This window comes from Mustela putorius, unplaced genomic scaffold (genome assembly GCF_011764305.1).
Source record: "Mustela putorius furo isolate JIRA1106 unplaced genomic scaffold, ASM1176430v1.1 tig00000585_pilon_pilon_pilon, whole genome shotgun sequence".
Taxonomy (NCBI): domain Eukaryota; kingdom Metazoa; phylum Chordata; class Mammalia; order Carnivora; family Mustelidae; genus Mustela; species Mustela putorius.
The window spans coordinates 6,849,628-7,113,017 of record NW_025421424.1 but is presented as its reverse complement, the minus strand read 5'-3'; the positions used below and the strand labels follow the sequence as shown (position 1 = coordinate 7,113,017).

Below are 263,390 nucleotides of genomic sequence, written 5' to 3'. Positions count from 1 at the left end.
GACACAGCGGGAAAGCGTAGGATGGGAGGCCAGATCGGTCCCTTTCGAGCCAGCGTCTCCCGAGCGGCGCCGTCCCCAGAGGCTGGCGCGAACCTCGCTTGCTGCAGGGTCGGACGCTGTAACCTGGCTCTGAGGTGCGGGCCTCCTGGGGCTTGCTGCCGTAACCGGCTGCGTTCCTTTGGGTGGTTGTGCCCCAAGGGAGCCGTGAGACTGGGCCTTTTTCCCCCCACCCTCATTGGAGGCCTGCCAGAGATAGGCTGAAAAGCTCCCCTGAGGAAGAAACTCTTTAACAGCTATTTTTAGCTTCTTCAGGTGATTGATTCTCAGACGTTGCTACGTATCAGAAAACCCAACAGAGGAGCTTTTTCAAAGCAGCGATGCCAGAGCCACACCCCAGACCTGCATCAGGAAGTGGAGGGGGTGGTGGGGCTGGCAGGACAGATGGATGTTGAAAAGTCGCTTCCGCGGATCAGTTGGGCGTCAGTTTGAGGAGCCACGGGATCTACCCACTGTTACGTCCTGAGAGTCCCGCTTAGTGTCCTGGCGAGAGTTGGGTTCCAAATGCCCTAGTAATATGGGTGATAGCAGCTTTCAGAAAGGTTTGTCTTTATTTGAAAACAAGTATTCGGGATGTTTATGTTGCGCAGCGGCTGTTTTAACGTTAGGATCATGAAGTGCTTTCGTCTTCTGACAGTGTTGCCAAGGAACTGTTATTCTTTGAGCTTGCACAAGTCCTTAAAATAAGCCACCTCGAAATATTTTTCATTTATTCGGTCAAAAATAATGGTCCTCTGACTATGTATTAGGGAGCGTTTTGGAAATTAACAGCAGAAAGCAAAGGAGATCTCTGCCTTCTAGGAGTTGGCAATATAACAGAGATTGACAATAAGTTGATTGACAGTAAATATATGCTAGGGAGTGATAAGTGCTATAAAGACAAAATAAGAGTAAAAGAAATCAGAGATGACTGAGGAAGGCCTCTGTTGATACATGAACAATAATTGTGGTCCTTGAAGTAGAGTGTTCCAGGGAGAGGAACAAACTATAAATGAGCTGAGGCAGACGGGGATTCTTGACTTGTTAGAGGAACAGCAATGAGTCGGGGGGCTTGAATGGTTTGAATATGGGACAGAGTAGTAGAACATGAGCATAAGGAAATTAAGGGGGCCAGGTCATACACAGAAATAGTCCTCAATTTTTTAAACTTCCATGCCTTTGAAAAGAACCTTGAAAAACTATTTTCTCAAACACTGTAAGTAGTTGACAGTAAAATTCTTCACCATGCACCTGAGTAGTTGCAAAGAGTGCAATTACCACATTTTGCAATAATGACATTTTAAAATTGTTATTTCAAATTATCCAATTTAAAAGTGAACATTTAAGTTAAACATTATTGGGGTGCCTGGGTGGCTCAGAGGGTTAAAGCTCTGCCTTTGGCTCAGGTCATGGTCTTGGGGTCCTGGGATCAAGCCCCGCATCAGGCACTCTGTTCAGCAGGGAGTCTGCTTCCTGCTTTCTCTCTCTCTGCTTGTCTCTCTGCCTATTTGTGATCTCTGTCAAATGGATAAATAAAATATTTTCTTTAAAAAAATAAATAAAGTTAAACATTATTTAACAAACACCACCATGCAGTTGAAATACATCCATCAGAAAATGTTTTATTTTGGGGGCACCTGGGTGGCTCAGTTAGTTAAGCCTCCCAACACTTGATTTCAGCTCAGGTCATATCTCCTCAGGATTGTGAAATCCAGCTCTGGGCTGGCTCCGTGCTCAGCCAGGGATTGGTTTGAGATTTTCTCTCTCCCTATCCTTCTGTGCCCGGCCCCTCCCACTCTTGTGTTCTCTTTTCTCTCTCTAAAATAAATAAATCTTTTTTTTTTAATGTTGTATTTTGTTAAATAAACATGGGAAATAAGTTGTTATTGGGATTGTCTTAATGAGATGGCTGGTAGTTTTATCAATTAGTTCATGTAGACCTGAATGTGTTATAACATCTACTTCCATTTTTAATTTTTATAGGTGTAATAAGCACTGTATGAAAAAATTATATATGTGTGTGTACATTTATTTTTATATGTAACAAATTCCCTCGAAACTATCCTTAGCTTGTACCCCTTGGAAAAAATCCCTCTGCTGGATTATCCAAGGAGTACTCCTAACCTAATTTCATGACGCTGAGTGAGATGGGAAGGTTTGGATGAGTTTTGAGCAAAGACTCCAAGCAGTGAAGAGTCACTGGGGCTGCTTCCTAGAGAAATCATGTGTAGGGGTTCAGAGTGGAAGAAAGACCAGTTAGGCTGCTAATAGAATAATAGTTGAGGAATACTGGTTTAGACCTACAGGGTATCTGTGCAGATGGCGAAAAATATGGAGTATATATAATAAAGAGCAAATAAAGACTTTAATCCAAATTCACTTCAAAAAATTGAGTTAATGGGGCTGAATCTCTCGACCAAGTTTTGCTTTGTTGAATTTTTCTTAACCTTTTGAAGCCTGCTACTACTTGCCTTTATTAAAATCCAGTATAAAAGTGTTTTCAGGGACGCCTGGGTGGCTCAGTTGGTTGAGCAGCTGCCTTCGGCTCAGGTCATGATCCCAGCATCCTGGGATCGAGTCCCACATCGGGCTCCTTGCTCCACAGGGAGCCTGCTTCTCCCTCTGACTCTGCCTTCCACTCTGTCTGCCTGTGCTCGCTCTCGCTCCCTCTCTCTCTGACAAATAAATAAAATCTTTAAAAAAAAAAAAAAAGTGTTTTCAAAAACTATATAATTTTATAGAGAAGAAATTGCCCTTCATGAGATTTACTGTGTGCTCTGAAAAGGTAGTACCAGGAAGTAACCTGTCATGGAATATTTGGGGACATACAAACACATACCTAAGTACTTCTTGGGATGCTTAGCTAGCTCAGTCAGTAGAGCGTGTGACTCTTGATCTTGGGGTTGTGAGTTTAAGCTGCACATTGGATATAGAACTTACTCTAAAAATAAATAAACCAGCAGACAGACACCCAAGTATGTCCTTGATTTGCAATGGTAGCTCAGAAATCTTAGGGGAGAAACTAAAACCATTCATAAGGCTGAGACACCATATGCACAAATCTGTCTGATGGAGAATGCATAACACTGAGGCTGAATGTATGTCCTGGAGGCAAAATGCCTGATTTAGGAGTGCCTGGGTGGCTCAGTGGGTTAAAGCCTCTGCCTTCAGCTCAGGTCATGGTCTCAGGGTCCTGGGATCAGGCCCCACATTGGGCTCTCTGCTCCGTAAGGAGCCTGCTTCCCCTTCTCTCTCTGCCTGCCTCTCTACCTACTTGTGATCTCTCTCTGTCAAAATAAATAAATAAAATTTTTTAAAAAATGCCTGATTTGAAGTTTGATTCCACCACCTACTAGCTGTGACTTGGGGTAACTTAGTTAACTTGCCTCAGTTTCCTCATTTGTAAAAAGGTGTTTCATCCTAAGATGACCCACCTTAAGGTTGACAAATATTTGTAAAGTGCTTACAGTACCTGGCACATAGTAAATCTGAAATGAATATAAAGGAGGCAGACCCAAAGGTTCCTGAAGGGGACTGAACTGGAGGGAGAAACAAAGGTACCTTAGGAAAATCTCAAAAAGAGAAATTCTGCTAAGGGCTAAACTGAGCAGTGGGTATAAGTAGAGGCTGTCCCCAGCCATTCCCCTGGCTAAGGCTGCCTTTTACCTTTGACCCTCTTGTACAAGAATTAGGAGAAAAATAGTTCTGAAATGAAGGAGAGCTGTAGGTGCCTAGCAGCTCTGCTATGGAGAAAACCCCCTGAGACTGTTGGTAACCGGAAGTGGAAGGAACTTTCCAGTTGTCCGGAAAAGAGAAAAAGCACTAGAAGTAAATGACATTAAATGAATTAGTGATGGTGAGAGCATAATCCATTGGTTGGGCACAGGAGGTCTGTGACAATAAGGCAGCAGGCCCATAGTAGCATGAAGACTTGTAAGGGCCGGTTCTGCAGCTCTTGGGCCCAGCAAGCATGGTCAATAGCAGGAGCAGAAGAGCGCCTGGGGGCCAGCAGAGGAATGCTGAACTGCCATTGAGATTTGGAGCATTTCTTGAATGTCATACTTAACACTCATGAGTGGGTGAGGCCATCAGGTCTTAAAGGTGAAATTTTGTGATTTAAAGTTCACTTCTCGAGGCGCCTGGGTCGCTCAGTCTTAAGCGTCTGCCTTCAGGTCATGATCTGGCTTCTTGCCCAGCAGGGAGCCTGCTTCTCCCTCTCCCACTCCCTCTGCTTGTGCTCTCTCTCTCTTGCTGTATCTGTCTCTGTCAAATAAATAAATGAAATCTTTAAAAATAAATAAGTTCACTTCTCAACAGTGTTGATTCATAAGTGCATGCTCCTGGGACTCAAGTTATCCTTGGACTTAGTGGGATGTCCAGCTTCAGAGAAGGGACCTTCCTAATACAAATTGTTGAAAGAGGAAATAAAAAGGGGTGATGTTGAGAAGAGCAAATTTTTGTCTAGAAGTGAGTGCAGCACCACACTGAGGGAAAGGAAAACAAGCACAAGAAATCTCCATGGTCTGTTTGGGTAGAAGACCCATCAGGCCCCCAGATACCCTGACAACCAAGAAGAACAAAGTCCTCACCTGGGGAGAGAGATATTTAGAATATCCCAAGAAGGATATCCCTGGAACAAAAATAATCTGCTAGCATTAAGAGGCAAAAAAGGCAGACTTGACAATGTATCTCAAAAAAGGTATGGAGTAATAGTTGGCCACTGCCTTATTTCTTACAAAACAGAAATGGCCTGACTTCTTTTAAGTGTAACATACTTTAAGTGATCTCATGCAGGGACACCTGGCTGGCTCAGTCAAGACAGCATGCAACTTTTGATTTTGGGTGTTGAGTCCATGGTCAAAGGAGCAAGACTGATACAAAGCGAAGGTCAAGCAAAGCTTTAATTCACACCAAGCATTGAGAATCAAATGACCAGCCAGGGCTGTCTCTTGCAAAGAGGCAACGTCTCTCTGCCTTACAGACTAGCTTTTAAGGGCAAAGGCTGTGTGGTTGGGCCTGGCCACGCACAGGTGGCCAATGAGATTGTAACACAGAGAAAGCTGCACAGTCCTGCTAGGTCACACATAAGTGACCAATTGAATTACAATTTACACTATAGTAGATATTTGAACTAGCCTATCACCTTGGTCAGAATTGGTGCCCAAAGGGCACCCAAAGGGGGGGGCATACTCCTTGGTAGCTAGGGAGACAGTATGCGCCCCCACCTGGCCTGACCCACCCTTGTATTTGGGCTTTGTTACCTGGTACTGGTTTCCGGGACTTGTTTTTAAGTAAGTTCACTGAAGGAGGGGTCACGGTTAGGATGGAGCTGCTCTGGCTAAATAGGCCCTTACACTGGGGTCCTGAGGTTAAGCCCCATGTTGGGTGTAGACCTTACTTTAAAAAAAAAAAAATTGATCTTATACACAAGAATTCTGATCTTGAATGGCTAACAGAATATTTTTGTTGGACAGTTCTGATTTAACTAGAACTGGCTTATGGTTAAATTAATACAATCAGCTTTTTAAATTTTGGTAGTAACTCTAGTTCAGCAAGTGATAGCACTCCTTTCCCTTCTAAAGATATAACTGGGGCACCTGGGTGGCTCAGTGGGCTAAAGCCTCTGCCTTCGGGCTCAGGTCATGATCCCAGGGTTCTGGGGTTTGAGCCCCACATGGGCTCTCTGCTTAGCGGGGAGCCTGCTCCCCGCTCCCCCCACCCCCGCCTTTTCTGCCTACTTGTGATCTCTTTCTGTCAAATAAATAAATAAAATCTTTAAAAAAAAAAGATATAACTGGACTTGATTAGTAACGTTCAACTCTTCACAAAGATGGTGAATGCCATCTCAAAACCAAAGGAGATTGCTTTTTATATTTAGATTTCTATAACTGGTCATATTAATATATTTAAATACTGAAGAAATGCCTTCACTGTTTCATAGAACTGAGCAAGACTCACCTGTCCTTCAATGTGTGTTCATTGGGCTGTTACAGTGCTGAAGATAAGGTAGCAATGTCCAATTTATCTTTTGGTCTTAATTATGCCAACTGAAATTCCCTGTATCTACAATGCTGCCTTTTACTCAATGAAAGGTATTTTAGTGTGGTTTATGTGTAATGTCAAAGAATATTTAACACTTCTCACATTTTGTAAATTACCTGTAAGATCAGATGTTTTTAAAAATCAGCATGACAGGGGCACCTTGGTGGCTCAGGGGGCTAAGACTCTGCCTTTGCTCATGATTCCAGGGTCTTGAGAATCGAGCCCCTCATCGGGCTCTGTGTTTGGCGGGGAGCCTGCTTCCCCTTTCTCTCTCTGCCTGCCTCTCTGCCTACTTGTGATCTCTCTCTGTCAAATAAATAAATAAATAAAATCTTAAAAAAAAAAAAATATCAGGGGAGCCTAGGTAGCTCAGTTAAGGCCTCTGCCTTCAGGTCAGGTCATGGTCCCAGGGTCTTGGGATTGAGCCCCACATCAGGCTCTCTGCTTGGTGGAGAACCTGTTTCTCCCTCTTTCTCTGCCTGCCTCTCTGCCTACTTGTGATCTCTCTCTGTCAAATAAATAAATAAAATCTTTTAAAAAAATCAGCATGACATATAATAGCAAGTTAAACTTCGTTTTTGAATCCTTTACTATCTAAGTAAGACTGAGTTATAATTCAGGATTGTCTTGGGGTGCCTGGCTAGCTCAGTCAGTGGAGCATGTGACTCGATCTCAGGGTTGTGAGTTCGAACCCCGCACTGGGTGTAGAGCTTACTTAAAAATTAAAAGAATGGGGCACCTGGGTGGCTCAGTGGGTTAAAGCCTCTGCCTTTGGCTCAGGTCATGATCCCTGAGTCTTGGGATCGAGCCCTTCATTGGGCTCTCTGCTCAGCAGGGAGCCTGCTTCCCCCTCTCTTTCTGCCTGCCTCTCTGCCTACTTGTGATCTCTCTCTGTCAAATAAATAAATAAAATATTTTTTTAAAAAAAAGGTTTATCTTTAAACAGCGATTCACAAACACATAAAACTGTAGAACTCACATATATTCATGTGTGTATATATATGTGTGTGTGTATATATATATACATATATATATAAATATAGATAATGGTGTTTTTGTCAACTCATTAGAAGGATTAAAACAGAGGATATATACCATCAGCACAGATTTGTAAATTATGTACTCATAAGGCTTAAGATGCTGAAAATCAAAGAAAAAATAATAAAGATCATTAGTCAACATTTCATGATGCTATTCAAAGTGTACTTCAACTTCTAGGTTCTATGTTGTCTGAATGAATGTGAGAACTACTAGTACCAACAAAAAAGAGATGGATGGCAGAGCTGAGCCTAACTGCTAACTCTTGTTTTTTTCCATATTTCTAAGGCCTTCCAGGAGCACATTAGTAATCCCAGTAATAAACAAGACATTTGAACAGGAGTTTATAATTTACAAAGTCATTTCATATACATTATCTCTAATTCTTGCAACCAGTAAGATACATCCCAAATGAGGGGCACCTGGGTGGCTCAATTGGTTAAGCATCTGCCTTTGTGTTCAGGTCTTGATGGCAGGGTCCTGGGAATGAACCCCATGTCAGGCTCCCTGCTCAGGGGGGACTCTACACCTCCCCACCGCTCATGCTCTTTCTCTTGCTCCCTGTCTCAAACAAACAAACAAATAAATAAATAAAACTTAAAAAAGAGAGAGAGAGAGAGAGAAGCGCCTGGGTGGCTCAGCTGGTTAAGCATCTGCCTTTGGTTCAGGTCATGATCCCAGGATCCAGGATCGAGTCTGAGTCCTGCCCAGTGGGGAGCTTGCTTCTCCCTCTGCCTGCCACTCCCCCTGCTTGTGTATGCACACGCGCTCTCCCTCTGGCAAATAAAATCTTTTTTTTTATTTTTTTCAAAAAAATTTTGAAAGATACATCTCAAATTAGGCAATAAGTTGCCATCACTTGAGTGTATTGTAATGTATTAGCTGTTGTTACATAATAAGGTTTTCATTTTTTCTATTATAAACAATAATGTGATAAACATGATGAATAATTCTTTGCATGTCTATAATTATTTCTGTTGAATATTTCTAAAATATAATTGCTGATTCAGCAAGTAGACCCATTGTAAAAATTTTCAGTAAATAAATTTGAAGGGTTCCTATTAAGTTATCAGATAACTAGATTGTTTTTGATATATTTTGCTACTATAAATACAGGTGGAATTAACATGTAGTCTTTTTTTCAAATTTCAGTTTATTTCTCTAAAGGTATCTCCTCACATCTCTCTCATTCCTTAGCCTACCCTGGCCTGTTTCCACTCCCATCACTTACAAAGCAGCTCTTGATAAGGTCATCGATGACCTCCATGTTTTAAAATCCAGTGGACATATTTTATTCCCCAACCTTACACATCTTCACACCATTGGCCATCCCCCTGCTGGAATCACTTAACTTCCTTGGCTTTCATGAAACCACACTCTCTTGGTTTTCCCACTGCTTCTTAGATGGCTGTTTCTCTTTTACAGATCTTGACAAGGGTCCCCATGACCAGAAAAGAAGAATTCACAGGACTGAGAAGAGCTATTATACTTATAGTTATGGTTTATTACAGTGAAATAATACAAATTAAAATCACTAGAGGGATAAATACTACTTGGAGTAAAATCCAAGAAGAAGCACACATAAGGTTCCAGGGGTCCCCTTCCAGTGGAATTGCACAGGCATTAATTCTCCCAGCAGTGATGTGTGACAACACGCAGGTTGCCAAGCCGGGAAACTCACCCAAGCCTTGGTGGACAGGGTTTTTTTATTGGGGATCTGTCATGTAAGCATAGAGTCCCCACCTAACTGACCCCAGCTAGTTGTCTCCAGCCCGCAGAAGTCATTGATACAACATGGCCCACACCTCAGGCATACAAAACACTCTCATTAGAGTATTTCAAGGACTCAGATACTATCTTCTGGGGGTCAGTCAAGCACAAGTTTGACTAAAGACAGGCCGTTCTTTGGAATGTGTGGGGGTTAAACCATCCAGGCCTAAGTTCGCCCTTTCCTGCACTTCTCACTCTTACTTAATGTTAGACTTTCTCAATACTTATCTTCTCGATCCATTTTCTTCTCCCCTAGGCAAACCCATCCATGCTACAGTTTTATTTGCCATGCATGCAATGATAGTTCCTAAGTGTGTAATTTCAGCCCAGGTCTAATCTTTGAAATCTAGATCCACCTTGACAACTCCCTATTTAATATCTCCACATGAATGTCTTAAAGGCACCTCAAATTCATCATGTCAAAGACTCAGTAATCTTCTCCCTAAACCTCTTCATCTTCTTCCAGTCCCTACCTCAGTGAATGCTGTTACTGGGGCGCTTGGATGGCTCAGTCAGTTGAGAGGCCAACTCTTGGTTCCAGCTCACGTCATGATCTCACGGTGGTGAGATCCAGCCCTGTGTCAAGATCTGCTCAGCCCAGAGTCTGCTTCAGATTCCTTCTCCCTCTCACTCCTGCTCATACTCTCTCTCAAATAAATACATAAAATCTTTAAGAAAAAAAAAATGCTGTTGGGGCGCCTGGGTGATTCAGTGGGTTAAAGCCTCTGCCTTCGGCTCAGGTCATGATCTCAGGGTCCTGGGATCAAGCCCCACACTGGGCTCTCTGCTCTACAGGGAGACTGCTTCTCCCTCTCTCTCTGCCTGCCTGCTTGTGATCTCTCACTTTCTCTCTGTCAAATAAATAAATAAAATCTTTAAAAAAAAAAAAAAAAGATGTCTAGCTATTAAAAAAAAAAAAACCTGTTACCATTCACTTAGTTGTGCTGGAAAGAAAGACATTTAGAAGAAAAATTAATTGATTTTTACTAACAGATCGTATATAAGAGGGAGTCATCCTTGAAACCTACAACTTTTTGCCACGCATCCAACCTATTACCCTGTTCCGTCATTTTGACTTTCTACATATTTCTCCAAATCCCACCATTTCTCTCTATTTCCATTGTTACCACCCTAAATCAACTTACCACCCTCAAAATACCACTACCCTCACCTCCACATGCACTTGTGACTCCTTTGCAACACATTGTCTAAACTGCAGTAAGAGTCATCTTTTCAAACAGAAACTGATCCCTGCTTTCTGAACCCTCATCTCCATGACTTTCCCTTGCTTTAAGGATGAAAAACAAAATCCTGAGGGCCTATAAGACCCTGTTTCATTTGGCCTGATGACATCCTGTTTTCCCCCTTGCTGTTTGCAATGTAGCTACACTGGCCTTTTAGTTTCTTCACTGTCCCACGCTCTATACTGCCTCAGGGACTTTGCACAATATGTCATCGAGCTTGAATGATCATTTCTCCTACCACCACCATCCACTTTGCAGAGTTAATTCCTACTCAAATTTGGGGTCTCTGCTCAAGCAGTATTTTCACAGAAAGCTTCTGTCTAAATCAGTTTTCTTTCTGGGATGCCTGGCTGGCTCAGCTGGAAGAGTGTGTAATACTTAATCATGGCTCGTGCGTTCGAGCCCCATGTTGGGTGTAGAGATTACTTAAAAATAAACTTTAAGTCAGTTTTCCTTCTTAAATATTCTCACAGATGCCTGTTTCTTTCCTTCAGAAGCAGTGTAGTATAACGGTTAGAAGCAGGGACCAGACTATCTGGGTTTGAATTCCAGCTCAACCACTTACTTATTAGCTGTGTGACCTTGGACAGGTTACTTCACCTCTCTCTGCCCAAGTTTCATGATCTGCAAATGGGTAAGATAGTGATAAAAGTACATACATATTATATTGCATATAATACGTAATTTTATGTGATTAAATTAATACATAGAGGGGCGCCTGGGTGGCTCAGTGGGTTAAGCCGCTGCCTTCGGCTCAGGTCATGATCTCGGGGTCCTGGGATCGAGCCCCACATCGGGCTCTCTGCTCAGCAGGGAGCCTGCTTCCCTCTCTCTCTCTCTGCCTGCCTCTCCGTCTACTTGTGATTTCTCTCTGTCAAATAAATAAATAAAATCTTTAAAAAAAAAAAAAAAAAAAAAAAAAATTAATACATAGAAAGTTTGGAATATAAACTAGCAAATGTACAGTACACAATGTTTCCTTTTATCATTAAGTTCTCAATTTGCAATAATGCATTCATTAGCATGATTATCTGATTGGTGTGTCCTTTCTCTTTTTTTTTTAACTTGTCTCCTTTTTGTAAAGATCTTTTTTTTTGAAGTGCTCCCTGACCAACATGAGACTCAAACTCACAACCCTGAGATCAAGAGTTAGAGTTGCATGCTCTAGTGACTGAACCCAAGTACCTTGATATTTGCCTCTCGGAATAGGCTTCATGAATAGATTATATCTATTTCTGATTACCATCTTATTAACATTGCCTGGCGCATAGGTGCTCATAAATATTTGATAAATTAAAAAATGATTCTTAAAATTATTAGATCAAAAATTTGCACAGGTTAAGTATTTTCTGATACCCATAATCCAAATGCTCAGAGGACGGTTAATTTTGTTTATAAGAAGAGAGAGACTTGGAATATGTAGGTGGTTTAGTCGGTTAAGTGTCTGCCTTCAGGGACGACTGGGTAGCTAAGGCATTAAGCGCTGGCCTTTGGTTCAGGTCATGAACCCAGGGTCCTGAGACTGAGCCTTGCATCAGGCTCCTTGTTCAGCGGGAAGTCTGCTTCTCCCTCTCCCACTCCCCCTGCTTGTGTTCCATCTCTCGCTGTGTCTCTCTGTGTCAATAAATAAATAAAATCTTTTAAAAAAAAAGTGTCTGGAGTGCCTGAGTGGCTCGTGGGTTAAAGCCTCTGCCTTCCGCTCAGGTCCTGATCCCAGGGTCCTGGGATAGAGCCCCACATCAGGCTCTCTGCTTAGCAGGGAGCCTGTTTCCTCCTCTCTCTCTGCCTGCTTCTCTGTCCACTTTTGATCTCTGTCTGTCAAATAAATAAATTTTTTAAAAAATCTTTAAAATAGGGCGCCTGGGTGGCTCAGTGGGTTAAGCCACTGCCTTCGGCTCAGGTCATGATCTCAGGGTCCTCGGATCGAGTCCCGTGTCGGGCTCTCTGCTCAGCAGGGAGTCTGCTTCCTCCTCTCTCTCTCTCTCTGCCTGCCTCTCTGCTTACTTGTGATCTCTCTCTGTCAAATAAATAAATAAAATATTTTAAAAAAAAATCTTTAAAATATTTAAAAAAAAATTTTTTTTAAAAAGTGTCCGCCTTCAGCTCAGGTCATGATCCCAGGGTCCTGAGATGGAGCCTGGAATTGGCCTCCTTGCTCAGCGGGGAGTCTGCTCTCCCTTTCCCGCTCCCCCTGCTTGTGTTCCCTCTCTTGCTATCTCTCTATCTGTCAAATAAATAAACAAAATCTTTTAAAAAAGAAGAAGAAGGGAAAGACCTGACCATGTTTATGCTTAAAAGAAAGAACTAATGATATTCCAGAGTTTGAAAATTAAGAAAAGACAGGAAAATTTTTAGCGGGAAAAATAGGATGTGGAACACAGATGAGTAGATCAGTCTAGGATAAGAGAAAGGATACCATTGCCTCAAAATGATGGGAAAGGAAATTGAGTACTGTGAAGATGTAGCTAATTTTTTGGCTTCAGGTTTGGGGATAAAGAAAAATAGGAAAAGCCTGCATAGCCTCTGGAAAGAAGCAAGACCTTGTGCTAAAAGAAGGGGCATCAGTAAAGGGAGTGGGGCAGTTAGAATTCTTTCGGCTGCAAGAAACACAAGATGAGGGAAGAGTGGGTACTGAGAAGGCAGTCAGCATGGTCTGTCACAACTGATAAATAAAAAGTCACTGAGCTCCTCTTCTTTCCCTTTCCTCTACCCTTCCCCAACAATTCAGCCCAGAAGCCATTAAGTGGGCTCAACAATGTAAGTATCCATACCTGAGGGGCTGTGGTCCAGAGCAGAGAGTTGAACACTGGGCAGGGGTGTCCCAGGGGTTGAGGGGTCAGCCTTGTGCAGGGTGCCAAAGTTGGCTCAGGGTGAGGAGAAAGGCTTCTGCCCAGGAGAATGGGCCATCAAGAAGTTTGAAAAAAGGGGGCGCCTGGGTGGCTCAGTTGGTTGAGCGACTGCATTCAGCTCAGGTCATGATCCTGGAGTTCCAGGATTGAGCCCCACATGGGGCTCTCTGCTCAGCAGAGGGTCTGCTTCTCCCTCCGCCCTTCCCCCTCTCATGCTCTCTCTCATTCTCTGTCTCAAATAAATAAAATCTTAAGAAAAAAAAAAGTCTACATAGGGGTTGCCACCCGGCACAGCTAGTAAAATCCAGAGCAGGGTGAGGAAGTTGTCCCCCTTGGGTGGTGGTAGGGGTACGCTGCATGGGACATCAGAGGAAGAACAGGCTGAGAAGGGTGGCTGCGCACAAGGGGATGGCCCAGTCCTGGTGTAAGAGCCCAAGATGGATGGAGAAGGCATCCATATGAGAGGAAGGCCCAGTGATAGATCCTGAGCAGGTTAAGGAAGAAATCCAATGGGAGGACAGCCTTGAGTACGGCCTTGAGTACACGGGTTAGTCCAGCACAGCATAGCCCAACAGGGTGAAGGGGGGCATCAGTACCGGAATGGGACTGTCATAAAATGTCAGAGACCCAGTGGGGTGAGGACACCCTCTTCAGCTACAAATACAGAAGGAAAAAATGAAAATGAACTCTGCAATGCTGGGTTGGAATTGTGGTGTCTATTGGTCCTTGGGGATGTCAATATATAGAGAGAGTAGGGAAGTAAATATAGACAGGAGTGCCTGGCTAGCTCAGTCCAAAGAGCGTGTGGCTCCTGATCTCCTGGTCATGAGTTCCAGCCTCATGCTGGGTGTAGAGATTGCGAAAGAAGGAAGGAAAGGAGGCAGGAAAGAAGTAACATACATGTGTGTTTTTATGCACATGTATATGAAAGGGAGGCAACACTTTTTTACTCTCTTCACATCTCTGGCTGGGCCTCAGAATTAAATGGATTTAAGACAGATTAACAGGAGAAAAGCTTACAGATTTATTTGATATAAGGTTTACATAACATGGGAGCCTTCATCAGGAAATGAAGACCCAAGGAATTGACAAAAATGCAAGGGCTTATATATGACATTGAACAAAGAGAGGCAATTATGGGAAAGTAACTAAAATATATGGGGAACCTAAAGGAAGATAGGAGTTTATTTATTTATTTATTTATTTATTTATTCATTTGAACATTTTTGTTCATTTTTTGTTCATTTCATTCATTCATTCATTCATTCATTCATTCATCTCTACACCCAAGGTGGGGCTCAAATTCACTACCCCGAGATCGGGAGTCACACACTCTTCCCACTGAGCCAGCCAGGTGCTCTAATTAAGAATTAGTTTATCTTAGCAGGGTGTATTTTTTGTCTCTGTTTTTTCAGTGAACTATGGCACCTTCTGTTAATGGTAAATTACTACATATGCCCTTCCCTGCCTCCCACCTTCACTCTGCTCAGCCCTCCCAAATTAACAAGAAAAAGAGCAAATATCTGCTAATATACTGACAGCAGTATCACTCGCTTCAATGATCTCATCTGCCAATAATTTTTTAATTTTTATTTTTTTAAAGATTTTATTTATTTATTTGACAGAGAGAGAGAGAGAGAGAGAGTGACATCACAAGTAGGCAGAAAGGCAGGCAGAGAGAGAGGGGGAAACAGGCTCCCTGCTGAGCAGAGAGCCCAATGTGGGGCTCGATCCCAGGACCCTGAAATTATGACCCAAGCCGAAGGCAAAGGCTTAACCCACTGAGCCACCCAGGTGCCTCCCCCCCTTATTTTAAAGATTATATTTCCTGCCAGTAATTTTAAAGGGCCCCAGTAAACTCCAGATTTTGCTGACAAATATCTTGGGAATGTGTATGTCTCTGTTCGTGGGGCCCGAATGGAATATTATCTTCACTATATAGCTCTGGCTTCTGGGTACCAGTTAGGTGGTATTCTTAAGTCACTGATTTTAGTAGATCATCCTCACATCCTGACAGAAATATCTGCTTCGGGGCGCCTGGGTGGCTCAGTGGGTTAAGCCGCTGCCTTCGGCTCAGGTCATGATCTCAGGGTCCTGGGATCGAGTCCCGCATCGGGCTCTCTGCTTGGCAGGGAGCCTGCTTCCTCCTCTCTCTCTCTGCCTGCCTCTGTGCCTCTATGCCTACTTGTGATCTCTGTCAAATAAATAAATAAATAAAAATCTTTAAAAAAAAAAAAAAAAAGAAATATCTGCTTCGCATGTCTCAAGAGAAATGGAAATAAACCATGCACATGAGTGTATGGAATCAAATATCATTCAAAATAATGTGATTCAAATTATTCAAAATAATTCCCTCATCCAGGGAATGAGACTGCATGATACAATTTCTAAAGCTTAAGAAGGCTTGGTGGAAGAAAGAAGCATCGAGTCCACCATAATCAGCACCTTTCTTTCCTCTTGTAAAAGATACTCCTTACTTCATTTCTCTGCAGAGGCTGGGACATCCACACTAGGGCCCTGAGGTTTCAGTCAACCACGGGAACGAGGATGTATTCAGGGCTTTGGAGCCTCCCCAGGGGGAGGAGGAGGTGGAGGCAACATCAGACACGTACCCCAGAGCCCCAGGAAGGGGTCAGTGTGGACGTGAAGGGCAGACTGCTGCCCAGTGGCCAGGAGCCAAGTCTACAACAGGGCACACGGGAGCTTAACAAGGTCTGTGTGTATAGAATTCTCTTAGCCTCAGCTCCCCATCGCTGAGGATAAGAATGTTCCTTTTCTCCTGGTGTAGGGAGAGCATGTTTCACATGGGGGCTTCATCTCCTGCTTTCAGGAAGAAAAGAAGGATGGTAGTCACAGTACCCTTCCGGCAACGGCTGTTTTCTAAGTGCCTTTCGCTTAAAAGAATCCTTCCACCAAAGTAGTGTATTTGGGGGTGGCATATTCTGCCACACTTCATATATTTGTGCATATGTATATGTGTGTGATATAAATAGATATATATTCCTTAGGCCTACTCACAGAGAGGCTTGCGAACAACAGCACTCCAACAGCAACAAACACTCTAGCACCCACCCAGATCCTGGCTTTTAAATGCTCTTCTCTTTTGTTTATTTATGTTTTTAAGATTTTATTTACCAAAAAAATCTTTTATTTTTTAATTTTTAAATTTTTATTTATTTATTTGACAGAGAGAGAGATCACAAGTAGGCAGAGAGGTAGGCAGAGAGAGAGGAGGAAGCAGGCTCCCTGCTGAGCAGAGAGCCCGATGTGGGACTCGACCCAGGACCCTGGGATCATGACCTGAGCTGAAGGCAGAGGCTTTAACCCACTGAGCCATCCAGGCACCCCACCAAAAAAAATCTTTAAAAAATAAAATAATAATGAAAAGATTTTATTCACCTATTTGGCTAGGGGCAGAGAGAGAGAGAGAGAACAAGCATGGGGATGGGCAGAGGGACAAGCTGACTCCCTGCTGAGTGGAGAGCCCAACACAGGGCTAGGGGCCAATCCCAGGACCCTGAGATCATGACCTGAGCTGAAGTCAGATGCTTAACCAACTGAGCCACACAGGGCCCCCTAAATGCTCTTCTCTTTTATTTATTTATTTTTAAAAAGATTTTATTTATTTATTTATTTGACAGAGAGAGAGAGAGAGAGATCAAAAGTAGACAGACAGGCAGGGAGAGAGAAAGAGGGAGAAGCAGGCTCCCCGCCAAGCAGAGAGCCAGACTCAGGGCTTGATCCCAGGACCCTGAGATCATGACCTGAGTTGAAGGCAGAGGCTTAATCCACTGAGCCACCCAGGCACCTAGCTCTTCTCTTTTAAAAAGAACTAGTGCCCCTTGGTGAAATGGCTGATTCTAAGGCTCAGGCAGAGAAAATACAAGATGAGCCTGAAATAGCTTGTTAGTGTAGGAAGTAAGGAAGTCCTCATAGAATGATGCTAATACATTAAAAGATCAAAGAAGCCAGCTTGAATGAGCTCCCTATAGCCAAATCTGGAATAACCTGAGTATCAAAATAAATAATGACTGTAACAGATTATAACTTATAACTCACTGAATAAAACAGAAAACCATGAATCCAAACTAAGAAAATAAGTAAACAAATTGAAAGTTTGTTGAGGAAATTTTATTAACATAGCCTCACAGTTTACTATTTGCATAATTTCATATCACGTTTACATAGGGTCCAAGTATTACTCAAAAATATTTATTAAGGGGCGCCTGGGTTGCTCAGTGGTTAAAGCCTCTGCCTTCGGCTCAGGTCGTGATCCCAGCGTCCTAGGATCAAGACTCACATCGGTCTCTCTGCTCAGCAGGGAGCCTGCCTCCTCCTCCTCTCTCTCTGCCTGCCTCTCTGCCTACTTGTGATCTGTCTGTCAAATAAATTAAAAAAAACAATCTTAAAAAAAATATTTATTAAGGTTTATTAATAAATACACCCGAAACTAATATAACAGTGTATGGGTTTTTTTTTTTTTTTTGGTAAAACTGTATGTTAAATATATTAGAATTAAAATAAAAATTATAAAGGGAAAAAGAGTAACTTTATAGTGGAGAAGTCTGGCAGACACTGCCTAAATCAAGGAATTGAATTTATGAAACAAATGAAAATCATGTTAGGAAGGTGTGAGAATACAGAATCAGTTCTTTTACACTCCTGCTAAAAGTCTATAATCTGCATCTAATCATTAGGAAACATCACGCAAACCCAAACTTAGAATATTCTGTAAAATAGCATATCTCTAGGGGTACATGGGTGGCTCAGTGAGTTAAAGCCTCTGCCTCTGGCTCAGGTCATGATCCCAGGGATTGAGCAGGGAGCCTGCTTCCCCCTCTCTCTGCCTACTTGTGATCTCTCTCTCTGTCAAATAAATAAATAAATAAAATATTTTTTAAAACCCCGCATATCTCTAATCTTCAAAGGTTTCAAGGTCATTTGGAAACCTTGTAAGATGACAAAGATACAAGATGGAAGAAGCCTGGCTCTTGAATCTTGAATTGGTCTTGGAATTTATGGGAGTGGTGATTAAAGTTCTATTTGAGCCAGGGTCATTTGGGAGAATCACAACAACAAAACATCAAGGTCATGAATGCCAAGGAGAGACTGAGGAATTAATTATTCCAGATTGAAAGAGATTAAAAAGGCATTACAAAATGCAAATCAAAACCACAATGAAAAACAAAACAAAACAAAACAAAACAAAAACAAAAACCACAGTGAGATACCACTTCATATTAAGATGTCTATTATAAATAAACTAAACACAACAAGGGCTCCTGGGTGACTGAGTGGGTTAAGCATCTGCTTCTTGATTTCAGCTCAGGTCATGATCTCAGGGTCTTGAGACTGAGCCACGAGAAGGACTCCGTGCTCAGTGAGGAGTCCACTTAGGGTTCTTCCTCTCCCTCTGCTCCGTGCACTCATATTCTCTCTCTCTCAAATAAATAAATAAAATCTTTTTTAAAATACCAAACAAACAGAAAATAACAAGTGGTGGTTATGATGTAGAGAATGGAACCTTTGTGTATTGCTGGCAGGAATGTAAAATGGTATAGGCGCTCTTAAAAATATTATGGCGGGGGCGCCTGGCTGGCTCAGTTGGTTAAGTGTCTGCCTTTGGCTCCGGTCTTGATCCCAAGGGAGTCCGGCTTTTTGCTCAGCACGGAGCCTGCTTCTCCCTTTCTCTTTCTGCCTCTCTGCTACTTGTGATCTCTGTCTCTCTCTGTCAAGTGAATAAATAAAATCTTATTAAAAAAACATTATGGCAGTTTCTTAAAAAATTAAACAGAATTATAACGTGATCCAACAATACTACTGATGAGTATAAACCTGAAAGAATTGAAAGCAAGACCTTGAACAGATATTTCTGTTCAAAGGAGCATTATTAATACAGAACAGTGTCCATTAATGGGTGAATGGATAAACAAAATGTAGTATATACACACAAGAGAATAGTATTGAGCTTTAAGAAGAAAGGAAATTCTGGGGTGCCTGGGTGGCTCCGTTGTTTAGCATCTGCCTTCAGCTGAGGTCATGATCCCGGGGTCATGGGATAGAGCCCTGCATCAGGCTCCTTGCTCCGTGGAAGCCTGCTTCTCCTTCTCCCACTCCCCCTCCTGCTTGTATTCCCTCTCTCTCATTTCATCTCTCTCTGTCAAACAAATAAATAAACTCTTTAAAAAAAGGAGAGAGCAAGGAAATTCAAGCCACAACATGAATGAACTTTGAAAACATTATGCTAAGTGAAATAAGCCAGACACAGAAGGACAAATATTGTATGCTCCTACCTATGTGAGGTACCTAGTGTTGGTCAGATTTCAGATTCCTGAAGACAGAAAGTAGAATGGTGGCTGCCAGGGGCCAGGGGAAGGAGAACCTTGTAAGTTCTTGTTTAATGGGTATGGAGTTTCATTTTGGAAAGATCAAAGAGTCAAGATGGTTGATGGTGATGGTTGGACAACAATGGGAATGTATTAATGGTTTAAAAATGGTTAAAATGGTAAATTTCAACACAACGGACATTTCTGGAACAACTGGTAAAAGCTGAATGGGGTCTGAGGTAATAGTAATGAAGGGATATGAATTTCCTCATTATAATGGCTGTGCTGTGGCTATACAGAATATCCTTGCTGGTGGGAAATATATGGAAGTGTTTGGGAAGGACAAGGAGGCATCCCGTCTGCTGTTTGTTGAGTCAGTGTTAGCATAGGAATTTGAACACTGGTCTCCTGGAGCACTTTCCCATAAGTCAGTGCGATGTAACTATAATAAACACTCCATTGGTAGTATGTGTTTTGGATACATAAAGTTTTCCTTGTGAAAGCCTGGCTTTTTCTACCTACCTAGCACATTATTGTGTTATCAGTCGCCATCCTCATGAGATACCGAAAATTAATAATAAGGAAAAAAGAACAGAAATAGAAAAGCAACTCCGATTAACAAAAAAATTGTTTGTATTTTGAAACTAAATTATAAATTATTTTTAAATTTTTAAAATATTCTGTATCATATTTGTCACAGAAATGTATGGATTTACTAGAGGATGTGCCTTATAACATCCTTTAGTTGTAAATATACTGTAGTCAAACAGGATTTGCTGCCTACTTATTTAAATTACTTTTATATATTCTTTGGCCTTATAAAGGCTGCTTTTATTATGTAAATATGCGAATTAAACACTGAAAGAGAAGTTTAGAAAGCTGGTTTGGGATTGGAATAGAATTGCTAATTAGATTTCTGGCTAATGTCACTGATGAGCCCAGAAGAATTGAGATCTGGAACTGACCTTGGGGGGCAGGAGGGGCTCTCAGGAGCAGTTCTCCATTTAAGGACAGAGAGATGTTGAAGGTCAGGAACAAATCCATTTTTCCATGGCACCAGGAGGGAAAAATGATTTTAATGGATGAATATTTGTAAATGATTTGAGCTGCAATTAAGTATAATGTTCTTACTAAAAAAATTTTTTTAATTAAAAAAATGTCTTTCTCGGGGCTCCCGGGTGGCTCAGTGGGTTAAATCCTCTGCCTTTGGCTCAGGTCATGATCTCAGGGTCCTGGGATCCAGCCCCGAATTGGGCTCTCTGCTCAACAAGTAGCCAGCTACCCCCTCTCTCTCTGCCTGTTTCTCTGCCTACTTGTGATCTCTGTCTGTCAAATACATAAATAAAATCTTCAAAAAAAAAAAAGTCCTTCTCATGGGCAGAAATATATATATATACATATATATGTGTGTGTGAAATATATGTAGGGATTTTTTTCCAGGGTATATGTAGGTTTTTTTTTTTTTTTTTTTTTAAGATTTTATTTATTTATCCAACAGACAGAGATCACAGGCAGAGAGGCAGGCAGAGAGAGAGGAAGGGAAGCAGGCTCCCTGCTGAGCAGAGAGCCCGAAGCGGGCCTGGATCCCAGGACCCTGAGATCATGACCTAAGCAGAAGGCAGCGGCTTAACCCACTAAGCCACCCAGGCGCCCTATATGTAGGTATTTTTAAGAATAAAAATACTTATGTACTTGGGGTGCCTGGGTGGCTCAGTGGGTTAAAAGCCTCTGCCTTCGGCCCAAGTCATGATCCCAGCATTCTGGGATCAAGCTCTGCATTGGGTTCTCTCCTCAGTAGGAAGCCTGCTTCCCTCCTCCCCCCACTCCCCCGCCCTTGCTGTTCGGCCTGCTTGTGATCTGTCTGTCAAATAAATACATAGCATCTTAAAAAAAAAAAAAAAAAAAATGAAGCTACTTTTAAGGGGCACCTGGGTGGCTCTCTGGGTTAAGCTTCTGCCTTCGGCTCAGGTCATGATCTCAGGGTCTTGGAATCGAGCCCCCGAGTTGGGCTCTCTGCTCAACGGGTAGCCTGCTTCCCCCTCTCTCTCTGCCTGCCTCTCTGCCTACTTGTGATCTCTGTCAAATAAATAAATAAAATCTTTAAAAAAAAAAAAACTTATATACTGAAGTATAAAAAAATACTTACATAATATCCTTGATTTTACCTCCTGGGCTTCAAAATCTAAAATATTTACTATCTGATAAACTTAAAAACATTTTTTAAAAACTTGGCACCTGGCTGGCTCAGTCAGCAGAGTGTGTGACTCTCGATCTTGGGTTCATGAGTTTGAGCCCCATGTTCGGTGTAGAGATTAATCAATAAATGACCTTTTAAAAAACACAAAAAATTAAAATATTTACTATCTGTCCCTTTACAGAAAACAGTTGTCGAGCCTTGTTCCAGAAATAAGGAATGGTGTATGTTCACATGAAGAGTGGAGTTGTGGTAAAGTTGAAGGAGTTTTTGACAGACTTAATTATTTGCAAAAAGTTGTCTGCTGAGAGTGATAGAAAAGTGGCTGACTGGGGCTAAAAGAGTCATAAGGTTTTGAAATAATTGCTGTGGGAATTTCCTGTATATGGTAAAAGGACAATTTAAACCATGAGGAAGTATTGGATTCTTAATAAGTGATGTCTGTGCAACTGGCTAGTCAGACACAGCAAAAAGATCATTACCTCACTCCTTTACCAAATAAACCTTAGATAAGATGCAAATTTTATTCATTCATTTAAAAATTTTAAATGTGAGAGAATGAGAATATTAAAGTACCAAAAAGTTTGGGTGAGTATCTCTTATAAATTTAGGTTAGAAAGATCTCTGAAACTTGAAGAATTAAGAAACAAACAAAGCCTATATGGGTTTTTTTTTGCTTTTTTGTTATTTTTTTAAGTAGCTTCCATACCCAGTATATGGCTTGAACTCACGACCCTGAGATCAAGAGCTGAGTTAAGGCCAAGAGTTGGACGCTTAAGGGACTGAGCCACTTAGGCTTTATGTTTGACTACATAAAAAATGTAAAACAGATATTACCCTCCTCCTTTGAAAATAAACAAGGCTAAAAAGCAATCCACAAATGGAAATATATATATCACACATACCAAAGAGTTAGGTTTGGGTTTCTCTTAACAGCATTTTTTGTTTATTTTTTAGATATTCATCAGATGAAGTTGATATTCTTTGTTCTGTGAAGAGTCAATTGAATGTGGCAAAAGCACCCAATGGCCTGCAGGAAGTTTCTAACAAAGGTTTCTGGGGTGGGTGTGTGTAAGTGTGTGCACACGCGTGTGCACTTTTCTAACTGGCAAAAACTGCCTCACCCTTTGTTTTGCCTGGTCATTGGGAAGAGGTGGATCAGTTGGTCTCAGGAGCCTGGCACCTTTTGGAAAGAGGGGACCAAGACCCCAGTTTCTGCTCACCAAGTTCTGAATTTAAGGAGACATATGTACACATGCAAAGGCCCAGTGAGTGGCCAGGAAGACTGGATATACACCAGTTTTAGTTCTCTTTGTATTTGGCATTTAGAAAAGAATTTTTCTGGGGTGCCTGGGTGGCTCTGTTGGTTAAGAGTCTGCCTTCTATCTTCAGCTCAGGTCATGATCCCTGGGTCCTGGGATCCTTGTTGTCTGCTCTCTGCTCAGCAGGGGGCCCGCTTCTCCCTCTCCTTCGGCCCCTTCCCGCTACTCATACTCTGTCTCTCTCTCTGAAGTAAATAAAATCTAAATATAGATAGGTATACATATATAGATGAGAATTCTTCCGCTCTTTGGGCTAAGTAAAGCCCTCCCTTCCCCCACCAAATTCTTAGACAATCAGTGGAGAGCAAGGGAAACCACAATGGGAAAAATTGGGACTTTCTTTAATAGGGCATGGGGATGGTCTCAGCTATGATAGAGAAAATTAACATATATAACTGACCACATTTTACCTTGAATTTATAGAACAGATCATACTAGTTACACTAGTATAGAAAGAATTCTTTTATAAATCAAGAAGAAAAAGGCATTTAATATAAAATAGACAAAAGGCATGACCAATTTTATAGAACAATAAGAAAAACAACTGGCCAATAAATGTATGAAAAATGTTTAAAGTATACTGGTAATCTAAAAACTATAGAAAAATGTGGTATTTTTCATAGATCAGGTGGTTAAAGAAAATATTATTTGGTGTTATCGAAGATGTGAGAAAAAGATGTACTTCCATATACCATAAGAGGTACAGCAATTGTCATTATGTATGAAAAAATTTAATATGCATATTTGTTTAACTTTTAAACAAATATCCTTCTTCTATTTAGAAGAAGAGTTTCTTTTCTTTTCTTTTCTTTTTTTTTTTAGATTTTATTTATTTATTTGACACAGAGAGGTCACAAGTAGGGAAACAGAGACAGAGAGGGGAAGCAAGCTTCCTGCTGAGCAGAGAACCCGATGTGGGCCTTGATCCCAGGACCCTGAGATCATGACCTGAGTTGTAGGCAGAGGCTTAACCCACTGAGGCACCCAAGCACCCAGAAGTAGGATTTCTAAGGAAATAATGGGTCAAGTGCCCAAAGATGTATAAACATTTGTTGTAGAATTGTTTTGTTTTTTAAGCTTTATTTATTTATTTATTTATTTATTTATTTGAGAGAAAGAGGGGGTGTGTGCATTCCTGGGAAGAGTGGCAGAGGGAGAGGGAGAGAAGTAGACTCTCTGCTGAGCATGGAGCCTGACTCTGGGCTGGATCCCAGGACCCTGGGATCATGACCTGAGCTGAAATCAAGAGTCGGACACTCAAGTGAATGAACCACCCAGTTATATAGCACTGTTAAATAATATACATAATTCATGAGTGTAGTGGATCAGTCATGTTTTAAAGAGTGAGTCCAGTAAAAGAGATCAGTGCAAGGCCTTCCACATTTATGAGTGTCCTAAGATTTTCCTTCTGTTGTAATGTCTATATTATTGGAAGTTCATTCACTGCCCTGCACCACCAACTCCCATCCCTAACTATGCCTAAATTGCTGTAAAATTACTTGGCCTTTTTTTTTTTTTTTTTTAAGATTTTATGACAGCAAGAGACACCTTGAGAGAGGGAACACAAGCAGGGGGAGTGGAGAGGGAGAAGCAGGCTTTCTGCTGAGCAAGGAGCAGATGCAGGGCTGGATGACCTGAACTAAAGGCAGAAGCTTAATGTCTGAACCACCCACGTGCCCCCCAGCCAATGCTTTTAGGTAGGCTCTAGGCCAAATGTGGGGCTTGAACTCAAGACCCTGAGATCAAGAATAGCAAGCAATACCGACTGAGCCAGCCAGGTCCCCATGTCAGCCATTCCATTTTTTAAAAAAGATTTTATTTATTTATTTGGCAGAGAGATAGAGAGAGCATAAGTAGGCAGAGTGGCAGGCAGAGGGAGAGGGAGAAGCTCCACTGAGCAGGAGCCCCATGAGGGGCTCCATCCCAGGACTCTGGGATCATGACCTGAGCCTAAGGCAGCCGCTTAACCGCCCCTGTCAGCCATTCTTAAGAACAAAGGAAACCACTGTATCAAAGTTGAATGAGAAGAAGGGGAAAAAAGGGAGAACTGGTGTTTCTAAGTCTACAGAAATTTTAGCCTCTGGATCTTCTGTATTAACACAAGAGAACTGCTAGTGGGATTCAAATGAAATGTAAATATAATTTACTCATTTCTGGAAAGTAAACTCTTTACTGACCCTTCTAGGTCGTTGCCAACAGTTCATTTACAGTTGTTTTTTTGTTTTTTTTTTTTAAGTTCTTATTTATTTATTTGGACAGAGAGAGAAAGAGCACAAGCAGGGTGAGTGGCCCCCAAAGGAGAGGAAGAAGCAGGCTTCGTGCTGAGCAGAGACCCCAGGCGGATGCAAGGGCTCAATGCCAGCACCTTGGGATCATGACCAGAGTGGAAGGCAGACACTTAACCAACTGAACCACACAGGCATCCCTGCACTTTTTTGTTCTTTAGATATAAAGGAAAACCATATAATTTATCATCTAAACCTAAACACCTGAGAATGAAAGGGGATGCTATTAATAATTATTCTGGGGGCACCTGGGTGGCTCAGTGGGTTAAGCCTCTGCCTTCGGCTCAGGTCATGATCTCAGGGTCCTGGGAACGAGCCCCGCATCGGGCTCTCTATTCAGCGGGGAGCCTGCTTCCCGTCCGCCCCCCACCGCCTGCCTCTCTGCCTACTTGTGATTTCTGTCAAATAAATAAATAAAATATTTTAAAAAAATAATTATTCTCTGATTGTCCTGGGAAAACCAGGGCATACAGTCACTCTGTATACCCTGATTTGCCACGCTTGAGAAGAATAGGTCTAATTGACTTCAGGTATTAGTCATATATAACATCCAGTTATAAAATAAATAAGGTGGGACACCTGGGTGACTTAGTTGGTTAAGCATCTGCCTTTGGCTCAGGTCATGATCCCAGGGTCCGGGGATCGAGTCCCACAGGGTCTTTGCTCATCAGGGAGCCTGCTTCTCTTTCTGCCTGCCCACTACCCCTGCTTCTGCTCTCTCTCTCTCTGTGTCAAATAAATAAATAAAATCATTAAAAAAAAATAAATAAAGTACAGGGATATAATTTAGAGCATAGTAACTATTGTGTTTTTAAAGTTTCTTTTCTTAGTAATCTCTATAACCAATTATTAGTATCTATAAATTAAAACACAAATTAGATAGCTACCTAGCTAGAAATATAGGTATTGATGTAAACACACATGGCACAATAATTTTAATAGCTATCCATTTGATTTTATTTTGGGGGGGCTTCGGCAGCTCAGTGGTTGAGCCTCTGACTCTTGGTTTTGGATGGGGGGGCAATCTCCTGGGTCTTGAGATTGAGCCCCACATGGGGCTCCACACTCAGCAGGGAGTCTCCTTGAAGTTTATCTCCTTTAGCCCCTACCCCCAACATTCACGTGCCCACTCGCTCTCTCAAATAACAATCTTTAAAAAAAAAAAAGCATATTTCTGATAATGCTCAACTAACTGTAGTTTCTTTTTCTTTTCTTTTTTTTTTTTTTAAGATTTTATTTCTTTATTTGAGAGAGAGAGAGAGAAAGTGGAAGAGAGCATGAGAGGGGAAGGTTAGAGGGAGAAGCAGGCTCCCCATGGAGGGAGCTTGGTGTGAGACTTGATCCCAGGACTCCGGGATCATGACCAGAGCTGAAGGCCCCTGCCCAACCAACTGAGCCACCCAGGCACCCTGTAGTTTCTTTTTTCTTTCAATTTTTATTTAAATTTCAGTTAGTTAACATACAGTGTAATATCAGTTTCAAGTGTAGAATTTAGCGATTCAGGGGCTTCTAGGTTGTTAAGCATCTGCCTTGGCTCCAGTCATGATCCCAGGGTCCTGGGATTGAGCCCCGCATTGGGCTCCCTGCTCAGCAGGAGTCTGCTTTCCCCGCCCTCTGTCTGCCTCTCTGCCTACTTGTGATTTCTTTCTGTCAAATATATAAATAAAATCTTTAAAAAAAAAAAAAAAAAAGAAAAGAAAAAGAATTTAGTGACTCAACACGTACATAGAACACCTGGTGCTCATCACAAGTACCCTTCTTAATCCCCATAGCTAACTATAGTTTTAACTAATCTAGAAATCATATGTCAAAATTACATACACATATAAGTACATATATGTATATACATGCAATATACGTTAAAAGAATTTAACAAAATTAAGGAATATACACTAGGGTGGGCTAACAGCTATAATAATCCCCCAAATTCCAGTAGCTCAGCTCAATAAAAATGTCTTCTCAGGGAGCCTGGGTGGCTCAGTTAGTTAAGGGTATGCCTGTGGCTCAGGTCTGGATCCCAGGGTTCTAAGATCAAGCCCTATGTTGGGCTCCTTTCTCAGCCAGGAGTCTGCTTCTCACTCTCCCTCTGTCCCTCTCCTCCACTTGTGCTTGCTCCCTCAAATAAATAAATAAAATCTTATTTTTTTTTTCCTCGGGGCGCCTGGGTGGCTCAGTCATCAAGTGTCTGCCTTTGGCTCAGGTCATGATCCCAGGGTCCACGGATCAACCCCCGAATTGGGCTCCCTGCTCAGCGGGAAGCCTGCTTCTCTCTCATCCACTCCCCCTGCTTGTGTTCCCTCTCTGGGTATCTCTCTTTCTCTGTCGAATAAATTAAAAAATCTTAAAAAAAAAAGATTTCTCCTCTTTCACATCACAGTACAATGTAGGGATAGCGAAGTAGGTGGGGGTATATTCAGGCTGATTTCATATGGGAGTGATCAATAGATGGCTTTTAAGGGGAGCATGGCTGGCTCAGTCAGTTGAGCATATGCCTTTGGCTCAGGTCATGATCCTGGGGTCCTGGGATCGAGCCCTGCATTGGGCTCCCTGCTCAGCAGGGAACCTGCTTCTCCCTCTCCCACTCCCCTTGCTTGGGCTCTCTCTCTTTCTCAAATAGATAAGTAAAAAATAAAAAAAACAAAAACCCAAACACATGACCTTTAAGACCACTGACAAGGGAGAGGCAGATGAGTGGGCTTGTGCATGGAGAATCACATATCACCCCTGCCTGATTTCCATGGTGCAGAACTGGTCACATGGCCCCACTTAACTGAAAGATGTACTGGGACATGGAGTCTTTCTGTGTTCTTTTTTTTTTTTTTTTTTTTAAGATTTTATTTATTTATTTGTCAGAGAGAGATCACAGTAGATAGAGAGGCAGGCAGAGAGAGAGGAGGAAGCAGGCTCCCCGCTGAGCAGAGAGCCCAATGCGGGACTCGATCCCAGGACCCTGAGATCATGACCTGAGCCGAAGGCAGCAGCTTAACCCACTGAGCCACCCAGGCGTCCTCTTTCTGTGTTCTTAAGAGGAAAATGAACCAGCTTAGTAAATACATTTAATTTTCTTTGCCATGGGAAATTTTGGGGAGAAGAAGAGAGAAATAAGAACATCAGAACCTAGGACCCTCAAATCTGAACATAATGAAATAAAAATTAAGGAAATGATTTTTTAACATATAGCTACACTTGCATTCTTAAATAGAATACATGTGGTGATGAGCACTGGGTGTTATAGCAACTATGAATTGCTGAACACTACATCAGAAACTAATGATGTACTAGATGTTGGCTAATTGAACATAATATGATAATAATTATAATAATAATAAAGAGTTCAGCAGAAACTTAATTTATTAGAGGGCTTGGGAAGGATGGTATTTTGGTAACTGAGCTTCCTTCCTTCCTTCTTTCCTTTCTTTCTTTCTTTTTAAAGATATTTATTTATTTAGGAGTGCCAGGGTGACTCAGTCAGTTAAGTGTCTGCCTTCAGCTCAGGTCATGATCCCAGGGTCCTGGGATCAAGTCCTGCATTGGACCTCTTGCTCCGTTGGGAGTCTTCTCCCTCTGCCTGCTGCTTCCCCTGCTTGTGTGTGCTCGTGCTCTCTCTGGCAAATAAATAGATAAAATCTTTTAAAAAAGACATTTATTTACTTATTTGAGAAACAGAGTGCATGACAGCATGAGCAGGGGAGAGGGATAGAAGGAGAGGGAGAAGCGGATTCCCTGCTGAGTAGGAAGCCCCACGTGGAGCTCAATTCCAGGACCCTGGGATCAAAATCGAGTATGGATGCTTAGCTGACTGGGCCATTCAAGTGCCCCTGATTTTTGTGTATTGCTCTTGTATCTTGCAAACTTACTGAATTTGTTTATTAGCTCTAGTAGTTTTTTTGTGCATGTCATCTGCAAGTAGGGATAGTTTTACTTCTTCTTTTTAAATTTGATGCTTTTTATTTCTTTTTCTTACCTAATTTCTCTTGCTAGAACTTCCCGTACAAGGTTGAATAGAACTGACAGAAAAATAGGCATCCTTATCTTGTTCCTGATCTTAGAGGATCTAAGCTGATAGGGAGGCCTGAGGGGGGTAGTTTTCTAGATGGTGGGTGTGGCAGGCAGGCGGCCGTCCTCACCTCCTGGTAGTCAGGCCTATGCAGTGAAGAATCAACCCTTCCCAAAGAGAGGTCTCGCTTTCGCCCTCAGCTCCCGGGAGGTCATCCCTCAACCTGTGGAATGTTCTGCATGATAAGCATCTCCTTTTTTTACCTGGGGGCCTTGGGCCAGGCCAGATACTCCACTGAACATTGTGATTTATGGCGGAAGTTTGGGACCACGAAGTATCAGCTAAACCTCCAGAGGGGCTGAGACTAAGGTCAGCCATGCAGGTACTCAGTCATGTAGACATAATAGATAATAAAGATGTGGACAATAAAAATTCTGGACACCAAGGCTCAGTGGGCTTCCCTGGTTGGCAATGCTCCGTGTGTACTGTCACATATGGTGCCGTGAGAAGTAAGTACCATATGCACACCTCCACTTGGAGAAGACACTGGATACTCCCCACTGAAAAGTCCCATGGACGCTGCCTTATGTTCCTCTTGTGGTGATTTTAATGTGTATCCTTTCACTACCATAAATTGTAATTATGAAAAGAACAGATTTCAGTGAGTTTTGTGAGTCCTTCTAGCCAATTATCAAAACTGAGCATAGTCTTGGGAACCCCCAAGTTTGCAGCTGGTGCTAGAATGATTCCCAAAATTTGTATTTCTTTGTGTAATCCTTATCCACTGAGCATGAGCTGGGTTTATTGACTGGTTTGTTAACAAGCAAAATCTGACTGAAGTGATGGGATATCCCTTCTGAGATTAGTTTAGAAATAGGCTGAGGCTTCCATCTTGGGTGCTCTCTCTTACATTGCTTGCCCAGGAAGAAGACAGTCCCATGGAGAGGCCCACTTGGTAAGGGACCAACAACCACAGAAATGAGCTTGGAAGTGTATCTCACCTCAGGTGAATCTTCAGATGAGACTGTAGCCCAATCTGACAGCTTGACTGCGATCTCATGAAAGACTTTGAGCCAGAAGTACCCAGCTAAGCCATGCCCTGATTCCTGACACACAGAAACTGTGAAATAATAAGTGTTTGTTGTTTTAAACCATCATGTTTTATGTAGAGGCTGCTTTTAGGCAAAGAGACTTGAGCGAAGGAAGGTAGGAAGGGCAGATAGCAAGGCCCTGGCTGGATATGGACAGGCCCCTCAGGGGGCCCACCTCAAGATTTCCATAGGCCCTCACTGACCAGTGGGCTACTTACAACCAAAGAACCACAGTTACCAAAGAAGAAAGAATCCCATTAGTCACCATGCCTCTTCAATTTCCCCCTTTAAAAACCGCCCCCACCGACTACTTCATGGTAGACAGCTCTCCTCTGCTCTCCTGCTGGGCCACTCCCTTGTGGTGGATTCAACACAACTCTATCTCCTTTGTTCTGCATCGGGTGAATTCTTTCACCTTCGAGGCCAATGGCTTCCACCAGATTCCTGCCCCACATTTGGGGGCCTCCCCATTTAGACATCACATTTTGAAGTAATTCTTACAAAATGGGCTACAATGTAAGGTTATCAGGGGAAATTCTGTATTTAGTAATCACAAATGTTTTTATCTGCAGGTCTTTTTTCTGGAGCCATTCAATTTCTTTGTAGAAGAACTTCCCAATCTCCTCAAATGTATATGCCTGGCTAGTTGAGTTCAGGGGCCAAAGCTGGAAAAGAGACTGACCTTTCACTAATGCCCTCCATTTTTAGCCCAAAGGCAACCCCCACCCCTTAGGCATGTCTGTGGTGCCTAAATCTGGAGCCCCTCCCACATCACCTGAATGGTCATGCCCAGGTAGAGAAGGGGCTGGATGGTCTAACAACTCTATATAGTCTTTGAAGAATTCTTGTTTTCAGCCCTTTTTTAAAGTGAAGAGTGCTGTTCACATGAATCAACTACGGAAAGGTTATGGATTTACTATGAAAGACAAAACGGCAAAACTTTTAGAAGATAATATAGAAGAATATCTTCATGCATCAATTATAAAGGGAAAAATGATAAATTGGTCTACATTAAATATAAGAGCTTTTGTTCATCTCAAAACACCATACAAAAAGACAAGGCAGATATTTACAACATATGTAACTCACAAAAGGCTCATAACCTAGCTATATGAAGGTATATTAAAAATCTATAAGAAAACAAAGGCAACCTACTGGGAAAAATGGGCAGAAAATTCTGAGCAGGCAATTCATAAATGAAGACTCTTAATAAACCTATGAAGAACTACTTAATGTTGTTGGTAATCAGTGAAATGGAAGAAAAAATTTTTTTAAAGATTTTATTTATTTGACAGACAGAGATCACAAGTAGGCAAAGAGAGGGGAGGAATCAGGCTCCCTGCTGAGCAGACAGCCTGATGTGGGGCTCGATCCCAAGACCCTGGGATCATGACCTGAGCTGAAGGCAGAGGTTTTAACCCACTGAGCCACCGAGGCACCCCGAAATGCAAGAATATTTTAAATGATCTATCACAACATATCCACTTGATACACTGCAAATATCTATCAGTAGAAGCATGGTAAATAAATCCTGTTCAGACAAGAGAATACCATCCTTCCATGAAAATGCACAAGCTGAAGATACATGGAACATAGTGGATGAATCTTGAAACACATTTTTTTTTTCAAAGATCTTATTTTTAATTTTTATTTATTTATTTTTTTAAAAAGATTTTATTTATTTATTTGACAGAGATCACAAGTAGTCAGAGAGGCAGGCAGAGAGAGAGAGAGAGGAGGAAGCAGGCTCTCCGAAGAGCAGAAAGCCCGATGCGGGGCTTGATCCCAGGACCCCGGGATCATGATCTGAGCTGAAGGCAGAGGCTTTAACCCACTGAGCCACCCAGGCACCCCCAAAGATTTTTTTTTTTTAAATTTATTTGAGAGAGAGAGAGACCAAGAGAGAGCGCAAGTGGGGGGAGGGGCAGATGGAGAGGGAGAAGCAGACTCCCCACTGAGCAAGGAGCCCAATGCAGGACTCCATCCTAGGACCCCAGGATCATGACCTGAGCCAAAGGCAGACACTTAACTGAGCCACCCAGGCTCTCAAAACACATTTTTAAATAAATGAAACAAGATACAAAAAAAAAAATTAGTATGATTCTATATATATAAAGACTAAAATCAGGCAAAATTAGGAATATATATATATAGAGAGAGATAGATTATAAAACACATATAGTTTATGTCTAAGTATAATTATATACTTCATATATACATATATTATGAAGTATATAATTACTGTAAAAGTCAGGCTACTGGTTATCAGGAAGGAATGCTAGTAATGTTGCATTTCCTGGCTTGGATGGTGTTTAATGCGTATATGATTCATAATGATTGGTTACTCTGTAATTCATACTTTAGCTATTTTTATGTATATCTTTTATATTCAGTAATAAGTTTAATTCTTTTTTTTTTTTTTTTTTTGGTATTCTATATTTTGTTGTTATTGTTACTGCCGTTCTACTACTTACAACACTCTCTTTGGAGGCACCTAACTGACTTAGTCAGTAGAGCATATGACTCTTTTTTTTTTTTAAGATTTTATTTATTATTTATTGGACAGACAGCGATCACAAGTAGGCAGAGAGGCAAGCAGAGAGAGAGGAGGAAGCAGGCTCCCTGCTGAGCAGAGAGCCCAATGCGGGGCTTGATCCCAGGACCCTGGGATCATGACCTGAGCCGAAGGCAGAGGCTTTAACCCACTGAGCCACCCAAGTGCCCCGAGCATATGACTCTTGACTTTGGGGTCATGGGTGTGGAGATCACTTAAAACATTTTTAAAATGCTCTGTTTTATTTTTCTCATGATAATTCCACCTTTATATAATACCTTTTTTCCTTCTTTGTTTCAACAATATCTATTATCTCCCTGCCCTGTGCAACATGAGTTTATTATAGCCTCTTCCTCCTGTCTCACCACCTTCTCTCTCTCCATCCAGTTTCAATCAGTAACATCACTGGCTCAGAGCTTAGTTTTGTGCCATTATAAGCATTAATACACTTATCCTTCTGCTACTTGATTTGTCACCCTTAAAAGGATACCCTTTGATTCCAAGCTATTACACAGGAGGCTTTCAAAACTTTCTCTTCTCCCAGATTCTCTCCCTTCTCCTATTTTTTGGTAGTTCTGGTCTTCCTACAATGTCAGAGCCTGTAACGTTCTGTCACTCTCATTCCCACCTTTATTTTTCTTTATCCTTACTTTTATTTTTGTTTGCTTATTTGGTCTAGATCTGATTCTGATTCTCACTGCCAGCTCTTTTAGCTGAAGTTTGCCCATGTTCTATTGGCTGGTTGCAGTTAGATCTCTGGCAGTTTTCTCAAGGGTTCACATAATCAATATTTTCCAGATTCTTGCTGGCTTAAAGCTATTTGTCTGTAACCTTTATATGTGAAAGACAGTTTGGCTGAATGAAAAATAATCTTTGGCTCAGTTTTTTCCTTGAGTATGTTACAGGTATTGCTCTTCTGTTTTCTGACATTCAATTTTGCTCTTGGAAAGTCTATGCCAATTTGATTTTCTTTCCTTTTTAAATGGCCTTATCCTCCTACCTAGCTCCCCAAATAATTCTTCCTTAAAATAAATTTATTTATTTATTTATTTACTTATCTATTTTTAAAAGATTTTATTTATTTATTTGACAGACAGAGATCACAAGTAGGTAGAGAGATAGGCAGAGAGAGGAGAAAGCAGGCTCCCCGCTGGGCAGGGAACCCAATGTGGGGCTCGATCCCAGTACCCTGGGATCATGACCCAAGCCAAAGGCAGAGGCTTTAACCCACTGAGCCACAGAGGCGCCCCCTTCCTTAAAATTTAAATAAATTGAGATGCTTGGGTGGCTCAGTGGGTTAAGCATCTGCCTTTGGCTCAGGTCATGATCCTGGGGATCTGCGATCAAGTCCCACATAAAAAAGACTTTATTCATTTATTTGTCAGAGAGAGAGAGCACAAGCTGGAGGAGCAGCAGAGGGAGAGAGAGAAGCGGACACCCTGCTGAGCAGGGAACCTGACGTGGGACTCAATCTCAGGACCCCAGGATCATGACCTGAGCTGAAGGCAGTCGCTTAACTACTGAGCCACCCAGGTATCCCTCTAGTAGTTCCTCTGATGGCCACTGAAATGACTGATCAAAGGCCTTACAGAAAGCAAAGACATAGGCCAAGAACTTCTATACTGACCCTTTCTGTAAGAGATAGTCTCATCCTGGTGCTAAGTTTGAATACACATGATCCTCCTTAACAGCCTCATTGAACCACTACCTCTTTAAAAAGAAAAAGGAATTTCAATCTTCCTCCAAAGGAAAACTAAAGAATACACACAACCAAATGCCTAATTTATCAGCTAAAATCTTCCAAATCTAAGTCTGAGGTTTTGCCTAAATTTTTCTTAAAATCTTTTTGGGGGGGGGCACTACTGTCTTTATTTGTATTTTATCCCAAATGCCTTTCTTCTGAAATATAATTTCTTTATCAAAAGTGTTTGTCTAGGGTGCCTGGGTGGCTCAGTAGGTTAAAGCCTCTGCCTTGGGCTCGGGTCATGATTCCAGGGTCCTGGGATCGAGCCCTGCATCGGGCTCTCTGCTTGGTGGGGAGTCTGCTTCCTCCTCTCTCTCTACCTGCCCCTCTGCCTACTTGTGACCTCTGTCAAGTAAATAAATAAGATCTTTAAAGAAAAAAAAGCGTTTGTGTAAGAAGAAAAAAAATGTTTGTCTAAACCATAAGAGACTCTTAATCTCACAAAACAAACTGAGGGTTGCCAGGGGGAAGAGGGTAGGGAGAGGGTGGTGGGGTTATGGACGTTGGGGAGGGTGTGTGCTATGGTGAGTGCTGTGAAGTGTGTAAACCTGGTGATTCACAGACCTGCACCCCTGGGGCTAATAATACATTAGATGTTAATAAAAAATTTTTTTAAATGTTTGTCTAAATAACATACAATTAGGGTCCCCTGGGTGGCTCAGTTGGTAGAGTTAGTGCCTTTGGCTCAGGTCATGATCCTAGGGTCCTAGGATCGAGTCTCACATTGGGCTCCTTGCTCAGCAGGGAGCTTGCTTCTTCCTCTTCTGGTCCCCCTGCTTGTGCTCTCTTTCTCTCACATAAGTAAATAAAATCTTAAAAAATATATACATATTTATAATAATTATTAATATATATTATTTATTGTGTGATTATCATATAGTCCAAATTTTGAAAGGCTTTTCAAGAATTTAGAAAAATACAACCTAGCACAATGATAAAAGAATCAGTCCTTAAAAACTGTACAAAGATCCTTATTTTTAGAATGTTAGTGAATGGTGCTAAAAGAAACAGCTCATGAAAAGCCATAGCACATGTGGATTATAGTACATTGAAGTTACAGTTTATTATGCACATGACATATAGGTTTTCTCCTATACATTTATAACAAATTTCCAGACATTTTTGGCCCATCCCCAGAGATTTTTATCCTCTTGTAAAATAAATACTTTGTTTTTCATTTGTTTATTTGTCCACCAGAACACTGGTGGACACCAAGTGATCAAGGTTAACATCACCGGTAAGATACAGAAAAATCATGTTGTACCCTTGATGTGATGCACTGAGAGGGGCATGTTACCTTGCGGTATTCTTCCCAATAATGCAGAACCTCAGTCATCATAAAAAACATCATACAACTGTGGGATGATTGTTCCAGTTGCAGGACAGTCTATAAAATAACTTATCAGTGTTGTTCAAAAGTGTCAAAGACTATGCTGTAGTTACTAAATATTTTGTGTGTTCATTATTTTTTAACTTTTGTGAAGTATTTCACAGTATGGATCTTCTCTAGTTTATTTAACCAAGTTCTCCATTAACACAGGATGCTGCCAGCTTTTCACTCTTACAAACAATACTTCTGTGAACATTACTGTAAATGTATCATTGGGTTTTTATGCAAATAAAACTATAGAGTTCATTCTTGGATCAAAGAGTATACACATTCAAAAAAATTGTTTTAAAGATTTTATTTATTTATTTGACAGACAGATCACAAGTAGGCAGAGAGGCAGGCAGAGAGAGAGGAGGAAGCAGGCTCCCTGCTGAGCCGAGAGCCTGACTCAGGCTAGATTCCAGGGCCCTGGGATCATGACCTGAGCTGAAGGCAGAGGCTTAACCCACTGAGTCACCCAGGCGCCCCTAAAAAAATTTTATAGCTATTATTAAATTGCATTCTCAGTGGCATTTGGCTGGTTCAGCTGATGAAGCATCCAATTCTTGATCTTGGGGTTTTGAGTTTGAGTCCCATGTTGGGTGTAGAGATTATTTAAAAAAAAAAAAAAAGAAAGAAATAAAAAAAATTGCCTTCTCAAAGCCTGTACCAATTTATAGCACCTTTTTTTGTTGTTCCATCTTTACCCTCAACACTCTGAAAATTCCTTTCTCCCATATTTTCTTCAACACTGAGCATTATCAATTATTTTTCTGTTGACCAATCTGAATGAAAAGTGATGGATTGGAAGGAGGATTCTGGGAAGATGGCAGAGTAAAAAGCACCAGAAATCTCTCACCCCACCTTGACAACAATTTCACTGGCAAAATCTGTCTGGTGTACTATTTTGGGACTCTGGAGTCTATTGCAAGACTTGCAACTTCCAGGGCAAGTCTTGGACAATAGATTGTGGTTAATTTTGGTCAATTTAAGCTCCTACCTAAGCAGCAGCTGCCTATCCCCTACATCCCAGCCCCACTGCAGCCCCACATTAGAGACTGTGTCCTCTAATGATGCAGGGATCTGTACTCTGATCAGTGATTGCTGGTTCCAATCATGGAGGTGCAGACATGGAGGTAGGCAGCCATCCTCCCCACCAGGGTTACATGCCTCTCCGGCTCTGGTTGAGGCAACTTTCAGAGGATTTAAAGGGCTGATGCTTTTTTTTTTTTTTTTTTTAAATCTCTATTTTTCTATTTTTTTCCTCTTTTAGGAGCTGCACTAGGACATTTGAGGACACTTAAGGACTAGGACATTCCAAAGCAAGCACATGTATGAGGGAATGTATAAAGTCATTATGCATGCCCAGGAAAATATACAGGACCGGAAAAGACTGGACAAGATTCAGGGTGCCTGGTGGCTCAGTCAGCAAGGCATGTGACTCTTGATCTCAGAGTGATGAGTTTGAGCCCCACGTTGGGTGTAGAGTTTACTTAAAAAATAAATAAATAAATAAATAATCTTAAAGCCTGGAGAAGACTCTAAGTTTATACCTCAGGTTTATCCCCAGCACAGATACAGTTTACAAAAATCAAAAAGAAAAATGAAAACAAAGGCAAAAAAATAGCAAAACTTAGAGAAGAAGGAAAATCTTATTTTGAGTTACCACATTATTAAGTTCAAAAGTCCAGTTTTCTTTTTTCTTTTCTTTTTTTAAAACTACTTATTTATTTGATATTCGGAAAGAGAAAGAGTAGCAGAGGGAAAGAGAGAAGCATGCTCTCCGGTGAGCAGGGAACCTGATGCGGGGCTCAATCCCAGGACCCCGGGTCATGACCTGAGCTGAAAGCAGATGTGTAACTGACTAAACCACCCAAGCACCCAACCACCCAAAACCCAATTTTTTCAACAAAAAAATCACAAGGCATATAAACAAACAGAAAAGTATGGCCCATTGAAAGGAAATAAATCAACAGAACTATATCCCTGCAACCAAAGGACCTACCAAAGACTTTTTTTTTTTAATTTTTTTCACAGACTTTAAAATAACTGTCTTAAAGATGTTCAAAGAAGTAAAGGAAGACATGAATACAGGCAAGAAAATAATTATAAGCAAAGTGAAAAATATCAGTAAAAATACAGAAAACATAAAATGAAATGAAAAAGAAATTCTAAAGGTGAAAATTACAACAAATGAAATGAAAGATTCACAAGAAAAATTCTTTTTTCTTTTTTATTTTATTTTATTTTTTTTTAAGATTTATCCACCTATTTATTTAAAAGACAGAGATCACAGGTAGATGGAGAGTCAGGCAGAGAGAGAGGAAGGGAAGCAGGCTCTCCACTGAGCAAAGAGCCCGATGCGAGGCTCGATCCCAGGACCCTGAGATCATGACCTGAGCCGAAGGCAGAGGCTTTAACCCACTGAGCCACCCAGGTGCCCCCCAAGAAAAATTCAATAGCAGATTTGAGCAGGCAGAGAAAAGAATTACTGAACCTGAAGATAGGACAATGGAAATGATCACTCCTGAGGAACAGGAAAAAAAATTGGAAAAGAAGAAAACAACAGAGTGTAAAAGACCTGTGCGAAACCATCAAATGGACCAATATATAAACATTGTGGGAATCCCAGAATATGAATAGAGAGAAAAAGGGGCAGATATATTATTTGAAGAAATAATGGTCCCAAATCTAAAAATCGTCCCAAATTTGGAAGAGAGAAATATAAACATCCAAGAAGCTCAATGGACTCCAAGGAAATTTAATTCAGAGACCCGTACTGGGGCACCTGGATGGCTTAGTCAGTTAAGTGTCTGCCTTCAGCTCAGGTCATGATCTTGGGGTCCTAGGAAGGAGTCCTGCATCATGCTCCCTGCTCAGCCAGGAATCTGCTTCTCCTTCTCCCTCTGCTCCTTCCTCCTGCTTGTGCACGCATGTACATGCTCTCCCTTTCTCTCAAATAAATATATCTTTAAAAACAAACAAAGAAGGGGCGCCTGGGTGGCTCAGTGGGTTAAGCCGCTGCCTTGGGCTCAGGTCATGATCTCAGGGTCCTGGGATCGAGTCCCGCATCGGGCTCTCTGCTCAGCAGGGAGCCTGCTTCCCTCTCTCTCTCTGCCTGCTTCTCCGACTACTTGTGATTTCTCTCTGTCAAATAAATAAATAAAAAATCTTAAAAAAAACAAACAAACAAACAAAGAAAACAAAGAGACCCATACCAAGACATTTTAATCAAACTGTCAAAAGACAAAACACAAAGAAAGAATTTCGAAAGCAACAAGCGAGAACTGACTTTTCACATACAAGGGATCCTCTACAAGAATGCTAACAGATGGGGCACCTGGCTGGCTCAGTCAGTAGTGTGCAACTCTTGATCTCGGGGTTATGAGCTTAAGCCCCATAGTGGGTACAAAGATTACATAAAAGAAAATGTATGCTTATACAAGGAATAAAGAAAATATTGAGGTGTATATATTTTTGCAAAATGGTTTTACAGTTTTCCTAACATTCTTTTGCTCTTATTTACTTTTTTTTTTTTTTTAAGTAGGCTCAACACCCAATGTGGGGCTTGAGCTGGCCAGGTGCCCCATTGTTTTGAGTAATCTATCTTTCCTCGCTGATATGAAAGAGATTTTTTTTCTCCCCAAGATTACTTCTTTATTTGTTTGAGAGAGGGAGAAAGTGAGAGAACACAAGAGGGAGGAGGTTCAGAAGGAGAAACAGTCTCCCCACTGAGCAGGGAGCCCGGTATGGGGATGGACCACAGGACTCCGGGATTATGACCTGAGCTAAAGGCAGACACTTAACCAACTGAGCCATGTAGGTGCCCTGAAAAAGATTTTTAAGTACATATTAAATATTATGTACATTTAGGTCTGTTTTTCTACTTTCAGTTTTTTCCTTTGGTCTAATTTAGGTCCATTTCTGCTCGAGTGATAGTATGTGTGAATTACTATAGCTTTATAATAAGATTTATTACATGGTTATTTGGAATTCAAACCATCTATTTCTCATCTTTTTTTTTCTTTTAAAGATTTTATTTATTTATTTGACAGAGAGAGATGACAAGTAGGTAGAGAGGCAGGCAGAGAGAGAGAGGAGGAAGCAGGCTCCCCGCTGAGCAGAGAGCCCGATGCGGGACTCGATCCCAGGACCCTGAGATCATGACCTGAGCCGAAGGCAGCGGCTTAACCCACTGAGCCACCCAGGCGCCCCATCTATTTCTCATCTTTGTCAGATGTTACTTGGATCTTCTCAAATATTTACTCTTCTAGATAAACTATAAAATCATTTCATGAAAATCCAACCAAATAAGCAAACAAACACAAGCTAAATTGAAATTACAGATTAATTTTTGGGAAAATAGCTATACTTAAAATCTATTTTAGTCTTCCTAGCCAAAAATGTCTTAAAATTTCATTCAATTCTTTTTTCTTTTTTTAAGTTTTTTTTAAAGTAATGTCTACACCTCACATGGGGCTCAAACTTGCAACCCCGAGATCAAGAGTTGTGTGCTTCACAGACTGATCCAGCCAGGTGCCCCCAATCCTTTAAAAAAAAAAAATAGTTCACTTTAATAAGCAGTTCTTGAATACCCAATATGTATTAGGAGCTGTACTAGGTAGGCATCAGAGACACAAAAATTAAGGCGTGGCTTCTAGGAATTCCTATCCTGGCTGGGAGGACTGACAAGTAAACAAGGAGCACTAATATAATGTGTGATAAGTAAATATAAAAATATGTTTACCACTTAGAGAACATTGATAATGAAGACTGTAAGTGCCTCATGGAAGGCTGCAAGGAGATATGATCTTTACCAATTCCTTGAAGGATGAGCATTAAATTCACCAGCAGCAAAGTAGGGAAAGTATTCTGAGGAAAAGGTATATGGAAAGGGACAAAATAATGAAAGGGTATACCATGGTGGGTTTGGAGAATTATGAAAATTTACTATGGGTTGTGAATTAGGTTCAGATAATGAACTGGCAGATGAGACTGAAAAGATAACCTGTCTTGGGATTTTTAAAAAATATTATTACTAACAAATAGCATGTTATTTGTTTCAGGGGTACAGGTCTATGATTCATCAGTCTTACACAATACACAGCACTCATCCCAACACATACCATCCCCAATATCCATCACCCACCCCCACCCCAAACCCCACTTGTCTTAGATTTAGAAATAAGAGCAGAATTTAATATGCAACATCACAGTTTTATGCACTTTCTGTGTATCAATTTATGTATTCCTTACAAAAATCTTATCAAGTAGTACAATTACTGTATGTATTTTTCACATGCAAGAAAGACAAAAGGAATAAATAAACTTGCTTGGTCCTATAGCTGTGAGTTACAATCAGAATTTACTCCTAGAAGTTTGTCTTAACCGTAAGGCTCACTATCTGTCTCTCTCTGTAGCTAGCTTTGCATGTTATGGTAAGAAGTTTAGCTTTTATTACAGGTAACAAAGAGCCAATGAAGATTTTTTTAGTAGGGGAGGGGCAGATGGAGAGGGAGAGAGAGAATCCCAAGCAGGCACCACACCCAACACAGAGCCCAACACGGGGCTTGATCTCACCACCCTGAGATCATGACCTGAGCCGAAATCAAGAGAGAGACACTTAAGTGACCAAGCCACCCAGGTATCCCGCCAATGAAGACTTTTTAATGAAAAATTTAAAGAAGATTTAGAAAGGAGTGACATATTAGGTCAATTTGAGAGGGAGAATTACTTTGGTAGCAGATCTGAGGATGAAGTAGTAGGAAAAGAATGGTTCCCAGGAGGGTGGCCTGGGTGGCTCAGTGGGTTAAGCCTCTGCCTTCGGCTCAGGTCATGATCTCAGGGTCCTGGGATCGAGCCCCGAATCGGGCTCTCTGCTCGGCAGGGAGCCTGCTTCCTCCTCTCTCTCTCTCTCTCTGCCTGCCTCTCTGCCTGCTTGTGATCTCTCTCTGTCAAAAAAAAAAAAAAAAAAAAAAAAGAATGGTTCCCAGGAGAAAAGGGAAGAGGCTGTTCCTAGTATTCGTGATGTGTGGCAGTGAATGCCGGGGGGACTGCGGGGAGGTCAGGAATCGTGTGGCATTTCCAAAGTAGATGAATAGAATTTGGTGGTTAGTCGGATACAAGGATCAGGGAGGCGTCGAGGACAAGTTGAGCACTGAGAATCTTGCAGAACATCCCATGGAGTTTTCTAAGGACTATTCAGGCAGAGTCACACAGCTAAAGATACGGATTAGTGAGTCATTCAGTTTATTAGTGGTAATTGAAGCCTATGGGAATGGATGGCTCGGGTAAAACAACCCAACAGAGCCTTAGAGAACACCAGCATGTACTGGTAAAACAGGTAGGCAGGTAATTAACGTAAAAAATACAAAGTAATAAATACCATTAAAAAAATACAAACAAAGTAATGTGGGAGTTGAGAGGAGGATTATGACTTCATCTTTCTGAGTCTCTGTTAAATCACCTGTAAAATTAGGTTGGACTAAGTGGTCCCTGAAGTCTCTTTTGTCTCTAAACCTCTGAATCTATTCAATGTCTAATCATATGCCCACTAATGTGGTAGATGCTATGGGAAGATACAAGGCATAATCCTTGCTGCGGAGGAGCTTTCACTTTGTTGGGGATCCTACTCCCCCAACATACCAAAAACCACTGGAGAAAGAGAAAGAGAAAGGGGGGGATTTGTGGCATACCCTCTGGGCTGCAAATCTGGAGAAGGAAGAGAATACCATGACCTGTGTATGGAAGCTTACTAGATTTAGGTAGAGAAGGGAAGAGCATGGGCAGGAATAAAGAAGTGAGTCCATTGACTTCACTGAACTTGAAGATCGCTACTGGGAACATGTGGGAAGTAGAACTTTCGATGGCTAGGGTAAGGCAGATTGGGGTGGTTCTTCTAAACCGGAGAATGGGATTAGAATTGAATGGATGCAAGTTGCAAGCTACTGTAGTTTCTTGGGCAGGGCTGTAACATACTTAAGGCACAGGATGTAGCTAATTCGATCTCAGCTGTTTTCACTGCAGGAAATGTCTACCATTATTACACTTCTTTTTTTTTTTTTTTTTAAGATTTTATTTATTTATTTGACAGAGATCGTAAGTAGGCAGAGAGGCAGGCAGAGAGAGAGGGGAAGCAGGTTCCCCGCTGAGCAGAGAACCCGATGTGGGGCTCTATCCCAGGATCCTGAGATCATGACCTGAGCCGAAGGCAGAGGCTTAAACCACTGAGCCACCCAGGCACTCCCCATTATTACACTTCTTACCATGGCCCATCTTGTACTGTAGTGGGTGCTGGTCTGTGAGGCCCAGGTCAGCCCCCATTGGTCTGAAGCTCAGCTTCTGGGACAGTGGACAGCTGGCAACTCTCAGCCAAGGCTCCTCTCTGGAACTTGCCCTTGGCTAAAGAGAACCACCTGTCTGATGGCAGGCCACCTCACCAGGAGCAACCCACACATAGTAACTGGTTGACGGGGTTTACCAAGGCCCATCTAACTCCGCCAAGTGCAAAAAGACTCAAAAGTGTCATCTGCGCCGCCTTATAATTAAGGGGGGAGGGGATTTGTGGCATACCCTGTGGGCTGCAAATCTGGAGGGATTAACTGAGGCTTTGGTGGCAACATCACAGTTCAACTCTTGCCTAAACCTTCTTCCTTCAGTCTCCCATAGGTGCCGATGCCAAGGACACTTCCTGATAAACTTCCTGCATGCAAATTTCCATCTCAGATTTTTCTCCTGGGAACTGAACTGCAACACATGGGATAATTAATTATACTTTCACATAACTTGTCATCTAGGCTGCTGAACGATTTAAGTGCAAAAAAATTTTGTAAACCCAGATTTTGGTTTGAGCAGTTTTCCTTGACAACGTTGACACTTTAGTTTAGAATACCAAGGTCTTCCTCTTGTAAAACCTGTGATATCTAAGATCACATATCCATTTGGCAAAATATACATCAGTGCAGTTTTTGAGAAAAGTACAGCCACAAACAGCTAAGCGTAAATAATGAATACTGATCAAAATGAAATGAGTTAGGGGACAGTTGGCAGGATATACTCTTGCCTAGTGGAACACATTGCTGGGTGCCTTGTAGAGTAATACACCCGGAGGTCACAGGTATTGTGCAGAAGTGGTCAGTCCACAGCTGGAAATTTTACAAAGTCCCGTTTCAGATCACAAAGAAACCGTGACACCGTTTGATTTTTTTAAGTTGTTGCAGTCCAAAATATCTTGTACTTAGCAACACTTTTTTAAAAAACGTCACCGACCATTATACTACCAGACGTCTCTCAGTTAAGCACATGGCTCTCCCTCAGTTTATAAGCACCATGAACAAAGTTTAGAAATTCAAAAGTTGGAATAAAAATGGGCAACAAAACATTGTCATTCTAAAATTGGTGGTAAAGGGCACCTGGGTGGCTCAGTCGGTTAAGTGGCTGCCTTTGGCTCAGGTCATGATCCCAGGGTCCTAGGATCAAGCCCCACATCGGGCTCCTTGCTCAGTGGAAAGCCTGCTTCTCCTTCTCCTACTCTCCCTGCTTATGTTCCCTCTCTCAGTGTCTCGGTCTCTCTGTCAAATAAAAAAATAAAATCTAAAATAAAATAAAATAAAATTTAATTAAATTGGTGGTAAAGTGGTTAGCATCGTTAGAAGGGTTGCCTCAAAGTGTCCAAAGCATAGAGTACCTGTGCAAAATATCTTGCTAAGGCAATGACTGGTCTGGCAGCTTTTGAGGGAAGTTATTGCTGATGACCTATGTTACTTTTTTGTCCTTATGATGCCTTGTCTTTTTTTTTAAAGATTTTATTTATTTATGTGTGTGTGAGAGAGAGTGAGCACAAGCCAGGGGAACAGCAGGCAGAGGGAGAAACAGGCTCCCTGCTGAGCAAGGAGCCCCATGCAGGATACGATCCCAGGACCCTGGGATCATGGCCTGAGTGGAAGGCAGACGCCCAACCGACTGAGCTGCCCAGGTGCCCCTAAAGCCTTGTCTTTCAAATGTCCTTTCCTTCACGAGATTAGATTTCCTTCATGAACCTTAGAAACAAGTAACATTCAGTGCCCACTAAAAGGTTTTAGCCTTGAAACAGATGGGCTTACATTGTACTCTTTATTAACAAATACAAATTCTGTAAAGTGAAATGTATTGAAAATGCAGGGTCTGCAATTTATATATTGCCAAAGAATAAATTATATCCTGTGCTATCATTGTGTGTTCAGGAATAATGAATACTAGGAGAAAGTAGCAAAGTAGTAATTATACCAATTACAATTGATTAGTTGGTATTAACATAAAAAGACACACTCATTTTATTATTCTCTCTTATGCCACAGAAGGCATTGATGCATTAAGATATATGGTTCCAGGGGTGCCTGGGTGGCTCAGTCAATTTGGTGTCTGACTCTTGACTTTGGCTCCGGTTGTGATTTCAGGGTCGTGAGATCAAGCCCCGTGCTGGGGTCCACAACCAGCACAAGTCTGCTTGAGTTTCTCTCTCTCCTTCCTCTACACCCTGCCCTCATCCACCGTGGATGTACCTGTGCTCTCTCTCAAATAAATAAATCTTTTAAAAAAAAAAAAAAAAAGGTATCTGGTCACTCTTTCAAATTCCTTTATTTATTTATTTATTTATTTATTTATTTTTAAGATTTTAAGTAATCTCTATACCCAATCTTTCACAGCCAGCAGGGTGTGGAAGAAAGCAGTTATACCTGATTCGAGGGTTTTGGTGTGAATCACGGCCTGGGGAGGATGGACCTGCCTATTATACCCAACAGGGGCTCAAACTTACAGCTCTGAGATCAAGAGTCACGTGCTCCACAGACTGAGCCAGCCAGGCACCCCTAAAATTCCTTTTTATAAATATTAAATTCAGCAAATTTAGAAGAGTACCGGGAATTTGTATTGTTGCCCTTGATGAAAATTTCTTTTAGTTACGCTACAATTTTCATTGTTTTTATGCTTCTCTGGTTTCTAATTTTCTAATCTGTTTTTTGTATGCTATTGTAATACATTCACTGCATTTTTTGCATCTACCTACAGAACAAAATAATGCAAAAGCGCTGTAATAAATGGAGTATATCAAGATATGCTATTGTTTATTTTTTGTTAAGAAATTGAGATTAATGGTGGCAAACTAATTGCTATTTTAGATATAGAAGAACTCTGTTTCCTTGCAGATCTTCAGTGTGAATCTGACAGTCTAGGAAGACAAACTGATCATCTTTTATTTTTCCGGTGAGTTGGGCACCCTTTATATTTCAAACAAAGAAAGCAAAGTCTTTGTGAAATTAAATTTAACCTTTGGAAAAAAACAGAAGTATTCTTTAGTACATAAAACATTAGCATAAATTATCTCCATTTTCTCAAGTCATGGAGTAGAGAGCAAGTATTATGCATTGCTGCCTGAACAATTTATTTAACTTTTTTTTTTTTTTAGAGAGAGAGAGAGATAGAGAGCACACACAGGCAGGCAGAGTGGCAGGCAGAGGCAGAGGGAGAAGCAGGCTCCCCTCTGAACAAGGAGCCCAATGTAGGACTCGATCCCTGGATGCTGGAATGATGACCTGAGCCGAAGGCAGCCGCTTAACCAACTGAGCCACCTAGGCGTCCCAATTTATTTAACTTTTTGATGACCTTGTGCCCTCTATGGTCAAACAAGAACACTATAAGAAATAGGCAGTTTTTTTCAAAAGTAGGAGAGAGGAGTGCCTGTGTGGCTCAGTTGTTTAAGCGTCTGCCTTCAGCTCAGGTTATGATCCCAGGGTCCTGGGAAGGAGCCCTGCATTGGGCTCCCTACTTGGCAGGGAGTCTTCTTCTCCCCCTCCCCCACCCCCCAGATCCTGCATGCTCTCAAATAAATAAATAAATAAATAATCTATTTTAAAAAGTAGGAGAGAATAACAGTGTGGATTGAAGGGAAGACGTTCAAACTTAGTAAAAAGCACAAGACATAAAATAAGGCAAAGGACATTTAAGTGTGGTGAAGTAGATGCTCTTTGGGCCATTTTTAGTGAGTGGTTAAAATTTAATTACAATCATCAGCAAAAGCCTAACATATAGTCACTGACAGGATTCAGTTTAAGAAAGCTACTTTCTAAGCTGTACATACATCTTTCCTTTTTACAAGAGTTTAATTGCATAGTAGAAGAAAGAAATAGAGAGGTAAGGTGAAGCTGAGCTTTTAACTGTCCTAATTATGTAATCTTAAACTCCATTTTCAAGTAATTTACTTGACCAACAATTTTCAAGACCGGGAGAAAGAAAATTATAGAAAGGCATTAACACCTCTCCTTCTCCTACTGTATTTAAAGCATTTCTCTTCACTTACTGAAATATAATGGGACATTTGGGGTAACTTCCATTTCATTTCTAAGTTCTGTATAATGAGATTATGTTTTCATGTGAACAAAATTTCATTATCACAAGATGTTAATGTCCATTTTGCTTTTTTTTAAGTAGCCTCCAAGCCCAATGTGGGGCTTGAACTCATAACCCCGAGATCAAAACCTAGACCTTAGATCAAGACTTGGATGCTTAACCAATTGAGCCACCCAAGTGCCCCTGTTAATATATAAGGCATTTCTAGGTGCACCTGGGTGGCTCAGTTATTAAGCAGCTGCCTTCAGAAGCTCAGATCATGGTCCTAGGGTCCCGGGATTGAGACCCACGTCGGGCTCCCTGCTCAGCGGACAGCCTGCTTCTCCCTCTCCCTGTGCCTGCCATTCTGTCTATGTATGCTGTCTCTCTGTCAAATATATAAGTAAAATCTAAAAAAAAAAAAAAAAAAAGGCATTTCTACCTATAGCAAATTGTATATAAACTAATATTACTATAATATTACTAGTGTACTTTCTTTTTTTTTTAAGATTTTATTTATTTATTTGACAGATATCATAAGTAGGCAGAGAGGCAAGCAGAGAGAGAGAGAGGAGGAAGCAGGCTCCCCGCGGCGCAGAGAGCCCGATGCGGGGCTTGATCCCAGGACCCTGGGATCATGACCTGAGCCGAAGGCAGAGGCTTTAACCCACTGAGCCACCCAGGCGCCCCACTAGTGTACTTTTCTTCAGTTGATTTGACATTCTCTTATAATTAATATTTTTTCTAAGATTTTATTTATTTATTCGGCAGAGAGACAGCTAGAGAAGGAACATAAGCAGGGAAGTGGGAGAGGGAGAAGCAGGTTTCCTGCTGAGCAGGGAGCCCAATGTGGGGCTCAATCTCAGGATCCTGGTATCATTACCTGAGCTAAAGGCAGATGTTTGTTTGTTTATTTATTTATTTATTTGACAGAGAAAGAGAGAGCACAAGTAGGCAGAGAGAGGGCAGGGGAAGCAGGCTCCCTGCTGAGCAGAAAGCCTGATGAGGGGCTTGATCCCAGGACCCTGAGATCATGACCTGAGCCAAAGGCAGAGACTTAACTCACTGAGCCACCCAGGCACCCCTATAATTAATATTTTTATGATAGTGCAAAATTAGCTTTGGAAAACTAAAGTTTTTTTTTTTCTGTGTGTGTTTTTTATGATTTTTATTTATTTATTTGACAGAGAGAGATCATAAGTAGGCAGAGAAGCAGGCAGAGAGAGAGAGGAGGAAGCAGGCTCCCTGCCGAGCAGAGAGTCCGATGCAGGACTCAGTCCCAGGACCCTGAGATCATGACCTGAGCCGAAGGCAGAGGCTTAACCCACTGAGCCTCCTGGGCGCCTGGGAAACTAAAGTTTAACTGAAGGTAAGTCAAAATGTTGTAGTCAATATTAATAATTTTTAATATAAGTAAAGTCTCATTTTATTGTATATGAATTACTGTGTTGAATCCAAATCTCATTAAAAGGGAAATTTACTGCTACTGAACATAGACAGACTATTTAATCATTTACATAAAATAAATACAAAGCACATTGTTCACATCATTATCAGCCCACTATCCTCCTTTTTCCTTGTCTATCTGCCATCCTTTCTTCTAATGTTAGCTCGACAGTAATTGATGGTATGACGTTAGATAAGTCATCACTATCCAGTTGTAAGATTTCTGGTTGGTGAATGTGGAAATTAAGGGCATGACTTGAAAGTTGCATATATCACTTCAGTCCCTATCTCACAGAACACAACCCAGTCACGTGGGGTATGCACATGATTGGATGGGAAACTGGGGGATGAGTGTTTGGCTAAGCAGCCATGTGCCCAGCAAAGACTTCCATTATTATAGAAGGTGAGAGCGTATGTTCAAGGGACAAGTAGTAGGCACCCCTGGAGGGATAATCTTGAATCTTTATAATATGTTTTAAAAGACAGGTATTAGAGGGGGCGCCTGGGTGGCTCAGAGGGTTAAGCCTCTGCCTTCGGCTCAGGTCATGATCTCGGGGTCCTGGGATCGAGCCCCGCATCGGGCTCTCTGCTCAGCGGGGGGTATGCTCCCCTCCCCGCCGCCTCTCTCTGCCTACTTGTGATCTCTGTCAAATAAATAAATAAAATCTTAAAAAAAAAATTAAAAAAAATAAATGACAGGTATTAGAAACTTCAGATCTCAACCTACTGTTAATAACAAATTACTTATCCCTCATCTCTCAACTTTTATGGCTATTTTCCAGCTTGAACTATATCATAGACCTCTAAAAACATCCCTGTTCAACACTACTAAAATTATACCACAAAGCCATTACATATCTATTACATTCTTCTCTGTAAAGAAGAACATTATGGGGAGTAGATGGGTGAATTGCTCATCATGGTGGGCCTGCTAACTCAAAAGGGTTATCTTTTACCCTAGGGAGATTTAAAGTATACTTGATACATTATTTTTATCTAACTTCTTTCTCTCCTTCTTCTGGAGGAAGCACCAGCCCCATCTTACTTTGGGAAATTATCACTCGAATCTAGTCAACTTCCTACTGTAGTATTCTACCACCAAAACCACAGGTACATGACCCAAGCCTGGCTAATCACATGACCCCAATGACCTGGTCATACTTGGGTCCGAGGACCAAGCATGAAATCCAGACCAGATCAACTGGAACCCTTTTTGGAATTATACGTGCTGATAGACTTGTTTCTTCTGAGATTACTAAAGTGGGAGGATGGAAGTCTGGAGCTGCCTCGGCTTTGGCTCCCGTTATACAGAGGAAGCCTCTGTGTAGGAGGAGAGAATAAGGCCAGAAAAGGAAAAAAAGGAATGAAAAACAATTAGAATGACAAAGAACCCCCAGATTATTTGACCCAGCACCCAGCTCTGTCCTTAGCAGGTAAATGAACCGGTAAATGTCCTTTTATTGTTGAAGATATTTTTAGTTAGCTTTCTGTCACTTGCAAATAGAGTTCCAATATGCAGCAATACATTCTAAAGATAGAGGAAGCAAAGAGGATCTAATGAAGCAAATGTTAGTCGTCAGGGTAGAAAGCGAGGTTAAAATAAAAATATAAACCTCCATTCACAAATAAGTTAAAAAGTGCCCCAGTAATCTGTATTATATTTTTCTCACTTATTTTCCATCCCCTTGGTATACAACAAAATTGTATTGAACTTGAATGAAATGTGGGGTTTCTCTCCGTGACTGTGTGCCCTACTGATATCAAAAACAGCACCCTCTGCATACCTGAGTGGCTCAGTCATTAAGCATCTGCCTTTGGCTCAGGTCATGATCCTGGGGTCCTCCCTCTCCCTCTTCGGATCCCTCTGCTTGTACTTTCTGTCAAATAAAATATTTAAGCAAACAAACAAACTAAAAACAGTACCCTATGATATAGAGTGACTATCCTTGAGTGGTGGTTTCTGAATAATTTTCATTTTCTTCTTTCTTACAGCGTTTTCCAAAATGCCTATAATAAACACATTTTTAACCATTTTAATCAAAGTTATTTAATTTGTTTTTATTATTATATTAGTTTTCTGTTGATGCTAAAGCAAATTACCACAAATTTAGTGGCTTTAAAAAAACAAATATTTATTTTATAGTTTTGGAGGTCAGAAGTCTAAATTGGGATCTATAATGCTGAATTTCTTCAGGAGAAGAACATTCTGGGCTGGTTTGTTTCCTTACCTTTCCAGTGTCATGAAACTGCCCACATTCCTTGGCTCATGGTCTCCTTCCTTCATCTTCAGAGCCAGCCATTCAGCATCTTCTTCCCTCTCTGACTTCCAACTTCCCTCCTTTATGGACCCTTGTGATTACATCAGGCCACCCAGATTAATAATTTCCTTATCTCATGAACCTTAACTTTCTTTTAAAGATTTTATGTATTTATTTGACAGAGAGAGAGAGACAGTGAGAGAGGAAACACAAGCAGGAAGATTGGGAGAGGGAGAAGGAGGCTCTCTGCTGAGCAGGGAGCCCAATGCAGGGCTCGATCCCAGGACCCTGGGATCATCATCTGAGTGTAAGGCAGATGCTTAACAACTGAGCCACCCAGGTGTCCCCAACGTTTTTTTTTTTTTTTTTTTTTAAGATTTTACTTACCCATTTGAGGGCCACCCAGATTAATCCAGAATTATTTTCCCATCTCATGAACCTTAACTATTTTTTAAAGATTTATAATCTGGGACTCCCTTTCACCAATCTCTGTGGAAGTTTCCCATTACTGTTTTCCTTTTTTTTCTTTTAATTTTTAAAAAAGATTTTATTTATTTATTTGAGAGTGAGAGCATGAGAGGGAAGGTCAGAGGGAGTAGACCCCTCAGCCCACGGAGCTGGGAGCCTGATGCAGGACTCAATCCTGGGACTCCAGGATCATGATCTCAGCTGAAGGCAGTCGCCCAACCAACTGAGCCACCCAGGTACCCTACCGTTTCCCTTTGTTGGATCAGAAGAGCACACCCTCCAGCAGCTCCTTAAGAAAAGATACTCAGGGGGCGCCTGGGTGGCTCAGTGGGTTAAGCCGCTGCCTTCAGCTCAGGTCATGATCTCAGGGTTCTGGGATCGAGTCCCGCATTGGGCTCTCTGCTCAGCGGGGAACCTGCTTCCTCCTCTCTCTCTGCCTGCCTCTCTGCCTACTTGTGATCTCTCTCTGTCAAATGAATAAATAAAACCTTAAAAAAAAAAAGAAAAAAAAAGAAAGATACTCAGGTAATGTTTTTGAGATCTCACTTAACTGAAAATGTCATTATTCTATCCTCAACCTAATAATTTGACTATGTGTAGTCACAGGTTGGAAAATTTTCGTAAGAATTCCAAAGGCACTACTCCTTTGTCTTTTTAGCTTCCAGAGCTAATTTTGAGAAGCATGAAGATATAGAGATTCTAGATTTTTTTTTCAAAGTTGTTGCTGTATTCTCTTCTTTTATTAGGAAATGTCTTCACAGTCTTTGTTTATATAAACAGTATTGAGAATGGACTACCGGTATCATCTTGAGGATGCCTGACATCACCCCCAGGTGCCTGCCTGGGCCCTTCTGGGTTCATGACAAGGAGCTCAAGAAAAAAAACACCACCCTCCCTATCACCAGTTTGGAGGATACCACAAACATTTTCCTAGTGAGCATTACTGATTCTTGATTATTGATATCTCCCCTAGATCTTTCATAATCTTCTTTTTGTCCTTGGTATTCTGACATTTTACAATAATATGCTCTGAAGTTTATTTTCATCTGTTGTGCTGGGACACTGGAATCTAGAAACTCATATCCTTCAGTTTTGGAAAATTCTGGATTATTGTGTTGATGATTTCCTCTTTCTTTCTTTTTTTTTTTCTTCTCTCTTTTTTTCTCTCTCTCTCTCCTCTCTTTTCTAATCTCAAAATATTTGGATATTGATCTTCTGAATTAATCCTTTTTCTTTTCTCTATATTCTATTTTTGCCTTTTTGGCCCCACTTTCTGGGACAGTTTGGCAATTTTTAAAAAAGATTTCATTTATTTGTCAGAGAGAGAGGAGCAAGCAGGGGGAGCAGCAGGCAGAGGCAGAGGGAGAAGTGGACTCCCCCACTGAGCAATGAGCATGAAGATGAGGGACTCCATCTCAGGATCCTGAGATCATGACCTGAGTCAAAGGCAGACAATGAACCACTGAGCTACCCAGGCATCCCCAAATTTTTAATTCCTAGATTATATTGAATTTTAACTTCTGCTACCATCAACATTCCTAAGAGCTGTTTTGTTCTCTGGGTGTTCCTTAATAAAACAGCATCTTGTTTTTTTATCTTCTTCTCAGAGGATATATCATTCCTTCTTTTCTTTTTTTTTAAGATTTTATTAATTTATTTGACAGACAGAGATCACAAGCAGACAGAGAGGCAGGCAGAGAGAGAGAGAGGAGGAAGCAGGCTCCCCGCTAAGCAGAGAGCCCGATGCAGGGCTCAATCCCAGGACCCTGGGAACATGACCCGAGTTAAAGGCAGAGGCTTTAACTCACTAAGCCACCCAGGCGCCCCTACATCTTTCTTTTTTAAGTAAACTCTACCCCCAATGTGAGGCTCGAACTCACAACCCCGAGATCAACAGTCACATGCTCTACCAACTGAGCCAGTCAGGTGCCCCGTCTGAGGATATATTTCTTTTTTTTTTTTTTTTTTTTTTAAAGATTTTATTTATTTATTTGACAGAGAGAAATCACAAGTAGATGGAGAGGCAGGCAGAGAGAGAGAGAGAGGGAAGCAGGCTCCCTGCTGAGCAGAGAGCCTGATGCGGGACTCGATCCCAGGACCCTGAGATCATGACCTGAGCTGAAGGCAGCGGCTTAACCCACTGAGCCACCCAGGCGCCCCTGAGGATATATTTCTTAACGAAAGTTTCCTCCTTGCACCATCTGTTTTCCTCATGGGGTTTCTTCTGTTTTTGTTCCTAGTCTTTCACGATAAAGATGCTCATTGGCTATGTCTGGTAATCCTCAATTGTCTGTTCGTAGTTAAGAATGGGATGTCCCCATGAGGCCCACCATGTCTGCCCCTCACTGACCTGAGTCCAAGGACACGGCGAACCACGTTATCAAGTGCAAGGCTTCACCTGCCTGGGAGGCAGGAGAGCCTCTCTCTGTATGGGAGGTAGAGGTGGCATCTCAAAGGCTCGTGAAGTTCGAATTAAGATGATCACCACTGCAGTTTGCCACACCAATGGTTATAACCTGAGTGGAGCTGATCCCGAGGGGAGTTTTCCAATGATCTTGGGCCCTAAAGGTGCTAGAATCAAGGAAAGTGTTGTCAAAGCTGACTAAGCTGAAGGCCGATGATACTGTCATCCCACTTCATATCCCAGTGTGGAGAATGTAACTTTTGTCTAAACCCTGAAACAAACCTTTGCAGAAGGTAAGAGTTACTCAAGGGACAAGGACTAATGCCAGATGGTACTAGCAGATTTACTTGCAAAGGAAAGACAATTCTACATTCCATGGGAACCAGCACATTTCCTGATACAGTTGTGGCTGACATCTCTGTTGCTAAAATTCATCCATTAGCACCTCTGGATAAAGTCTGCCTTCTGGGTTATGGCATTTCAACTGATCATGACGCCGCTGTGAACACTGACAGAGGGCAGTCTGGCTCCTTTGGTGCCATCTTTGGCCTCGGAGGAGTTGGACTGGCAGCTCTCATGGGCTGTGCATCCTGGATCATTGATGTGGACACTGATAAAGATGAATTCATAAGGGCCAAGGAGTTTGGAGCCTCTATTAACCCTAGGACTTCTGGAAACCCATCCAGGAAATGCTCAATGAAATGATGGGAGAGTGGCCCATTCCTTCAAGTGTGCTGGTTACGTGAAAGTCATGAGAGCCGTGCTCTAGGCCCACCACCAAGACCGGGGAGTCATCATGGTAGTCAGAGTAGCCACTTCAGGGGAAGAAATCACCACTTGCCGTGTTTTAGCTGGTCACAGGCCACATGTGGAAAGGCACTGCCTTTGGAGAATGGAAGAGTATGCAAAGTGTCCCAAAGTTGGTGTCCAATAGATGCCCCAAAAGATTAAAGTTGATGGATTTATGACTTGAAATCTGCCTTCTGAACAACTGAATGAAGCCTTTGAACTGATGCATGCGGGAAAGAGCATTTGAACTGTGGGAAAGCTTTAAATTCAGAGAAAACATCTCCATCCTTGTACCCAAGTCCTGTGGTCCAACTGGCACAGCCAGACAAGCAGAGAGAAGCTTTTCCAAGTTCATAGCCTCTTAGACCTTCTCTACTACCGCTTCTAGAGTACCTATTCTAGGCAACAATATTTTGTGTATGATTCATAAATCTCTAATCGAGGACAAGGCTAACAGTCATAAATCTGTTTTTTGAACTCTCCTTCACATAAATAATTGCTCGCTAATTAAGGAGTATTCTAAAATAATAAAATTCGTTTCTGGAGGAAAAAAAAGGTGGGGAAGTAAAACACAGATTAGAAGCTCTGTGTGCTAGAGTGGAAGGGGTTGTTGAGCCTCACTGCTAAGTTACTTGGCTGAGTCATTTGTTGAAAAACTGTCAATTTCAACAAACTTTAGGTTTTTTTCTCTTGGGCTCCAAAGACTTTCCAATTTCCTGTTGAGAGAGGGCAGAGAGTAGGGGATGGAGGGATGAACAGCCTCAGTCCTCCAGAATATCATTCGCAGAGTCTTTGTTTTCAACACAACTGTGGTCCTTAACTTTGTCACAGTGTATCTGTTTTAATTTGTCAGTGTTGCCTTAGTAACATACCACACACTTGGGGGCTTAAAACAAGACATTTACCGATGTCTCACAGTTCTGGAGCCTAGACGTCTGAAGTCACAGTGTCAGCATGGCCATACTCTTTCAGAAGGCTCTTCTGGTGCTTGCCAGCAATCCTTGGCATTCCTCGGCTTGTAAACTTATCACCGCAATCTCTGTCTTTATGTGTGATCCCTTGGTGTATCTTTCCTCTTTCCGGTGCCTTCCGTGTGTGCATGTGTGCGCGCGTGTGTGTGTCTTCCTCTCTTCTAAGGACAGCAGCCAGAATGGATTTAGGGCCCATGCTCTACATGGATATTTACTTTTTCTGTCCCATCTAATGATTTGAGGACTGAATCATTGGAAAGGAAATGGGAGGGATATTAAGACATGTCTAAGTTTAGAAAAAACAAGTATGTCCAAAAATTCTTCAACACTATCCCCAACAGATGGAATCTAATTCCTCTCCCTTGAATAATGGTTGGACTCACTGACTTGCTTCTAACAAATACAATGCATCAGAATTAAATAGGACTTCTAGGGCCAAGTCATAGAAGGTAATAGGCTTCTGCTGGACTCTCTGATGTATGCCTTTGGAGTCCTGAGTTGTCATGGAAGAAGTCTGGCTACCCTGAATGTCCCAGCACTCAGCTGTCTGAATCTTCCCAGCCCATGTGTCAGATACAAGTGAATAATCTATTGAGGGGAATCATAACTGTACAAGAAACCCTAAGTACTCTCTACCTCAGCCCAGTAAATCCTCAGAACTGTAAAAGATAACATAAATTCTTGTTATTGTTTTTTTTCATACCAGTAAGTTTGGGATGGCAGTAATACTGGATTGGAACCAAATAGCAGAAAGGGAAAAGGAGTGGAGGGGTAAAGGAAGACAAAGTACGTATCTTTTGCAAAAATTAAAAAAAAAATTAAGATTAAAGATAATGAGATTAAAATATCTCTTAAAGATTTTACTTTTAAGTAACCCTGAGATCAAGAGTCACATGCTCTACCAACTGAGCCAGCCAGACACCCCGGAGATTTTTCCAGAGAACTTACAAACATGCCAGTGAACTTATGAGTAACTGAGATTTCTTTCATACGGGCTAGGAAGCTCAATTTCTCTCGAAGTTGATAGGGAACAGTAACTATTTCACACTTACTTCTGCTCAATATTTTCCCTTGTAGGATGGTAACAGAAGAGACCTCAATCCACGCTGCATACTGTAAGATAAAACATTGTAAAAATCCAGTGTTTTGCTGCGTATGTTACATATCTTCAGGGGAAAAAAACCTGGTTATTTTATCTTGAGGGTCTTAAGTTAGGATGGTTTATGTTGTGATGGAAAATCCAACTGAAACTGACTTGTGAAAACAGGCAATTTATGGGCTCACAGATCAACCTAGTGATAGTTAACTTGCTGACTTTTCTTAGTTTTGGGGTCACCCTCAAGCTCTACGTAGTTATTTATGAACAAGAGGGCAATCTCAACTAATGGGACAAATTTCAGGACTATGATGAGTCTAAAGAAAGATAACTCTCAATCTCAATTTAGTGATTTGCCGTTGAGGAGAGCTGCTGCTTTCTATGAAGTAATGTCCTCTGAACTGGGCCCTCCGAGCTCACTTCAGCCAAGGAAACGTGCAAGCCCTCAGGCTGGTCACTAAACCAGACTGGGATTTACTAGCAAAACAGGAAAAGAGTGAAGGCGGATTTGAGGAAGTACCACTGGAGAGAGGAGTTTGGCAAGAGACAGGGATTACCCGAAGTCTAGTCTCTTAGGCAGGGAACAGCAGAAGATACAATTTCTTGGGGCTGAGTAGAAGGTGCAGCAAATTGGATTAGATGATAGTGGAATGAATCCTCCCATAGGGCAGTAATACTGTTAGAAAAAAAAAAAAATAGGAGTCCAAGGGCACCTGTCTGGCTCAGTCAGAAGAGCACGCAACTTTTGATCTTGGTGTTGTGACTTCAAGCCCTATCTTGGGTGTAGAGATACTTAAGTAAAATAAGGTAAGTAAAATAAAAACTTAAAAAATAAAAGATTGCAATATTTGATGCTCATGGTAAGTTATAACCTTAAGCCAGGAACCCTCTGCTCCCAAGGATGGTATTCTCTCTCCTCCATTAAGAAAAACTTGGGAGTAACATTGTTTTACTTCTCCATCTTACCCCCTCCTGCAATAATGGGCTTTACTGTCTAGTTTTTATTTCATAATCACAAACTTAACACTCTGCATTTCAGCTGGGCTTGGGATAAGGAAAACCTGGAACCCAGAGAGCAAAAAGTAAGAGCACAAAGATTACAGGAGACTTCAAGTATTTTTTCTGAATCAGGCAGTAATCTTTTATACTTGTTCATTCCTTACAAATAGAGGGTTAGAACACAACTCTGGCACTGTACTACTACTGGACTGAACACCTGGATGACTTTCCAGCTATACAACTTCAACAGGCTACTTAATCAGCACCCATTACAAGTCTGTGCATGGGAACAACAGTTATCTGCTTCCTAAGGTTTTTGTGAGGATCAAATTATCTTTTTATTCCTCTTAGTTCATCTACCTAACATGCTTAAAATAGGGCTCAGCACATATCAAGTTTTATGAAACTGTACCTATGATGATGGAGTTGGTTGACAGAGATGGAGCCATTGTATTTTGGAAGTCTTGCTTGGTAATCAAAAATTTGTTTAGAAACACCCCTTTATTTCGAAATATATAAACCAAAAGTTTCCCACTTCTTGTACATGTTAAAGATCTCTCAGATACAAAATATGTTCCAATGATTCAAACTTAATCCCATGATATAATATTATTCTAATATCATACTTACTTTGAAAGCCTAGATTTTTTTTAAATGGCAAAAAAAAAAAACAAAAAAAAAAACCCCAGGAAAGAACCCCCACCAAGCTGAAAGTTTTTATTTTGCTGAAATGTACAAATATAACAGTCCACACTCTACAATAAACATTTAACCACTGATGATTTTCTTAGGATGCGGTTTTCCCTCACAGTTCAGGTGCCTGATCTTCTGTGAAAGCCCAGCTTGCCTTCTTTTCTTCCCACCAAGTTTGTCTTTTTAGAAGTCTTGCCGGATATTTTCTTTGTTTGCCTCTCCATGTTGCTGCTTCATTTGAAAGATTTCATTTTCTAGTTGCACAATAGTCCTTTCAATCTCGTAATTCTTACTGACCAGGGATACCCAACTAGAAAAGTAAAAAAAGAAAAAAAATTACTCAATATAAAATTTCTCTTAGGAGATTTGACCATATACATGTTTTCAGCCAGGTTCATAATATGAACCTTCACTTCTAAATTTCCATTTTAAAAAACTGAATCGGGGGAAAAGGGTATATAAGATTCTAGATGTAGTGAGTGCCTGGGTGGCTCAGTCAGTTAAGTGTCCACTTTTGGCTCAGGTCATGACATCAGGGTCATGAGTTTGAGACCCACGCCAGGCTCCATGCTGAGTCGGCTTGAGATTCTCTCCCTTCCCCTCCGCCCTCTCTCTGCTCAAGCTCTCTCCAAAATAAATAAATAAAATCTTAAAGGAAGAAAAAAGATTCTAGCTGTATTATCTCTTATAAATTAATGTAAATCTAAAATTATTTCAAATTAAAAAAAAAACTTTAAAAACCAAATTAGAAATAGTTGAAGATAGGACGGGGTGATGGAAGATTATATTTAATGGGATTAACATAAAAGGAGAGAAAATAGGGCAGAAGCAGCAGTTAAAAATGGTGGAGAAATTTCTAGAACCGGAGAAAATTCCATAGATCCAAGCAGCCTTCCCCCTCCCCCAGAAAAAAAAATCTCTAGGACAAATAAAAAGAAACACAGATGTGTCTTTGGGAGATTTTATTAGCCTGAAGAAAAATGTGAAAAGACGAACAGACTGATAACATGGAATGTATGGAGGTGGAGAAAGTAAAACAAGGAGAAAGATGGGGGTGAGGAGGAAGAAGGGAAATAGCAAAGCAAAAAAGAGAAATGACACAAGGTTCATAATTATAGGGATTCATATAAAATTATCTACACATATGAAGAACATTTTAAAAGTATATAAACAAAGGAAAAAAACCCTAGGACACAAAGTATCGAAGTATGAAATCTCCCTGAGTTAAAAAATAGATCGTTTACTTCCTTTAAAATGGAGAATGTAAGTCGAATCCTATTCAGAGCAGAAATACTGAACTGAAAATACGGTGCTCTGAGACCAGAATTAAGTAACAGTGGTTCTGTCCCTCTTAATGCCTTCCAAGACCACACATCAGAGACAGGCAGAGGCAGTCAAGAGTACCATTCAGAAAACCGCATTTCTGCGACACTTGTGGCATCGCATTTGAGTACTGTTGAACTATACTGTTAAATCCTGATCTTAAAATGTGCTAAGCGATTTAACAGTTGATGAAAGTGAAGATACTCACGTTGACTCCATTTCCCTTAATTTAGATCCAGCTGTGAGCTGCATGTTCTTTCGCTGCCAGTTTAAATCTTGAATATGTTTCCTGTAAAAAATTATTTATACAACCCACCTACATTTGAACGTAAGACTTAAATCAACAGAGAAATCAACAATCAACACATCTTTAATCCCTTGAAAAGGACAGATGTATACAGTTACAGACCAATTCTGAGAATTAACTATCTTTTATTTTTCAATTACAAATTTCATAAGCTCACCATGAAAAATTAAACACATTCACATACATGCAAATAGAAAATAAAAAGCAGAAGTCCCTCCTCCCACATGCTTCTCCTAATTATTGTTCAGTTTTTGGTGGGTGTTTCCCCAAACTCCTATATGTGTATGTGCTAGCAGAGATTTAATTTTTTAAATTAAGTGCCCAATGTGGGGCTCAAGCTCACAACTCCAGGATCAAGAGTTGCATGCTTTACTGACTGAGTCGGCCAGGCACCCCACATTATACATGTCGTTCTGTAACATTTTCTCCTAAAAGTGCCTTTTTAATGTCTGTAGATTTGCAAATTGCAAATGACATGGTAGAGATGTTTCCAAACGTTAAGTCTAACGTTAAGTCTCTTTCTCCTCCACTCCAGTAGGGCAAACCCAGCACTGGATGCTGGACAGAGTGGATCATCAAGTATTACTCTTAAATGACTACAGTCCATTGATTCTTTTGTCTTCTCATTCTGTTTATTAAGGTTCTACCTAAACTTCACTCTCAAATAAGAGGAAAATATGGGCATCTGGCTGGCTCAGTCAGAAGAACATGCACTCTTGAACTCGGGGTTGTGAGTTCGATCCCCATGTTGGATGAAGGATTACTTAAAAACTAAAATAAAATAATAAAATAAAGTAAGAGGAAGAAACAACTTACCTTAACTTCTGGAGCTCTTTCTGTGCATGTTCAATCATATGAACTAGATTTCTAAGGAAGGAAAAGAGGAAAATCAGGTTAACAGACATTAACATACCAACTAAAATTGAGCTATCTAGTTGATACAGGTTCCAGTTCTTCCGCTATTGAGCTCCATGCCAAACACCACGTTAGACACTCTTTACATATTAGCTACTTTAATTTTCCTAAGAATTCTTTGAGGTAGGTACGATTGCCCCTATTTCACATATAGGGACATTAAGAGCTTAGAAAAAGTAAGTAACTTAGTCAAGGTAACATAGATGAATGTTGGAGATGAATTCCATTTCAGGTCTTTTAACCTCTGGAGCCCAACCAGTTCACGGACACCTTGATTTTTTGTACCTGTCACTACTTAAACTGTCAGTACTTTTCATGGAGAACACTGAAAATAACTCATATGAGTGTATTCATTCAAATCCCTTATTATCTCCATATTTCTGTACCTGCATTTATCCTGCTATTCTCCCCTCCTGCCTACAGCTAGCTAGAGAGAGAAGAGAAAACTGGAAGGCTGGAGACTGTGATTCCAGTGCAAGTTGGCTCTTAGTGCCAAAGGGGGAAAGCTGAGCAATATAGAGTGCCAAGTTACTACTGTCATTAGAGAAGTGATTCAAGAGTAGAGGCCATCCCCTGTCTTTGCCCTTAAATAACAGCTTTACTGAGATGTAATTCTCGTAACCATATCAATTTTCTCTTAAGGCAGCAGAAAATCACCTTTAGGGTCCATTTCAACCACAATGGCCCTACTATCCTCTTGCTGTAGATCTACTATTGTTTCCTGGCTTTCGTGACTCAAATATCCTGGTTTTCTCCTAAGTTATTTTTCTGTCTCTACTGACTTACTTTTTTTTTCCCCTCATTAACTGCAATTCTCTGAAGATTCAGTCTTCAAACAGCTGTGTCTCTCCAGGCTTACCTACAGCTCATCTCCCTTTCCTTGATTTCTAGGGATCACTCCATGTTCCTCAGGGCAGTTAAGTTTGGTACTCCAGTCCTGACCTCTGACCTTTAATAGGAAGCTTCCCCTTGAATGACCTCTTCCTGAAAGCCCCATTTATTTGTTGTCTTCTCCTTTCTTTCATCCTCCACGAGTACAAGTGTACCTCAGAGATATTGCAGGCTTGGTTTCAGACCATGCAATAAAGCAAGTATAGCAAGAAAACAAATCAAATGAATTTGTTCTCCAATACATATAAAAGTTGTTTATACTATACCATAGTCTATTAAGTGTATAACAGCATTGTGTGTAAAAAAAAAAAGTACTTGCCTTAATTAAAAAATACTTTATTAACTAAAAATTGCTAACCAACGTTCTGACTTTTAAATGAGTCATAATCACTGATCACAGATCACTGTAACAAATATTATGGAAAAGTTTGAAATACTTAGAGAATTACTAAGATGTGAGAGACAGGAAGTGACCACATGCCATTGGAAAATGGGGCCGACAGACTGGCTGAGGCAAGGTTGACACAAACCTTCAATCCGTAAAAAATGTAAAACAGCAAAGTGTAATAAAATGAGGTTTTATCCATATACAGGACCCTCCTCAAGCACTGAACATATTTTTATTAAAACTTATAGCACTGCATCATGAGAGTCAGAAGCCTTGGGTTCTAGTCCCAGCTCTGCCCTAAAAAGCTGTATGTCCTTTAATGAGTCACTTGACATCAATGAGGCTAAACCTGTTTATCTGTAAAAACAAGGCCTGGCCTTGAAGGTTTCCCTTTAATTGCAAGTACAAAAATCTCTCATTAATGAAATTTTTTTAAAAGCAATCACGAACCAAAAGCTACCTAGAACTACAAGCTTACCGCCCATGCCATGTTTGATGCCCTCAAATCCTTTTGCAAGGAAAGAAAACCTACTTCAATAAGATGGGAAGACAAAGGACTGGGTTAGAGGAGAGCCGGAGAGCCTTAAATAAACTGAATGTAGGTAGGCTGGGTAAAGACACTCTAGGAGGTGGTGAACCATGACTAACGGCAAGGACAGAGCTATGATAATCACGACAGAGAGGATTCCCTCGGCTGGAATGAATGGCCCCCGTCGAGATACACAGCCATTTGCCTTGAATACCATGTAAATAGTCTGGATCTTACTTTGCAACAAATGGGAAAGTATTAAAGGTTTCTTTCTTTTCTTTTTTTAAGATTTTATTTATCCATTTGAGAGAGATCAAGCAAGCAAGCACAAGCAGTGGGGAGAGGCAGGGAGAGAGGGAGAAACAGATTTCCCGATGTGGGACTTGATCCCAGGACCTGGGGATCATGACCCGAGTTGAAGGCAAACACTTAACCATCTAACCCACCCAGGCACCCGAAAAGTATTAGAGGTTTCTAGAAAAGTTGAGAGCAATGTTTTCTTCAATGTATTATTTTTTTCCCCCGCATCTATGCTCTCTTACCTTCTTGGGAGCGTTCTCATTCTCTTCTAAATATCCAAACCTCACCATTTTTTTTTTTTTTTTAAGATTTATTTATTTTAGAGAGAGAGAGAGCGCATGGGGGGAGAAGGGCAGAGGGAGAGGGAAAGAAAGAATCTCAAGCAGACTCCCTGCTGAGCAAGGAGCCTGACATGGGACTCAATCTCAGTACCCTGAGATCACGACCTGAGCCAAAATCAACACTCAGACGCCTAACCAACTGAATTACCAAAATTCCCCCAAATCTCACCATTTTAAAATAACCTTATTTTTTTTAATGACCTTATTTCTTAACGTCCCTTCTATGGATGTCTGTAGTTTATAGAACACAGCACACGATATAGCACGTGTCCCCATATTGCTAATTACGGGCTACTGGTTATCTGGCAGAGAAGAATCTTATCTCCTCAACTAGGTAAAGCTTCTTGAGGACAAAGATCCCATTTTTCCACTTCATACAATACAGACCATTTTTTTAAAAAAAGACATTTGTTTGCTTGATCTGTTTCTTAATCCTCCCAAACCCATTTTTCCTTTATCTCCCTTGCAACATATTCACAAAAGAAATGAACTATTTATGCTGTAGTTTCCCGAATTCTGGATTTTGCCCACTGGATCCTTACATGGCCAAATAAATTTAAAACATAATTCTGAAAAACTGAGAAAAACCATTTATCTCTTTGTGATTTTGCTTTATTATTCCAGGAAACATACTCTAGCAAAATAGTTTGATGCAGTGTCAGGAAGTTCAAGGGCTTTTTCTCCTTCAACTATTAAAATGTTAATACAGTCTCAGCGGATTTCAGGGCTCAAAGGCATCAGAGATATTGTCTAACCACCAAATTTTACGAATAAGAAAACTGAGCCCTAGAAAGATAACAAAACCTAAAGCGAGTTGCATGGAAAAGAAAGTAGAGCTCAGTGGCTTATGTGGGTACTTTGCTTCCTGTGTTAATTCTCTTATAGTCAATTCTCATTATTTGCAGATTCTGTACTTATGAACTTACCCACTCACTCAAATTTACTTGTAACCCCAAGATCAGTACCTGTGGCATTTTGAGATCATGAACAGCATGTGCAAAATTTGATTTGTTGGATGTGCAGATTCTTAGCTGAAGTGGAACAAGGAAGCACTCTGACTTACTGTTTCAGGTCTCATACAGAGAGGACCAAAGGACAGGATTTAATTTCCAAAACTCTGCCAAATTACTTAACACTTCTGAACTTTGTTTTCTCTTTCATAAAATAAAGAAAATAGACTTTGCCAGGAGTTGTCTTTAGGATTTATAGTCTATATGAGATGTGTATACATACACATACATTATTTCCACCAAAAAAAATGTTACAGTATTTGCTAATTCAGTATTCAAGGCCACTTTATAGAATATAACATACAACTAATGAGAATCGATTGTATGAGCAATGCCCCACATTAAGGATTCCATTCCACCATATGTGATTTGTCAACCAGACCTCAGAACTCATTTAATTACAATATTATACAATAAATGTGGTTAGGTTTAGATCTCCTCTGTACCTTTTTTTTTTTTTTTAAAGATTTTATTTATGTATTTGACAGACAGAGATCACAAGCAGGCAGAGAGGCAGGCAGAGAGAGAGGGAGAAGCAGGCTTCCCTCTGAGCAGAGAGCCTAACGCAGGGCTCGATCCCAGGTCCCTGAGATCATGACCTGAGGCGAAAGCAGAACCTTACCCCACTGAGCCACCCAGGCGCCCCTCCTCTGTACTCTGTGTGGTGGGTCTGAAAGCCATGGCTTATCATACGGGTTGTAGTAGTTCCAGGACATCATCTCAAATGAAAGTCCACTATACACTAAATCCCACTTCACTTTTTTTTTTTTTTTTGAAGATTTATTTGACAGAGCAAGTAAGCAAGGGGAAGGGCAGAGGAAGAGAATCTTCAAGCAGACATGGGGATCAACCCCAAGACCCTGAGCCACAAGAGTCAGACATATAACTAACTGAGCCACCCAGGCACCCATTCCTATATTTAAAAAAAATGCCAAAACTGTGGATGGGATGGGTTTAATAAAAACAAAAAGCTTCTTACTCATTATATACTTTCCAGGCATTGCATCCATGCTGTGACATTAGTTCCAGATTCTCAATTCGAACTGCCTGATGCTCTAACTGGGCCATTGAATTGTTTACACATTCTTGCCATGCGGTAATGTCGTTTTTCTGACCTGAGGAAGGGGCTGGAAGTTCATACCTGAAATTAAACAAAAATAAACTGAAACCACATATTCCTCTAAATTTTCCGTTCCTTCCAAAAGAACACCTCACAGGTCTATGCACAATGTAAATCCATGGAAAATTCGAGATAGATCAGACTGTTCAATAAGAACCTATTTAAAATCCATTTACAAATAAGATTTAACACCATTATATACAGTAACAAAAAAATTGTTTACTTCAACATGAACTGATTCAATAAACTATAGTGTATTCATATGAAAGATTGTTAAATTAGCTGCTCAATGATGCCACTGAAGAATACTTAGAACATTAACATGCTTGTGATATATTAGGAGAAAAAAGTAGGACACAAAGGACCCTATACTATCTTTTTTTTTTCTTGAAGATTTTATTTATTTGTCAGAGAGAGAGCGAAAACCCAAGTAGGGGGAAGAGCAGGCAGAGGGAGAAGCAGGCTCCCCACTGGGCAAGGAGCCCGATGTGGGACTCAATCCCAGGACTCTGGGATCATGACCTGCGCTGAAGGCAGATGCTTAACCAACTGAGCCACCCAGGCACCTCTGCTATCATTTTTGAAAAACACACTTACAATCATCCAGGTTCCCACCGACACAACCAAACCATTCTAGAGAAAAAAATGGTAAGGGATGTAAAAATTCTTTGTATTTGGACCTTCTCTATTCTCTCGCTTCACACTAAACAGTCCTTCAGCACTGTTGATATAGCCAGTAAGTACACCCTTCATCAATCTTAGCTCATTATTGAGGAGTTACTACAAACTAAGTTTAATTTCCATTTTAATAATTTGACTAGATACAGTAAAGACTCCACATTATTCCTATGAACAACTGAGGGGCATGCAACTAGGATCAAGAAGTGATAAACCAGGGGCATCTAAGTGGCTTGGTTGGTTAAGCATCCAATTCTTGATTTCGGCTCAGGTCATGATCTCAGGGTCATGAGATCAATTCCCTGATTCCCTGTGTCAGGCTCCACACTAGGCATGGAGTCTACTTAAGTTTCTCTTGCTCACTTGCTCTCCCTCAAAATAAAAAAAGTGACATACCACTTTGTTTAAAAAAAAAAAAAAAAAAAAAAATGTGGCAGTTTTCAAACTTCTGATTATAACTCATGGTAGGAAGTATCTCTGATCCAGTACCCAAATACACATAGCTCAACAAAAGGTTTCACAGAACAGTGACGGCTGGGTGGCTTAGTCGGTTAAGCATCTGCCTTCAGCTCGGGTCATGATCCCAGGGCCCTGGAATCGAGTTCCCAAATTGGGCTCCCTGCTCAGTGGGAAGCCTGCTTCTCCCTCTGCCCGCTGCTCTCCCCACTTCTGCTCTTGACAAATAAATAAAATCTTAAGAAAAAAAGTTTCACAAAACAATAGTTGCCTTTACTTGCATTATATTCTGTTATTTTCTATTTCCTTAAAAAACTGCTCTGAGAACTTCTGGATCTTACTACCTTTCTTATTAAGAAAGTTAACTTTTGGAAACTTACGTAATTTCCTTCATGATCCACTGCCTAATGGGTCATTACTTTTTCTGTGAGATATATACTGTCATAAAGGAGTTACTGCTGTGAATATCTATAGAGAAGAAGCACCTGGAAATGAAGAATTGAGGAATCCCAGAACTTCCTTTATCACTCACTCAGGCCAGACAGGAAATGGTGCACAAGAAATAACGATCCTCTGGTTCTACAGACTCAAATCCCTCTTCTAAATCTATACATCTGCTGAGAGGATAGACCTGTGCATGTGGCTCTATCTCAAAGGATTCTGCTCTGACAGAGTACTTAGTGGTTCTCATAATTCCATACTTACTTCAAGCTGAAAGAGATCTCACATGTTAAGCAATCCGATTCTCCATTTTAGAGACAGTAACAAAGGATGTTTGGAGTTTTCTTCTCTGAGAGAGGAGAAGCAGTTTTGTAATAAAGTGGAACAGGAGGGAACACAGTGGAACCAAAGTCAAACTATCTGGGCACTGTTTACTAATTAGTTCTATGTCAGAATCAATCAAGGATCATTATAAACCATAACATGATTTCACCTAGATATGTGATCAGTGAAGAACCAGATGCCTAATCAGGAACATTTCCTTGGGAAAAAAAAAAAAAAATTTTATTTTAAGCATTTATTTATTGTACAGAGAGGGAGTGAACCAGCATGAGCAGAGAGACAGGGGAAAGGGGAGACAGAATCCCAAGCAGAACCTCTGCTGAGCGCAGAGCCCAATGCGGGGCTCGATTTCAGGACCCCAAGATCACAACTTGAGCCGAAACCAACAGTCAGAAAGCTCAACTGACTGTGCCACCCAGGTGCCCCTCCTTGGAAAACCTTAAAAACATGAAGTTCAGTACAATCACCATTCCTGTTGTTGGGTTTTACATATTTTGTGTGTGTATATTTTAAGAGACAGAGAGAGAGTACTTACTTGGGTCAGCAAATGGGGAGGTGGGGAGCAGTAGAGGGAAAGGAAGACTCTTAAGCAGGCTCCACACCCAGCATGGAGTCCTATGCAGGCAACTGATCTCATAACTCCGAGATCATGACCCGAGCCAAAATCAAAATGGGATGCTTAACCAACTGAGCCACCAAGGCTCCCCTATTTTGCCTTTTTAAATAAAGGTGCAAAGAATATATCTGAACATAAACAAAGGATATAGGAACCACTATTATGTGAAGAAACATAAACATAAAATCAGACAAGAATTTTTTATTTTCCACATTTTAAGAGCTATAGCGATTTTACTAGTAACTTAAAAATAAAAAATGATTTGGGGGGGCACCTGGGTGGCTCAGTGGGTTAAGCCGCTGCCTTCGGCTCAGGTCATGATCTCAGGGTCCTGGGATCGAGCCCCACTTCGGGCTCTCTGCTCAGCAGGGAGCCTGCTTCCTCCTCTCTCTCTGCCTGCCTCTCCGCCTGCTTGTGATCTCTGTCTGTCAAATAAATAAATAAAATCTTAAAAAAAAAAAAATGATTTGGGTCCAGGTGAAACCAGAAATATAACTTACCGTTTCATACTGAGTAATTCTATTGGTTGCCGAGCAGCCAGTCTTTCAAATTCATTTCTCATTATGTCGGTCTAATTAGGGGAAAGAATTATTTCCAAAATCATATCAATAAATTTCAATTAACAACCACCAAACAATGAATCTAACCTACTTAAATATTTCTGTTATCCATTCAAACTGATCATTTCCAAAAAATTTACAAAATAAAATAAAATGGATCATTTTCCTTCCCACCAAGTTTTCTCTGAGTTAAATATTCTCAAGAATCAGAATACGTACACTTCATATGTAAAGGGACCCACAGAGAAAAGGATTATTCCTAGATCAGCGGTACCCAGTCCCAGCAGCACATAGAAATCAGGTGGAAGCTTTGAAAACAATTTCATTCCCAGCCACATCATCTTACCCCTCTCCACCATTCCCATTTAACTTTTCTGAGGTGGAGACTAGGCATGATTGTAACTTGTTTTTAACCCATCAGTTGACTGTATAGCGAAGCCAGTGTTGAGGACCCTGGATCTAAGTATTCACTGGGGGGTGGGGGAAGGGAGGAGAGTACTTGACATAAAATAATTTGCTTTAGGGCTTTGAGCCTATATCCATACTTTCCTTTTGACCCTGGCTGCTATTTTTACACTTCACTCTGCAAAGAATGAGAAAAAGGGAAGAGGTTAAAGAAACTGGTTCTACTATCTGCTCTAACAACTGTATGATTTCTTTCTTTCTTTTTAAAGATTTTAATTAGGGGCGCCTGGGTGGCTCAGTGGGTTAAAGCCTCTGCTTTCGGCTCAGGTCGAGATCTCAGGGTCCTGGGATCGAGCCCCATATCGGGTTCTCTGCTCAGCAGAGAGCCTGCTTCCTCCTCTCTCTCTGCCTACTTGTGATTTCTGTCAAAGAAATAAATAAATAAAATCTTAAAAAAAAAAGCCCCAAAGATTTTAATTAATTAATTTATTTGAGAGAGAGAGAGAACACATGCATGAGTGAGCTACAGAGCATGAGTTAGAGTGGGGAGAGGCAGAGGGAGAGGAGAAGCAGACTCCCTGCTGAGCATGGGGCCCGACATGGGGCTCAATCCCAGGACCCTGAGATCATGACCTGAGCTGAGAGCAGCTGATTAACCGGCTGAGCCATGCAGGCACCTCACAACTGTACCATTTAAAAAAACACATGATGGGGCACCTGGGTGGCTCAGTTGGTTAAGCCGCTGCCTTCAGCTCAGGTCATGATCCCAGGGTCCTGGGATTGAGCCCCGAATCGGGATCCCTGCTCATTGGGGAGCCTGCTTCTCCCTCTCCCTCTGTGGCTCTACCTGCTTGTGCTCTCTTGCTCTGTCAAATAAATAAATAAATAAATAAATAAATACATACAATCTTTAAAAAAAAAAAAAAAACAAAAACAAAGCACACATGGTAAAGTTAAAAAAACATGGTAGAGCTCTACTTCTTTAGGTCAAAGTTTTGGTCAATATCCTATTTCATTTCTGTTCTGCACATTTCCTGGCCCTGAGTATAAAGAACTGCTTAAGTATTCACCTATAGTAGTATTTCAGTTATCCTGAGCAATTATCAATTTTTTGAGGGCTTCAACTATATTAATTAGACTAAAAAGTTGAGACAGTCCCCCAATTCCTAGCTAGAAAAGACCTTCATAAATAGTTAAATGAATTAATGGAAGAGCAGCTTCAAAATAAATTTGAGGAGTGGTTATGGTCTTGGGCAAATTACTTTCTCTAAGTTGCAGTTTTCCCATTTAAAAAATTAGGATAATAAACATATAGTTATATAGTTCACAGAGCTATTTTCAGTACTGAGATGGTGAGCCCAGTACACTATCAATTCCTATTGTGAAAAAGGGATAAATGATCCGTATGCTAATTATAAAGATAGGAGATATATGTTGCACTTAGGAGAGTTAAAAGGAAAACTGGTTCAAATATTTAAAAGTTCGTGATTGAATGCAGTTATCTGAAATTTTGGGAGCCAATCTAATAAGAAAGCATTACTGTATCTACTTCTTAATGTGGTACCATCTATATCTGGGTAATGACATTTAGAAAACATTTGATAAAATGATGTATCATAGGAATATCTTCCTATTTAAAACTTGACCGACTTTTCATGTTACTTCAGTATAAACACTGTGGGGATTTTTTTGTTGTTTTTAAAGATTATTTATTTATTTATTTGACAGACAGAGATCACAAGTAGGCAGGAGGAAGGCAGAGAGAGGAGGAAGCAGGCTCCCTGCTGAACAGAGAGCCCGATGCCAGGGCTCCATCCCAGGACCCAGGGTTCATGACCTGAGCCGAAGGCAGAGGCGTTAACCCACTGAGCCACCCAGGCACCCCTAAACACTGTGTTTTAATAGTAGAATTCTTTCCAGAGCCTGGGTGGCTCAGTGGGTTATGCCTCTGCCTTCAGCTCAGGTCATGATCTCAGGGTCCTGGAATCAAGCCCCGAACCGGGTTCTCTGCTCAGCGGGGAGCCTCCTTCCCCCACCCCTGCCTGCTGCTCTGCCTACCTGTGATCTTTCTCTCTTTCAAATTAATAAATAAAATCTTTAAAAAAAAAAAAAAACAGAGTTCTTTCATTAAATACATGGTTACCTATAATGGGGGAAAAAAACCCCAAACATGTAAATACTAAAATGCCTAACAGAATCTATTAATTTAGAGATGGTATTTTACATTTCATGTAGCTAATTACACCCTAAGTACTAAGCAGTATCTTGGGGGGCACTTCTAGACTAAATATTTAAAGAGCACTTTACTTATAAATGGTTTCTCACTTCCCTCATTCACATACGTTCGCTAAGTATCTACGCTGTGACACAAAGGCCGCCCTCCAGTGGTTCTCAGGAACCTAGGCTTACATATATTAAAAATTCCTCATCACTGGTTTTAAAGAAGACCTTAGAGAGCGGAGGATGCCTCTGAGAATTTATGCAAGGAGCCGATCTCCGAAAAACGTACACACTACGTTTTGCATGGCTGGGCAGTTCGCCAAGCCCCGGAAAGCCCTTCAGTGGGTCTCAGAATCAGAACGTCGGAGAAGTCTGATCTAGCTGCTTTCAATGGATCGGGAACACCGACAAGAGAGTAAGTAGTAGGCAAGCAGGCAATTGTTAAAGCCAGAATTTAAAATGCATTTACGTGTCTAAGACTCTCGACCCAAAGTAAAGAGTCAGAGAATCCTAGCTCATACGGTGGCCTCAAGACGTCCCACTTACTTCAAAAGCAGAATAATCCGGGGCCGTCAGGTAGCTCAGGTAGTTCTTGGTAGGTCGGTATCTGCGGGTTTCCTCCTCCACCAGCGCCGCAGCCTAGAAACGAGAACGGGAGCCGGGGAGGGGAAGCAACCTGTAAGGTGCTTCTTCCAGCACCAAGGGCCCGAGAGTGCTGAATGCGCTACCCGGCCCGAACTCACCGCTTCCCGCACGCCGGGCGCTTCATAACCTTGGTCAAAATACGGCAGTGCATCTACCACAACCTCTCCGGCAACTAAGCCTGTGCCCGCCATTCTAAACCTTGCCCAAATTTTCTGTGTGCGCTCAAACTCAGGCCCATTTCATTACGCATGCGCTCGCATTGACGTAATACAGGTCGCATGCGCCTTGGCTCTGACGCATGCTCAGTTGTCAATTCTGAAGGCGCCCTCGCCGACCTACTAGGAAGTGCCCTGCCATTTTGTCTTGGTCGGACGTGACGTCACGTCGCGAGTCCTAGAATCAGCGGAACGTCTCCATTTCCTGTCCTCCAGTGTGCTCCTTTTTTTTTTTGCCTCCACCCGGGAGCACTTTGGAGGGGAACTGGGACTTTTCGTTCCCTGGAGGAAGCTGGTGTCTGGTACCGGGATGGTTTAAAACTTTTGGAGGAACTAGCAGTAGGATTTGGCAGGGAGAGGGATACAGGTTTCCCACTCCCCTAACCTTCCACCTACAACCCTTAACTTTTTGCTTTGTGGCGGTTTTTTCTCCCCTTGCACTTCTTGCTGTACCCCTCACTATTCTTCGTTCTGAGAACACTTGCATTGGATAAATGCAGTTTTTTCAGATTCTGGAGGTCGGCGCCAGTAGCCAGTTAAAATTGCGAAGCTTTAGGGTCTACATAACAAAGGAACCTGATCTTTTCCTCCAGGGTGAGATTAAAAACTGCCCACCAACTCCAGCTCCAACAAATCCTGTCATTTTGCCTTCGAGGCTTCTATAAAATCCGCTCACTTGTCTTTAGGACTGTCGGAAACAGACTCGTGTTCCTCTTTGCCTCCCAACCACTCCTGCGGCTGCCGGTGCGCCGGCTCTGCCCTGTCCCCAGCTCCCATACACGAAGCAGGCCAAGGCCAAATAAGGTAGTCGGACTGCAAACCCTGCCCGGTGTCTACGATCAAGACTCGGGCTTTGTCTGCCAACAGCCTAGAAATGCTGGCCACGGACTGTCTAATCCTATCATTAGATTAATGTGCTAGTTATGGATTTATGCGAAGTAGAGATCTTTACATCTTAAGCAACTTTATTTAAAATTCTCCAATTTTTTGTTTATTCATTAAAAGATCTGTAAACAACATTTTATACAAGTCTTGAGGGATTCTTTTACAAATATGTCCAGAACTCATAAAACTTTACAAAAACAAGATAAAACAGACCTAAGAAAAGGAAGCAGCTTCAGGTCACCGGGATAAACTAGGACCCCCATCCCTGAAGCGAGGTCTCCTCACAGAGGGACGGTCAGGATTCACCACCCTAAGACCTACCCCCGTTTTATAAACAATTCCCAATTACTCATTCTTCCCTCAGGATTGGAGTGGCAAATGGAGAGATGTCTGGTAAGAACCCCACTGGGGTAAGATGCTTAAACATTTTTTTTTAACAAGACATAGGCTCAGTTCTATTTTCTAGACCCATAAGAACTATATAGCACCAGTCTTAAATGGGGTCTGCTTCAGGTTCATTCATGCACAACTGAATGGGCTGTAATGACAATACTGTACAACTCAATAAACTGTATCATAATACAACTTAAAAGGTTTTGTTAAGTTCGAATAAATATTTTTATGCCAGTTAAAACCCTCAGCAGGAATTGAAGAAAACAAACTGACATCTGCTGTAACATTTATCAGTGAAAATTAAACCATCATTGATAAGTTCCTCCTCCTAATCACTACTGCTGTTGTAGGTATTAAGGTTCAGGGTGATTATGCGGTGAATGCCCAGTAATATTCATAGTCTGAGTCCCAATTCAATTAGGGCAAAAAGTCCAATTCTAGGGGAACCAAAAGTGAGTCATCTAGGCTCCTATAGTTTGATGTCCCTTATCCTCAGAGCTGAAAATCAGCTCGGGTATGCTTCAGTTTAAAAGAAAACCTTTTCAGTAGCTATAATCTCACAGAGCTCAAGTTTCCATCTGCAGAACTAACCAACTTTCTCTGTGCTCATGAATTGACAGTCGTGGCTTCAATTCTGGCTCTGCTGTAGAACTTTGGGCAAGTTACTTAACCTTTCTGAATTCCAGTTTCTTCATTAATAAAATGGAGATGCAAGTATCTCATCAAGTTGACTTAAAGACTGAGTAAGATGACATAGATATACATCACACATGGCACTTGGGGGACACTAAGAAAAGGGGAAGGAGTTCTCATGCTCTTCAAAGGGTATTTTCATTAGCTATAATCCCACAAAGTTTAATGTTGACAAGCTACGATGTGGAGGAGGGGCTGCAAGGTGTCTACTTGTATAAGATACTCAATAACAGTGTTAATAACTAGATTCCCTCAGATAGAACATTAGATTAAAAAACAAAAACTAGAGATATATGAGGAATCTATTCCTTAGCTCAGCTCCAACAGCCCATAGTTTTCAAGGTGCCATGGTGATATTTCAGTGATGAGAATGACGTGTGTAGGGTGCACTCTGCACATCCATCATGCTTCCCCAGTACCTTCAATCCAGCATTTCTCTCACTGTGCTCATCTTTGAGCTGTTTTTTTTTTTTTTTTTAAATCCAACACCAAATCTTTCCCTAGTAAAAAACAAGTGCCTTCACAGACTAAGCACATAACACAAAGAATGAGACCAAGAATCAAATAGAAAAAGCCACTGAAAAGAAAAATTGGAGGCAGAGTAATGAGAACATGGGTTCCAGACTACTCCCAGCAATCCTCCAGTGATTATACAGCAGCAACAGGAGAATCCTCCTCCAAGGACCAGGCCCACTTTGTAACCTTTTCATCTTTCCAGGATCTTTTAGGCCACTGCAGGTTATCCCAACTCTTGGAGAAATATTTTCTTGGCACTTTCGGTTTAAGATGGAGAGAGTCTATCAAAGATTTCATTTCTTCTGCAGAAATTTCATCTTACTTCCTAAAGGGAGAAAGAAGTAGAGTGAACTCTCAATAGTTCATTTTTATTTATTGTACATTATTTGAGGCAAGGGATTAACGACTTAGTCATTTGGAACAGCGCACGAGTGAGCTGCCATCTCAAGCTAGCATGTGATGTGTTTAACTACCAAAGAAATAAACAAACACCATGTCTCTAATTGTAGAGGTAGAAGAGAGCTCTGACCTCACCTAATCCAGTGGCTTTCAACCTTGACTATAGGTTAAAATTGCTTGGCCTGATCCCCAGAGATTTCTTGGAGCCTGCAGTGGGGAAAATGTTCATTTATGTTCCCCAGAGATTAAAATATTGTAGTTAGAGTTCAGGACCAGTGGTATGATCTAACCTCATGGTATAAAGATGAAATAACAACCGAGGCATAAGAACAAGTCCTTACTTTAATTAGGGGCATGTATTTTTTTCTTTTTGTATTAAAATTGACATACAATGTCCTATTAGATTCAGGTGTACATCATAGTGGTTTGAAATTTTTTCATACACTACAAAATGACCCCTATGACAAGTCTAGTTACCAGGGGTTACGTATTTCAAGGACCAATATAAACAGCGTGGAATATAGTTCTTCCTTGTTTTGGGCTACCACACCACTGTTCCCCAATATCACAAAGGATAATAAAAAGTTAATTATTATAATTGAAAAATCAGAAACATCTGTGTTTCTTTCTGAAGTGTAAAATTAGACTTGGAGGAAATCCTCTTTCGCCTCAGATGACCTCTAAACCAGATGTTTGGTTTTTTTTAAGATTTTATTTATTTATTTGAGAGAGAGCATTAGAGAGGAGAAGGTCAGAGGGAGAAACAGATTCCCTGTTGAGCAGGAAGCCCAATGTGGGACTCAATCCTGGGATTCCCAAGATCATGACCTGATCAGAAGGCAGTTGCTTAACCAACTGAGTCACCCAGGCACCCCTAAAAGGTGTTTTTATTTATTTTTTTAAAAGATTTTTATTTATTTATTCAACAGAGAAAAATCACAAGTAGTCGGAGAGGCAGGCAGAGAGAGAGAGAGGGAAGCAGGCTCCCTGCTGAGCAGAGAGCACGATGCGGGACTTGATCCCAGGACCCTGAGATCATGACCTGAGCCGAAGGCAGCGGCTTAACCCACTGAGCCACCCAGGCGCCCCCCCTAAAAGGTGTTAATCTGGAGTCCATGGATGGGTTTCAGGAGGGTCCATGAATACTCTATAATTATATGCAAATTTGTATGTTCTAGCATACTTTTCTGAGACAAAGATCCAGTTTTTATGAGATTTTCAAAGTGATGTGACCTAGAAAAGATTAATAATTATGATATGCAAATTCGCATGTTATCTGAGGAAAACAGACCCAAGGACAACTCTGATGAAAGAATCCCCACCTCTGAGAAAGACTTCTTTTTCTTCAAAACAATTCGGAAGTACAGTCATGGTTTCAGGTCAGCCTATTTGAAGTTATATTATTGATTTGATTATAAAGCTTTTGTGATAAGGCACAGTTTCTGCAAAAGGTTTTTTAGTCACATTATTTAACAAGAAAACGTAACAACTCACCAAGACTCCGCAAAATTTTATTCATCCCACTGGGCTCGGACTCTGGAATTGTTTCCAAATACTGGAGGGCCCGGACCTCAAACAAACCTACAAGGAAAACTCACGCTGGTGAAACTGTCCAATACTTACTAAAAATCACTTAAATAAAATTCTGCAGCTTACTACCAATGTGCTTCCATAGCTAAAACAAAATTTTAAAAAGAATTATTTCCCATAATAACTCAGATTTTGAGCGCTTGTAGTTTCATACCATTTTTTTTTTGTTTGTTTATATTATTTTCAAACCCTCAAAGGGCTTACTAAATACAGGGAGAGAACTTATGATGAAACTGACCTTTCACCCCACTTTTCCGAAGCTCTCGGTCCTGTATGAAGCCGGCAAACATCTGTGTTTCCATGAAGAGATCCAGGAAGTGGCGTACACTTCGGGAGGTGTGGGATTTACGGAATGGTTCCCTTTGGAATACACGCTCCCCACGCTCAGTGACAGTCATGCTCAAAGAATAATGTCCCACTAGCTCCACAAAAAACCTCACAAATGCCTCGGACACCAGAGAGTTGAGTGTCACATCTGTTGCAAAATAAGAAAAATAAGAAAGAAAAAAAAAACCCTTAAGTTCATATTTATGGGAAATTGTTATGAAAGTGATGCATAAGAAATCACAGACTGAAGGACTGAGAATCCTCATTCTTAGCTTCCTTGCACACTCCACAAGCAACAAAACACTATTAGCTCATATTTTTACTTTGATTTTCTACCCACATATACTCCTGTTCCATCTTTCAGCCTGGACTGCACATCCGTGATCTTGCCGTAACTGCTCTTTCAAAGGCCACCAGGGAGTGCCAGCCAAATTTAATCTGCTTTTCTATCTGTCTCGCCTTTGAACTCTATGCTGCATTTGTGTTAACCTTCTCCTCATTCCTCATCTCCCACAACTTCATACTCTCCTGATTTCTGGATTCCTCTCCTGCTCTTATGACCAAACATTTGTATTTCTCTTGCCTCTTCTTCCTCTTCCTAGCATGGTCCTCAGACCACCTCTCTTCAGCATTCCCTCCCTAAAGAGCTTACTAGTATGGAGAAGGGGAGCTGGCTTTCCATGTTGATAATTCTCAACCTATGTCTCTAACCCTTATATATGTCACCAGAACTCACCTTCTACATTTTCAGGCTACCTATGGGTAATCATCATTTGGTTGTCCCATCAGCACTTAAATTCCATTTGTCTAAAATTCAAATAAGGGCCTTTGGAGATTAGTAAAATATGAATCAAATAAATAAACATGTGTGAAACCAAATTCATTGTATTTCTCCACCAAAACCGTTCTCTCTCAACTTTCTCATTTCATAAGCAATGATTATTCCATAATAATTTATTTAGTGCTTAAGATATTGTCAGCCACTGCATTTAGAGCTTTTATAAATAAAATAATCCAGTGAAGTAAGTATTATTTCCTTTTTACAGCTGAGGAAACTGACACTCAAAATAAAGACATTCTCCAGGGTCAGCTCATCTGGTACAGGGTACAGAAGCTGCCAGACTCCCATGTCAGGTGCTTAGTCAGGTGCTTCTTAACCACTGTAACATGAAATACACTGCCTTTCATGTTCCAGGCTTAGACTTCAAATTCAACTTAGACTCCTCTTTTTTCTCCCATTCCTAATAGTATTCCCCCGCTTCTCCATGTCATGTCATTTACTCTTTCCATGGGTTCCATACTGGACTGGGAATCAGGGACCTAGGTGTACTTAAGAGTTCTACCATGAAGCAATAGTGTAATGGTGTGCAACTCACTTTACCCCTGGTTGGTCTCTTCCTATATCTGCAGAATGAGGGGGCTGATTAGGTGATCTCTAAGGTCTCTTCTGGCATTCCATTTGATTACAAACTAGATTTGTAAGAATGCCCTCTCCGAGGTGTTCTTCCCCCTACTCTCCAATAGAGGGCGACCATTATCAGTGATACTGGGTTTGTCCTTGCTTTAGGTTACAGTTCCAGTGCATATATACATAGCCAACCCCCATAACAAACTATTAGGTTTTGTACATCTTTGAACATTACATAAAACATATTCTTCTATAACTTACTGTTTTAGTCTATATATGTTTTTAAGATGCTTTTTTAAATGCTATATTCTCCTGCCAATGAACAGTTCGGTTGTTTTTAGGTTTTGCTATCACGTAAAATGCTGCTACTTTGAAAATTATTTACCTGTTTCCTAATTATCATGTGCCAGAATTTCTCTGGGGGTATATATCTAAAACCTGAATTGTCAGGTTGTAGGATATATACACCTTTAAGTTGACTAGATGATGCCCAATTATTTTTCGAAAGCAGCTGAAATAACTTACACATTCTCACCAACTCCTGACACTGTCAGACTTTTTAACTTTTGCCAGTATGGTGGGTATAAAATGGTATCTCACTGTGGTTTTAATTTACATTTCCCAGATTTTGACGAGGCTGTACATCTCTCCATATACTTACTGGCCTTTCATGTTTCATCTTTGGTGAAATGATTGTTTGTATCTTTTCCCCATTTTTCTATTGAGTTGTTCATCTTTTTATTATTGAAATTGCATTTTAAGAATTTTTTTTTAAGATTTTATTTATTTATTTGACAGAGATCACAAGTAGGCAGAGAGGCACGGAGAGAGAGAGGGAGGAAAGCAGGCTCCCTGCCAAGCAGAGAGCCTGATATGGGGCTCGATCCCAGGACCCTGAGATCATGACCTGAGCCGAAGGCAGAGGCTTAACCCACCAAGCCACTGGGGGCCCCACATTTTAAGAATTTTTAAAAATAAATTCTGGATACTACTCCTTTGTGTTATATTTGTTGAAAGTATCTTCACCTAGTTTGTAGCTTGTTTTTTTCTTTTTCATGGTGTTCCTTAAGGATTAAAAATTTTAAAAATTTAAGTGTCAAATTAATCCTTTCTTTTTTACCAGCTGGGAGTCCTTACTCTTAACATTTAAAACTTGAATTCCTTAGAATTAGTTTTGCGTGTAGGGTGAGGTATAGATCCTATCCATTTCTTTTCATATGGAACACCAACTGCCTTACTATTGGTTACTGAATGGTTCATTCTTCTTCTGCTGATAGGCAATGCTGGTGCTGACACAAATTAAGTTTCCTTATGCCTGTGTACTCCATTCATTCCCTTGCTCTATTTATTTCTGAACCAAAACCAAACAGTCTTAATTACTATGACTTCATGATTAATTTGATGTTTCAGAGGGAAGTCCCTTCAATGTTGTTCTTTTACTTAACTATTCTTGGCCCTTTCTAATTCCATTAAAATTTTACAAAAAGCTGAATGCCCTTCCAATTCTCTCTTGAACTTTCCCTGATCTTGCTTTCTTCCCACCATCTCACTGAATCTGCTGCTACCAAGGTCTCTAAGCTCTTTCCATTGTCAAATCCACCAATCCTCAGTCTTCATCTCGCTTGTCCTCTCTGTAGCATTAGAAATAACTGTTTACTTTCTTTTGTGAAATACGTTCTTCACTCGACTTCTCTAGTATTACTTCCCCTGTTTTTTTTTTCTCCCCCTTCACTAGCTGTTCTTGTAATCATTTTTTGCTGGATCCTCTGCCTTTTCCCTACTACCAAACATTGGAAATCTGACCACACTATTACCAGCCGACTCAGGGTTCAACCCTTAAATCTGTCATTTTCTATCTATACTCACTCTATAGGGTGACTTCATCTGGTTCCACAGCTTTAAACCAGCAACTTCTAGGGGTGCCTGGGTGGCTCAGTCAGTTAAGCATCTGCTGAAGGCTCAGATCATGATCTTGGGGTCCTGGGATCAAGCCCCCGACTCCTCAGCAGGGAGTCTGCTGCTCCTTCTCCTTCTCCCTGGGCCCCTCCCCCCACTTGTTCTCACTTTCTCTCAAATAAATAATTAAATAATCTTTAAATATATATATATGTAATAATAATAATAAATAAAAATACATTAAAAAAAAACCCCAGCACCTTCTCAAGGTATGTCTTTAGTTCAAATCTCTCCCCTGAATCCCAAATTCAAGTATATGAATGCCTACTTGTTATCTCTAATTGAATGTCTGCTATGTATTGGACATCCAATAGGTATCTCAATATTTGGAACTGAACTTTTTTTTTTTTAAAGATTTTATGTATTTATTTGACAGAGAGAAATCACAAGTAGATGGAGAGGCAGGCAGAGAGAGAGGGGGAAGCAGGCTCCCTGCTGAGCAGAGAGCTCGATGCGGGACTCGATCCCAGGACCCTGAGATCATGACCTGAGCCGAAGGCAGCGGCTTAACCCACTGAGCCACCCAGGCGCCCCTGGAACTGAACTTTTAATTATTTCTCTGAACCTTCTCCTCCCTTAATGTTCCCCACCAGTAAACAGCCTTAGTTTTCTCATTTGTAAAAAAAGGGGATTAAATAATGAGACCTGCGTCGTAAGGCTATTACAAGGATGAAGTAAGATGTATGCTAGGTGTTGAGTACAAGGCCTGGTACAGAGTAAGTAGCTCAGTAAATATTTTTTACCCTTACTCAACAAATACTTACCTCATACCTACTTACTGACTATTGTTTAAAGTGTTGGAGATAAAGCAAAACAGACTGTCGCTGCTCTCATGGGCCTGATGTTGCTAGCAATTCAGACAACAATAAAAGCCCTGGAGGAAATTAAGGGCAGGGAAGTGGAGTGGCAGCATTAAGGGAATGGGTACAATTTTATTTTATTTAAAGGTTTTATTTATTTATTTGACAGAGAGAGACAACAAGAGAGGGAACACAAGCATGGGGAGTGGGAGAGGAAGAAGTAGGCATCCCACCAAGCTGGAAGCCTGATGCGGGGCTGGATCCCAGGACCCTGGGACCATGACCCAAGCCAAAGGCAGATGCCCAATGACCGAGCCATCCAGACGCCCCAAGAATGGGTACCATTTTAAAAGGACAGTCAGGAAAGGCCTCACTGAGTCACATGTGAGCATGGACCTGCAGGAAAATAGAGCAGGAGCCACGTGGCCATCCCAGGGAATAGCATTCCAGAACTGGAACACAGCAAGTGTCCAAGTACTGAAATAGATGGAGACTAGCACATCGGAGAGGCGGCGAGGAAGCTGATTCTAAGCTCCCCACATCCTAAGCAATGGCATACTCCTGTACATCTTTCAGCAAGGTGCTGGGAGTCCAGTCAGTATTTACTGTGTTGACCTTGAGTCCTCAGACCATCTGTCTCCTACCTGGTGAAAAATTCTGCTCCTGAGCCAAGATTTCATTCCGTTCTTCCAAAATCTGCATCAAGGCAGCTTGGAGTTTAGGAGGTAGAATTTCGTCCTCATCAGATACCTTAAGAGAAGAAATTAGCTGTGAGAGAAAGTCTCCAACGTACACTAATTAGGTCCCCAAAATTCCACAGGTGACTTTGTATAGATTCTGACTAAAGACTCAGTCTGAACCTTCCTTCCCTACATTGAGCACAATTCAGTATGGTGATGGTACACATATATTAATTGTCTTAACTACATTAAGAAAATAAATATGTCTTATCACATTTTCTGGCACCTTTCCACCAAGCATCTCTCATCTGCAAGTCTTACACTGTACTACAAGGATCATCCACAAGTAAGTTATGAGCTAATTGATTTTGAAAGGAGACAAAGTCTTGGGAAATGTTCTTTTCACCCTGTGTTCAGTGCTCACAAACTTATATACAGGTTCCACACAGGGTGCTTGCTCTAAGAAGGCTTTGCTAACTCTCCCTTCCACTTTAAATACCCACCAAATGACTTTTTTTTGTCCCTATTTTACCCTGTAGACATTTCTATGACACTGTTTCTAAAACTTTACAACTATATCTGCTCCCCTTTCCCATCATTAGATTATAAGGTCTGAGAGTTCAAACTATGTCTTACTTTTAGATTATAACAGAGTAACTGGAAATAATCAGTGCTGAATGCTTGTTAAATTCAATTAAATTAGAGGTATATACACCAACCCATCTGGACGTCAAAGGAGAGTTACCTCTTTTGCTAATGACATTTAATCTCTTTCCTCCTTCCTTCTTTGGGAGAGATAGCTATAAACCTAACTCAATTTTCAGGTCAATCCTGTATGATTGGCCATAGTGTCAAGCATGTGTAGGAACTAAAAGTCTGGCCTGAGTCATCTTCTCTAAGTACTTTCACATATTTTCTGTCCTATTATCCTCATCCATTATGTAATCAGCTCATTTGTCACTTACCTCCTGTAAGAACTTGTCTGCACAGAGATCAACTATCAGCACCTATGGGATCAAGCAGCCAGGTTGGTTAAACCAGAGACATTCACAGACACATACATTAGGCACTACTAGATCACACTACTACTGATTCTCTCAGGCAATGGAAATAGTGTTAAACAAAATTAAGTTCAGGGACTCCTGGATGGCTCAGATTAACACAAAATCAGCTGTGTTCACTAACAATGAACTATCTGAAAAAGATATTAAGAAAACAATCCCATTTCCAACTCCATCAAAAAGAATAAAATAACTAGGAATAAATTTAACCAGGGAAGTAAACATCTGTACACTGAAAACAGTAAGCACTGATGAGAGAAACTGAAAAACACAAGGGGAAAGATATTCTGTGCTTGCAGATGAGAAGAATATTGTTAAAATTCTCGCACTATTCCAAGTAATTTAGAGGTTCAATAGTAATCCCTATCAAAACCATCAAAAAAATAATAAGGAAACCTATAAAATGGGAGAAAATATTGCAAATTACATGTCTGATAAAGGGTTAATATTTAAAATATACAAAGAACTCATAGAACTCAACAGCAAAACAAAACAAACAAAATGCCAAGCAATTCTATTAAGAATGAGCACAGCAGGGGCTCCTGGCTAGCTCAGTCAGTGCAGTGTATGACTCTTGATCTCAGGATCATGAGTTTGAGCCCCACATTGGGAGTAGGGTTTACTTTAAAAAATGAGCAGAGGCACTGAACAGACATTTTTCCAAAACAGGCAAATCAACCAAGAGGCACATGAACAGATGCTCAACACCACTGATCATCGGGGAAATACAAATCAAAACCACAATGAAATACCACCTCAATCTGTCAGAATGGCTATTATCCAAAAAGACAAGAAATAACAAGTGTTGGTGAGGATGTAGAGACGAAGGAACCCTCACGCACTGCTGGTGGGAATGCAAACTGGTACAGCTGCTATGGAAACCAGTATGGAGGTCCTCAAAAAATTAAAAATAGAACTGCTATGTGGATGCGATCCAGCAATCACTCTTCTGGGCATTTATCAGAAGAAGAAGGAGAAGAAGAAGAAAGGAGGAGGAGGGGGAGGAGGAGGGGGAGGGGAAGGAGGAGGGGGAGGAGGAGGGGGAGGAGGAGAAAGAAATTACTGTCTTGAAAAGATATCTCCACCCCCATGTTCACTACAGCATTATTTACAAAAGCTAAAATAAAGACAAAACATCAGTATTCACTGGTAGTTGAACAGATAAAGAAGATATGATATATATAATATATAATATTCATGTTATATGCATAATATCAATATTATTCAATCATAAAAATGTAAAAAATTCTGCCCTTTATGACAACATGGATAGACCTAGAGGGCACTATGCTAAGTGAAATAAGTCAGGCAAAGTAAAAGAAATTATATCTGATCTCACTTATATGTGGAATCTAAAAACCTGAACGCATAGATACAAAGAACAGATTGGTGGTTGTCAGAGGTGGGGGTGGGTGGGTGATGGGTGAAGTGAGTGAAGGTCGTGGAAAAGCATGAACTGTCAGTTATAAGATAAATAAGCTATTTATTTATCTTATAAATAAGATAAAAATTTTATCTTATTTATAAATAAGATAAAGCACAGTGTATAGCACAGTGACTACAGTGAACAATACTGTGCTGTCTATCTGAAAGTTGCTTAGAGAGCAGATCTTAAAAGTTCTCATCACAAGAACAAAAAATTGTAATTATGTAAGGTGTTGCTTTTTGGGGTAATCATTTCACAACATTTACATCTATAAAACCATTATGTTGTACACCTAAGCCTTAAAACAATGTTATATGTCAATTATAGCTCAATATAAAAAAGGTGGGTAATTGGGGCACCTGGGTGGCTCACTGGGTTAAAGCCTCTGCCTTCAGCTCGGGTCATGATCCCAGGGTCCTGGGATCGAGTCCCACATCGGGCTCCCTGCTCAGCAGGGAAGCCTACTCCCCCCTCTCTCTCTGCCTGCCTCTCTGCCTACTTGGGATCTCTGTCAAATAAATAAATAAAATCTTAAAAAAAAAGTTTAAAATAAAAAAAAAAGAAAGCACCACCTTAAAAAAAAAAAGGTGGGTAATAGGGAAGATAAATGGTACTAGGATAGTTAGCTATCCCTATTAAAAAAAAATAATAACCCCTACCTCCGATCGTACACATAAAAAAAACAACTGCCAGGATTTAGAATAAAAAATTAAAGGCACAGTAATAAAGCAACCAATGTATCCAGGAGGTAATATAGGAGGATATCTCCATGAAGTTAATATAAAGACAAACATAAACAGCTCACTAAAATAAAATAAAATAAAACCACACACTAACCATAAAGGAAAAGATGGATAATTTTGACTATGTTAAAATGAAGAACTTCTATGCATGAAAAAAAAACCCATTTTGGAGAATAAAAAGACATGCCACAAAGAGGCTGATATCCAGAATATAAAATACCTCTTACTAAATCAACCAGGAGAAAGAAAGATAATGAATTTTTAAGAGATGATATTTGAATGGCCAATAAACACAGAAAGATGCTCACCCCCAAGAGTAATCAGGAATGCAAATTAAACCAAAAAGAGAATACCAGATAGGTTATGTTACACAAACTGATGATAACAAGTGTCGGCAAGGGTGTGGGACAACAGGAATGCTTGTACATCAGTAGAGAGGGGTTTAAGTTGGCAGAACTACTCTGGAAAACAGTTTGACTTTATTTACTGAGGCTGAAGATACACTTACCCTATGATCCAGCAAGCCCAAGGATATACTTTAGAACTGCAAACACATATGTGCTAAGGGTCGTACACAAGAATAGTTATAGCAGCATTATTCGTCATAACCCTAAGCTGGAAACAACTCAAATGTCTATCATCTGTAGAATGGATAAAAAGTTGCAGTACTTTCACACAATGGAATACCACCCAGAATTAGAATGACCGAATGACTCTTAAACTCATCAACATGGATGAATCTTACAGACATCATGGTAATCAAAAGATGCCAGACAAAATATATATGAGTCCATTCATAACAAGCATAAAGCCAGGCAAAGCTGAACTCCACTGTTTAGGAATAAATGCCTAGGGTGTAAAACTTTAAAGAAAAACAGGTAAATGAACACCATAAAGTCAAAGCAGTGGTTTCCTATCATGGGATGTGAGGAAAGACCAGTGAAGAAGGTGGCATGATGCAGACTTCTCCAGGTGCTGGCACTGTTTCCGTGGCTGTGATGCTTCCATCCTTTTCCAACATGGGTTACATAAGCATTCACTTTGTAAATTTGCTGAGCTGTACACTTTGTTTTGGCCACTTCTCTATATGTGTATTATATTTGAAAAAATTGGTGGGGGGCAGGGACAGAGGGAGAGGGAGAGGGAGAGAATCTTAAGCCCCCAACTTGGGGCTCGATCTCACAACCCTGATATGACCTGGACGCTTAACCTAATGAACCACCCAGGTGCCCCTGAAACAATTTTTTAAGTTTACCCAGAGTTGTTCTTTTGTTTGTCTTAAAACAAACAAAAAGACCTACCCTTCAGAGTAACACAAGAATGAGCCCAAGGCACACTACTGTAAATAAGATACAACTTCAGATTCATGTGTACTACAGAATTTTTCTCAATAAAACAATACAAAAACATGATAGCATAATATAGATAATAATTATGTATTAATATTAATGACAGTTCTATAATTCTTTTTTAAAAAATATTTTTATTTATTTGAGAGAGAGTTTGAGTGAGAGAGATCAGAGAGGGAGAGGAGGAGGGAGAAGCAGACTCCCCGCTGAGCAGGGAGCCTGAGGTGGGACTTGATCCCAGGACCCTGGGATCATGACCTGAGCTGAAGGCAGACACTTAACCGACTGAGCCACCCAGGTGTCCCCAGCTCCATCATTCCTTTTTTGTTTTTTTAGACTTTTATTTATTTATTTGACACAGAGAGAGAGAAATTACAAGTAGGCAGAGATATAGGGGGAAGCAGGCTCCCCACTGAGTAGAAAGCTCTATGTAGGGCTCCATCCCAGGACCCTGAGATCATGACCTGAGCTGAAGGCAGAAGCTTAACCCACTGAGCCACCTAAGCGCCCCCAGCTCCATCATTCTCAAAGGTGATTCATTTTCATTTGTCAGTGCCCTGTCTTTTCCATATGTACTATTTCTCCCATCTCACCTCTTCAATGGGTAGGTCCTGGAGCTGTGGTAAGGAGCAAGACAGGATTCCAATAAGGAATGGGGTGGGTGAGCACACGATGTCAATCATAGACGCTGGGAGGACTGGAATGTAGGTATGCTGCCAGGTGAATGGATACAGTGTGGCAACCACAGCATGGCCACATTTGGACAGGGTGCTAGCCAGAGAAGAAAGCAAATGGTGTCACATACTGAGCAATGCATGGAGAATGGTTCAGATGTTATGTTACAGAATTATATACTGACAACACTTAGTGATCACTGATCACAGATTAATGATGCTGTGATTACCCATTTTTAAAATTTTATTAAAATTTTTAACTTAACTTGCTGAAAAATTTGTCTTTTTTTTTTTTTTTAAAGATTTTATTTATTTATTTGACAGACAGAGATCACAAGTAGGAAGAGAGGCAGGCAGAGAGAGCGGGGGAAGCAGGCTCCCTGCTGAGCAGAGAGCCTGGGATTACTACCCGTGCCAAAGGAAGAGGCTTTAACCCACTGAGCCACCCAGGCACCCTGAAAGATTTTAGTCTTTTTTTTTTTTTTTTAAAGATTTTATTTATTTATTTGACAGAGAAATCACAAGTAGACGGAGAGGCAGGCAGAGAGAGAGAGAGGGAAGCAGGCTCCCTGCTGAGCAGAGAGCCCGATGTGGGGCTCGATCCCAGGGCCCTGAGATCATGACCTGAGCCAAAGGCAGCGGCTTAACCCACTGAGCCACCCAGGCGCCCCAAGATTTTAGTCTTAACCAGCTTTTTGCCATAATTTATGTTGCTAAAAATTCGTGTGTACTTAGAAAAGCAATAACAATTATTAAAAAAAATTCTGAGTATAACTGACCCACATTACATTATTTTCAGGTGTAAACATCGAGATTCAAAGTCTCCATACATTATGCTGTGCTTACAAGGATAGCTACTGTCACCTTATAACTCTATTACGATGCCATTGATTATATTCCCTATGCTGAATTTTTAACAACAGTTTAAGTAAAACACGTTTATAAACATAAATTACTTGCAATCCCAAAGTCACTGCTATAGCCTAATGCAAACAGCTTTAGGATTATTTACCATTTGGAATTATCTATGTCCATATGGCATTAGGTAACTGACATCTTCAGTTTTTGAATATGCCCCAATTTTTTTTTTAAGATTTTATTTATTTATTTAACAGAGATCACAAGTAGGCAGATAGGCAGAGGGTGGGGAAAAGCAGGCTCCCCACTGAGCAGAGAGCCCAATGCGGGGCTCAATTCCAGGACCCTGGGATCATGACCTGAGCTGAAGGCAGAGGCTTTAACCCACTGGCCACCCAGGTGCCCCGAATATGCCCAAATTTTAAAACACTGAGAACAAGTAAAATACCAATAGGAAGTGACATTTTATGCATTTCTTACCTTAGGCTGTTAGCGACAAAGATTACCCTCCGTTCCAGCAGGAGGGAGGCACAGACCCGGATGAGATGGCACACACTCAGGCACTTAAAGAGACATTCAAAGTCAACATGCTCTAGTCGGGAATCCAGTGGTCGGCAGAGTTCAATGGACTGAAATGAAAGAATCTGAATCAGGGGAGTTCAGACTAGAAACCGATCCCTGACAACATCAATGTCATTCTTTCACAGGTTAAATTCAGGATACAGGTTTTGCTACAGAGCTTGTGAACTGCCTCCACTAATTCCAAGACCTAATACCTTATCATGAATATAGTTTTTAAAAAAATTTTATTTCTTTAAGTAATCTCTACACCCACCATGGGGCTTACACTCCTCACTGCAAGATCAAGAATGGTATTCTCTACCGACTGAGTGAGCCAGGTGCCCCCCAATACCTTGCTTTTGTACTGTAAATTTCTGATAAAATCTTTTATCCCAGGGTGCCTGGGTGGCTCAGTCGCTTGAGCATCTGCCTTCGGCTCAGGTCATGATCCCGGGCTCCTGGGATCGAGCCCCATGTCAGGCTCCCTGCTCAGCAGAGAGCCTGCTTCTCTCCCTCTGCCTGCTGCTCCCCCTGTTTGTGCTCTCTCAAATAAATAAATAAAATCTTAAAAAAATCTTTTATCCCTCCTGACCATAGCATGTATCATCTTCATTTATCATGCTGAAATTATTAGGAAGGGGCTCATTCTAGGAGTGACTGAAATCTCTGGCTCCTAGGTCTAGTGTCCACTATCTCATAGATCAATCGGACATTTCTATTTTGTATAGTTTATGGAAAAGGGAAAATTATGCTGTGAGGCTTCTGGAAACTACGCCTGTTAGTGTAAGGCCTGCTTTTTGGTGCCTATCAAACCTTTTCAAAATGAGCTAACTTACCCCATCGCCAGCCCCGGGGAGGTAGCTCTTAACTGTGATGGTACGTCCAGGAGCTGGGAAAGGAGCTTCCATGACACTTCGCATGAATGGGTAAACCAGTGCCGGACACATCTCTCGTCTCTTCTCTACTTCATCCAGAATCTACACACACAACATATGTTAGTGTTTGAGGGACTCAAAAACATAAGGAACTGCCAGACGTGATGCACAAACTTGAAAATCACACCAGAAGATCTTCAGACCGATAAGCTTCTGCAATGAATACAGGTCCATTAAAGCCATCATATGTCTTCGCGGTATCTTGACAACCCCAAGAAAAGTTACTCAAATAAATCAACTCGTTTGCAGAAGAGGAGCCCCTTTTGTTGACCCTGACAATCATATCTTGCCGTGTGGGGTCTGGGAGAGGCCGGAGACAAGAGGAGCTTCAGGCTATGCTCTCCTTGAAGCTGGGAGGTTTAGCAAACCAAACAGGATGACAAAACAGCGCCTGGATTAGAGACGTGAATGTAAACCTGTGGCTCTAATCTCCTACTAGGAATCCTTCCTAAACACATATGTTAGAGGCCACATCACTGGACATTGCCTTGTGACAACATCAGAAATAAAAATTTCTTTAGAGCCTAGAAAAAACTAGCACCTTTCCCAGGGTGCAAGCTGCACTCACCTTGGAAAAAAGGTTGAAGCAGCCAAGGCGACTAACCATGCAGTAGACCTCAGGAAGTCGCTTCCCTCTGCCTTCCGGCTAGAAGAAAAGAACATCAAAGCAACCATGAAGCCTCACAAGCCTGTTCATGGAAATTATTAACATGCTCTTGGTGGTCTTCAGTACCGAGCAGGAACCAAAGATCTCATGCTCACTGAACACTGAAAGATGGATGGGAAAATGCTAAAATGTGACAGCACAACTTATTCCAGCTTTAGTGGGGGCACCTAAGCAAGAACAAAGTAGCTCAGAGCTCCGACGACTGGCTCCCAGCAGTCCACCCGCAGACAGACCCAGACTGATCTCTAGCCACTCTGTCATTGGTTTCATCTACTACGAACAGATAAAAAACAAGCAAACAAACACATAAATAAAAGTCCGTAACCCTCTTATTCTGGAACACTGGCTAACTCCAATCTTGCTGTTACTATTTAAAGTTAAAATACCTTTTTTTCCTTTTTAAAAGATTTTATTTATTTATTTGAGAGAGAGAGAGACAGAGCAGGAACATGAGTGGGAGTGGGCAGGCAGAGGGACAGGGAGAAGCAGGCTCCCCGCTAAGCAGGCAGCCTGATGTGGGGCTCGATCTCAGGACCCTGGGATCATGACCTGAGCTGAAGGCTGACACTTGACTGAGCCACCCAGGCACCCCAACATAGCCTCTTTAATACACAGATCATTAAGTAGCCCTCAAACTCATCTAGTAATAAGGTTTTCGAAGTTTCTAGTCGGACTTGACCAACCCCACCTATAGCCCAAGTCTGGTACTTACCAAGAGCTTCTTACAGTAACCGAACCACCGGCTCCCATCTTCACCAGTTAAGACAAAGGAGAATGTTTCACTGGAAAAACAGTTAATAGTTTGAGATCCAAACAATCACTTAGGGCATTCTTCATGGAAAAGACGACTGAAAAGGACTGTCCAACAGTCATTTTGGGATGTGAGAGGAGGCATTAATACTATATTAATTGCAAGTCACCTTCCTCCTGAGGGAGAATGTCCAGGCCTGAGAATGTCTTGCCTGGCACTGGAGTGAGCATGTATGTGTGGGAGACGCGCTGACACCACTGTCTGCTTTTACGTTCTTCTTCATCCACTCTAGCTAGGAATCAAACCTATTTTTCCTTTTAGTGAATATCCAACTTAGTCTAACATTTAGGTGAGCTGTGAAGGACTTGGATAAGCTCTTTTGTCCTTCCAAATTCTTCCATTTAGGCCTGAGAGGTCCTATGGAACAGTGAGAGGCCAAGGATTAGATCCTTGGTGTAAAAAAGTTAATAGGAGACTACCCAATCCTCCCTGGATCCTCCCTGGATCTGCATAGATAATTTTCAAAAAGAAGACCAAGACAGAAACTCATTAATAATCAAAGGAATCTAAATCTGAACAGTGAATACATATGTCTACATATGGCCAAAAAATAAAGATGGAAACGAAGTACGCCAAAATATATAGTTATTATCTCTGAGTACCAGAATGCCAGTGACATATAATTTCTGCTTTTTTATTTACTCCTCTGTGTCTTCCAAATGGTCTAGGGGAGGAAAGCCAGGGAGGAAAGCCAGGAAAGCCAGGTACAGAGCAGCCAGGCCGGTGTGAAAGAAGCTGCAGTGCACGTGGCAGCATGAGAGCACTGGGACCAATGGCTCAGAGAGGACAGCAGACATCAGGCCAAACTGGTCAGGAGGCACAGCAGCTCAGACAGGAGGTGATGTGACACGGAAGGGCAGAGCAGCTGCTCGGGCCACAGGGGAGGCTGTCCACCAGCAGGTTATCTGCATGTGACATGCTTCCCAGAGTCACGCTTTTCAGCCCCAGTAGCATGGTCAATAATCATAGTTCGGAACAAAGTGAGATTGAGATTCAGAGATGATGACTGTTTATTGATTGAACACGGTTCCCACATGCTCTTCCCTTCTCAATACACTCACACCTCCCAGTCTGGAGCTTCCCTTCATACAAGATTCACAGGGGAATGTACAACCTGCACTGTGGCTTCTGTCCACCTGAAGGACAAACAAGGTGCAGACATTGCTCTGTTCTAGCTCCTTCTAAGGAGAGTCCCAAAGCTCAAGTCTTCTTTCCTTTTTCTGTCCACTTGGTGGCATTTCTGACTGTATGTGAAATGGAACATTCCCTGCCCACCCCCCTGCAGAACTGGCAAGCTACAGAGATTCTCAAACTCATTTTCCCTTTGACACTGAAGCTATTCCGTGTTTTTCTTTTCTGAACTCACATAGGAAATGTTCTAATTCTGTTTCTTCCTTTCCTCCCACAGCATCCTTGACCTGCCACAGTGTCCACGTAGCTTTAACTGCTGGCTCTACCCTTTTTGCAAACATTCTGATTCTACTTTTGCAGTTCCAACAAACAGAAATCAGATAAAGGAGCATATTTACCTCTTGAGTTCTGAGGTTGGCACCCAGTCCTTTGAGTCAGGAAAACAAAATTTGGGGATAACTTTGAGCCTCTCTTCAGTGTCTTTGGACTGTTTAAAGCCATGATCACCCTGAAAAAGGTAATGTCTTAGGTGATTAATATTCTATGTAAGTGGAGACTAGAAATACAAAAAGCCTCGTCTCGGGAAAAGAGGTCTCTGATAAGCCTAAGTAGTTATCTCAGCACAGTTTTATATTGTTTAACAAGACCAGAAGGCCAAGACCTATAATCACTGAAGACACACGGAGAACAGAGTTAAGAATAAAGAATCTTATTTTTACATAGAAATGTTTACTTGTGAAGATCCTATAATCTGATGCAAGAGAGGTGACTGAAAATAGTTTCTAGTCTAGAGACAGAATCTTAATTCAGGATTCACATACTAGTGGAAATAATATTTTTATGAATCACAGGACATCAAATAAAAATTGATGGTATCATATGCTGAGAGCAAAAACCCAGTTAGCTCCAGATACTCTCTGATCAATAATCAGAGATGTTTCGAAAAGGCAGGTGAATATTACTTAGAAAAGATACTACTTTTAGAATCTATCCCATATATAATCATTTCCCTTAGCATATAATCTCTTCTAACTAATTACTGGTTTGCAACTTCCTGTAAAATTCTAGCAAGAAAGACCCTTCTGTGCAAGTCTGATATTGTATGTCAAAGAACTATCTAAAATTAGTTATACCAAGAGATGTTTAAAAAGTAGTACTAAAACAAGCAGATAATAAGCCTAATAAACATACTACAGCAGATCCTTTAATTTAATTACTAAACAGAAGAGGCAGCCATTCTGAGTCACTGCAATATAAGCTCATCAGAAAAAAAGCATTCATTTTTTTAAAAAGATTTTATTTGACAGACAGAGATCACAAGTAGGCAGAGAGGCAGGCATAGAGAGGGGGCAGCAAACTCCCTGCTGAGCAGAGAGCCCGATGCGGGGCTCGATCCCAGGACCCTGAGATCATGACCTGAGCCAAAGGCAGAGGCTTAACCCACTGAGCCACCCAGGCGCCCCAGAAAAGCATTCATTTTTTAAAAAGATTTTATTTTTATTTATTTGACAGAGAGAGAGAGAGCACAAGTAAAGGGAGCAGCAGCAGAGAGAGAGGGAGAAGCAGGCTTCCCGGCTGAGCAAGGAGCCCGAATCAGGGCTCGATTCCAGGACCCTGGGCTCATGACCAGAGCCGAAGGCCGACACTTAACCAACTGAGCCACCCAGGTGCCCCTGGAAAACCACTCTCACAAAATTTTGGTCATCTCATACTCTGTTATTTTTATATTGTTAAATGACACACAATCATCTTCATCTAAGGTTCTCCACAACACCACCAGGAGAGACTTCATCGGCTCTTTCCCACCTTAACTCAGAGGAGCCTCATGCACGAAGATGCTAAGAAACTTGACTTAGAAACAGCCCTGAAGGGCGCCTGAGTGGCTCAGTGGTTAAGCCGCTGCCTTCGGCTCAGGTCATGATCTCAGGGTCCTGGGATCGAGTCCCGCATCGGGCTCTCTGCTCAGCAGGGAGCCTGCTTCCTCCTCTCTCTCTCTCTCTCTGCCTGCCTCTCTGCCTACTTGTGATTTCTCTCTGTCAAATAAATAAATAAAATCTTTAAAAAAAAAAAAAAAAAAGAAACAGCCCTGAATCCCTGCCAGAGTCACACGGGGTCTTTAGCTGGTTCTGAGTCCCTTAATTCCAGCTTTGTTGAAAACATGTTCAACCCCAAGCTTTCTCAGCAAATGTAAGACTGACGGAAAAACAGAGAAAAAATTGAGCTTCTCTTTTGGGAAATCAGATTCCTCAAGACTCTCTGGATTACACGGTTATGACTTCTATGGCTCAGTGTTGTGACACTGTGCTCTCAGGCTACACTGAAGAATTCTGTAAGAAATTAAACGCAGACTTATTTACAGTAGGAATGTTGTCAAACACTTTTTTTTTTTTTTTTAATGAAAAGTCACGCAGGAAATGTCTCTGATTCCATGGCAATACAATCGGGCTTCACTAGCTTTTTTGGTGTACCATGTAGCTCAGGGTTTAAACCTCAGGTCCTAAAGCAGCTGAGCAGATAACATAAATGAGAGGAGGGGTCCAAGGAGTAAGAAGGCGCGTGAGTCAGTGTCCCTTTGTGAAAGGACTACTCCCTACCGAGGCCAGCCACATCATCTGCAGAGCAGAGAGCAAGACCATACTGTGGGCCCCTTGTTCAAAAAGCAGGAAAAATTAAATAGAAAATAAAATATAAAACTTTTTCTTTTCGGGGCGCCTGGGTGGCTCAGTGGTTTAAGCCTCTGCCTTCGGCTCAGGTCATGATCTCAGGGTCCTGGGATCGAGTCCCGCATCGGGCTCTCTGCTCAGCAGGGAGCCTGCTTCCCCCTCTCTCTCTGCCTGCCTCTCTGCCTACTTGTGATCTCTCTCTGTCTATCAAATAAATAAATAAAAATCTTTAAAAAAAAAAAACTTTTTCCTTTCTTCTTGAGTCTTTCCACCTCTAGTGGGATTTCTATTTGTTTTTTAATCTTATGCTCCCTCAGGCATAAGGTAGGGAAAAAACCCAAAGAATATTGTTAATAATAAATACCATTTATCAAGTGCTTACTACGTGCCAGGAACTGTGTTAAGCACTTCACATATATTATCTCATTAAACGCTCACTAATAAAGGATAACATTCTATACTGCTGACTATATGCTAGACACTCTTCTAAGTGCCTTATATGGCTCATTTAATCCTCAGTACAACTCAGTGGGATAGACACTATTATGATTACTTCCATTTTACAAATGAAGAAACCAAGGCACAGAGCAGTTAGTAATGGCTCAAGGTCACGGAGCTAATAAGTGGCAGGTGCAGAGTTAGCTCTAAACTGCAACCCTATTCTGCCATATTTATCATTTCCCCCATTAAGAAAAAGAAAACTGAGGCTTTGCAACTTGCTAAAGGATACTTAGTAAACAGCAGAGCAAAAACTAGAAAACCAACTTGGATAATGAGCTTTTATGGCCCTCATTTGTAGCTCAGGCCTGACAGGAGATGTCCTTAGAGTTACCTACCAGATCCCACAAGAGGTACAGTAGTAGTAAAAGCTGCTTCAGACCACAATCAAAAGAAGAGAGGAAATACAATACACGCAGAGATGCAAGAACATTTCCGAATGCCTCTTGGGTCTCCTTGCACCTACCTTGCTAGGGAACTGCTGTATGACCTGAGGGATGTAGCTTATTTCTGATGGTTTCTTCTGGAGAGACACCACCACAAAAAGTTCAAAGAGCTGCTGCTCCTGTAGTTCAATGAGGTCCCTCTCCAAGGTCTGGTAGTGAGGATTCCTCTTGGAAGACTGCTGCAATTGCGCTAAGCGTTTGTGGCGATCTGCAATGAAACCAGGCAGCGTGGCTTATCCTCGGTTCATGAACCCTATGGACTACTCTTCACTCAGTCACTGCCAAATGCGGACTGCCTACCCAGTGCCAGCCACACAGACAGACCTGGGAGGGCTCTGACATTCCCCGTCCCCACCCATACTCTATGTGTAACCCAATACATATTCCTGTGCTGTCCCATCTTTCATGACACAACAACGGGATACGTGGAAAATGTCAGGTGAAAGCACCAGCCTGACAATAGATGCCGTTGTCAGGACCATGAAATCACACGCTCGTGTGTGTGTGTGTGAGAGAGATATCTGATAAAGAACTGAGTCCTACAGAGGCTAGGTACAGAAGAGATGAGTCTGATAAAATTCAAACAAAAATAATCCTCACATCAACAGAACTTTCCTTTTCCCTTCTCTCCGTGGCAAACATCTGCTAATAATGGACATATGCTTATATCGACATATGGTGCTAAATGAAGAGGGGAAAATGAAGCAACAGAAGACATCAATTAGGGGCGCCTGGGTGGCTCAGTGGGTTAGGCCATTGCCTTCGGCTCGGGTCATGATCTCAGGGTCCTGGGATCAAGCCCCGCATCGGGCTCTCTGCTCAGCAGGGAGCCTGCTTCCCGTCCTCTCTCTCTGCCTGCCCCTCTGCCTACGTGTAATCTCTCTGTGTCAAATAAATAAATAAAATCTTAAAAAAAAAAGAAGACATCTATTAATGGACTAGTTTTCAAAAGAATGAGATTATGGAAGCATACTAAATATTTAAATAGTATGAGCAATTCCACTCAAAATTGGAGAGCATTTAGCCATTCTTCTTTATCTCTAAACTGTGAACAATCTGGGGTAGTCTCCTCTAGGGGAAATGCAATACTTGCAGAAGAAATAGTCTAAGCATCCCAGAGATTTGATTATGTGTCATTCTGAGCCATGATTAAAAGACCCAGTCTCTAACTGTTCGCTTTTCTTTTGAGATAGAATGCATTCTGTCCCCCAAAAAGTTATACTATGGATCAGATATTAAGAACACTTAAAAATTCACCTCGGGGGGTGCCTGGGTGGCTCAGAGGGTTAAGCCCCTGCCTTCGGCTCGGGTCATGATCCCAGGGTCCTGGGATCAAGCCCTGCATCAGGCTCTCTGCTTGGCAGGGAGCCTGCTTCCTCCTCTCTCTCTGCCTGCCTCTCTGCCTACTTGTGATCTCTCTCTCTGTCAAATAAATAAATAAAACCTTAAAAAAAAATTCACCTCAGAATGGCTCCCTGGAATTATCCAGTATATTTAGGCTCTAGGCAAAGCTTTACTTAACTCTAAAGGTCTCAGTTCAAGTCAAGACAATTTTAGGTCCTGTTTCTCAGTAGTGACAGCGCTAAATTCGTCATTTTTACACATGCAAGCTGAACCTGATGATGACTTAAGTTTCACCTTCAGTCAGGCTACTGAATCAAACACCTGAAGCGATTCAGGCCAACAGAGAGAGCACGTGACTATTAATCATAAGATCAGAGTATCAGACTTGGAACTGCCCAGTCCTCAGCTTGGATAATTCATGTCTCTGACTTTTCCCATGCCTCAGTATGTCGATCAATCAGTTAAACAGGAACTTATAATTTGCTGTGAAAACCTATTAGATGAAGGATACAGAGCACCATGAAGTACTTGAAATACAGCCAAAATTGCATATGGCAGATTCTATATCCTAACAGAAATTAAATGGCACAATAATTTGAAATATAAATAAATGCCTGTGAGAAGAAACAGATCAATGTCTCCTGTCTTGATGTCAGAGATAATGAAGTTACTTAAATAAGTACATGTGAATGACTATGAAAAATCAGATATTTAATGGTATGTATTTGTCTCAGAGGATGATTCACACACTCTGTTTTGGCTGCTGGGAAACTACCGCACATATGTCTGAACACGCAGCCCCACCGCTCCCCTAAGAACATTCCATCTTAAGAACCAGCCTGTCTGCCTCATTGCAACATGGCAGATTTTTAACGCTGTCAAACATCTGATGGTGTACTGTTTAGTTCCCCAAATCTCAACAGGTTCTTGTAATGAAGAAATAGCCTACAAAATAGAGTTTAATGTGGGGAAAATGTGCTCAATCCCAAAGGAAGGTGCCACGCCACCCCATGACTGTGATCATCTCGAGAAAGGGAGCAGCCCCGTTGACTCACTCACTCTTTGGCAGATACTCAGCACCACTTTCGTTCCCACTGGCTTCACCTGAAAAGAGAGAGAGTTCCTATTGCACTGTCCAACGGTAGTAAGTCCGTGGGGGTGGGGACAGCATAAGGCCTCCATGGACCTGGAGACTTGGGAATGGGGAGTATTAAGGATGCTGAGCCTTTCTCCAGACACTTAGTTACAACAGGGTCGGGCAGTCACGAAAGAGAACAGACGACTCCAAGAAGCCACTTGCCCACCCTGGCTTCATTCCACTCTCTCCCCGCCCTACCTCCCCAGGTCCCAGCTCCTCCCTAATTCTATGGAGTCTGGTTCAGAGTAGATTCTATTTCTACCTTCCTTGCTTTGTCTTTATAGTCCCAAATAAGATATCAAAGGTAGACACACCAACCAGGCTGAATCAAAATCTCAACACAGAACCAACTATGAATTTAGAGTCATAGGAAAATGTGGGGCTCAGAGGGATAACCATATATATTTACGAAGAACCATACCCCTTTTATGATACTTCTAAGCTACCTCTAGGCCAAACTCAAGTGTTCTTTACTCTGAATTCTTACAGTACTCAGACTGCTTATAGTACTCAGAGCTTTCTGAACAAGTAAATGAAAAATTTCTAGGGTGCCTGGGTGGCTCAGTGGGTTAAGCCGCTGCTTTCTGCTCAGGTCATGATCTCAGGGTCCTGGGATCGAGGCCCGCATCGGGCTCTCAGCAGGGAGCCTGCTTCCTCCTCTCTCTCTGCCTGCTTGTGATCTCTCTCTGTCAAATAAATAAATAAAATCTTTGGAAAAAAAAGAAAGAAAAATTTCTAGATTAAGTTGGAAAAGTTAAAGCAAAATTTAAAAAGGCACAGAAAGGGAAAATCTTTCTGTAACTTTCCTCCCTTTCGCCTTTTCTTTCTTTCCAGACACTTCCATAGTTTCCTAAGAGGTACCTGGTGCTAAGGCAGGACTTTCTGTATCAAGAAAAACAAGGCTAGGAGTTATAAATGAAAAATGCATATGTTTATTTATATAAAAATGTGAAGTGGCTATCTTATAAAAAATTACTAAATTCGAAAAGTAAACAATGAACTGGGAAGATATTTATAATACACACTGCCGACACAAGGATAAATTTCTTCATATTCAAACAGCTGTTATGAATGATTAAGAAAAATTACAGCACAGCAGAAAAATGAAAAAAGGGCAGGAATAAGCAATACATAGAAAAAGATTTAGAACTGTTGGTTAACATGGTAACTGTCCAAATTTATAATTAAAGAAAAGCAAGCTAAAATAATAAATAAGCTCCAATATTCAACCATGGTATTGGCAAAAATAAAAGAGCTTTATACAACATAGTATTAGTGAAAACTATGAGAAGAATGTCATTTTCCAATGCTGTTCATAGAAATGTAAGCAGTTACAATGTGTGGGACAATTTGACAGCAGTCATAAAAATATTAGGTGTACATGTTTTCTGGTTAAGTCCACTGCTAGAACTTATTCTACAGATGTATTTTTTCTTTAAGATTTTATTTATTTGACAGAGAGAGAGAGAGAGAGAGAGATCACAAGTAGGCAGCGGGGCAGGCAGAGAGCCTGATGTGGGGCTTGATCCCAGGACCCTGAGATCATAACCAGAGCCGAAGACAGAAGCTTAACCCACTGAGCCACCCATGCGCCCCTCTACAGATGTATTCTTACCAATATACAAATATATATACAAAAAGATGTATAACATAGCATTGTTCGAAGAGCAAAAAAAAGTGTGTGTGTGTCTGTATAGGGGTGTGTGTGTGTGTGTGTGTGTGTGTGTATATATATATATATATATATATATATATATATACCTTCAAAGCCATAGGTTAAATAAAACGTGAAACAATCAGGGCACCTGGGTGGCTCAGTTGTTGGGTGTCTGCTTTCAGTTCAGGTCATGATCCCAGGGTCCCCGGACTGGGTCCCGAGTTGGGCTCTCTGCTCAGAGGGAAGTCTCTTTCTCCCTCTCCCTCTCCCACACCCACTTCTCTCTCTCTCAAATAAATAATCTTTTAAAAAAATATGAAACAATCAAAATGTCTACCATCCATACAATGAACTGTAGTACAGCTACATGGATCTCCATATGTTGGTACTGAAAGAGTTCTGAAATATATCACTTTCTGTTTTAAGCAAGATATACAAAGTCTGAATGGTATAAAAAATTATTTGGTAGAAAAACATCTACATGTGCATAAAATTTTCTGGGAGCAATTAGGATGCTTGGGGGGGTTATTATAATTTCTTGCTATATTCATTTAAATTTAATAATAAGGAATAAGAGAATGTTAAAAAATGCTGCTTCTTCAGCTTCTTCATAAGAGATATAACAGAAAAAGGAACTATTTAAATGTTGTATGGGTTTTGGCAGGTTCGATTTTTTTTTTCTTAAGTAGGAACTATGCCCAAACATGGCACTTGAACTCATGACCCGGAGATCAAGAGCCAGGCACTGACTGAGCCAGTCAGGCACCTTTTTTTTTGTTGTTATTTAAAAAAAAAAAATCTTTAAATTAATTAATTTATTTAAAGTAAGCTCCACACCCAGTGTGGGGCTTGAACTCATGACCCTGAGAACAAGGGTCACACCCTCTACAGACTGAGCCAGTTAGACATCCCCAATGTTTTTTGATTTGGGTATAGTTGACACACAGTGTTACATTAGTTTCAGGTGTACAATACAATGATTTGACAAGTGCATACATTATGCTCTGATGACGTGCAAGCATAGCTACTATCTCACAGGCTTTATAACTTCAAATTATCCGTGATAGAAAGCATAATGGAGCTAGGAAGCATTACTTAGTATGAAGGAACAAACACTGTGAGCTCCTGAGTCCTGTTTGTGTCCTTAGCATCAGACACTTCTTAGGGGCCTATTAAGGGTCTGGAGAGAGAGAAAAAGAAAGGGGAAAGGAAGGAAAGGTTATACAATGGAAAAAGACCCTACCGAAGCTCATTTAGATAGCTTTAATACATTCACATCTGTAGGTTTTGATGATCTGCTTTCCAAGACACGGAATGAGGGTGAAGGGGTTTATAAGGCAAATAGGAAAATCTACTGAGAATCTGTAGGGATCAAAAAAGAAAGAGGTTGTCCCTTTTTTTATACGTGACTTCAACACCAAAATTATAATGACAGAATTGAAGAAGGACAATAAATCACTTTGTAAGAGCTGATCACTAAAAGTTAAGAAACGTTTAGGTTGGAACAGATTCAGTAAAACTTAGCATGTACTGACAAAGTAGGTAAATATAATTATCTGGTTCTACTAGTCATTGTTGATCTACAGACAAAAGCTTAGGGAGGAAAACAAAAAATGTGAGAATGTGAATAGGGAGCCAGGAGATCCTCAGGCATGAGAGAAATTCCTCAGACCCACTAGAGGACCTGCTCCCAGAGACGGGGTAAATGTGTATTTTCTTTGAGCCATGCAAAAGAAAAATGCAGTTGTGGGGAAGATTGCTCCTTTCTTTTTTGTTTTTGTGCTTATTAGAAGTTCGCCATTCATGCTGTTGAATTTTTTTTTTCAATAATGATACAGCAAAAAAAAAAAGGGGGGGGGGTTTGGCTCTTCAAAAACTTATCTTAGAGTCAAGTCTACTAAAATATTCCTAATCCTTAAGGCATAAATAAGGCATACAAACAGAATAAGAGCTCAGTGAGAGTCTTATTGACTCTTGTACTTGACAGTACACCTGTTAGAAGACTGCTATTAATCTGAGAAAATGGTAAAGTTCTCTAAGAATTTGTCCGGGCCCCAGTATCCTGAAATTTTACATAACCTAAAATTTATAATGTATTTCCTTATCTAGAAACAGTGACATAACATCTGCCACATAGGGCTGTTGAGAAAATTAATGAGAATGTGTCTGAAAGGGTCCAGCATGGTAACTGGCATCAGTTTTCATCTTCTTTATCTAGTTCTGAACTACACAAACACAAAGCCTTTGACAATATCCTTGTTGAGGATAAAAGATACACATGGAGAAGAAATAAACTGCTAAAAATCAAGGGTTATGAGAAAAATTGAGAGTAACTGTTAGTGATAATAAAGGATAAGATTTCATGGTCCCATGCTCCTTCCTTCAAACGGACATTTCCTCCTCTGGCTCCGCTCCCTCCTCTATAAAATTAGGGTAGTCCCTGCCTCCTAGTGTTGTCGGACGTTGTCCATGAGATAAAGGGTGTAGAAAAACTAATACTGCATTCTGTAAAAGGTATCTATGAGTCACAACAACCAAAATTATTTTTTCTGCAGAAGAGACGACTGGAACATGTTTTGATAACTGCTTTTGAAAATATGAAAACTGGAAAAAAATATGAACACTTGTATCTAAAATGGTGACTAGTTGATTTTAGAGTAAGAAGAAAAGTCTTAAATTGCAGCATAGAGGGTTTTATTTTCAGAGAGTAATTGTTGGAATGGAGGATAGGTTTTCAAGGGAAATTAAAAAATTGCTGTCTTTGGATGTCTGCAAAAATAGGAAACTTTCTTCTGTGGTATGACTTGGCTGTTGTTTCCCACTTGACAAAAATTGCTAAGTTCTACATATTCTTTGCCAGACAGCCAAGTTGAGAATCTTGCATGAATCCATATGAAATTCTAATAACTTACTACGGATGCTGAAAGTTTCTTGATTAAGTAAGATGAGTTTTGGGGCACCTGGGTGGCACAGTCGGTTATGCATCCCACTGCTGGTTTCTGCTCAGGTTGTGATCTCAGGCGGCTGAGATAAAGCCCCATGTCAGGCTCTGCGTTCAGCGCTGAGCCTGCTTGAGATTCTCTTTCCCTCTTCCTCTGCCCCTCCCACTCATGCTCTCCCTAAAATAAAAAATTAAATCTTTAGGGGTGCCTGGGTGGCTCAGTGGGTTGAGCCTCTACCCTCAGCTCAGGTCTTGGTCTCAAGGTCCTAGGATCGAGCCCCACATCAGACTCTCTGCTCAGCGGGGAGCCTGCTTCCCCCTCTCTCTCTGCCTGCTTTTCTGCCTACTTGCGATCTCTCTCTCTCTCTCGCTCGCTCGCTGTCAAATAAATAAATAAATAATTTTTAAAAATCTTAAAAAAAAAAAGACAATGTAAATTTTCTCTAGGCATCTGACAGATAAAACTACTGAGCTGAGTGCTCGCTTCGGCAGCACATATACTAAAACTACTGAGCTGAGTAGATGATTATCAGTTGAGCACCACACACCTGTAGTCTATATATATCTAATATGCTCATTTCTCCACTAAAAAGTTAATACTGATAAATGACTATAAATCAAAGTAGGATTACAAAATAATGATACATTCTGCCTATGAAGATTAGTCTTTTTTTTTTTTTAAAAGAGAAAATCAGTCTTACTGGCTTCTAATATTTTTAAACTTATTTAATTTGTTTACGTTGTTATTACTTGCCACAGAACTAAATAAAAGAGATTTGAGGAAGAATAGAAATAATCCCTTATCCTAAAGAAGTTATATTGAGGGCCACTTGGGTGGCTCAGTTGGTTGGACACCTGCCTTCGGCTTGGGTTGTGGTCCCGGGGTCCTGGGATCGAACCCTGCATCGGACTCCCTGCTCTGTGGGAAGCCTGCTTCTCCCTCTCCCACTCCCCTTGTTTGCTGTCTCTCTCTCTCTGTCAAATAAATAAACAAAATCTTTTTTAAAAAGTTATATTGAAGTAGGGTAGGAAACTACACCAAAAATTATAATCACATAGACATTAAGTTATGTGATTTTCCCCTCAAATCCTGACAGCTCTGGACATCGGGAACAATTCTTACCTTTTGAGGGAGGTACATCTTTTCCAGTATATGGCTGTAACTTTACCCTCTTTTTCCCTCTCTTAGATTCAAATATGTCAGCGATTTTCAATACAAGCTGAAAAAAGATTAAAAAAGTACAAGTTAAAACCAACACCAACTTGTTCTTTGTTTTTTGTTTGTTTGTTTGTTTGTTTTTTTAAAGATTTCTTTTTTAAGTGATCTCTACACTTACCTTGGGGCTGGTACTCACAACCCCAGATCAAGAATTGTACATTCCACTGACTGAACCAGTACTGGTTCAGTCAGTGCTCCTACTTTTTCTTTTTAAAGATTCAATACAAAGTTCTGATGATATTAATTAGTGATTCTCATTCAGAGAAAGATCCATTTTTATACATAAAACCCTTCACATTTTAAAAATTTTGAAACTAAAGTGATCTTTATTAAGATGATATGTTGTTCTAACACAAAGTCCATACAACATGGGTAAGAGGAGAAGGAAAGGGTATGTCATTTCCAGCAGAATCCAGCACAGGCTCTTAGAGACATTCCTTGTCACTCTATGTCACAATATGCAAGAAATCTGCCTATTGCATTCTACTTGTTGACCAAGCCTTCCCTATTGTCCAGAGTAGGAAGAAGAATACTCATTCCACTTGGAAGTCAGGGTAAGGCTCAGTTATTTCTGTTCCCTGGAATTCTTTGCAAAAGAAAATAATCATGTTGACAAAGTTTTTGTCAAAGCAAATACTCTCTTTGCTACTGGGAGCACTAATATTATAATTTATTTTAGAAACATCCTAAAAATAGGAGGCTCTCAAATATACTTTAGTATAAAAAGCAGGTTCCACTTAGTAAGCATTACTTGGAATTTTTTTCTTTGCTGCCGTGTAAGAGAAAGACAGACATGCACACAGAGTAGGTTTAAAAAAAAAAGGAAAGATGTGTCAACAAAACTCAAATAAAAAAATCTTTTTTAAAAGAGAGAAAAAAATCAAGCTGATGAACAGTCACTTTTAAAAGGAGGAATTTGGGGTATCTGGCTGGCTCAGTCGGTAGAGCCTGTGTTTGAGCCCCACTGTGGGCGTAGAGATTGCTTAGGTAAATACACTTAAAAAAGAAATGAAAGAAGGAATTCATTAGTTTTCCATGCATATTTCTCTTTCTTTCTTAAAATTCCAAGCTTTTCTTTAATCATTAATCCTGATTTAACATATTTAACGCCCAGAATTACAACTGTTAGCAACATAAGAACCAACAAATTTGCTTGAGAAAAATGTTCCTGTTTTCTTTTTTGTCCTTGTATCTCTAGCAATCCTGGCAATCCACAGGCAGTGAATCAGCCCAGAGCAAGAAAAATAACATGTGAGAAACATGTGCTTCCAATATGCAGATTATTCCCACATTTCTGGATGAGTTTATTCTTTTAAAGATTTTATAGCTGCCATTCAAGTGAAAAATTACCAGTGTTCTTAAATATTACCATTATTAAAAAAATAAGGGAATTCAACATAAGAAGATATTGTTAGGGGCTATAGGAAAGACATATGAGAGCAAACATGTATTTTGGAGACATACCCAAATAGTGTAATTATTTCTTTTTTTAAAGATTGACTTATGTACTTATATTAGAGAGAAAAAGCATGTTCTCTAGGGGTGAAATGGGAGGGAGAGGGAGAGAGAATCTTAAACTGATGCCATGCTGAGCGCAGAGCCTGACATGTGGCTCAATCTTATGACCCTGAGAGCATGACCCAAGCTGAAACCAAGAGTCAGACACTTAACTGACTGTGCCACCCAGGCACCCCTAAAAATAGTGTAATTAGTAATCAGTATTTGAAAAGTATACTCAAAAGGAGCCTCAAATATTATAAAGGAAAGGGAACTGTCTGTTCTCGAAACAGGAGATAAAGTAATAAAATTGTAATTTTGCTTATGAGTTAGGAAGAGGAGCCTACGTTTATTTTCCAGTAAATACTGTAGGGTACAGCAGGAAGTATTATATTCTTCCAACGAAATGATAGAAAACATACTGCTATATACAGTTGACACAAATAATATGAGACCTTGGGAAATCTACTCTAGGAAATAATCCCACACAGGCTTTCACAGTAGGGAAAGAAAGGAAGGGTGGGGAAGAGGCATATGGACTAGATCAGTGATTTTCAAACCATGAAACCGGTTTTCCTTCCTGGATAGTTCTAGTCATCAAAGGGGAAGTAAATGAAAACTGCTTTCCTCATGGAATGCTGTGGCTGAAGATACTCAAAAGTCAAAATTTTGTATTGCAAACAGAACATCCTAAAAGGATTTAATCCAAGGAGGGTCGCTAATAGTTTATTCCTGCCTGGTCATCAAGGATTCATCACCACATTCCCCCCACTCACTTCTCCAAAGGCCTTTGAGGAAATAACCAGAAAAGGAAAAGCTGGATCACATCACCCAAGTTAGGAAGAGAAAGAGCTTTGAGTACTCGGGGATCCACAGTACCTAAAACACCGAGGCATGATATTAAAAGCACTGCAAATTTCCATCGGTCTCACTGAAATCTACAATCCATTACTCCCAAATATTTGTTAATGTCATTCTGAGAATCATGTCTTTTTTTTTTTTTAATGATTTTATTTATTTATTTGACACAGAGAGAGAGGGAACACAAGCAGGGGGAGTGAGAGAGGGAGAAGCAGGTGCCTCGCTGAGTAGGCACCCCAATGCGGGGCTCTATCCCAGGACCCTGGGATCATGACCTGAGCTGAAGGCAGACGCTTAACGACTAAGCCACCCAGGTGCCCCCGAGAATCACGTCTTAAATGCAGTCCCTTCTGTGTTTGTACTCTCGCCCCTGTGAACACATTATCTGTTGTCTCTGGGCCATGCAGGAGGCTGCTTTGTTGTGCTGGCATGACAGATCAGAGGACAGAACTACTCTAGAAAGCCTAGCCATTCTTTAAACGTCAGATTCTTACATATTCCTCACCATATGCAGGAGAGTAAACAGCTGAAGAGGTTTGCTTTTTTTTTCTTTCACTGAGAGAGATGTGTTTGGTGCTTTTTTAGAACCGTGTGTCTTTAACTGTTCACATAATAAAGAGGGAGGGGCAGGAAATAGATCAGAAGAATTAAAGTATTGTGGAACAGAATATTTCCCAAGGAACCGATCAGCAGTTACTAAACCAAAAAACAGCTGGGACTTTTGTTTAATGTTAAAATCAGGTACCAAAACTGCGTGCCAAATGAATACATGCAGTTCATTCAGATGGGATTAAGGGAAGGAATACTATTTAAGTGATCTGATTTTTTTTTCATTTCTGCAGAGTTATCCTGAAGACGTTCTAAATTATAGAAGAACAAAGTAACAAAGAATTTAAAAATATTTTCATGCACTTTTTTAAGGGTCTCTCCTTAAAAAAATATATATCTGTTTATAAATAATCCCAATTTCTTCATTTTGGTCCTAATAGCTCTGTCTGAGATGGTTTAGATTTACTGCCTTTTCTCCCTTGAGAGAAAAATAATTTATTTAATGTAATTGCTGATAATTTCTATTCCCAAGCAAGAGTCAGATTTCTTTCTTCTTCCCCCAAATGGAAATTTTTGTCCAAAATTAAAGGCATATACTTTGTGATTACTGAAAATCTGTAAACTCAGGCATAAAAGTGTTCACTTCAGCAACTAAATGAGTGAGTGAAAATAACAGCACTGGGGCGCCTGGGTGGCTCAGTCGGTTAAGCGTCTGCCTTTGGTTCAGGTTATGATCCCAGGGTCTTGGGATGGAGCCCCATGCCCGGCTCCCTGCTCCGCAGGGAGTCTGTTTCTCTCTCTCCCTCTGCCTCTTTCCGGCTTGTGCACTCTCTCTCTCTTAAATAAATAAATAAAATCTTAATTAAAAAAAAAAAAAAGAAAGAAAAGAACAACACTGTAGCCAGCTTAACAGAATGTCCTCTTACATGAGATTCTAGTGCTTCCTTAAAACAGACAGCTGATTTTAATGAGAACTAAGGTAACTGAAGTGAAACCTTCCATCTAAAATCAATTTTCCAAATCCATAAAAAAGCCCTGGCAAAAGGCACTCATGCATTCTTCTTTCATGAGCAAAAACCTAAACTTTAAGGCTGCTTTCCAAATCTTCTCATTCCAGTAGATCAGTCCTTTTTTTTTTTTTTTTAAAGATTTTATTTATTTATTTAACACAGAGAGAGCGATCACAAGTAGGCAGAGAGACAGGCAAAGAGAGAGGGGGAAGCAGGCTCCTGGCTGAGCAGAGCCCAATGTAGGGCTCAATCCCAAGACCCCGAGATCATGACCTGAGCTGAAGGCAGAGGCTTAACCCACTGAGCCACCCAGCTGCCCCTCCAGTAGATCAGTTCTAACCTATTATTCATTTCAGTCTAAAGTGTATTTATTCTCATTTATGGAAATGAAGTAAGAGTCAAAGAATGAAAGTACTAGAGTCCTTACCCTTGGAAGATTTTTCCTCTTCCTGTTTGCAACTTCTCCAGCTCGGAAAAGCTTCCATTCAGTTAAAGTGACAGGCAAAGTGGTATCCTTTGTGAGCTTTGACCGTAAATAAGCTTGGGAGCTCTTCAGTTCCATAGTCTTCCGGTTGAGGAAATGTGGTTTGGGAGGAAGCTAAAACAGGAGAAGATGTATCGGTAAGGGTAAGATCATGTAGGGAATGACAATGTGTCAAAGTCAAGTTATCTCAGAAAACCACGTCTTTTGTCTTTAAAGTCACCTCAGTTGAGGATATCAGAATTTCTTTTTCCCCATTTGTAAAGTCATTTATCAGGTTTCTAATCCAATGTTCTACAAAGATGTCATCACATTTCCAGAAAACAACAACTCAGAGTCCTCATTAACTCAAGGCAGTCTTTGCCTGCCAGGGTGACGAATGCTTTCAGGGAAAAGTCAGGTAATTTAGGGCACAGATTGTTGTGGGACTAATAGGGAGCTGTGGTAACTACAGTGAAACGAAAAGCTAGTAGCTTGTCTAAAGTTGTGCGTAATCTCATATTTTTGAAGTGCTAGTAAGTGAACAGAAACCCCAAAACGAAAGAAAATAAAAAGTTGTGTGCTGCCCCCCACAACCCCACAAAGAACACAAAAACCACCACTACCAACAAGACCCATATTTCAGTGCCTCTTCATCTTGGCCTTAGTTAAACCACTTTAACATTTTTTGGGGATCACAAACAAGAATCTTGGGTTTTCTTAGGTTAATTACATATAATGTTTTCTCATACTGATCCTTTGGTTTTACCTTTGGTGTTCTGAAAGCACTTTTTGGGGGTGGTAGCTTCCAAGCTGAAGGGGATCTCCACATGGGTAAAGGGTGCACTGGAATGTCTTCATAGGGATTTTCTTTGGCGGGATCTTGAAAAATAATGGGAAAACAAAGTTTAGAGAAACACAGTTACATGGAAACAAAGGGACTACAGCTAGGAGGAGAAATAAAGAACTATGTTCGGCTCCCTAGTCTATATTGCTGGCCCTTTAAGCTTGAAAACCACTCAGGCATCCCACCAAGCTAAAAGAATTCTCAAAATACTATATATTATAAACATCTACTTCTGAACTCAGCAGTCCACTAAACTGGCTACAAAAACCATTCAAAAATAAAAGAATTTTGGGACGCCTGGGTGGCTCAGTTGGTTGGACGACTGCCTTCGGCTCAGGTCATGATCCCGGAGTCCCGGGATCGAGTCCCGCATCAGGCTCCCAGCTCCATGGGGAGTCTGCTTTGCTCTCTGACCTTCTCCTCGCTCATGCTCTCTCTGTCTCTCTCTCAAATAAATAAATAAAATCTTAAAAAAAAACGAATAAAAGAATTTATATGACAAAAGTTTCCATATTTAAAAGAAACAGTGGGACGCCTGGGTGGCTCAGTTGTTAAGCTTGTCTGCCTTTGGCTCAGGTCATGATCCCAGGTCATGGGATCCAGCCCTGCATCAGGTTCTCTGCTCTGTGGTGGGAAGCCTGCTTCTCCCTCTCCCACTCTCTCTGCTTGTGTTCCCTCTCTCCCTGTGTCTCTGTCAAATAAATACATAAAATCTTAAAAAAAAAAAAAAAAGAAACAGCTACAGCAACATACGCTTGATTATAAAAGAAAATATCATCCTACAGTTAAGGGCCCCACCAAGTACATACTCATTAAATTTAACTGCAAAGTTTGTGGACACGTACATATTATATCCTCATAGATATTGTCCTCCGACTGTGTGTAATAAAGTGCCGAGCCGGAATTTCTTCCAAGTTCTTCATGAATTTTCTGTGAGCTCCGATTTCGAAAGTGCTGAATATCCTCAAATTCAAAGGATTTCCTTAAGAAAGGAGATATGTTTTAAAGTTATATTGTTTTAAAACTCTAGTGTTCTTGGGGCGTCTGGGTGGCTCAGTTGGTTAAGCCTCTGCCTTCGTCTCAGGTCATGATCCCAGAGTCCTGGGATCGAGCCCTACACTGGGCTCTCTGCTCAGCTGGGAGCCTGCTTCCTCCTCTATCTCTGCCTGCCTCTCTGTCTACTTGCAATCTCTGTCTGTTAAATACATAAATTTAAAAAAATCTTTAAAAAATGGGGAGCCTGGGTGGCTTAGTGGGTTAAAGCCTCTGCCTTCGGCTCAGGTCATGGTCTCAGGGTCCTGGGATCGAGCCGGCATAGGGCTTTCTGCTCAGTGGGGAGCCTGCTTCCCTTCCTCTCTCTCTGCCTGCCTCTCTGCCTGCTTGTGATTTGTCTGTCAAATAAATAAATAAAATCTTTAAAAAAAATCTTTAAAAAATAAATAAATGAAACGCTAGTGTTCTTTAAATTGGTATGCTAGAAATCAGTAAGTAAAGGACTTGCATGCAAAATTACAAAGGTGTTTTATCATATACCTAAGAATAATAAACTAGGCTGATACCTTATATACACCATGAGAAAACTGGAGGCCTTTGGCCAACTACATTCACGTTCTTTATTGCATAACTTTATAAAATTCACTCTGATGAAAAGTGAAGCCAAGACCAGCATGTCCTAAATGAAGCAGAAGAACGTACTTACTTCCCTACACATTCTTACATGATACAAAATGCAAGTTTTCCCGATGTTCTTATGTCCGCAAATTGTCTTAGGTATTATTTCCTTTTGTAGGTACTTTTCCCTTGGGTTAATCAACATCTGTAAAATCAAACTAGGCATGTAACCCAGGCAGGGAAATGAAAATGGCTTTGAAAAGAGAAAAGCAGCTCAGCAGCTCTGTAAGGGCAATACTTAGAAATCATTACGGAGCAAATAAAAACACACCTTTTAGATCTCCCTCTGATTTTTCTGCTGTATTTCTTTGGTTCAGGTTCCTGAGAAGAGGCCAAAGAAGCCTCTGTGCAGGAATTATTTTCACAGTATTTTCTGTCACAGTTTCTTTCCTTAGATGGCATAACACCGGATTCAGATAAATATCTGAATGTCCTGCGAGGTTTGGGCAAAGGATTTATAGAAGGTCCGCATTCTTGTCCCTCGGGTTCAGAGTAAATATTTTCTAAGCTCTTGGTTATTCCACATGAACTATCCAGAACTCTGAAATTTTCTTTTTCTGAAGAGTCACAGCGTTCTAAAGCGAAATTTAAGACTTTATCTGGGGGGAGTGCTTCTATTTTCTTCCACAGTATCTGGGAGGTATAGAAGTTTCCCGGAGGTAAGGAACTCTCTGGATCCAGAACAACCCCTTTCCAGCTTTCAATCTGTTTGACCCTAGAACACACCCAGCTGGATTCCGATTCATTTCTCAAGAGGTGTGGGTCATCACATCCACACTGCCCGCCTTCGTCCTCAGTTTGATCGGGGCTGTTAGCATCTTCATTAACGTCTAGACCAACACTTCGAGAGTTGGTTATATCCAACTTCTTGCTCTTTGCCTCAGCAACAGGACTTTTCTTAAGAAGAATCTCTTGATGGCAGTTAGTATATCTCACTCCAAAGTCCTTCGGATGCCACTTCTCTGGATTAGATATACCGTTAGCTCTTCCTTCCCACTGAGAAATTTTTTGTTTGATATTTTTGCAGTGGCTTCTTGACAGTGTCTGAACAGCAGAACGAGAAAAACCGGCATCCATGTTCCCAGTTGGGTGCATGACAGAGTACGGATTTTACTGAGGCTCCATTGTAAGTAACTGTGAAATACCGCACTCTTTATCCTGTCACTTAGTATCCAAACAATTCCAGCATTTTCCTTTCATCTTTAACCTGGAAATCTCTTTTTAAAAAGAAAAATCTTGATTACTGATCCTGTGGAAAACGGCTGCAACTTTATGTTGAATATTCCTATTAAAAAGAGACAATCATATGTTAACACAGTTGTATAATTTCCTAAAGTCCACTAAAACACTGCCTATCTCTCCCTAAACAATTCATTTACACTGCATGTGTAAAAATATACTTGTCATCCACTAAATCATTCAACTCCATAAAGGCATTCCTAAGATGGTGCTAGAACACAGAGAAAATAACTACCTTGTGATATTTCTCAAATTGTCAGCTTTAATGTTCTGCCGTATTTAATTTCCTTAAGTTACATAGAAGGAGGTTTTATAAGAAATTACATATAGTAGTATACAATATTACTTTGTAAAATCAATTCCTTATGAAAACTTCTCTTAACAAAACAAGACCCATCAGAGTATTATAAAAAGCATACATATATAGAAATACCTCCCAAATAACTAATAAGTTTATGCATACACCCAGAGAAAGATCCAGTTAGTCTGGAAACACATCAATACCTAATTTCTTCCTCCTCTTCTGTGTTGGGAGATAATACTAGCCCTTATTTCAACATACCTTTATTTCAACTTTCCCATTTTGCAGCACAGGACTCCATACACACAGTGCTAACGACAAGTCAATGTGCCATCAACTATCAGTTGCTTTGCTTTAAAATATCCTAACTTTATTTTGTCACCCATTGAACTTTTGCACATTGCAGCCACCACACCCTTGACCCAAATCGGCAAAAATACTTGCAGGCACTGTCACAGTCCTTCCTTTCACAGACAGGCTTCACTCATTTAGGCCCATAAATGTTTCCTCAAATGTAAAACTTGGCATAGAACTTTTCTTATCAACTGAGTAAAGACCTGATCTCAAGTTCTACTGTATACTGGTTATAAATAGCAACTGATTCAAAACTTCCTGAGGCAGGGGTCATCCTTCCTTGAGCTTTGTCTGTGGGGCCTTGATTAACAGGCAGGAAAATATCTTGGCCCAGCTCTGTCAGGGCAGCTGACCAAAACTGATACACAATTCACACGCAAAATTTATTCTAGGTGGGACAATTGCTAATCAGGGCTTCCATCAACTTTCCTTTCAAACATGCCCACAAGCTTGTAGGAAAATCAGCTTGGCCTGCAAATAGACTCTGATGAGGACTGAATGAAAAAAAAAAAATCATTCTAAATAACCTTAAGATATTAAACTAATGTGGGTGGAAAAAAACAAACCCTAAGCCCCGAAATACCAAAGCTGTTGTCGCAGAACTCTTTCTTTTTTTGGCTGCTGCCACCGCCACCACAGTCCCCAGCCCTTGCTGTGCGTGACCTGCCCACACCATCTGGGGCCCAGGCCCAGAACTGTCCATAAAGACTAATGCGTACAATGTGAAGGCCCAATCAGCCACCGCTCACTATTAAACTGAAAATCATTTTGTCACTTCTGATGTTTATAGAGTAGTCCTAAGGATTTTAGAGTGTGCTTGAGACTCACGTTTTCCTCACAACAGACATGGTCTATTGTGAAAATCTGCATATAACTTTTGACTTCTCCAAAATTTAATTACCAACAGCCTACAGATGGCAGGAAGAAGCCTTACCCATAACATTAACAGCTGATTAACACATATTTTGTATGTTACACATATTATATGCTGTATTCTTTTTTAAATATACTGTATTCTTATAAAAAAAAACAGGGAAAATATTAAGGAAAATCTTAAGGAAGAGAAAATATATTTACAGTGCTGTCCTGTATTTATCGCAAAATATCTACCTAGAAGTGAACCTGCACAATTCAAACCTGTGTCATTCACGGGTCAACTGTATTTTTCTCTCTCCTAGGAGCCTAGTAGAGGTTTTCAGCAGTCTTTGTCAATGTTTTCTTTACCTTTCCTTTGTTAATATGTGAATGTATGTAATGTATGAATGACTGCAAGGTACGAATGGATCAAACTGGGAAGAAAGATCAAATTTGCTAGGGCTAAAAAAATTTAAGGGCCAAAGAATTTTTTTTTCTTTAAGATTTTTATTTATTTATTTGACAGAGAGATACAGAGAGAGCACAAGTAGAGCAGCAGGCAGAGGGAAAGGGAGAAGCAGACCCTGAGCAGGGAACTCGATGTAGGGTTTGATCCCAGGACCCTGGGATCATGACCTGAGCTGAAGGCAGTGGCTTAACTGACTGAGCCGCCCAGAGACCGCAGGAACAAAGAAATTTTTAACTTGAAGATCACGAGCAACAAACGCTAGATTTATGGACTTCACACACAATTATGAATGATGTGTATTGATGGTGTTTCAGTGGCAATCAGGTAGCAGAGGAACCTAAGACACTCCTAACAGACGTGGGCATTATAAACAAATGCTACTTGCTCCTAAACATACGTACTGATACACGGCAACTTTCAAAATATGGACAAATGATTTCAAAAACAAAAAAGTTTTAATGCATTCTAACTAGACAGGTATCTACCTAGACAGTACCGAGAATTTACCTTTGTATCTGACTTCACAGTTCCAATTTTTGACAGATTAAACTCTTTATAATGTGGCTTGTCTATTCTCATATACAAGTTCTCTGATTCTGTCCCCTCCAAAAAATAAGAATCACTCCCCAAACCAAGAGGCATCTCATGTCTGACTTAAACCGAATTGAATTCGGAGTTAGCTTCCTCCCCAGCACCCCCTCTGCGTGGCTCTCCTGCTCCGTGCGCTCCTTTCTACCCCTCCCCCCTCACATCCCCAGTTCCTTGCGCTGACCTCCTCTACCAGAAACACTCCAAGCCCCAAGTGCCGGCCCAGTTTTCAAGTCCTAGATCTCTCCACAGCTTCATCTTTTGGCAAACTCCCTCAGGCCAACTCACACATTTATCCCTAGAGATTACTTCCTCAAGTTTGCTGCAATGGTTCTAACAAAAACAGAGACTGAGAAAATATGACAACTTCAACAATTTTTGGGATTTTTTTTCTTATTACCACGAAATGAGTCAGACTTCCCTCCCAGTAAAGATGACTAAGGCAGCAGGCAGGACTCACAACTTCAAGAGGAGGGAGAGCACTCAATCACCATAATGGGTATCTCAACAGAAGAAACAGCGACAGAACAAAAGATGTACAAATATGAAAAATCAAGCATGGTTTTAGAAGCATAATAAAATACCATGCTTGGAATAAAGGGTACTAATTGAACTTTTTTTTCCCTTATTCTTTGCTCCCAAAGAGGTGATCCTTCATCAGGTCCCCCCCACCCCCCGCCTTTTTTTTTTTTTTTAAGATTTTATCCATTTATTTGACAGATCACAAGTAGGCAGAGAGGCAAGTGGGGTGGGAGGGCAGGAAGCAGGCTCCCTACTGAGCAGAGAGCCTGATGTGGGGCTCGATCCCCGGGCCCTGGGATCATGACCTGAGCTGAAGGCAGAGGCTTTAAACCACTGAGCCACCCAGGCACCCCTAGGTCTTCTTGTATTTATTTATTTATTTATTTAGAGGATTTACTTACTTTCTTTTTTTTTTTTTAAGATTTTATTTATTTGACAGAGAGAGATCACTAGTAGGCAGAGAGGCAAGCAGAGAGAGAGAGAGAGAGAGAGAGAGAGGAAGCAGGCTCCCTGCCTAGCAGAGAGCCCGATGTGGGACTCTATCCCAGGACCCTGAGATCATGACCTGAGCTGAAGGCAGAGGCTTAACCCACTGAGCCACCCAGGTAGCTCCTTGAGGATTTACTTTCATCCAAGAAACCCATCAGCTGTACTTTATCAGCTTAAAATGTAATGTATAATATAACTTATCATATACAGGATTCTGTGTTCTTAACATATTAAAAAGAAACCAATTTGAGTCCATTCAGGTAAGTGAAATTCTCTGGAAAAGAGAATACTGATGCTCTGTTTTACTAACTCAAGCTTTACATGGGAAAGCTTCTCACTTCAAATCCTTTAAAACATTTTATTTGATCAAACATAAATATCTGACAAAATAGGAAGAATCTGGATCATTCTGAAAGTTGATTTAAAAACTGATGTAAGAGTATACTTTTAACGACTGATCTACTTTAGACAGACAAAGAGAGAGGGCAGTTGTGTGAGTGTGGGGGGAGGGACAGAAGGAGAAACTCTTCCACCAGACTCGCGCTGAGCACAGAGCCCAACAGGGGTGCAATGGGGAGGGTTAGGGAATGTGGGGTAGGGGTGAGGGCTCAGTCTCACAACCCATGAGTTCAAGACCTGAGCTGAAACCAAGTCTAAGCTCAACCAAATGAGCCACCCAGGCGCCCTGAGGATATGCTCTTAAATGATTAATATTTTTATGTGAATTTTACCTCAATTAGAAAATGATGAAAGGGGCGCCTGGGTGGCTCAGCGGGTTAAAGCCTCTGCCTTCGGCTCAGATCATGATCCCAGGGTCCTGGGATCGAGTTCCGCATTAAGCCCTCTGCTCAGCAGGGAGCCTGCTTCTTCCTCTCTCTCTGCCTGCTTCTCTGCCTACTTGTGATCTCTGTCTGTCAAATAAATAAACAAATATTAAGATTTTATTTATTTGTCAGAAAGAGAGAGAGAGTACAAGCAGGTGGAGAGGAAGGCAGAGGGAGAAGCAAATGCCTTGCTGAGCAAAGAGCCCAATGTGGGACTCGATCCTAGGAACCTGGGATCATGACCTAAGCCGAAAGTAGCTGCTTAACTGACTGAGCAACCCAGGTGTCCTGAATTTGTGAGAAATTTAAATGAATTTAAAAGTTCATATTCTGGGGCGACTAGGTGGCTCAGTGGGTTAAATCCTCTGCTTTCGGCTCAGGTCATGATCCCAGGGTCCTGGGATCAAGCCACACATCGGACTCTCTGCTCAGTGGGGAGCCTACTTCCCTTCCTCTCTCTCTGCCTGCCTCTCTGTGTGCCTGTAATCTCTGTCTGTCAAATCAATGAATAAAATGAAAAAAAAGAAAGAAAGAAAAAAAAGAAAGAAAAATGATGAAAGGGACAAGAAAGACTCTTACCACCGGCCACAAAAGTCATTGAACTAGACTTGCTTTCCCAGCATAACTACAAAACCAGACTTACAGATTAAATAAAATAAATGCTTTTGATATTGGATAACAGACAACACAGGACTGTAACCTCTCAATGAAGAAAAACAAATGAGGCAGGCACTATGTTGGCTCAGTTTTCACCTTGGAGGCTCTTTCCAGAAAATAGCACAGAACATGATACGCTTGCTGAGTTACAGATAAATGGATCAGAGTTTGGAGGGGCTAAGAAACATGGCATTTTCGGGGCCCCATATCAGATAGGAGGGAACAACACAGAAAAAGCTCCAGAAATCTATGTAGGATCCCTGGAGTCTTGGTTTAAATACTAAGCTGTTAAGGCACAGGGTAACACTGCTGGAAACAAATTACTGGGGAAAGAACAACTATAGGGACCTGGAAGCTGATTAATACCCAGAGTTCACAAAGGGCTGGGAAATGTCCAACTTCCAATGATCTACAGAGGAGCAGACTTATTGAACACCCAGGCAATTCAGTAAGGACGTTAGGAGGGCATGGCTTGTCAGCAGGGCTAAATTAGCCCTACAATAAAGACTACCTTAGAACTACCCTAGCAAAGCTTTTTTTTTTTTTTTTATTTATTTGACAGACAGAGATCACAAGTAGGCAGAGAGGCAGGCAGAGAGGGAAGGAAGCAGGCTTCCCGCTGAGCAGAGAGCCCGACACAGGGCTTGATCCCAGGAGCCTGGGATCATGACTTGAGCTGAAAGCAGAGGCTTTAACCCACTGAGCCACTCAGGCGCCCCCTAACAAAGCTTTTGAAAGGTCTTAAAAGCGGGAGGCTCAGACAGTTAGGCATCCACCTTTAGCTCAGGTCATGATCCCAGGGTCCTGGGATCAAATCCTACAGTGGGCTCCCTGCTCAGCAGAGACCCTGCTTCTCCCTTTCCTTCTGCCTGCTGCTCTGCCTACTTGTGCTCTCTATCTCAGTGTCAAATAAATAAATAATCTTTAAAAGCAAGCAAACAAACCCACAAATTCAAAGATTAATTTATCAGAATTTCAAGATGTCTGCAACAGAGCATAAAGCCCCACAAGGGCCCTTTTGAGTGCAGGACCCTGTATAGCTACACTGATTGTCTGCCCATGAAGCTGGCACTGTCTACACTATATTGTGGAATTTATAGCAATGTGGGAATAAAATGTAAGAAGAGTACAAAGGAGGGAAAGGAAAATGGAAAGATATATATAAATTTCTTACTTTATGCATAAAGTAGTACATTTTTTTTTAAGATTTTATTTTTAAGTAATCTCTATATCCAATATGAGACTCAAACACACAACGTGAAGATCAAGAGTTGCATGTTCCTGGGACGCCTGGGTGGCTCAAGCTGGTTAAGCGGCTGCCTTCGGCTCAGGTCATGATCCCAGCGTCCTGTAATCGAGTCCCACATTGGGCTCCTTGCTCCGCAGGGAGCCTGCTTCTCCCTCTGCCACTCTGTCTGCTTGTGCTTGCTCTCTCTCTCTCTCTCTGACGAATAAATAAATAAAATCTTAAAAAAAAAAAAAAAAGAGTTGCATGTTCCTCTGGCTGAGGCAGCCAGGAGCCCATGTAGTAGATTATCTGAAGGGGAAAGATTAAAGTTGTATGCTGTGAACTCTAAAGCAATCACTTTAGAATCGAATTCTAAAAAAATACTCAGTGCAGAAAAAGACAGGGGTGGCAGGGAGGAGGAAAAACCGCAAGAACCACCACCACCACCACCACCAAAAAACCCCAAAAAACCAAAAAATCAAAAAAAAAAAACCAACCCAAACAGAAACAGAAAAAGAATAGCGGGCGCCTGGGTGTCTCAGTGGGTTAAGCCGCTGCCTTCGGCTCAGGTCATGATCTCAGGGTCCTGGGATCGAGTCCCGCATCGGGCTCTCTGCTCAGCAGGGAGCCTGCTTCTCTCTCTCTCTCTCTCTCTCTCTCTGCCTGCCTCTCCATCTACTTGTGATTTCTGTCAAATAAATAAATAAAATCTTTAAAAAAAAATGAATAGCAAGACTACACTTAAATCTAACCATACTAATTATTATGTTAACTGAAAATGAGCTAAATTCTAAATAAAAGGCAAAGATGATCATACTTGATTAAAAAACAAAAAAACAAGACCTAACTCTGCACTTCTTTAAGAACTGCATTTTGAATTTCAAGACACTTCTGTTACAATAAAGAGGTTAGGCCAAGAAATACTAGCAGAGATAAAGAGATAAAGACATTTCAAACAAAAATGGAAACAATTCGTCAATAAGACTGAATAATCCTCCCCCCCACTTTTTTTTAGATTTTATTTGTTTATTTGACAGAGAGACACAGCAAGAGAGGGAACACAAGCATGGAGAGTGGCAGAGGGAAAAGCAGGCTTTCTGACTAGCAAGAAGCCCAATGTGGGCTCAATCCCCTGGGATCATGACCTGAGCTGAAGACAAACACTTAATGACTGAGCCACCCAAGTGCCCCCAAGATTGAATAATCCTAAATGTTCATGTACATCATAACACAGTTTCAAAATGTAAGAAGCAAAAAATGTAGAGCCAAAAGGACAAATGGACATATCTGTAATTTAATGAGGATTTCATTACTCTTCATGAGTAATAGCCCCATTGACAGAAAATCAGGAAATAGATAAAAGACTTGAATACCACCATTAATCAACTTGACCTAAGTGACATTTTAGAACACTGCACCCAACAACAATAGAACATATATTCAAGCATACATGGAATATTAACCAGTAAACCATATGTTGGACAATAAAATAAAACTTAATGAATTTTAAATGACTGAAGTCATCCTGAGAATGATTCTCTAACACACAATGGAACTTAATTAAAAATAAATAATCAAAAGATATCTGGAAAATGCCAAGATATTTGGAAATGCTTATGTTATAAAAAGAAAAAAAGTTTGGAAACACTGTATCTTGCTGTTTCAAGTTAAAACACATTGTATTCCATTAAGTTTCAAGTCATCACTTTATTTTTTTAAAGTTTTAAAAATTTATTTATTTATTTGACAGACAGAGATCACAAGTACACAGAGAAGTGGGCAGAGAGAGAGAGAGAGAGAGGAGGAAGCAGGCTCCCTGCTGAGCAGAGAGCCCTAAATGGGCCTCACTTCATAATCCCCCTGGGATTATGACCTGAGCCGAAGGCAGAGGCTTTAACCCACTGAGCCACCCAGGTGCCCCTCAAGTCATCATTTTAAATTATTCTCCAGATTAATGCTCTACATTCACATCTGTCTAAATTATCCTACTGCCCATCCTGCAATGTACCATCCTTTTCAATATTACATGCTTCTAAATCCTATAGTGAAATTTGAATGTCATTATTCCACTTATATCTGAAAAAAAAAATCCCAAAGATTTAAGGTTGTTTCTTAAGAAGGAATAAAAAGTAAATTAAACTCAAAGCAAGTAGAAGAAAATAGTAAGATGTAAATATTCATGAAATAACAACCACCGAACAACAAAGAAATCAATGAAACATAAAAAGTTATTTGAGATGTCAATAAATTGATAAACATCTAAGTGGGCTGAACAAAGAAAAAAAGAAGAAAAGGCACAAATTAAAAGTATGAGGAATGAAAAAGGGGTCATTACCTACAGATCTTTCATAAAAGGATATAAAGAATGATTATGAATAAATTTGTTGTAGTAAATTCGACAACTTAAATGAGATGGACAAATTCCTTGAAAGATATAAATTGCCAAAACAGACACAAGAAGATACAGGAATTCTGAGTGTCTCTATTTTTTTTAATTAAAATTTTAATTGAAAGCCTTACATTAAAAAAACTCCAGGTCCACACAGCTTCACTTGTTAATTTTATTAAACATTCACTTGTTAATTTTATTAAACATTCAAAGACATAATACTAATCTTATACAAACTCTTCCAGAGAACAGAAGAGGAAACATTTTTAACTCATTTTGTAAGACCAACATTACCCTGTTGGAAAACCAAAGACACTACAAGGGAAGAAAAATATAGAACAGAACTCATGAACTCATGTGAAGGTCCTTTCAAAACATCAGCGAATAAAAGTCATAAATAAACACAAAAAATACGGAGTCATGACTAAGTAGATTATAAGAGAATGCAAAGTTGCTTTAAAATAAAAAAATCTTTATATTTATGAGATAAAGAAAAAAGTCCCCTTGTAATTATCTTAGTAGATGCAATAAAGCATTTGAAAAAATTTCACACTTATTCATAATTGGGGGAAAAAACCTTCTAGCAAATCAGAAATTGAATTTCCACAGTCTGATAAATGGCAACTATGAAAAAACCAAGGTAATATTACACTAAGTGGCAAAAGATTTGACACCTTTCCCTTAAGACTGGGAAAAGGCAAGGATATCTTCTTTCACTGCTTTTATTCAATACTCTTATTTCATTTCGATAGGGAAAGTGCCCTTTCGGCTCTGACACACTGAGGAACAAGGTCGTGAAAAAGAGGAGGACTTGGTGTGGTGCTGCCATTGATCCTGGGTCCCTACACCTTTTACAGAACTCCCTACAGTGCTACATTGGGACAGACCATCTAGTGGTTCACAACCTATGTGGTCTGTCGTAGCCACTATGAAAAGGGCTTAGGGAAGAATTTGTCATTTTCAGTGGAAAACAAGTAGTAGTTACTGATTATGATAACTGTGTACTCTGGATTTGCAGTACCTTTTTTTTTTAATAGTAAGACACCAGCTGCTTAAGAAATAAGGATGTTTTAATTAATCCATTAAACAGATGTGAAAAGGAACATTTAAGAGGTTCAATCTCTTTGAAAAATGAGTCAAACTCTTGAATTCAGCATAATACGTTTGTAAATAAACTTATGGCATAAAAAAGGGAAAAGAAAAAAAAACGGAAAAGAAATTAAACAAGATTGTATATGTAGAAAGTCCTAAGAGGGGCGCCTGGGTGACTCAGTGGTTTAAAGCCTTTGCCTTTGGCTCAGATCATGATCCCAGGGTCCTGGGATCGAGACCCACATTGGGCTCTCTGCTCAGCAGGGTGCCTGCTTCCACCGTCTCCCTCCGCCTGCCTCTCTGCCTACTTGTGATCTCTGTCTGTCAAATAAATAAATAAAATCTTAAAAAAAAAAAAAAAACAGAAATTCCTAAGAAATTTACAGTAACAATCTACTAAAATTCATCAGGGAATTTAGCAAGGTCTCAGGATACATGATCAATATGTAAGGGAGAAATTGTACTTATACATACACGGAATAAATAATTGGAATGTGAAATGTAAAATAACATAAAAAGTTGCATAAAAATCATGAAATGCTTAGGGGTACAAAACTTGTACATTGAAAATACAAGATATTGCTAAGAAAAAAAATTAAAGAGCTACTAAATAAACAGAGATCCATCACATTAATGAACAAGAAGATTAAATTTTGTTAAGACATCAAATTCTCTCAAAATTGAGCTGTAGATTCAACGCACTCCTAATCAAAATCACAGTAGCTTTGTTGCAGAAATTGACAAGCTGATTCTTAAATTTATCTGGAAATGCAAAGGACCTCAAATAGCCTAAAACTTTTTTAAAAATAAGAAAGTTGAAGAACATATACTATTGATTTCGACACTGTAAAGCTACAATAATCAAGACAATGTGTATTAGTGAAAACAGAAGCAAATGGATCAACAGATCAGTACAGAGTCTAGAAAGAGACTGACACTTAATATAGTCAATAGACTTCCACAAAGCTGGGGGAAAATAATCTTTCCAATAGATTGCTTTGGAACAAATGGATATTTACAGGGAAAAAAAATTCGCCTTGACCATTACACAGCATTTACAAAAGTTAACTTGAAATATATCATAAGCCTAAACCCAACAAATAAAACTATAAACCTCCTAGAAGAAAAAATAGACAAAAAAATTTTTTAGAGAAGGAAAATATTTTTTTCTTTTCTTTTCTTTCTTTCTTTCTTGTTTTTTTTTTTTTTTAAGATTTTATTTATTTATTTGACAGAGAGAAAATCACAAGTCGGCGAAGAGGAAGGCAGCGGGAGAGGGAGAAGCAGGCACCCCGCTGAGCAAGATGCCTGATGTGAGGCTCGATCCCAGGACCTGAGATCATGATCTGAGCTGAAGGAAGAGGCTTAACCCACTGAGCCACCGAGGTACCCTAAGGAAAAGATTTCTTAGGACATAAAAAGCACAAACCCACAGAAGGAAGAAATTAAGATCTTGCACTCTTCTAAGTATGTTTTAAAAATGAAACAGCAAGCCACAAAGAGGCAGAGAATATTCAAACTACATATATCTGACAAGCATTTAAATCCACAACATATAAATATTACAAATGAATAAGGCAAACAATATAATTAAAATATGCATCAGATGTGATCTTTTTACAAAAGATTTTATTAGTAGCCAGTTAGTAAAATAAAGTACCTGAAAAGTGGTACACTATCATTAGTCATTAAAGACATGCAAATTAAAACCCAAGATACCACTACATACCCACTAGAATGGTTAAAATGTGAAAGGATACTAAGTATGGGAGTACCTGGAACTCTCAAACACTGTGCCGTTGTAACATGGTACACACTTTGGAAAACAGTTTGGCAGTTCCCTATAAAATTAAACATATGATTGCCGTATGAAGGAGCAATTTCACTTGTAGGTATTTCATGTGAAAGAAAAATGCTATGTTCACACACATACTTCTACATAAATATATTCACAGCATCTTTATTCAGAACAGCCCAAATTAGAAACAGCCTAAAGGCCATCGACAAGCGAATACATAAACCAAGTGTAATATATTCATGCAACAGGATATTCCTCAGCAATGAAAAGGAACAAAACCCACCATATGCACAATGCAGACATCTCCCAAAAACATCCATAAACAAAAAAGTACATAAAGTATGATTCCATTTATATGAAATTAAAGAACAGCCAAAATTAATCTATAATGAAAGAAAGCAGATCTGTAGCTGTCTAGGGCCAGGAGGGTGAGAACTAACCTCAAAAGAGTATGAGGGAACTTTTGGGGGTGATGAAAATATATCTTGGTTGGGATGGCAGTTACAAGGGCGTATACATTTGTCAAAACTAACCGACCATACACTTAAAATGGGTGGATTTTATTGAACAAAGTTATATCCTGGGGCAGCAGGCCAGCTCAGTCGGTAGAGCATCCAACTCTAGATCTTGGGGTCGTGAGTTTAAGCCCCATTCTTTCTCTTTTCCTTTTAAGACTTTAACTACACATATGTTAGATGATTTAATATTATTCCACAGGTTACTTGTGCTCTGTTCATTTATTTTCTTTCACCTTTTTTTTTCTTTCTCTGTTTCAGTTTAGATAAATTCTACTGACCTGTTTTCAAGTTCATTAAACATTCTACAGGTCAAAGTCCAATCTGATTTTAAGTCCATCTAATAATTCTTATTTCAGATATTGTATTTTTCAGCTTCAAATTTTCTATCCAGTTCTTCTAACACTTCCATTCCTTTTCTGAAATACTCCATATTTTCACCCATTTATTTTTTTCCTGCATATTATTTAATTTATTTATAATAATCTTAAAGCCCTTGTTGGCTATGCCAACAACTGTGTCACCTTTAGGTTTCCTTTTATTGACTCTTTTTTCTCTTCATTATGGCTCACATTTTATTTTCTTCTAGTGTCTTGTAATTTTAATTTATGTATGTATGTATTTAAGTAATCTCTACCCCCACTGTGGGATCAAACTCACAATCCCAAAATCAAGAATCAAGAATCACATGCTCTTCCCACTGAGCCAGCCAATCATCCCTACTACCTTGTAATTTTTAATCATATTCGCGACACTGCCTATAAAAGAAGAGTAGAAGAAAAGATAAACTAGATACACTTTGTGTTTGTTTTTCTTTATATATTTCTGAGATTATAAACATTCCTCTCTCTGGTAATTAGATTGAGAGGCTGAACATTCAGATTCCTCATCGAGTCAAGTTGAGCTGAAGCTGGGTAGCAGGTCTTACTACATGGAATTCACCTGGTTTTAGCCCCATCTCTAACCTCCTGAGTGGCTGCTACCTTTTAAATACTGTTAGTATTTGAGATGGACTAAGGATGGGTACAGTTTCAATTATTTTTGGTTCAATTCTGGATTCAGCCCTGGCAGGATATCACTGCACAAATATGTGGGACTATAAAACTTCTTTGTGCTTCTCATACCCCCTGCAATGCTGCTGTCTTAGTAAAAACTGAAACAGCAGATAATTATTGGGCCAAGTGGTTTGTTTTTGCATGTGGGATTCTTCCAGATTCCAATCTACTCTCCAATTCCAATTTTAGTATGTGTGCTGCCGAAGCAGCACCACATTCTAATTCCAACAGTCCACACTGTGAACTAAGACTTGGCAGATTTTTCCCTTTCCCCTGGAAGCCTCACCAGCTATGCCGGGGCTACTTGTATCCAGACTATATTCTTATCCTCAGGTATGGAAGTTGTTATGGCTCTTTGCTCACTTATAAAGGAATTCACTTTGGAATTCAGTTCACCAAAATTCCCCCCCACACACTATTCACTAGCCCCAGAGAAATGCATGATTTTTATTTTGTCCAGGATTTTCTTGTTACTATGGGAACAAATGTTTTTCAAGTCCTACATCCTAACTGGAAGAGGAAGAATCTTAAAATGTTTTTAATGAAATAGAACAGTGAACAATAATATTAATCAGAATACCCTGCATGAAGGTAAGGGTAAGTATTGCTTCAAAATGTTTGTTTCACGGTTGTGTGTGTGTGTGTGTAATGGATTGTACATGTATTTATTATGGTGCAGTGTGGTCAAAAAACTCGGAAAGTCTGTCTAGAGCCATGGGAATCCACGTCAATGCAAGGCAAAGAGTTCAGAGAAAGGATATCAGGACATGGATCTTTAAAGATAATTGTCTACTGCTAGCTGAATTTCAGGCACTGAAACACAGAAAAATACAGCCTTTTGCATATGAACACAGAACTAAGTATGTCCTTGGAAAAATACATGAAGCATAAAGTGTCACAATAGGCAACTGTGAGAGAAGAATAAAATACATCCAGATATTTTAATAACAAACAATCTTTGGTTTTTATTAAAGCCAGTTTAATGTGCTGCTTACTGACTGCTATTGTTAGATTAAGAACGCAAAGAAATATTCTGGAGACACAATGTGCTCCGTTTATATTTGGCTTCTTTAATAAAAATATTTTAAAATTTCTTTTTTTGGAAGGGAAAGAGATAAGAAGATTCTCTGAATGTAAGAAAGTTATTCCTAAGTAAACAGAATAAATCATCTTTAACTCAGCATCAATGAAACAAGCCATAGAAAAGGCATGTTTAGGAGTTGCTCAGTTGGTTAAGTGTCTGCCTTTGGTTCAGGTCATGATCCCAGGGTACTGGGATCGAGCCTCACGTTGGGCTCCCTGCTCAGTGGGGAGCTTGTTTCTCCCTCTCTCCCTCCCCCGACTCATGCTCACTCTTACTCTATCTCAAATAAATAAACACAATCTTTAAAAAAAAGACATGGGGCATCTGGATGGCTCAGTGGGTTAAAGCCTCTGCCTTCGGCTCAGGTCATGATCTCAGGGTCCTGGGATTGAGCCCTGCGTTGGACTCTCTGCTCAGCAGGGAACCTGCTTCACCCTGTCTCTCTGCCTGCCTCTCTGCCTACTTGTGACTTCTCTCTCTGTGTCAAATAAATTTTTAAAAATCTAAAAAAAAAAATAAAAAATAAAAAAATTTTAAAAAAGCATGTTATAAAACATAGGTACAGACCACAGTATTTATAAGGGAGGCATTATGGTACAGGATACAAACAGTGTAGGCTTTGGGGCCGGACACCTGGATTCAAATCTTCTGCAACTTACTTGGTAGTGGGCCTTGTACTCTTAACCAATGCAAGCCTTACTCCATAACAAGGTGATAACACACAACAATAGAGTTATTAGAAGGATCAAATGAAATAATATATAAAGTCTCTCGTATAACGTAAGTGACCAAGAATAGTTATGACATTACTGCCACAACTTATTTAAATATTATATGTATTTTTATATGTAATATGTATATGTAATATCCCTAGTACAACAACTTCAACTTATGTACTTACCATTCTTCTTCTAGAACTACCATAATATAGCCTCCTCTATGACCTACCTGCCTCTACTATCAACTCCCTTCCAATACTGTTGCCAAAGTGATATTTCTAAAAGTTAGATATGATCAAATCACAAGCCAGTTAAAACTTTTGGTGGGTTCTGGTGCTTCATAATCTACCAAAGTGGTTATCAAAACTTACTCCAAAGGACAAGGGACTTCCAAGAACTGAACTGAGATAGGACATAAAAATTGGACAATACCCCCCCGCCACGAGTTTGCAGAAATAAGTTACATTAGTAGGTATTATTTACTCAATATTAGGTTTTCTCCTTCACAAGCCTATCTTTCAACATTTGACCCCTGCTACTGTTTGTGGTGTTTGCTAGTCAATGCCAACAAAATGGCAAAATAAACACATGGTCAACAAAAATCAATGAAAAAAATTGGGATAAGCCAGTCATGAAGTTTTAAAGCTTTATAAAAATGTCATAGATACATATATGTGCGCTCTTATAGTGCATACATAAAATATGGTCATAAATTTGCTACTCGAATAGTTTTTGGTTTAAGGATAAAAGTAAACACGTAAATATTTCATGGTGTCCAGAGACAAGATAAAGTCCATACTCCTCTCTATGATATAGATGATCTTTCACGCTCTCTTGCCAGCTTGATTCTTGCCATTTGCCTTGCTTACATGCTAAGAACATCAAGAACACTCCAAGAACATCAAATAATTTACATCCGCCAGTGGTTTAGAGCTAGAGTTCAAATATCGCCAGACTTGGTTCTTGGCTGTGTAACCTCAAATTATGTAATCCTTCTAAGCCTGCTTCCTTATCTAAAGAATGATCATATTATTACAGATAACACTTATGGAGTGTTATCTATTAATCAGGCATAATTTTACTCACTTTACCAATATTAACTCATCTCATGCTTGTAATAATCCATGAGATATAAATACTGTCATTATCCTAATTTTGAAGAAGAGAAAACAGAGCACAAAGAGGTTAAGTATAACTGATACAGGTCTTGGTACTCTCTGCCACAAAAGACACGGGTATTCATTCTATAAGGCTGTTGTAAGGATTAAATATGAAATGATGTAAAAAAAAAAAAAACCTATTTAAGACAATTGCTGGCATATAGTAACTGCTCAGTAAATGACAGCTATCCGGTTGTCTGGATGGCTCTGGCAATTAAGCGTCTGACTCTTGATCTCAGCTCAGGTCTTGATTTCAGGGTCGTGAGTTCAAGCCGTGATGCCTTGGGCTTCACACTGGGTGTGGAGCCTACTTAAGAGAAACATGATAGCTACTAATTAATTACTTCCTGAACACACAATATACTTTCAAGACCCTTTCAAAGTTTTACTGTGAAACCTTCCTTAGACCTTGACCTGGAGTTAATCACTCCCGAGTGCTCCCATTACACCCCTTAGTATTCTGTAATCCTCTTCCAAAGTTAAATTCCTCTAAGAACAAAAAACTTCTGCATACATTTTCCATAACCTCAATAATCTTAATGTTCTGGAGTCGTTCTTGCTGGGGATACTTAGAAAAAGAAAATCACTTAAGGGTGAAAATGGAGAGGCAACACTGATAGCCAGAGAAGAATACATGTCTCTGTAATGCTGTCTTGAAAGCTCTAAAGCGAACCTAAATGTCAGAAGAGGACGCCCCGACTTGCTATAGCAGAGGATGCTAAGACATGTGTTATAGAAATACCAGATGCAGGGGCGCCTGGGTGGCTCAGTTGTTAAGTGTCTGCCTTCGGCTTGGGGTTAAGCATCTGCCTTTGGCCTGGGTCATCATCTCAAGGTCCTGGGATCAAGCCCACATCAGGCTTCCTGCTCAACCCGGAGTCTTCCTCGCCCTCTGCCCCTCCCCCACAAGTCCCCAACTCATGCGCTTGCTCTCTCTTTCAAATAAGTAAATAAAATCTTTTTTTTTTTTTAAGAAATATTGAATGCAATTTAAATCTGCTCAGGAAGATGGGTAGGAATTTGAACTACTCAAATTATCTGCATTTTGGAAATTTCTAGTAGGTATATTTAATAAAATATAATACTGAGCCAAAATGAAGAGTCAGACGCTCAACTGACTTAGCTGCCCAGATTCCCTGCCTCTGGTTAAATTTTTGAGAAAACCCACAAAAATAAATCTTGCATAAAATTCTTCACTGAATTTGCTCAAAATATTTTAAAGCAAAAGAGAAAAAAATAATGTCAAACTGGTTTTTACCTTTCAAACTATTACCATCTTGTTAACTTTTCCTTGAACAACAAATCTTCAAAGCAAGCACATACAGGATATCAGCCTTTTATCTCATTTCTATCAGAGGAAACAGCCTTATAGGTAACTAAAAATGATTCCCAAAATAGCAAAGACGCTTAAAAAAAAAAAAAACCCTAATACTACTAATAATAGACAATATAAATTTCTCAGTAGCTATTGTGCCTAACCGCAAAGCAAGCAACAGGATTCTTCAAGAAATAAATTTAATTCCTTACCAATTCTAACAACTCTCTTAAGACATATGTCATGGAAAATTTGAGTTTTAAAAAGATTTTAATTAATTTATTTATTTTTAAAGATTTTATTTGTCAGAGAGATTGCAAAAGCAGGGGAATGGCAGGCAGAGGGAGAAGCAGGCTCCCTGCTGAGCAAGGAGCCTGGTTGGGGACTCAATCCCTGGACCCTGAACTGAAGGCAGATACTTAACCAGCTAAGCCACCCAGGCATTACCTGTTTTGTTTTGAATGAAAGAATGAAAAATGATAGTTGACTTAATTTAGATTATATTCAGAATTTTGAGGCACAAGTCAAAGAACTAGAATAACATTAATTTTGTGATTGTGTTTACAGGGTTGTTTATCCACGTTATTAAAAAAGATTCTAATGGGTGCTGGAGATTTTATTTAACAAAACTGTGTGACCCTAGGAGCAATCCTCATAACTAACCCAAGGTTATGGGCTGAATGCTTGTGTCCCCCCAAAATTCCCATGTTGAAGCCACAAGCCTCAATGTGATGTTATTGGAGGTGAGACCTTTGAGAGGTCAGGAGCATGAAGTACTTATGAATGGAATTAGTGCCTTTATAAGAAGAGACATAAGACAGATGAGATCTCTCCCCCTGCCGTGGGAGGATACAAGACCGCCCTCTGCAAACCAGGAAGAGGTCCCTCGTGAGGAATAACATTAGACAGTACTTTGATCTTGGACTTCTCAGTCTCTAGAACTGTAAGAAATAAATTTTTGTTAAGCCACCCAGTCTACAGTAGTTTTGTTATAGCAGCTGAGCTGACTAGACAAGCAGTAGTTTCATCTTCAGAACATATCCCTAACTCTGACCACTTACCATCTTCACTGCTACCACAGTAATCAACACCACCATCATTTTTCCCTTCTTGATTTTTTATTTCTACTCAATATTCACCTTTCCTGCCCATCTAAAATTAGCCTTCTTGGGGTGCCTGGGTGGCTCAGTTGGTTCGGCTCAGGTCACGATCTCAGGGTCGTGAGATCAAGTCTCTCAGTGGGCTTCATGCTCCACATAGAGTCTGCTTCAGATTCTCTCTCTCCCACTCCCTCTGCCCCTCCTCCTGCTCATGCGCATGCTCTCTCTCTCTCTCTCTCTCAATAAGTAAAATCTTAAAAAATAAAATTAAAAAAAACTAAAATAAGGCTTCTTTCCCCACATAGTGCTCTATGCCTTTACTCTTCTATATTTTCTCCACAGAGCTTATCATTTACCTGAAATTCCATTATTTGTTTGTTTACGCATTATTTGTCTCCCTTGTTGGAACAAAAGACTTTCCACTACTATATTCCCAGCACCCAGAAGACTATGCACCATACAGTAATGCCCCAATAAGTATTTGCTGAATGACTAAATCCTGAATATAAGAATGTATAAAGAGCAAGGAAAGGTTTATGACAATTAGCAATGTCTATTACTTTAAGTGTTTCTGATGATGTGAAGTTGCCCCATTTGTAGGAGGGGAAAACACCTTAGAATAATTTAAGGGGAAATAACACCAAAACAACTTACTTAAATGATAATAAGCACCACAGTAATAAGAACTTTTTGTATATTTACTGTTTGCCCAGTACTACATGCATATTCTCATTTAATCCTTATAACAGTCTCTTGGAGGAAGATATTTTCATTTTCTAGTTGAGGAAATTGAGGCTTAGCAGGGTTAGATTACTTTTTAAGATCACATTACATTAAGTGGAAAAAACAGAATTTGAACCCTAAAACTCTTGTTCTTATTAGCACATAACATACTACCTTCAAGATAAAAAGACATTTTGATAAAGGACATATCTAAGTCAGAGGTCACCAAACTTTGCCTTGAAATGCCTAAAAAAGAAAATTGATTTGTGTATATTTATAAATTACAGATGTAACAACTATAATAACATCATACATACTACAAAATGAAAAATTTTAGAGCACAAGATTTTTCAAAAATTTCATTTTATTGTCTTTGTTAAGAATTAAATATATAGGGGCACCTGGGTGGCTCAGTGGGTTAAGTAAGCCTCTGCCTTCAACTCAGGTCATAATCTCAGGGTCCTGCGATAGAGCCCTGCATTGGGCTCTCTGCTCAGTGGGGAGCCTGCTTCCCCCTCTCTCTGCCTACTTGTGATCCCTCTCTGTCAAATAAATAAAATCTTAAAAAAGAAAAGAATTAAATATGTAAATGGAAGATAAAATAACCATTTCTCTCTCACTCAAGTCTCACAAATAATAAATATTTTGGATAAGACTAATGTAATCAAACATGATTTTTTTGTTTTTTTTATTTTACTTTTTAAAATTTATTTATTTATTAATTATTTGAAAGAGAGAAAGAAAGAGAGATCACAAGTAGGGGGTAAGGATAGAGGGAGAAGCAGGCTCCCCACCAAGCGGGGAGCCTGATGTGGGACTTGATCCCAGAACCCTGGGATCATGACCTGAGCCGAAGGCAGATGCTTAACCAGCTAACCCACCCAGGCACCCTAAACACAATTAAAACAAAAAAAAGAAGAAGAAGATTTTATTTATTTATTTTATTTATTTATTTGAGAGAGAAAGAGTGTGAACAGGGAGGGGGAGAGGCAGAGGGAGAGAGACTCTCAAGCAGACTCCATACTGAGCTGAGGGGTTGGTGGGAAGGGAGCCTAGTGCTTAATCCCAAGACCACAAGACCATGACTGAGAGGAGATTAAGAGTTGGAGGCCCACCTGACTGTGCCACCCAGGTGTCCCCATTATGTTCTTTTCTTGAAACTGTGATTCAAAGAGTTCTAAATTCACTTTATTTCATGCTTGGTCCTAAGGGTGTTATGGGTTGAAATATGCCCCCCCCCTACCCATTCATATCTTGAAGTCCCAAACCCTAGTATCTCAGAATATGACTGTATTTGGAAACAAGATCTTTAAAAAAAAAAAAGTAATCAAGTTAAAATAAGTTGACCAGAGTGGGCCCTAACCCAACATGACTGGTATCTCCATAAGTAAAGGAAATTTGTGGGGCACCTGGGTGGCTCAATGGGTGGCTCAGGTTATGGTCCTGGGGTCCCAGGATGGAGCCCCATACTCAGCTCCCTGCTCAGCAGGGTATCTACTTCTCCCTCTGCCTCTCCCCCTGCTCATGCTCTCTTTCTCTCTCAAGTAAATAAATAAAATCTTAAAAAAAAAAAAAAAGGAAAGGAAAATTGTACACAAACCCAGAGAAGACATGTAAAAACACAGGAAGAAGTCAGCCATCTATAAAGCCAAGAAGAGGGCCCAGAAGAAACCAACCCTGCCAACAGCTCAATTTTAGACTTCTAGCCTCCAAAAGTGTGAGAAAATAAATTCTGTTGTTTAAGCGATTCAGTCTGTGGTACTTTTCTTATAGCAGCTGAGCTGACTAATACAAAGGGCCATAGTAATTGAAAAAGATAACTCACCACAGTAACACAGAGCCAATGAAAGAAAAGCTTCATGGACTGAATTAAAAAAAAAAAATCTGAGGATGCCATTCACCAATGAAGCAAAAGTTTTTTGAATTGTGACTAGTATATTTCCATCTCCTTCAGTGTCTGTGGACTATATCTGCATATTATTTGGTCATTGTTATATTATTTAAATTTTTAACAAAGTGATTAAAAATCCACTGAAACTACTTTAAAAGATTTTAAAACAGACTAGAAAATTGTTTCCAAGGGTCCTAATGGTGCAGATATCAGAGTTTTATAGATGACACATTCTCTGTATTTGGGCAACAAATAGCAATGAAAACATTCCAAATATCAAATTCTCTCTTCAAATCATGAGATTCTTCAGAAAAACAACAGATTTCTCATTCATTAATACATCACTTTTGCTTTGAATGCATATACTGAAGGTGTTTGTATTTTTAAAATTTTCTGCTGATAACCAATTATCATTACATAAAACCAACAATTACAGAACTTTTCTACTGGAAAAAGAAAGTTGTTTGGCTTATTTTAACTCTGGAGACTCTTAAAAATAGTTCTTGGTAACAGACTAAGAACCTATTATAAGATACCAATTATTTCCAAGGCATCTTATTTTTCAAAGGACTGTGATGATTCTACAATTTATTTTATTTTTTTAAAGATTTTATTTATTTATTTGACAGACAGAGATCACAAGTAGGCAGAGAGGCAGGCAGAGAGAGAGAGAGGAGGAAGCAGGCTCCCCACCGAGCAGAGAACCCGATGCGGGGGCTCAATCCCCGGACCCTGGGATCATGATCTGAGCCGAAGGCAGAGGCTTTAACCCACTGAGCCACCCAGGTGCCCCGATTCTACAATTTAAAATATAATTTGAAAGGGCACCTGGGTGGCTCAGTGGGTTAAGCATCTGCCATAGGCTCAGGTCAAGATCCCAGGGTCTTGGGATCGAGTCCCCACTGGGCTCCCTGCTTTGTGGGGAGTCTGCTTCTCCCCCTCCCTCTGCCTGCCACTCCCCGCTGCTTGTGCGTGTTCTCTCTCTCTCTCTCTGTCGAAAAAGAAATAAAAATCTTAAAAAATATAATATAATTTGTAAATATCCAGGGATTCGGCAACAACAACAACAAATCTGTAAATCTACCTACTCAGACACATATAAACTGGACACATAAAAACTATTATGTGCTGTAACAGCTAAAAGGGAACACAAAGTGAGGATGTCAGTGTCAACTCCTTTTTGTTGGGGAATGACCATTTTTCCCATTGGGATTAATCCCGTAGATAAACTCTTGACAAGGAGTGAAGGCACCAATGTCAATCCGTATAATAAATATCCCGTAAAGCCTAATTTCTTTTTTTTTTCAATGAAAACTAATATAAGTAACAATTCAAATGCTCTTTTCGCTTCATAGTGTATCATCTTGCACACCCCCAGGAGACCGAGTAAAGCGTTCCAGTTTACACGTGCATTAACTTTAATCCCACTTTACAAAGGTAAATTGAGAAAACTCGGGGGTCAGGTAGCAAAAAGTTTTATAAATCTAAAATGTAAACAACCTTTTCCTTTGAAGCTCAGAAGGAGTACTCAGAAGATGGAAGAAGTATTTTCCCCCAAAGCTTTATTGAGATATAACAGACATAACACACTGTGTAAGTCAGAAGCACAATGTGAATGGATAAGTGTATATATTGTGAAATGATTACCACAATAAGGTTAGTTAACACACTTTTCACCTCTCTACGATTTTGTTTTGTAGCAAGAATATTTAAGATCTACTCCCTTAGCAACAGTAATGTTAACCAGTCACCAAGAACTATTTTTTGAAAGGTGGGAAATACAGAGGTCATTTACATCTGCAAAGTGCTTAGCCTTTCTTTCTTTCCTTTTTTAAAAAGATACTTAAATATTTATTTATTTGACAGACAGAGAATCACAAGTAAGTATGGAGGCAGGAAGAGAGAGAGCAAGGGAAGCAGGCTCCCCGCAGAGCAGAGAGCCCAATGTGGCTCGAAATACGACCCTGGGATCATGACCGGAGCTGAAAGGCAGAGGCTTTAACCCACTGAGCCACCCATCCTTAGCCTTTCTTGAATGACAGGGAAACACAAAAGCAGCCTCGGGGACAGGGGAGAAAGGCACTAGAGGCAGGAGGAAAGAAGAATGGGATTTGGGAAAAGTTCCTCAGTCTAAATACCCAGGAGGCTGGCCATCACACTGTGCTTCTGTTGCAGCCAGACTTGAATCCAGGGTTCCAGCTAATCTAGTTTAAAGCAAACTAGGTATGGTTAACTGTGCAATGTACTATATCCGGAAGTATACCGGTCCTAGAAGGCTGTGTGGGCTCCTGGTAAAACAGGCCTTACATAAAGTAGAAGTACTAACTTCCCAAACCAGCATCTTATAAAAAATTCCAGATCCCTAGGAGTGTGGAAGCAGGCTCTTCAGCTAACCATACCTCTTAGAACTTAAGAGATAATTCTGATTTCCAAAGAGTTACTCTGGAGCACAGATCCCGAAATGAAGCTGGAAATTAGATTCATAAGCACCGGGAGTGCTGTGTGCACTAAAAATCCTTATCTGATCCCTGTATCAGGAATCCAGAGACCAAGCTCTTAGCAACTCTTGCCTTGTCCTAAATGTCTCCTTTATAAAATTTGAAATTTCTTTGGGATGCGGCTTTCATTTCTTTCTTTTCTTTTTCTCCCCTTCCTTCCTTTCTTTTTAAGATTATGTTGTTAGGTATATCCAAGTTTAAAATTATTTTATTTTCCTAGAGAATTATGCTTTTTCCTCCTTTGTAAAAATGTATCTTCAATTTTTGATGTGAAAGGTGTAAAAACGTTTCACTCGTGGATGAACCATTGATATAGCAAAACAGATTTAGATGATATGGACAGAAAAACAGGACATATAATATTATTGTTCTGGACAAGGGGGGGTGACAATAGTTTGATTTGTACAGTGGGCACGCTAACAATCAAAACCAGATGATGACTGTGTAGCTGATTCACAGTATGACAACATTCTGTTCAAATCTCTAATATTTGCCCCACTTTGTCAAGCAATTTCATTGGCTTTACATCACTTCTTCCTGCTACTAGGTAATGTTTGTGAAAAGAATGAAAACTAATTTTCTTACAGTAGGACCCCTGCTAAAACACATATGTTAGTCAGTACACTGATTAACCATATCCTTGGACTGAAACAGAATACTAAATGAAAGAGTACTATAATGCAGTTAACCTATAAATTAATGTTTTACCAAATACACTTTGAAGACATCCAACTAAATTTATCTAGAAAAATAAGTTTTGAAAGACACTTTGGGGAAAAAATAGCCACGTAATATAATTCCTAAGTTTTACAACCTATCTTCCAAATCAACTAATGGTATGGTTGGTTATCCTCACCACTGTTCCTGTCTTATAAAGAAGGCTATAAGTTAACAGGAGAGTATTTAATGTCATGTAATAGCATAACTAAGGTCAGAAGAGTCTTCTCTAAGCCAGTTCTTATATTTCTCATTAGCAGAACCTAATTTCCACTACCCAAATATGTTTAGCAAATAAAAGGTAAAGAGAAAAAATTCCAGGTAGCACAGGTCTGTCTGCAGAGTAATGGGATATTTTAACTGATAATCATCATCATTTATTAAGTGCTCCAGGTGCCAAGCATCGTGCTTAGTACCTACAGACATTATTACATTTAATTCTCACAGCTCTCTCTGACAGACAGTTATTATTCCCTCCCTTCTGCAGAGGAGGAAGCCGAGACTGAACTGGTTCGGTAAGTTACCCAGGTAACACAAACTTAGTTCCACTTTGCTCCCAAGCTTCTGCATTTAATCAGTATGCATTACTTGTTTGTGGGTAGACATAACAATAATATCAGCTAATATAACAGGATGTCAAATGCAACTTTTCCTGTCCTCTCGGAATTTCAGCAGGGGCCTCAGAGGCCAAGATCAAAACAATAGGAGTCAAATACTTCCATATTCTAAAGAGAAGTGCAAAGCTTAGAAAGTGGGGCAGCCAAAAACCAGCCCTGCTAACATCAGTTCATTATCCTCTTATCGCAACTATGTAAAAAGAATTATAATTAGTTAGTTGTAAGGATTACAAGGGACAATGTGAAAAACTTCTTTTTTTAATCTTTGTGTGTGTGTGTGTGTGTGTGTGTGTGTGTGAAGAACTTTAAAGAAATTAGACAGTGTGTATTTTCTTGCCTCCTAAAGGAAAAGGAGGAGGTACTTCCTGGTTACCTCAAGCCAAGGGACTGGAAGCTCAAGATAATCACTCCAAGTGCTTAACTTGTACCCAGAATAAGAGAGACACAGGGACTGGTAACCACTCCCACCCAAGGGGATAAAAAGTGCTGGTTCATAGCTAAATTTTAAAGACCACTTAGGTACAGGGGCACCTGGGTGGCTCAGTGGGTTGAAGCCTCTGCCTTTAGCTCAGGTCATGATCTCAGGGTCCTGGGATTGAGCCCTGCGTCGGGCTCTCTGCCTGCCTCTGCCTAGTTGTGATCTCTGTCTGTCAAATGAATAGATAAAATCTTAAAAAAAAAAAAAAGACCACTTAGGTACAGTAGTCGGAATAAATGTTTCAGCAGAAGAGGAAGTTTTATGAAATGCCACAATGTGAAAACATATAGAAAAGTAACTTTAATTACATGAAACTTTACAATTTCATTAAATTAATGTAATGTTAGTAACTGTCCATACAATTAATGAAGTTTATCTTAATATTTTTATCTAATTATCCTTTTTAAAACCTCCTCTGTATTAAGAAATAACTATAAGAAATTAGAACTTTTAAACTTTACAAATAACTTCAAAATAACTTTAAAGCAAGTTATTATTATTTTTTAAGATTTTCTTTATTTGAGATAGCACCCGTATGCAGGAGAGATAGAGAGAGAGAGAGCGCGCGCACATGTGCATGGGGAGGGTGCCCCGGGGAACAGAGAGAGAGAGAGAGAGAGAGAAGTAGGCTCAGGACCAGATCATGACCTGAGCCAAAGGCAGATGCTTGCTGAGATGCCCCAGTAACATAGTTTTTAAATCACAAATTCAAACTTTGCTGAGCTCTTCTTAGCACCAAAATTCTTACTTCCTATAGTGTCAAAGGTTGAAAAAAAATTCTAGAAAGTTAAAAAAAAAAAGCTTTAAATATCATAAACTACTACTTTTTAGAAATTTTGAAAAATAGAGAAAATGAGGGAAAACACCTCTAAGCCTACCACCTCCAGCATAATCGCTGGTATATTTTGGTATATTTCCTCCCTGCCTTTTTTCATAAGCATATTTTTATATAGTAGCAATTTTAGTATATATGTATTCACATCCTGCTTTTTTTTAGTGTTATGTAAAAAAAAATGCACTTTCAAGGATTTAAAACTATAGACATAACAAGCACTCCTAAAAACATACATTCATATCCACTGAACATAACTTCCAATGTTATTCTAAAGCCAAAAAGTCAGAAGACCGGATTTCTCAAGTTCTCAAATCCCCAAATTATACATTCAATGGATATTTTCTCTCACTTGACAATATAAAAACAACAGAAAGTAAAACTGCATTCACATAATTATTATTATTTTTTAAAGATTTTATTTATTTATTTGACAGAGATCGCAAGTAGGCAGAGAGACAGGCAGAGAGAGAGGGGGAAGCAGGCTCCCTGCTGCGCAGAGAGCCCGATGCAGGGCTCAATCCCAGGACCCTGGGATCATGACCTGAGCCAAAGGCAGAGGCTTTAACCCACTGAGCCACCCAGTCGCCCCATATTCACATAATTATTAAACATGTCCCCTATTCCTCAAATTACCATAGAAACACACGAAGTATTAGATCTGTAGTATACTAACCTTCCGGCCCAACAATTACCTCTTTAAAGCATCCAAGTTGCTCTCCTTCCCCTCCTCTTTCCTGGACAATCCAGTCCTAAAGCCATTAGGTGGAACAGAGTAAGGCAGGCATCCAGAGTAAGGCAGAGCTGCAAGGGACCAGAGCAGGTGATCAGAGCACCGGAGCTGGAGGGATCAGGATAGCATCTGTGTAAGAGAGGTCACATGGTGTGGCCTGTGGGGCCTGAACAAGGTCAAGTGCGCAGGCCCTACACAGGTGCAGCCTTGCCCAGGATGTCAGTGGCTGAGCAAAATGAGGGGGTATAAGGCTGATGGGTGGTCTGGGTGGACTTTCAGAACCAGCGTGGGGTGAGGAGCCGGGGCAAACTGGCCCACAGTATTGACAAGTGAAACTCTGGCTGGATTTCAGGCTGTCAGCGGGGTGTCAGTGTGTAACAGACAACCTGCACAAACAGAACACCTTGATTGACTACAGGCTTCCCCCCATCTATAAGCAGAGCATTTCTAGGAAACCTTTCCTAACCCAAACTGGTGTAAAGTGAAGAAGCGATCACCGTTAATTTATATGGAAAACTGTTTGAGCTTTCCTAGACTCCCTCCAAATAACTTCTCTTAGGGTTTTCTGTTACCTTAGGACACATTTTGCTAATGGATGCACAAAATAAATTGAGCTAAAGCACAGATGCTCACAGATGCAGTTCAAAGCCATGGTGGCTGGATGCTGAGATACTGAGAGTAGTTTCACGGGAAGGAGCTCCGCAGAGACAGGCTAGCTCTGTGTGTGTGGCAGGGCGGGGTAGGGGGTCATCGTGCAGAGGGTGGGGCAGCTGCGTCTATAACAGCTCAGTGTGATGCAAAACAAATGCTGAATGCTATTTTCACTTTTTGCCTTTCTTTGTAAAATTGCAGATTGCCCATAAAAGCAAAGCAGCCTAATGTGAACTCTCAAAAAATGGGGGATACCTGTAACATGCAAATATTAAAAAGAATGAGGTAGAGGGTGCCTGGGTGGCTCAGTGGGTTAAGCCTCTGCCTTCAGCTCAGGTCATGATCTCAGGGTTCTGGGATCAAGCCCCGCATTGGGCTCTCTGCTCAACAGGGAGCCTGCTCCCCACCCCGCCCCCGCCTGCCTCTCTGCCAACTTGTGATCTCTCTCTGTCCAATAAATAAATAAAATCTTTTTAAAAAATTAAAAAGCAAAAAAAAAAGAATGAGGTAGAGATCTGTGGGCAGATATGGAAAAATGTCCAAAATAAAAGTGGTGGAAACAATCTCTCTAGTATGATTACATCTCTATACAGACTTTTAAAAAGGATATACAGATATGTATAATACATACTCATACACACACACACACCCTTGCCATGATGTAAACTGACATTACCACAGCTGATTCCTCCTGCATTCGGCCTCCTTCTCTGAAATGGGAGGGGATGGACGAGAGAGACCTCTTCTCTTCCTCAAAGTGGACCAAGGGATTGCTTAGAAAGTGATCATCTTACAATCATTTGGACTTTCTCAGTTCAGTATGTGGTTGGTTCTGTCAGTAAAAGTTACATTATCTTCACATGGATACTTTTTATATAATCAGACCATACTTTAAGAAAATTTTTATAGTCTTTGTAGTAACATGACTCAATATTCTATAAGATTAAATTTTATGGACACTGTGTGTTGGATTGTGCTGGATAAGCAAGAAATCACCAGTGATGGGACCAGTGATAAGGCCTTGGAACAAGTTTTTTTACTCTTTATTTTATAACTTTTTATAACTTTTTTTTTTTAACCATGGTTATATATTTTTTGTTTTTAATATTAAAACAGGATCTATTCGGGTGGTAGAATAATGGATCTTTTAAGTTGTATCCTTTATATTTTTCTATATTAAATAAAATCTTAATTTAAAAAAAATGAATACACAGATATTGCAGAAATAGCACTTCCAATAAGTTATCCTAGGGGTGTAACTGGATAAATTCACGAATATGTACACAAGAGTAGGCTTTTTTATTTTTTTAAGGTTTTCCTTTTTTCTTTTTTCTTTCTTAGTAAACGCTATACCCAGTGTGGGGCTTGAACTCATGACTCCAAGATCGAGTCAGATGCTCTCCTAAATGAGCCAGCCAGGCACCCCAAGAGTAAATTTAGATTACTGTAAAGCTGAAAATAAATTTCCAACAGGGGACTATCATTAAATGCACAGTATTACAGTAAATTCATACACTGAAATACTAATAAGTTATACCATGTTCAAAATCTATTAAGAAAAAGAAAAATATTATAAGAATTAATTCAAAAATCTAGATGAATAAATAAAATTTAAAAGTAAATATATACTGTAACATTGACAGTGATTATCTCTAATAATAGAACTATGGTTGAGTTTTCTTTTAGTTAATCTGTATTTTCTAATTTTTATTGTTTTACTTTTTTAAAGATTTTATTTATTTATTTGACAGAGAGAGAGACACAATGAGAGAAGGAATACAAGCAGGGGGAGTGGGAGAGGGAGAAGCAGGCTTTCCACCAAGCAGGGAGCCTGATACAGGGCTTGATCCCAGGACCCTGGGATCATGACCTGAGTCAAAAGCATATGCTTAACAACCTAGACACCCGGTACCCTATATTTTATTTTATTTTAAAGATTTATTTATTTGAAAGAAAGAGAGAGAGCACAAGCAGGGGGAGTGGCAGGCAGAGGCAGAAGAAGCAGACTCCCCACTGAGCAAGAAGCCAGACACAGGGCTTGATCTCAGGACCCTGGGATCATGACCTCAGCTGAAGGCAGATGCTTAACTGACTGAGACACCCAGGAACACTTGTATTTTCTAATTTTTAAATAAAAATAAACATAAATCACTTGTATAGCATTTGTTACCCATAAAGGTAACTTACTTTTTAGAAGATTCATCAAATATGTCCTGAGCACCCACTTCATATAAAGGCATTTGGGAATTACAATAGCAGTAACAGTAGTTGAGCCATATTTTTTTTTAAAGATTTTATTTATTCATTTGACAGACAGAGATCACATGTAGGCAGAGATGCAGGCAGAGAGAGAGGGAGAAGCAGGCTCCCCACTGAGCAGAGAGCTCGATGTGGGGCTCGATCCCAGGACCCCGGGGAACATGACCTGGGTTGAAGGCAGAGGCTTTAACCCACTGAGCCATTCAGGCGCCCCAGTATTGAGCCTTATTAAGTAACTATTATGTGCCAATCACTTCAGTCACGTTATCTCAGTTAATTTTCGGAGCACCTCTCTGCGGTAGTAGATCAGTTAGGATTAAGTTTGTTTACAGATTACTTAAAAACTGAAAAGAGCAGTGGCTTAACCAATGTTTGTTAAACAAAGAGATGTCTCTTTCTCTGCCACTTAAGAGAGAGCAGGCAGCCCAAGGTGCCCCCAGGTCCTCAGGCTCCAGTGTTTCTGCTACACCATCCTTATCATATAGCTCCTGTTGTCATGATCACTTCAGGCTCAAACTAGCTGTCAGAGCTCCAACTATTATATCCACATTCCAGGAAATAAAAAGGAAAAAAGGGAGCTCTATTAAAGCCTCATTCCTGGAAGTTCCATGTAACACTTTTGCTTATGGCCCACTGACCAGGACTTAAGTCACATGTACTGTATGAATGGAGGCTGGAATATAATCATTCATCTTTTCATCCTGCAATGTGCCCAGCAAAAAACTGATTTCTGTTTCTTTGGAGAATGCATATTAAAGTAAGCAAAAAATCTCTGCTGCAGGCAGGTTACTTCTGTCCTCATTTGTAGACAGAAAACAGAGGTGTAGAGTCACATAGCTGAGTGGCAGAGAACATCATCAGTCTATGTACCTTTCATTTCATATTACGTCCCATTAGAAAATTAATACATGAAAATAAAATATAAACACGCTCACAGGAAATTTATATATAAGTACGGGAAGTTTATTATTAAATGGGATTTGACAGATGAGAAAGTATCTACCAGAAGAACAGAACTAAGAGGCATACCAGACAAACAGAACAACAGTACAAGTATTTCTCTTGTTTTTGCCTTTCTTGAATTCATTTTAACATAATTTATACAATAGTATTATTCCTTTTTAAATTTTTTAATATTTATTTGAGAAAGAGAGAGAAAGAACAGGCAGTGGGGAAGGGCAGCGGGAAAGGGAGAAGCAGACTTGCCACCAAACAGGGAGCCCAATGTGGGACTCGATTCCAGGACCCTGGGATCATGACTTGAGCTGAAGGCAGACGCTTAACCAACTGAGCCCCCCAGGTGCTCCACAGGCGTAGTATTCTGTATATGTTTTTTTTCATGCAAAATAATGTCTGTATGATTCATTCATGTTGTTGTATATAGCAGTAGTTTTCCCTTTTTCATTGCTGAGTATTATTCCATCCAATGGAAACAGCAGCATTTATTAATCCATTCTCCTTTTGTTTTTGTTTTTTTTTAAGATTTTATTTATTTATATGATAGACAGAGATCACAAGTACACAGAGAGGCAGGCAGAGAGAGAAGGGAGGAAGCAGGCTCCCCACTGAACAGAGAGCCCAATACGGGTCTTGATCCGGGACCCTGGGATCATGACCTGAGCCAAAGGCAGAGGCTTTAACCCACTGAGCCACCCAGGCGCCCCGAATCCATTCTCCTTTTGACAGATACACACATTTGTTCCAGGTTTTGACTATTATGAGGAAAGCTCTTATAAATATTCCTCTACGTGTCTTTAATATACACAATTACTTATTTCTCTTGGGTATTAACTAGGAGTAGAATTGCTGGGTTATAGGATACACAGATGCTTCACTTTAATAGACGCTGCCAAAGGCTTTTCAGAAGGATTTGTACCAACTTACACAACTTACAATTTACACTCTCCCCAGCAGTCTATTAGTTCTGGTCACTCCTCAGCCTCACCAGCACTTACACTGTTAGTCTGTTACATTTTAGCCATTCTGTTATGCAGTGGCATCTCGCTGTGGTTTCCATGTAAACTTTACACTCATTTATTTCTTACCATACCATGCCACACATCCTTTATTACCACAGAATCATATTTTATTTCTTCAAATGATTTTTTTTTTTTTACAGGTGATCATACTCTGCTGGAATGAAGCATTATAAATTCCAAAAACAGTACTAACCCGAAACAGGTCAGTTTGGGGACATTCTAGGTCAGTTCTTTTCTATCATAGATGGTAATTTCTGTCATAAATTTAGATAAAAGATGGGAGAAAATGCCAAGAGTGTGTGGAATTATGGAAGCCAAAGGAAGAGAATCTTCCAAACAGAAAAGAATGGTCAACAGATACACCACCAGAAGGTCAACTAAGGTAAGGATGCCTGGGTGGCTCAGTTGTTTGAGCATCTGACTCTTGGTTTTGGCTCAGGTCACGATCGCAGAGTCCTGGGATCAAGCCCCTGTATCAGGCTCCGCACTCAGCTGGGAGTCAGCTTAAGGTGTTTCTCTCTCCCTTTCCCTCTACCCATCCCCCCACCCCCCTCCACTCAGGTTTGCCCTGGGGTGTTCTGAGATAAATAAATAAATAAAACAAGTTTAAAAAAAAAGTTTAAAAAACAAAGGTGAGATCCGATAAAGACCTGAATGTGTATTAGCCATTAGGACCTAGGCAAGAGCAGGTTCGGTGGCACGGAGGAAGCTAAAGGGAGGTCACAGTGAACTGACAGGCGAATAGGACAAAAAGAATGGAACCAGCAACTGGAGACAATCCTTCAAGGAGCTCATCCAGGCAGGCAAGTGGACAACAGAGTAGTAGCTAACCAGGAACACAGGTTTCAGTAAAGCCTTTTTTTTTTTTTTAAATAGAAAAGAACTAAGATTATTTAAACACTGGTGGAAAGGAGTCAGTAGAGAAGAAACAAAGGTCTGAGAGCAAACCCCTAAAGGGAGAGATGGTGTGGCACCCACCTGGAGCTGCAGGGGTTAGCAGCTGACAGGAAGAGGGACAGCTCTCCCACTGGGACAGAAGGGAATGAGGAAAGAAAGTAAGGACGCAGGTGTACTTATAGAAGGTGGAAGGGCCGTGCACGGATGAACTTCCCTCACCCTGAAGGCTGCCGTCTCCCCTCTGAAGTAACAGGTGAGATTATCTGGTAAGAGTCAAGTGAGAGAGGGAAAACCCCAGCGCAGGGGAGGTTTTAAGATAGGCTCGGTGCAGAAAAAAGAAGCAAGAATCTACAGGTTCCCTAAGCAGAGTTTTTAAAAAAGCAGAGTCAGGAACTAAACCTTTAAGAACAGGAAACATGATTAGGATCTGTAAACGAGTAGAAATGACAAAATCAGGCAATGAGTGGCCAAAAGACTAGTGAGGGCTGACAGGATCAGGATAATGTGGATCACAGGTGATCATGGGAGGGAAAATGTCCTAGAAAGAAAAGGAAGAGGCACATCAGTATCTTAGGAGTAGGGAGCCTGAAGACTGAGAGGGGTCCTCATTCTTGATGAGAGGGCATTAATGAATGGTGTCAAAAGGACAGTAAGGACAGATGACAGCTAGCTAGATGACAATCAGTGAGCAAATGGAGCAGTGATGAACACAACAGCTATCGTAAAGCCAGTGAGACAAATAAAAACACAAGGGGCAAGTCATTTCAAACACAATGTTTTAAAGCTGGGGAAAAAAACCTATACATCTTTAAAAATTGTGGCCAAAAAAAAAAAAAAAAAAAAAAAAAGAAGGATAAATACATGGAAAACGGTTTGGGGAAAGTTAAGTCTTATGGAAGAAAAAAGCTTAGGAGTCCAAGAAGGATGGCAGCTCTCACAGAAGTGGGAGAAACACGAGAAGGTATGTATAATGAAGACTCAGACCAAGTCATGAAAAGTTTCTCACACCAAGTCAGTGAAGCTTGCTCATGGTGTACTAGGTCTCAATCTATGAAAAGAAAATGCCTGACTATTTTAGAGAAAAGACCTGGCTACTTGAGGTTAAAATCTTGAAGAGCTACTCAAGCTACTCAACAAGATGCACAGTTCAGAGATAAGTGGCTGGATAGCTGATTGGAGTTGGATGGCATGATTCCTAGAGGGTCCGGCTTATCTGATTCTTCACCTCCCTGTAAAGCTGGGCACAAGAATGAACAAAATAAGCTGGGGCCAGAAACAGGAAAACTAGTGATTCACTCCACTCAGGGGTATGCCTTGCTTCTTGGGGTGCATAATGGAAGATCAGTGGAGAAAGCAAGCTGGTGATATGATGAGGGCAAAACTGAAGTCTCAGGCACTGGGTGAAGGAGAGGCCTGTTTGTGGGGAGAAACTGGGCTTGAGGGAATCAAAAAACACAAGGAAAGTAGGAACATGTAATATCCACAGAGGAGGGGATAGAGCGGGCAATCATAATTTTTCTGGGGAGGAATGGAAAGACAAAAAGGGACCATCAAAGGGCAGGAACAGCAGAAGTATACATTGGTCTGGTTTTATAAAACATGCCCACACCATCACCAAGATTCTTGAGCCGGCTTAGTGAGTGAGGACTGCCCAGCGAGTCAAGTCCCTCCTCTTGCACTACAGGCCAGTGTTTCATGAACTGTCCTAACCAAACCCATGGCAAGAAATACATTTGTTGTCAAAATACACACATCTGAAACAGAAGTTGCACAAAATAATTACCCTTACTACATATGATAAAACATAAAGTTAACATCAAATATTATGTTCCCATGATGCAAATATACTTAAAATTCTAAAATAAACAATATAAAAATTAAAATGAGAAGAGATTCAGTGTAATGCAATAGGTGACCTTTCTTGTTCATAAATTAATTCCAGTTCTGAAAAACACAAAGACAATGCTACGTACTTATCAGGTTCACTATAGAGTCTTTTATTCTTTTGTTTTAAATTGGGTCAGGGTGGAAAATCCTAGTTGAAACAATAAGTTGGTGTGAATGGCAAAAGTAGTACTACATTCTTTCTACTTTGCAATGGAAAGTCTCTGGTCTTAATACAAAATATAAGCAATGTCATATAATCATTCTTCACAGTAAATGAAGAACTAAACCACAAAAATCCATTTTCTTGGCAAATTAAAAGCATGGTACAACTTATAATATCAGTGATCCCATCACTTTGGACTGTGATATCTGTACCAGACTACAGCCACCTTATCAGCATTAATAAAACATCCCATAATGGTATGGAATGAGGTATGTCATCACTAAGAGATGAAATTATAATTTTCAGCTGATTTATCATCAAAAAGTCATAAACATAACATCCATGCATTCTACTTTTTTAGTGTTTTATTTATTGAGACAGAGAGCGTGAGCATGGGGTGGGGAGGGGCAGACAAAAAAGGGAGAAGCGGGCTCTCTGCTGAGCAGGGACTCGATCCCAGGACCCTGAGATCATGACTGAGCTGAAGGCAGGCACCTAACCAACTGAGCCACCCAGGGGCCCCCCATCCATGCATTCTAGATGAATATTTTTTCCCAAGAGGCATGTAGCCATTTCTGTTTTGAAATTAAAACAACAATGAATCTTTACCAGGAATGGTCCTTGAATAAAAAGGAACCTGAGATAATTTTACTTTTTTTGTCTTTGAAAATATTTGAAAAGGCTTACTGAAAAACCCAGTATACTGTGTTTCTAAAAGTCTTTTTAAAGAGTTTTAGCTTTCATCTGCAACATTAATACAAATACAAAGACATTAATACAAAAACCTGTCATTATAGTCAGGTTTTGCACATTTGATAAACCTGTATTTTAAATAATCTTCATTAAAAGTCTTAGGCTCTTTCTCAATTCACTATTTTCTCAACATTTTTATACTTCCAAATGCAGCTATTGAACATGTTTCTGGATCCTTACTTCATGCTTTCTTCTAATAGCTAAACAATAAATTTTACAGGCAAACTGATCTAATTTACTTTTAAATTACAATTACTAGGGGCACCTGGGTGGCTCATTCCATTAAACGTCTGCCTTGGAGTCAGGTCATGACCCCGAGGTCCTGGAATCAAGCCTGGGAGCAGGGAGCCCGCTTCTCCTTCCTCTGCCCTTCTGCCCTGCTCGTGCACTCTCTCTCTCTCTTGATTAGACAGCAGGTCACCACTTTCACACACAGCCAAGACGATTTTGCGACATTTTGCCTGACCTTGAATTATGCTAATTGGATTGAACTATGCAATGATAACCACTGCATCGTGATCCTGTGCAAATGGACCATCACTTTAATTCACATAATGTTGCTCTTTTGTTCCTTGCTAGCCCTTACCATGGAGGTAGGGGCCAGGGAAAGGGGAGTTTGCAGTCAACACTGTTGCAGAGCAGGCTGTGGCCTTTCCTCCCAGCAGGTCCTATTATCACTGGCTTCAATAGGCTCTATAGAGTATCAAAGAATACAGATAAATATTTAAATATAAAATTATGCTTCATATTGCCAAGTAACCAATTCAAACATATCTTAGATAGCTGGAGATTTTTGTTTTTTTCACTCCAGTGGAAAAAAGAAAGACAAAAACAACAACAAACCACATCTCTTTTAAGTTGCTGTAAGAATAACACACACTCGGGACACCTGGGTGGCTCAGTGGGTTAAAGCCTCTGCTTTCAGCTCAGGTCATGATCCCAGGGTCCTGGGATCGAGCCCCACATCGGGCTCTTTGCTCAGCAGGGATCCTGCTTCCTCCTCTCTCTCTGCCTGCCTCTCTGCCTACTTGTGATCTCTGTCAAATAAATAAATAAAATCTTAAAAAAAAAAATAACACACACTCATCCATCTCTCTTAATTTTAATATCCATGCAAAAAACCCCATACATATGCCATTTCTATCAATTTAAACTTTGAAGGAAGACTAATAGTTTTCTTCCATGTTCTCTGTTGTAAACATTTATCACTGTGATAAAAACCTTGAAAGTCAGAAATCTAACTTAAAAAAAAAAGCATAAATAATAACCTTTAACTAATATAAGTGGCTTAATATTGCCTAAACTGAATGCTAAAAAGTCTGCTTTCAGGCTACTACTCAGGAGTCTAAGACTTCTAAGGAAAAATATATTGACTTTCCTTCTCAAAAACAGGGGGTACAAGAGAAACATCTGGAAGAGCCAGATGTGAAGTCAGTCCTTTCCATTTCCTTCTCTTGTATCACCAACAGTTACTTAATCCTTCAATCTTACAATCTCCTATAATGCCGATAAAGTGAAGAAAAACTTCATGTTTTCTTTTCCTTAGGATAAAAATTACTCATTGAAGTCAGAGAGGAAAAAGACAGAAAAGATTCCATCCTGTCTAATCCTCTGGGAACCAGTGCAGGACACTCCTTCAAGTTTTAGTCTTTTTTTTTCATTTAGTTTTCAATGTCCCCACTTTCACTGAGGCAAACAGATCACTGCCAAACATTTTTTATTAATTATTTTTATTAACATATATTGTATTATTAGCCCCAGGGGTACAGGTCTGTGAATCATCAGGCTTACACAAGTCACAGCACTCACCATAGCACATACCCTTCCCAATGTCCATAGCTCGACCACCCTCTCCCTAACCTCAAACATATTTTTGATCCTGACATTGTACAAGTTAATCTATTTCTCAGTTTCCAAAACAATAAAGGGAGTATTTTCCACCTATTTTATATGAGAAATGGGAGGATGAATTTGAAAATTTTCATACGTTTTTAGCAGGAGGTGCAACTTCGAAGAACTTTTATTTTTACTTTTATTTAAATTTAGTTAGCCAACATATAGTACATCATTAGTCTCAGATGTAGTAAAGAACTTTTTAAAATTTTTCATATTTATTTATTTATTTATTTATTTTTCATTGAGAGAGAGAACACAAGCAGGCAGAGTGGCAGGCAGAGGCAGAGCGGGAAGCAGGCTCCCTGCTGAGCAAGAACCCTGATATGGGACTTGATCCCAGGACTCTGGGATCATGACCTGAGCCAAAGGCAGCAGCTTAACCAACTGAGCCACCCACGTGCCCCAGGAACTTTTTTTTTAAACTAAACTTACAGATCTAAGTACTTCAATAAACATCCCATATGATAGAATCAACCAAATGTGGCCCACCACCTGTTTTTATATAGCCCCTGAGCAGACTGGTTTTTATTTTTTAAATGGTTGAGAAAATAATCAAAAAGTATAATATTCTGTGACATGTGAAAATAATATGAAATTCAAATTTCAGTGTCCACAAATAAACTTTAACTGGAACACAGCCCATGCTCTTTCACTGAAGTATGACAAGGCTCTTCCGGCAGGACTGAGGGCTGATAGAGATTGATGGTCCACAGAGTCTAAAATATTTACTTGCTAGCCCTTTACAGAACGTTTGCACTCCCTGCCTTAGGAGACCATACATTTATTTGAATAATACTACAAATTAGGAAAACATTTTTGAAAGTCCATTTTTGAAAATGCTTTCATAGCTATAACATATTCTTTTGACTCTTCTCAATGGTGGCAAACCTTCACTCTTTGATTATGAGTATGAATTCTGGAGATGGTTAAGCCACCTGGAGACAAAGTTGAGTAAGACTGGTTATCAAGATGAATCAACCAACAAACATGTATTAATAATCTATATATTTACCAGAAGCGAAGATCTCTTCTGGAAAAAAGCATTCTCTGACTACCAATCATGTGAGGGTATAGTAATTTGTTTTCATAGCTCTGATTCAAGATAAATAGGCTGTATATGCATGGAAATTGAAAGTACAGAGGTGGGGGACACCTGACAGCTCAGTCAGTTTAGTGTCGGACCCTTCATCTCAGCTCAGGTCTTGATCTCAGTCCTGAGTCCAACAACAAAAAAATTAAGTACAGAGGAGGAAAAAAATAAAACTAGAAGATCTACTTTCTTGTGTGGCTGGGAATATGCTATAAAGTTTTTTTTTTTTTTTTTTACAAAGAGGAACTCCAATAGTATTTCGGGCAATATACTTTTGGAACAAATGAGTGACTCCCAAATAAAATTTTATTTTATTCACTTTTTATTTATTTTTATAATTTATTTTGAAGTAATTTCTACACCCAACATGGGGCCTGAACTCACAACCCTGAGATTAAGAGTTGCGTGCTCCACCAACTGAACCAGCCAGGCACCCCCACCCTCAAAAAAAGTTTAAAAGAACAGGATTCACTGGGTTGTAAAAGTTGCTTAACCTTCAGTTAAAGCCCATCTTATTGATTTATAATCACAAGTTATAAGACAAAATTAGCATCAATCAATCAATCAATCAATCAGTAATCCCTTCCACTCATACAAAGCAAACCATTTATCCCCGGCCCTCTTCTCTTCTAGTTCCATATGCTCTTCCTGAGCAATTCCGTCTGCTCTTAAGCCTTCAATTACCACTTACTTGCTAACTCTGCAATCTGAATCACCAATCTCAGCCTCCCTCCTGAGACTGGTGGCTCTGGACCCTCCTCTGGCAACTCCACCTGAAGTGTCCAAGACACTTCAAACTCAACATGCTCTAAATGAAACAATGCTCTTCCTCCCACATTAGAAAGAAAGAAAGAAAGAAAGAAAGAAAGAAAGAAAGAAAGAAAACAAAAAACGAAAACCACCAACAACAGAACAAGCTCCTCTATCCAGTTTCCCAAGCTAAAAAATGAAGTCATTTACTTTTCTGTTCACCTTCAAAGCCAATCACGTTTTAAGCCCTGTAAATTCTACATCTTCATTATCCTGTCCTCTCCTCTTCACCTCTGTTACGTTTTTCCCACTCCAGGCCCTTACCCTCTCTTATCTGGACTATTTCAATACTGTTAGCCTTCTAACTTATCTCTCTACGTTTTACCTCTCTCCGTCCAATCGAGCCTCTGTCCCATGCAGCTACGTTATCTGTCTTCACTACCTAAAATCCCCCACTGGCTCTCCATTGTCTTTAGAATTGAGTCCAAAGTTCTAGCATGATCCACAAGCTCTTTACTGTGTGGCACCAGCAGACTTCTTTTTTCTCTTTCTGAGTCATAACTTTTTACTTACCTACCTCCATACGTTCTTCTGTAACACATCATGCATTTCAAAGTATTAAAACTACCTTTAATACCACATTCTATAGTGAACAATTTTGCCAAACTGGATAAACCTTCATTATTCCAAATGAGAGGCACTGAAACCCCATGCTTACCTCATTTCTAGCAATTTCAGTGATCCTAACCTGGTTAGCAGTCAAGTTCAGAAATGTTCTTTTGCCAGTTTATTTCCAAGCACCATGCCCTTTAGCCCAGCCTCTTATCTCCATACACTCTAACCTTTATTTCTTTTTAAATAGACATTAAGATTTTTAAAAATTAATTGATTGGTTAATTTTTGAGAGAGAGAGAGAGAGACAGAGTGAGAGAGCAGGAGTGGGGGGTGGGGTAGAGAGAGAGAGAGAGAGAGAGAGAAGCAGACTCCCTCCTGAGCAGGGAACCCAACATGGGACTGGATCCCAGGAGCCTGGGATCATGACCTGGGCCAAGGGCAGACATTTAACCAACTGAGCTACTGAGGGGCCCACACTCTGACCTTTAGTCAATAAACTACAACATATTCCTCACAAATACCATATACTTTCACGTAATATTTCTGTTTTCATCCACATCTTCTGTTTCCTTCCCCAACTCAGTTAACTCCTATCCTTTTCTCAAAGCCAGATTCAAATATGATATCTTCTCTCTAATCTTCCTTCTTCCCCTCATCATTGTCCCCGCTGAATTCTATCTCTATCTCTGTTACAACTCTTATCACACTGAAATTGGAGGGACTTATTTACATGTCTGGTCATTAGCTTCTTGCCACCAGGAGAGCATTTTCTTTTCTTAAAGCTAACATTTAACTTACCGTCTGAGAACAGACATTTTAAACTTCTTATTGAAAAATAACCACCTCTTCTATTATGAAGATAATGCCATAATTGCAGTAACTGAGCGATGGAGAGTTTAGAAACAAGAAGAATCCCATCATTCATGGGGGGGTGCTCTTATATACAAAGTATAATTAAATTGTAGCTTGGACAAACCTCCATCCACATCTTGCAATAGCAGTTTCTTTTTCTTTATGTCTCTTTCTTTCCTTCTTTTTGAAGAAGTTCTTTACAGAACTCTCCTAAACACACCTTGCGTTTTATCGGTATTTCACTCACAGAATATGAAACTCCATACAATGCAAAAGTTAGGATTAGGATTTTTGGAGTTTGCCTGGTCTGCATGCTAGCCTTCCTGCCTAGGCTCTTTCATAGGGGATTATTCCACCTCTGTATCTCTTAATGAGGACCCAGAAATAACGACAACCCTCATGGTGCTGTGGTAAGGACTCAATAAACTCGTGCACATAAAATATTTGGAACACTGCCTGGTTGAGAAGAGGTCCCAATAAATGCTGACTGATGTTATGACCAGTTTTAAAAACAGTTTTCTTGCTACTTATTTTAGCCAACTCGGTAGTGTTAACCTCCCAGAAAGAAGGAATTGTATTCTACTCATACACAAATTCGATGGAAGTACTAAAACTGTGCCATGAAATATAATAGGTGCTCAATAAATAATGTGACTGTAAGGCTTCAGACCTCCAAGAGGAACAAACTATAAGTTATAGCAAAATTTATACATAGAGTACGTATTTAAAATAATACTTTAAGTATTTTCAAAACACCTATCTTCCACTGAACTGCTTAAACGTAAAACTTTTAAAGCAAGGGCGCCTGGGTGGCTCAGTGGGTTGGGCCACTGCCTTCGGCTCTGGTCCTGATCTCAGGGTCCTGGGATCGAGTCCCACATCAGGCTCTCTGCTCAGCAGGGGACCTGCTTCCCTTCCCCTCTCTCTGCCTGCTTCTCTGCCTACTTGTGATCTCTGTCAAATAAATAAATAAAATCTTAAAAAAAAAAACTTTTGGGGCACCTGGGTGGCTCAGTGGGTTAAAGCCTCTGCCTTCAACTCAGGTCATGATCCCAGGGTCCTGGAATCGAGCCCCACGTTGGGCTCTCTGCTCAGCAGAGAGCTTGCTTCTCTCTCTCTGCCTGCCTCTCTGCCTACTTGTGATCTCTGTCAAATAAAAAAAAATAAAATCTTTAAAAAAAAAAAACTTTTAAAGCAATACAAAAATTGTATTCATTAGAAACTTTACCTCTACTCCATTTGACTTGCTCTTAGTATCCAGTGGTCTAAAATTCTTGTGTATAAGACAGATCATTTAAAATACAATTTCCAGGGGCACCTGGGTGGCTTAGTGGGTTAGGGTCCTTGCCTTTGGCTAAGATCATGATTGCAGGGTCCTGGGATTGAGGCCTGCATTGGGCTCTCTGCTCAGCAGGGAGCCTGCTTCCCTTCCTCTTTCTCTCCACCTACTTGTGATCTCTGTCAAATAAATAAATAAAATCTTAAAAAAAAAAAAAAAACTCAATTTCCAGGTTTAGAAAACTCTCTTTTCACATCAAAACAACTAACATTCTTCCTTTATATCTGTATTTTAAAAAATCTATTGCCACAGTTAATATTAAAAACAACAACCAACAACAACAAGAAAGGCCAAGAGACACAATTACTACATTTCCTGGTTTCTGCCTGGGAAACTACTTCAGAACACGCCTACAAGTATCCCCAGTAAAAAAGTCTGCTGGTTACAAACTGCTATTCTTTTTTATTTCCATTCTCCCTCTAAAACCCCACATACATTCATATACCAATAGAAAAGAATGCACATGTCTATAATAAAGGTCGTACAAAAAAATACAGCTACATATTAATTTTGTTTTGAAGGACTAAAAATTTACTAAGTTTTTACTAAAAGCAGATGAAAGTCTAGATCTGAAGCAATACTCCCAGCTTACTTTACCAGGTAACTTAAACTCTATTTACTTAAAGCAAAAAAGTACATTATTTGATTGGTACTGAACTTCATGATAAATAATGCAGTAACAATATGTAGATAATATGTTCTATTCTAGAAAAATTTATTGATCAGTTAAAAAAGTGGACCACACTTCAAACAATACTGATTTTGTTGGGGTGGGGGGAACTTAAACAATTTATTTACTAAGTAAACAGAGATTTAGGACTTTATCTAAAACACTGGAGGTGAATCACTAGCTTCGGGGTAAAGGCTTACAGAGTGCCTACTATGTGCCCGGCATTTAGTAGTTGCTTTACAGAATATGCTTAACGCTGGTGCACAAATTACAATACCTAACATTTACAGACTACTCTCACTCATCTCCTTTGACCTTCAGACTACCCCTAAGCATGAACATCCCAGATTTACAGCTAAGGAAACAGAGGCCCAGAAAAGTCGATTTGACCGAGGTATCACATGTGTTCTGTGGGTCCTGGCCGAGACTCCAGCCCTTGACTCATTATCTAATCATCATCTGCTATACTCTTACTCAAAAGTTCTTAGATGTTGCGTTGTCCAATTTTAACATCAAAATCCTACTGGACAACTTTCAATGCTGTGCTCATTAGATTCTGTTATGAATCAAAACACACAAAAAGCAAGAACGTTTAAAAGTCCCATCTTCTGAGCCTGTCGACGTTCAAGCTCCCTGGCCAGCCCCCGAGGGCGACAGCCCCGCGCTTCCTCCGCGACGGGGCGCTCCCTCTCCCTGCCCTAAGACTGCCCAGCGCCCAACGCTCCCGGTCCCCGAGGTGAGTGGCGGGGACATGCCCCGCCCGCCCCCTCCACAGCCGCCCGGCCTACGAGCTGGGCTCCCAGGGCTCATCGTCGCGTCGCGGGGCGCAGGGTCCCGACAACTCGCGCGTCCCTCGGGGCCAGGGAGGAGCTCAGACTGCGGAGCCGACACCTCCGCCGGCCCGCTCCCGCACTGCCAGCCGGGCTTCGGACGCCCAGCATGCGACGTCCACTGCCACGAGGAACCGAGGCCCCCTCCTCCCAGCCCGCCCCGGATCGCCCCGCGCCTACCTGCCCCGGGTCTCCACGCCGCCCCCGCAGCCGGGCTGCGAAGCTGTCGGGCTCTCCGCCGACGCGCCAGGTCTCGGCGCTCTCACTCCCGGTTGGCTCCGTCCCGCCCCCGCAGGCCCTACGAAGGCCCCGCCCCCGGCCGGCAGCGGCCCCACCCCCGCCCGGCAAATCTCGGTTCTTATTGGCTCCTCTTCCCACCCTTCACGCTAGGGCCCGCCCCCGGCACCGCCCGAAAACCGTCGAGAAGGGAATAGCTCCTGTTGGAGTCAGCCTCTGGGCTAGAACGTTGCCCCAGAAGTTGGTGGCCCGGATTCCGGCCAAGGCCTGTAGCCGATGTCCCATTGCAGTTGCCGTGCCTGCGGTCCTACTGGCCCCACGGTGATGGGCCTGAATTTTACATGAAGGTTGACTCTTCCTAGTTTAAGCGAGGAATCCAGATGGCATCTCCCTCAAGGAAAGCATGAAATTCTCTTGCCACTGCATTTGCAGTCCGGTGCCAACTTGAAACGTAGACAGATGCAAATAACGCTCCGAACACCTGAGGTTTGAAGTCCCAGAGCAGGGTGCCTTTGATACTCCCAGTGCCTGAGGTCGGCCCCCACGCCCTGTTGTGACACACATGCCTAAGCCCTACGCCTGCAACACGCTCGTACTCAGGTATGTGCGTGGCGCTGTGCCTACTGCGAGCGGCAGCCCAGTTTCACTAAGGCTGCGAGTCGGGATGAGTTGAGCCTGTTTCCCAGCACTCGCTAAACACCCCAACCCACCTCGTCCCTCCCCATTCCACCCCACCCCACCCCACCCCGCCCCAGCCTCTTGGGTCTGATGACCAAAATCTTCCCACATCTGTTCGCAGAGAGGTACCAAAATAGAAGACTGCCAGAAAGAGAAGTGTTTGGTTACACATCACAGATGACTGTCACAGCCAATTTAGTCAAGGCAGTGAAAGCTGCATATCCCACACCGTTGTGAAACCGCGAGCTGTGGACAAACAGGAATTACCTTTTATGGTGGGGAAAAAAAAATAACGACAAGACATTTAAAAAATCGTGTCTTGGTGAGGAAATAAATGTCAATATTGTTTGCATACATTTTGAATGGCGATCTTCATGGATTACCCCTCTCACCTTCCCCCAAATCTTTCTTTATTTAGAAAACTTCCCAAGCAGTTGTCTAAGACGAAATTTTAAGCTAGAACAGCATGATTTTACAACTTATTTCAAATTCAAATTGATTTCAGAGTCCAAACTTTGCATTCAAGAAGATTATTTGGCAAAATGACGCCGACTGAATTCCAAGTACCAGATAGGAAACCAAACCTGGCAAGGGTTCTGTGTCTGTAATAAAGGAATTAACATGTATGTATTCTACTGCCCTCTCATGGGTAAGATGGAAATATAACTAATGCTAGTAAATGCCTTTTAAGTTTGAGAATAGAATGTTTAGTTTAGCAATCTGTATTATTTTAATGACATGGAGAACAAAGTAAAATAAAATCAGGTTCTCTAAGGGACTTACAAATACTCAGCAAACAGAAATTCAACCTCAGAAATCAAGGAGAGGATTCTTACACTAGGGCTAGTATAAACACGCTGTCAGGATCACACCCATGCTTACAGCGACCAGTACAGAATGTGGAAACATGCATGAATTTGCCTTTATTTTTTTTTTTCCATTTGAAAAGTCATTACTTTCTGAGATGTTTCACAAAATGTTCTTTTTCACATTTGTATCCACACACATCATTTCACACTGTGAACAACTTGAGAGTAGGAATGAAATCTTGTTCTTTATAACTTTGCTGCCTAAATAGAGCCTGATATTTGAGCTGTTTGATCAGTAGCTGTTTATTAATAAATCAAATGAACTATCAGCCCAGCCACTAGGTGGCAACACAGTTGTATGTGTAGAGGTATGGTCTAGCTAATTGGAATTCTACCTGGCTGGCCTTGAGTAACAGGCAGGTTTCTAAACAGTTACATGTGTATCTTATTTTGGTAAGTGGAATTATTTAAAATGTACAAGGACAGCTGACTATAACTTTATTGCCAAGTATGTCCTTACAACTAAGAATCCTTTTGTAAGGTAAGTTCCCCTGAAGTGAAATAGCTCATAACTATGGATTTTCTATATTGGGCAACATATGTTTTTGTCTAAGAATGCCAGACTTCTGTCACATCCTATCAAAAGGATATTTTAATGGTCTATGTGTTTCAAGCAAATTTCATTCTATAAACCAAAAGCCTACATCCTCCCAACCACAAGTCATTTGCTCAAATTTTTGCCCTGTTTCAAGTTATTATGAGTAATTAATAGTTTTTAAGGTGGGGCAAAAATGCAAGCAACTGTGAGCAAATGTTTTGCCTGAAAGTCATGGAGACTCTGGAGTCAGACAAACCCATGTGCCCACTGCTACCACTCAACAGATGTGTCCTTGTGCAGGTTATTAACTTCACTAGCCTCAGTTTATTCATCTCCCCCAAATGAAGATATTATTATCTACTTCATAAAGTGAAAATGATTAAGTGAATAATGTCAGTGGAGGAAGATCTAGAGCAATCATTGGTTTATAGCAGAGATTCAATAACTGGTAACTATTATGATTCATATTCTTCAATGAAAATCTCACCCATATTATTATTTGGTTTATTTAATTTAGTCTCCTGATTTAAGGCCTTCAGCAATTAAATTGAGTTCATAACACCAGGTTTCATAGCGATAGGCCATGCGGATTTGGGCAACATTTGTCCTCCGGATGTCATTTCCAATAGGACCATCCTCAAGGTAATTGTTGCCCAGAAACCTTGCTTTCTCCTGTAAGAGGAAAGGAAGCAGAATGATTATTGTCTTTTTATCCTGATATAGACTATAATTACAGCTCCCACAAAGATTCCTTCCTTGCATTACTTACTGACAAAAGGAAAAAACAGACCGCTCAAAGCACTCATCCAGGGCCTCAATGCTCATGGTCTGCTGAGAAGGCAAGTGTATTTTATTTGCCTTGCCAAAGGCAGAGCCAGAGAGATAGAAGACTTCTTTCTAGTCCCTGTCCATAGTAACAGCATATGATTTGTGGGATAATTTTTCCACAGGTGTTTCCCTAGCTATCTTTTCAGTACTCAGTTACCAGATCCCATATACAGAAGGGCAACCAGTCAATAATAGGTCTACCTCATGAGAAATTCCACATTGCAGAACACTGTTTCTTGCCACTTCACACATATCACAGGTACTCAGCTTGAACACTTGTGCAGCAATGGCATATTCTTCCATTAGGGGCTCCTTGGATTATTTATTTAAATGAGGCAAAAAAAAAAAAGGAAATAATGTATTAAAAAAAATAACACACACCCAGCAGAAAAAGTACAGTGAAATCTCTTGAGTAGACTCTAAAATTCTAGATGGCCAACAGGGACTCTGGGGTGCCTCAGTTGGTTAAGCGTCTGCCTTTGGATCAGCCCATGAGGGGCTCCCTGCTCAGCAGGGAGTCTGCTTCTCCCTCTCCCTCTTCCCTCTGTTTCTCCTTCTCCCTCCGATCTTTTCCCACTCGTGTTCTCTCTCTCTCACTCACTCAGTCTTTCTCAAATAAATAAATAAACAAATAAATAAATAAATAAAATTCTGGGTGGGCATCAACAATCCCATGCTGTTGTCCCAAATATGCTGGTGTTGCTTAAGAGTCCACAGGCATACCTTGGTGAAGTGGAATTGCATTGGGTCATCTGTCGACAGCGAGACCATTAGTCCCTTCTGGAGGAAATCTAAAAAAGGATTTTTGGCATATTCTAGAAATAAGCTGTTGTTACTTAATGGCGACATAGCGATGGGAATCTGGGCTAAGAAAAACAAGTACTGTAACACAGGAGTCTGAAAAGGAATAGTGAAAAACAATATTTAAGGATGTTGAAAAAGAGATACAAACTAGAAATGTTAAAACCCCGTGGTCTACCTCAAGTTTCAGCTTTCCACAAAATGATCGCATGTTCTTTAAATCCCTTAGTAAAAAAGAATACTAGTGTTTAAATGTAAATACTATTTAGAATAAATTTATTTGGGATAATCAATTTTCAGAAACATTTGGTCAAATCATATGTTTGAGTTTTAGTTCCCAAGTTAGATGGTCTCTCTCAGGGAAGAAACTTCATCTTGAAACACTTTTTCTTTCTCTACGAGAAAGTTCTGACTCTCGTCGGAGGCATTTGGAAACATGCTATAACAAGAAATCTGGCAAAAACCAGCTTAAGGTAAGCCAAGTGCCTCTGAATTATCCCTTGTCAGAGTTCTAAAATGGAAGCCCGAAGACCTGCATTAATTCATCTCTGCCACGAACTAGTTAGGTAATTTTGAGCAGCTCCTTTGACTTCTCTGGGCCTCTGTAAAATGTACTGCACTTCCTAACCTAAAAATCTTTTTTTGCTCTGCTTTCATTTGATTCCAGTGTTGATAATGACTTGTGACAAAATGATAAGGAAAAAAAATTACTCCTCTAGCTCCAATATAAAACATATTCGGAAGAGAGCCTCCAACTCACCTTTTTTAAATTCAGGCCATGGGAGATATTATCTGCTGTCATGAATGCTGTCATGAGATGGGTGAGAGCCCCAGCCTCGCCGCAGTGAGGTCGGAAGAGGAACGTATTCATGCCTCGTTCCCTAGGGAAAGAGAACAGCCACGGTAGTCACAGGCCGCTGACTATGACCTGGCAGCAATTCTGGGCATGGAGGGGTTTACAAGAAAATCTGGTAGAAAAAAAATTAACCCTCTGAAAGGGAGTGGGGGCATCTAAAAGATTCAGTGAAACCGGCAATTCCAAATCACAATCTTAATTCTTCCCGAACGCAGACTTCTGAAAAAAGAGGCAGCCAAGAGTATTGGGGTATGGAGGAACCTAGTCATGATCTGATTATCCGCAGTTTCAACAGGAAGTTTACCAGTATCACCAAGTTCTCATTTCTCCTGCTCATGCTTTTAAGGGAAAACATTTCCAGAAAACCCTGTTACAATAGTCCTCTACTCCTTATACATATCAAGAAGGGCAACATGTATGGAGGTCTATAATACATCACACAGAGATTAGTATCAATTCCCAAACTTCCAACGAAAAGGAACTGTGAAAGTTACTGAAGGTTCCAAAACGTCTATTCGTCCTGCTAAATAAAGAAACCAAACAAAAAGACAAGGGAAAGAAGGGTCTGGTTAGGGCCGGTCGGAGGCATCCCAGCAGTGCAGTGGGATGACCACACAGGGCACCAATGTCTCAGCAGAGGTGTGTCAGATAGAATCCTCTCCTTCAAGGCACCTGGATGGCTCAGTCGGTTAAGTGTCTGCCTTTGGCTCAGGTCATGATCCCAGGGTCCCAGGAATCGAGACCCGCAATGGGCTTCTGGCTTGGTAGGAAGCTTGCTTCTTCCTCTGCCCCTCACCCTGCTCTTGTGCTCGCTCGCCCTCTCTCTCAAATAAATAAATAAAATATTAAAAAAAAAAAAAGACTCTCCTTCTAGCTCCAGTTCTCGTCTACTCACTTTCTCAGACTGTTGAGCACCACGATGTTCGCATACATGTAGTAGGCATAGTAGGTGTAAGAGGGATTCTTTTCCATTGTCCACTCCTGGGGCTTGGGGCTCTTGGAAGAGAACATGTGGCCACTGTGTTTGGACTCATCGTCCACACTGTCGAAGCCAGTAATCTGTCCGGAAAAGTGAGCCATGCAATGGGGTCAGTCTGACTGCAGGATCCTGGTCCTCAGACAGACTTTCAGCTCCCAAAGCCCAGGACCAAACGTCAGAGATAAGCAGCAAAAATGAGTCACAGCTATGTGGGAGTCCTGGTTCATGCACAGCAACAGGAAGGCCTAACGGGTCATGCTTACATGCTTGAGGAAGACACTGAGGTCTGGGTGAGCCTGGGGGTTGATGGTGGCCTCAAACACTGGCATGAAAACATTCTCCAGCATCTTTCCGAAGTGTGGAAGGAAATTCTTAGATCGAAACACATCACTAGAGGCAAGAATGAAGAGAATTCAGGAAGAAAGTATTTTTAGGATTGGTAGCCCCTGAGTGAGGGAATCAAAGGACCAACATGCTATGTTCAGGAAAAGACTGGGTCCATTCTAGATACATTCTTCTTGGTTACCCATAAAGAGGGATTCAGTTTAGAACTGGCAAAGAGATACAAATGTCTTGCTGGACAGGTTGTCCCTACCTCTTCTACAAACCCTCTGTGGCAAAAATATTAACCTTCACAGCTAAGTCCAGGTGGAAAGTGAAGAGTATAGGAACTGTGTCACAAAAGATTCAGTGATTTATTTGTGGCGTATAAAATGGGGAGCATGAAATAGTTATTAAAAACACTTCTGGGGACACCTGGGTGGCTTAGTCTGTTAAGCATCTGCCTCCGGCTCAGGTCATGATTCTGGGGTCCTGGGATCAAGTCCCACATTGTGCTCCCTGCTTAGTGGGGAACCTGCTTCTCCCTCTGCCTGCCACACACACACTCTCTCTCTCCCCCTCTGAAAAATAAATAAATAAAATATTTTTTAAAAGAACACTTCAGGGGACGCCTGGGTGGCTCAGTTGGTTAAGCAGCTGCCTTCGGCTCAGGTCATGATCCCAGCGTCCTGGGATCGAGTCCCGCATCGGGCTCCTTCCTTGCTGCGCGGGGAGCCTGCTTCTCCCTCTGACCCTGCCTTCCACTCTATCTGCCTGTGCTCACTCTCCCTCGCTCTCTCTCTGACAAATAAATTTAAAAAAAATCTTTAAAAGAACACTTCTGGACATTCTAACAAACTCTAATATACCACTCAGTATATGTAATTCACTCTTTTAAGTGGCCAGAAAGATTAGTGAATTTAATCATAACAACTCACTATGTTAAGTACCTTTATGACCCTATTTTTTAAAAAAAAATTTTAAGCAAGCTCTATGCCTAATGTGAGACTTGAACTACCACCCAGAGATCAAGTGGCGTATGAGACAGTCATTGAGACAGTCAGGTGCCCCCATTTTAAAGATGATGAAACAAAGGCACAGAGAGCTCATGAAACTTGCCTAAGATCACACAGCTAATAAGTAACAGAACCAGGAGTCAAGTATTGCCAGTCTAGGTGCAGAGTCCATGCTCCTAACTACCACAGCTACCACCTCCTTGCTATAATGATATAATAATACAGGAAGTTCTACCCCAGTCAACAAGGTTAGTTTTTTGGCTAAAAAGAAAGGAAAAGACTCCTGTGTTACCAGAGCACACAGAACACAGGGGCAAGTGGCCAGAAAATAAATATAAGTTTGATAAAAGATCAATGATACTGAGCATCTCTGAGGCCAATGAGTAATTAGCAGGTGGTAATATCATCAGTAAATACTCATTGATTATGGGGAACTTGAGCACTTGTAGATGAGACAATCAGCAGATGGTAGTAAAGTTTCTGATACAAGAAAGCTACATCCCAGTCCAGATAAGCATGGGGAAGAATGAGCTGGACAAGAGAAAGAAAAAAATAGAATAAAGTGGACATAGTTCTTAGCCTAGCTACGTTTTAAATATTCTCAATGAGTTATTTTGTGATCACATAATGTCCTGTGTTTTAAAAAAAACAAACCAAAAAACCTTCTGGCTAGAGAACTGAAGTGAAATGATCTTCCTAACTCCTGTCTCTGGTCAAGAATGCTGAACCCAGAGTAGACAAAACCAGGCCCCCAGGACCGGGTTCTGAGCGGTGCTATAACAAAGCTTATTGTGACTGCATATTCCTTGTTCATGTGGAGGAGGTCAGACAGGTGGGAGGGGCTCTGATGGGGAGGTACATACTAGATCCTGGGGACCTGGATCATCCACGTCATGTTGGGGCAGTAGATGCGGTTACAGACGAACCAGCTGGACAGTTTGCTCCACTCATCAAGGCTGCGGCCATAGATTGACAGGCGAGGTTCGGCGTGCTGGTACTTGGCCTCCACCAGGTCCGCGCCTACCTCCTGCGAAGCCAAGAGAGGAGTTCAAAGCCAGGAATTCCCTCAAGTCCATGAGGGGTCTAAACCGAGGGGTCTGGGGGTGGACGTGGGTACTAGGAAGAACAAAGAACATGTGAAAGGAAGCCAGAGGGAAACTGTTCCACGTTAAGATCTAAGGAAATTGAGGGGTGTCTGGGTGGCTCAGTCAGTTCAGCGCCTGCCTTTGCCTCAGGTCATGATCCCAGGGTCCTGGGATAGAGCCCTGCCAGTGCTGGGCTCTATGCTCTGTGGGGAGCCTGCTTCTCCCTCTCCCTCTGGCCCTGTTCCTGCTCGCTCTCCTTTCTCTCTCTCATGTGCATGCTCTCTCTCTCTCTCTCATAGATAAATTAAAATCTTTAAAAAAAGATCTAAGGAAATTGAGAGATGAGGGGAATCTAATCAGTAGATAAGAAACAGATAAGACATAAAGGAGTCTAGAGAGTGAGGAAGTCAAAGGATGATGAGTCATCCTATCCAAGGCACCTGCAAAAGATATTCAGTTTCTCTTATACCTCCTACTTTTCAAAGCACACATCTCCCAAGTCCTCCATGTCATTCCCTGTCCTAGTGCTCAGACCATGAAGATGAGGGGGAATTCCGACAGTGGACATTCCCAAAGAAATTCTTGTATTCATTTCTGGGGTGCTCGGCCCCAGGGAGAGCACACTTCCTCCTCCTTCCTCTCCCTCCCTCCCTCCTTGCTTCCTTGGCTCTTCTCTCCTTCCTACCTTTCCTCCTCTTCTTCCTCCTTCCTCCCCCTCCTTAAGAACCAGACCAGGTATCACAGATCTGGCTGGTTCCTCCTCACCTTGATGATAGTAGCAAAATATTCTCCATCAATATAATTGTCTGTCTTTAGGTAGAGGTCTCGAAGCTCACTTGCTCCTACAGGATTGTATTTGTCATTGAACTTATCAAAACGCTGGAAGGTCTGGCGTCCCTGAATCAGGAAACAGGAGCACAAGTGTATCATTATACATAGGACATATGGGACATAGAGAGCTAGGGAATGGCCCCCAGGAACGGGGGCCTGGGAACAGGGCCAAGGGTCGGTCTCCAAGAATGGACTCTGGGATAGTCGATAATGAGTGAACCTCAAAATTGTCTGTGGGTGCTTTCAGCCAGCGTGGTCAGGTTAAGAGGGTTCTGAGAAGGGGGTAGTTTGTAGGAGAAAGGCATGCGGGGTTCTGAGTAGGATCAGGAAACTGACACGATCTTTTTCAACCTACAGCGTGAACATCCAGAGAATCAACAGTCAGGTCATAGGGATGCATTTTTAATTTGGCAAAAAGTTCCTTTAAGGTCAGATTTTTCTCCTTGGTGCTATGGACCACTCTGTCAGCATCAGTCTGGTAAGATTTCTTAATAAAACGGAGCAGATGTTTCTGATTCATGCAAGCAGCCGCATGGATGTGGGTGTCCACCTGTGTGTTTGTTCAGAAAAAGAAAAACAACAGTCAACCTTAATTGTGCTGCTCTTTTGGAGGCTATGGTGCCTAGCAGAAAAGAATCCATGGCACCTCTTTGTACCCTTGCAAGAATGTCACAGGTTAGGTGGATATAATAATAATGAGCATTTCTCTTGGATATCTGTACATCCAATATACTCCCTATATTTGATCCACATAAAATTCTTGGGGGGCATTCTGCATCCCCAAAATGAAGTAGCTGGCCTAGCCTTCACCCCAAAGAGAGAAAGGATCAAAATTACGACACCATGGCTCAGTGATAGCATTTCTGAGTTGGGTATTTTTATGATTACAATTTTATAAGCTGGAGATTCAATTAATTTAATAAATTCATTAAATTTAATATTTAACCTTAATTATTAATAAATAATTGTTTTAGTATTTATATTCTAAATATATTAATTTATTATTAATTCATCGACTATTAATAACATAATAAATTTGTTAGATTTCTGTTTGATTAATTAATTGATTAATTAATGATAGATTAATTTATCCATGGTTAAACAGGCGGCTGAGCCAGGATTTGGTCCCAAATATCTGCTCATTTATTGTCTATCCCTACCTCTTACAGTCACTTAAAGGGTCAGAACACATCTCAGAAATGTTTCTAAGTTGATTAGTTATCCACAGTCCTTAGTGCATTTGATATTCCCAGTCCTCTTGTGAGCTAGACTGGGCAGATGTATTTCCCAATTTTACAAATGAGGAAAGTGAAACTCAGAAATATTTAAGCACCTCCCTCAATATCATAGACTCAGGAAGTAGAAGAAAAAGGACTAGAATAAAGATCTTCCAAATCCTCAGGTAGCGGTTTTTGAGATTTCATTTGTTTTTGTTATTTTTGTTGTTCACGATCATTTTAACTTTTATGGTAAGGATGTGGTAAACCTTTCTGTTTGGAAAAACCATAGAAATGGCATTTTAACCTTTTAGAGTAATTCATCTGCATTCATTAAACCCACTGAACCTGCAGGAATCTTACAGTAATCAGAGAAACACTATCTTTCTTGTCCCCCTCAAGAACACATTGGGTTAATGTTCTTGCCCAGCAGTGACCTGTGACAATGTTTACCTTCCTGCAATTATAAAAATCTCGGTGGGGGTTGTTCTTCAGCTCCTTTAACTCATCCATCTCGTTGAGCATCTCATGCACCTGGAACTTGGAGGAGAGGAACTTCAGGCGTCGATGGGTATAGGTCTTACTGTGAAAAATTAAATAGCATCATTCTGAAACATTCAGACACTTAAAGAAAATAGACTCAATTTCAAAATCATCAGGACCCTTATTGCATATTGGAAACAATTACTGGAATGAACATTCAGTTTGAAGTTAATCTCACTTGAAAAATATGGGGCTCCCTGGGCTCAATCTTTTCATCAAAGCTGGAAAGGATAATGAGGGAGGATTTGGGAAGGCAGTTAAAGGCCGGGGTGGGGCGAGGGGCACTTGGCTGGCTCAGTTGGAAGAGCATGAGACTCTTGATCTTGGGACTGTGAGTTTGAGCACCACATTGGGTGTAGGGATTACTTAAATTAATAAGAATAATAATAATAAAGCCATATAAGACAATATTGCTCAAGGTTAAGCGCCCTGGCTTTGGAGATAGCACATTAGGGCTTGAATCCTGGCTCAGCCAGCTGTGTAACTTTGGGCACATTACTTAACTCATTACTTAATTCATGTAACTTTGGGCACATTACTTAACTCATCAAAGTCTCAGCTTATAAAACTGCAATTATAAATATACCCACCTCAGAGAATGATGGCGAGGAGGGAGGAAAAATATACACGAAGGGTTTCACACAATGTTTGAACATAGTAAGCACTTAACAAATACTCATTCTTACTCTGAGTAGTAGTAGTCCTAGTAGTACGTGTGGTGGCCATAGTAGTGGGGGTGGGGGTGGTAGTCATGGGGGTGGCAGTAGTAGCAGTGGGGTGGCGGTAGTAGTGATGGGAATAGTAGTTCAGTCACCATCAAACACTTACACAGGTCCTTGGGCAATTAAAGCAAGTAAAAAATTCATATCATCTAAGAAGCTGTCCATATTTAGATAAGGAAGTGGCTTGGGCTCATCTTTGCTGGCGGCCACCTCATCAGGATAGACGTAAACTATGCCATCCTTCATTTTGAGGTGATAACCAAGGTTTTCCGGGAGGTCATCTGTTCGGAAGGGGTCTTCTCCTTTCTTCACAGGAGGGGTAAAGACTTTCTCAATAAAACACAGAGCAATAGATCAAGAAATACGATAAATGGCTGCATAAAAATAACCAAAACATGAAACGTTGTAAGATCTCATTCGTTTGGAATCCTGTACATCTTAGTTATAATTATCCAGTGCTGAGCTAAAGTTTATTTTTGTATTATTTTCCAAAGGTGACTAAATTAGTAGTGTAAAGTAACTATAAGATTGTTTCTAGTATAAGAATGATTTTCAAGCTCTTAAGAAGAACTGTTCACATAATTGATATACTACTTACAAAGAATTTTATTTACTGCAGTAGGTTATCAAAGCCTTTCTGGTTAGAACATTTTATGAGCTTATGAGATAATTACATAGAAATAAAAGTCAAACTACAGTTAAAAAGTAGAATTTGGATCTTTTCCTTGATAAAATCAACTTTCTCTATAAGTCTTCATTTAGAGCGGTTATTTTTTAATAGACTTTATATTTTAGAGCAGCTTCAGTTTCATAACAAAATTGAGGGCCAAGTACACAGTTCCCATATACTCGTACCCCCACACAGGCACTGCTTTCCCCACTACCTACACCCTCCACCAGAGGGGTATGTTTGTTAAAATGTATGAACGTACACTGGAGGTCATAATCACTCAAAGTCCAGTCCACTTAGAGCTCACTCTTGGGGTTGTACGTTCTATGGGTTTTGACATGGGTTTTGACAAATGTATAATGACACGTATCCATGCTTACAGTATCAGACAGAATAGTCTCACTGCTCTAAAGGCCCCCTGTGCTCCACCTATAGTGGTTTTAATAGAAATTGAAATATAAAATAAATTCTAACTCTAAGAACTATAGTTCTTGTTATAATGTATTACCCCCCTTTTAAAGCACCTATAATTTTACAATGTCTGCTAAAGGAATAGAGAAGGGATTTTTGTGGGTAAATGTCCCCTTCTTTCCCACGCTAATGATTTCAGCCTAAGAAAGCTGTGAACAAATTCTATGTGGTCATGGCCTGTAATGCATTTAGCCATTTACTTTCTTTTCTGTTTTTTTTTTTTTTTAAGATTTTATTTACTTAACAGACAAAGATCACAAGTAGGCAGAGAGGCAGGCAGAGAGAGGAGGAAGCAGGCTCCCCGCTGAGCAGAGAGCCCGATGCCAGGACCCTGAGATCATGACCTGAGCTGAAAACAGAGGCTTTAACCCACTGAGCCACCCAGGTGCCCCTCAGCCTTTTACTTTCAACAAGTGTGTGCCCAAGGCAGCAGGAAGGCTCCAGTTTGCAAGTGATGACTGATGGCCAGAGTGGGGGAAAAGAATATAGAAAGAAAAGGTCATACATTATCTATTCAAAACTGGGAGCTAAGGAACACAAGAAACATAAAACAATATGTTTCTGTGTGAAATCTTAATTTTCCAATCTTTACACTTAAACATCCTGAGAGATAAAGCATAATTTAGAAGAAACAAAGACAAAACAGATATCCTAAATGTCGATATTATAGAAAAATAGGTAAACCAATTTGATGTATTACCAAACTGGATACATGTTTAAAATGATTTTAATATTAAAAGGCATTATAGAGAAGAAGTTGTAGAACTGGAAATCTTTTAATGATACAGCGATCTTAAAGTTCAGAAACACTTTAATATTTGCCTCCCTTGAAATTTCAATCCTAGAATTATAATCTGAACTAGGTAAAGCAGCTACACAAAGATGTTTACATAAAGCCATTTATGATAGCCTTACTGGAAATAAAGTTTAAAAAGTCAGAAATCTAAATGGCTAAAAATAAGAGTTGGTTAAATAAATTATGATATAGTTATATAATAGAAATCTGGGAAATTATTAAAATCTGACTATTGAAAAATAGATATTGAACTTTATGTAAGGGAGAAAATAAACCAGTAAGATATGTAAATAAAGGACTATGGAAAGTCAAAATATGTAGTTTAGATTTATCCAGAGGTTAAAGCAAGTCAGGAAATGATAGTATCTGGGCTGCACGTTGAAGGATGTGGTTGGATCTAGACATTTGGACATTCAGAGAAAAAGTGAACTCTTCCCCTGTTCAGGCACGGGGCACAGCATGACAAGGGACGGAAAGTGCTAGACCACTTCCCACCAGAACTTCCCACCAGAACAGAGTGGAGTAGATAAGGTAAATATATAAATACGTTGAGGGCGCACATCTAAAAAATCAATAAATAAAACGTAGTTAGGAGCCAGCTGATGGTAGACCTTGAATGCCAGGCTGAAGACTGGACTTAAGTTTGTAGGTAATGGGCAGGTTTTTGTTAAGAGGAGGACATGCTCAGATTTGTGTTTCAATAATTGGCACTAAAGTGAATATGAACCAAAAGGGAGTGATACTAGAATTTAACAGAGTAGGTCAGAAACTGGCAATCTGGACAAGAAGAAATATAGGCCTAACTTAGGGTTTAGGGAATAGCAAAGAGGGGAGATTTTCGAGAGATATTGTGCAGAGTCAATTACGATTGTGTATGTGGGCAGGAGAGACAATGGAGTCAAAGATGAGTATATTTTTAGACTGGATTACTTATTCGAGAGTGTTTCCTTATCCATGGGGGATATGTTCCCAGACCCTCAGGGGATGCCTGGTACTGTGACTAGAACTGAACCCTGTATGTACCATGTCTTTTCCTATACTTACATGCCTGCTGATGGGCTACTGGTCTACCACCTTACTCGTATTTGTATAAATTGGGCACAGTAAGAGATTAATAACAACAATGAATAATAAAATAGAACAATTATAATAACAATTTAGTATAATAAAAGTTAGGTGATGTGGTCTCTCTCAAAATACCCTTTTTTGGATTTTATTTGTTTATTTATTTGTTTTATTTGTTTATTTTGAGAGAGAGAGAGAGAATGAACATGAGCAGAAGGAGAGAGATAATCTCAGGCAGACTCCCCGCTGAGCACAGAACCTGACACTGGGCTCGATCTCATGACCTGAGCTAAAATCAAGAGTTGGATGCTTAACTGACAGCCACCCGGGCACCCCTCTCAAAATACTTATTGACCTATACTCACCTTTCCTGTTATGATGATGTGAGATGATAAAATGCCTACGTGAGATGGAGAGAGGGGCATGATGTAGGCATTGTGACGTAGCACTGGGCCACTCCTGACGTGACAATAAATCAGGAGGATCATCTGCTTATGGACCTCAGCTGACCACAGGTAACTGAAACCGCAGAGAGCCAAACCGTGGGTGGAACAGGGTAGGGAGGGGAGGGTGGGGGGGGGTGGGAAACTACTGTAATCTAGGGGCATATTTGGTATCTAGTAATTAAACCTAAAGATCTATTTTATACTCTGCATGAGAAAACTTCTTACCTGGGTAGAAGCTCTCATTTGCTACCCAAGCCTCACCCTCAATGTTCCTCAGGTACTTGGAAGGGGTTTTAGGGAACCTCTGAAATGACTTCTGCATATACTTCTCCCGTATACACAATGCCCTGTATAGACCTTTGCAGACCATTTCGAAGTCTTCAACTGTAACCTGCCAAGAAAACATCAGAATATCAGAGTCGCTCCTGTGAAAATCCAGGGAGCAGGTTAAGTTTGTCTTTGGTACGAGCCTGCCTTCCGGGCTGTTTCTGCCCACACTGAGCCTGGCCTGCCCACATGGCTGCTTCCTGCTTGACTTGGGCCCTCGGTCCTCCTCCAGGAGCAGGTCTTGAAGTTTTCCCAACTCTCCCATTTCTACTAAAACTCACCTATTCTAACAGGTCTTGGCTTATACAGGCTGGTGTGTGTTTGCCGAGTTTGCCAGAAAGCAGTGATTATCTAGCAAATGTGATGAAAACATCCCATTCTCTCTAACATGGAGAACACTTTCTTCCTTCCAGTTAAGGATGTTTTACGTAGAGGCTTCTGAAGACAATATCTCAACAGAAAGGCCACATGACTCTAATCTGAGAATTCAAACTACTTTTTGGTCACTAAGGGAAATATTTGGGAATGAATAAAGTGTCACATCCCTCCAACCCCACCGCACATGCATGGCCTTCTTTAGCTATACATGAATCAGAACATCATCCATTCTTTTGGATAGTTTTTAACTTTTAAAAAAGGATTTAACTATTTATTTTAGAAAGAGAGAGTGTGGAGGTGGTGCTGGGAAGGGGCAGAGGGAGAAGAAGAGAAAATCTTCAAGCAGACTTCATGCTTAACACAGAGCCTGACACAGGGCTTGATCCTAGGACCCTGATATCAGGACCTGAGCCAAAACCAACAGTCAGACACTTAACCAACTTCGCCACCCAGGCAGCCTCTTTTGGATGGCTTTAAAGAGAATTTTGGCCTTGGCTAAAAATAGCAAGATTCTAGAGTAACATTTTCTTAGAATTGCTGGAAATTTCCTAAACTGGCCTCTCCCATGCACCATCCCCGACCCCTGGTTGGGCCTGGCACACCCAGGGAGTCATAACTTGAAATCACTGAAGGCTCATCATCAGAGCCCAAAGACTCTGTGGGACCAGTGCGAGCATGTTTCCAGGGTTTGAGGTCCTGATGTTGATCCTAATCTGCTGAACTCTTCTTGAAGTCTACTGACATTGGCCAAGAGAGTCTGGCTCAGGTGGTGGAGCTAAGGGTCTGCTTCCAACACGGCATGCTTGCGCCTTTGCCACATGGTGGGCCACCAGTCTATCTTCTCCAGGATAAGAGCTGGAAAAGATATTCACCTTGGTGTCTTCTGCACTTAGCACACCATTCCTCATACAGAATAGGTGCTGGGTAAGACCTGATTAAATGGCATCAATTGATTAGCAGGGATTAATGGCCTTGGAAACTTGGTCCTGATCCCCCTACCTCTCTGTTCAATTATAAGGGCGAAGACCAATGGGGCACAGATTCCAGCTCAGTAGGGTTTTGCTCATCACCCAGCCACATTCAGCCAACAGATACAGCAACACACCTAGTTCTTCGAAGACTCCCAGCTATGGTTCCATGTGCCCTCCAGCTTTCAGAGAAGAAGCAGCTAGCTACTACTCCCTGGTTTCTGTGAACTCATCGTCCCTCCCATATTTCTTCTTTTTATTTTTGTTTCTACCAAGCACAGAGGTATCAAGTTTGTCTCCCAATTTTTATGGCTTTTTTTTTTTTTTTGAAACTTCCAGGGCGGGTGTGTGTGTGTGTGTGTCTCCAAACCTTGTTTTCCCTGTCTCTAGTAAACATCTCCTTTCAGTTATTGACCATCTAAAACGCCAACCATTTGCAGAGCACTCGTGTTATCATACAGAAAGACATATGAACAGACAAGAATCATGTTTGTTTTCTTGCTCTGTCACTTTTAGTATCTTGGGACTGACCCCAAGTGGGTCAGTTACATGAGAAGAGGGCTTAGGATGGGTCATTAAAACTATATTTGGAGCACAGACTGATAGCTAGCCATCGGTTTCACCAATATGATGCTGATTCTGCAAGTCCATGTGGCAGAGATTTATTAATTGCCCAACTGTTCTGGATAGGACAGGCAGGTCAAGTTGTTTGTGACATAAGTTTACGATCCCTGTGGCATAACTAGAGTCTATTCCAGGCAATAATCTACTGTGTAAGCATCTGTAATGAAATCAGAGATGACCGCTGGTCAGAAAAACAAAACAAAACAAAACAATAGCCCCATTAGACTTGTCTAGCCTGTCTCTCATCTTCCTTCTTTTCTCTGGGCTCTCTACTCCTCTCATCTCCCTCTCTTTCCTCCCATCTGTGTTTTTGTTTTTTTGACTGGTTTATGCTGCCCTCTCTCTAGGTCTAGGGCTGCCCTGGCACCATCTTTTCCCAAAAGTCCCCCGTGCCTCTCAAGGCTCCCTGTCCTGCTTCGTGGTATCCTCGGCGAGACTAGCCCACCAGCTGTTCTCATCTCCTGTGCCCAAATTTGTCTAACGTGTTCCATAACACACAGGGCTTCCTGTCACATATTCTCCATGTGCAAGCAAATGAGATGAAGGAGGATGAATTCTATGGGATGATAAAACAGAAATAGAAGGTATAGCACATTGGTGTTGAGAGGCAATAAGGAAGTAGAACAAGGACAAGCTAGCTAACACCTTTCTCAGTAGGAAGGGAGGAAGGCAAGGAAGCTGAAATAATGAAGCTGTGTCTTCGCAGCAGCTGCATCTGAGGGACAGGGAGCGACTCACCCCTGAGGCATAATCGCCGGTGATCTGCACTCTCTGGAAATCAGGCACGGTCTGGTAGGTTGGAGATGAAGAAATGTATTCGTCGATGTGGGACAGTTTGGTGGACGATGTTTCACATTGGGGAATGGACAAATTAACTGTCTTCCGTCCACGGAAACGTTTTTTTCTGGATTTGAAATGCAAAAATAAAAGGATTTAATGTTGGCCTCATTGGGAGTTTCATTGTGATAGAATGATGTTTCACTGTCCAATTTCATTTTGAGGACAAAAAGTGAAAATTAAAATGTCAGCGGCGTGTCAGAAACAGGATTCAAGCATATGGGAAGAGGTATCACATGACTGTATTCCTTTCTTCCTGGTAGCCCTTGGAACAGTGGGCCTTTGGGAACACACTAGAAGGCTTTCAGCATGACCTTGTTCTTCACAGGCAGTGGGCTCCTAGCAGATAGGGGTCTGGGTATCATAATAAGCATAGGCTTTGTCAGTCACTACATGTGTCATTTTATGTTTGTTTTTAAACTTTTGAGCTTGTGTTGCCCCATATGAAAATGCCTACCTTATAGGAATTCGGTGAGATTTAGTGTATGGAACTTGTAAGTTGCTTAATTAGTATTACTTCCTCAAATCAACAAGTATTGAGTTTCTGCTCTGACCTGACCCTTATGATAGGTCCTATGGGGCATGCCCAAGAAGGTGGACTGTTGCTCTTTCCTTAAAAATATAAAATGAAAAGGATGACCAGGGCAGGAGGACAGAAATGGAGGGTTGTGTCCCTGAGGCCTGGAGAAGGTCAGACTGGCCAGAGGGCAATATTCACATCAGAGAGCACAGTGCTAAGGTTGGCTCAAACCGACCTAAAAATGAGGCTCTCGAGTTCTGGTTTCTATACCCCTGGTATGGAAGCTGAGTGTGTGCCTAGCAGCCATCAGCCCACTGTGGTTTGGAACAGTTGCCCAGGAGCTCACATCCTCTTTCTTGGATAGATAGGGAGGCTTGAACTAAAGGAAGATGCCATGAGCACAGGATGTCTACCATTTTCTTCTGAGTCATTGGTAAACTTGCCCTAGCTTATAAGGTGCTGGGGTGAGGGTGTTGGGGAGAGGGAGGAGTTTTTATCTCTGGCACAGTTCTTCCTCCATGTTGAACCATCATTCAGACAGACTGACATTTCTGCTTCCTGTGTCTCAATGTCCAAGCATTCCCTTTACACCGCTTACCTCCTGCCTTCTACAGAGGTGGCCATGGCCTCCAGGTGGAATATGTGTGCTTGCATCTCCTGATGAGAAATTGGGCAGATTTCATCCACATCAAAGGGGGAAATCTCATGACGGCCTCCCTCATCTTTGACTTCAGAGGCGAATACTTTTTCAGCAAAGCTACGTAATGCATCATCAATTTCTGAAACAGGTTTTCATGGGTTAGTATTTAAGAACCCTTTGTCAGAGGTCATTAGAGAATTCCTGCCATGTGTAAGGCACAGTGCTAAAGACTGCCTTGGGGGGGGGGTGTGACTCTCCTATACTCTAACCAGTGTCCCAGAAACATGTCAGAGTTCAATGTCTGCTCTCTCTTTAGAGGTTTCCCGGTGGGTAGATTGGAAATCCATTCACAGAGACATAGGTCAGATTCCCACAGCACATCCCAGGAGGTCCTGAAGATGGGACTGGCTTCTTGTAGGACTAGCACTTAATCTAAAATCACCTGTTTCTGGCAAGGCTAAATCTGACTTCATAGTAACCATGCAACATAGTCCTTCTCATTAGATTGGTGGAGTTTTTCTGATGCTTGTGAAGGAGTGAATAGGATTGCTAGTCCTTGTAGTTTTTCTTCCTAAAGAGAACCAGGGATGTAGGTAGTTCTGAGAAATGAGTATGTATTTGGGGTCTTTTCTCCTCATGGAGCAGATATTGTGTTTCTCTTAGACATTATTTCAAATCCTAACAACTTGATGATACACTGAGGAAGGGAGCTACTGAAATTTACTACCCAGTGTTGGGAGTCCCATTTCTTGTAGACACGTGGCCTTCCGTAATGAATGACCCATAGAAAGCAAATTTCACTTTGCATGCTTTAATATGTCCATCTTTTTTAAAAAAGTTTGTTAATTATTTAATTAATTTTAAGTGATCTCTACACTCAGTGTGGGGCTCGAACTCACAACCCTGAGATTGAATTGCATGCTCTTTCAACTGAGGTACCCCTTAGTATTCCCATCCTTAGAATGGGTGGAGGGGTAACCTTTTGCTTGGCAATGACTAACTCCAAAACTCTCAGGATGTAAGACAACTAATTTCATCATATAGGGGGGTGATGGCCATTAAGGATCTGTTCTTCTGTTAAGTTCCATTGCATTTTCCACATACCCAGTTGTTTTAGCATTACTTCTAATACTTCCAAAATCTCTTGGTATTTCCAGAAAAGAGCAGGTAGCAAATAATGAGAATGACAAACAAGTAGCTACTTGAAGCAACAGAAGATGGAACATTCTTCACATGATGACAGAGCAAACTGCATGCAAAGAGAAAGTACCCCTCACTTCTGTCCCATCAGTATCTATACAGGTATCCAAAATGCCATGTTTTCAAGTTTAACCTAAGGAAGTGTCATATGCTCAAGTCCCTGTTCTGCACTTAGTAACACATTTACCTTACTCTGTCTTAGTTTCCTTATCTGTAAAGTGGTAAGACTTATACCTACAAAACCTCACTCATAGGCTATCATGATAATGTACATGGAAATGCTTTACAGAGAATAAAGCAGTAGCTCAGACTGAATAATTCAACTTGGTAGCATTGGTCAGACAGCTATGTGGCATTTGAGGCTAGCTTTGGGCTGGCTATTAAGGAAAAGATCAGTGATATGACTTAATTTAGGCTGAAGCATACATTGGAAATGATAGCGATTGTTTCCTAACTTTGCCAACACTGTCAGGTCAGCCTGCTTTCAAAATCTGGCTTCTTCCAGGAGAATATTAGCAACCCACTCTACTGGCTGGACTTTATCATCTATTTGCTTCATTAGACTCAAGCAAAGCCTGAAACTGGAAACCATCTTTGGATGCTCTGGAGTGGTTTTTTTTGACAAGTACCACAATCCAAAAAGGACCAAATGGAACTCTAAGTAGGTACATTTGATAGCCTGAGAATACCTCACCACCCCACTACCAACAGATTCCCAGAAATTAGTATCATTCCTGCATGAGAATCACAAGCAAGCCCATGCACCTCAAGGATGAATGGCAGGCAGAAGTTAGAAGAGGCTTCATGCACCATGAAAGGCAAATAAAAATAGGCTGGTTGGTTATGATGAGGAGGAGGAAGATGAGGATGGAGATGAGAATGAGCACAGGGCTGGCGATGAGAATGCACCTGGCTTGTCATGGTGGGCCTGTGGCAATGCTGTCAGAGGCCTCAGGAAGGACGGCAGGGAAATGGATCCCCAGAAACCAAATCTTACTCGCTGGATATCTAGCTCTTCCAGGACAAGCAGTCTTTATCTAGGACTGCACATATCCATTTGTTTCATATGTTCAAACGTTATTGTTTTTCCTAAGGTTGCATCTCCCTAAGCCACTATAGACAGTTGTCAAGTAGAAACTCTACTGTCAAGAAGTGGTTTACATTATGCCCCCAAATTATATGGTTGATGTTTCCTTCCACTGAATCAACCAGTTGCTTTGACTTCATGCAACCACAGCTGCAATTTGACTCTGAATTCAAGAACTCTGCCTTTCAAAAATATTTCAGGGAGTGGTGATGATTGTGGGAAGGAAAGAGTGAAACTGGTATTTCCAAAGATGAGTAGATAAGATCTGGTGACAGTTGGAATTCCTGGCGTAAAGGACAGATGACTTCCGTGGGTTGTACAGATCATTGTTGAGTTCTTTTTTGAGCATATTATGCTCGTGATAATGCAGCATCACACCTACATTTACATATAGAATCGACAGAGAATAGAAACAAGTAGTAGAATGACAAAGCCAAGACACTGAACTAGGGGAGAGGAAAAGTGTCTGTGGCAGCTGGATGGCCTTGGGCAAACCCCATAATCACAGGGAGCCTCAGTGCTCATCATCATAACAGGGGAATGTTAATAATAACGATGTCAACTTCAGAGAACTGTTATAAAGATTAAACAAACATACTTTAAAAACTACACAGTACTATAAAGAAGTTGGGAATTATTATTATTAACATGGGAAGTGCAAGATTCTTGAGAAAAGGAATATCATGCTTGCCTCTTCACTCAACAAATCCGGAAAAGCATGCTTATTTCCCAGCAGTGCTTTAGGGGGTGTGTAGGAAAGACAGGTCTTAGGGGTTTCATCTGCCACATCTCTTTTCATGGAGGAACTCCAAGGCAGACTTACTATTCATCAGCTAAAAGACAAATCTCATTTGTGATGGAGGGAAACATAGAGTTATGGTTTTACGTAAAGCAAGATTCTATTTTATCTGGTCACCAAAATTGACCATGAAATGTTTTGCTTTCGAGCTGAGGATTTCCTAAGGCAAGACTCAATAGACCCCTTTGGCTAATCTATATCTAAAGAAGAACATATATTATTTTAAAACATCAAGTGAATGCCCCATAAGAGACTTTTTAAAAAAATAAAAAATGTGGTTTTTCTTGGGAGTCCAGAAAATCCATGAGTTCATTTGTAATGCTATGGAATATCTATGGTCATTACTAATCTTTAAAAAAAGAAAGGATTTTATTTATTTATTTGAGAGAGAGAGAGAGAGAGCACAAGTAGGGGGAGGAATGGAGGGAGAAGCAGACTCCCCACTGAGCAGGGAGCTCTAGGTGGGACTGGATCCCAGGACCTGGGGATCATGACCTGAGCTAGAGCAGACGCTTAACTGACTGAGCCCCCCAGGCACCCCTGGTGATTATTAATCTTTGTTGGCTTCCAATGATATTTAATAAACACTGCTGAAAAATACTCTTGTTTCTGAATTAATGAATAGTGTCATTTTTTAACTGATTCTTTGGCAAATAGCAGGAAAAGTAGTCCAAAATACTCACGTTTTTCTTCAGCTGTATGAAGAAAAATAAAACAAGATAAAAGATATAAACAACTTTCAGAAATGATAGTGGCTGTTATTCAGTGCTTTGGAAAAGAAATGCGTAGACTTGTACAAGAAGGGTGTGTGATGGAACTTGATTTACCTACAATTTGCTGCCATCAGAAGCCCCTAGGAATATGGCCAGTATACATCTTTTTTCCTCTCTTTTTTATTTCTAATATGGCTCTTTAAATTTATGTTTATAATCTTAAAGAGATACTCTTTGTAAAATGTGATTTTAAAGAAATTTGATCTAGAGAAATGGAAACTCTCTTACGATATTGGTTGCGTGTAAACCATGCACCTCATCTGGTCAACACTTTAGTAACACCTACCAAACAGCCATTACTGAGAATCTATCCTACTGATTTTCATACTTAAAAATGGAAAAAGTTTTGGGTGCAAATAATGTTCTCAGAGTATAATCATACTTACCCCAACTGTAGAGAACCTGGAGGATTAGTTAAGGAAATTAGAATATTACACTGCCGTTCAAAATGATGTTAGGGAGAGTTTTAAAAACCATGGTAAACGATTAGGTCAAAATATTAAGCCCCCCCCCACCAAAAAAGGCAGGCTATAAAGTGACATGTATGGAATAATCATAACAATGCTTTTAAAAATTCTTTAAATTTGCATAGAAAATAAATTGACATGTGAAGTGTATCTTTGGATGATGGGCCGGTGATTGTTTTTTTTCTTGCTACTACTTGTTTCTGCACTTAGCAACACCTTTACTTGAATATTCTGCATTCTCTACATGAGTGTTACTACTTTTATTTTCAGTGTCATTTCTTTTTCTTATTTCATAGGAGGCATGTATTTCTTTCACAAAGAAAAAGACATTATTATTCTAAAAATTACTATGTGTACAAACCTAGATTGTGATTGGGTTAATATTTCCCTATGCTCATGGTTGTCAGCTAAATCCTCTAGCTAAAGATGTCGTAGGGGACCCTTTTCACAATGGTGACAGCACCGGTTTTGTTTGGACGAGCAGAGGGGATTTTAAATATCTCCCACAGTTTTCAAACTGGGATCATCCAAGATGCTACCACATGACACAGCTCTAGGAAATCACCTCCCTTCCAAAACTAACAAGAAAAAAAAATCCTTGAAAATCATGTCTTGCTTCTTCCTGAAAAGTATTATTAAAGCTACTCTGACCCTAAAGAAAGGATAGTCAAAGCTGACAAGATACCTAGAGGAACAGGTTGCATTTAAAAGAATGGAGCTCTCCAAACGCTTTTGCACACCTACCTGCAAGTTTCAACAGAGGCATTGTTGCCGGGGTCCTGGATTCTAGGATAGCACAGGAGGAAGGAGGAGCGAGGAGAGAGGCTGTGGGGATGACTGTCTGACAGTAGAATACCCTGACACTCATTTTGTGATTTTGCTTTGCACCTGTAATCTGACCCTTCTCTGCTAAAAAGAGAGAGATGAGTTTAGACCTATTTATAGGTTGAGGCAATTGATGGTGCAAAACAGGTGAAGCCTCTGGTCTTTACTCAGGGATTTCAGAGATGATACGTGCTAGGTCAGGAACCGCATTTTATTACTTTCTAAATCTTCCAACGGATTGGATTCTCCTCAAGTGTAGCTTTCTCACATGACCTGACCACCGGTGATGATTTATTTATTTATTTATTTATTTTTTACCATGGGAATCTTCCAGGCTCGAATGTCCAAGGTCTCAGGATTTCAGTCATGAGAAAAGCTTTCTGTAGTTGATGAATATACTGGTGTATTCACTGAGTTTGCAATACACACACAGACACACACATGTGTGTGCACTCACACATTTTCCTTAGAAATACCCTTGATTGAACAGAAACTCACCCGACGGAACTTATGTAATACATGAGGTGGTAAACTTACTTCCAATCTTAGAGAAAAGTCAGCTGCCATCAGAGTGCTCAGTTACCCCTACTCTGTAAATTGTTACAAAAGGAATAGTATCTTTCTTTTACATAACATTTTATAGTACACAGAGCATTTTCCAGACTTTATCTATTTGATCCTAACTGCAATCTTAGAAGTACTTTATTCCTGCTTCCCAAGTGAGAAAACTGAGGCTCTGAGAAGTGAAATGTCCTACCCAGAGCCATTCTGGTCATAAATGGCAAAGCTGAGGCTCTCTGGACCAAAATATTGTGATCTTTCCACAATGTTATTGTGAATCTTTGTTATGGCTAATTATGTGCTCATTACTTCTAGGCAAAGAAAGTTTTTTCCTGGATTCAGCAGAATGTATCGATTGTACTAGTTTTTATTTTTTAGAAAAGATTTCTTTGTTTATTTGAGAAGGATTGGAGCAGAGGGAGAAAAATCCAAACAGACTCCCCGCTGAGCGCAGAGATGAAAGGCTCCATCTCACCACCCCAGCCCAATCCAAGAGTTCGATGTTCAACTGACAGTACCACCGAGGCACTGCTGTAACAGTTGTTATTAAAGACAGTAGCAGAGGGATGCCTGGTTGGCTCAGTCGTCTGCCCTTGGCTTGAATCCTGCACTGGGCGGGCAGCAGGGAGCCTGCCTGTGGCTACCCCTGCTTGAGCTCTCTCTCTCTCTGACAAACAAATCAATAAAATCTAAAGAAAAAAAAAAGACAGTAGCAGAGGTTGGAACTTCAGATTTGGAATAAATTGAATGGACGTAGACTGAATGATCTTTTTACCACCATTTCCTGTTAAAAATTGGGACAAGCCTCTTTGTTGGCAAAACCGAATATTTTGCTGCCCAGCTTTATGGTCATCACCTCCTTTTAATCAACGACATCAGAACATATCACAACACCATTACTGAACCGAAATAGTTTTTCATTCTTTTCCAACGTTTTTGGATGACATTGCTACCTGGATTTCCCAGTGGTATCTACAAACTGATATATCCAAACCAAACATTTCCTTCCCCAATCCTGCTTCTCCTTCAGTGATTCTTATCTTTACATATTATCCTCCAATTTTCCCATTCCCTTTGTGGTTGTCTACTCCAAAGTCATTTCCCCTTTTTTTCTTATTAATAAAGTCTTTTTTTTTGTTTGGACACTAAGGTACTCAACGGAAAACTGCATTTGCTAAACTTCAGGCAGCACAATCTGGCCAATGGGATATAGATAGGATTGCTGGATAGCCTGTCTATAAAAGCTCTTTTTTTTTTTTCTAAAAAGATTTTATTTATTTATTTGACAGAGAGAGATCACAAGTAGGCAGAGAGGCAGGCAGAGAGAGAGAGGAGGAAGCAAGCTCCCTGCTGAGCAGAGAGCCTGATGTGGGGCTCGATCCCAGGACCCTGAGATCATGACCTGAGCCGAAGGCAGAGGCTTTAACCCACTGAGCCACCCAGGCGCCCCTATAAAAGCTCTTTTAAAGGAAGGCAACTTAGGGGCCCTGGGTGACTCAGTCATTAAGCTTCTGCCTTTGGCTCAGGTCATGATCCCAGGGTCCTGGGATGGAGCCCCGCATCAGGCTCTCTGCTCGGTGGGGAGCCTGCTTCCCTTCCCCTCTCCTGCCTGCCTCTCTGCCTACTTGCGATCTCTGTCTGTCAAATAAATAAATAAAATCTTAGAAAAAAAAAAAAAGAAAGAAAAGACCACAGAAAGAGTTGAAATGATGGGGGGCAAAGGAGGAGAAGTAGAACATACTGTATCGTGGAGGCTATGAGAGACAAGCAATCTGAAACCGAGTCACAGGTTTAATGCAGTGAGACTTCACAAGGGGACAGAAAATAGCTCATAGGTTTGGCAATTAGGAAAGTTGGCGTCAATTCAGGTCCTTCCAAAAGATGCCCAGGCAGAATAAGACATACAAGAGATTTATTGGGGTAATGCCTGTGAAGGATAAAAGAAGAGGGAGCAGCAGTTAGCAGGGGAAGTCTTTGGACCATTGTGTGGTGCAAGAGGAAGGTGTAAGAGGAGAGAGGGAAGGAAGGAGGATGAGTAGAGAGAGACTCAGGCTGCAGAATGGGAAAGTCGTGGTCTGGCAAATAGGGAGCTCCCCACGAGGATTGCCCATTCGAGGAGTCCTATAGGGAGCAGAATTGGCCCAACTCTAGCACCCCTACCACATTCAGTCATTGACTGTGAGTTAGGGAAGGTGGTTCCTGAGCATGGCTTCAGGGTTGCAGACAAAAAGGTGTGGCAGCTAGAAGCTGTCAGCAAGCTCCTCAAAGCAAGTTCAAGGACTTCTTGTCCCAGCTCTGGCTCAGAGTGGATGGGAGGTGAAGAGGCGGAGACCTTTCTTTCCTAATCATGTCAGAGAGTGGAAGGAGAAAACACAGAATGATAGGGAGAGGGAACTCAGGTCAAGGGCGCATATTTATCGATGGAGGAATAGAAACACAAGTAGAGAGTGGGCAATAAAAAACGGAACAAGTTTCCAGTCCTGAAGGATGTGGGGGGAGGTGGAAGGAAGGCCCAGGTGGAGGAAGAACCTCGAAAGAGGAGAGGACTTTTTCCTCTCAATCTGGAGTAGAGGAAGGGAGAAGAATGCAGAGAGAGACATTTTGAGACGTGGGGGTAGTGTTAGGGGCACTAAGCCCTGTATTATTTTTATATTTCCAATTCACTGGATAAATAGATTAGTGAATCTAAAGTTGTTAGCACATAGAGATGTCCAAAGTTGGTAGGTGTAACTAACGGGGAAAAGAGAAGAATTTTAAGTATTTACCATCAAGTTAAAAATGAAAAGATCGGGACGCCTGGGTGGCTCAGTTTGTTAAGCAGCTGCCTTCGGCTCAGGTGGTGATCCCAGGGTCCTGGGATCAAGTCCCACACCCGGCTCCTGACTCAGCAGGGAGCCTGCTTCTCCTTTCCACTCTGCCTGCTGCTCTCTCTGCTTGTACTCTCCCTCTCTGTTAAATGAATAAATAAAACCTTAAAAAAATGAAAAGAACTTGGGGCACTTTGGCGGCTCAGTCAGTTGTGTGGCTGACTCTTGATTTCATCTCTGGTCAAGATCTTAGGGTTGTGGGGTCAAGCCCCATGGACTTAAAGCTCAGTGTGGAGTCTCTCTCCCTCTCCCTTCCTCTCTGCCATTTTCTATGCTTGTGTATGCATGCACGCTCTCTCTCTCAAAATAAATAAGTAAAAAACATTTTTTTAAATAAAATCTTTAATTTTATTTATTTGTCAGAGAGAGGAGAGAGAGAGCCCAAGTTGAGGGGAGAGGGAGAAACAGGCTTCCTGCTGAGGAAGGAGCCCAATGCAGGGCTCGATCCCAGGGCTCTGGGATCGTGACCTGAGCCGAAGGCAGATGCTTAACCAACGGAGCCACTCTGGCATCACAAATAAATAAAAAAAATTTTTTTTAATGAAAATATCTCAAAAGACTTATCTTTTGGGAGAGGAGGAGAGGGAGAGACAGAATCCTAAGCAGGCTCCACACCCGGTATGGAGCCCAAATTGGGGGGGGGGGCTCAATCTCTCAACCCTGAGATCATGAACCCAGCTAAAATCTAGAGTCTGTCCCTTAACCAACTGGGCCACCCAGGGACTCCCTAACATTTATTGTTTTTTTAAAAAATAATTTATAATTTGTTTCTATTATTCCATACAACTTGAAGTGAATTTTCTATAAAAAAAGAACCAGTTCCGGAGCACCTGGATGGCTCAGTGGGGTAAGCCTCTGCCTTTAGCTCACGTCATGATCTCAGGATCTTGGGATCAAGGCCCGCATCGGGCTCTCTGCTCAGCAGGGAGCCTGCTTCCTCCTCTCTCTCTCTCTGCCTGCCTCTCTGCCTACTTGTGATCTCTCTCTCTCTCTCTCTGTCAAATAAATAAATAAAATCTTAGAAAAAAAGAACCAGTTCTTTGATAATACTCAATGTTTAATAAATGGGAAAAACAGATTCTCATATGGGGTTGGTGTGGAAGTATAAGATTTTAGACTTTATGGAAGGGAATTTGACAGACATTTATCAGAAACCCTTAAAAAATCTGCTTATCTATTGATAAAAAAACTTTATTTTTATGACTTTAAGGAAATTGTTATACAAGTACTCAAAAATGTATTTCAGAAATGTTAATTATAGCAAAACCGTTATAAGAGCCAAAAATGTGGGAACAATGGATTTGTCTGTAAAAGAAGATTGATTAAAGTATGGTACAACCATCACATAAAATTCCACTTAGTTATTAACATGATGATGTGAATGAATATATAGTAACATAGGAATCACTCAAAAATGTTGATAAAGTGAGAAAACATAGTGCAAAGATGTATACATAGTCTTGTTTCTGTGAAAAATAAAAAGAGAGAAAGGCATTTAATTTAAATATCACTATAGACATTGAAAAGCAACCTGGGGAACTTACATGAGTGTTCTGTCTGGAAGTGGGATGATGGCGATTTTTTACTTTTTCTATTGGCTTATTTCCATTTTCTTTTTTTTAAATCTTTTTTTTTTTTTTTTTTGAAAGAGAGAAGGAGAGAGAGCTGGGGTGGGGGGCAAGGGGCAGAGGAAGAGAGAGAATCTTAAGTAGGCTGCATGCCCAGCATGGAGTCCCCAGGTGGGACTCAATCTCACTGCCCTGAGATCGGACCTGAACTGAAATCAAGAGTTGGATGCTGAACAACTGAGCCACCCAGGAGCCCCAAGCTTGCTTTTCTTCAAGCATCAGTATATAAGATAAACTAGTCTTACTTAACTCTCTCTATATATATTTTTTGCTTTAGTTTTTAGCAAAAAAAAAAAAAGTATTATTTTGTTTTCTTTTAAAAACTATTAACGTGACTATTTCAGCTATATTAAGGACTACATTGGTTGGAGCTAACCTAGGAAAAAATCCTTTAGAACATTATTCCAATGGAAAATGTCCAGAGTTCTGAATAACAAATTTACAAGTATTTTTTTTAAGATTTAAATTTTTAAAAAAATTTATTTGAGAGAGAGAGAATGAGAGCGAGCAAGAGCAGGGGGAAGAGGGAGAGGGAGAAGCTGACTCCTGGCTGAGCAGGGAGCCTGATGTAGGGACTGATCAGAGAACCGTGAGATCATGACGTGAGCTGAAGGCAGACACTTAACCAAATGAGCCACCCAGGCACCCCTACAAGTATTTTTAAAAGGGTGAGATCACTTGTATTTCATTGAGTTAGAGAGATCTGTAACCTGAGACTGTAGGGGAGGATGACAGGGAATCAGCTGTACACAGCTCACTGCTGCCTGCCCTTTTTTGGTCTGCAAAGCCCTTCTGTTCTGCTCTAGCAGGTCTCCCTCTCTGCTGTGAAACCCACTGGGAGGTCCCACCCCTTTCCAACCTGCCTTTCATCCCACCCCCTCCCCCGCCCCCCATGCATGCCATCCAGAGATCCAAAGCCACCTATGGGGCTCAGGGTGGCTCTAAGTACACTTTTAGGATCAGCTTCGTCTTCTGTTACATGCCTCGTTCCCTTGTGGGAGCAAATGGGTGGATTACAACTTCTGGTTGGGGAACACAATCCTTTTGCCAGCAGCATCTATGCACTGTTTCTGTCACCCTGTTACAGGTATGGAAAAGTTACTTTATACCTAAGTAATCAGTTTTTGTTTGGAGTATAATGAGACCTGTGGAATTTTACTGGATTCAGCTTCATTTTCCTGTGGATAATAATTTCCCATACATGCCTAAAAATAAAGAAGTCAGATTTTAAAACTCATCCTTTTCCATGAGACAAGCTGACATTATTTCCTGTCTCTTGAATGGAATTGAAATTCAGCAATTTGCTTTTAACAAAACAATCTAAACTTAACAGGGTGCTGCATTCTGTTGGAAGTAAGAGGGAGGTGTGCTATGGGGTCTGTGCAATGGTATTTGTGCTGAGGACTGTTTCAAGCTTTTTGGTGGTTGTTGTTTTTGTAAACATATATTAAATCAAAAATGTATTAATTCATTTAATTTTCACAATAGTCTTTTTTGGGGGGGTGAAGGGGGGAAGGGTGTGCATGTGCAGGAGGGGGAGGGGCAAGAGAATCTTAAGCAGTCTCCACGCCCAGCACGGGGCCTACTGTGGGTGGGGATCAATCTCACAATCCCGAGATTATGACTTTACCTGAAATCGAGAGTTGGACACTTAACTGACTGAGCCACCCAGGCGCCCCTTCACGATAGTCTTTTGAGGAACTGTTATTACCTCCATTTTACAGTTGAAGAAATTTAGATACATAAAAGTTGATGTGCCCAAAGCTTAGTGGCAAGTTACTAGCCCAGGGATTCTGGTTCCAGAGTGGGGATTTTGAACCACTGTGTTGAATCCTGCCTCACTATTTCTTAGTTGTGCAATGACCATGACTGTGCCTAGAGTGTACTGGGTTCTGGACTAGTCATGAGGATGTGACCTAGTGATTCCCCATTGATAGATGGTTGTGGAAGTACGAGTGGTTTTTGACCTTTTTCTTAAGGAATCTTCAAACCAAATCTTGACTGAAAGCCTAAAATGAAAAGTGGATGAAAGTGGACTGCTTTGGCTTAAGTAGGGGGACAAGGAAGGGCAGAGCTCCAACCACTCAGGCTTTCTCAGAAGACTTCTTTGTAAGACTCAAAGAGCTTTGAGAAGCATGGTTTCAAAACTACTAAGTGAAACAAAAAGCACAGGATCTGGAATCAGGAGACCTGGGCTCAAATCTAAATAAATCCATCCTTTTTTTTTTTTTTTTAAAGACCTTATTTGTCAGAGAGAGAGAGAGAGAGCAAGAGTGCACAAGCAGGGAGAACAGCAGGCAGAGACAGAAAATGCTCCCTGATGAGCAAGGAGCTTGATGTGGGACTCGATCCCACGACCCTGGTATCATCACCTGAGCTGAAGGCAGACACTTAACCAACTGAGCTACCCAGCTGTCCAAAATCCATTTTTAAGATTTAGTTTTTTTCACCAGTAAAATGGAGGCCATTCATGTATTACCTTGTTGTTGAGGATTACATAAGATGAGGTTCATAAGAGCACTTTGAACTTGTGAAGCAATGTAAAGTCTCCATTTCTATAGAGGCTCAACTTGGAAAAGGAGAGACCCAAGTGGCAATGAGGCACAAGGCAGTTTCTGGAGCATCTTGGGTAGACTTGAGCATTCTCAGAAAGACAGGGAAGGAGTGAGAGGAATCAGAAAAACTGGGTAGAGTCTTGGAGACAATCATCAAATTCCAACTAAGAAATTTTGTTTTAATGATCTCTCCTCAACAGATTATTTTAAAAGATCAATATGGAACCAATGTCTCTCTGGTTCCCTACTCAATGTCCAGAGCATGGCACACAAGTACATAGCAGGTATTCAATAAAAACTTGCTGAATGAATTAGGAAAGTAAGTCATAAGGAAAATTTAGTGAGCCAATGTACCAAATACATTTTGTTAGGGCATGTGGCTCTGCTTCACAGCGGGCTCCAAATATGGTTCTCTAGGAGGAAATGTCAACACCACATACAGAATGATGGGGTGACACAGGCACAGGTCTTGGTAATTTTAATTCGTATGCTAGAGTTTCATTTTGGACTTTAATTATTAAATGTCAAACTCCTCAAATTCACAGGCAAAACAAGCATAAATTTATGAGAGTTCTTGATCTAACTTCAAAGAGGTCTTTAAACTTAATTCCATTGATTTAAAAAAATATCAGGGATGTTGGGTCTCAGTTGTAAATGTGGACAATCAATTTATGGTAAGATGTTTTAAAATAATGTTTAAGTTTTCTGTCAGACTTTAATCTTGTATTTATCTCGCACATTCATAGCTCCTAGAGAGAGGGTCAATAGTGCCATTTGAATCATTTCACAGCAGCCGTTCTAGACTTCTCCTAACTTGGATGTTTCAGGCTCCTGTGCTTAAAAAGCTCTAGGAGGCAAGGCTCCCTTCCAACCACATCCTCCCCGGTCCTCCCCCCGTAGCAGTTTGGCTGTAAGTTGCCTCTATCTTTACAAACATTTCAGAAACATTTAATATCACTTTAACTCCCAACATTGGGTGAGTGCTACCTCTTTTTACACTCCTACAAGTCGGTTGTATGTTTATACTGGAATATTTATACTATTTTAAGAGACTAAGTTCATTCTTTTAAGTTGAAAAATAACATGCAGGGGCACCTGGGTGGCTCAGTGGGTTAAGCCCTGCCTTCAGTTCAGGTCATGATCTTGGGGTCCTGGATCGAGTCCCATGTCGGGCTCTCTCGTCAGCGGGGAGCCTGCTTCCCTTCTCTCTGCCTACTTGTGATCTGTCAAATAAATAAAATCTTAAAAAAAGAAAAAAAAGGAACATGCAGTAGGTTAATAAACTGTTTTGGTGCCAAGTGTGAAGTAAATCAGGAATAAAAAAATCTCCAGATAAGAATGATCAATTTATGAAGTTTACTTCCAGTTCATGAATCTGAACCTTTTGTTGCTCCTTTTGACGCTGCAAAGGATACTTGCGTCCTGTATTTTGTATGTTCCTAGAGTTCTGTTTGCTTTTATTGACCACATTTCATTGCCAAGTTATTTTTAAAGCAATACAAAGCACACATTTTCCCACTTGGATACTGGACATCGATCCTGTGCTCTGAAGTCACGAAGATGGACACTCTCTGAAACATCTCTTAAGCAGTTTTGCAAAATGATCACTAGCATGGCCTCTTGGCCCTTGACCCATATTTATGGATTATCAAATAACTCATCTAATTACGTTGGCCCTTTAACGACCTTGAGTATTGCTTGTTCTGAGAACAGAAATCTTCATAGCATAGAGATGCATGAGAGGTCCCACATATTCCAAATAAACAAGCTTCCTAGGCTACTTTTTCATCATTTGTCTCTTCATAGCTTCACTTTGCCAAACAGAATAGCACCCATCAGCAGAAGCCAGAAAACATCCTTTTCTCCTCTCCTCTTTCTGGTACTACGGTTATCAAATACTGGCAAAAAATAAATGACAGTAGGCACAGGTGACTGACTTGGGGGAAAATGTCTTAAATATACAAAGCATGTAATTCTGTTTTACATTTACATTTTATAATTTAAAATGTTTATATTTCCTAATAGTCCTAACTGGAAACAGTATTTTGTAATTTACCTTGGTTTTCCTCAAGCTTAATTCAGCCAAATATTAATGCATCCATCCTTGTCCTCTTTTGAAATTAAGGTGAAAGTTAAAATGCTATCTGTGGTAGAACAAATCAAGGTCCTCATAATCACAGTATGCCAGAGTTAGGTGGAAAGTCCTAGGTGTAAAGTTTGTTTTGTGTTTATTTCTTAGTAACTACATTTCCTTGATTAGGGCTGGGAATCTGAGATACACCAATTCAACTTTCCTATTTTGCAAATGAGTGAACTATAGTTCAGAGTAGTAAAATTATAGTTGGAACCCATGTTCTTTGGCTCCTACAAAGATGTTCTTCTAATGATAACTGAGATTGGTAGACTGCAGTAATGCAAAAATAGGACAAAAGATTTCCAAAGATAGTTTCAAGCACTTCATATTAATGTTAGAATCTGACACGAAGCTGTGGATCAGGGCTATGAATCACGCCCAACGCGAGAGTTTAAAAGCAGGCTGTGACATATTTTATGTTGGTATAAAATAAGGAATTTCATCTTCCAAATATTGTCCAAATGTCATATCCAAATGTCTAAAATTGATATTAACTTTCAATAATGGCATTTATGTGGAAAAAAGAATTATGACTAAGCAAAGAACTTCCAGTTTTTATTTTTTAAACATTTAACAAGAAAAACATTCAACCAAATTTTTAAAAATTAGGATGGATTAATTTACAATAAAATAGTCAACTTAAAATATCAGCCCTTTTTATTTAGGGCCGAGGAGGCCAATAGTTCCTGTTTAACAGCAGAATTGCACAACTGGTATTTTTACCTATACTCGATAGCACAGAAATATGAAAGTCATACAATTTCCATTGAGAGCTGCCATTCCCTCCAGAGTAGAATTCATACAGTTGCTTCTTAGGTCAGTTCTTGGGCCTTTAAGAATCACCAGTTACATTCTGAAACATATCTACAACTACTCTGATAATGAGAACACTTTTAAAACAATTCTTACAGGAAAAAACCTTAAAGATAAATTTTGTGGCACATTGGACTGCTTAAAGAAACAGCAAAGATGAAAAATAATGTACAAGAATTATAGTCCCCTGCTTATAGAAACCACCTAAATAAAATATTTTCCCTAATTATCCTCACTTCTTATAATTTATTAGCAGAGATGAATTACAAGAAGCAGAATGCACCATTTTTTGGTTCTTGGTTGTAGCTGCCAGCTTGAGAGTTCATGACTGTAAATGTAAAGCAATGATTATGCTCACAAATTCTGGAATGGGAAAAAAACAAAATATCTCTTTAAAAGTGTTTCTCTATCCTTGCTTTCAATTCAAGTCAGACAAAAAATTCACAGCAGTTTAAATGATGATGAAAGACTAAACATGGGCCAACTAAAATACATACTGAGGATAATTTTACCTATTACACTAAAGTGAAAACTGTAATAAGTACGATATTATATTACCAAGTAACATTCTAGAGTATGCTGCTGGAGCGAATACAGCACTTAACAGTTTCATTTACAGATTAGGCATGGTAGCCTTTAGACAGAACATTTTCACACTCTTGAAGGTGCAACCTTTAAAACACAAACACACATAAAGTAGTATGTAATTTCTAACAGCTGGCCAGGCACTTAACTCGGGGAAAGAGACTTTCAGACTTTGAGGTAAACTAGAACTGTTTTCAGCAATTACAAACATATTCAAAAAAAACCACACTTTACTTCACACCAACTGAAGTCATTCAGCATTTAACCCTAAGTTTGTCACTCTATTGTGCCAAAATTCACACCTACATGTAACTTCTTAAGAAGCTATTAAAAGAAAATTCTGAAGTCTGAATTTTGGCCCCATTTTGATACATCTGTGCTTAGAACATACTTGAAAAAACTATAAGGTTCATCCATGTAAGGGCTAAAATGAGTATCTTTTCCCCTAAATTTGATATTTAAAAAAAAAAAAAAAAAAAAAAGAAAAGTCCTGCTGTGAGTCACACAGAGCAGACCAGAGGACAAGGAGGAAGAGGTGGAAGAAAATGACAAGGATGGAGGCGACAAGCCTCGATCCATCCTTGAGAAAATTACACAGCAGTGTTCCCCAAGGAGCTGAAACACAGCAGCAGTTTTTGTTTACAGATGTTGACAGTATGTGAAAGGTCTCAAAATTAACGCAAAGGAACACAACTCTCTGGATTTATTCCACTCTGGGCACAGTTGACGTTTCTTCCCATCTTTGGAATTCATTTCAAGGTAATGTGGAGTTTACTTAAAGGAAAATTCATTTTTGAAGATGGAGGCCCTCAGTAAGAATTTACACATCTAAGACCAGAACAGAAAGTGGCCATTTTGTAACTAGTCATTTATCAGAAGTATCGAGTCTATTTTTCATTAGAATTACCATGAAATTATCTGCAAATGGAAAAGCCCTAACTCCAAATCCTCATAACAAACAATTCATTCTATTTTCGATTCCCTTCTCAAATGACGATTTCAATAGAAAGGCAACTTCTTGTTCTGAACAAACTCATCAGCTTATATATCTGGTATGCACAGACTAATTCATTAACATACTGTTTTGCATCCTTCAAAGAACACTTATCAATAGAGAAAACTTCTAAAAATTTTGATCTGAGGCATCCTCATTCTCAAAATAATGAAAAGAAAAAAGGGTTTAATTCAGACTTTCCCCATGGCTAAAAAGGTCTAAATATTTTATTTATAAAAACCTCTAGGCTGACCATCCACAAGATGGCAAGTTTTTCCAGCCATGGTGAAGGATTTGTGCTAACTGACCTCTTCCTTCCTTGCAGGACTAACAGTGTGCATCTGGCAAAACTACTAGCTGAAGTTACTGGTGCAGTGAGCAAACATGGAAGAATTTCTCTCTCTGTGAGGCTAACTGGCTTGCTCAAGTTTGGAAACTGTGACCCTGGTCTGTCAGCACCATGCTTTACTCAACGGAAATAACCATGCTGCCATTGTGGTGGGACAAGGGAGAGGGTGGAGTGAGAGGGGAACGAGGGCAGTTATACACATCATTAAAATACCATGATATAAAGTAAAAGTGTCTGTTAATACATCTGAGGCTTGAAAATCATTAATAAAAGCTATTAAAGCTGCATTAAACTATTACAATTTAGAACACCTGCAAATGTGGAGCTTTCAGATATGACCTAAATTTAAATATGAATGGAAGTTCATTATCAGTAAGCTGGAAGAAACAAATTGCATACATTTTGTAAGTGGTAACCAACTCCCTGCCCCATCCCCCCCCCAAAAAGTAGAAATTAGGTAAAAATTAAGTGAAATTATTCATCATTTTTTCCAGTTTCACCTTTCTCTTGGAAGAGACCCAAATCCGGTCTCTGGAAATCCAACCTCATACAATGAAGAAATGGCATCTGCTATCACATCGGTATGTCTTTCCCTCAAACATAGACAGGTCATAGATGTATCTCAGAAATTCATTTCCAAGTATAATGATTTTTGAGACATCTATCCACTGAAATATTATAAAGCAAGACTACAAACCACTCCTAAGAAAAAAGGCACTTTGCTGCAAGAGTTAAGATTTAATTATGTGAAAGTCGAGAACACTAGGATAGACTCAAAAGTCAGTATTCACTTGCCTATTTATGAATGCAAAGCAGATGCCAAGTTATAGACTATAGCCAAAGACATCACAAACAAACCAAATGGCAACTTAACTATATTCTCAGCAAAACAGTAATTTATGACATTTCTCCAAAAACCAACATAATTCCAAGTTCAACAGTAAAAAGGGAAAAAAAAAAGTCACCAGCAGTTGCTACTTTAGAGCTCAAGACATTGTTTCCTACAGAATTTCATGTCTATAGTTTGGTTCTCTGTTTCAGAGCATGAATTACTTTTCAGATGAAAAACCTGGGATGGCGGAGGTTTGTTTATGTTGGGGGAGAACCCAGGGTGGAAAACAGTGGGAAGTAACAAGAGGTTCATTTCTCTGGTCAGACAACCAAGTGAGGAGGTAGTTATTCAGAGAACTTCTCAAATAGAGAATATTGTACTGATCTACGGAGAGTTGGGGAAGTAATAGGCGCTTCTCTGTGAGACTGAAGATAGCTACAGGAATACTTCTCCTCCAGGGAAGTCAGGACCAGGGTGTCAGTGCAGCTAAAATAAAGACAGAATCTGTATAAGTGACATATAAAGAAAGTAAGAAAAACAAGCTTAAGAAATTAACACGAATAATAACATACTCATTTCCAAACTTGTCCTACCTTGACAGTGGCTCTTTTCTGATGCTAGAACTTTTTTAAAAGTATCTATAAGAAAAGCACACATACCAGGTCATTATAATCAGGTTTCATGTAGCAGTTCTTCAAACTCCTAATCAGTGCCAAGAATATGGTAAAGTATGTACTTTTCATAATAATGTCTTCTAGTTTCTAGTATTATTGAAAGTGTAATAATGTCTATAAAATTACTTAAATGCTTTATATTTTTTTTTTTTTAAGATTTTATTTATTTATTTACTTGTCAGGGAGAGAGAGAGATCATGCACAAGCAAGGGGAGCAGCAGGTAGAGGGAGAAGCAGGTTTCCCTCTGAGCAGGGAGCCTGATGTGGTACTTGATCCCAGGACCCTGGGATCATGACCTGAATTGAAAGCAGACACTTAACCAACTGAGCCACCCAGGTGTAGCCTACTTAAATGCTTTAAAAGCAGTTTAGACTTCAGTACTCTCAGAAAAGGTGTCATAAGGAAAATGTTTTATAACTGTAAGTGAACAGAAACTCTCAGTTAAATAGCACCACTGGAAAAAAATAATAGCAATTTCCTCCAAATTTCCTGATGCTAAATTAATAAAATTAATAATAATGTCAGGAGACCACAACATGCTCACCTTGTTACATCACCACACAAGGTAACCCCATACAACCTTGAGTTCCATCATCACTGCTATTGAGTTTCTTCATTCGGTACTGACGTATTTCTCTTACCAGTGTGTAAAAGGCATCTTCGACACCCTATAAAAGAATATGGTAAGGATGGCTTAATAGACACAATCCAAGTTGTAAGCTCTCTCATTTGTACTTCTTTAGTGGATTTAAAATTCCAATTAGCTGATGAAATAGGGTGATTTAGGAAGAGGACAGCAAACTTAGCATTCTACTGAACACCTCAACAGCCTGATATACAAATGGCAGTATTTTGCAAAAATAACATTCAAGCACAGGAAAATGGGTAATGTGGGGCATCAGAACTACCAGATCTAAGATTCCATTCAGGAGAGCAAAAGCCCTAAACTGTATCTGGGGTTGATGGAGAAAGGTCTAATGTTTATACTTATTTTAATCAAGGGTCCTCATTTTAGTAATGTTAAGTAATATTAGCATGTTAAGGTGGGAGTAAAATACCACACCAGAATATTCATCAGTTCATTTTGGGTTAAATTGAAGATTAAAAAAACAGAATACTGAAAATTAACAATAAAGAACGCGGCTCCTATCTCTAGCAGTCAAACTTTTCTGCACTCAACAAATGCTTGCCAGATGCTCAAAGCTTTGCTATACCTGTCTGGTCTTGGCTGAGGTTTCAATGAATGGAATCCCATAACTCTTGGCCAGTTCGTGGGCTTGTTTTGTGTCCACTGTCCTTGTTGGCAAATCACACTTATTTCCTACTAGCACCATAGGTACATCATCTGAATCTTTTACTCGCTTAATCTGCTCCCTAAAAAAAAAAGAATATGTTATCCTAACCTAACAATAGGTTTTTAGGAAGGAATGAGCAGCTAGAACAACAAAGGTTCTAATGAATTTTATCTAGCCCTATTAGCTTCTAGTATGGAGTTTTACTTTTTACTCCTCCCCTCCCCACTAATTATAAAAGACCAAGCATACTACGTTGACTGGTTTAGACTTGATGTAGCGAGAGGGAAGCCAAATACTGGTTCACCTTCTGGTGGAAATGGATGGCAATTCTACCTTTTGACACATACCCTTGTTAGGCCCCTTCATTTTCCAAAGAATTTGGCTCTGGATTTAACTGGCAACTTGAAATCACACTCTAGATTAAGATCTGAAGTATAGAAAATAAAGCTTACTGTCTCAAAATAAGTTTCTGAGGTTTTCTTCAAAGTAACAGTATTTAATGAAAGACAGTCTATCCACTTCTCTAGTTGGGTAGTATTCAGACATTTTCTTCAAACAATATTAGCTGGAAGTCCAAGATACAAAACAGAAAACACCAAAACTGCTCTTACTAAAAGGGGAAAGATCTGCAACTCCCAACTTACAGCACTCCCTTCAATGACAAAGACAACATAGCACACAGCAGTTTGGAAACAACTGCTCTAGATTCTCCTGACCAATACTGTCTAACAGAACTTCTCACGATGGTGGGAAGGTTCTCTATCTATGCTGTCCCAACTACATCCACTAGTCACATGCAGCTGTTGGACACTTGAGGAATCAGTTGCTATGTGGCCAAGGAACTGATTTTCCAATTTCTTTAACTTTAATTAAATGAAATAAGCACATAAAAATGTGTCCACCATACAGCACAGTACTGCTCCAGATGCTACCCCTGGATTACAGACATGGTCATGTGCTGAACTGGTGTCACACTGGCTAGCTCTAAAACTGACCTTTTCTGTAATGGCAGTGTTTAAAGCATAATATAAGTCAAGACAGCCAAAGAGGAAAAATGACTTTTAGAAATTCAACAAATATTAAATGCTTGTCAAGTGTTGGAAATCTTACTACATATTGCTATTACTTCCAGAGACCAGATGGAAAATAGAACAGGTTTAGGTGGAAAAAAAGTCAGTTTTGGGCTAGCCTGTTTCTCTGAGCAGACATCACACGGATCAAGCACAAGCCAGCACTGCAGGCCATAGGAAGAACACTTGCATAGAACTAACTATGTGCTACACGCTTTTCTGGGTGATTAACATGTTTATTACTTGTTTAATTTTTAAAACAACTCTTGGTATTCTCTCCATACTATTGATAAGGAAACTGAGGCACAGACATTTGGTAGTTTGCCCCAAAGTCCCATGGGTAATAGATGACGGAGCCAAGTTTCTACCTGTTATATTACTCTGCTCAAAGAATACGGAGCTAAGAGAAAGGAGTCCTGGGTTTTTGGTCCTGGCTCTGCTACTGGTAACAGCCATGACTCCAAAAACCTAACAAACCACTTCCTGCAACTCTACCTCTGATTCCGTAAAACAAGGATGTTGTACTAGAATTTCTTATGGTCTGAGTGATCTTTGAAATGGTTTTACTGAGAAAGACCATCTTTCCTCTTTATTTACTTCCCACTCATTTCTTCCTATCATCTTCTCTCTTCCATGACTGAGGACTCTCAGACATGTTTTCCTTTCTGAAATTCCTGTGTGATCTTCATACCATCACCTCTGGTTCTGAATCATCCAATTAGCAACTGGATAATCCAATAATCTGAATAATCCGAATAATCCAATTAGCACTTCATTTAAGTGTTATCACACATTCTAGCCATGTTATTACATAAACTCCAATATTAACTTTCAGTTATAACCCAGAACCTCAATGTTAGACAAACTGAAACCAACTCTTCTCATAATTAAAAAACACTATCTTCCCTAGTGTGGTATCCTCATCCCCCCACCCCCACCCTACAAAGCTTCAGAATACACTTACAGATCATCCTTTCAGAAAAAATAATGTTCCTAGTACCTGTAGAGGTTAATATCTGCAAATGATTTGCTATTATTGATGGCAAATACACAGAGGAAGCCTTCGCCTGTCCTCATGTATTGGTCTCTCATGGCACTGTACTCCTCTTGACCAGCTGTATCCAGTATGTCCAACAAACAGGTTTCACCATCTATAACCACCTGTTTTCGGTAAGAATCCTGGGGGTATGGAGGGTGGGAGACGGCAGGGAGAGAGGAAGATTTCATTTTTATTAGAAACCATAGGGAACGCAATGCTATTGCCAAGGTAAGATAAGCTCCTACCTAAGTTTATTTCCATCTCTCTGGTTATCCCTCAAACTCCTCATATATAATCACAATCAGAAAGTACTTAATGTCACCCTAGGGAAAAAAGCCCCAAATCCTATATGCCTGTAAAAAGAAAAATGTGGTCATTCTGTTCCTGGAAAAGATGCAAAAGTGTGGTAATTCAAAAGACAGCTCTATTGCAGTTAGATTAGAGATTCAGTTTCACAGTGTTTCATTAACGTACAAAGTGGACTTTTCTTACTTATTTACTGTATATTCAAAGTTCTAAATATACCTCCACCAATTATACCTGGCCCTAGACACGGTGTCATTTGTGTTTATGACTAAACACACAAATTTTTTTATTTCAGACAAGATTATAAAATAAAAATACTTTTCTCATCATGGTGAATTTTTACCTTTGGGAAATATTCCTGAATCAAGTTCCTAAGTGTGCCAAACAAGATTTACAGCTATATTTCCTAAGAAGGAAAAACACACATAGATCACATATATTTACATTTTAAAAGTTCACAATTTGGTTCTGAGGCCAAAATTTTATTTGTATCTTAATACTCATGTTTTGGGAATTCAGTTCAAAGAGTATAACCCATCACTCTTGGTAAAGATCTGGCTCCAGAAACAGAATGTGACCTAGTTTCCCAGTTCATTGATCAGTGCCTCTGTCATGCATACAGTGGGACTGTAATGTACTTTGAAATTAACACAGCATTCGCATTGACAAAACTTGTTCAAAGCATGAAATATGGCTAAGTGTACGAATATGCCGAAGAAATGAGCACAATTTAAACTAATTTACAGTAACAGAAGTCAGAGAAGTGGTTATTTCCTGGCAGGCTGGGGGTTTATTGACTGGAAAGTGGCATGGGAGAACTCTCTGGGACACTGGAAACTGTCTATATTCCTGACTGGTGGTTATGTAAGTATATACAAATATTTAAGTCACTGTGTGTATTTTACCATTTGTGTATTTTACTGTATGTACATTCCCCTTCAATAAATAAAACCCAGAAAAATATAAAAAGGTTCTAACTATTAACACTAAAGCTTAAATGAGTACTTACACTTAAAATGAAATTTCTTCCAAAGACTGAAGACTGATTTTTAATAATGGCTATGTTAGTTAGCTTCCATTAAACATTAAATAGCTGGGGGTTAGGAAGACCAGGATGTGGGTTAAAATAAAATAATCTCTAATCAGACATTTCTAAACTGAATAAACAAAACCTTTTATTTAAAGGAACTTAGATGCCATTATTCAAGCCAATCTATAACATGAACTCATACAAAAAATATACTGATTTTACTGAACATCCCTGTGTGTGACAGGCTGAACATGTTTATGGTAATTTAGTAGATGAGAAAATGAGGCCCAGAGTTTAAGTGATTTGCTCAATATAACGTAACTAAATAAACTGCAAACAGGGACCAAAAGAAATCTAGGCAGTGACTCAAAATCTCTTATTCTTTCTACTCCAGCCCAGTCTCAGTTGCTTCAGCCAGCTAACTAAAATTGAAGAATTTTAGTTAGTGAAGGATCACCTGATCCTTGAAACTTTTATCTCCATCCTATTATTCCTATGGCCTGTGTTTAACAGAGATGTCATGAGTTCAACAATGAGTATGAGTTTACTAAACTATTACATTATCAGGTTTTTTTTAAAGAAAATCTTTAGCAGCTATGAAGAACTCTTGAACTCCTGAACTCTTCTCCACAAACACGGAAAGCTTCCTTATTGTATTACTGAACGCACTACTCCAAATAACTTTTACTTTCTCTCTTGATTATTCCTTTAGATAATGAACAGCAAAAGGTGGGTGTATGGGTGAACCAAAAAAGTCAGAGGTAGGGTCAGCGCACTACCACTGGGCCTCACCTCTATGGTGGGATCATATTCATCTACAAAGTGGTTCTGGATTAGCTGGATTGTCAGTGCGCTTTTCCCAACACCACCTGCTCCAACCACCACCAGTTTGTACTCAGTCATTTCACACCAGCAAGAACCTGTGGGAAAGCAGCAATTAGGTTTAATGGGCGAGCCACAACTACAGTACTTCAAAGCCTTCCATAATCAATAGTATCTAAAGCCCGAGTTTGAAATCTATCGGTTCCAGACACGTGACCCTCCACTTGGTTCTCAAAGTGATTCAGGAGTGCAAAAAGAGTCGCAGGTTACCGCAGGCCTCAGAATTCTAGGGAGTCGCCGAGCTACCCCCACCTAGCTCTATTTTCAAGTCCGCGGGCCCCGCCCTCAGCCCAAGGTAAAGGAATACCCTCTTCCTACTCCTCCCGCACTTCTCAGCTACGGCGGGGCAGCCTCCAGGCCGTCCCCTAGTCTTACACCCCCGCCAGTCTCCAAAGATCTCCCCCGGAGGGCTCAAAACTAAAGACCCCCGCCCAAGGGCCTTTGTCTCCAGCCTGCAGACTCCGTTCGATTCCTGGCAACAACGAGGCGCCTGTATGCTCCAAAGACGAGCGCTACACGCCACGCAACCTTACCTCAAGCTTCGTTGCCTCCGCTTCCGACGGATTTAGGACCACAACTGAGAAAAATGTTGGAGACCCCGGAACCGCCATGAACAGCCCCCACCAGGGAGCGGCACTTCCGGCCCCGCCCGCTACGTAATCAGACGGCGCCCGGGGCGCCAGAGTCCCCGCCCCGGCCACGTGGGCCACCGACCCAGGAGTCACGCGGCGGGCCGCACCCAGACCCGCCCCTCCCACACAGGACGTTTCAAAAATGAAAGCGCTAGGTGCTAGAGTCTCAAAAATCAGTAAAACTTTATTCGCTTCCATTCTTTCGCCATTAACAGAAAACTGGAGAAAGCAAAAATGTTTTGTGTTTACAAAGATAAACGGCCTCTTTACCCAGAGAAGATCAAAACCTCAAATGACAACGGGGAAGATAAAAGCGCCCTCCCCCACATCCCCTGAGCTGCCCTTGTCATCTTAGACAAAGCCTTCAGTCCACTGGCCAGGGACCCTGGATGTGGCCAATTCAAGATGAGGGCCAAGAAATCAGATCAATCCGTTCCCGTGATATAAAGTCGAACAGAAGCTACACCAGGGGTCAAGTGCCTGTATTTCACAGTACACAGGAACCAGGCGGCTACTTATAAAAAAAACAAGATTCATTTCAGGCACAACTTTTTTATTTTTTTTTGTTTTGTTTTTAAATCAGTAAAAGAAACTGGGTCCTAGAAGCTGCAGTGATCTAAGCAGCAGCAAGTTTGTGCATTCGTCTTTTTTTTTTTGTTGTTTTGTTTTTGTTTAAATACGATTAAATTACCACACTGCTGGCACACCTCATTTGCATGAAATTCTGCACCATACATACTAATTGTAGTAAAATTACCCCCCCTCCCCAATCCCAGGAAAAAAGAAACTACTCTGGAAGATAATTTTCACTGAAATCTAACCAAACTTCGTTAAGTGGACTGTGACAAGATTATAAATGATATGAAAAATAACATTTTAACATTTGGCCATCAACTTAAGGAAATGGTTTGCCTATACAAATTTTTATAATTTTTGTAATTTTTAATATATTCTACCTTCATATGGTCCTCAGGATTAAAGCATAATGAACAGGAAAGAAAAGGAAAAGAACGCAACTGCGTGCTAAGGCAGAACATCTTGCCAGATAGTAATGAAGGTAGAGTATATACTAAATACCAAGTGCAGAATTTCATAGGGCCAACGAGATAACAGTCTATATTTTTCACTTACACAGGCGAAGTGGATTTTGCAATTACCAGTTGCGTTAAATGCACCAAATAAAGCTCCTAAAATTGATACTATAAGGCGCCACCTTAAGTTTTCCAGGCTGCAACTGTGCATAATTTTAAAATGGTTTTCTTAAATTTATTTATTTTTTTAAACATAACACGAGGAAGGTGTTAAAACTGGTGTAATAGCTCAATAGAATAAGTATTCCAGATTTTGGGAGGGATGAAGAGGGAGATATTCAGAACCCTTCACCAGAATCCCCCCAACTTGATCATAGTGGATTAATGATGTGCTTTGTGGATGTGGTTAGTCAATGACACCAGCTTGACGGATCTTTCTTTCTGCACCAAATCCCTGTGAAAAAGTAAAATTGCAGTTAATTACTATAAAGCATTACTTGTAATCACTGTAACCACCACCATTTCTTTCTCAGAGGAGGAAATCCATAGTAAGCCCTCCTGATCTATTACCTAAAATCTGTTCGAAAGATCAAGAAATGTGCTCATTATGAGCAATCTGTTATTGTTAGGGGCTGAACAAATGAGTAGGGAGTTTTAACTAGTTAAAAGCATACTGAGTAGTGAAAGAGAATCCTGAAGTTTTCCTGCTTCATTAAGCTCTGTGCTATGCCGAAACAAGACCCTGAGTAGCATACAGGTCAGTTGCCCCTACCCACCCCCAAACCTTGTACACCCTCATACCATTGAGTTATCTGGTCCCCTAGGCTGACGAAGAACCATTAGGCGAGGAGCACTGGCATCATCCAGGGTGATGTTCTTTAAGCGATTGACCAACCTATCAGGTCGTGGAGCTGCAACAGCCTTGGGGCCCTCACTGCAATGAAGTCAAGAGGTGAGAAGAAACAACTCTTGGTGGGAAGAAAGCAAGCACTTGCAGAGGAGTATGTTTTCTATCTAACTACCCCCAAATGACTCAGTTATAATAAGGGACTCTTGCCTCACCTAGCCAGCTAGCTAGCAAGACAGGACAGACAAGTTTGTTTATGTTTTTATTCTGAACTCAAGGTTTATTACTACAGAGGAACTGGAAGAATGATTTGGGTGAGGGTCATCCCTCATCCCATCTAATCTACAACTAGAAAAACCAGTTCCACAAAATGAGGCAGTGAATGTGAAAAGCCTTAGAAAAGTTAAATACGAAGAAATATTTCAAGAGACTCCCAGCTCCTCTCATGGTAACATTACAGATTTAAAACACTGAAAAAAATAGAGACTACAAAGTTAGAATTTTAAGCAGCATATAAATGGCTTAATGAAAAGAAAAAGCTAAACAGAACCTTTAAGAACAAGGATTACATAATCTTACTGTATCTGTTCTAATACATAGGATGTACCCAATTAATGTTTCATTGGGCCAGATGTGTAAGACTATAAAATTTAGACAATGAAGACTAGAGGTCAAAAAAAAAAGACACAGAAAAGATCAAGAAATAACCAGAAAGTGGCAGGATAAAAAAAAGCTGTGATAAAAGGTGAGGAAGCATGATAAACCAGAGTTTACGAAAGTTTAAAGGCAGTCCAGGGAATTCATCAGCCCAACAACAACAAACTCACCAGACTCGCCAAACATTACAAGCACTGCACTTGCCAGTGCGCTGATTAAGAATCACTGAGAATTCCACCTCATCTCCAGCCTGTAGCTCAATGCCATCTTGAACTTCTTTCACATGGAAAAAGAGCTTCTTGCTATCTCCTACTTCATAGTTAATGAAGCCAAACTGGGGGAAGAGGGGGGGGAAAAAAAAGCTTAAAAAAAAAAAAAAAAAAAGGAAAGACAATGATAGCTTTAAAAAAAAGGGGGGAGACATATTACAAGGGGGAAAAGTACCTCACTCTGGGTGAAGTATGCTGCCTGAACCTAACTAGAATGGGATTTATAAAACATGGTATATTAATGTTGACTTGCCTGTGCTAGAATGTAAGATATGGGTCCAAAAAACTTGTCAGGGAAGAAATCTTTGAAATCACTGCCATTCAATCTATCATAGCATGACTGAGACAAATGTTGGCTTGTGTCTTCATATAGTATATGGAGTTTTTGAATTAGGCAAAAACAAAAAAAAACAAACAAACAAACAAACAAACCCTGAGATCTTAATATTAGGAATAGTTTTGTTTGCCCTAAGTGTATTTTATGAACATTTTTACACAGCTTTTTTGTGTGGTCTGCAAAAGCAGCTCTAAGCTAAAGTATACAAAATCTTGTTCTATTCTGAAATATCTCACTCCAAATTCATTTTCCAGTCATGTAATATAAATAATACTCTTTACATTCTTTTTGCTCGTATCGCCATTTTCTTCATGTGTTTTTTTTTTTCATATTTTTTACAAACTACCTCAAATCATTGAAAAAGGGGTGGAACAAATAAAAACCAAGTGAATATAGGCAGTTTTCCCTTGGCTGAAAAAATTTCAAGGTTTTGGTTAACACTTGTTTACCAACTAATAAAAGGATCAAGTTCAGATCCAGAGATACTACCACTTACCTGATCCTTTACACACTCCACTGTGGCCCTACGCAGGGGTGTGATGTTGTAGGCCATAGTCTGTGCATTTTGGCCCAAGACACACAACTGGAACTTGACACTCTCCCCTTTCTGCAGGCAATCCCCTTTGTTGGCCATCCCAACTATGCCAAATGGATAGACCTCACCTTTCATATCCCCTGTAAGGAGAAATAGATACAAAGTCTAAAAACTAGTATTTCACAACGGTCCTATGCTGATGCTCCTCATAAATTAATAAGTAAATTGCTAAAAATGCATTATGTTCCTAAAAAGATTTTCATACCTGAGAAATTTTTATCATAAAGCTTCAATGAAATACTATCATGAAAAAAGTGAGAACTTGCAGTACTTCACCAGCTTAATGAATAGTTTAAAGTTTTTTTTTTTTTTTTTTTTAGTAATCTCTACATCCAATATAGGGCTTGAATTCACTACCCTGAGTTCAAGAGTTACATGCTCTTTACACTGAGCTAGCCAAGTACCCCTAATAAACAGTTTTAAACTACACTTACAAAATTAAAAATAACACTATCACTCACAATCTCGTTACCTAAATATCTGGGTGTTTTAAGCACAATGGGTTGCTAACATGATCCACTGGATTATCTTCTTCCCCACTCCACACTATTAGCCAACCAGATGAAAATACTTCTGGCCCACACTTAACAGGGCATTAAACAAGTCAGGAACAGGCAAAAACAATGTGGATAAATTTCTTTGGCATTCTACATCTTTTCTTTGTTCTGACTGTGGCTCCCTCAAACCAATTGGTACTTTTCTCCCAGTTCAGAGGTCAGCACACTTTTTCTTAAAAAACAGTAAACATTTTAGGGTCGCAGGTCATCCTGCGCTTGTCATAACTACACAACTTTGCTGTTGCCGTGAGAAAGCAACCAAAGACAATATATAAATTAATGTGTTTCAAGACACCTTTCTTTACAGAAACAAGCCACCATAGTTTTTTTTTTTTTTTTAAAGATTATTTTTATTTATTTATTTGCCAGTGATAGAGGGAGAGAAAGCGAGCAAGCACAGGCAGACAGAGAGGCAGGCAGAGGCAGAGGGAGAAGCAGGCTCCCCGCCGAGCAAGGAGCCCGACGTGGGACTCGATCCCAGGATGCTGGGATCATGACCTGAGCCGAAGGCAGCCGCTTAACCAACTGAGCCACCCAGGCGTCCCGCCACCATAGTTTTGTAGAGCTCTTCCTTAGAGGAAAAAGTTGGCTGGGGTGCCCTGGGGGTTAAGCTGATTAAGCGTTTGACTCTCGATCTCAGCGACTTGAGTTCAAGCCCTGCGTTGTGCCCCATGGCACTTACGGAGCCTACTTAAAAATAAACGAACAAATAAATAAATAATAAAAATTAAAAGAGTAAATAAAAAATGTTGGCCGTAGGTCAGTGCAGGCTGGATAAAAACCATGCCAAAGGTTCAGCTGCTTATCAGTTCACCAGGATGGTAAAGCCACTGAATCAACAAAAATGAAGAGAAGAAAACCATCAGGTGGAAGAGGAAGCTTCAGAATTGGAAATGTTTTTAATAATTCTCTTGATGATTATAGGGTAAGTGAAGGTTGTCTTCTCAAACATATAGGAACCCTGGGGCGTCTGGGTGGCTCAGCGGGTTAAGCCTCTGCCTTTTAGCTCAGGTCATGATCCTGGGGTCTTGGGATCGAGCCCCGCACTGAGCAGAGAGCCCAGCAGCAATCCTGCTTCCCCCCCACCTTCTCTGCCTGCCTCTCTACCTTCTTGTGATCTCTGTCAAATAAATAAATAAAATCTTAAAAAAAAAGTTATAAAATAATTAAAAAAAAAAAAACCACAACATACAGGAACCACAAATTTTGGGATACACATCCAACAGGTAAGTCATGTAGGATTAGAGATAGCTGGTGTGATATAGCTGTGTTAATACTAACTACCATTTATTAAACACTTATAGATTCATATTTAGTATTTCCAGAACCTTAGATTGAAGTTATCTTCATTTCAAAGATGAAGAAACTGAGCTAGGAAAGATTTAAGTAATGTGTCTAAGATTCTATAGCTAGGAAGTACAAGAGCTGGTTTTCAGATCCAGGCTTGCCCTACTTCAAAGTCCACAGTCTTATAAAAGTTTTTTATTCCTGAACAAAAGAACTGTTCTCATCAACAAGTGGGAAAATGTGACCGGTCTAGTCTCAAAAACCTCTAGGCTTATAGATTTCAGGAAAGTTTCCTCTTCCATAAAATCCTTGCTTTGGACTGTATCCTAGAGCCAGTGGTGAAGAATAAATGGATTGGGGACTGGAACACAAAATAAGTGGCATTTACAGAGGAGGAAGAAGGACAATTTAATAAGTTGCCTAGCCCCCACAGCCCTTTTAGGAGTATGGTATCATGGAATTGGTTTAAAATACTGATTTGTAAAAAGCCAGATCTATACTGAGTGATTTTTTTTTTTTTTAAAACAGTGTATTTAACCACAAGTAAAGGTGGGAAAGCAGAACAAAGTTTATTTTAAATTAATATGAATTAGACCCAAATTAACAAAAGGAGTGATTCAAGTAAGAGTGATTTGCTATAAAATCTATTCCTATTTGGAGGGTTTTTGAGGTGGGTAGGTGGGAAATGGGTGTTTTGAGGTTCTGTGTAAAACAAACTCCTAAAGACCTCATATGGTAAAAGGAACATGTTATCAAGGTTCATTTCTTTCTCTCAAACGACCTGTTCTTCCCCACTTCGGGCTCTTTGACACTTATATGACACAATATTTTTTCTCTTTGTGAACCAAGCTATTATCTTTGGTTGGAAATTCAAACCCTCTCACCAACCCCATCATTATGTAATTTAGCTATACTAATCATCCATTGGTTCCTACTACCACCCCTATTGCAAACTTATTTTATGTACAAAGTAGTCTTTTTTTTTTTAAAGATGTATTTGAGCGCACATGTGCGTGTACACGCACATGAGTGGGACTGGGAGGAGAGAGAAGCTCAAGCAGACTCCACACTGAGAGTGGAGCCCGACTCGGGGCTTGAACTCATGACCAGAGCCACCTAGGTACCCCCAAAGTTGTCATTTTGGTGCTAATTCCTAGGGATAAGGAATGGTACCAGAACTGAGAGAATTACTTGAAGGTGTGGAGAAAAAAGCCAAAAATGAAAATGCAGCGCTTTGGCCGAGAGACAAGAATCCCTTTTCCTTAGTTTCAGTTTTTAAGGAATCCAAAAAGAACTGCACCACCCCCAACGTATCTGACAAAGTATAGGTTTTTTAAAAGTTTTACCTTCCTCCACAATCTCAATCATTCCTTGGTACTCAGTCTGTGTTGGATCAACACTCCTCAAGGGACGAATGACTTTACCAGAGTAGATGGTGGGATCAGCTTCCTCAGTAATGCCATTCACTACAAAACAAAAGCATGTTCTACTTCTTACTCAACAATTTCAACTCATTCTAGATTAAAAGAAGCTAAAATCATTGCAACAAATGTTAACAGTGGGTTGACTGTCTGCTATTCTTGAAATATTTCTAAACTACCATAAAACAGAGAAAGTTAATTTAAGAAATTAACAAGTACTTATATTTAAACCATGTCTTATTTTCTTCATCTTTTCTAGGTGACCAAGTATTACTTTTAGGGGGTGCCTTCCCCTGTCTCTAAAATGGCAACCCCAACACTTAACACATTTCCCTTTATTTTAATCTTTATTTTTTTTTTTTAATGAGAGAGAGAGAAGAGGGTGGGCAGAGGGAGAAACAGGCTCTGACCCACAGGGAGCCTGGTACAGGACTCAATCCCAGGACCCTGATATAATGACCTGAGCTGAAGGCAGAGGCTTCACCAACTGAGCCACCCAGGCCCGGCCCCTCTTTACTTTAATCTTAATAACATATATTACTATATTTCTGAATATACTCCATACAATACTCATCATTTGCTGTGACTACAGACAAATTAAAAAATAAACTCAACAAAGGCAAGGATTTGTCTGATTTCTTCACTGCTATATTCCCAGTACCTAAAACACAGCATGCACTTAGATATTTACTAAGTTGAAATGAACATTTACGGCTGTCCTTTCTCTAGGTCTTACCAAGAAGTGTTACTTGGGAAACTGAGATGAAAGCCAAAAAGTATAGGTTTTTTAAAAGTTAGAGATCCAAATAGCAACAGTTTCCTTAAATTCCCATTATTTTACCTAATTGACTCATTCTTTTCCAAAACAGTCTCCTAGAGGAAGGCCTCTCTCCCCATCCCTAGGAGTTTTTTTAATCTTAGAATTATTTTTTAAGAAACCGATATTAAATTGAAAATAAGCATATAGCAAATGACCTAAACCATCTATCTAGTGGTTCTCAAATTCGAGTATACATAGGAATTATCTAAAGGATTTGTTAGAACAGATTGTCCATCCTGACTTTAGTATTTATGGGGTAGGGTTGAGAACTTATGATTTCTAGTAAGTAAGTAGCCAGGTGATGCGGCTGGATCATACCTGGGACACCACTAATCTAGAATGAATGGGTTTTTGCTCTCTCTTGCATCCTACCTACTCCTGTTTTCACACCAAAAGCAGAATGAACAAGTAGAAATCATAGTTCATTACCTGAGTGTGTTTTGTTCACTTTTTCTGCACTGACTTTGTTGCCTTTGCCTTTGGACAAGCTGTACTCGACCATGTCCCCCAGTTCCAAGCTATCAACATCACCAGAGAACTCACTGGGAAGAAAGGAAACATGTGAATAAACAATCACCACAAATATCAACAGTAGCAAATAAATTTTATTTCTTATATAACAACATTCATGGTGTGCTTACTTATGCTGGATACTGTATTAAGCGCATTATAGGCACTGACTCATTTAATCCTCAGAAACAACCCATTAAGAGGTCACCATTATCCCCAGTTTTAAGACAATGAAACTAAGATACCAGGAGGTTAATTAGGTGGCAGAGTCTGGGTTTAAATCTGAACCGGCTAAGAGTCCACACCCTTAACTAACACTATGCTGTATTAGAACGCCAAATCAAACGTATAATTAATCTGGCAACAACATATGAAACAGTATTCTTTCACTGATGCAGGAAAGTTCCTATCCAATGTTCAAAGCAGGTACAGGCCTTTATCTCTTGGCCACATATTCTCTATACAATATGTAACTTTTGTTTATATATTGCCATAATTTTACCAATATGAGATTTGGAATTAAAAAAATACATAATTACCCAATACTAAGTATTTTGGACTCCCAGAGAATGGATAGTAAGCTGTAAGTTCTATAAGGCATTCCTCACCTATAATGGAAAAAGATTTCCTTATCATGATTGGCTGTTTCAATAAATCCAAAATTATCCTTCAGAGTTGCCACATAACCCAAGAGCCTCTTGGAGTTGGAATTACGACCTAAAAGTCGCACACAAGTTGCAATCTGTTGTCCAGGTCTCTGTTTGTCACTAATACTAAATTCAACCTGTGAAAAATAAGGACACTCATTAATACCATGTCTTTTCGACATCAAGCTCTTTACCTCAGGTCCTGTAACTTCCCCTAGACCACGCTTTCCACTCTAAATATCCTTTGTGTTAAATACATTTTCACCAAAACTAACACTTATATGTCTCATTCCATTTTTCATCAGGGATCAAGTTTTGCTCTCCAGTGTATATTTATTCCTTATAGAGTCTCAATTTCTCTAAAGCAGGGCTATCAGAAAACCAGACATTGTAAGTACAAGAAAAATGCAAAGCAATAAAAAATCTTTAGTGTGATTTTACTTTGCTAGTATTTTGGTGGCTGTTTTAGCTTGTAATATTATTACTTTTATCTAAGTTAATTGATTTAGGCATATCTTAGCTAGTGTTTTAAATACTCCTCAAAAAGCTTTAACAAGGGCTTTCCAGACCCTGTTTTAATTGAGTAAGCCACTTTTAAATGGGAAGATGTTCCTATATTAACCTTATAAGTACAAAGCAGTTTTAGCAAAACTTGATAAAATTCAAAAGAAACCATTGTACAAGACTTATGATTAAGATGACAATCTTTAACCCTGCTCTCAAATCAGCAGAATTATCTTGCCTTATCTCCTATTTGAGGAGAAGTAGATCCTTCCACATCCTTGGCTTGAAAAGCAATAGTCAATTTCACCCCACAATCATCATAAGCAATAACACCATCCTCAGCCTCCTAAAAAAAAAAAAGAAAGAAAAGTATCAAGAACTAAAAGGCAATAAGCAGCTAGTTTTTACAGACCTTTGAGCTACAGAATTCGCACAACTATAGAAATATCCTATTCTAGGGTTCCCTAACAGTAATAGATTTTTCTTATGAATAAAAGGGGGTCTTACCTTAATCTAAGACCAACTCAATCTGCTATCTTTTTAGTCTCAAGAACCTGATTTTTTTGTTGAGGAGGAAAAGCTTATTGAAAATTTACCACATGCTTACTTCATACTTCTCATAGACCGTCAAAAATTAAACTAAGCATGACTTTTTAGCAAAGTGGAAATTCTGTAGGGTAAAGAAGCTTTTCTATCACCTACTTTGAATCTCCCATAGTACCCTGTAGTGTTTTGTATGAAATTAATTTAACTAATGAACAAGAATTTAATTTGATATAGGATCTAGCGCAGTTCAGAGCATGTGATATTCAGGCAATTATACCAATGTTTCCACAGTCACACTTAAATGAATACTAGAAAGATTCGCTCTTCAAAAGTCTTATGAAATTTCGGATATGTGACATAGAATCACACAGTAAACAACACTGTAGAGCAACTATGTAAGTTATACTGCTCCTATGGTTTCAAATATCATTCCTATGGGGATTACTGCCCACATCTCTCCTTTCCTAAGCTCCAGAATACATTACCAACTATTAATATTCAAAACCAGTTAATTTCTACTCTTTTACCATTCATATTCCTTGTACAACTACTATGTAATCATATTGAACATTTAAATTATATCAGATATTATGTTAGGCACTTTTATTACCAAATTTAATGTTATGATAAAACCATCTTCAAAAGTTACTCTGACCTCTATTAGGAAAGTTTTAGGAAGTTAAAATAAACTTGACCAAGGTTATACAGCCAGCACAAAATGATGCTAAGTATCTGACTTTGGTTAAATGAAGGTGGTGGTCAGCGAAATCAGGTCTTACACTGATTCTTCTGAAGTCAACCACACTCAGAATCTCAGCATTTGATTTTGCTCTCAACTATAGTCCATCAACCTCGATATCTAGCCATCACCTGACACCATACTCTACAGCAAGTATAGGAAATAGAGATAAGACAATCCCTGCTCTCAAAGAACCCAGTTTAGTAGAGAACGCAGATTCATAAACAAGTGTAATACTCTGTTATAAATAAGCCCAATGACAGAAGGACTCACTAGGGTCCAGTATTGGCCAAGAAGAAAAGAATAATAGAAGGGCAGGAAATTTCTCATACAAAGGCTGTCTTGATCAAGTCAGCTTTGCCAGAGCCATCTGGGAAGCTGGACATTCTAAGACCTAAAAACCATTAAAAATAAGCCCCATTGGTTTTCTTTTGTTTTTATTATTTTTAACAGAAGCACTTGTGAAATTCCTACTATGGGCTAGGCCCTGTGAAAGCTTTTTCAGCGAAATAGGAGACTGATTTTTTTGTTGTTGTTTAAAAACTTAAGCTCAGAGGTGAAGTGATTTCCTAAACTACAAAAAAAAAAAAAAAAAGGTAAAGCAAGATGCTAATCTAGTCTTGGGGTGCCTGGATGGCTAAGTCAGTTAAGCATCTGCTTTCAGCTCAGGTCAAGATCCCAGAGTCCTTGGATCAAGCAGAACACTGGGCTCCCTGCTGAGCAGGGAGTCTAGACACTCCTCCTCCCTACTCCTCCCCTGTGCTCTTTGAAAAAAAAAAAAAAAAAGGGAAGATGATATTCCACTCTTACAGGCTCCTAGTTTTTTTGTTGTTTTTTTTTTTTTAAATTGTATCACCTTCTCTCTTCTCTACATCCATGATCTCTGTCCCCTGGTTCAACAACTATCTAAATTTCCTATCAAGCCTCTTGGTCTTTTGCCTTTCTCCATACCCCCCATCTAGGGTTCATACTATTGCCATTTCTTCCTGAAATGACACTTTCCAAAAGAAATCTACTGAGTACAGAACAATGTCTAAATTCTTCAGAGTAGCAATCAAACCTTCTCAATCTTTCTGTATTCTGATTTTTCACTCTTATTTCCCCTATTTGGCCCCATCAAAGAAAAACCCTGTCTTCCTCTTTAATACTTAGTGCTTTCTTAAGGAACGGAATTTTTCTCATCTGGCCTCTATTCTGTAAGGAATGTCCTTTCCTCAGTTATCTCTACCTATTAAATGCCAGTGCCTTAGTGAAACCATCCCAGCAACCCCCGCCTCCCCTCTCCCCCCGAGTTTAGAATTCATTTTCACCATAGCACTCTTACTGACATTTTTGGGCAACATTTTATATTTTGCATGAATTACCTGCTTCTGTACACTCTCAATTTATTACTTACTTGAGAGCAAAAGCCATGTTAGACTAGACAGTTTTATATTTCTATTCAGTGAACTAGTCAATAAATGGGAGTTCAAATGTGTGAAATGAGTCTACCCAAATGTCGAAGTTTTAAACTGCCTTGGAAGACAAGTACTGTCATTTTACATGAGTGTTTCTCAACCAGGAGTGATTCTAGGACGTCTGGCAGTATCTGGAAACACTTTTGGCTGTCACAGAGGGAGAGAGGGAAGATACTGGTCTCTACTGGAAAAGGCCAGGGATGCTGCAAAGTATCCAACAATGTACTCAAGAGCAACCCACTCCCACACAAAAGTCAATAGTGCTGAGATCAGAAAACTTTTAGATTAGTTCACCACCATTAATATTAGAGAATTCCAAAAGAGATAATACTTAACTCCATTATTGTGTGGACAGTGGTTTCCTTGAAGCTGAAGACTAATACAGATCTACATACATGGAGGTGCCGGCGTGGCTTAGTCAGTCAAGCATCCGACACCTGATTTCAGCTCAGGTCATGATCTCAGGGTCGTGAGATCATGCCCCGAATCGGGGCTCAATTTAGAGTCTTTTTCCCTCTCCCTCAGCCCCTTTCACCCCACTGTGCACTTCTCTCTAAAATAAATAAATCTTTAAAAAATAAAAAAGCTACACAAATCATTTTGATTATGTAAAACTTACCTTTTCTTTGCCTTTATTTGGGCTAGTGGTTTTAGGGTTGGAGAAAGTGGCTTCTTTTTCTACAGTGCCCAGAAAACGATGATCTGAATGGGAGTGGAATGAAACCGTGCCCTTGGGAAGCTTTTTAATCCTAATAGCATGATTTCTTTGGGCAGAGAGCATATCCTACAAGTGAAAAACAAAAGTAACTTTAAACTGAAAAATGAAGCACCAAGAAGCCATTCCATTCTTTGCTCAAAAACTACTCACAGGAACCACAGTAAACTCTACTTCATCTGCAATATGGAGCTGGTTCCCATCCAGAATTTCACTGAAGTGGAAGAACATACGAGCATCACGATCCACACACTTGATGAAACCAAAACCGTCTCTCATGGCAGCAATTACACCCTGAAATCCAGACAATAATATTTTCACTGGCTGTGAAGCTTGCCAAGAAAACAATATTCAACTTTGGAAGCATCAAGGTTTATTCATTAGGAATTATCTGTATTAATGACTCAAATTCTGTATCTACATTTTAATTTCTCCATTTAAATAAAAACTCACTGCTTTTCAGTCTTTTAGTAAATTAACCTTTAAGCAATGTGTGAGATGCTAATCCTTGGCCAGTATGCATAGGAAAAATTACAAACATTTGAATGTGAACATGCACACAATGTATTCCTTTTAATTCTCAAATCTGTGAACTTAGTATTATTACCCCGTTTTGCAAGATGAGGAAATTGAGGCTGAGGGAGGTTAAGCAGTTTGTCCAAAGCACCCAGCTAATTAAGTGGTAGAATCAAAGACTCCAAATAAGTCCCAAGCTTTATGATGAATCTGGGAATTTATAAAAATCTATACACTAATATTCCAAGAACTTCCAAAGTCAATTAAAAGCAATTTTTTAGTCTCTACCTTAAAAAATTTTATTTGGGTTTAGGCACAAGAAAGGCTTAAAATTTAGGTCTGAAGAATAAATAAAATACAGGAAATCCTTTCCTTATTTTTCCCCCCATCTTACTAAATTATCAGCTCTGTGGTAGCATTATATCCAGAGTTAACTGGCACATGGCAGGTATTCAAATGTTTATTGCAACAATTATTATTAACCTACCAATGACTTATATATTGCATGTTTATTTACATTATTACTGATGACTATTCTATAACCAGTTCTGAATGTAGCATAAATAATATTCTGACATTTAATCCTTGCTAAATCTTAATGGCAGCCACAGTACTCTACAGTGCAGTTCACACTGTCAAGCAAAACAGATGCTACCTGCGAGGTTCTTAAAAACACATTCCTTTGGTTCTCAAAATTTTTAAAGTTAAAAGCACACTGCAAATGTCAAATAAGATCAGATCTCCAAAGGTAAAGGTTAGAAGTCCCAAGGAATTTAAATTTCCAGTAAATGGACCCAGTTCTACTAATAGCATGAGATATACCACACGTTATAACCCTCAACAAAACAATGTATTACATCTGAGAAAGTTAATTTATGAAAAGCAAGCCCATAAAATATGTTTGGGAAACAATTCTGGTACATGTCATTCCTGGATTTATATCCACTAAAAAGAATCTGCAAAGCCCAAAAAAACCCAAAACCTATTTAACTTTATTTAGTGTTTACTAAACATTTTATGGAACAGTTTGGGAAAATTTACTTTCTACAATTGATCTGATTTTTCTCAATCTTTCTGTTTAAGGTCCAGAGAATCAGTGACTCTCTAAAGATCTAAGAAATCATCCTGTACACACTTTCTAAAACTTTTTCACATCTACTCCAAGATAACTGGCAGGGTTAGGTATCAAACCTAGACTGACTCAAAGATCTGTGTTCTTAATCACTAAGGTAACTGCCCAATGTTATCATTACCTTAAAAACTTCTCAATACAGCATTACAAATTCAAATATAATATTGGCCCCATACTGAATACAAGTATCAAACAATATCCAACACGTACCATCTCTCTGGCTTCATTAGTGAACTGAAATGTGTTTGATAGAACTTCTATGTTGGTTGCTCGTTCTAACTTGTCACGTCGGTCTGTTGAAATATTAAACCTAACATGGTCGCCTTCCAGCAGGGTCACCTTGGATTTTGTATCTTTGTCTCCAAAGGGAAGTTCTTTAGGAATCACAAAATCAACTTTGATGCGTCCTGGCAATGGGTCATTCTGATGAGAAGGAAAAACTATTTTAGCTGGAGATTTCTCATCCTTCCTAGTTCTAAGTCAAACAAGAAGAACACACAGCAAACCCATGTTATTTATAATAAACAGTTCCCTACAGGGAAAAACGATGTTGATAACAAGTCCAATTTGAAAGCTCTGTGTTCTACGGTCACATAATACAATCATAAAATAATAAAATGACAGAGATATTTAAGAAAAAAAATTTTAAGTCTTTAATGTTTCACATTTCTTCAGCAATGACACCACCAGTGTCCTCTCCTCACCTTACCTCCCACACAAATGAAACAAATGGGGGGAGGAGGGTGTGCCCTCGGAGAGAACCCCAATAAATGCACACCCAAACTGGTTTTCCCCCAATTTAACCAACAGTTTTGTCCCTTTCTCCTTATAAACCAGTAAAAACTAAAACATATATATAATCACTGGTTTCTCATTTAGCTTAATTATATATATCAAGAAATAGTCAATTGTTCAACATCATAAAATTACATTAATTAAAATTTCTGTATACCAAATTTTTCTACTACTCATGAGATAAAAGAAAACTCTCTTGAAAAAGACTCCTTACCTGGTTTTTACTGGGTACTTTTGGGATTACTTTGGTTACAGTTCCTTCAAAATGTTCAATGCTGATATCTTCAAAAATGACTGTTCCTTGAGGCAATAGTCTGACATCAGTTGCGACTTCTTTACCCTAAATCACAAAGGGGGGGGGTCATATAATTTTAAGTGTTTCCTAAAAATGTAATTCATTTTCGATCTTAAAAGGCCAAAGATCAAGCCAGTCAACTATCTTACATTTCTGTCCTTGATTGTGAATTCCACGTCATCTCCAGGCTGTAAGGTTTCTAAGTCACCCTTAAATTCACTATAGTGAAAGAATATCTCTTTTACAATATCACCTCTTTCAATAAAGCCAAACGCCTCCTAAAGACAAACAAGCAAAACCCAAAAAAATAATAGGAACATTAGGTACTATGAAGTGCCATATTTATGATTACAATTTGCATTCAATAAGCAATCTTTTCATAAAATTATACTGTATCAGAAACAAAATATTTGGTTAGGTCTACTACTAACAGTATCAATCTTAAAGAACAAAATGAATTAGTAACCAAGGAATTTTAAGAGATTACTTCTGATATTAACAGTGAAAATATTTTTAAAGGGAAGATTAAGAAAAAAAAACAAAAACAAAAGGCTTGCCTGGGTATGAAGTACAGACTAAAAGTAGTAAAAGCAAAAACCCTCAAGTTTCTTGTATTTGATGACACTTACCTTCATGGCACAAACTACTCCCTGACAGCGGGCTTGTTTCTTTTTCAACAGCATAATGTTACGAGCACTTACAGCACCAGTACTAGAAAGGGAGTAATTGGGTGGGGTTGGGGAGGGGGGGAATCAAAGAGGGGGTGAAAAATGCATTGGTTTGGTTAGACATAAGTTCCGAGAAACAAACTAATTTTCTGAGGTCTCAAGAATTTTTATGTCAACATGAAGAGCAAATGTAGTTTACAGCACATGATCCTTTTCATATGGCTTCATATGCAAAGGATTTTTGCTCAAACTCCCTATCCTTCCAAATTAGACACACACACATATGAATCATTTTTCTCTTAGATTCTTAAAAGAATATCATGGACACTCAATGCTTTCCTATTCCAACAAAAGAAATGAAGTCACAAGTTGAACGCAACAAAAGATGGAGAATCTGAAATTTTAGGAAGATAATTTCTTGGATAAACATTTGAGTAGGTATTATATATGCTACAAACAAAGGTACTGGGATAGATACAGAGATGAGTAAGAGACGGTCCCTATTTCCGACGTGCTGAATTTAGTAGCTATCCCATCAATCATTTCTGATTAAAAGCCATAAAAGAAAGCTGAGTAAATGCAGTGATTAAGGAAGAAATCTGCTACACTTTTAAAAATGACATTCACCTTCACTGAAAACAAATTAAGGACCACATATTATTCTGTCCCCATCTTTGAGCAGCAGCAGTATGAATCTGACTTCTTCTCAAAGATGGTACAAACTGTTGGTAGAGTTGTTTTACGAAAAGCTGCAGACTAAGCAGGTACTTGCCTTAATTTTTCATGGACAAACTATAACCCAACTGTGCTTTTTATTTCAAAAATCAACAGAATAATGAAGGCACTGGAAAAATTTGCAACTTACTACAGTGGAAAGGCTTTAGAACCAGACTGGGGTTCAAATATCTGCTATTTCAAGACTGTTATGACTTCAGGCAAGTGAGAACATACCTCAGTTTTACAGATGGAACACATCAGGTAAAGCTGTTCTCAGGATTAACAACTATACTTAAAGTATTCAGTGCAAGTGCTTGGCACACATAGAAATTTAATAAAGGTTAAATAAAACCCTTTCCCTGGCTCCACTTTAAACTCAAGCCCTATCCCCGTACTTCGCGAGATCACATCGAGGCCCTTAGACTACAACTATTAATATAACACCAACTCAATTTGATTCCTTCTATTTTTTAAAGATTTATTTTAAAGAGAGAGCACAGAAGTGCACATGCAAGGTGGGGGAAGAGGAAAGAGAGGGGAGTAGGCTCCCGGCTGAGCCACACAGAGCCCAATATGGGCCCATATCCCACGACCTGGAGATCATGACCTGAGTGGAAATCAAGAGTCCAACACTTAACCAACTGAGCCATCCAGAAGCCCCTCAATCTGATTCCTTAAAAATGAAGACTAAAGTCTTATAAGAAATAAGGTTCAGGGATAGTTAATTCTGCACATGCTCTTGGGTCTTTGCTTTCTCTGTGCTGTTGGAAAGTACATTCCTAGCATTTTTTTCAACTTCCTACTTTAACTTCCTTCTGTACTCTTTTAAAAATAACTATCCCTAGGCTTTCTTAACTACACTTCCCTTAAACTGCTTATGCTGATGAATTTCACAGCTGTATATCCTAGTACTAGCTTGTTTTAGACTTACACATACAACTACATGTTCAGTAGCTTCACCTAGATATACCCAGACACCTCAAATTCAAAATGCCAAAATAAGCAGAATTTTTCTCCCACACTAACAGTTTTTTTTTTATATCTTCTTAGTCTGGTTAATAATATCATCATCTGCCCAGTAGCCAGATAAGTGTCATTTGGGATTCCCCTCTCAGTAATTCCCACATACACCTCCACCTAATCAATCACAAAACGTGGTTTTATCTTCGCAGTGTGGCCTGACTTCTCCACCTGATCACCACGGCCTATCCTTGTTAGTGTATTAGATCCTCATCTTGCATATTAACTCTTATGTCACTGCCTCTAGAGTACCACTACTCTCCATGTCTACCACCTCCATGACTTACAATGACCTAAATTGATCACACCTCCATCCTGGCTCCCACCCCCCAACTTAAAATCCTTCAAAGAATTCTAGGACTACAGGATAAAGCTCACTTCATCTTCCCATGATCCAGTCAGTTCAATCAACTCAAATTTTTGGCCATTTCCTCAAAATTATACTTCTACACAGAATGCTCCCACACCCCCGCAATCTCCCTAGTGACTTTTACACCCTCACCCTTCCCTTAAAACTTCTCTCCCACACTACTGCTTTTGCAAAACTTTCACTGACTTGTCAAACAGCTCCTTAAAAACTCGACCATATTTTAATTATATTCCTATTTTTGACATCCACACAGTGCCCATCATAGAACAGACCCTAAAATCCTTTTTTTTTTTTTAAAGATTTTATTTATTTATTTGACAGAGAGAGAGCACAAGCAGGCAGAGAGGCAGGCAGAGAGAGAGGAAGGGAAGCAGGCCCCCTGCTGAGCAGAGAGCCTGATGCGGGACTTGATCCCCGGACCCTGAGATCATGACCTGAGCTGAAGGTAGTGGCTTAACCCACTGAGCCACCCAGGCGCCCCAGACCCTAAAATTCTTAATGAAGTTTAAAAGATCATGAAAATCATTAAAATTATCCACATTTACATGTTGGGTTTTTAACTCATTTCAGATTTCTTCTTCTTATTGGAGGGGGTAGACAAAAGAAACAAAACAAAAAACCCTAACTTAGGTGGAATAAAAGAACTTACTGTTTATTGTTATCAATTACAAAGTTTATTTTATCTCCAGTTTCCAGCTGAACATTCCCTTCGACATCTTCAGGGGTGTATGTCAGATAAAACACTTCCTGTGAATTAATAAGTTATTATTACTATATTGGCAGGATGCATGTTCTCTGTATACTGCGATTTACTTCGTTAAATACCTCTTAAGCTGGCATTTTAAGCCAAATTTCTTAAAAATGCTTTATAACAAGTACATCGTTTTAGTCATATAAACACACACTTCCCCTCCATGATGCTGATGACTTCTGCGAGTCCACAGCTGAGCAGCAATCCAACTTCAAAAAGCTTACACACGTGGAAGCATTTGCCCAGAGACTGTAGTTACATTTCAAAAAAAACAATTTTTATATAAGGCATTCCAAACAAAAAGATGAAGTTAGTGCTTAAAAAGAACCAGAAAAAAGATCCCCTCCCACAACCCCCAAAAAAGCAAGTAAAAGGGACATTTTACCTTAATATTCTAACTAAGGTCACACTTGGGCAAGCTAAGACACTTGGAAGTCCTAAGGATTTTTTCTTTTTAAAATTTTTGATTATGCCGCACTCGAAGTCTCTTAGAAACCAAATTTAAAACTGAATTTATCAACTGCAGCTTACGTTTTCTATTTTGAATTTTAAAGTACGCTTATAGATCACATGGTGGATCAGGCAAAGGTTTAAGAAAAATACACAAGTTTACCCCATTACGTTCGTAGCATACACTCCCTGTTGGACTCTGACCCGGGGCAGCTGGAGATTTACTCTCTAAGTTGTGAGGAACAGCGCACACAACCTACCAGTCAAAAAAAAAAAAATTTCCATTGCTAATCATTTCAGGAGCAGCACTGTGCAATATTAACTGAATTTTAATATCCTCTATACTATACATAGGGATGCATTTTAATATGATCCACAAGAGGATGTCATGCTGCCAAGTTTCAAACTTACAGTACACAAACTGACTGTAAGTATAGACTTAGGGTTATATGTAAAAACCCAAATTGAATCTTGACCATATTTTATATTTCAGGTCAAGAAATGCCAGTGCTTCTGATAGAATTTTAAAATAATCTTTATATACTATAGCTCTCTTGCGTGCAAACTGAGGAGATGGGGAGAATCTTCCTTTTCTAATGTGAAAGATATCCAAATGCAGGGCCCTAAGAAAACACAAAGCATCAAAGCCACTAACTTGTCCATTCATTCGTTCTTCAGGGAGGATTTCTGGTTTTATCTTCACCAGTTTAACAGCAATGGGTTTCCCAGTCCGCCGGTCAGATGATACTTCAAATTCAACATCATCTAAAATAAAGTAAGTATTGTATTTGTTGGACTAACTTTGACAAAATGGTATCTCACTTTCAAGCCAAACTTTGCATTTGAGTTGCTGTACACTGGTGACTTCTCAAAGTGTGCTTCTTGGACCAGTAATAGCAGCATTACCTGGGAGCTTAGAGAAATGCAAATTCCTGGGCCCCACTCCACATCTACTCAAAGACAAACTCTATGCACCAAGTACAGCAATTTATGTTTAAACAAGCCTTCCAGTTTATTCTCATACATACTAATGCTCCAGAACTACTGCTTTAGACTAAGATATTCCTATCTTAGTCTTAATCTTCACAGTATTTATGTATACTGCAAATCATGCAAGTTTTCTTTTTTCTTAAGCTTCTCAGGTTTCCTCATACACAAAATAAGGATTAACCAAAATAATGCTCTTGTAGGGGTAAAGTATTCAGTATGCAAATACTCATGTTAACTATTGTTCTGACTTGCCCCCAAAGATATTTTAAAAAACACACACTGAGACCTTATAATTTCAGTCTTCTACTAAGTTATATATTTTCATATGTAAAAGTGATTTTTATTGTGTAAACCAAGATGAACAGTCCAAGTGGTGACATTCTGTTTTTTTTTTTTTCAGGTACTACCAAATATATGACCCAATAAAATAGTTAAAACTAACATTGCAAGTTTAGTATTTCCATTGGTTTAAAATCCAATATATAACTCTAGTCATAAACGTGGAGAAAAATAATTAGATCTTCCAAGTATTAAAAAAAAAAATTCAAAGCTATCTTTAAGTCAATGAGTCTTTCATCTCCCCCAAAGACACCACAACAGAAATCAAGATTCTGCTGGTTTACACAGACACACATCTGTAATTGGGACAATTAAAAGGCCAAAACTGTAATACTGTCATAAGCAAGTTGATTATGCAACAGAAATGTGTGATGAGTTATTTTAAAAAGGATAATCAGTGACAGATTACCTCCTACTTTTAAGTCCTGTAGGTTGCCATTATACTGTGAACAGTGGAAGAAAAGTCTAGCTTGACGTTCTGAACACTGAATAAATCCGTAAGAGGTTAGCAGTTTTTCAATAACCCCAGTTTCACGCAGTGCTGCTGAAGTACCATTAGGGTACCCATTGTGTCCATTGTTATGGAGAAGGTTTGGATCAAAGCTCATCTGTTTTAAAAAGAAAAAGAATATACTCAGATCTGTACATTATCTTCATAGCATACTAAGGTCTGATGAACAAACCACTAAATTTTTAATGGAAAAACGTAAAGAAAATAAAGTAGATAAAGGGAAATTTATGGACTTTTATTACTGAAATATTAGTTCAGCTATAAAACATTTCAGAAGAAATAATCTCATTTATTTCAGGGAACTTCCCTAATTTATGGTAGAATTTTCACTTACCAGCAAATAGGATTTCTGGAGTTCAGTGTTAAGGCAGAGCAGCTACATTAAGTAAAAGCTTCTTTTATGTTAACTTTAAATGACTAAAACAGTAATTTCAGAAGCAGGGTAATGGATATCCAAGGGATGGAAACCCAAACTACCAGAACACTTCCTTAAGAAATTAAAATCGACTTTGAAACTTAAATAGAAACCTGAATACTATTTGTTACGCCATGCATCCAAAAGCAATTATTTAAATTAGTAGAGATGAAAACAAAAGAAACTTGGTATGAAATACTTATTTCAAACTAGAAAATATCAGAAAATAAATGCATACTTAGATTCTCCAATGGAAAACGAGCCAAAACAGTGAGTTGGAAAACAGGATTTTTCTAAAACAAAACTCCAAGAAAACAAAAGCTCTTCAAATCTAAAAATGTTTAATCATTTCACAGGTATATTTAAAGAAATCTTTTCATCCATTTCAGGTGCTGATGAAATCTCTAAATACTGCCATTTGCTTCTATGATCATATAAAGCAAAGAAAACATCTTTAGTGAAAAGAGCTATTTACGTACAATGCAATGGAACCTGTTTACATCATCAAATACTATCACATTTTGCCTTGAGAGACACTATAAAAACAAATTATTTTATTAATATAAGTGATGAATTAAAGAGGACAAAATCCCTAGCAAAGGTCAGGTCTATAACAGCAACATATCCACATCTTTACTAGTTTTAGACCCTTTCACTGAAAATTTGACTTATTAAAAAGCATCCTAAGTGTGATGTTGGCATTATTAATAAAAATATCTTTCATTAGGGAAAAAAAAATGACAAATTGGAGAACACTAAACCCAAGAATGAGTAGTGAAACAGTGCATAAGATGGCCAAATCATGCAAATCAAAGTCACCCAACAAGTAGGTGCTGAAGTTCTAGTTCTTTCGTGCTAGACATTGCTGTGTTTACCACTTATTAACTTATTTAATTTTTACAAAGCCCATTAGAAAGTAGTATTATCACCACCTTACTAATGAGGTAACAGACCCAGAAAGGTTAAATGACTTGTCAAAGTCAAACGGTAGAGGATTCAAACTAAGAAGGCCTACCTCTATGATCTGGGCTTCTCAAACTTTAACTACCTGGCAATCTGGTTAAAATACAAAATACTGAGGGTATTGGGGGCAGGAGTTTGAGATTCTCCAAGCTCCCAAGGTGACAGCAACACTTTAGACTTCTGGAGTCACTCTGGGTAGCAAGACCCTAAACTAAAAGATAAAGGAAATGCCTAGGGGTTAGAAAGTGAGTTTGCAGGTTATTTCAACAGAAGTGAGTGGCCCTAAGTCATGCTCTTAACACAAAGCAAAATAAGCTAAGATGACAGTTTTCCTGACTTACAGATCTCTGATACGTGGGGGTCCTCTTTTGTTTTTTAGTCCCAGATGAGGTAGAAGATGAAGATAAAGGTAAAGAATGTGAAGGAGGGGCTGCAGGAGGGGGATGAGGATCTGATGATGATACAGTAAAAGCATTCTCCATCTCAAACAGCTGTGATAACATAGCACAATGTTTGTAACTATGGATCAAGAACAATTTAACACACACATGACAGTCAACTTCTTCATCTTTTCAGATTCACCAGGTCACTTCAGCAAAATATAATTCATTCAATCAGATTTCTATTGATGAAAGAAATTATGGCGTTAATATTAAAAGGTCAAGCTGAAATGTATTTTTAAAACTTCCTATTTTTACAATCCCTAATCCACAACATTTACAATTTTTAAAATGCCATCAGTATTCTCTGGTGGTTGCTATAATGACACAGTTCAGCCCAATTTCTTCTCAACATCTCACAACTTTACAAATAATCTAAAATTCTTAATCAACTTGTCTCCCCAGAGTACACATAAGATAATCCAATGGGATATGGGAAGAAAATATTACAACTACGTATTTATTTTGTCCAAAGATAAAATTAAGCTTTGTAAATATTTATCATGTACTTGCAGAAGAGGACTGAGTTGGTATGTTAGATCACATCACATATATACACATTAATTAGGTGTTCTGAGGGAAGGGTGAGGAACACAAGAGGGTGGTAAGTGAAACCCCCACTCATTTACTTTCAGCATATTAGTTTATATTTGCCCAATTAAGTGGACAAACTTAGCTATCTAGATTAACTAAACTGCCTTCAAAAACAGACAAATGGTTGAAAAAGATTGCTGCAGAATAATCTTAGGTAGACCATGCTAAACAAGGCAAAACATAGGCAAAGTAAATGGGATCTGACACTTCTCATCCTAGTACTAGTTCTTTGACCTCCAAATCATAACATAAAATGACCATTTAATAATATCTGACAAGTCTGCCAAAACATTAATATCAAGACTATGTACAGACATACTAGGAACAATAAGACACACTACACGTACATTGTTCCCCACATAATAATTTATGATGGCAGAAAGTTTTTAAACACCTAAAAAGCATTTAGACATAATATTTTTAGTAAGAGTGGAAAGTTTCTGCACTGTTAACAGTAAAATACTTTTATAATATTGCTTATTTCATCTTTATCTTATTTGTAGCACTAGACTTTACATAGCATAATCACATGATCTCTAAGTATATACACACGTACACACTGACTGTACATGCTATTACATTAACCATTTCATCAAATTAATCTGAAGAAGACTACTCTGAGCCCAAGATTTATCTTGGATCATGACTTTCAAGCTGAGCTTCTCTCATCTTTGGATGACAGTTCTTATTACCATACAGGTAAGAACACTACAAGGGCATTTGTAACACACAGGTCATGAAACCACAGAAACCTCAAGTCTCCAGTCCTACCACACATTCCTATAGCAACGAGGTAAGACACTTGTTTTTCTAAGAGAAAATGAAACAGAATTACAAGGAAGGTTCTGGAATTTAAGCTGTATTGCTCTTTAAGTCTCACCTCACCTCTAAATGAACATCAAAACACAACTGAAAAAGGCTTTTCCTTTCTCTTAGCATCTTTCCTGACTGAAGTTTCCTTCTCTAGCTTTCATCCATGGGGGGGGGGGGGGGTCTTCTTTTTCTAAGGAAAAACGTATTACTCAATTTTAGATAAAACAACATGTTAACACCCTTCCCTTCAAAGAATCCTCACAATTCAAATTAAACTACAATTCTATTGCACTGTAAAATTTTCTTAACCAGCACTACACTTCACCATTAAACAAAATAAAAGTTCATTAAAAAAAAACACTGCCAATTACATAAAAGTGTAAGTCCAATGAAAAAAGTTCATGGCTCAAGAACAGAAACCTAATAATAAATTAAGATAAAGACCCCCCCACAAAAAGATGGAAGGAAAGGACCAATGCATAAATGTTACTTGGCTTTTTTTAAATAGTGGGAAAATTCAACTTATTTGCTCACCTTATAGCATACAAAAATATACTGAAGACAGACTGAGTTAAATACTCTAACAAACATCAAATAAAAACATACTATTAAAAATTTTTTTGGAAGGAAGACTTTCTAGATTTGAAATAGAAAAAAACTGCAAAGGAAAGGATCAATATTTGATTAAATGAAAAGGACAAGTTTTATACTCAAACTTAAGGAAAACAAATGCAAATATCTCAGTGTACTATTAAGGAAACTGAAATCAGTAAGCTCTGTAATAGTCACCCCTTTTCCTAATTTTGCCTTCTGCAATTTTAAACCCCCACCTCCCCACAACAGCAGTCTGGAAGCAGGTGCTATCTCCTGACATCCTCAGAAGGTCAACAGTAGCGTCACACTGCGTCACTATCCTTACGTCATTCATCACTTCATCCCCTCATGTAAGCATTTTATCACCCCATATCATTAAAACAAGGCCAAGTACTGTAAGTATTTCCAGGGGCGCCTGGGGGGCTCAGTTGTTAAGTGTCTGCCTTTGGTTCGGGTCACTATCCCAGGGTCCTGGGATAGAGCCCCACCGGCAGGAAGCGTTCTCCCCCTCCCACTCCCCCTGCTTGTGTTTCCTCTCTCGCTAGGTCTCTGTCAAATAAATAAATAAATAAATAAGATTATTTCCAGAGACATGTTCACAATACTGTTATAACTGCTATATATTAGTATCTTACTGCACCTAATTTAGAAGTTAAACTTAATCACAGGTATGGAAGTATAGGAAAAACATTGTCTATATGGGCAAGGACTTTTTGTTCAAAGCTAAATCCTGAGAGTCTAGACAAACAGTTGCTGGCCCATATTAGGCACTCATTTGTCTTAACACTAAAAGTATTAAGACAAATAAGTTAGTCTTAAAGACTATAATTAAACATTAGACACAAAACACAAGAACTTTAGCTCTGTCAATAAAAAATTTTGAAAAAGCAAATTAGTCATTATCAAACTACCAGAGATAAAAGATTTAAAAATTGTGAGAAGGTAGGTTAAGAATAATATGCTCAAATATTTTTATGGTGGTAAACTGGTTATAACCTTTCTGAAATGCAGTTTAGCAATATGTATCAAGATGTGGAGTTGTTTTCCTTAATAATTTCAATGCAGGAAACCTATCCTGGAGCAGTCTGAAACGTGAACACTTTGCAAAAACGCATTCATAGAAATATTTTAGTAACAAGTGCCTAGAAAGAATCTAGTCTAAAGCTAGTTCAAGAAGTCACAGTAATTTATATAAATGCTCTGCAGTCATTAGAAAGGATGTATGAATAAGCTTATGCTATAATATGAAAACGAGAGAGAGAGATACCTATACAAGTGTGATTTCAAATGTACTTAAAAAAGAAAGACCAGAAAAATCTAATTTAATGCTCAGACTTCTCAAGAAAACACTTGGAAGGTGTCTTAAAAGGGTAAATGCGGATAGAATCCAGTACTCATTCCATGACTCACATTCTTTTTAAGACTTATTTGAGAGAGTGAGAGCAAGCACAAGAGCGAGCGTGGGGGGAAGCAGGGCGGCAAAGACAAGGACACACTCCGCGCAGAGCTCAGAGCCCGATGCAGGGCTGGATTCCAGGACCCTGAGATCATGACCTGAGCCAAAATCAAGAGTTAACCCCTTGACTGAGTCTCCCAGAAGCCCCTGTGTTTCACATTCGTAACCACTTAGTACCTATAATACATCAACATTGTTCTAGGCTCTGCTCACATAGAGAGCACAACAGACAAAAATGCCCAACTTTACAAGTTTAAACTTTCTACTCTTTTCTACGTATTAATTTTTAAAATTGGAAAGTCAAGTCATTAACAGTGTTAACCCAACCCTTTAAAAAAAGAATTAGAATCAGAGGTCTAATTTAAACTTGATCCAAGAAACAGAACTAGAATCAAAAGACTGGCTTTTAGTCCTGCTTCTCACACATTAACTAGGATTGTTTCCTCAAATGTAAAGTGGAAGCCTTAGGGGTCTCCAAATTCTCCTGCGGGGAGGAATCAAAATTCTGTGTTCTGAAATCTCTTCATCCAAAACCTGAGTTGTTTCTTCTGCCTTTTTCCTAACCTAGTCTGCTTGGCTGCTAACTGACAAGGAGTTAGTTTAGAAGAGGTAGCCTATTTCACTTGAAGACAGTTTTAGAAATGACTTGGTATTCTTTAAACATATCTACCCTTCACTCCCACTGCTCCTTTCAGTTTTCTGAATGCAACTGTTTTTCTGAACGATTCAGTTTTGGAGATGTTCCAAGTAATTACTCGTTAATGTGCAGTTTACTACTACTCTTATTGTACCCTGACAAACATTTAGAGAGCGTGGAGTGATTATATTTGATTCTATAGCCCTAAGTTTCAGTAAATCTGTACAGTAAAAATATTCTCCACATCATTTCTTAAAAAATCAAGTAAAATCAGGTTTCTCCATTTAGTGCTTCTGTAACTGCTCTTGTTCCTCAAGAAAAAGCTAACTGAACGCTACATTTCCTTTGTTGGTTAACCTGGAATTCCAATTCCAGTTTAGAGGTAATTTTAAATTAGGCTTTGTAATCAATTTTTTAAGCATTCTTCTATGCCCTTCCTTAATGCCTACCTCACAGGGTTGCTGGGTTAGATGAGCTGCTCTAATAAAAAGCCTATAGTAGTACTTAGCTCATAAATGCTCACATAACTACTTATTATCAGGTCCTTTTCAAAAGCAGGGCAAGGAGATAATCTGGCAACACACTTGGAAACCTCTCTGAAAATCAGTCCATTAGTTAATAACTTTTAATGATTATCATCCAACCTACATTTCTCCAGAGTGACCATATCAGAATATCAGGAGATACCCTATCAAATACCCTCATTGAAAACTTTTTTTTTTTTTTAATTCATTTGCTCTTGGATTTTGCTAGGGATGGAGAACAAGCTTCAAAGTTCCCACACCTGACTTTAAAAATCAATCAAGATCTGTACAGTTCCTGGTCACAGGTCTCCATTAACTACTACCACACTCCTAGCAAGTTAACAGTGTTATATTCTCATTCAATCTGGGGCTTTAGTTTTCTTTTAATGTTCCCACCTTTGTTTTCCTTTTGTCACCTTTAGAGTGCCTTGAGCAAAAAACAAATCAATCCATTTCATATACAAAACAAATTTCTCAGAAGTTTTATTCTTCCTTGACATTTTTTCAGGCCAATGTCTTCCGTATTTATTCCTTCTTAATTATGTAATACCGTTACCATGTTACAAAAAAGTCCCTTTTAAAATCTAGGGTTCTACTGCATTATCAGATATATTTCCTTTGCTATACCCCTTTTAAGTGGAATACTTTACAATTACATATCAAAAAAACCCCAATTGTTTTTTATCTTTTGTAAAATTTGTGAACTTCTATTTTGAGAGCTGTGAGTGCATATATTTATATATTAAAAATGTTCACATTGGAGTGCCTGGCTGGCTCAGTGAATGGAGCATGAAACTCTTGAGTTTGAACCCAATGCTGGGGGTAGAGGAAAATAAAATTTAGGGGCATCTGGGTGGCTCAGCTGCTTAAACATTTGCCTTCGGCTCAGGTCATGATCCTGGGGTCCCGGGATCCAGCCCCACGTTGGGCTCCCTGCTCAGCTTGGAGTCCACTTCTCCCTCTCCCAATGCCTCTTAGCTTGTGCTCTCTCTCAAATAAATAAAATCTTTAAAAAATAAAATAAAATTTGTAAAAATGTTCATGTACTAAACTAATATTCAGAATACAAACATTAGGCTAAAAAAAGCACTGCTACTTTAAATCCATTTCTACAATTCATTTCAATAAAACGAAATGAAAGCTTTAGTTCTAGTCTTTTACCCTTTCAACAGTCAAGATAAAACTATGCAGTCAAGATTTCGGGACGCCTGGGTGGTTCAGTTGGCTAAGCAGCTGCCTTTGGCTCAGGTCACAGTCCCAGCATCCCGGGATAGAGTCCCACATCGGGCCCCTTGCTCGGCAGGGAGCCTGCTTCTCCCTCTGCCTCTGCTTGCCATTCTGTCTGCCTGTGCTCGGTCTCTCTCCCTCTCTGTCTCTGACAAATAAATAAATAAATCTTAAAAACAAAACAAAACAAAAAAACTGTACAGTTTCAATCTGTACTATCTTAACTAACCCAGCACAATTTATTACAGCTTAAAATTATTTTTTAATCAGATGAGGATATATGAAGAAACAAACAGAAAAAGCAAATGGTACAACAGCCTTAAAATTGAGTAACTGTCTGTTGATAGAACAGAGATAATTTAAATTAATTGGTACTGTTGGTAGTTTTCAGTTAAGGAGTAATTTTGGTCCACAGTAAGGTCATTACCATAGTAGGCTCATCAACCTTTAAAGAAACTGCAGATTAAAGGTCAGAGTGCCTCCTGAAATGGTGATGAAGCTTTTGTAAGACAACAACCTAGGAATGACGAGGAATTTTCATTCTTCATTCTATTTGATTGATGCAGCATTTTTAAAAAGATTTACCACAAAGTAAACCCTCCTTGAAATTATCTTCCTTGTTATTCCTTCCTGGCTACCTCATTTCTCTGAACATTCCCTTCTTGGGCACTTCTTCATTTATTATGTATAAAGTGAGGACTCCTTTCTGAATTTCAAGATTTTATTTCTATCCAATTTAGAAAACCAAAACTAAAGATTAAAAAGGAAAACCACCTTTTCTCATCTTCCCTCCCCCAAAAGATAGTTTGACATTCCGTGCTAGCATACTTACTCAATTTTCAGATTACTATCTAATGAATGCAATAGACTTCCACAGTGTATTTTGCTTTCAGCAAGTCCCCACATAAACTTCCCTATTCCTATGAAAAACAAAGATTTTGAACTTCTAAAACTGGATAGATTGGGTCAAATCCCTGCAGGCTCATCTTCACATTCAATTGGTTATCACGTCCTATGACTTCTACCACTAAAACCTCTACTGCCTCCTTCTCTGCCCATACCCTGGCTTTTATCTTCCTTATACTCTATCCATTGCTCTTTAAAGGTTTTCCCATCTTCAGCCCATCTCTTAAAGTCACACCATTTAAGATACACTTCTGAATATGTAACTTTTAGTGTTTACAATTTGAAGCAATAAAACTATCTCAGTTTTGAAATAAAAAATCCATTAAGCCCTTGCTTATAAACACCTAATGACTTCTCCACAGAACAAAGTCAATACAGCAGGCCTTCAAAACCTGCGTTCAGCAAGCGTCCCTTTCTAATTGCTCTCTTAACCCACAAAACTTATTTCCTACTCTAATTATTCTACCTACAAAGCTGTATTTTCTAATTCGTTCATAATGAACTTACCATATTATACCATATGCTTTCAGACCTACCTGAATCTGCTCACTCTGTTGCTGCTATCAGAATACTCTCTCTCAAAGCACTACTCACCTTTAATGTCCCTTCTCTTTCTTTACCCCTTTAGAGAGACCTCTGAACATAGATTGCAAAGGGCATCCGTAACTGAAATCTTAACTTTTAAAAAGTACAGATGGGAGTTTTTCTTTCTAAGAGACTAGTAAGAGAGATCCACATGTATTAACAAATGTAATCCCGTGTGAAAAAAAACCCCTATAGTGTGACCATAAATATTGTCCTTGTTTAGTAAGAGACAATAAATTCAATACAACAATCCAGTGTTGATATTTTCATACTAGTTGAGACTATAAATTGTTTTCAAAGTATCTTTAGAACAGATTAAAATTTGCTGTTTGACCAAAATAACTAGGAAATTATAAACTGATTCTTGCCAAAAGAAAACTACAAACCTACCTCGCAGTGATAATCAAATATTGCACTTTCAGTAGTATTTGCTGATTCTTCTTTTTCAGCACACGTTTCAAAGGATGAAAGTTGCTAGTATTAAAAAAAAGAGCGAGAGAAAATGATCTATCAAGCTAATAAAGAATACAATTGCTGCTGCACCGGGCAATCTCACAGTGCAGCACTGAAGAAAACAAAGACTACTAGCAGCGTTGGGAAGTGCTCTTTCAAAGCTGTTGAGTAGGCACAAACTTCTTGTTTCAGATCAAGTGTTGTGTCTTCAACTTAAGTGTACTCTTCTTTGGTCTTGTTGGTTGTTTCGAGGTTTGTTCCTTGCCTGATCTGAACTTGAAGCAGCAGTTTCAGGTGGTAGAGTCTGTTCTGTTACACTTCATACTAGAGATAAAAAATGAAGACAGTTAAGTTTAATTTACAGAAAAGAACCAGGACAGAGGGTGGGTAGAGGGACAGACTCCTTTCACAAACTCAGAACCACTGGTTAACAAGTAATGAGGGAAACCCGGAAGCACACTCATTTGATGTTACCTGAGCAACCTCTCAAGTGCTAATGGATACCACCTCCTTTGACCTCACACTCAAAATGGGAAATTATTTCACACTCCCTGGTGATGCCCCCACACTGTAAGTTCTAAGTTACAAAGCATAACATTCAATTTAACACAAGTGTTTTATAGGTATCTAGCACTGTGGCAGGTATTGTGGAAAATATAAAAGAAGTTCCTTCCATCAGGCAATTTAGAGAAAAACCAGATATAGAACCAAATATAGAACAAAATGCCAAAAATTAATTTGCTTAACTAATATCTGAGTACTGGCTGTCATATACTATATATCAGAACTACTACTTATTGTTTATTCACCACTGCATGTACATTGAAGCAACATGGTGTGCAGTCATAGCAGGCTTTTTTTTTTTGACAGACAGAGATGACAAGTAGGCAGAGAGGCAGGCAGAGAGAGAGAAGAGAAAGCAGGCTCCTTGCTGAGCAGAGAGCCTGATGCGGGGCTCGATCCCAGGACCCTGGGATCATGACCTGAGCCGAAGGCAGAGGCTTTAACCCACTGAGCCACCCAGGCATCCCAACGGCAGGCTTTTAATCAGAGTTGGAGGCTTAATTTGGAGAAATCGGGAAAATTTTAAGAGAAATAAAACAGCCAAGTATTCTAGGCACGTCAAGCAAGCCAAGTCAGGGTGTGCCACTAACTTCTAAGTTCCCGGAAAGCAGGGACCACATATATGATTGTCTATGCCTGACATCAAGGGAGATTTATGACATGAAGGACCATGGCAATAGCGTGGCTTGTTTCAGAGAAATCAATAGGCTAGTCCGGCCAGAACAGAGGGCTAGCTTAAAGTGAAATGGGATATGTGGTATGACAGGTGTAGTGGAGCCAGATTATGAAGTATTTCAACTTGATATAACAGGAAACAGAAAGCCTTAGCTCTTGATGAAAGGGTATTAAGTCTTGAAATCCTATGAGAGATGGCTTAGTGAAGGAAACAGAAATCTCATTTGAGCTGTTGCCAGAAATAGATGAGAAATGCCTATAAAAAAGAAACAATTAAGATGAGAGGAGATGGGAAGCAAAATATATTTATAAGTAAAGCCACAGAATTGTGCTTTATATTGGCCATAAAAATGATTCTTTTGCACTGACTGGGATATTAACTAAACTGGTGCTGTAGATTTGGTTTTAGAAATGCTGAAAAAATGAATAGTATATTTACTTATTTATTTATTAAAAGATTTTATTTATTTATCTGACAGAGATCACAAGTAGGCAGAGAGGCAGGTGGAGGGAGAGGGGGAAGCAGGCTCCCCGCTGAGCGGAGAGTCTGATGCCATGCAAGGCTTGATCCCAGGACCCTGAGATCATGACCTAAGCCAAAGACAGCGGCTTAACTCACTGAGCCACCCAGGCACCCATAATGTTGTATTTATTTAAAAAACATCAGAAATAAGAATGACTATATGGTGAGAGGCCGGAGATTGTGAAATAGTTTAGACTAGGAGAGCTCAAGTTCATTCATTGATACTTCCTAGTAAAATGCCATGAACAAGTCACTTCATCTCTCTAAATTTCAGTTTCACATATGCAAAATGAAAACCTATCAACGGCTGACTTATGGCGCTGTTTCGGGGGCGGGGGGGGAGACTATACCTAACAGTTCCTGACTTTATATTATCTCTTCAAATATTACACTTGTCCCATCTTTCAGATTTTATTTGGATCATTCTATTCCCCACATAGATACTTCTTAGAGCAATCGTTGCAAATCATTTGTTAAGTTTTAAAAAATATTTACGCCCAGTCCCCACTCAATGAATAATTTAAGTGGCCTGAAGTAGGGCCACTTCTGTTATGATCATTGATTCTTCCCACTCCACCTTCACACTAAATGTTGCCAAGTCTTATCAATACCTCCTTACTGAGATCTTTTGTCTTAAATGACATCACATTTTAGTCCAAATATCTAAAACATCTGCTAACTTCTTTTGTCAACCTTTTCCATTTTGTCACGTAACACTGCCAGACTGATGGATCTAAATTCCAATTTCACTCATTTCATTGTCCAAAATCTTCAGTGATTTTTTCCAGCATTCTAGATGGGAAGTTCTTAATCCTGGCTACACATCCAACCCAACCACCTGGGTAACTTATAAATAAAGCCTGGATCCCACCTTGAGATTCTAATTTATTTTCACTAGCGTTAGGTCCCGGGAGTTGGTACATTTTATCATCCTCTACCCCTGCCCCTGTGTTTCTGACTTGCAGCCAGGATTTAAGAATCACCATTTACGATGTTCTCTATTCTACCTTTCCATTTTTACCTTTTCCCACTCTCCAGATCTTCTCCTAGATAGGTGTATTTTCCTGCCTAATCCTTAAGTATAATCCCTGGGAGATGCCTGAATTCTATTCTTCATGCATATATATGGTTCTTCTCCTCACAAAGAAAGTAATTTTTGCCATCTTCAAAGAAATAAAGAAGTTTTTCTTGACCATTCCAGTAGATTTATGTTAATTTCCACTGTGTGAGGCACTAACTCCCATTGTCGGCATCATTCTTTCTGATACCAAATCGTTTCCGCACTTTGCTTTAATTCACATTTTTATGTATCTTGTTCCTCCAATTATGAAACAAACTCAAGTATATTTATCACAGCCCCCTTCAGCTTCTAATGCAGCATACATCACTGACAAACTTAACCATAGCAAAACTACAATAGCAAAGAGGTAGTTAATCCATAATAGGAAACGACACCACAATTTAAGGGCAGACAGTTCTACCAACTTCTAAAAAATTTTTAGTTAGCTGTATAGTCTTACTTATCCCACCAAGAAATAATGTCTTCTTTTAAAAATACAGACTCGAGGAGTGCCTGGGTGGCTCAGTGGGTTAAGCCTCTGCCTTCCGCTCAGGTCATGATCTCAAGGTCCTCAGATGAAGTCCGGTGTCCATGTCAGACTGTCGGCTCAGCAGGGAGCCTGCTTCCTCCTCCCCCACACCTGCCTCTCTGCCTACTTGTGATCTCTGTCAAATAAATAAATAAAATCTTAAAAAAAAATACAGACTCAAAACACCGGTTTAATCTTAATATTTTTTACATCGATTTATGAACCCAAAGACCTCAAAATTGCTATATCATAAAACAGATACGAATTTCATCAAACTGCTAAGGACAAGCTTGTGTATCTCACAGTGGGGGGAATTAAGAAAAACAACCTACCTTGAAAAACTTGAATTGGATTAACCCAGTCTAAGGTGTTGTATTTTGTTAAGAACTGTCTAATTTGACACATAGTAACAGAGAAATGAGACTTCCAGAATCTAAAACTTGGGAGCACTGCAGACCCAGCCTTGGGCACTAATGAAGCCTAACAGAATCCATTAAAGCTCAAACAAACCCACCAACTACCATGAAAAACCCAAAGTGGTGGAATTTCACTTCATTATTACCTTCATAGCTAAGAGATTTCTATGGCTAACTAAACACTTTTCAGTCAAATTAACACTTAATGAAACACTTAGAAAGTACCCACTGGGCATTTTAATAAAATTAGTTATGCACTCATGCCAAGATTATTAACATTCATGGGTGGTACTGATAAACTCTTCTGCCTTAAACCTCTGAACACAGTGCACTCCCTCTATCCCCCAAAGGCTAGATACTTAAGTCACATGAAATACAGAGTAACAACTATAATACTAATTGATAGTTGGATCTGAAAGTCTCCCTGATTGTTAAGTAATCTAGTTCCTTTCTTTCTGCTCAGTTTGGAAACAGAAACAACCCTAACTATTATGTCATTGTTTTAGTTAGGAGTTAAAGCTAATTCCTTTACTTAAACTGATAACCCAAATAGTTATTCCCTATTTCACCTGTCTTAAAATTATCATCACCTGTTTTATTTATAGTCTTCTCCAGTTCACTGCTTTAGCTCAAAAGGACTACTAGAAACTACTAAATACACGCTGAATTAATAAACTTATGTGGCCAGCAACCCACCTAAAATCTATCCCATAAGTCACTTCATTTTGACATTATTCTCAGAGTTTGTACAGCACTCACTTGGGGGAGAATGTTAATGAAAGGCTAAACCAATCTAAAAGTCTCCCCCACAACCCACTTTCTTAAGTAACTTTTTTTTTTTTTAAAGATTTTATTTATTTATTTGACAGATCTCACAAGTAGGCCAAGAGGCAGGCAGAGAGAGAGGCAGAAGCAGGCTTCCTGCTGAGCAGAGAGCCAGAAGAGGGGCCGGATCCCAGGACCCTGGGAGGCAGAGGCTTTAACCCACTGAGCCACCCAGGTGTCCCCACCCCCCCCAACCCCGCCCTTTTTTGAGAGGAGTGAAGATCCAATTACACAGCATGGGACTGAGAAAGGTCTCTATTGTTGCTTTATATGAGTAATATTCTTACCCTAACTTCCTCCTTCATATTTCTTGATTATAACTCAAGACAAGTTTAAGTATGTCAGATTTTGCAATAACCTGTAAAACTGAAAAGCTTAACAGGTTTTAATTAACTTTCACTTTAGAATCTATGGAAAATGACAGAGTTCAGATAATTAACCAATTTAAGTCAGTAACATGTCAGGCAGAAATGAGAGAAATGAGAGAAAATCAAATTGTTACAATTATTTTTTTGTGTATGTTTAGTAACAGCAATTATGATGAGTTGTTACCTGAACAGCTGTTAAAACATTTAAAGTTATATATTCATTTATCACTTAACTGTTTTTACAATACACTGACACTCTGAAATAGGACAGATGCCAGTATAGGAAGCTAAATGTTCCAGACACAAAATCAGAAAATAGTGCAGACCAGCACTGTCCCAAAAGAAACACAGTGCAACCCATATATGTAATTTAAAATTTTCTGGTAATCATATTAAAATTGAGTGAAATCGGGCACCTGGGTGGCTGGCTCAGCTGGTTAAGTGTCTGCCTTCGGCTCAGGTCATGATCTCAGGGTGCTGAGATCAAGCCCCCCATCACATCAGGCTCTGCTTCTCCCTCTCCCTGCTGATATCCCTGATCGTGCATGCACATGCTATCAAATAAATAAAATCTTTTAAAAGCCAAAACAGGTGAAACTAATTTTAATTACATCTGTTTAATCAAATATATCCAAAATGTTATTTCCCATATATAATCAATCTTAAAAGTTTTCTCTGAAATCCAACGTCTATTTTACAAGTACAACACAGTTCAATTCAGAACGTACACAGTTTAAATGCCCAACAGCCACACATGGCTACTGGCTACAATACTGGTCACAGTAAGTATAGGCTCATGAGGAGAAAAGGCACTGGCATACCCAATAAATAGTAAACAAAAAACTCCTGGAAGAAGATTTTCAGAGTTAAAAGGAGGCAGTTATCTAGCAAACCATAGCCAGAGCTGGGTTTACTACATCTGAGAAGCAGAAATCCAAATAACTAGCTGTGGTTATCTACTGGCTATAGATACAAACCAATGGATAGCCTACATGTTAACTATGAAGAAACTGCTTATTAGTTTATTTTCAACTACACAGTTTTGCCTCAGCATTAAAGTATAAAAAACACTCCAAAAATAAAATTACTATTCAATACTTCTGAACAGAATACTGCCTAAAATATCATATTCCAGTTTAATAACCCTAATGAAAAATGTAGCACAATTCCTCAAGCTTGGCAGTATGAACTGAAAAAAAGTTCTCCATTGTTTTTAACTTGGTACTCATACGTGGAAGTGGAAAACATTCCAGTATCTATAGACAAAGGAATTTTTAAATCCTGACTCGGCAAAAAGAATTTAATATCAAGAAATGATGGAATTAAAGGGAAAAAAGTCAGTCCTACCAAAGCAGTTTCACCCCTGGAGACATTCTAGCTATGAAGTCTTTAAAAAAAAAAAAAAAGAGAGAGAGAGAGAGAGAAAGTTATAATTTTTGTGGCTGTAATTCTCTATTATGAAAAATCCTACAAGATTTACAAACACCCCTCCATGAGATAGTTTGAGTTAAAGATCTCAAAGAAAGTTCCCTTTTGGTTTTTTAAAAGACAAAGCTAAGAAGGCACATCAATCCTGTATTTATTTAACAAAATCAGGATTTTTGTCGTATTTCATGATACCACCCTAAAGTTCAGCTCCTTAAAAAAAAAAAAAAATCTTTCCAAACAGCATTATCATGTTTCAACTACCTTGTCAAAAATATGGCCCTCACAACATGAATGAAGTTAGTAACTCTGAACCATACACTTAAAAAAAAAAAAAAGATTAAAACTGATAAATTTTATGTTAGTATATTTTAGCACATTTTAAAAGAAACTAATTTTTTTTAAATGTTGGATGGCCCTTCGGAGTGGGTCTTTACATGGATGGCAGGGGAAAATAGGAGGGGGAAAAAGCAGGACTGTATGTCAGCTTTCATGCTCTCAAAATTTTGATTTGCAAGAATTTACTAGAATTTTCAACAACAGTCTAAAGGTCGTACTTTATAAGTCAGAACTTAATTACAAAAAAAGAAAACCTATCTTCTGCGCCTCAAATACTTTACTTTTCAACTCAGCTGCTATAAATACTCATCTCAATGGTAAACATCCAGAGCAGCTGCAAAATCACTCAAACCACTACCATCTCTCTTATTTCAGGCCTAAGGTTAAAAGGAAAAAAAAGAAACAAAACTGAATTTTTAATCTAAATATTATGACTCAGGCATATGCCCGTTCAGGCATATAAACCCATCTATCCACACCCAGAACACCTATTATTCATTAGTACCCCGAAAGGAACAAGGTATTATACTGCCCCTCAATGTAGTATTAAGAATGCTCGTCTTCTAGAAACTCAAAATGCAAATTACTCAGCATTTTGATACAGAATAACTTATGAGCTACAACTTGGTATCTACATTTTATAGACCAGTTGCTCTGGCCAAGAGCTGTCAGTTCATGTATCTACCTCTTAACCTAAGCCTCTCAAAGGAAATTTAACCACCACAGTGTCTTTGAGAGTCTTCCCCTCCCTCTCCAACCCTGTCTCCACGCTCTTTAAAGAGGACCACATTCTTTCACTCATTTTAGGTGCAAATCAATTACCTCCTCCTACAATGTTCAGATTTCTGTGTTTGCGGAATTTAAAGCTGTTTTTAGGCAGCGTTCCCCACCTCACTTTTGAGTCAAGCAAGAAAGAAGCCGTCTAGGTGTTTCTAAAGGAAAACCTTAAAGCAAAAGAACCGTGGCACTGAAATTTCGTACTGATAAAATGGTTAAAAACCGCAAGTGTCTCCAACCAGGGCTCTAAAAAACTACCCCTACACAGTATGACGAAGCCACGCCGTTCATTGCTCAACGTAGACCGGGCTTTTGCACCGTAAGAGCCGGAGATGGTGGTTCTAACAGCACGCCCTAATCCCAGGATAAAGGAGTAAGAGCCACGTGCCTAAGATCAGGGACTGGTTTCCTTTCTCAAAAACCCGAAGAGGAAGCAAGAAAGGAAGGCTGGGTGCAGAGACTGAAGACAGACAGCTCCAGGTGAGTGGAAGTAAAGATGACACTTCGGCTAAGCTACTGTGCCAGACGTGGTCGGGGAAAGGAGATGCCTCTAAGCATTTAGATGGGGCACGGTCAGTCCACACACAAAGGAGGCTCCTCTACCGCACTGCGCTCTGGCACTCGTAGTCAGCCCCCCAAGCAGGTGACGGACAGTAAACTAGAGTCCGAAGTGAGAGTAGGCCCCTCTCTCCTCTGCCTCCGGCTCCTCCAGCTTCACACAAAGGACCGCGCCACCACCCCCTCGCCCCGCCCGCCGGGACTTGTAGTTCCCGTTTCCTCTGCCAAACCGCAGAGGAGGAAGTGACTAGACTACAATTCCCAGCAGCCTCCGCGCCCGAGCCCCGCACCCCTGCCTCCATCTTGGCTGCGGTCGGAGCCTCCATTTTCGCTCCCTCCCCCCACTGTAGTCACTACGACCACTACCACGCGCGGCTGCCTGGGTTCGACTCTTCGTTTCAGCTCTGCGGCCTGACGTGAGGCTTAGGCAGTTAAACGAGGCCCAGGTGGGAAAGCCCGGGGTAAAGACTCAGGGTCAGATCTTCCCTGCCCGGAGCCCTAGGAGTGGCCACCTTGGCTCAGAAGCCTCTCCCGTTAATCTTGGTCTTCTTATCTGCCCCTAACCTGGCTTCTTGCTACCCCCAGTTGGACCCCGAGGTCGTACTCACCCCAACAGCTCAGCGCCCCCTCTCCAGCGCCGCCATAAGCAGCACGGCCCGGTACGTAGGAATAAATCTCGCTTCTCTCGCGAGAGTTGCGGGCTCCGAGCGCGTGCACGGGAAGCGCGGGGTGGGGGTGGGTGCTCCTAATACGCCTGCGCGCGGGGGCTGAGTGACGCCAAGCAGAGCGCTGAGCTTAACCACAACCAATATGGTTGCCCGCGTTACCCTACATTCCCTTACCCGTGAGCTGCGGGAAGCAATCTGTGTTTACTGACTCCGCTGGGACGCATGGGGAGGGGTGGCGGGTAACTTTCGGCGTCTCTGGTCTTAGCAAACCTGAATAAACCTTAAGCCTCGAGACCAGGGTAAACTTGAGGGCGAACGATTTAGAGGGCATTTCCAGGAATGTCATATAAAGGATTTCGCTTTTTCTCAGATAATCCAGAAGCCCCAAACCCAAGTTTCTCCTCATAATGCAAGTTTTTTCCACCTATTGTTTGCTATAATATATTGACATTTTCATTAGTATAGAGTAGGTTTTTAGTAAGGTAATTTGGAAGTTTTACGTGAGACCGTTGTCTCCCAGAAACTATATTGCTTGCAACGACGGACAAGAGTGAGCAAGGCGCATAATCATTAAAAAAACAGCCAACCCCCCCACAAACCTTCATCTGACCTTTGTAATTACCACAAGATATTCGTGGTTTATCCGCTAATCAAAGAGGTTGAATCAGTAACTAAAATTTGAAATCAGGGCAAATGGATGATTAATCCAACAGGGTAAGAGGAGTGAGGAAAGCAGTTAATTGTGACCACAGAAAAGTTCAATGACTTTTCCCTTGTCAAACAAGAGAGCAGTACCCTCCGGTGAGAGGAATGCTTTTCCCAGATTCTGTAGCGCTCGCGCTCGCGCACTCGCTGTCTGTCTGTCTGTCTCTCTCTCTCGGACAGTATTGGATAAGCAATGACCAGTCATGCTCCTGAGAACTCTGATAGCCACTTTATTTTCGCTTTCAACACATAATTATCCTGCGTCTCTTATGTGTCAACGTTGGGGTGTATACCGTTTTCAAGACAAATGGATATGGTTCTGCCCTCAAGGAACTTTCAGTCTAGCATCATTCAGTAATCACAAAAACAAATTTAAGGTACTCAGTGAAATAAGTGCAATGAAGGAAAGATGCAGTGTTAAGAGAGTAATAGTAGCCTCCAATGCTGAGCAAATTATCGAATTCTAAGAGGAGGCAGTATCCTACTTAAGATTTTTTAAAAGATTTTCCTCTTACCTCTGTTGCTATTGGTCCAATTACATTCCACCTCCTAGCAGCCTCTTTGTTCTCTTTGATGCCTTCCCACGCTTTCCTAGGCACAAGATATTTGCTATGTATTTGCTTTCAATACTTTTCATCGCTTACTGTAAGTAATTATTAGTTTATACTAGCTAGTGATACTTTAAGGCAGAGCCTATGACATTCATCTTTGCATACTTGGTCCTGACAATGCTTGGCATAGACAACTCTCAAAGGCTTGTTGAATGAATAACACTGAACAACAGTGTAAAAAGTTGGCAGAAATTGGAATGTTCTTTTGGGGCAGTACAAATCATTTAATATATCAAACCAGCTGTTTTGTTTCCTTTGTCCATTTCTTAAATTGAGATCTTTTCTTAGCAATAGATCTAGTCTGGATAATCCAATCTAATGTTACAGAGAAACTGCCCTGGGCTCTTGCACTAGAAACAAGGTCATGTGAAGCTGGGCTAAAAGTAGAATTAGGTCTAAGAGCGCACATTCTCAAATATCACAGTAATGGGAAATGTAAAGAGTAATAGTCTCAAATTCTATATATATAATTCCAATTAATAAGAAAGAATAAGAATGAGTGAGTCTTGATTTCTACCATTACACATAATTTCTAAATACCTTCTTAAATTATATAACCATTTCATCCTCATCATTCTGATTGTCTCAGTTGCCTTTAAATTCCTCCTCAGTCCATAATTAGTATCATTTACATTTAACCAAAAATGCAAATATGCTTACATCCAGAGGCTTACATTTTAGCTCCCCAATGCATTCAAGAAAACAAAAGATGGAGTCATTTGATTTAAATCACAGTTTAAGTGATTTATTCTTTCTACAAGTACTACCCATAACTAGAGGTTGATTTCAGTTTTAGAAGATCACTACATTTTACGGCAATAATTTTTTTTTCAGGTTAATTTTGAAGTAAAAAAGCTGAAAAAATGTATAGTGATCACTTTTTTAAATAAAAGATTTTATTTATTTATTTGACACAGAGAGACAGATCACAAGTAGGCAGAGCAGCAGGCAGAGATAGAGGGGGAAGCAGGCTCTCTGCTGAGCAGAGAGCTGGATGCAGGCCTCCATCCCAGGACCCTGAGATCATGACCTGAACCAAAGGCAGAGGCTTAACCCACTGAGCCACCTAGGCACCCCTAGGTTTATTTTTTAAAACAGAAGTTAAAGCAGAAACTTGTGAAATCACTTGGTAAACTTTTTCCTATATAATGGGGTAGTCATGGATTTTGAGGAGATAGTCTATTAAGGAGTAATGTGATTGCTTCTTGGCCTTTTGGCTAAGATCAAGTGTATTAAGGAATAACATGAAGCAAAAAAAAGTATATATTATTTTTGGTATTTATCATATTAGTTTTTCTTCTTTGAGAAACATAGAGGCAATGAAATCGATTATGATTGTTTTTCTTAATCTCTCTATGAATATCAATAAGCACTTATCTCTTGTATATTTGACAAACAAAAGTAACCATCCTTTACACATTTGTAAAGTTTTCTTGAGCAGTGATGGGAACTGTATAGGATGAGACTTTTCTAAGTTCTCTATGAAATGAGAAAAATTAGGTCAGGGTGGAGATTTTTTAATAAAATAAGGCTAAATTTATTCAAGATTTGGACTCTTTATTCTGACATTATGTCCTTCCTATTTAGGGAAGGTAAAGGGAACTTCTTTTATAAAATTTTGGTAATAGTGGATAGTAAGGGGATCCATATTCAAGATTTCAGAACAGAAAAACACCATTTAGAGCAGCAACTTTCATAAAGAATAATCATTTCTTCTCCTCCTCCTCCTCCTTCTTCTTCTTCTTCAAGATTTTATTTATTTATTGGACAGAGAGAGACACAGCGAGACAGGGAACACAAGCAGGGGGTGTGGGAGAGGGAGAAGCAGGCTCCCTGCAGAGCAGGAAGCCCAATGCAGGGCTCTATCCCAGGGTCCTGGGATCAGGACCCTAGCCAAAGGAAGACACTTAACGACTGAATCACCCAGGCACCCCTCATCATTTCTTATTATTAAGAAACAATTAAGATTTAATCCTAGAATCCTGCATTCCAAAATTTTTTATTCATTAACAAGCCCCCAACAGTTCAAATGCATTATGTAAATAAAAATAAGAAATATGTAATAAAATGTTAGAATCTAAATAAGAATAGTGCAAAAACTCTATGCTTTCCTTTAAAGTGTCAATGTTGCACTGAAGGCAAGAATTATGTGGATTCACTAAGCTGCTGCATTATAAAGGTAGTCACCATAACACTTTAGCTTTGGGAATCAGTTAACCAAAGGGAAAGGTGGAGCAAAAGCATATTGTTAACCAAACTTAAATTAGAGCCAAATGAAAACCAACTGCACTTAAACTAAAATCCAAACTATTTTACCATGGCCTACAGAGCCCTAAATGACCTACTTCCCACTAAATCTCTAACATCCAGTTCACCGCGATTCAATTCCATTGCTGTTTTGGTTCTTCCAACATTGTAGATTTCTTCCTACTCAGAACTCTTGCATTTACTGTTGCCTCCATCTGGAATTCTCTTTTCCCCAAATCATCACGCTTTATAAAGATTTATTTTATTCATTTGAGAGAGAGAGAGAGCGAGAGAGTGCACGTACACATGTGCATACTCAGGGTGGGAGGGGCAGAGGAAGGGGGAGAGAATCCTGAAGCAGATGCCCTGCTGAGCATGGAGGCCAACATGGAGCTCAATTCCAGGCCCCGAGATCATGACCTGAGCAGAAACCAAGAGCCTGATTAATGCTCAACCAACCGAACCAACCAGGTGCCCCACCACCAACCCCAACCATCACTTTTTGACAGTTTCTCATCATTCAGATTTTAGCTCAAAATGTTATGGCCTTACAAAGATCTTCTCTAAAGTAAAAATATGCACTATTGCCATCACTTTCTATAACATTAACTTGTTTTATTGTTTTCATAATGTGTTGTTATCCAAAATTAACACATTTATGAATTTTTTTATTCCTCTTCTTCCTCAACAATAGTCCAAGCGTCAGTTCTCTGGTTCATCATTGCATCCCCTAACCCTAGGACAGGGACTAATATAACAGTAAGTACTTAATATTTAAGTAAATAGTCATCGAATGAATGAGTTATATATTTCATTAAATCTAAGACAGTACTGATTGTATGATACATCATTATTTGTACACCAGCAAGAAGAAAATATGTTGCTATTTTCACCCTGACGTAACATTGTTATTACTTAGAATTTTTATATTTATTAATGGAGCTGTTTAAAACTTATTTAGATGTACTTTAGGTCTAAACAAAGTTTAAAAATATTTTTTTTTTATTTTTTATTTTTTATAAACATATATTTTTATCCCCAGGGGTACAGGTTAAAAATATTTTTATCATGTATCACTCTTATGTGTATATAAAGTAAAAAAATAAGCAAAGTAAATTGGTGAAGGTATTCCTAAAACTTCTTCACAAAGCCTAACTCTTTTGAGTCTCTTTCTTTGTAGTAATAAATTTGATTATATAGTCATTGATCAACAAATTTAAATTTTTTAAATTTAAAAAAATTTTAAAATTTTAAAAAAATTTTTAAAAATTTAAAATCAACAAATTAGGAGAATATATGTTTGCAACATGTAAAACTGACCATGTATTAGTATCATGAGTATATATTCATACATATAAATAAGAAAAAGTCAAGGAAAAGAAATGGGGGAATCACTTGAATGTCCTCATTAAAAAAAAACTATATAGCAGTGCCTGGGTGGCTTACTGTTAAGCATTTGCCTTCGGCTTAGGTCATGGTCCTGGGGCCCTGGGATTGAGCCCTGTATTGGGCTCCCTGCTCAGTAGGGAGCTTACTTCTCCCTCTCCTTCCGTCCCATCCCCTTCTCATGCTCTCTCTCTCAAATAAATAAAAAAAATTTTTTTAATTTTAAAAAAGTAAAATTTTAAAAAATTTAAAAAATGTGTAGGCAAATAAGCATTTGAAATTATGCTTAGCCTCATTAGTAATCAGGGGAATATGAATTTTTTGAGATTATTTTATTTTATTCTCTAAAGATTTTATTTTATTTATTTGGCAGAGAGAGAGAGTAAGCAAGCACAAGCAGGGGGAGCAGTAGGCAGAGGCTGAAGGAGGCTCCCTGCTGAGCAGGGAGCCCAACCTATGGCTCAATCCCAGGATCTTGAGATCATGACCTGAATGGAAGGTAGACACTTAACCGCCTGAGCCACCCAGATGTCTCGGTTGAGTTAACTGTAGACTTACAAAAGAATTAGAAAAATTATGTAGAAAGTTCTCACAAACCCTTCACCCAGTTTCCCATTATGTTAAGGTTACCTAACCATAGAACAATTTTCTGAACTAGGAAATTAACCTTGACACAATATTAACTAAACTACAAAATTTATTCAGGTTTTGTCAGTTTTCCCCCTAATATCCATTTTCGTTTCCAGAATCAAATCCAGAATCCCACCCTGCATTTAGCCGTTATGTCTCCTTACTCTCCTCCATTCTATGAAAGTTTCTTATCTTTCATGACCTGGATACTTTAGAACATTGATCAGTTATTTTGTAAACATCGTTCTACTTGTTTTTATCTGATGTTTTCCTTGAAACATTGTTTAGATTATGTACCCTTCTCACTGCATCATACCAGGGGGCATAAAATGTTGAAATGTATTATTAGTGATGTTTACCTTAATCAGTTGGTTAAAGTGGAGTCGGCCAGGATTATCATAGTAAAATTTTAATTTTTCCTTTATAATTACTAAATGTTTTTTTGGGGGGGGGAGCGGGAGAAGATGCTTTGGGACTATACTTAATTTTTCCTCTCAAAATTGAAGTCTTTTCAGAAGCTCAGAATGTGGCCTTTTTGGGAATAGGGTCTTTGCAGATATAATCAAATTAAGATAAAGTCATAATGAATTACAGTAAACACTAATCCAATGACTGGTATTCTTCAAAGAGGGGAATTTGGACACAGACACAAACATACAGGGAGAATACCAGCAGAAATTGCCATACTATATCTAGAAGCCAAGGAATGCCAAGGATTGGCAGAAACTGAAGGAACCAACCTTGTCAACACCTTAATTTCAGACTTTTAGCCATCAGAACTGTGAGAATAAATTTCTATTGTTTTAAGCCATCCATTTGTATTAACCTATTATGGTAACTCTAGGAAACTAACAAGGACTAGGAAAATACCTTTTTCTGCTAAACTTTGGTTCACTGATTTTGACATACGTTGATAGATCTTGCTGAATCTTTTTGGCTCATAGATGTGCAGGTTTTCCTCACAGAATCATTCTTGGGTCATCAAGAATACTGGTAATGCAGAATTTCATAAGAGTGTGTCGTTGCTGTCTAGGATTTTATTCCAAGCTGCTAAAAGCCTTGTGGTCAGCGGAATTCTAAGATGGCTGCCAAGAATCCCACCACCTCTGTACATGCTGTGTATAATCACCTGCCCTTGAGCATGGGCTGAACCTGTGGATATTAGAAGATAGTCGTATCTCCTTTGTGGAGAAGAGATTACTGCAGTTGTAATTAAGCTCTCTAATTAGTTGGGTTAATCAAGCTGAAGATTCTTTTGGTTAGGCCTGGTGAGCTTTTATTTTTTTATTTTCAAGATTTTTATTTATTTATTCTTAGAGGAGTGAGAGGGTGTGAGGGAGAACAGAGGGGGAGGGACTCTCAAACAGCCCGAGCTGAGCGTGGAACCCAACACAGGGTTCAATCTCAGGACCCTGAGATTATGACCTGACCCAAAATTGAGTCAGTTGCTTAATGGACTGAGCCACCCAGGCACTCCTCAGGTGAGCATTTATAAGTGGAGTCTATAAAGGGAGTCGGAACTTCTATTGGCCTTAAAGTCCTAGGAGTTGTACACCTGCACAGAAAGGAATTTTGCCAACAACCATGTGAACTTGGGAGAGGGCCCAGAGCCTCAAATGAGATGCTAGCCTATGCTGACAGCTTGATTTCAGTCTTGTGAGATCATTAGATGGGAACCTCGTTAAACCCTGCATGGACTTCTAACCTACAGAATCGTAAGAGAATAAATGAGCATTGCTTTAAAGTAGTAAATGTGCGGTAATCTGTTATATGGCTATAATAGAGAATTAATACAGCCATACTCCAAGTTCTTGTGCTGGCACTCTCCTGATCCTACAGGAAGGTTCACATGAATGCAAAGTTCATAAACAACAGCTAAACCCCTATTCCCTTTTTGAATAGTGCTTAAAAAAAGTTTTTAAAAGATTTTATTTACTTATTTGACAGAGATTGAGAGGAAAGAGTACAAGCAAGGGGAGCAGCAGAGGGAACAAGAAAAGTAGGCTCCCTGCTGAGCAAGGAGCCTGATGTGGGGCTCCATTCCAGACCCTGGGATCATGACTTGAGTCAAAGGCAGACACTTAACCGACTGAGCCACCCAGGCACCCCTTAAAATGGTTTCTTGATCAGAATACCAAGAACTTACCTTTGGCCAGTCCATGCCATCAGGAACATGGCTAATTTTGCTTATGCTTAGAATCAACTACACTACAAACCCCTACATGTATTAGACCTATCCCAATTTTAGAGATGTTAAAATAGGAAATAAAAATGAATCTTAGGATCAATAACATACAGAAGACCACTTCCATCAATTTTTTGTGTATTTTTAGGAGGCTAGATCAAATTTTGAGTGAATTGTAGTTCATTCAGAAGCTCTGAAGGTTCTGCCTCCTCTTTAGGATTCTTTGTAACAAAAGAAAAAACATGATCTGCTTTCCATCATATTAGCAGATAATAGTCCTTAATTCCCTCTGAAGGTTGCTGAGACAATTGCAAGTGAAACAACTGAAAAATGTGCAATATGACCGCTTATTGTGAAATATATTTAATCTAAATGAGGTAGATGGAGAATTAGAAATAAGGAAGTCAGATACTAGGATTTAAAAATGCATAACTATACTATTATATATGTATTTTCACAATCTATTACATAGTTACACAATGAAATATTGTACATCAGTGCAAATAAATGACAGCTATGTACAAAAGGATCTTAGAAACAATGTTGAGTGAAAAAAGCCAGATCTCCATAGTCTATGTAAAATATGATACCATTTTTGTGAAGCTCAAAAAGGAACAAAACTAAAAAATGGCACTTTAGGGATACATACGTATTTTAGGTCTTTTCCCATGTGAGAGAACTATCAAGAAGAGGGAGTAGCGGGGTGGGGAGAGACAGGAGAGGAGCTCAAATAGATAAATGCAAATTGTGGGTAATGTTCTAATTCTTAGGTAACAAGTGATTATGTTTGAAAATCTATTGCACGTTACACATCCTTTTATGTGTCAAACATTAAAATGTAAGTACAACACTATGTATACAGTGTTGCAAAATTTATATTTGCATGGTTTTTTTTGTTTATTTGTTTTTAAGTAGTCTCCACACCCAGTCTGGAACCAAACACAGGGATTAACTCATAACCCTGAAATCAAGACAGGAGCTGAGATCAAGAGTTGGGCACTTAACTGAGCCACCTAGGTGCCCCTGGCATGGTTATTTTTAAAACTGCTTATTTTATCAATTAGCATTCTTAATTATAGGCAATTCAGGTTAACTTTAACAAAAAGTGATTTTATTGAAACGCTAATAAGCAATCTTCAGGATCACTAAGACAGCCAGAAAAACTAGAATTAGAGGCTACAGAGCCTCTATTCACTTCAGATAATTGCTTCAGTGAAGATCCCACTGTGTGGCAGGGACACAGCAGCTTACACCCCTGACTTCGCTGACACTGGTTACTGAATGTTATTCAAGCCACTTTTGCAGCTCCTCTGGGGAACTGCATATGGTAGCCAGTGTTGTAGGCCTTTACTCAAATTCTATAGTTTCCTGCTTTTTTGCCTAACTTTAGAGTTTTAAGACAGATGCATCTTCCTTAGCTGCAAAAGAGACTGGGAAAACCTTTATCTGACACTTTCAAATTTCTTAGGAGGGAGGAAGGCTTTGCCTCATTAGGTGAGGGATTCCCTAAAAGGATAGGAATAAGGATACTGGGCAGCCAAAAAAGAAATGACAGTTTTCTGCCATTCCAGCTCATTCTCTTGGCTACCTAACACCAACACCTTCAGCTAATGTTTTCACTTGTTAAAACTATTCAATGTAAAAGGACTTGTCGGACATCGTTAATTGCTTTCTCAATACTCTTTCCTCCTTGATAATAGAATACTGATTTTATTTGAGGCAACTCTGTACCCAGTCCTTGCAGGCAGAAGTAACCATTTAAAGAGGCAGGCAAGTGAGACAGGTAAATCTGTCTGGAATTTCTGGGAAAGATTTGCTTTTCTTCATAAAAGAGGATACACACATTGACATAGGCCATTTCTCTCTTTCTTTCTGCCTTCAATATGGCCAAGACACCTGGCACAGCACCAACCTCTTGCAATCACAAGAACATGAAAGATGAAAAGCCATACATGCTAAGGAAGCAGATTTCAAAGACAGAACTGCACTTTTCCATACATAGGTAAGACCACTGATGAAACATTGTGTCAGTTGCATGCATACAAGCTTTCAGCTACATCATTCTAGAAAAGAGATGACAAATATGTCTCATTATGACTCCATTTATTGAATTCCTATTTCCTAATATATGGGCTGTGGTGTTTCCTTTGCACTATTACTAAAAGTAGTTTTTACTAATCAAGAACCACTTGAATTCCCACCAGTATTTGGCATTTAACTTAGTGGTTAAGATTATGTTTTACAGTCTCTGCGGGGTGGAATCTTGTTTAGATATGTAGCATAACCTCCTTGTGCCTGAGTATGTGTAAAACGAGGTACAGTTGAAATGGAGATTATATGATAACTAGAAAGCACCAAGCTTTCTCCTCTGTGTCCTGTACACCCTCATATTAGATGTATCACTGCACTATAATTATAGGTCTTTTCTACCGAATTTTTCTTCTGAAAGTGTCAAGGTTTTTCCCCTACCTTTTTTTCATTCATAACTCCAAATGAAGTGTCTGGTACATAGTAGACTAGATTTTCAAAATAGTATCCTTAGAAGTTATCAGGGACAATTATTAAAGCACAAATTCCTGGATCCCATTCCCAGATTTCTGTTCCAGTAGTCAGCCAACCATTTTGAGGAACACTGAAATAAGGTATTATTAAGGTAAAAATGGGTACTACTTAAGCATTTTTCAAGGTACTTCCAAACTCTGTTTTAACTTTATATGATTTCTAATTGTATAATTTTGGATTCTTAATCATGAAGAAATCTCTAAAACCATTTTAGAAACAGCTATTTGTAGAGTTATACTGCCGACTACATTATGCTAATTATAAAATACTTATGAAAAGCCCTGTTTATTTAACAGGTTGCTAGATATGTAAAAAAGAAACCTTTGTATTTCCTAATAATTAGACTCATTACTGAGTAAAACTTAACTATTATTCTTAAAATATTTTTATTAGAAATGCTGTATTTGTATTAACACCAGCCAAAATATACATTTTGTAGGGCACGGAGAGCTCTTTCACTCAAACTTCAAGCTTTTGATTTGGCAGGGGGAAAAGTTAACATAGATTTATCCTGATATCCAAGATGTAAACAACTTTAAAGGAACATAAGGCAGATAAAGAGACACCATCTCATACTTTAATGGGCCATTTGATGACTTTATCATTTTTACTGCAAATTGGCCATGGCAGCTGATATATCACGTAGGGGTACCTGCTTCCTGAGTGGAACCATGGGACACAAAGTGGCACTTAGGGCATATACTTCAAGCCAAATGGCTGGACTAAAGTTTTACTTCCTGTTGGGAAATAAGATAAAAATGCCTACATTGAGGGTGGAAGTATTTTTCAAATTCTATGAAGGACTTTGAATAGAAATTTGAGTTTCTAAATGACATACACCTAATCATTAAAGACCACAATAGGCCAAGTTAGTGGGGTCAGATGCTTTTAGGGTATCTTCGTGATGTTTTATTGTTTTAACTGGAGTTAAGTCTTTATGGCAGTACAAAAGAAATTTTACATCACGCAAAGTACTAACAAAAAACTCTTAAATACTGTGTCTCCTGTCAGTATGGTGCTCAGTACTACTGGAAAATATGGACAGGTTTGGGATTCATTATTTCAATTATTTTTGGGCAAACCCGAGTTGATAGTGTAACATGAAGCAATTTGTAAATTTGGTATGTAACTAAACTGTGATAGGCAAGTGAGTTGATGAGTAAGTCTGGCTGACCGCTCAGCATTTGAATCTCAACACTGCTTTGTTGTCCTCACAGCACAACAAATGTAGTAACTCTCATTGAGTGATAAAATTTTGCTTCCTCATGATAAATGGATCTAAAAAGAAAGCCAACTAGCAGTACTAGTAATGAAAGACATCTAAGTGAGTGATGGTTCTTAACTATGAAACAAAAGTTATATATAAATTAAATAGAATGTAGTACCTAAAAACTACAATGTGAGAAGACCATTTTATGCTCTTCAACTGAGTAAACCATCCAAGTTGAAGATTACCTAGGAGGACAATATTGAAAAGTTGACTATTAATATCTAACAGAATAAATAACAGCTCCTTCAGCATCTGAACGAAGAGTACATGTGTATGTCACACAAAGGACAAATTTCCCAGGGTTCTTTGAACAATATGATGACTCTCCAGTTGCCTATTTTCAAGTATGCTTCTTGGGAACTAGCAGTAGGTTCTCTCAAATTAAGAGTAAAGACACCAGATCATAAAGTGCCAACTCTTAGCACCAGAGAGACTTAAAACTTCATAGGAGGTGAATGACATCATAAATCAGACAATCTGCCAATCTAGTTGTGTGGAATTGTATTACTTTTTAAAAATGGGGAAAAAAATCTAGATTTGTGCCAAATAATTTAAAAAGCTAATCTCTTAAAATTTTTTTAGAAGTGTAATTTATAATCCTATATAAAATAAAGATTGCTGGCTTATAATAAAAGGCTCTAAGTCTGACAGATGTGAAGAAACAAAAAGGAATCGATAATAAATTGAGGTCCCAGAACTGAAAAGTAAAAATAGGTCTCTTAGAGAAAGGAATGGTGAAACTCAGTGTGTATTTCACGAACACACCCAAAAACCATTTTGTGGACAGCCAATTTGACTGCGAATTCTAAACTGCCACCTGATACCTTTAATAAACATTAAATCAAGTCTGAGGCAAGACACTAAATGGACAATACTCAAATAGAAAGATAATTTCCTTCCTTGATTAACAATCTCCAGCTGTCATTCAGAAGTTGAGTTATTTGATGGCTTGGGAAGCAGTGTCCACTGAGTTTTCCTTCCTGACCTGAAGAGACTCACTGCTGATGGACAATAATTCTCGAAGTTCTTTATTTTCAAGCTGGAAAAAAAAAAAAAGGTTTGTTTATATCAAGTATTTTGACTGTCAAACTACATCAGAATACACTGTTTTAGACCAGGAACAGAAAGTGTTTTAATTCTAAATGTTTTATGGAAAGAAAGTAATTGAGAATTTCCTAAAACACTAATTATTCATCATTTAACATACATTTCCTGAGTAATTGAATATGCCCTGTGCCTTTTAAATTCCTAAAAATATCTTGACTCTGCTCAGTCTTCTCTCCTGGATGTTCTGGAGAAAGGAAAGAAAGGGGAAAGAAACTACTCACTGGGGAGATCAGGTACCACTGGGTGTCTTACATATGTAAGATGTACATATGTACACCTCAGAACAACCCATAGGGCAGGTACCATTGCTCACATCCATGTTCTCTTTAAGATGAGGACACTGTGGCCCACAAAAGTCCAAAAACTTGTCCAAACTCAGACAACTTGGATGTGGTATTCCTGGGGTTTCAATCTGATGCTTGTGTCCTTTCCACTTAAAATATTTAATAAAATTTGTCCCATATTTCCTCAGGGCTATTTCTATATCTGAGTAAATCAGGGATAGTGCAGATAAAGTCATCCTATCATTTTAACTAACTCCTAATTCCTATTTGAGACCTTTGTCACTCCCTTTGATTTCCAGGTAGGGCAACATGCACTTTTCATCTTTATTCTCTCTGTAGGAAATTCTGATAAACCATAGCATCTTCACGTTTCACCAAGAGTCTGGGCCCATGGTCATTAAATCATCTACCATATAAAGTGCTTTCCTTAGTACTGTGCATCTCCCCTAGCATGTATGAAGCATTTCATATCATATCAGTCTTATTCCTTTCACAATACTCAGGGATATCCTATCTTTTTTCCTCTGGTATTTCTCAAAGGGTCCATGATAGTACCTGGTAATTAAGCAACATTCAAACCACCTATTTTAATGTGTTTTCTTAATAATTTTATGAGCATACTAATACCCCCATGCTTTTTTTTTTTGTAAAATACTATGATAATGAAAAAAATTACATGAAAATAACTTTTAAAAAATGAAGACCATAAGGTTTATAAAATAAGTGGCAGGCCTTGTTCCCCAAAGGTAACCACTTTTAATATTTCTATCTCTTTCTTTTGGTACTTCTATGATTCATAGAGGAATGATCAATAATTATTAATATGGCTGTATTGCTATTTTTTGATCATCAATTTCGACTTCCTTTTACGACAGGAGGGATTTATTTTTAATTTTTAAAAATTTTTTTGTATTTTATTTTTTGAAGATTAATTTGTCAGACAGAGAGGGGGAGAGAGTGAGCGTGCACAAGCAGGGGGAGCACTAGGTTCCCTGCTGAACAAGGAGCCTGATGCAGTACCTGCTCCCAGGACCCTGGGATCATGACCCGAACTGGAGGCAGATGCTTAACTGAACCACCCAGGCGTTCCCTGGAGGGATTTTAGCTCACATGTAATTTGTTTCTTCCACTGTCTCTAACCTCTTAATATGACAATTATTTCCATTTCTAGCCAAGACATAGTTGGCATTTTCATTGTTTGCTGCTGATTACATTTATGTTCCTGAAAAGGTTATGGAGAAGGAGTTGTTTTAAGATTTATTTTCTTTTAAGATTTTATTTTTTAGAAAAAGAGAGAATGGGGAGCAGCAGGGGCAGAGGAAGAGGGAGAGGATCTCAAGCAGAAAGAAGTTGAGTGAGCCCAACACAGGGATCATTTCACAACCCTGGGATCATGACCTGAGCTGAACTCAAGAGTCAGACACTCAAGCAACTGAAACACCTGGATACTCCTGGAAGAAGTTTTCATTTTAAATCATGAACACAAAGAAAACATCAATACACTGCCTAGGATAGTAATGGCCTACCTTCCAGACTCTGAGAAAACGTCCTAAGTATTGCGAACCTATAATAGCAACAATCTTACCTCTAATTGGGCCAGTTTTTCCTGAATCTTACAAAATTGGTCATCATCCATCTGAACTGCTTTCCTCATCACTTCTCCCATTTCACAGATTCTGTCAATCTGACTCTCAATTTCCTGTGAAGATATTAAGAAAAAAAAAGTGAAAAAGTTATTTTTTCTGCAGATATGAAGTTCATGAGGATACGTGCATTACAATGTTAGAAGTTCATTTAATCTATGCTATAGAAGTTATGTAGAAGTTTCACTATAATCTGAGTCCTTAGAGGCAAAGCCATAACAAAGTTATCTTGTGGTATTCACACTTTGTTTTAAAGACTGATTCTAGTCTAACCACCTGCTGAATAGTTTAATTGGCAGGAAGCCTACCACATCCCAAGGTACCTTACTTTATCCTTGGTTATATCTCTTCCCAACTTTCTCATGTGAGCTAAACTGTATCTTTTAAGTTCTTTTCTCCACATTACGGAAAATAGTTTATTTTTCTCTTCCAGATGAGAGCTATTTATTTATTTATTTACTTTGAGAGCTAGTCACATATTTAAAATATTCCTGCTCACCAAGACTTTTGTTAAGTCCACAAAATGCCTTCAAAGGAATCTAAGATGAAACTTATCTTTCATAAATTCCATAGAACAAATAGTGAGGTGCCAATCTATCAACCCTGGTTTCAATGATATAATATACATGAATGTACAATGATACCTATTAAACACCCTACAAACATAAGCACAATTATTGGGTCTCCCAAATTACAACGTAAGCAACTGAAGTACAGAAACTATGCCACGTATTTTTAAAAATATCATTTAAATATTATTTAATATTTAATATTTTTATTATTTATTATTTCATATATTATACACATATTTTATATTATGTATTTTTATATATTATTTTATTATTTTAATATTTTGTTGTTTAAATATTAAATATTATTTCTCTCTAACAACATAGTGTGATGCTATATAGTTTACTTTAATAAAGGTTTACTGACCGCCTGCTATGTGCCAGGTACTGTGCTAGGGATAAGAGAAGAATCCATGCTCCTTAATCAAGGAGCTTATAGTTTAGTGGAAGTACAGTTGTACCCAACCAAGTATTTACTGAGCACCATCAGTACTACCTTGCCTTATGTTTGCATAAGCATCCATTCATCGAGATCTTGGGGCACACAGGAGTAAGGAACCTTAGTCCCACTAAAAGAAAAAAGCTTCTGAGCTGCCCATTACTCCCTTCTTTCTATTCATATCCTTCCAAAGCTGCTGCAAAATCAACAGTGAATGTGATAAACAAGCTTAATTTCCTTCAAAAAACAAGCAATTTAAAACAATTCAAGATTTTAATCCCATTCATTCAGAAGTTATTCATCAAAGTTTCTTACTGCAGAGTGAGACTGGTGAGCTTTCAGGACTGGTTCAGCATCCACAGCCTTTTTGGCAACCATTAATTGTAACATCTGTTTCCGGTACTTGCTCATGATGAGTTCCAAAGCATCCTGATGTTCCTCCAAGGAAACCCATAGCTCTATCAAAAAAATAAAATCACTTGGCAGTGATGTCTGAGAGAGAGCTCCCAAAGCCAAAACTCTTAACAGTTGGAATTTTATGACACTTCATGAGATACTGTGAATGCAAAGTTATACTCAGTGTTTAAGTCCACAAAACTCAACGGTTAAGGTCTATGATAAAAATAACTTTCCAGGCAGAGGCAGCACAGTCTGGTAGAAACAACATGGGATGTACAATAAGAAGACATGGGTTTCAGTTCAGTTCAGTAAGTTACAAGCTTACTACTATTCTTACGAAAATCATTACCTTCTCTGAGCCTATTTCTTAACTGCACTGTCATATTAAGTACCTAAGACTTATCTACGTCAAAATGAAGACATAAGAATATAATGGGATGATATATGCGAAAGTTCTCTGTCAAGTGATATACAAATAACTTCATACTGCTATCATTAATAATGTACTCATCAAGCCTAAGAATATACACCCTGAAGCTAAAATTCAGTTCTTCCACCTTGCACAAGAACATTAAAAAAAAAAAATCTCTTCCATCTTAACGTTCGTGTGTATTTCAATTAATATTTAAACATAAAAAGTTCAAGCCCTTGAGTATATTAACACTTTTATTGTGCAAATATCCATAAGGGGGTACATAAATAAGCCATGCAATAATTCAACTCTACTAAGCACCCCTTTTGAAAAGCGGCCTACAGATACAAAATCAGTCAGATGAGCTTAAAATGGGTAACGTAACACTTTATTGTTAGGGATCATCACAGAATAACGCTTTTAAAAGTCCTAATCTTAAGATACATACAGGATGAATAGTTAGGCAAAAGCTTTTGAAATATTACTGGATATGAGAAAATCGTACTACGCAAAAAGGCCTGACTAACCTCTGTTTTCCTGCTGCAAGTCTCTAATCTGTGTATTTTCTTGGGACAGCAGAATGTGAGGTTTGAATTTGGACATGTCCTTTATATCGGATGCATCTCCCCGATACTGAACAAACAGAGACAGACTAAGCGCGCCATTAACAGGGAAACAGCCGCGGATGCAACCGAAGAAGCAGGAATCGGAGCTCCATGGCAGCATTCTCAACCTCGACCCCGCAAAAAGGTCTCACCGCCACCCTCTGAGACTAGGCATAGACTTACACCCGAGTTCCCACGTTGCTTCGCCCTCCACCCCTCGGGTGCACAGATCCTGCGGGCACGGACCCCTACCCTTTGCCCGACCTGGTCCGGAAGCGCCGTCCCCGCCTCCCGCATAGCGGCCACCCGCCGGTGCAGCGCGGCGGACTGATCCACCAGCGACTCTGCGGCCGCGTCGTGTTCCCGCAGCCGCTCCAGCAGCGTCTTGGCGTCTGTCAGGATCTTCTCGATGGTGCAGCTCATAGTGGCCCAGGACCACAGGCCCAGCCTTGATCACGGACCCGAATCTTCCTTGAACCCGGCCCAGCGTTACAAACGTCACTTCCGGTACGTTCCAAAGGCGCCCCGGCAGCAGCCATACGCGCCTGCGCAGTGGCGGCCCAGGCCGCGGGTGGCTTACTTGAAGGGGCGGCCTCTCGGAGCTTCACCTGCGCAGAACCCCAGGCCTGGCACTTCCCCGCCTTTGGTGTCTGGCTCCCAGGGCCTGGTGGTCAAAATGGTTTGCGGCTGGGCGGACTGAGTTTCTTCCTTCCTTATACGCGTTTTGATTGATGTCGGTTGTTACTCAGTCATAGGCGTTTTAATTTTTTTTTTGTTTGTTTGGCGCCTAGTCTCTGACTAATTTCTCTCTGAAATTAATTTTTAAAAAATTGTGGTAAAATACAACAAAATGTACCATCTCAACCGTATTAGGAAGTACACTCCAGTAATATTAAGTGCATTCCCTTTGTTGTGTAACTATGACCACATCCGTCTCCAGAACTCTGCCCGTCTTGCAAAATGGAATCTCTGTGCCCATTAAATATTAACTCCTCATCCCACCGCAGCCCTCCCAGCTGCTGGCAACCACTGTTCTACTTTCTGTCTTTAGGAATTTAACTACTTGAGATACTTTATGTACAGTGAATGGAATCAGTGTAATTCATATTTGTTTTGTGACATAACATGTCCTCCAGTTTTATTCATGCACATCAGAATTTCCTTCCAGTTTAGGGCTGAATTATATCCTATTGTATGTATATGCCATATTTTCTTTGTTCATTCATCCATTATGTACACTTGGGTTGTTTCCACCTTTTGGCTGTTGTGAATAATATTGCCATGAATAGGGTTGTTGCTTATCAGTTTGAGTCCCAGCTTTCAGTTCTTTTAGCTATGTACCCAGAAGTGGAATTGCTGGGTCAGGGAGTAATTGTAGCTTAGATTTTTTTTGAGGAAGGATCACACTGTTTTTCACAGTGGCTGCACCATTTTACATTTTAGCAACAGTGCATAAGGGTCTCAATTTCTCCACATCCGTGCTCACACTTGCTGTTTTCTGTTTTGTTGTCATTGCTGTTGTTGATAGCCATTTTAATGGGTGTGAGATGTAGTAACTATTATTTTCTGCTTGCCTATTTTTTCTTTATTAATTCAATTAACAAATTAAAAATAAATTAACCAGAATGGTAATGACTTTTGTATTAGTTGTTTTATTGGTTTATAAGAGTTTACTTTGTCAAGCTTGTATGTTAAACTTTGTTCTTTTTCATTCATTACCTTAGTAAATATTTTTGGAGAGTCTGCTCTGTTTCAGGCACTGTTTAGTGTCTAGAATACAGCAGAGAATAACACAGGGTCTCTGCCCTTAGGGAGTATTCTAGTGGAAAAAGGAGCTTATACTCATAAATAATTGAAGGTAATGACAGAATTAGGAGGTTGGTAAAAGGGCAAGAACCTGAGAGCAGTAGTGAGAGGTTAGAGAAGCAGCAGCAAAAGAGCAATGCTTTTTACTTTTGTATTCACAATACAAAATCGCACAATGGAGACATTCAGTAATTGTAAGAGGGAGATGCGGAACAAGTTTAACAAAAATAACGAATCAGGACTCCTGACCAAGAGGAAAAAGATTAATACAGAGCCACAAATATAAAGAGTTTTCATTCATTCATTCATTCTTTAAAACAAAACAAAACAAAACAAAACACTCTCCCTAAGTGATCTCTTTCCCTTATTTGTCCTTGACTTCCTTCAGGAATGATGGTTCTCAAATGCAGCTTTGTAGCCTAATCTCATTCATGAGCCTAGAATATATATTTGGGTTACTTATAGGGTATTTCCAGAGGGACAAGGAGGTCAAAACCTGATCTCATTATTATTTTTTTAAACCTGCTTCTCCCTCTGCTTCAGTAAAGAGTGCATTCATACCCATTTGCCCAAAACAGAATCCTGATATTTGTGCTTTATTCTTCTTAGTTATTCTTCACATTTAATTAGTTATCAAAGCAATATATGTCCTTTATATCTGTAGGACATAGTTCCTTCTTTGTATTCTCACTGCTATCATAGGTTAGGCCATCATCCTTTCTCAAGCAAGGGTCTCCTAACTGGTCTTCTCCCTACCTCAAGTCACCTTTTCCTCTAATAGCTCTTCCTCAAGGATACCACAAGGCCTGCTGCCCTTTCAATGGTGGTAGTTATTCTTCTATGCCCCACCCACATTAGGGCTGAGAACTAGACTGGTTGTTCTAATTCCCCAATGACACTGCCAAGTAATTACTCATACCTGCTTGTGTAAAACCTCCACTTTATTTGAAGTTTGTGTCATCCAGCTGAAAAATCTTCTATTTTTCCATATTGCTGACTTCTGCCTTGAGTATTCTTCTTTATTCCTAGATTTGGGGAACTGACTTACAGTCTTTTTGATTACTTCATGCTTTCCATGGCATTCATGTCTATATGGACAATTTAGCTAATGGTCTTCCTTGGCCTCCTCATTTCTAGAGACATTGAATTTGTTTGGGCCATCCCTTGATCATTTGGTCATACCCTCGATCATTCACCAAGAATTGTTCATCATCAGAAGTTTTAAGCTTTCATCTAATTGTTTGACTACAACCTTTCTTTCAATCTATCTAGTTCTTGCAACATTTTCTCCCATTACTGTCTCTTTGACTTCATCCAGCTCTTCTATTTTTGAATATGTCCACATTCTCTCTACCTACAGATTATTTCTGTGTCATTTAATTTTCTTTCCCTGACCAGACAGGGTTCTTACAATAGGCAATCTGGACCAGTGTCTCTCTAGTACCCCTAATTTCAATGCACATTTTTTTGAAGATTTTATTTATTTACTTGAGAGAGAGAAAGAGAGAGAGCATGCGCACATCAAGCAGTGGGTGGGGAGTAGCCGAGAGAGAGACAAACCGACTCGGTGCTGAGCTTGGAGCTCAATGAGAGTGGAGGTTTCGATCCCACTACCCTGAGATCATGACCGGAGTCTAAATCAAGAGTTGGACACTTAACTAACAGTGCCCCCAGGGGCTCTGGTGCACTTTTTTAAAAAGCCAAATGCAAGCAGGAAACTCCAACCCTTGACCAATCTTATGATTCTAGTAGTGGCTAAAAGGAGATATGGAAACAAAGGAGGGTTTTTGTTTCTGTTTTATGCTTTTATTTTTATGAATGAGTCTTAAATACATTTGTAGCCTTCATATGGGAAGGGTCTAATAAAGGAAAAGTTAAAAGAGAGTAGAAGGACATTTGAAGGAGGAAAAACCAGGAGAAGAAAGGGACATAGTAGCTATTTACTAAGTCTTTGCAGAAGTTGCTGCAAAGCAGTCGGAGCCACCACTGCTGCCACACCACCTCAACCTACCATGCCAAGACCTTGGAGAAAACTTCAAGTGGTGCTGCACCTTCGAACAAAGAATAAAAGACGCCAGAAGTACCCAAAAGCAGCTCCCACCAAAATCCCAGTACCATATAATGTATGGTACAGAAAGTCCTAGAAAGTCCTATAGAAAGTCCCAGTATAATAGTACCATACAAGTGTCGGGGTCGGCGGGGGGTGGGGGTGGGGAAGAACCATACAAAGGTGAGAAGCAGTCTCCTATCCTGAGATAGGAGATAAAATAGGAGATAGGAAATAAAACTCAGGATAAAGCTGAGTTTCTTGCACCTGATCACGTCAATATGTATGAACTCATCCAAATAATTAGAAGACTCTTACAGTTCAATGTCAATCAAGCCTTCTTCCTGGTAAAGAATGGATACAGCATGGTGAGCATATCCATGCCAATTTCTGAAGTATGCAAAAGTAAGAAGCATGAAAATGGTTTCCTGTATATGGTGTATGCCTCTCAGGAGACATTTGGAATGAAATTGTTGGTGTTTAAGATTAGAAAAATGTGTCTGTTTTATTTTGCTCCTTTGTCCTCCATAGGGTAAGTTTTGAACTCTCATACCTAATTTTTTCCTGTTGCTGCTAACTAATGGCTTTCTAGGACTTGGTCTTGAAAAACCACAGACCCTCATCATTATGTAAAAGAAATCTCAATAAGATAAGGAAAAATGTTTAGTCTTCTAGAAAGCCAGAAAAGCAGATACTAGTTTGTATCACAAAACTCCTTGTAAATGTTAATTCTAATTATGAGACACCCTGACTTCAGAGATTGTTGCTGTGGCTTTTGAAAATAACCCTTAACATCTAAAAAGTCTGTAATTCTGATTGGCTGCTTTACTTAATAATTTATTGTCCTGGTCTTAATATTTAAACTGACATCCCTATTTCCTAAAAGGTTTAAAAATGCTTTGTAGTAGGTTGAATTGCGTCTCCCCCAAAGATAAGTCCAAGCTTTAACTCCCTCTGCTTATGAATGTAACCTTACTTGGAAAGGGATCTTTGCATTTGTAATTGGAAAAGATCTCAAGATGAGATCATCCTGGATTAGGATGATCCCCCAATCCAAAGACAGTTATCCTTAGAAGTGACAGAAAGGGGGTGCCTGGCTGGCTTAGTTGGTAGAGTGTGCGACTCTTGATCTCAGCTCCAGCCCCACTTTGGGTGTAGAGATTACATTTTTTTTTAAAGATTTTATTTATTTCTTTGACAGAGAGAGACACACAGCAGGAGAGGGAATGCAATCAGTGGGAGTGGGAGAGGGAGAAGCAGGCTTCCTGCTGAGCAGGGAGCCGAATGCAGTGCTCCATCTGAGGACCCTGGGATCATGACCTGAGCTGAAGGCAGCCATTTAACCAACTGAGCCACCCAGACGCCCCTAGAGATTAAAAATAAAATCTTTTTTTAAAAACTGTAACAGAAAAGAAAAAGACACACAGAGTCACACAGGGGAGAATGTCATATGAAGGAAGCAGAGATTGGAGTGGTGTGTTTACAAGCCAAGGTTTGCCTACAACCACCAGAAGTTAGGAGAGAGGCATAGAATGAATTCCCTCAGAGCCTCCAAAGGGTATCTGCACTGTTAACACCTTGATTTCAGACTTCTGGCTTCCACAACTGTGAGAGAATAAATTTCTGTTGTTTTGAGTAAGCCACCCAGTGGTGATTTGTTAGGATAGCCTTAGGAAACGGATACACACACATCGTTTTTGTTGTTGTTGTTGTTGTTTTGTTTTTAATGAAATCAGAACATCATTGGCACTGACCTCTTATCCTTCATGCATGGAAGAATTAAAAACAAAGGAAATTAAAAACAAAGAAACGAAAGCTATGACTGGTATCTTTCTTAAGTAAACAGAAAGTATCTTCTCATTCAAATTAATGAGGGAGTTCAAAAAACAGGCATTTGGGTATTATCAGAATGTTGGGGACGAGCAAGATGGATGGTCCTCATTGTGAAACCCAGATTACCTCTTATTGGATTAGTCTCTGGTTACTGAAGCTGCTTGTCTGGCAGAGTGGGAGGACTGAGCAATGCAGCCCCAAAGTCCTATTAACAATGGTGAAGTCTGAGTGGGACCAAAGGGTGGGTAACTGTGCTTTTATTTTAATGGAATTGGCTATTTGTTTTTTAAAATATTTCTTTAATGTCATTATCTAATGTGCTCCACATTTTTCACAAATATGCTGACCAATTGTGATCAATATGTAAAACTGTATGCAGTGGGTACAAATTTACTTCCATTACACAGATGTGTACAGAAACTCGAGCTTACTTTTCTATAATTTGCCATTTCTTGTGAACTCCTTATCCGTCCCTTTAGGTGAAATGGGAAAAAAAGGATAACTCTAGCTTTTAGTTGAGTCTATAAACTTAGTCTAAGTAATTGAACAGTTTCTTTAGGTAAATCAGATTCTTATG

General features: G+C 39.8%; 6 protein-coding genes, 1 non-coding gene and 3 pseudogenes across 12 annotated transcripts; 3 read left to right on the top strand and 7 right to left on the bottom strand.

Annotated features, from left to right (window-relative positions):
* Positions 1 to 42,642: 42,642 nt before the first annotated feature.
* On the top strand, positions 42,643 to 54,852 carry LOC101680237 (annotated as a pseudogene).
* Positions 53,250 to 53,322, bottom strand: TRNAN-GUU. Its single transcript has one exon. It is a non-coding gene; the product is annotated as a tRNA-Asn (tRNA).
* Positions 54,853 to 58,355: 3,503 nt separating the features above from the next.
* Positions 58,356 to 72,102, bottom strand: BCAS2 (BCAS2 pre-mRNA processing factor). 2 transcript variants are annotated; one of them, XM_004769859.3, is made up of 7 exons: positions 71,932 to 72,102; positions 71,735 to 71,827; positions 68,504 to 68,574; positions 65,330 to 65,491; positions 60,793 to 60,843; positions 59,878 to 59,958; positions 58,356 to 58,656 (listed from the first exon to the last, which is right to left on the bottom strand). In XM_004769859.3, the coding sequence occupies exons 1-7, from the start codon at positions 72,022 to 72,024 to the stop codon at positions 58,530 to 58,532; spliced, it is 678 nt and encodes a 225-aa protein (XP_004769916.1). In that variant the 5' UTR covers positions 72,025 to 72,102; the 3' UTR covers positions 58,356 to 58,529. The 2 variants fall into 2 exon arrangements, with proteins under 2 accessions (XP_004769916.1, XP_044937812.1); XM_045081877.1 differs by lacking the exon at positions 59,878 to 59,958.
* An 893-nt stretch (positions 72,103 to 72,995) lies between these two features.
* On the bottom strand, positions 72,996 to 156,484 carry DENND2C (DENN domain containing 2C). The gene is made up of 19 exons (XM_004769860.3): positions 155,766 to 156,484; positions 110,984 to 111,997; positions 109,887 to 110,023; positions 108,964 to 109,076; positions 108,162 to 108,332; positions 103,722 to 103,818; positions 97,922 to 97,966; positions 95,539 to 95,726; positions 92,310 to 92,419; positions 90,682 to 90,751; positions 89,871 to 89,948; positions 89,204 to 89,344; positions 88,287 to 88,435; positions 86,868 to 87,045; positions 82,661 to 82,702; positions 81,660 to 81,765; positions 76,763 to 76,999; positions 76,429 to 76,515; positions 72,996 to 74,860 (listed from the first exon to the last, which is right to left on the bottom strand). The coding sequence occupies exons 2-19, from the start codon at positions 111,805 to 111,807 to the stop codon at positions 74,829 to 74,831; spliced, it is 2,805 nt and encodes a 934-aa protein (XP_004769917.1). The 5' UTR covers positions 111,808 to 111,997; positions 155,766 to 156,484; the 3' UTR covers positions 72,996 to 74,828.
* LOC123392546 lies at positions 121,254 to 121,690 on the top strand (annotated as a pseudogene).
* A 914-nt stretch (positions 156,485 to 157,398) lies between the features above and the next one.
* On the bottom strand, positions 157,399 to 180,068 carry AMPD1 (adenosine monophosphate deaminase 1). Of its 2 annotated transcripts, XM_004769864.2 has the most exons (16): positions 179,919 to 180,068; positions 178,618 to 178,629; positions 174,807 to 174,987; positions 173,590 to 173,755; positions 170,780 to 170,945; positions 167,213 to 167,432; positions 166,295 to 166,424; positions 164,980 to 165,174; positions 164,559 to 164,690; positions 163,572 to 163,735; positions 161,635 to 161,761; positions 161,288 to 161,451; positions 160,297 to 160,417; positions 159,459 to 159,632; positions 158,937 to 159,047; positions 157,399 to 158,579 (listed from the first exon to the last, which is right to left on the bottom strand). In XM_004769864.2, the coding sequence occupies exons 1-16, from the start codon at positions 180,040 to 180,042 to the stop codon at positions 158,421 to 158,423; spliced, it is 2,346 nt and encodes a 781-aa protein (XP_004769921.1). In that variant the 5' UTR covers positions 180,043 to 180,068; the 3' UTR covers positions 157,399 to 158,420. The 2 variants fall into 2 exon arrangements, with proteins under 2 accessions (XP_004769921.1, XP_004769922.1); XM_004769865.2 differs by lacking the exon at positions 178,618 to 178,629.
* Positions 180,069 to 190,286: 10,218 nt separating this feature from the next.
* Positions 190,287 to 200,283, bottom strand: NRAS (NRAS proto-oncogene, GTPase). Its single transcript, XM_004769870.3, has 7 exons — positions 200,148 to 200,283; positions 199,525 to 199,652; positions 197,358 to 197,536; positions 195,207 to 195,366; positions 194,537 to 194,660; positions 193,911 to 193,955; positions 190,287 to 193,803 (listed from the first exon to the last, which is right to left on the bottom strand). Exons 2-5 carry the CDS (start codon positions 199,633 to 199,635, stop codon positions 194,541 to 194,543), a joined length of 570 nt encoding a protein of 189 aa, XP_004769927.1. The 5' UTR covers positions 199,636 to 199,652; positions 200,148 to 200,283; the 3' UTR covers positions 190,287 to 193,803; positions 193,911 to 193,955; positions 194,537 to 194,540.
* Positions 200,284 to 200,405: 122 nt separating this feature from the next.
* Positions 200,406 to 240,150, bottom strand: CSDE1 (cold shock domain containing E1). Of its 3 annotated transcripts, XM_004769867.3 has the most exons (21): positions 240,014 to 240,150; positions 231,284 to 231,670; positions 223,459 to 223,608; positions 221,638 to 221,836; positions 220,555 to 220,664; positions 220,063 to 220,155; positions 219,348 to 219,445; positions 216,553 to 216,634; positions 216,073 to 216,201; positions 215,843 to 215,968; positions 215,044 to 215,256; positions 213,339 to 213,479; positions 213,090 to 213,254; positions 209,967 to 210,074; positions 209,186 to 209,361; positions 208,497 to 208,609; positions 207,173 to 207,292; positions 203,884 to 204,062; positions 202,952 to 203,115; positions 202,079 to 202,211; positions 200,406 to 201,731 (listed from the first exon to the last, which is right to left on the bottom strand). In XM_004769867.3, exons 3-21 carry the CDS (start codon positions 223,597 to 223,599, stop codon positions 201,684 to 201,686), a joined length of 2,538 nt encoding a protein of 845 aa, XP_004769924.1. In that variant the 5' UTR covers positions 223,600 to 223,608; positions 231,284 to 231,670; positions 240,014 to 240,150; the 3' UTR covers positions 200,406 to 201,683. The 3 variants fall into 3 exon arrangements, with proteins under 3 accessions (XP_004769924.1, XP_004769926.1, XP_004769925.2); XM_004769869.3 differs by lacking the exon at positions 223,459 to 223,608; XM_004769868.2 differs by lacking the exons at positions 220,063 to 220,155; positions 231,284 to 231,670; positions 240,014 to 240,150 and having other exon boundaries at positions 223,459 to 223,614.
* A 2,436-nt stretch (positions 240,151 to 242,586) lies between these two features.
* LOC123392558 lies at positions 242,587 to 242,677 on the top strand (annotated as a pseudogene).
* An 8,089-nt stretch (positions 242,678 to 250,766) lies between these two features.
* On the bottom strand, positions 250,767 to 257,643 carry SIKE1 (suppressor of IKBKE 1). Of its 2 annotated transcripts, none has more exons than XM_004769879.3 (5): positions 257,380 to 257,643; positions 257,050 to 257,155; positions 256,027 to 256,169; positions 254,646 to 254,759; positions 250,767 to 252,708 (listed from the first exon to the last, which is right to left on the bottom strand). In XM_004769879.3, the coding sequence occupies exons 1-5, from the start codon at positions 257,548 to 257,550 to the stop codon at positions 252,607 to 252,609; spliced, it is 636 nt and encodes a 211-aa protein (XP_004769936.2). In that variant the 5' UTR covers positions 257,551 to 257,643; the 3' UTR covers positions 250,767 to 252,606. The 2 variants fall into 2 exon arrangements, with proteins under 2 accessions (XP_004769936.2, XP_004769937.2); XM_004769880.3 differs by having other exon boundaries at positions 257,392 to 257,642.
* Between the last annotated feature and the right edge of the window lie 5,747 nt (positions 257,644 to 263,390).

What these genes read in the sequence shown, in the direction of transcription:
- BCAS2 (XM_004769859.3), bottom strand. Translation starts at nt 72,024, where the DNA reads ATGGCGGGCACAGGCTTAGTTGCCGGAGAGGTTGTGGTAGATGCACTG. An exon ending in CGCCCGGCGTGCGGGAAGCG is followed by an intron (nt 71,828 to 71,931) that starts GTGAGTTCGGGC and finishes TCTCGTTTCTAG; the next exon opens with GCTGCGGCGCTGGTGGAGGA. An exon ending in AAAGAGCTCCAGAAGTTAAG is followed by an intron (nt 59,959 to 60,792) that starts GTAAGTTGTTTC and finishes AATTTTTTACAG; the next exon opens with GAAACATATTCAAGATTTAA.
- DENND2C (XM_004769860.3), bottom strand. Translation starts at nt 111,807, where the DNA reads ATGCACCCAACTGGGAACATGGATGCCGGTTTTTCTCGTTCTGCTGTT. An exon ending in GCTTCAACCTTTTTTCCAAG is followed by an intron (nt 89,345 to 89,870) that starts GTGAGTGCAGCT and finishes TTGTGTGTGTAG; the next exon opens with ATTCTGGATGAAGTAGAGAA. An exon ending in TTTGTCGCTAACAGCCTAAG is followed by an intron (nt 87,046 to 88,286) that starts GTAAGAAATGCA and finishes TTCTCTGGCTAG; the next exon opens with CACCCTGTCCAAATGTGGCC.
- AMPD1 (XM_004769864.2), bottom strand. Translation starts at nt 180,042, where the DNA reads ATGAGTGTCAGGGTATTCTACTGTCAGACAGTCATCCCCACAGCCTCT. An exon ending in AAATGAGAGCTTCTACCCAG is followed by an intron (nt 167,433 to 170,779) that starts GTAAGAAGTTTT and finishes TTATTGAGAAAG; the next exon opens with TCTTTACCCCTCCTGTGAAG. An exon ending in AATGTGGAATTTCTCATGAG is followed by an intron (nt 158,580 to 158,936) that starts GTAGACCTATTA and finishes TTCCTCTTACAG; the next exon opens with GAGAAAGCAAGGTTTCTGGG.
- NRAS (XM_004769870.3), bottom strand. Translation starts at nt 199,635, where the DNA reads ATGACTGAGTACAAACTGGTGGTGGTTGGAGCAGGTGGTGTTGGGAAA. An exon ending in AATATGATCCCACCATAGAG is followed by an intron (nt 197,537 to 199,524) that starts GTGAGGCCCAGT and finishes CCATACCCCCAG; the next exon opens with GATTCTTACCGAAAACAGGT. An exon ending in GCAGATATTAACCTCTACAG is followed by an intron (nt 195,367 to 197,357) that starts GTACTAGGAACA and finishes TTTTTTTTTTAG; the next exon opens with GGAGCAGATTAAGCGAGTAA.
- CSDE1 (XM_004769867.3), bottom strand. Translation starts at nt 223,599, where the DNA reads ATGGAGAATGCTTTTACTGTATCATCATCAGATCCTCATCCCCCTCCT. An exon ending in CCCCCACGTATCAGAGATCT is followed by an intron (nt 221,837 to 223,458) that starts GTAAGTCAGGAA and finishes TTTTTAAAACAG; the next exon opens with ATGAGCTTTGATCCAAACCT. An exon ending in GGGGACCAGATAACTCAATG is followed by an intron (nt 201,732 to 202,078) that starts GTATGAGGGTGT and finishes ACTTTTTCACAG; the next exon opens with GGATTTGGTGCAGAAAGAAA.
- SIKE1 (XM_004769879.3), bottom strand. Translation starts at nt 257,550, where the DNA reads ATGAGCTGCACCATCGAGAAGATCCTGACAGACGCCAAGACGCTGCTG. An exon ending in CTCACCAGTCTCACTCTGCA is followed by an intron (nt 254,760 to 256,026) that starts GTAAGAAACTTT and finishes ATATCTTCACAG; the next exon opens with GAAATTGAGAGTCAGATTGA. An exon ending in AAAAACTGGCCCAATTAGAG is followed by an intron (nt 252,709 to 254,645) that starts GTAAGATTGTTG and finishes TTTTTTTTCCAG; the next exon opens with CTTGAAAATAAAGAACTTCG.